Source organism: Eumetopias jubatus, unplaced genomic scaffold (genome assembly GCF_037043125.1).
Source record: "Eumetopias jubatus isolate StellerSeaLion01/CBP00866 unplaced genomic scaffold, mEumJub1_p1.0 scaffold_15, whole genome shotgun sequence".
NCBI classification, from domain to species: Eukaryota; Metazoa; Chordata; class Mammalia; order Carnivora; family Otariidae; genus Eumetopias; species Eumetopias jubatus.
The window spans coordinates 91536261-91783449 of record NW_028274821.1 but is presented as its reverse complement, the minus strand read 5'-3'; the positions used below and the strand labels follow the sequence as shown (position 1 = coordinate 91783449).

At 57.2% G+C, this 247189-nt stretch overlaps 16 protein-coding genes, 2 long non-coding RNA genes, 3 other non-coding genes and 1 pseudogene across 31 annotated transcripts; 11 read left to right on the top strand and 11 right to left on the bottom strand.

Annotated features, from left to right (window-relative positions):
- Window positions 1-7694: 7694 nt before the first annotated feature.
- On the top strand, window positions 7695-16641 carry MYMK (myomaker, myoblast fusion factor). The gene is made up of 5 exons (XM_028093428.1): window positions 7695-7829; window positions 12128-12242; window positions 13063-13211; window positions 15886-16002; window positions 16492-16641. Exons 1-5 carry the CDS (start codon window positions 7695-7697, stop codon window positions 16639-16641), a joined length of 666 nt encoding a protein of 221 aa, XP_027949229.1.
- Window positions 16642-38994: 22353 nt separating this feature from the next.
- Window positions 38995-46556, top strand: SLC2A6 (solute carrier family 2 member 6). 2 transcript variants are annotated; one of them, XM_028093411.1, is made up of 11 exons: window positions 38995-39182; window positions 39705-39867; window positions 40893-41099; window positions 41715-41814; window positions 42331-42542; window positions 42963-43115; window positions 43755-43863; window positions 44240-44434; window positions 44637-44782; window positions 45431-45586; window positions 46434-46556. In XM_028093411.1, the coding sequence occupies exons 1-10, from the start codon at window positions 39094-39096 to the stop codon at window positions 45584-45586; spliced, it is 1530 nt and encodes a 509-aa protein (XP_027949212.1). In that variant the 5' UTR covers window positions 38995-39093; the 3' UTR covers window positions 46434-46556. The 2 variants fall into 2 exon arrangements, with proteins under 2 accessions (XP_027949212.1, XP_027949213.1); XM_028093412.2 differs by having other exon boundaries at window positions 43047-43115; window positions 45431-46556.
- A 68-nt stretch (window positions 46557-46624) lies between these two features.
- CACFD1 (calcium channel flower domain containing 1) lies at window positions 46625-56894 on the bottom strand. Its single transcript, XM_028093413.2, has 5 exons — window positions 56703-56894; window positions 53546-53618; window positions 51922-52047; window positions 49405-49512; window positions 46625-48908 (listed from the first exon to the last, which is right to left on the bottom strand). The coding sequence occupies exons 1-5, from the start codon at window positions 56821-56823 to the stop codon at window positions 48818-48820; spliced, it is 519 nt and encodes a 172-aa protein (XP_027949214.1). The 5' UTR covers window positions 56824-56894; the 3' UTR covers window positions 46625-48817.
- Window positions 56895-57290: 396 nt separating this feature from the next.
- ADAMTS13 (ADAM metallopeptidase with thrombospondin type 1 motif 13) lies at window positions 57291-87532 on the bottom strand. The gene is made up of 32 exons (XM_028093399.2): window positions 87446-87532; window positions 86955-87046; window positions 84923-85034; window positions 84537-84603; window positions 83214-83494; window positions 82146-82305; window positions 80936-81075; window positions 78954-79037; window positions 78640-78764; window positions 78372-78518; window positions 76799-76939; window positions 76040-76202; window positions 75148-75252; window positions 74248-74399; window positions 74068-74131; window positions 72568-72694; window positions 72006-72154; window positions 71545-71665; window positions 70811-70891; window positions 69401-69582; window positions 68807-68942; window positions 68597-68726; window positions 66586-66769; window positions 65814-65931; window positions 64904-65033; window positions 64606-64785; window positions 61740-61944; window positions 60809-61118; window positions 60113-60259; window positions 59679-59855; window positions 58369-58544; window positions 57291-57762 (listed from the first exon to the last, which is right to left on the bottom strand). The coding sequence occupies exons 2-32, from the start codon at window positions 86981-86983 to the stop codon at window positions 57577-57579; spliced, it is 4509 nt and encodes a 1502-aa protein (XP_027949200.1). The 5' UTR covers window positions 86984-87046; window positions 87446-87532; the 3' UTR covers window positions 57291-57576.
- Window positions 87533-87645: 113 nt separating this feature from the next.
- REXO4 (RNA exonuclease 4) lies at window positions 87646-96094 on the top strand. Of its 3 annotated transcripts, none has more exons than XM_028093407.2 (8): window positions 87646-88006; window positions 89686-90041; window positions 91349-91486; window positions 91723-91916; window positions 93086-93174; window positions 94269-94337; window positions 94851-94925; window positions 95562-96094. In XM_028093407.2, the coding sequence occupies exons 1-8, from the start codon at window positions 87788-87790 to the stop codon at window positions 95691-95693; spliced, it is 1272 nt and encodes a 423-aa protein (XP_027949208.1). In that variant the 5' UTR covers window positions 87646-87787; the 3' UTR covers window positions 95694-96094. The 3 variants fall into 3 exon arrangements, with proteins under 3 accessions (XP_027949208.1, XP_027949207.1, XP_027949209.1); XM_028093406.2 differs by having other exon boundaries at window positions 87649-88006; window positions 94269-94343; XM_028093408.2 differs by lacking the exon at window positions 87646-88006 and adding an exon at window positions 88015-88701 and having other exon boundaries at window positions 94269-94343.
- A 360-nt stretch (window positions 96095-96454) lies between these two features.
- Window positions 96455-117639, bottom strand: STKLD1 (serine/threonine kinase like domain containing 1). 4 transcript variants are annotated; one of them, XM_088018799.1, is made up of 20 exons: window positions 117399-117639; window positions 115666-115752; window positions 113303-113347; window positions 111879-111953; window positions 110084-110185; window positions 107901-107971; window positions 106961-107076; window positions 105545-105663; window positions 104888-105051; window positions 104184-104314; window positions 102695-102778; window positions 101698-101702; window positions 101249-101393; window positions 100779-100919; window positions 99824-99952; window positions 99006-99134; window positions 98806-98934; window positions 97414-97554; window positions 97002-97081; window positions 96455-96884 (listed from the first exon to the last, which is right to left on the bottom strand). In XM_088018799.1, exons 1-20 carry the CDS (start codon window positions 117411-117413, stop codon window positions 96795-96797), a joined length of 1998 nt encoding a protein of 665 aa, XP_087874925.1. In that variant the 5' UTR covers window positions 117414-117639; the 3' UTR covers window positions 96455-96794. The 4 variants fall into 4 exon arrangements, with proteins under 4 accessions (XP_087874925.1, XP_027949203.1, XP_087874923.1 ...); XM_028093402.2 differs by lacking the exons at window positions 101698-101702; window positions 102695-102778 and having other exon boundaries at window positions 101249-101365; XM_088018797.1 differs by lacking the exons at window positions 97414-97554; window positions 101698-101702; window positions 102695-102778 and having other exon boundaries at window positions 101249-101365.
- A 278-nt stretch (window positions 117640-117917) lies between these two features.
- On the top strand, window positions 117918-131319 carry SURF4 (surfeit 4). The gene is made up of 6 exons (XM_028093421.2): window positions 117918-118093; window positions 125855-126041; window positions 126706-126782; window positions 127413-127456; window positions 127940-128126; window positions 128922-131319. The coding sequence occupies exons 1-6, from the start codon at window positions 118046-118048 to the stop codon at window positions 129186-129188; spliced, it is 810 nt and encodes a 269-aa protein (XP_027949222.1). The 5' UTR covers window positions 117918-118045; the 3' UTR covers window positions 129189-131319.
- A 352-nt stretch (window positions 131320-131671) lies between these two features.
- On the bottom strand, window positions 131672-135683 carry SURF2 (surfeit 2). The gene is made up of 6 exons (XM_028093422.2): window positions 135561-135683; window positions 135321-135475; window positions 134596-134699; window positions 132580-132771; window positions 132199-132365; window positions 131672-131770 (listed from the first exon to the last, which is right to left on the bottom strand). Exons 1-6 carry the CDS (start codon window positions 135636-135638, stop codon window positions 131690-131692), a joined length of 777 nt encoding a protein of 258 aa, XP_027949223.1. The 5' UTR covers window positions 135639-135683; the 3' UTR covers window positions 131672-131689.
- Window positions 135684-135739: 56 nt separating this feature from the next.
- SURF1 (SURF1 cytochrome c oxidase assembly factor) lies at window positions 135740-139357 on the top strand. Its single transcript, XM_028093434.2, has 8 exons — window positions 135740-135943; window positions 136668-136801; window positions 136882-136964; window positions 137478-137669; window positions 138424-138496; window positions 138577-138739; window positions 139039-139120; window positions 139193-139357. Exons 1-8 carry the CDS (start codon window positions 135754-135756, stop codon window positions 139260-139262), a joined length of 987 nt encoding a protein of 328 aa, XP_027949235.2. The 5' UTR covers window positions 135740-135753; the 3' UTR covers window positions 139263-139357.
- A 234-nt stretch (window positions 139358-139591) lies between these two features.
- RPL7A (ribosomal protein L7a) lies at window positions 139592-143050 on the bottom strand. The gene is made up of 8 exons (XM_028093420.2): window positions 142990-143050; window positions 142300-142420; window positions 141632-141781; window positions 141185-141325; window positions 140905-140984; window positions 140273-140403; window positions 139915-139984; window positions 139592-139748 (listed from the first exon to the last, which is right to left on the bottom strand). The coding sequence occupies exons 1-8, from the start codon at window positions 142990-142992 to the stop codon at window positions 139644-139646; spliced, it is 801 nt and encodes a 266-aa protein (XP_027949221.1). The 5' UTR covers window positions 142993-143050; the 3' UTR covers window positions 139592-139643.
- On the bottom strand, window positions 140072-140138 carry LOC114201030 (small nucleolar RNA SNORD36; annotated as a pseudogene).
- On the bottom strand, window positions 140474-140546 carry LOC114201029 (small nucleolar RNA SNORD36). The gene has a single exon (XR_003607572.1). It is a non-coding gene; the product is annotated as a small nucleolar RNA SNORD36 (small nucleolar RNA).
- Window positions 141065-141138, bottom strand: LOC114201028 (small nucleolar RNA SNORD36). The gene has a single exon (XR_003607571.2). It is a non-coding gene; the product is annotated as a small nucleolar RNA SNORD36 (small nucleolar RNA).
- Window positions 141863-141937, bottom strand: LOC114201031 (small nucleolar RNA SNORD24). The gene has a single exon (XR_003607574.1). It is a non-coding gene; the product is annotated as a small nucleolar RNA SNORD24 (small nucleolar RNA).
- A 109-nt stretch (window positions 143051-143159) lies between the features above and the next one.
- On the top strand, window positions 143160-149602 carry MED22 (mediator complex subunit 22). Of its 2 annotated transcripts, XM_028093431.2 has the most exons (5): window positions 143160-143305; window positions 143731-143884; window positions 145359-145439; window positions 146180-146388; window positions 148851-149602. In XM_028093431.2, exons 2-5 carry the CDS (start codon window positions 143762-143764, stop codon window positions 149038-149040), a joined length of 603 nt encoding a protein of 200 aa, XP_027949232.1. In that variant the 5' UTR covers window positions 143160-143305; window positions 143731-143761; the 3' UTR covers window positions 149041-149602. The 2 variants fall into 2 exon arrangements, with proteins under 2 accessions (XP_027949232.1, XP_027949230.1); XM_028093429.2 differs by lacking the exons at window positions 143160-143305; window positions 148851-149602 and adding an exon at window positions 143400-143501 and having other exon boundaries at window positions 146180-148771.
- A 1303-nt stretch (window positions 149603-150905) lies between these two features.
- LOC114201018 (uncharacterized) lies at window positions 150906-153188 on the bottom strand. The gene is made up of 2 exons (XR_015766849.1): window positions 151535-153188; window positions 150906-151256 (listed from the first exon to the last, which is right to left on the bottom strand). It is a non-coding gene; the product is annotated as an uncharacterized LOC114201018 (long non-coding RNA).
- A 91-nt stretch (window positions 153189-153279) lies between these two features.
- On the top strand, window positions 153280-159868 carry SURF6 (surfeit 6). Of its 3 annotated transcripts, none has more exons than XR_003607567.2 (6): window positions 153280-153439; window positions 154509-154742; window positions 155317-155405; window positions 156512-156712; window positions 156908-157614; window positions 157755-159868. XR_003607567.2 is itself a non-coding variant. In XM_028093433.2 (5 exons), exons 1-5 carry the CDS (start codon window positions 153346-153348, stop codon window positions 157385-157387), a joined length of 1098 nt encoding a protein of 365 aa, XP_027949234.2. In that variant the 5' UTR covers window positions 153280-153345; the 3' UTR covers window positions 157388-159868. The 3 variants fall into 3 exon arrangements, 1 of the variants encoding a protein (XP_027949234.2); XR_003607566.2 differs by having other exon boundaries at window positions 156908-158555; window positions 158694-159868; XM_028093433.2 differs by having other exon boundaries at window positions 156908-159868.
- A 9441-nt stretch (window positions 159869-169309) lies between these two features.
- LOC148162466 (histo-blood group ABO system transferase 1-like) lies at window positions 169310-190483 on the bottom strand. The gene is made up of 8 exons (XM_088018830.1): window positions 190444-190483; window positions 190101-190133; window positions 188535-188604; window positions 184020-184073; window positions 183543-183590; window positions 182604-182639; window positions 181388-181516; window positions 169310-170001 (listed from the first exon to the last, which is right to left on the bottom strand). The coding sequence occupies exons 1-8, from the start codon at window positions 190481-190483 to the stop codon at window positions 169314-169316; spliced, it is 1098 nt and encodes a 365-aa protein (XP_087874956.1). The 3' UTR covers window positions 169310-169313.
- Window positions 190484-210177: 19694 nt separating this feature from the next.
- LOC114204211 (uncharacterized) lies at window positions 210178-213749 on the top strand. Its single transcript, XR_015766871.1, has 4 exons — window positions 210178-210351; window positions 211472-211626; window positions 212385-212591; window positions 212832-213749. It is a non-coding gene; the product is annotated as an uncharacterized LOC114204211 (long non-coding RNA).
- A 4661-nt stretch (window positions 213750-218410) lies between these two features.
- Window positions 218411-223146, top strand: LOC148162465 (epididymal-specific lipocalin-6-like). Its single transcript, XM_088018829.1, is given in 6 exon segments — window positions 218411-218494; window positions 218703-218842; window positions 221765-221835; window positions 222300-222410; window positions 222605-222706; window positions 223100-223146. Coding segments are annotated over 6 exon segments (549 nt in total). The 5' UTR covers window positions 218411-218416.
- Window positions 223147-224211: 1065 nt separating this feature from the next.
- On the top strand, window positions 224212-227296 carry LOC148162464 (epididymal-specific lipocalin-10-like). Its single transcript, XM_088018991.1, has 6 exons — window positions 224212-224322; window positions 224975-225114; window positions 225457-225607; window positions 225863-225929; window positions 227077-227175; window positions 227268-227296. Exons 1-6 carry the CDS (start codon window positions 224212-224214, stop codon window positions 227294-227296), a joined length of 597 nt encoding a protein of 198 aa, XP_087875117.1.
- A 13901-nt stretch (window positions 227297-241197) lies between these two features.
- LOC148162463 (uncharacterized) lies at window positions 241198-246802 on the top strand. 2 transcript variants are annotated; one of them, XR_015766843.1, is made up of 6 exons: window positions 241198-241371; window positions 241833-241984; window positions 242979-243162; window positions 243666-243820; window positions 244601-244792; window positions 245110-246802. XR_015766843.1 is itself a non-coding variant. In XM_088018758.1 (5 exons), exons 2-5 carry the CDS (start codon window positions 241848-241850, stop codon window positions 245190-245192), a joined length of 558 nt encoding a protein of 185 aa, XP_087874884.1. In that variant the 5' UTR covers window positions 241198-241371; window positions 241833-241847; the 3' UTR covers window positions 245193-246802. The 2 variants fall into 2 exon arrangements, 1 of the variants encoding a protein (XP_087874884.1); XM_088018758.1 differs by lacking the exon at window positions 242979-243162 and having other exon boundaries at window positions 241833-241975.
- Window positions 246803-247189: the final 387 nt, after the last annotated feature.

Below are 247189 nucleotides of genomic sequence, written 5' to 3'. Positions count from 1 at the left end.
GCCTCTGGAGCCCAGCCAGGCCGGCCCAGCTGCCTGCTCACTGCTGCCTCGGCAGCGGCCCAGAGCGGCGAGCAGGGAGGCCGCCTTCCCGGGTCCAGCGCTGGGAAGCATGTGTTGGGGTGTCCAGACAGAGCAGCCTCCAGCCTGGGGTCACAGGGGAGGCTGGTGGTGGCAAAGCCCAGCCTAGGCCTGTCTGATTTCTGCCTCAGGAGGGGACCCAGTCTCTGGCCCTCCCCAGAATGGAGTCTGGGTTGTAGGAGGCGTCCAGTCTGATAGCTCCACTTTACAGATGGGAAAGGTGAGGTCCAGGTCACCCAGCCAGCCTTGGAAAGGTTCTTCTGAGAGGCAGATGCCTCTGCAGATGGAGGGACAAAGGGAGACCCAATGAGGACCCCGGCCAAGGGCTCCAGGGAAGGGACAGAAGTGCCCATGGCCTGCTGACCAGACAGCCGAAGTGGCCAGGGCCGGTGGGGGGAGGCATGGGGAACTCTGTGCAGATGTTCAGCACCAGCTTGGCAGGGCACAGCGGCCTGGCTGGGCCCAGGCCAGTTGGGCAGCCCCTGGCAGACCAGACGTGGTGCTCCAGGCCTGTGTTCCTGCTGAGTCAGAGCGTGGAGCAGAGGACGGAGCATGCAGCACGCCCTCCAGCCCCTAGGAACCCAGGCCGACCCCAGACTCTGCAAGCAAAGCCAGACCTGGCACTCACCCCTTGCACACCAGCCACCCCCCCCCCAGAGCCCACCCTCCTGGAACGCAGGGTAGGGGTGGAAACAGCATGTAAGGTCTTCTGAGCATTTCATCCCCGCCCCCCGCCCCCGGCCTCAGTTGTGCAGGTGGTCTAGGCCCACAGCGGCACCTGGAGAATCCCCCCCCCTCCCCTTCACCCTCCTGGCCAGAGGAACTGTGAGGTGAGCTCCTCCTTCAGCTGCGTCCTGGGGTGGCTGAGAGTTATTCCAGCCCTGGGGAAGTTCTGCCCTGTGTCTGGCCACCGACAGGAACAGTGGAGAAGGCGTAAGAGTAAAGTGACACCACCTCCCATCCTGGAGGGAGTCCTTCCTATGCACCAAGCGCTCTGAGACCAGCATCCTGACCAGCCCCATTTTGCAGTTGGAGGGACTGAGGCTTCAAGGCCATTGAGTGACACCCCGGGTGGCACATCTGGTTAGTGACACATCAGGGACCCCACCTCTGTCACTGACCATATCCTCCCTGTCTGCAGGGGTTCTTACGTGGCATTTGTCCCCCCTGCCCCAGAACATCGGGGAGGCAGCTCTTGTTCATCTCAGTATGCCCCCTGGGGCCGCTGGGATGGTCGGCGCCAGGGAGACTTGAACCCAGGTCCACACTGCCCCCTGCGGTCGGCGTGCTGAAGCACAGACAGGACAGAGCCTGTCCCCGGGCGGTCTGGAGTCCACATCCCCACGCGCGCACCGCCGCCCCCACCCCAGACACATGACAGACAGGGCCAGGGCGCGCTCGGAGCCTCAGCCGCCATCCCCTCCCCTCCAGCCAAGCTCCAGGGCCCTGCACCCCCTGGCGCAGTCCTGAAACTCCTAGCGTTTCTGGCCCCACATCCAGCCAGCACCAGGGTGACTAATGGTTTCCCTTGGGAGGGACCCCACAGCCAACCGACACAAACACCCCCAGTGCCTTCTCTTAGCCCGGCGGGACAGCGCCTGGAGGACAGGCCTGCCACCCCCGTGGCTTCGTGACCTCGCACATGTGTGTGACCCTGGGCCCACCACGCTCCACCCCACCCCGCCCTCCACCTCAAGGAACCCGCCGAGGCTCCCCCACCGCGTGACACCGGTGAGCCCCCACACTCCAGACCCACAGGGAGTTGCGGCTGCTGCTTCGTCTGCTGGTGGCCCTGGGGATGTCGGGGGGCACCCCGGGAGCCAGGGAAGGCTTCTGGGGGCCGCAGAGACCCTAGGAATTGGCAGAGGGAGTGAAGAATGAAGCACAGGCAGGAAGCACCTCCCTGAAGGCCTCACGGTGCTCCGAGCGTGGAGGGAGCTGGTGAGGTTGGGCCTCCTGGGCCAGCAGGCCTCAGGGGTCCTTGGGACCCACCTCACAGGCAGGAACCCAAGGCACCTGAGGAGCCTCCCGGCCGGCTGCAACACAAAACCAGAACCGGAGCACAGCCCGAGCTCAGAAGGGACCCACGCTCAGGGCTGAGGCTCTGCCGTCACCGTATTGAAGGTCTGAATAATGTTATCTTTGAATCGTGTTCTGGAAGTGACATGGGATGGGGTGACGGAGCATGCACGGGGGCTTGGAGCCTCGGCTCACACACAGCCTGCCTCCCTCCACCTCCCAGGTGCTTGATCCCCCACCCGGCCCCTCCGCCCCAACCCAGCAACTGCAGCTGCCTTCTGCCCCCAAGGGGCTGGGGTGAGGCTGAGTCTCCGGGTGGGGTCCTGGGTGCTTGCGAGGGTGAGCACTCATCCCCAAAGTATCCCCGTGCCCAAAGGAACACGACCTTAAACTTCAAATAAAAAATAGCACGATCAGTCTGGAGAATCCGTGGAGGAAAGGAAAAGCTCCATCCTGGTTTTTGAACAAAGGTCCCCCATTTTGCACTGAGCCCCACAAATCATCTAGCGGGGTCACTGCCTCCTGGTTCCGTCCCTCCTGTGATTCAAACGGTCTGGGCTCCCTGGAGAGACACTGCAAGGGCTGATTCCAGGCCCCCATCTCAGGTCCTGCTCCCCACTCCCCACTACCCCCCCCCAGCCCTTCTTTCATACCCATCTGGACATGCTCAGGACCCCCAGATGATCTACTGGGGCCACCTCCTCCAGGAAGCCCCCAGCGCCTCAGCGCTTTGTTAAGGCTTCAGAATGATCTTTCCTGACTGGCCACTGGGACCCCACAGAGCAGGGGCTGCTCCTGGCTCACACTGCGTCTCTGTGGGGCCCAGCATCTAGACGTACTAGGTGCTCAATAAACAAAGGGGTGGACTTGTGTGGCAGCTCCTGACGCCAGGGCCTCCTTGCCCTCTGGGGGTCTTCCACTCTCCTGAGGCTGAGCTCCCTGCTGGCCTCCTGACACCCCCCAGGGCCTTCGTCCCCTGGAGTGGCCTCACCCACACACATTGCCACCTGGGGCCCTGGCTAGGGAAGGGGTGCTGTAGACACCTGTGTTTTAGGAGACGGTCTTTCCACCAGAGCCTCCTGGATGTCTGGGGAGAAGCTTGGAAACAGGAAAACAGGCACATTTCTACTAGAGGCCAAGCAGGGGCAGGGGAACACGGGCAGAAGAGCAAGAAACAGGCTCCGGGAACAGAAGAGATCCAGGGCCAGGGAGGGGTGCCAGGGGGCCATGGGGTGACCAGTTGGGGGTGCTGGTGGTTGAACAGTCATGCTGGGAGCCAGGCGCTGTCCTGTACAGGAAAGCGTGCAGAGCAGAGCTCAGAAGCATGGGGACGGCAGCCAGAGGCTGTGTGAGGTGGGTCCTCGCCCCAGCACCCAGAGGCCAGCCGCGCAGCCTCGAGGGTGGCCCAACTGGACCCTCTTCCCCACCGTCCGGACTGCCCTCCCTGCTATCCCCCAGCGCCTGGGGCATGCTGGGTGCCTTCTGACACTCGGCTTTCCCACCCGGCAGGCACTGGGCCGCCGAGGGACCATCTGGCCAGCTTGGCGGTGACCGGCCAGACCCCAGAAGAAGCCCAGGCCCCCGAGGGCAGCACGAGCCAGCCCCTCCCCATGAGCTCCCTGCCCAGCCCAGGGCAGACGACAGCTTTCTCTGCCCCAGGCCCAGGGGCTGGACATTCAGGAAGAACTTCCTCCTGCAGACCACTGGGGCTTTGTTTCCTGGTCCTTCTTTCTCAGTCAGAAGCACTCGCATGTTCTGTTAGGCCAAGGCTTGAAGTGCAAGCAGGGGGACCCAGGAAGTGTGTAGGCCTCTCTGGTTCTCAGATTCCACAAGAGGCTCCTTTCCACCCAAATATGGAACAAGGACGGGGCAAGAGAAGCCTGGCGCGGCTGAGAAGGGAGCTTTTACCACGGGAGCTCCAGGGAAACGAAGCCCTGAGGCCGGCCAGACGGACGGACTACTGCTCAGAGCGCCACACACTCGTCTGCGTCCCCGGCGACCCCATGGGGCAGGGGCGGAGCCTCGGCCTGGCTCACCTGGCAGGCGCTCAGAGGCAGGGGGTGGCTCAGGGCTGCTAATTCTCAGCCGGAGGCTGAAGACGGCACATGATTGCTCTCACAAGCTCAGCTGCAGACACACACACGTGCACAGAGCAGAGGCCCCGCATGGCAGTTCCGGGGTGGGGGCGGTGGGGGGCAAGGAACGAGCTGGAAAACATCAAAGCCCAGACCCCTCTCGCCAGGTGCAGGGGCGCCTCCGCGGGCGCCTGCACAGCCCGAGGGCCGCTGTGCTCTGGGGCGACCGAGAGCCGGGGGTCGGGTGTTCACAGCTTGGAGGCCGCAGGCGCGGCAGCTGGCTTGGCTCTCCGGGGCCGGGCCGAGCAGACAGCTGTCCGGGAGGCGGGAGCTGTGTGGCATTCCAGGCATTTCAGCACCTCTATAAAACCGGCCTGCTCTGGGCCGAGGGGGCGAGGGAAGGGGGTGCGGGCCGTGGGCTCCCTCTTCCCCTGCAGCTGCCCCCCCACCCCACCCCCAGGGTCCCCCTGGGGCCTGCGCCATCTGCTGGGCGGAGGGGGGATGCCGCCTCGGGCTGGGCAGGGAGGCCAGGTCATCCTGAGACCCTGAGCACTCTGCAAGAGTCGGTGCCAGGCACCAGTCCCTGCTCCTCTCTGGGCCTCAGTCTCCTGCCCTGTAAAATGGGGAGAGCAGAGGCAGCGACCCCCACCCCCACCCCCCAGCTGCTGACAGGACCCAACAAAGTAGGAAGAGTGCTTGGCACAGAGCCCTACACATGGCCGGCCCTGAATCAACGTCTGTGTGCGCGAGTGGTTTTCAAGACACACACAGTGCGGTGGGGGTTAGAAGGGAGAGCCCTCACCCCGGCGGGGGTCAGGAGAGGCTAAGGGCTACAGTATGAATGGGGAAGGCCCCAGCGGTGAGAGTCCGGGCAGAAGGAGGGGGAGCGGCCTGTGGGCTCGGGCGCAGCCGGAACCCGAGCAGGTGGCGGGGCAGGGGGTGTCCACAGCAGGCCAGCGGGCAGGGCCGCAGGAGGGTGGGGACGGTGGAGACAGGCTGCACGTGGGTTGCTCAGGCCCCCGGCTGGGGCTGCCCAGGTGGCGTGGGCTCCTAGCCCCGCCCCGTCCTAGCCCCCCACACTTCTCCCAGGGCAGCCGCACCCTCAAAGCGGCCGGCCTGTGTCTCCCACTCTGCCTCCCCCTCTCCCGGCCCCCAGGCCTGTGGCTTCCCAGGCTGCAGGGAGAGCCGAGGGTCATCTCAGTCCTGTTCGGAGCTGGACGCCTTCCCCTGAGCCAGCTGGTCGGTCTCCAGGCGGCCAGGTCTCAGAGGGGAGCCACACGTGGGCCGCCCCCAGCTCCACGCTGGACTTGGACATCCGGCCAGTCTGCAGGGGCTCCCTGGGCTGCCCCAGGCCTGGTCACCTGTCTCCCCACGTTGGGGCAGCCCCCCTCGGCCCCCTTCTGCCTTAATCACTGCAACACATGTACAGTCAACCGTACCCCTGCCTTCCTCCAATAGCTCCCCCTTCTCTTTTTCCCTTCCCCAAGCTTACAGCCCTGGCCCTGGAGTTCACAGCTGCAAAGAAAACACACACACACACTCATGCACAAAACCAACTGTGGAATGTTTTCCTGCTTCTGAGCAGGGTTTATGGCTCCAGAGGGTTCTCTGAGCACCTGACATCTACTCGCGTTTCCACACCACAGGGTTTATATTCCTCCTGGGAGCGGGGGCTGGGGGCTGGGTGCGGGCAGGAGCGGAGGGGTGGAGAGGTGGGCAGGGAGAGCAGGCCTCTGTGACAACCCACGTGGGGTCGCCTGCCTCCTGCCCTGCCCGGAGCTGCACACACAGCAGGATCTGGTTTTCCCATTTGGAGAGGGAAAGGGACTCCTAAGTGCCAGACTGAAATGTGCAGGAGCCTGGCCTCCTTGGACTTTCATTCATTCTTTGAACAAAGTCATTCATTCAGCCAGTGTTTGTCGAACACCCACCGTGTGCCAGGCTTGGGCCCGGCACAGGAGCACGTTGGCTTGCCCGGGTGCCAGGCCAAGGGGGCGGCCTGCCCCACGGACGGTGCTGTTGAGCCAGCGACCAGAAAGAGGAGGAGGAGGAAATATGTTCTTGCAGGGGAGGTGGGGGGCCGGGGGTAGGAGGAGAGACGGGGTCTGAGAGGATGGTGGAGACCCGGGTGGGTGGTGGGGCAACAGAGCCGGGCCATGGATGGCCCGGTGGTCTCCTCGACCCTTGGACTCTACCCCAAGGACGGCAGGTGCCTTGGAAGGCACCGAAGCAGAAAAATGGCATGACCGAATGCATTGTTGCAAACAGTAGAAACGGGCTCCAGCTACCTGTGCTCCTGCTGTCCCTGGGTGATCACACTCTGCAGTCCACCCCCCAGGAGAACAGAAGCGTGGCACATCCACACAGTAGAATACTACTCGCCCAGCAACAAAAGAAACCACCTGACACGAAGTGGGCGTATCTCAGGGACGTTCTGTCGGTGGAGCAAAAGAGGTCAGACCCCAAAGAATGGGCCCTGCATGGTCCCATTTGTACAGAATTCTAGAACAGGCCAAGTCAGGCATGCGGCAGAAACCACAACAGCCCCTGCTTACGCTGGCAAAGGGCCTGAGGGGTCACCCTGGGGTGATGGGGAGACGCAGTGGTCACACAGCTGTATGCGCTTGCCAAAATTCATCCATCTGTACTTCAGATCCGTGCATTTTGTCATATGTGAATTATATCAGGATGAAAAAAGAGAGCAGAAGTGAAGATTGTCCTTCGGCTGACAACAAATCAGGCTGGGGAGAGTCTGCCTGGGTAGCCCACCCCTCCCATCATTCCTGGGCCAGAGGATAAGGGGGGACCCTGCCAGAGAGTTCCCTTAAAACCTCTTACAACAAGGGAAAGTGGTTTCCCAAAGGCCAGTGGAGGGATGCTGAGATGCAAGCTTCAGCCTCATACCAGGAGCCGGTTAGAGATCATCCTGCTGTTTACTACAGATGTGAAACAATGTAACCATAGAAAAGACTGTTTCATTAGCCCAGTTGCCAAGGAAAGAGCAGGCGAGTGGGCCGCGATGTGGGCTGGTAAAATATGACGCTTGTCTGCAAGGTTCTTTAGTGATTAGAATTGACTAAACCTGGGGTTCTCTCACCTCTAACACCAGCGGACATGTGACTCAAGCTGCAGAGACCACGGTGCACTCATTCTGGGCTCCCTAGGGCCCTGGGGAGAGGGCCCGGACAGAAAGAGGCTGAAAGCTGAGCATTCTACTCATGGGGACTTTACTCCAAGGTTGTTGCCTCAAAGAAAAAAAGTATGGTCTCCTTGAATCAACAACTCTGGTCTCTCAAAAAAAATAAAAAAAAAAATCAGAGACAAGTGTTGATCACATGGCACATCAGCTGTTGGACCCTATCCATGTGCTCTCAACATATGCACTCCTTTCCCTGCCTCCCTTCTTGGTGTTCAAACCACAGCTGCCATCGGATTCCCCACTAAAGGGAGCAGGCCTTGTCCCTTTGGTTTTCTCTGCCCTGGGGACCCAGGAGGCCTGCGTCCTCCCCTGCTCCCCGGCCCATGGGGACGCTCGCAGCGAAACTGCTTCTGCCCACCCTCAGCAGCCTGGCCTTCCTCCCCACTGTCAGCATTGCTGCCAAGCGGAGGTTCCACATGGAGGCCATGGTCTACCTCTTTACCATGTTCTTCGTGGCGGTAAGTCTGGGGGACCCTCCCAAAGGTGCAGGAGAGGGGCCATCTATCCACCACCTTCATGTATTGGTGAGGAAGAAAAGAGATTTGGAGGTGAAAGAAAGAGCCTGGAGACCGGGAGAGAGGGTTGGGGGACCCCTCCTCCGCTCTGGACCTCAGTCTCCCCATCTGTGCCAGGATTGGTGTGCGCAAGACCGAGCCCACAATGGGCCAGTGTCAGTCAGTCCAGGACAAGCCCTTCGAGGCTTCCGGGGTGCCCCTCGTCTTGCTGCCAGCAGACCACGCCAGGCCGCCCCCACCCCCCGCCACTCTCCCAGCTACAAGCACAGGGCAGCAAAGCAGGGAGGAAGGGGCTGAGCCAGGCCCGGGAGGGGTTAGTGGGGTTTAGGGAATGCGTAGGGCCTGGGTGAGTCTGATTCCAGAATTCCGGAGCTGGCCCCGGTTCAGGAGGGCCTGCTCACGTCTGCTTGTCTCTCCTCCTTGAGGCCTACGTCTCTCTCTGAGTCCTTCTTTCTCCATGTATATGCCTGGATGACTGTCTCTCTCTCTCCCCCTCCCTCCCGGCAGAGCTCTCTCCCTCTGTATTTCTCCTCTTGGTTTTCTCCGCGTGCGCCTTTTTTTCTTTTATTCTGTCTGTGTCTGGGTCTCTCTTGACTTCTGGAGCTCTGTCTCCACAGAACTTGCTTTTGTCCCAAACCTCCTGGTCTTTCCCTGTCTGGCTTTGTTCCCCTGGCCCTCCACGGGTCTCCGCGGCTCTATCTCCCGTCCGTAAGCTTCTGTCTGTCCATCTGTCTGCCTCCCCTCCTACCCATGTACCTCTCTATCTAATCAATCATCACTCTACCTACCTAATCGATGACCCATCCCTCCACCCATCACCGATCTGTAGTCTCAGTGCTGACCCGTGTCCCTCTGAGTGCCCCATGCTCACAGCTGGCCTCCCCCCCTCTCTCTGACAGTCTGCCCCATCAACTCCCGTCAGACTCACCCTTCTCTGAAGCCCAGCTTCCTGTGAGAAGCAGGCACCGGGGAGGCGAGGTTCCGCCAGTCTCCTCCTTGTGGCAGTGCCAGACATGTGAAAACTCGCATGCCTCCTGCCGCCAGCTGGGCTCGCTCCTCAGCAGCAGGCCTCCTGGGGGTGAGCGTCAGGGTCCTTAGGGCAGCCCTGGGGAGCGAGGTCTGTGAGCACACACATGCGTTTGCAGACGTGTGCGCACCTGTCACGCCGACGTCCTCGTGAGCTGAACCCACGCTTACCTGCAAGGGGAGAAGCTGTGTGTGCACATGGGCTGGCGCTCCCTTAGGCAGCAGGGACCTGGGGCTGGGGGTTGCCTGGGGCTTCAGTCTCCATGCCTGGGTGGGAGAGAACTTGGCCGCGGTGGTGCTGGCCACGAGCCAGCGTCCAGGCTGTGGGGCGTGCCGGTGCTCTGGACACACTGTCTCATGTAGTCTTCTCAGCTCCCCGTGAACCTGGGATTGTGACCGGCCCATTTGACAGATGAAGAAACTGAGTCCCACAGAGGCTGAGTCACATGTCACTGTAAGCACCAGATGCACCCTGGGGCTCTCGGCTCATTCAGGGCATCTTGTCCAATGCCATTTCGTTAGCTCCGCAAGGGACCCCTGCTTGGGTGACTTCCAGGAAGTCAATTTGACAGAAGAGAAACCCAGGCACGGAGTGGACCCGGGACTTCTCTGCAGGTACAAGGGGCTTAACTCTGGGGAGAGGAGCCAGGGGTCTTGTCCGCAAGTCCATGTCAGACCCAGCCCCGGAAACCCACAAACACCGCCAGGCCACCCCTCCCTGCTGGGGCTGGGCTAGCCCCCAGCTGCCTCCAGGCTGTCCTCAGAGGCCCACCCTGTCCCGCCCTAGCCCACCCAGAGTGGCAGAAGCAGCTGCCTCCTATGACAAATGTCCTCCGACCTCAAAGCCACACTCAGCCCCTTTCTCCCAGAGCCTCATGTGACACCATTGCACCTCTAGCTCCCACGTGGCTTCTTCTGTGTTCCGACCACAGCCTTCCTGTGACAGTTGCTATTTCTGTGCCCAACACTGTGCCCTGTGCTCCGTCATGGGGAGTCCCCTGGCCCGCCCTGCAGAGTGGATATTCTCGCCCCTGTTTGACAGAGGAGGCCCCAAGCTGCCAGCCACTCACCTGAGCTCACAAAGCGAGGATCAGGAGGCTGTGCTGTCTCCTACCAGATCCCCAGCGGCACTCCACCCCCGCCGGCACCCTCAGGGGCCAAGTCCGCCCCTACGTCGGAAGAGGGAGGCAGGCCTCACAGGCACAGATGCCGGGACAGTCAGTGCTCCGCCCTGCCTCCTTGGCAGGTAGCACTGCTCTGAGTCTCTCCTTTCCCACCTGTCCAACAGAGATGAACCACGGGCCTGGTGGGAGAGATCCTCCTGGGTCAGCTCTCCTTCAAACCACTCCAAACCCTGCCTCTCTCGCCCTGCAACCACACAGCCAGGCTGAGACAGAGTATTCTTGCTCTTCATGGGACTGGGGTGGACACTCCCGAGAATTTCACAGTGATTAAATCTGTGATTATATGTGGTGATCTGTGCTACAGGAGAGGCATGGGTGCAGAAGCAGCAGATGACGGGGGGGAGAGATGTAGTTCTAGAAGTAGTGGGAGAATATCCATGTCACTCACAGGGCCTAGCTCTGCCTGCCAGAGCCACGTGCAGCAAGTGTCCGCCCTGCTCTATCCCACAGAGATCTGAGCACCTTGATCAGGCCCTACCTGAAGCTTCCCTTGCCCCAGCTAAACTGTCATGTCCACAACCTATTTGCTCTCCTCCATCCTCTTTGCCTATGTCACTCTAAAAGGTGCAGCATCCAAAGTTCAACACAGTTCTCTAGGTGGGTCTGAGCAGAACACAGAGAAGCAGGAGTGTCACCTCCCTTGTTCTGGACACTATACCTCTATTCATGCCTCCTATGTGCACCGTAACTTTAGGTCACCTGTGATTATAACCAATAGAGCTCTACATCGACCCCAACTTGCTTCAACTCACCGGTGACCCAGGGCTGCTGCTCCCCCTGTAACATCCCCGGGCCTCCAGACTTGGGCTGCTCTCCTGGGCACCTCCTCCCCCCTGCTGAGCTGGGCTCACCAAGAGTCGATTGTGCTGGTTCCCAAGTTCGTTTATGTCCGTGGAACTTGTCAAAATAATTACATCATGTAATTAAATATTACTTAAAGTGATGAAATGTGTATGCAAAAGGAGAGAGTTGTTTTCTGTAAGAAATCAGCTGACTGCTTTGAGAATACTCCACAGAGGCATTTTGCTTTAAAAATCTCTACTAAAGCACACCCGGCTGGCTCAGTCGGTGAAGCATCTGCCTTTGGCTCAGGTCATGAACCCAGGTTTCCAGTATTGAGTCCCACATCGGGCTCCCTGCTCAGTGGGGGGTCTGCTTCTCCCTCTCCTCCCCCTACTCATGCTCTCTCTCTCTCTCTCTAATAAATAAATAAATAAAATCTTTTTTAAAATTGCTATTAAACTAGGTGTTGGGGAGACTAGAGGAGAGAGATGGGCGAAACTACCATGCCGTGCTCAGCACGGTGGTCTCTGCAGTCTCCCAGAACTTTAAAGAAACCGAAGCTGAAAACTACAGCCAGAGGTTCTCAAAGCGTATTCCCCACGGGTGGCTGGCAGCAGCCTGAGAAACTCTTAACAATGCAGATCTCTGACCCCACCCCAGACCTGCTGAGTTAGCAACCCAAGTCTTCATGATAGCACCTGCCCCCGCCAGGGTTCTGGTGCCCACTCACATCTGAGGACTTCCCCAGTGGGGTAGCCCAGTCACCACAGAGGGGAACGGCAGAGGAGAGGGCCGGGCCGACGGGCACCCAAAAATAAGCCGTGGCCTCACGCCCAGAGGTGCTGAAGGAACACACACGTACTTGCTGTCAGTAAACCCAGGTGTTGAAGGAACATGCAGGGCACGTCTTCGGGGTCCCCACCTTGGTGGGCTTCACCTGAGCAACGCCCGGCCTCTGTCTGGTCACGTCATACGTAGAACATAAGAGACACGAACGAGCCCTGAGCACAGCCCCAGGCTCCCAGCCGCTCACGTGGATTGTTTTGTCTAACCTCCACAAGACCCCATGAGGGGAGCACTTGGCTCCCCTTTTTTCAGGTGGGGAAACTGAGGCACAAAGTGACTTGCCTGAGCCTCGCGGCTAGTGAGTGGCCTGGCTGGCTGTGGGGCATGGCTGCGGCCCAGCCGTGGCCCCGGGGCTCCCGAGCCATCCCCTCTAGCCCCTGACCGCCGTGGGTTTTCCGGCAGCTCTACCACGCCTGCACCGGGCCCGGCCTGTCAGTGCTCTGCTTCATGCGTCACGACGTCCTGGAGTATTTCAGCGTCTACGGGACAGCGCTGAGCATGTGGGTCTCACTGATGGGTGAGTGGCCACGCCTTGTCGCCCAGTGTCCCTGCCATCCTCCTGCCTGCTCCCAGAAAGAGTCGAGCCCACTGACTCTGCTCCCCACCCCTCATCGGGAGCGTCTCCTCCCCTCTCCTGGGGTTCGAAGCCTGGTTTAATCGATTAAAAAGAACGCACGGTCCTCAAATGCCCTAAGTCCCATCCTCACATCCTGTTCAATTCACACATGAACGAAGGCTCATTCAGACCACTTTACGTGGTGGAGCTGTGCCGTGGAACCTGTGGAAGGGCTTCCCAGCTCTCTCCCCCGGGAGACCACAGTTCCCATGTCAGGGTTTGCCCCCAAGACTTTCTTGAGGCTCATACAAGCATCCACGCACATCACTGTCAGCTCAGCTTTTTACGAGGATGGAATCACTGAAAAGCGCATAGTTTCTGCACCTTTTTTCTCATTTAACGCCGTCTGGCAGCAATGTCAGGACGCGTGGGCCCCATCGCACGGGCTCCCTGCCATTTGCCCAGGCCCCATGAAGGACCCAGATCTTCCCTGTCTCCTACCGTGTGTCTTTGTCTTCATCCCTGGAGTCCTCGGGGACAGGTGTGCACTGACCTCCTCATGAAAGCAGTTTCCCGTGAGTACAGCCCAGGCTGCTCTGTCCACGTCTGTCCCTTACAACCAGCTGGAACTCAGACCTGGGGGTGGCCGGGCTGGGCCATGGGGTCTCGCTGGCTGGGGGCACCCCGCACTGGGGCCCCTAAGGGATGCCTCTGGAGGAGCAGTGGCCGGGAGGGGCAGAGAGGCCGCTCACCTCTCCCGGTCCCTCTCCCCCACCTCCAGCGCTGGCCGACTTCGACGAACCCAAGAGGTCGACCTTTGTGATGTTTGGCGTCCTGACCATCGCAGTGCGGATCTACCACGACCGCTGGGGCTATGGGGTGTACTCGGGCCCCATCGGCACGGCTGTCCTCATCATTGCCACAAAGTGGGTGCGTACTTGTGCGAGCCTCAGCGGACGGGGACACCTGTCCCCTGTGACCCTTCCACCTTGGGGTCTCCATTTACCTCCCATCTCAGGGCTTCACTTAAAACACAGAGACAATGAGCATCAGGTGCCCCCACCACACAGACGCTGCCTGTGTCATCTGTGCCCACTAGCTCTGGACCTAACCCAAGTGACTCCACTTCTCTGCCTCAGTTTCCATATCTGAAAAGTGGTTGTTACGGGGACAGTCCAGGACCTACCTCATAGGGTTGGTTCAAAGATTAATTGAGTTAATGCATCTAAAATACTGGCATAGAACCCAGCTTCTAATGTGCTCAACACATAGGAGCTATTACTACTATCATTCTTTGCGGAGAATGACAGCTTTAGAGGTGCAAAAGCAATTGGAAATGGCCTGGGTTAATCTGGGAAGACTTCATGGAGGCAGTGAGCCTTGAGTTTGGTTCTAGTGAGGAGGGAGGCTGTGGTGTGTGGCAGACAGGAAGTTGACCCTGACACCTGGTCCCCAGGCCTCCCTGCACCCTCTGTTGTACCAAGGCCCTCCTGGCTGCAAGGGCTGAAAGCCATTCATGCTTCCCAAGCTAACAAGGGATGTTAGAGCAAGATGGACCCAGGGGCACTTCCTGGGACCCCAGAAGGGAAGGAGCTGAACCTTGCAGGGAGCAGAATACAGGCCTGGCCTGCTGGCAGGCCGGAGGCTGGGCCCACTCTCCAGCCGTGCAGCAGCCCAGGCCCCCAGGTGACATCCCTCTGGCACACTTTCACTCCTTTGGAGCTCCACCTGAAATCTCAGGGTGTCCCAACTCCAAGTGTTGGCAGGAGGGCTGGCCCGGCCCAGCCCAAGTCACACACCCACTCAAGGCCCCCAAATTAAGGCCCAGATGGCAGGGCCTCAGGGGACAGGGGCGGGGAGCTGCTGCTGGGCCACCTGGGGAGCAGGAGGGCAGTTCTCTGGGAAGAGGGGTCAGGCTGGGCAAGTGGTGCAGAAGGTGTCCATCAACCTATTTTACAGCTGCAGGAAGGAAAAGAAAGCCCCGCTCCTCCTACAGCCAGGGAATAGAGGATTTGTTCTGCCATTCAGTTAATGAAGGAAGTAGGGCTCAGAGAGGTCAGCAATCAACAAGAAGTCACACAGCAGCAGGCGAGGTCAGGTCTTGACTTTCCAAGAGAAGAGAAGGAGCCTCTTTCTCACTCCAGCTTCCCCAAGGGGGAAGGCTGACCCAGGAGGCCCCTCGGAGCTGCCTGTGAGAGCAGGGGAGGCACGTTGGGTCTGGACCCAGGGAAGGACCCCGTTAAGGGACATGTTGGAATGCATAAACACAGAGCCCTGGGTCTCGATAATGCACTCACTCCCCGGCAGGAAGTAGGATAGGCTGCTTGGTCTGCCCTGGAGGGCCGTTCCTCCTGCAGATCTTGGCAGGTCTGGATCTGCGCTGGACCGTAATGAGCCAGAGTGGAAGCCACTCGCTGGTTTCCCTGGGAAGCACTACGGTGACTTCCACGGCCCTCGGGCTGTGGATCCGGACACAGGAACCAAGAGGTCTGCCTGGCTCCCTACATCTGGGGCTCAAATTGTGTTTTTCAGACCATTTAACGTGGAGTTTATTTTGGATTTTCCAGGGCAGTTGTTCCCTGGAATGAGGGTGGATTTTTCTCTTGGAGGCTCGTCCCTGCTTGAGCCCGAGTTGGGGACAGCAGCCCTCGGGGAGAGGAAGCAGAGAGAGGTGGGTGTGGGGGCTGCAGGGCAGGGCCGGGCCGGGCTAGGACCCAACCCCAGGCAGGCGCACGGCCTGGCCACCCGCGCCCAGGCGCCCCCAGCTGCACCCACACGCTCTCTGTGCCCGTGCGGGGCCTGATGTCTTCTTGGCAATGGCAAATTCCAGAAAACCGCACCCCAGACTCTGGTGGCCTAGCATGCCCCGACCGGCACAGGGCGCCTCCACCTGGGGGGGGGGGGTGTGGTTGAGGGGGCCGCCCCAGGCCCATGGGGGCTTCCATGATCCGCTGTGTGCACAGGCGGTTATCGTGCTGAGATCCCAAACACCCTGCACTCTGAAACACCTTGGCCCCAGGGATTCGAGGTTGCAGGATGTGGTCCCGCATTTACTGCGCATTTTCAGTGTACATGAACCCATCTTTTTAAGCGTCAATGCCTGCTTGAGCCCCCCCCACTAACGTGAGCACTTGAGCAACCAGAGTTTCACATGTTGGTCAGCTTATCTCAGAAGCACTATGACGGGTCATGATCTACGAGCCACTGAAGGGTCCCTCGGACCACCCCACAGGCGCCCCCGCGGGCCATACGGTGGGCGGGGCCAGCACTCCAACACCCCCTTACTATGACTCGTCCCCGGGGGGCCCCTCTGGCTGGGAGGGGCGCACGTGCAAGGGTGGCCTTGTTAGGCCCCAAAGAGGCAGGCAGGGGTGGGGGGGTCTTCACAGGGCAAACTGGCCCAGGGGTTCCCAGACGAGCCATCCAGCCTGGGGCTCCCTTGGGTCCCCCCGCCATGGGACCGGGCACGTAGGGCATCTCCCTGAGCCCCATCTCCCACCCAAGGATAGCCAAGGGGCTCGTGCGTGCCCGGGGCCAGCTCTCCGGTCAGCTCTGAGCAGCATCCCCGCCGTGTGACCTCTCTGCATGACCACTCTCCCCACAGCTGCAACAGATGAAGGAGAAGAAAGGTCTGTACCCCGACAAGAGTGTCTACACCCAGCAGATAGGGCCCGGCCTCTGTTTTGGGGCGCTGGCCCTTATGCTGCGCTTCTTCTTTGAGGTACGGGGACTGGGGCTCCTCGGGGTGGCTTCAGCATCACATTCCTGCCTCCTCTGTCCCTCCTGCTGGGTGGAGGGGTGCCTCCCTCCCACCGCTGCACCGTCCACCCCCAGCCCCAGGGCTCTCACTGTCTGCGTGGATCTGAGATGAGGTTCACAGCCCAGATGGGACCTGGGGCTGGAGCCTGCACCTGCAGGAAGGAGGGAGGAGGGAGAGGGGAGGGAGGAGCCCCAGCCTCATTGTCAAAGGCCCAGTGTCCACTTTCCACCTTCAGCGCTCCAGGGGTCTGAGGTCAGGAAAGACGGCCCATGGGCTGGATGCTGAGGAGAGGCCCCTTGGAGGAGGGCGCTTGGGCCAGATTCTGGAGGGTGGGGCGTGTGTGACTGGCAGGTGCCCTGGCATGCCAGGCATGCAGGCGGCATGGAGCGTGGGGGAGGGGGGCCTGAGGCCGCAGACCAATCCCCCTCCCGCCCTCCCCTGCCCCCGCAGGATTGGGATTACACCTACGTCCACAGTTTCTACCACTGTGCCCTGGCCATGTCCTTCGTCCTCCTGCTACCCAAGGTCAACAAGAAGGCTGGAAGCGCAGGGCCCCCGGCCAAGCTGGACTGCTCTACCCTTTGCTGTGCTTGCATCTGACTTTGCGACCCCTCCCCTGCCCCCCGCCCCCCCAGCTGCAAGCCCCTGCCCTCCCCCGTCTCACGCCTGGAGAGAGGCCTCCTGCGCTGCCTCACCCTGGAGCGCCCAGGGGAAACATCTCTCCTCTGAGCCTGAGAGGTCCCCAGGGATTTGGGGCGCACCTTGCTGAGTGCTTCTTGAGAGCCCAGTTACTGTGGTTCCTACTGTGGCCAAACATCATGCTCGAAAGAAAAGACCTTCCTCCCTCTTCCTCCTCCTCCTCCACCACAGTCATGGCCAGCAGGTGTGTCTGCAGAAGCCCGCAGCCAGCGGGTGTCCCCCCATCTCCCCTTCCCTCCTCACCCAGAAGTTCTGGCCCAGCCCCAGCCGCAGAGGGGTTCTGCCCACACGTGCTCTCCTCACAGCATCTGTTTTCCCTTGAAAACTCACGTCACCCTCAGGCTCTGAGCACATCCGGTCGGGAAGCCCAGGCCAGCAGGGGTCAGCTCTGTCTCTGGCCCAGGCCTGCGTGGCCAGCCCTCCAGCCACGTCCCTGAATCAAGCCGGTTCAGGAACGGCGACCCCTACAAAGCTCCTCAATGCCTTGGCCTTACTGGGTGCCAAAAGCTGTATACTCAGCCCTTGATCTAATTCTTAAAACAAGTCTGCAGTAAAGTATGATCATTCCATTATAAAGACAGAAGCCTGAGGCTCAGGGGAAATGGTGTGTTTGAGGCCCCGAGCTGGTGAGGGCAGAGCTGGGCCCCCACTCCGCCGGTCCGAGTCATGCCCACACCCTGGCTCTGGAGCCACCGCATGAGCCAGGCATGAGCACCTGTGTTGGTCTTCTGAGCACTCTGAGCACTTCGGCCGGGCTAAGAGCCAGTGTGAGAGGGGGGTCTGGGTGCAGGGAAACCTGAGCAGAGGCCAGCAGGCCCACAGCTGGGCACCCGGGGCCAGCTTGCCGCAGTGCAGTGGGAGGTCAGTGAGCTTGGGCCCAGAGCCTGTCTGCACTGGGCCCCGGGGGTGGCGGGAGAAGGCCTCCCAGACATCACCTCACAAACCTGAGCCTCCCCAGCAGCCCTGCTTCCCGAATGATGTGGGCACATCTGTCAGGCAGGAAGTTACCTACACCTGTCTGGGGCCTGTTTGTATTTCCAGAAGGTGCACGCCCACTCCCACTGCATAGGGCAGCCCATTATTTGTCCTAAAATCACCTCTTGCTCACCTCAGGGGGCCAGGAGAGAACTGGGGACAAGGCTGACCCCTCAGCCCGCCCCCCCATCTGTCAGCCTCCCTGATGGTCCAGAGGTCCCACGCGTGGGGGCCTGGACATCCACAGCCTCACACCTGCTCAGCCCCTTTCTGTCCCTATAGACCGGTGACGACAGAGCAGCTGCTCGGCTCTTCACACTGGCTCTCAGAGTCCTGGCCAGGCCCTGGGGAGCAGGGGTGCATCATGGCTCTGCTTCCCAGATGAGCAAGCTGAGACTCCACAGCTTCGGGGCCATCTACCCAGACAGACGCGTCCCCACCCTCCCCAGCACAGCGAGGGGCAGATGCTGCTTCCAGTGGCTTCTCATCTGGTTGAGGGTTGTGTGCACACTCACATGCACACCACATGTGCGTGCTCGCCGCGTGAGCGCCCTGCAAACCGCATCTTCTCATCCGCTCGTCTCCCATCTCCTCAAGGGGAGACACCCGGCCATAGGGGAAGGGAGGGCACTGGGGGCCACGCCGGGGCCTGGGGCCACCACTCAGGAAACAGACATCCACAAAGCGGCTGGCCTCTGCCTGTCACCTCTCTCTCCAGCCCTCCGCCTCCACCCCAGCACCTCCCTCCCATCCCCCCGGCCCCCATGCCCCGCGAGCACACCCCAGCTCCCAGGTCTGCTGCAGCACATGGAAAATTGGAGGCAGCGGGATGCTCCCGAGCAGGGAGGAGGTGGGGGGGCCTGCCAAGTGCATAAGGGCCGCACTAACAGGCTACTCACTGTGGCTACGCTGATTTATGAGGCTGTCTGGGAGCCCGGCCAAGTCTGTAAGTCATGGACAATTAGGAGGCGCGCTCCAGCCCTCAGCCCCGTCCGCCTCTCGGGCTCTAGGCCCGCTGTGCCACTCCAAGCAGGCTCAGCACCATGGAGACCCCACTGTGCAGATGAGGACACTGAGGGCCAGGATGTCGGTGGCTGGCCCCGGGCCTTTGGACACTGGCCACTGAGGTGGCTGTCCCCAGGGTCTTAGTCCTCATCCTATGGTGGCATCTTCCTCTGGCTCAAAAACTCACTTTGACATCTTGGTGACTCTAGCCAAGGGCTAGGGCATGAGTGCCCGGGAGGGGGACAGAAAGGGAGGAGGCCACCTGGAATGGCCACCCCTCCACCTCAAGACTAACAGGGAAGAAGGGTCATGGCCTTCAGACCAAACAGCTGGGAACCCCAGTGCCGTCGAGCCCGGGGTCTTCATGCCCTAGAATCTGACAGTCATGGCACCTGGGGCCAGCAAGGACCTCCGAGGCCCTCCCAGACCCCCGTGCGCTCTGGACAGGACTCACCTCCCACCCAGCCCTGATGAGGGATTAGGGAACCAGGAGCCCTGAGCTTGCCTCCAGCGTGGGCCCGAATGTGGAGTCCTAGATGTTAGCAGCAGGCTGGGGGTGGCCGGGGCAGTAGAACTTGCCTTAATGATGGAGAGATGCTTGGGGCCATCCGGCTCGCCCGCCACTCACTGCACGCCGCTGCATAGCATCTGAATACGGCTCGTGCTACGGAGGAGCAAAATATCAGTTCACTTTAATTGATTTAGATTTAAATAGCCACATGTGTAGGGATGCAGGGTTTCAGGACACCTGGTTACACATGAATTTCAGGTACAAAATAATGATTTCCCCTGTGTATCTCACGCGATCTTTAGGAAATGTTTACATGAGACATACTGACACTAAAACAGGATTCACTGTTGACCTGACGTTCAAATTTGACACGGTGCCCTGTATTTTATGGGGCAACCTTCCCCCTTCGGCTACAGCTAGGGGCTACCGTTCGGGACAGCACATCCACCATAAACAAAAGGAGTGGGGCAGTTCCCTGGACATGCGGGGTTGGGGCTCCTGAGTGACACCAAGTGACATGGGCAGAGGGGCTGTGGCGTGCAGGACGCGTGAGCAGGTTGGCATCGTCCCCCTGCTGGATCCCCCCTGAACCTGGGGGCTGCGGTGGGCACAGGCCTCCCCGGGGCCAGCCCTGGCCTCCAGACCCTGCAGCTCATGGAGCAGACACAGCCGATGCCCCTGCTGGAGCACACGTGTGCCCCGGGCCCAGGCACGCGCCGCCTCCCGAGCACACGCATGCACGGGGGCACGGGGCTCAGCTGCAGGGGGCGCCGCACACCTCCTCCGGGGCAAACGGAGAAGTATTATGACCACTTAGAACCATGCAGAGAAAACGGAGTACTGCAGGGGCCCCTCCATCTCCCCCGGAGCTGGGAGCCGGGCGAGGGCCGCGCGGCCGGGGGAGCCAGCATCCTGTGTCCTCAGAAGGAGGTGCTTCTGTCGGAGGGCAGTCTGCACGCTGTGGCCTTTGTGTCTGCTACTGACACTTCCAGTCTCTGTTAGTCTCTTCTTCAGTAAGACCATCTGAAACCCAAAACTTTTATTGCCCCTTTTAAAAAGGCTTTACAGCTCCCCACCTCCCTCATGGGGGCCGCCAGCGGGGCTGCAATTGTAGTTAGGGGAAGCCGGCCGCCCTGGGCTCGGCCGCAGGGGCTTGGCCCGGGACCCACAGGAAAGCAACCAGGAGCTGCAGGGAGGAGCGCCAGGTATGTGGGCAAGACCGATTCTGCAGAGTCGGCGGAAGGCCTGGGGCGTAACCCGGCTGGCCGGGCAGCCGGTCCGCTGCTGAGCGGCCACGCTGGGCACGTGCCACCGGGAACCCCCCCCTCCCGGCGCGGAGCCCTGGGGCCCGTGTCGTCCCATCTCTGCACCGGGTTTCTTCACCTTTGATCCAGGACAGCAGCCTCGCCCGCTGCCCTACTCCAGCCCCTGGGGTAAACTGAGTCAGAGGCCAGCTAGACTGGTCTTGGGAAAGTAAAACAGGCAAAAAGAGGAAGCAGGAGGCTGGGCTGGGAGGTCAGGTGTAGAGGCGAGGAAACAGCTCTCCCTCCGTGACCTCGGGTGAGCCGCCTGCCCCCTCCCGGCTCCCTGGCCTCAGCTTCCTCCTCTGTAGCAGTGCCCACCCCACGTGGGTGTTGCCAAGATTAAATGAGGTCACTGACTACAAAGCACTTAGCACAGTATTGTATAAATGGCATTTTAAGAGATGGCATCATTATTTCCATTCTCGGTGGTCATGGGCAAGCAAGAGGGTAGGGGGCAAACAAGTAAAGGGGTCCTTACCGTCAGGGGACATTCACCTCAGATATGGCACCAAATGCCCCCATTTGCCAAGGAAACAAGTGTTTAGTATGGATCAAGGAAGTAAGCAAGGAAGGCTGCCTGGAAGAGGCAGGTTTGAGACTGAAACTAGAAAAGCAAAGTGGACTGAGCCATGGGAGCCTGCAGATGCCTGGCCCCTGGGCCTCGTCTGTGACGGCCTCACCGTGCCACGGGTCTGAGTCAGAGTGTTACTCCCCCGACCTCCTGCTTCCTTCATGCCAGAGCCGCAAGAGAACCACAGCTCCCCTGATGGAGGGAAGGGTGCCCATGGCTGGACTGTCGTCTCTGGCTTGTGATCCAGGACGAGAGGGAGCTAGATGGGCTTGGCCTGGCATGCTCAGGGTCCAGAGGTGGAGGGGGGAGGAGGCCGCCCTGGGCTCCCCTCCTGCCCTCTCTCGGGATTGGGGCGGGAGGGTGGTTGAGGTCACCTGAGCACGTGAACAGGACTTCAGAGCAGAACTGTGCTGGCCTCGGGTGCAGCCTTGCAGGACAAAGGGCTGTGGGATGGTCCACACCCTGGTGTCTTGTCACCAGCTCTGCTCTGGGGTTTCCGTCTCTCCCCGATGCCTGTCCTGGCCCCACTTAACAGCACCTCCTTCCTGGGTGGTCACCCGTGCAAGCAGCTGTCCCGACCTCGGGGCTTCACTGGGAGCACCCCCCCACCCCGGGAGCCCCCCCCAGGGCTCCGCCTGCCCGCCTCGCCCAAGCTAGCAGGGCAGTGGAGACAGAGGTGAGTGAGGGGATGGGGGTCAGGGAAGGCTCTGCGGAGCGGGTGCCGTTGGCCGAGCTGAAGGAGAAGAGAGCAGTGGTCCAGGGAGAGGGTAAAGGGTCAAGCAGGGTCTGTGTGGGAACTGCCAGGGGCAGCTGTGGCCGTAGGAACTGGGGGCGGGACCAGGTGGACAGGCAAGGGGCAGGCTGCAAAGGAGGATGTAGGTAGTAACTCTCCACGCACAGTTAACAAATATTTCTCAACAAAGGAGTGGGTGGGTTTTTCCATGTCTTGGCGAGGGCAGACTCATGGCTCCTTGAAGAGCCCACACTGGATAAATGGCTAGTCAGTAACCTCAGAAGCCTTGGCCTTGACCCCTTGCTGACCTGCACACCAGGAGCATGATGGAGGGGCCGAGTGTTGGAAAGGAAACGGCTCTGGGCTGCCCACTCCCCGGGGCCGTGAGACCTTGGTCACCCTTCAGGCCCCAACACCTCTAAAAGGAGGGACCCTTGCTTACCCTACTGGCGCCTCCCCCACGGCCCCTCACTGCCAAAAACCTGTCCTGGCTCAGGAAGGCTGGCGGAGGCGCATGGGACCCTCAACCTGACTGGCAAACTGGCAACATTGTCAAGCTGCCATTTTGGGGTGAGCAGGCACATGAACCCCACATCACCCACGTGCACTGTGGAGGGACCCTCCAGGGAGCCCTCGGCTGGGGAGACTTAGATTCCCACCCAGGAGGCAGCCAGCCGATGGCTGCAACCACCCCAAGGTCAGGGCGGGCTGGGCAGGCCGGGCTCTCCGGCCAGAAGGCCGCAGGGAGAGAGGAGGCCAGCAAGTGCCTGGATCGGCATGTCCAGCCCAATCGCCCCTCTCTCCCTCCCGAGAAGGTGGGCCTCCTGTGCCTTCACCGGGTTTTGTTTTCCTAACAGCTCTGCTAACAGGAGACTGCTGGCTGAGGGCCCCAACCAGAGCCAGGCTATCGGGTAGCTGTGGCCACATCTGGAAGATGTTTGGCAGAGCCGGCGGCCCCCCTGCCCCCCGCCCCCCGGTAGCGGGCCTCAGAGCAGCAGCTGATAAGGGCCTGCTGCCGGCTCCAGCTTGGGCTCCAGGAAGCTGCCGGCCTCAGACCGACAGCCTGACTTCCGGGGCTGGGAGGGGAGGGGCCGGGGGGCCGGGGGGCCGGGGGCGATCCCCAGCCTGGGGCCTCCAGCCAGTTCCAGAAGTCACAAAGTGGCAGAACCCACGATGTCAACACAACAGGCAACGTCAGAGCCCAGCTGAACGTCCTTCCTGCAGACACCTGCTCTTCTACACTGGGCCCCACGGTGCCCACGTCCTCTGAGTCGTGTGATCAGCCTGGAAGGGGCTCTCAAACCTGTTATCACTTCCTCATCCTAACGCATCTCGGCTGTCCCCAGTGCTCAGGTTGGAAAACTGAGGATCAGTGAAGTGTCAGTGTGCCTGAGGTCTCACACCAACAGAGCCGGGACTTGACCTCGCTTGGTGTGGGCTCCCTAGTCCTGTGTCCTGTCCACTGCCCCTCATGGCCGCTCTTGTCCTGCTGTGTGATGGCACAATGCGGAACCCCATCGTGGACCATCCAAGCCACCGGGCGCTGCATCCTTCTGTGAGCACGAAGGGAATCCGGCTAACTGTGCAGTGGCGTCTTCCTCGCTGCACGGGAATTCTGGGCAGGCCCCACCAAGCCTGGTGCATGGCTGACCCTGCAGGCAGCACCAGCTCATAAACCCATGCATGAATCAGCAAAGGAGCACGACAGGCAGGAGGCAGAGGGAATGAAAGGCCGGCCACCGGCATGCAGCATGCCTTCCAGACACTTCCATACCCTGCTCCGTGTGTATTGATTCGGGCCTCTCCACTGTCGCCCACTGAGACAGGCACTGTGGCCGCCCTTGTTCTGATTTCATTATGATGTCTTCTTTCTTAATTTGCAGATGGGGGGTGGGGGGGCCAAGCTATAACTCATTTCTCACGGGTACCAAGGTCAGTCTATGAGACACCAATGTGTAAAAATTATGCCCCAGTGTGGGGTCAGTTTGCCTAACTGCCCCTTGGGAGCCTGCCCCGCGTGTTTGCTCCTCACATTCTGTAGGAGTCCATCAAATCGAGCTCCACAGTGGAATCACTTCAAACTTCTGTATTCTTACTGAGTAGTTGCTGTCAGTCACGGAGACAGAGGTAGTCAAACCTGCCACTCGGGAATGAACGGCTTTGGACAAAGCACACTGGCACAGACAGATGTTCCCACGCCAATGAGACACGAACCTCAACCCTTCCCTCATACCACACCCCAAAATTAACTCCAAAAACCAGAAAGCTTCCAGCAGAAAATGTAAGAGAAAATCCTTGTGACCTTCCATCAGGGAAAGATTCTTAAATATTAGGACAGCAAAAGTGTGATCCGTCAGAGAGGATAATTAGTAAACTAGATTTTATCAAAATTTAAAACGTTGGTCCTTCAGAAGCCATCATTAAGGAAATTAAAAAGAAAAGGAACAAGCCTGGAGGAAATACTTGTAAAATATATATATATGATAAAGGACTTGTATTGGGACATATAAGGAAACTTCCAAAGCTCAGGGATGAGATAAACAATTCAAGAAAAAAAAACGGCAAAAGGTTTCAGCAGACACTTCACCAAAGACTTATGAATTACCAACAAGCACATGAGAAGATGCTCAACGTCATGAGATGAAACCTCACCGAGACACCACTTGGCACCCACTGGGATGACTGTACTCAAAAAGACAAAATCTTGGGGCACCTGGATGGCTCAGTCACTTAGGTGTCTGACTCTTGATCACAGCTCAGGTCACTATCACAGGGTCATGAGATCGAGCCCTGTGTCGGGCTTCGTGCTGGGCGTGGAGCCTGCCTAAGAGTCTCTCTCTCTCTCTCTCTCTGCCCCTCCTCTTCTAAAAAAAATAATAAAACATGTTCATTTTGTTTTTTAGGTCTGATAGTTCTAATATCTGTTTTTTTTGGTTTTTGGGTTTGTTTGTTTGTTTTTTTTTTTTGCTGATCTGATTCTACAGTCTATTGTTTCTGCAGCTTTTGCTTATGGTTCCTTGTTCCCTTGTGTATTTAGTGAATTTTTACTCTGAACGGTTCATTTAAAGCTGTGGAACTTTCTGGAACTTTTCTGAGGCCTGAGATGAAGGCAGATTCCTTTGCAAAGTGTTTGCCTTTGCTTCTGCCACACAACTAGGGCACTCCCAGTCTGAGATCCCTTTAGACTGAAATCCCTTGCTGGAGGTTTGGGGGTAATTGAGGGACTGTGAATTCAGGCTGCACGGACACATGAGGGCCAGCTTAGGGTTATGAATTCTAGAGAATTCTCCCGCCTCTCCTCTTGAGCCAGGCACTGTTGATGCAACATCTTGAGGCCAGGTGGATTTTCTAGTTTACCTTGACAGTGAAGTGGGGTGCTTGGGAATCCTGTGCCCCTGGAGGTGGTCTTCTGTGGCACCCTCAGCACGCCCAGACCCAGCGCTTTGTCCTCTGTCCCTAGTCCCAAAGAGAGCCAAAAAGTGATGCTCCAATTTACCTATGAGCACAGAAAATGTCAGCTCCCCATATTCAAAAAGAGAAGACAGACTCTTCCTTGGCCATCACGACCAGTAAACACCAGGACCAGCGTCAAATCAATCCCAACCTATCGGTGGTGACCTGCTTCGGGCAGCCAACCAGCAGCCCCGTTCCAGTGACTCCCCTTCCTCAGCTCAAGAGCATCCAGCCCCTAAACTGCCCCGCGGGGAGAGCCTGAGGCCACACTTGATAAAACTCTGTGCCTCACAACTATGGTCCTCCCTAGCTTTTTTTTTTTTTTTTAAGATTTATTTATTTGGGAGAGAGAGAGAGAGAGAGCACAGTGGGGAGGGGCAGAGGGAGAGAGAGACTCTCAAACACACACCCTGCTGAGTGTGGAGCCCAACGTGGGGCTCGATCTCACGACCCTGTGATCACGACCTGAGCTGAAATCAAGAGCTTAACTGACGGAGCCGCCCAGGTGCCCAACATATATAATCCCTGGCTTAACAAACAATGAATTCAATCTTTTTGTTCCAGATGTGACATGGTGGCCTCATCCCCCTGTATCTCAAAGCAAAACCAGCATGAGTGTGCCACATTCTCCCTGGGTCCCCTCCTTCCCCCATCCTGGCCTGAGGACTCTGCAACCTCCTAGCCAATGGAAGACGGCGTTCAAGATGGACATCTTTTCTTCTATCCTGAATTTGTAGCTGCTTTTCCTATTGATAAAAACAGAAATCTCTTTACCTTCATTGTACAGATGAGGAAACTGAGGCACGGGGACATTAACCCGCTCAATGGCCAGTAAGTCACAGACTCAAACCTCAGAACCCGGACTATCTGACTCCAGGGTCTATGCCCTCAAACTCTGCCATTCTCAACAAATGAGTTAGTGATTGGTGAATTCGTTCATTCATCCAATATTTATCGAGCGTCTCCTATATGCCAGCCACTGGAGATTCGGCAGTGAACGAGACCGGTGACGGCACTGTCCACGAAAGCTCATGCTCCATGTGAGTGGGCAGAGGAGTGACGGGGGATGTCTGCAGAAACCTCCTCTGCAAGGGCCAGTGGCAGCCATCAGAGGCTCTGCATCTCCAGAGGGACCTGTGCCCACACTGGCCATTTGGGCCGGACCTCAAGGCTGGGACCCCTCCTCTAAATGCCCATGCCTTTGGGGGGCAGCTGCAGGAGTGAGGAGGGAGCCCACTAAGCCCCTGAGAATCCCGAGGCACAGAGAAGCTTTGTGACTTGCCCGAGGCCCACGGCCAAGCCTGTGGTTTGAAGGCACGCCCACGGTTTGCCCTCCTCCCGTTGAAGGCTCAAGGCTCCAACAAGGACTCGGGTAAGGCCTTCCAGGCAGAACAGCTGTGGATTCAGGGAGGTCAGAGATCACAGCCACAGGGTGGGTCTTCTCTGCAGGGGATGCTGGTGGCCATGACAAGGGAGTTATGAGCTCTTCCGCTGGAAGACAGAGCCTCCTCTAACTTCACAAGCCTGAGCAAAGAGCATCCCCTGGCCTGGACTGTGGACAAAACTTCTTAGCCACACGATGTACCTGGGAGCCCTCAGGAAGTCAACAGTTTTCCCAGACTCTGCAAGCCAAGCGGGTCTTGGCCTCTGTCCTGTTACCCCAGGGTCCTAGGTCCCCAAAAGGGCCCTGACACCTGTGTCCCTTGGTCAGCGGAGCTGGGAGGGGCGGGAGTGAACTTTCTGGACGATGTCATTCGGGAAACAGCTGGGCACAGCTGCGTCCTGAGGACACTGCCCCAGCCTCTCCTGGAACACAGGGTCAGACGCCATTCCCAGCACGGGCCCTGTGCCGGGAGGCCAGGCCAGGCCAGGGGACAGCGTGTCCCAGCCTGACAAAGCAGTCCCCCGCCCGCCTCCAGCCCTGCGGGGTGGGGGAGGATATCTCTAGCCCCAAACCAGAGGAATGTGTGAGCTTCTTCTCTGGAGGCCTTCCCAAGCGGGGTGACTTCTGCGGCGTAGGGCCATGTGTTGGTGTCCCAGAGTGTCTGAGAAGAAGGCCCAAGAGGCATCGGGAGCTTCCCGAAGCCTGCACGATGGTTCTCACCAACCTCCTCAGGAGCCACCACAGAGCCCGGTCCTAGCCCCCTGCGTGCCAGCCTCTGTGGCCTGAGACCTCTCTTGGCTCAGGCTGTGGCTCCCCTGGCCCCTGCCCGGTGAGGCTCTGGGGCCAAGTCACTGTCCTCCCTCAGCTGCAAAACTTCACACGCATCATGCTGCCGCCCTGTGCAGCCTACGCACCTCCCCGTGGGCCGGCCTCACCTGCCCTCTGGCTGCCCCTCCCATTAAGCTGCAACCCCCTCCCCCGGCACAGACTCTATGCCCAAGTATGCGTGTGTGCATGTGTGTACGCGGGCGTGCACGCACATGGGCTGTTTTCCGCACCCGCAACGCCTTCGGGCACCCCTCTGCTCCCTGCCTGTTAAAATCAAACTCGTCCTCCAAGACCCGACCCTTCCATGGCCCCCCAAACTGCCCCTCCCAGGAACTCCTTCCTCCGTTCATCACTCATGCCGAGAGGTATCTTGCATCCACGCGTGCATGCCCCCGACGGATGGAGCCCCCTCCACACTGACTCGGTTCCCCTCCGATCCCCAGCCCTGCGGCCAGCGACCATCCCATCAGGGTGTGATGGATGCAGAGCTTTCCAGGGTTGTAGGAATTTTCAGTTACGTTTTACCACACAGGCGACCCACCGGGACGATTCTAGTTTGCTCAAAGCAACCATTTAAATTCTTCACATTCGTGTGTGTCGTAGAAAAATTCAAACGTGCGGATGAATAAAAAGACCCTTTAAATCACCCGAAATCCGAGACACTTTCCCCTGCATCACCTATAAGGGGCTCCCAGTTCGCCCTCTGTGCAGAAACTCATGTGATCCTCTGGCAGAGGGAGGCGGGTGCCAGGCCCAAGGTCAGGGCCAGCTGGAAGGTGACAGGGCAGGACGTAGACCCACAAAGCCCATGGTCTCGCCCACTGCGCTCTCCCACTGCGCACCAACCTCCATCTCCCGGCCGGACTGGTCACGCCCCCAACCTCCTGGGCCCACCTCACCAGCCAGCTCCTTCAAACGCCTTCCCAGGCCGGGGACCCCATGTTCTCTCCCAAGCCTGTCACATCCCAGACCGGCAGGTCAGCCCCAGCTGAGACCGGGTGGACGGGAGCTCCAGGAGGGGCCCCCGTCCAGCAGGACTGCACGCCCAGTCTGTGGCCGGGCCCCTGACCTGCTGGCTGGCCGAGTCAAGGATCCCAACTCCCGCCCGATGGAAGGCCAAGTTGGCTGCAGCTCTGCTTCCCAGAGGCCGGCGGCCTGTTCCAGGTCCTCGAGCCTGCAGTTCAGACTGGCCAACCTGGGGTGGGGGGGGGGCAGGGGGAGTGTCAGGAGGCCCCGAAGAGTGAGGGTGCTGCCCTTGACCTCACACGGAATCTGCAGGCAGTTCTAAGTAGGTGAAACCCCCTCTGCTCTCCCCGGGGGTGGAGTGAATAAGTTGAAGGGCGAGGCACAGAGGGAGAGTCCAAGAAAGCACTGGGTGGTCCCAGGGATGCCCAGCTGTCAGACAGCCCCCCTCATAGCTACAAGGCTGTGTGGTTGGGGGCGTGCCCTCTGCACCACCAAGGGGCTCCTCAACCATCATCTGGGAGCTGCCCAGAGAGAGCTGTGGGGCTGGCTGCACCCCGATCTGGGGGTGTTTTGTGTGAGCCCCATGTTTCAAGTGCAAGTGGGAGAATTTTCAAAGTCAAAACACCTCTGAGCTGAAGACCCCTTGCCTGGCCTTTCAAGGGCCAGACCCCATGCTTGGAGCTCTTGACTCAGATGCATTATGTCTAAACTTTGAAATGAAGGCGGGAAAACCGCAAGGCTGAAGTGGACAGTCTGGGGAAGGGGCCAGTTTCTCAGAAACAGCAGAGGGTCCCGATGGGCACTCGACTTTTATTCTTAGTAATGAGTTGGTGAGAAGCAAGACGGCCAGGCAGGAGAGGGCATTCCCGTCTGGGGACAAGGAGAGGGCATTCCCGTCTGGGGACAAAGCCCTATACTCCCTGGACGTGGACAGCAGCTGGAGGGGCCTCCAGGAGCTCCCAGCTGACCCACAGGTGCAGCGTGGAGCCTGGTAGCCACAGGGGGTTTGTTGGGGTCCCCGGCTGTGGGGTTGCATGCACGTGCACACCAGCCCCTGTACTTTGGAGCTTCTCACTTGTAAGTCCATCCAACACAAAATCTGTTGTCCCAGCAGAAGTCCCAGCAAAGGGAGATTTGTGGGCTCGGGGTGCAGAGAAAGCCAGGAAGTGTCCGCAAACAGAGGCATTTGCTCTTGGCCCTGAAGAACACCGGGTCCACAGGCAGGGAGGGGGCTGGAGGGCGATCTTGGGGAACCTTCCCCACACCCGCCCCAAAACTGCAGCTCACTGGAGCCTTCCAGGCCTGGCCCGTCGAATGCACAAGGACCATCCTCCTCCCAAGCCAGGCACCAGACCTCCATCTGGAAGAGCAGGGGCACACTCGGGCCGGAAGGCACTATGCTGCCATATCCGTGTGGCAAGCACCTTTCTTCCGCCTAATTGTATGTTCCTATGGGTCACCACTCCCATGGGACTCAGGACTCCAGGAGATAGTGGCGGGGATCCTGGTGACCTGAAATGGAGAAAAGTCAGGCAGCCACAGTATGGGGGCCACCCACCTGGTGGCCACAGGGAAGACCCAGCCAGGGTGGCAGGATCCCTGAGCCCTGCAGCCCACTCTCAGCCCCAGCCACAGCCAGGCTGCACCTGGGGAAAGGACGATGTGAATGTTCTGGACAGAGGGGGGCCCTGACCCCCACCACCAGCAGTCCCTTCCCCATCACCATGCCCCAGAAGGTCTGGATCCTCCATTGTGTCCACGCCCACCAGCCAGTCCCTTTAAGGGCAGCAGGGACCTGGTACCCATCCCCCAGGACCACAAACATAAACGCTACTCCTTATTGGCAAGAGGGAGCCAGGCTTCTCAAAAGAGCCGCCTGCTTGGGCAGCTAATCCGTCGGCTCTCACAGAGGGCAACCCGTGAGACCCCAGGCCTCAGTTGGCCTCCCAGGTCATGGAGTTGCTGCGGGCCGAGCCCCTCAGACAGACATTCTGCCTACCTCCAAGATGAAGCCTCAAAGTTCAGGGGTGGGTGAGGGCAGGGACCCCATCTGTGTCTTCCCCTGAAATTGCAGCCACAGTTCCAAACCCCTGTGGCTGTCCAGGGCGACAGGACCAGCTGGAAGCCAGCCCTAGGCTGTGTAGACACAGGGACAGAAGACACACCCACGGGCACGCACATGGCATCTATGAGTGTCAGTACACACGCAGGCCAGGCCTGAGTGTCCAAGGCTGGACCCCCCATCCTCAAAGCCTGACTGCTCTCCCTTGATGCCCCACTCAGTCTCATGCTCCAGCTGCCCCTGCTGGTGACAGCCTCGTCCACACCCAGCACCAAGCCGCTTCCCACCCTGGGGCCTTCGGAAGGACAGCCGCACTGCCTGGCTGGCCCCACGGGTTCCTATGCACTGAGCTTGGGTTCACTTCGTGACCGGGAGCCATGCTCAGTCCCCACTGCAGGCTGGGATCGCAGCCCCTCCCCTCTGCCACGTGGCCCAGCCGCACGCCTGTCCCGCCCCTGCCTGCCGAGCCCTTTGGCCACGTTGGGCTCCCACCGGACCAGGAGCTCCCTCGGGGCGGCGGGGCAGGTCCGGATCCCACTGCCCAGCAGGATCTAGTTACCGAGTGCACCGGAGAAGCATTTGAGGTGTGAGTGGGTGCGGGAACACGCCCACGGGGACCAAGCCAGCCTGTCAAACAGAGCGATGGGGTCCCAAGTGCTTTCTCCCCTGCAAAGCAGGGAAAGACACCCCCACTGTGCGACAAGCTCGCACCCCCTGGTGTTCCAGAAGCACCAACAAGCGACCGCTCTAAATAAACAGCCTCGCTCGCCCCAGCCCTCCCCCAGCTCACCAGGCACCCCAAAGGTCTACCCCGGGGCGGGGAGTTGTGCTGGCTACAGCACAGATCCCAAGCCCCCGCTCCCCACCCCCACCATGCCCTCAGGTCTCCCAGTGGAACATTTTTTACATATTCTAGACCATCAGCAAAACAAGATTCAAAATTCAGTCCTTGCTTTTGGCAGGGAGTCCACGGAGCAGCCCGGGGGCCAAAGATAAACAGGAGGGACACAGGGGGCGGCCGGGACCGAGCCAGACCGTCGCTTACACTGCAAGCCAGGAAGAGTCCGGCCGCCTGAAAAAATGTACCGTCACACTCGAGCAAGAAGAGCAGCTGTTGTGCGATCAGCAGCCCACAGCTGGCCAGCTGGGTCCCCAAAGATGGCGCTGGCTGAGGCCCGCAGGGTGGCGCCCCCGCAGGGGAGGGTGCCTAAACCCCAGGGTGTCTGGGCCCGGCGTGGGGGACCTGGGTCTGACCCTTCCTGGCGCCAGACGGGGAAGGAAGTCACTTCACCTGCGCAGATCAGCCCGTGTCCACACCAGCCTGCTCTCCTGCAGGCCTCGCTCGGAGGCTGGTTGGCCAGTGGGGACGCCCGCAGACAGGCAAGGTAACGGGCGCCCATCTGGGACACTGGGCGTTGGCTCAGGGCTCCACTGCATTCGCCTGCACACACCTCCCCGAGCTCCCCCTGTACAGAAGAGGAGATGGGAGCGAGCGGCGGGGCGCGGCTCGCCCGGCTCGCAAGGCGAGGCCCCAGCCCCAGGTTATCTGGCTACCATGCCAGGACCCCAGAAGCAGAAGAGGCAGGGGTCCCAGCAGTGGCCTGAGGAGGGGCTGACAGCCAGGGGAGGAGACAGCCCCACCTCGGCCTTTCCCTGTTCCCTATCCTGCCCCAAGCAGGGCGCGCCTGATGGTGTGGGTTGGCAGAAACCCCCAGAAGGTGCCCAAGAATGTCCCCGAGGGGACGTCCAGCCAGGCCTTTGCTGCGGCTCTGCCGGGGCCCGGCACTCAGGCCTGGCCGCCCCGGGTTACAGAGAAGTAGGCTATGTGCCCTGCTAACCTGTGGCTGTGTTCCCCAGCCGTCGGCGTCCTCCTCTGTCCTGTCTCTTGGGCCGGGGACGGAGGCTGCCACCCGTCACAGGACCCACAGCCCTGGATGGTTATTCTGTTCCCACCTCGTGGAAGGCAGGAGGCAGGAGGAGGGCGGCGGGTGGCACAGGCCCCACAGCCCCAGGCTGTGTTTGCTCTCCTACCACGGCCCTGTCCCCTGTGACCTGGAGCCATCCCCCTCCCAACAGGGGCCAGGCCGGGCTGTTTTGGGTAGGACCCTCCCTGGACGCTCCTGTCTACACCTCCGGGTCAGCACAGATTCACGTGGCCACCTAGCTGCAAGGACAGTTAAGCACCTCGCCACCGCAAACAAAACCAGGGCCCTTCTAGGAAGCAGCAAAGCAGAAAAGCACGGAGGGACAGGCTGCCCCCAGCGTCCCGCGGGCTGACCAGGGAAGGAGGCTCTGGCTGCATGACTCTCCCAAGGACACACAACCGGAGAGCGGCCTGTCTCTTCAACAACAGCCAAGGAGAAACTCATCTGGCCCCCTCTATGGGCCACTCAGCCTGGCCCCGCAGACCCCCACCAGCCCGCGGCCAGGCCGGCAGGAAGGACGCCCGTTTCACCCCGTGCACACACGCCTGTAGGAGGCCACGTGGAGCAAACACATGAGCACACACATGCACACACGCATACATATGTACACACACGTACACATACCCACGTTACGCAAACATTCACACGTGCACACTCACATTCACGCACATGCAAGCGGCCTGCCCCTGGCAACTCTTGGCCAGCCAGCTCGGGAGCGCACCCCCCCACCCCAGGTTTGCCCACCCCAGTCCCCAGGCCCATCCCGTCACCCTTCGCGATGTCCGACCCACCCAAAGCCTGTACTTTCCTGACCTGGGGCATCTGGCTGTCCTCGCAGGAAAAACCTCCAGGTGGCGGGGCGATGTTTATAAAACGGGTCACTGGTTACACAGAACGATAGTTTCCCTGCAGGTCACCAGTCACAAATGCAAACAAGCAGAACCTGCCTGCTTCTGTCACTCCTTCCTCCTGGGCCTGGTGGGCAAGGCCCAGAGGGGCTTCTCCCCCGGCCCTGCTCCCCAGAGGGCGCTTCCCAGCTCACGAGGCCTTCCGGGGAACCAAGGAACTGGAAGCCACCTCTGGGGGGAGTGGGGACCGCCTGACATCTGTGGCCATGATCTCACACTTGGAGGGAAGGAGCCAAGGATTTCACCTCTGGTTCTGCAGCCTCTGAGAGGGAGTGGGGAGGGAGTGGGGGACAGAGGGAGTCTGCAGCTCCCTGGCACCCCAGCCTGGATACACAGGTGAGCACTCTGACTTCGGGAAGCTGGAGGAGCAGGAAAAAGAAACCCCTTTCCTTCCTTCCTTCCTTCCTTCCTTCCTTCCTTCCTCCCTCCCTCCCTCCCTCCCTTTTTCCTTCCTCCTGTATGGTGCATGGCTGGGGCCCACCCCAGAGGCCTGCACTTCCCGAAGGAGGGAGAGCCAGCTGGCAGGAGGAGGAGAGCACAAAGCCACCCTGAGCTCTCTGGGGGCCCAATTCATCTCCCCGTGTCTGGCACACGATGTCTTGGTAAACATTTGTTCTATGAGGACCGCCAGTCCCAACCTGAATGTCCCACGCCCCTCCCATCCTCAGAAATGCATGTCTTCCTTTGTCAGGCTCCGAAACAGGGCCCCCATGGGGCAGGAGGACACCCACGACCCTGGGCTTGACCGTCACCACCCCCCTCCACCTCACCTGCCCCCTCCACCCCCTTCCTGATGATTTTTTTTTTTTTGGTAAAATTATAGATGCAGAAATGAAGAGAACAAAGATAAACAGCACATGGTAAAAGAAGTTCTCTCTAAGTAACAAGACTTGTGCTTATCCACAATCTCAAATGCTTCCCCTTAAAAAAATAAAACACGTTCCCCTCCTCTGCCGGAGGAGCCCAAGGGGATCGAACGACAGATGATGCCATTCCTACTTTAGCCACCAGGTGGCGGCCAAGACCAGCGCATCCTTGCTCCTGTGGCCTCCGCCTCCGGGGAGGGGGGCTTCCTCCGAGGGTCCCTGGCCAAAGGGAGAGTGTGGGCTGCAGAGGTGACCACAGAGTGCCTACCCACTGGCCAGCCTCAGAACAATGCACAGAAATAGGTACGCCCATCCTCACTTGATGCCTGAGGAAGCTGAGGCCCAGAATGGAGAAGGACGTCATCCACTGTCCCAGCCCGTCACGGACGGAGCCTGGGCTGGAACTCTCATTTCCCGACTCCCTTTGCTTCATCCCACAGATGCCCAGGGGTCACCTGGCTTTCTTTGCAGCACCCAGGATGGTCATGCAAAGATGGGGACCCCCACCCTGCAGGAAACCGGCAGGAAGTGGATTTGAGCCCTGCCTGCCTGAGCACTTTTGGCTGCCCCAGGCTCTTAGCCCACGCTCCGCGGCCATCTGGAGGCATGATGCTCCAGCTGTGGCGCTGGACAGCAGAGGCCAGGGCTCGTCTGGGTTCCTGCCTCCGGGGGGGGCCTTGGGGAATTCCTGGGGTCCCCTGGGGACTGCCATAAACAAAGGTCACAGGGTTTGGCCCAGGGTGTGGCTGGGAGGCCCAGCCACCTCCCCACACTCTCACCCTCCAACCCTCCAACCCCCTGCCCCCCAAGCCCTGTCCCTGGCTCTGCTCCCATTGCCACTCCTGACTCGTGCCAGGCCCAGCCAAGGGATACCCCATCCTCTGCCTGGGAAGCCATGTTAGCAGGAACCTCGGAGGGGCCTGTCCCACACCAGCCAGGCCAAGAGCAGGAGGAACAGCAGGACCAGGGCTGCAGCCAGGGTCACAGAGGGCACCAGGTCCGAGTCCTCGGGGCCAGGGATGGCATGGCCAAGGGCATGGTGGAGGGCAGCAGGGACGCCAGACAGCTGGGTGTCAGAAACCTTCTCCCCTGGGGGCTCTGGCCGGCCCATCTGTGGGAAGGAGGAGACGAGGGAAGTGGTCCCCTCTCTGTTGGTCCCTCCCATCCCTCTCCCCTCGGGGGCCCTCCAGACATAGCAGGAGCGGGGGCCAGGAGATGCCCCAGAGGTAACCCTGGCCAGTGACTCCCCGAGGCTCTGTTTTCTCCTCTGTAACACTGGGATGCAGAAGGCCACCGGGGAAGATAGGGACCAGATGAGACAGTAGGGCCTGGGTCTGGGCATCTCCTCCCACCCCCTTACCTTCCCTCTTGAGATGGCTGGGGCTAGAAAGTCAGGTTCAGCACCACAGCCCCCCTCTGAGACCTTTGTCCTTGTGCCAGCAGGTCTGGAATGCAGCTCAGCCAGTTTCTTGGGCCCTTGGAAGCCTGGTCTGGAGGGACCTTTGTCAGACTGCAGGAGCTCCATCAAGGCCTGCCCAGCTGCCCTGTGCCCACCAGCAGCCCGGGAGGGGGGCACCAGGTTACAGCCATCCTACAGCTCAGAGAAGGCAGGGTTCTCGAGAAGTCCCAGAGGTTGGCAAAGGTGGTCACAGCAGCCTGAGACCGGGTCCCCAGGCTCCTCCCCTGTATGGGGCAGACTGTGCACAGGACCTCTGCTAAGCTCCGGTGCCCTGGAGCAGCCAGGGATGGAGACGGTGCAGGAGCCTGAGAGTCGGGGGTGGTCTCTGCCCAGCCCCTCCCCAACCCTGGCAGCTCTGCGGGAATTTACCTTCTGACCAGGGTGGTAGCTCCCAAACCCCAGAGCTGCCACCTTACCCAGTGCAGGCCCAGACCAGTGGCAGCTTGAGTGGTTCAACTAGGGGCCCTTCCTCTAAAGAACCCACCCTCCTTGGGGCCTCCCTCAGGGAGGGATTGGAGCTGGGGGGCGGGGAAATGAGGGACCCAGCCCCTGCTGTGGGTGTGTCCTGCCTGGCCGGAGAGGGGAAGCAGATCCAGGTGCCGACTCCCAGACCAGTGCTTTCTGCTGCTTCTGAGCAAAGACTTCCCTGCTGGGGGCTGGGAGAAGCTAAAGGAGAGGGGAGGGCTCTGAATGCAAATCGACTAGGGGCCTCCTGGCACCGCTGTGTGCCTATGCTGGGCCAGGCACTGGAACGGGCAGGGAAGAGGAGAGCCCCGCTCTGCTCCAGAGGCCAGGTCCCCAAGCAGCCCATATGGGGCAGACCCAGGTGGCAGGAGAGAAGGCCCAAGCCACCCAATGGGGGTGCAGGGCCTGGTGGTTAAAAGAGGCCTGAGGACTGGAGAAACATGCTTTTGCTGAAGGAAATCATCCTCTAAGGACAAAGATGGTCACTGAATTACTAATTTTAAAAGCACACATGTGGGGGCGCCTGGGTGGCTCAGTCGGTTAAGCGTCTGCCTTCGGCTCACGTCATGATCCCAGGGTCCTGGGATCGAGCCCCGCATTGGGCTCCCTGCTCTGCCGGAAGCCTGCTTCTCCCTCTCCCACTCCCCCTGCTTGTGTTCCCTCTCTGTCTCTTTCTGTCAACAAATAAAAAAACAAGCACACATGTGCGAGATAGCCTTAATGTCCATGAAGGAGATTCCTGAGCAAACCACTATTACATCTCAATTGATAAAACATGGTTACGTGGACTGCTCCGAGTTAGCAACAGGAGTCACTGTTTTTTGGCTCTGCCTGGATCCAAAGCCTAGGTCCTTTACAGCAGGAAAATGCTGAAAATGTGCTGTAAGTGGTCACACAATTGTGCACACACACACACAACGCGAAAATATGCAGAACGGACCCACGTGGGGAAGGACACCAGAGTGCCAGCAGGGTGATGGATGTGGTTTTCCCGAGCATGCTTTCTCCATTGTTCTACTCATTGTATTTTGATAGCAAAAGGGAATTATAGGATACTTTTAAAAACAATATACTGGTGTGTGGGGGGGGCAGGCGCCTGGGTGGCTCAGTCGTTAAGCGTCTGCCTTCAGCTCAGGTCATGGTCCCAGGGTCCTGGGATCGAGCCCGCATCGGGCTCCCTGCTCTGCGGGAAGCCTGCTTCTCCCTCTCCCTCTGCTGCTCCCCGTGCTTGTGTTCCCTCTCTCACTGTGTCTCTCTCTGTCAAATAAATAAATAAAATCTTAAAAAAAAATTTACTGGGGGCACCCAGCAGGCTCAGTCAGGTTGGGCAGCCCACTCTTGATTTTGGCTCAGGTCTGATCTCAGGGTTGTGGGATTGAGTCCTGTACTCAGCAGGGCATCTACTTGAGAGTCTCCCTCTGCCTCTGCCCCTCCCCTTGCTCTCGCATGTGTTCCCTTTCTCTCTCTCAGACAAGTAAATAAAAATCTTTTAATTAAAAAATTTTTTAAAAAACGATTTACTGTTTTAATAGCTAAAATTTGGAAATAACCCGAATGTTCAACAACAAAGGATCAGTTAAAAAAAACACACACACACATGGCACATCCATGCAGCAGAACAGGGTGTGAGCCAGCCCCTCTCTGGAAAAGTCCACAGGGAGAGCGGGTACTAGTGGACTGTGTTACTGTTTGAGGGTGAGCCTCCAGGGAATACTCTATTTCTGCTTTTCTTGTTTTTTAATTTATCTTATCACCTGGATGATTCTCAACAAGCCCAACTTATTTCTGCCATCAAACAGGGCCAGAAATGGGGAAAATATACAAATCTGTGCCACTGGCACCACCGCCCCCTCCTCCCTGGGCCTCCACCCCACACCCCCTCTGGCTGTCCGGGATGCGGGATGCTGTCATGGGCACTCCTCAGCCAGATTTCAGTTCACCCCTGGAGGGGAGGCGGCAGGGCCAGGCGTGACTCCAGCACACGATGTAGCAGGGAGGGAGTCCAGGAAGGCAGAGCGCAAGGCCTTCCTTTGGAGGGAGACAACGGTACTCCGTGTGACCTTGGGGAGTCGCTAAGCCTCTCTGGGCATGTCTTCCTCCAGCCTATAGAGCTGGGTCTGGGGTGGGTGCTGGTATCCCACCCAGACGTGGACACGGACGAATCCGCAGGGCCTCTGCGTCTATCGCTCCTCTTCCCTCGGGTGCGGGTGCGGGGGCTCCCATCTGAAGGGCCAGCTGAGGGGTCTCCCGGGGAGCACGAGGTGCGGATCACGCCTATTTAAAACCTGGCCCCGCCCCGGGGTCCGCGCCTCAGGAAAGCCCCGCGGAGCCCCGCACCCTGCCCACCCCCGCCCGCGCCCCGGGAAAGCCCGCCCGCGCTCCGCCCCCGGGCCCGCGCCCCAGGAAAGCCCCGACAGAGCCCCGCACCCCAGCCCGCGCCCCGACCCACCCCGGGCCCGCGCCCCGGGAAAGCCCGCCCGCGCTCCGCCCCCGGGCCCGCGCCCCAGGAAAGCCCCGACAGAGCCCCGCACCCCAGCCCGCGCCCCGACCCACCCCGGGCCCGCGCCCCGGGAAAGCCCGCCCGCGCTCCGCCCCCGGGCCCGCGCCCCAGGAAAGCCCCGACAGAGCCCCGCCCCCCCTTACCCCGGGGCCCGCGCCCCGGGAGAGCCCGGCCGAGCCCCGCACGCCGCCCGTCCCCGCCCCGGAGCCGCGCCCGCATCCGAGCATCCGCATCCGAGGCTCCGCACCGCTCGCCGCGGCCCCATTGGCCGGCGCCGGCTCCGCAGGGCCGCCTCGCAGCCAATCGCGGCCGAGGGGTGGAGCTGCAGCCTGCGCCGGATGCTCGGAGCCGGGGCGGCCCGGAGCGTCTCCCGGCCGGAGCTGTCCTCCAGCACCCTGCCCCTCGGCGGCCGCACGGACACTGCGAGCAGGGGCGGCCATGCAGGAGCCGCTGCTGGGAGCCGAGGGCCCGGACTACGACACTTTCCCTGAGAAGTCCCCGTCGCCGGGGGAGAGGACGCGGGTCGGGTGAGAGTCGCGGGGCATGGGGGCTGCGGGTAGGGGCCGGCTTCCGCCTTGGGCCTTCTCTGACCTTCCGTGAGTGTCCGGCCAAGGTCCGTCTGGCCCCCTTCTGCCCCAGACACCCTAGTCCTATTTAAGGAGCTGTTCTCCCCCCGTAGCAGGCCCAGCCCCCAGCTGGCTCAGCCAGGATGAAGGAAGCCCAGAGAGGGCAAGGGACTTGCTTGCCTAAGGTCACACAGCAAGCTTCAGAGGCAAAGGTGCCACCAGAAGGCAAGCCTCCTCTGCTAGAGAGAAGTACCCTTTACCCGTGTCTCGGCCACGGGGGTGGGCTTTGGGGACTGTCCTGGGGATTCTCCAAGCGAGATGACACAAGCTCTGGGAGCCCTCAGCCTGGCCCAACCCAGCGCTGCCCTCCGAGCCCGAGCCGACAGCCACTGGGCTCAGGACCCGCAGCCTTTCAGCCGCGGGGGGCGGAGGAGCTCCAAGACCTCATCACTCTGCCTGCCTCCCCCGCCCCCCCCCCACCAGGGCCCCACAGAACAAGAGGGTGTTCCTGGCCACCTTTGCCGCCGTGCTGGGCAATTTCAGCTTCGGGTATGCCCTGGTCTACACGTCCCCTGTCATCCCAGCCCTGGAGCACTCCTTGGACCCGGACCTGAGTCTGACCAAAACCCAGGCATCCTGGTTTGGGGTAAGAGCCCTGCTCTGAGCTGGAGACAGGCACAGCAGGGTGAGTGGGGACCCACGAAGCTAGGGCCCCCCTGTAGGGCCCTGGTCTTCCTCCTCCCTGATCACCAGACTGTAGGAGGGGCAATGGGTGAGTGAGGTCAGATGATGCTCTGAAATAGAAGGAGGAAGTGATTGCTAAGAAGGCGTGGGAAGGAGACAGTGGAGAGGTGGTCCTCCAGGTCTCACCCCTACCCCAGACCCCCCACACACACCCCCACAGCCTGACTGCCACAGCAGAGCGGGCACCTCCCTGAATGATGGGGGGCAGGGGCCTCAGATGCCAATGGGAAGAGGCCCTGGCTGGGCCAAGGAGGGCCCCAGGATTGAGTGTGGGCACATGGGAGGGAAGAGCGGGGGCCCTGAGAGTCCCAGGATGCTAGAATTACCATCTCAGTAGCCTCCAGTTTACAATTACAACAGAGCAGCTAAGATGATACCCTGTGTGTACTGAGCACTCAGTATGTGCCAGGGGTGTGCTGCTGGCTGCTGTACATGAGAGCTAGTTGACTCCAGGGCCAACCCTATGAGGTGGGTACTCCTGCTGTCCCCATAAAACAGCTAAAGAAACTGAGGCCCGGATAGGCTAAGCAATGTGCCCAAGTCACTGACTGGATCCTACTCACTACACTCTACAGGGAATCCAAGAACCCCCAAATCTAAAAATGCCAGGGGCTTCAGGTCACAGAATTCTCCTGTCTGCCGTAATAGTATTAGACATTTAAACATTCAGCTGAGCTGAACCACTATGGAGAGGTGGCCCCACATTACTCCCCAGAGCAGGACTCCCCATGGTGGCATCTCTAACAAAGGGTTGTGCACATGATGCTTGCACACCTCTGGAGACAGGAGGCTCACTATCAGTCAGAGCCTGGATCCTGTAGGCAGGGATCTCACGATCAGCCTGGAAAAGCAGCTGCCCCTAGGCTCTGATGGGGGCTAGGAGGGTTGGGTGCCCACACATGTCTGCCCTCCACCCTTTTCCTGCAGTCCGTATTCACCTTGGGTGCGGCAGCTGGGGGCCTCAGTGCTATGGTTCTCAACGACCTCCTGGGCCGGAAGCTCAGCATCATGTTCTCCGCTGTACCATCAGCAGCCGGCTACGCGCTCATGGCAGGTGCCCACGGCTTCTGGATGCTGCTGCTGGGGAGGACGCTGACAGGCTTCGCTGGGGGGCTCACTGCTGCCTGCATCCCGGTAAGGCCAGGACTGCCCACCCGTCCCCTCACTGCCTCAGCACTGTGCTAACCACCATGCGGTTTAAGTCTCCCGGCCCCGCCCCCCTGCCGAGCCCCCCAGTCAATGGAGATATGTTTGCCGGGGAACCTTAGCTCACCTGCAGCAGGGCAGCTAATCTGTTCCCACATCCCCAGCCAACCTCACTTTGGACTCCTTCAATTTCCCACTCCATTTCCCGAAAGTCAGGCACATTGCTCAACTGAAGAAAACCTGCGTTGAGCAACGGGGCAAGGGGAAGTCTCTCCCCTGCCTAGGACTCCTCCCACAGCTGCACACACACCCTGTCAGGGGCCAGGGCAAGGCCATCAGGGGGCTAGGGATGCCCGGGAGGAGCCGAGACTGGGTGCCTGTGGGCCTCCCAACTCCCCACCTCATGCTGCCCGTTTCAAAGGTGAGTGCGTCCGCCCACTTGATGGTTAGGGAAATGGACGGAGTCACAATCGGGACAAGAGCCCCATCCGAAGCCCCCACTTGTCACTTCCCAAGGTTCACCGGGGCCACCTCTCCCATCTTAGCCAGGCCCAGGAGCCTAAATCTCACCAAAGGCCCTGGGTGGGCTGATGTGTCTTGCAGGTGTACGTGTCTGAGATTGCTACCCCGAGTGTTCGTGGGGCCCTCGGGGCCACGCCCCAGCTCATGGCAGTGTTCGGATCTCTGTCCCTCTACGCCCTTGGCAAGTATCATCCAAATGAGCACTGAGCACCTCCTATGTGCAGGCGGGGGAGCAGACAGGGTTGGAAAGGCAGTGAACATGCCCCAAAACAAACCCCAGCTGGGGGACAAGACACCACTGTGCTGTGTACATCTAGGCACTACTCTGCCTCTCTCTGGCCATATGAGAAGTCCATATAGAAAAGAGATCAGAGCCCATCTGGTTGAGATGGGGTGGGGATTTGGGGGTAGAAGCCTGGGGGCTTGCCTGCTCAGGCTACCCCTCCATCACCCTGCCATGGCCCTTGAGACCCTCCAAGGACCTCCTTCTATGTGCTGGGCCCGGTGCTGGGGCCAAGCAATCCCTGGGGCCCCTCCTGGTCTAAATCACAGAGGCTTGGGGCAACCAGGGTAGGCTTCCTGTGGGAGGTGGCCCTGGGCCTAGCCCTTGAGGACAGATAAGGTTGCTCAGAGGCCTCGACGGGAGGGGACTCTGTCCGGCCTGGACCCCAGCTCCTCACCCCATCCTTGCCTCCAGGCCTCCTGCTGCCGTGGCGCTGGCTGGCTGTGGCCGGAGAAGGGCCCGTGCTCATCATGATCCTGCTGCTCAGCTTCATGCCCAACTCCCCTCGTTTCCTGCTCTCACGGGGCAGGGACACGGAGGCCCTGAGGGCGCTGGCCTGGCTCCGTGGGGCCGACACCGACGTCCGCTGGGAGTTCCAGCAGATCCAGGACAACATCCGCAGACAGGTGTGGGAGGGTCGGGGTGCAGAGCGCGCTGTGGCTGCAGCCAGCCACTAGGTCTATCTGAGCCTTGGTTGCTTTTCCTGGGGAACGGGGATAAGAGCAGCTCCCACCTCCAAGAACCGGGGGGAGGGGAGATATTACCACACTTGACCTAGAGCACGTGCTCCGTGCTGCCGATGCCTGGGCACACAGAGACCCTTACAAGCAAAAATCTGCCTTGACGCACCCGCTCATCCAAGAGCCTGGGGTTCGGGCGGGGGTCCCCCAGGCCTGTGCATGGCCTGGACTGCCTCCCGGCACAGGGTCTTTCCTAGGGGAAGGGAGGAGGGAGTCTCCTACCCAGCCCCATGCAACCCAGGGCAGGGTGGTGCCTGCTGAAGGGGCCGGCACAGCTCCCCCCCAGTGGCAGCTTCATGTTTCTAGAGCACCCACATGTCGTGGGCCGAGGCTCGGAACCCCCACATGTACCGACCCATCCTCATTGCCTTGCTGATGCGCTTCCTGCAGCAACTGATGGGCATCACGCCCATCCTCGTCTACCTGCAGCCCATCTTCGAAAGCACTGCCGTCCTTCTGGTGAGAGCCCAACCCCACACTACCCAGTTCTGCCCCCGGCATCTGGGAGGCCGTCCCTTACTGAGCACCTGCCCTGTGCCACGTGTCAGGGGTGCATGTGCCCTATGGAGCCCGCCAGGATCTCCTAGCTGGTTTTGTGCCATGCCCCCATTCTCAGAATAATGTTTATAAGTAAACTTACATATTTTAAAATATCCAGGATTCCAAAGGAACCCATTGTCTACAAGTGCGGAGCCCTTGTGGGTCATGGACCCCAGGTTCAGAGCATCTGCCGCTCACTGAGGGAAGTCCCTTCCCTCCAAACCTCAGCTTCCGCTTCTGTAGACGGGAGATTAGAGGGTGTGCCTGCGCTGGCCGGTCCTGGGCTCAGAGGGAGAGGAGATTGAAAGATACTAGTGACAGCGCAGTCCCACAAGTCATTGTGGCGCCTGGATTCCATGCTGGCCCGGGGGGGGCGGCAGGCTAGGCCGGGTGACTGGAGGAAGTGCCTGGCACATAGTGCCTGCTCAGCAGCTCAACGCTCCAAAGGAGCTGTGGCCACAGCCTGGGACCGGAGCGTCCCGCAGCCCCTTGTTCGGGGGCGGGTGGGACAGGAGCAGCAGGCTGGAGCCCCTCAGGCCCGGCGGCTTCCCCCTGCAGCCCCCGAAGGATGATGCGGCCATTGTGGGGGCCGTGAGGCTCTTCTCCGTGCTGATCGCCGCCCTCACCATGGACCTGGCTGGCCGCAAGGTTCTGCTCTTCATCTCAGGTGAGCACTCGCCGCCTCCTCCCACAGCTGACGGTGGTGCGCCAGCCCGCGCAGGGCACACTGTGGCTGGGAGCTCCACGGTGGGGCGCGGGGTCATCCCATCTGCCCTGTGGGCCCTGCCTCCCCGCGCCCAGCACAGGGCCTGGCACATACCCGCTGCGGCGGGAAGGCCTGAGGGGGCCACAGTGTGACGGAAGCTCAAACGCAGGCAGGCAGAGCTTGCTGCTCTGCAGGAAGCGTCTGGTCACGGCCATGGCGGCCGCCTGGATGAGAACCAGCCCGCGTAGGGCGCAGGGTGCTGAAGGGCTATGCAGAGGAAGCACCCAGCTCAGAGGGTCCTGGCCCCCCCCGCCGAGGGCCACCTGTCTGTCCACAGCCACCATTATGTTTGCGGCCAACCTGACACTGGGGCTGTACGTCCACCTCGGTCCGAAGCCTCTGACTCCCAACAGCACCATGAGCACCATGGGCCTCCAGAGTGTGCCCTTGGGGGACACAGAGCAGCCCCTGGCCACCCCCTCCAGCTACCTCACCCTCTTGCCCCTGGTGGCCACCATGCTCTTCATCATGGGTAGGTGTGCAGTGACTGCGCTGGGCTGAGGGCTCGGGAGGCTGATGGCCAGCCAGAGGGGGGCTGGCTTGTGCTCGGTGTGAGGGCCCGGCTAGGGCGTGGGCGGGGCGCCGCTGTCCTGGCATGTCAGCGGGGTTGGCGACCCAGGGGTCTTGGCAGCTCCGTGCAGGCAGCAGAGGCCCCTCGTCCCCTCTGTTGGCAGGCTACGCCATGGGCTGGGGGCCCATCACCTGGCTCCTCATGTCAGAGATCCTGCCCCTGCAAGCCCGTGGTGTGGCCTCGGGGCTCTGCGTGCTTGTCAGCTGGCTCACGGCCTTTGCCCTCACCAAGTCCTTCCTGCTGGTGGTGGTGAGTAACTCGGGTGGGGCTTCTCGGTCAAGTCCTCGGAGTGTCCCACAGGTACTCCCGGGCCGGGACAAGCGAGCCCAGAGGGCCTCCTCTCTGGGTAGCAGTTTGGGTCTCCCGGCAGGGTCCCTGCTGGCCAGCCCACATAGGGCGCTATGTGCCCTTCTCCCCACTCCTGGTTCAGACCCCAGCAGGCCCTGAAGCCAACGAGAATCTCGTTCCCAGAACCCGGGAGGGACAGTGTGACTGGGGCAGCCAGGGCCAGGGCCGCCCCTGGTGTAGCCAGCAGGTCAGGGCAGGGCTGGGGAGCACGCGTAGTATGCACAGCTCTGGCAGAGAGGTGCGGATGAGCTTGGGGCAGGGCAGGAGGACGTGTGCGATGGCTCCAGAAACACAGGAGCTCGCTCCCACCAGGCTAGGGGATGCAGACCTCCTGCAGGTGGGAGAGAGGTGGCTGCCTGAGCCGAGGCTGAGGCCAGAGCTCCGGGCCAGGGCGGGCCATGCTAAAGCATTTGCATCTCATGCGGGAGGCAGTGAGGAGCCCAGGGGGACCCCTGAGCAGGGGAATAAGGGGAAGGCCCCTCAAAGCTGGCTAACACTAGAAGGGCCCCGGGAACCCCATGTGACCAGGCATCCCCTCCATACCCCCAGAACGCCTTCGGCCTCCACGTGCCTTTCTTCTTCTTCGCTGCCATCTGCTTGGCCAGCCTGGTGTTCACTGGCTGCTGGGTGCCTGAGACCAAGGGCCGGTCGCTGGAGCAGATTGAGTCCTTCTTCCGTACCGGGAGGAGGTCCTTCCTGCACTAGGTGAGGGTCCCCGCCCAGGGGGGGCCAAACCACTGGGTGCAGGGCCTCTGCGCTGGCCACGAACCTGCACGCCGAGCCCAGAAGGCAGCAGCAATCTGTCATCGGACGGAGCACAGGAGGACCAGACAGAAGCATGGCAGGGCCCTAACAGGGCACGTTCCGGCTCTGGGCAGGCAGCCCCCTCTCCATCCTGGGCCCCAGCTCAGGCAGCCTGCCGTGTTGCACGCTCATCGGCCAAGACGCACCGGCAGAGGAGGCAGCCATGGGTCACAGGGGAGCACACGGCCCAGAGGCCGGACAAGGCCCTGCTGGCTGACCTGTGGCCTGGTTCCTTACTTAGGTGCAGAGGATGCGCCCACAGAGGGCTAGAACGAGGAGAGAGCACAGGGTGGGAGATGGTGGATGGTTCCACACAGGGACGTCATCGTGCCATTTTGTTCTGATCCGCTTAGTCACCATGGAACCACCTGACTACAGGGAGGAAGACAGATCTGTACTTCTAAAAGCTTATGGGTACTACGGGGAACATTCTAGACTCCCAAAGGCCAGGGCCCGAGACCCAGCACAGACACTTCCTCCTGTACCCACCCAACCTCGAAACGGGGCTCAAGTGCTCCTGTCTGCAAACCATGTTCACCCTGTGGCAGGATGGGGTCTATTGCAGGCGGGGGAGCCCACCCAGCAGCCAGGTTTGGCTAGACCCAAACTCTCAGCCAAGGTTGCCAGGGCCTGCTGCCCTAGGCAAGGCCCCCTCCCACCACCCCCGACCTGTCCACAGGAAGGCAGAGGGAAGGGGCAAGGCAGCCTGCGGGGGAGAGCCTGGCCGCAGGATGGCTCTGTCCCACAGGCTCAGCCCTTCCCAGCTGTGTGACCTCGGCCAACCACATTCCTCGTCTGAGATGCTGTGAGCAGGAATGGGACAGGGCCAGCCGCACAGAAGGTCCTCAATAAAATGGCAGTTACTCCCAGGGCCAGTGGTCCCAGCGTGCTTGCTTATGGCAGCAGGGGTGGGGGATTGGAGGGAAGAGGCAGAGTGCATGAGCGAGCATACAAACTCCCGCCAGGCTTTATTGCTCAAAATGCACGCTAAACACTGAGAAAGGGAGGGCCCCAAGACAAGAGAGTCCAGACCCACGGAGGCAGGAATGGAACCTGGAGGCCCAGCCCCTTCTGCCACCTGGACAGATGTTCCTTGTGAGGCGGCACCCCACACTGAGGGATGGAGTCACTGCTCCAGGATTGCTTAGCCCTACTTGGTGGGAACCTCGGGTCCATCCTGGCCGGTGACTGAGGGGTTGGAGGGCACTCCCACCCCTGCGCCTGCCTCTAGCGCCCACCCGACACCCACCCGACTTCCTGACAGAGTAGAGGTGCAACCTTCCCGGACACACAGCCAGCCCCTCTCCTCCTGCAGAAGGAAGCCCCCGCCATCAAGGCCCCTGCCGCAGGGGCCAGAGTGACCCTCACGTCCCACTTCCTGGGTAAGAATGAACCAAGAGGGGCGCTCCTCTTGGGAGGTAGACAGGTCTTACAACACACGCAGAAGACACACACACACACACACACACACACACACGGCAGACACAGAAGACAAGCACATACACACGCCCACCCGCCCGGAGAGGTCTAGAGCCCAGAGCCCTTTGAACCCAGCGCTTGTTTGAGATGGGTGGTCCCAGAGGACCCCCGAAGGCACGTGTCCCACCAGGCCAGCCACGCTATAGTGCCCTTGCCACCCGGGGGCCCAGCCTGGTCAGGCTCCTTGGAAGGCCGCTGGGGGCCACTGCTGACCAGGAGCCCTGGGATGTGTCCCCAGGACAGTAACTGCCCCTCCTGCTGTCCAACACTAACAAGGCCCCGAGAGGAGCGCACCCTCTGGGAAGCAAGGATCTGGACACAGCCCGAGGGCTGTTTCCAACAAAGCAGGACTGGGGCTGAGCTCGGGGCCGTGAGCAGGCACTGCCAGGGTCCTGGGAGAAGGAAGAGCAGAGCTGGGCCCGATGGAGCCTTTTCCACACCGCCCATTTCTGCCCAGTGCCACCTGGGCTCGGTCAGGTCCCATCAGATGGGCCTAGCAGCTGGGGGCAAGTCTGGTGAGCGGAGCCGTCAGCGGGCTGAGGCGGACATACACGGGGGACACAGGAACACTGGCATGGAAGGAGGCCGGGGGAGACGGTGCACAGCCCAGGCAGGGCCGCCTCCTCACGCCCCCCACACAGGCTTTGTTCCCAGGTGGCCTGGGTACAGTTCATGGTGGTGGAGGCAGCTCTGGCCTCTGCCCAGCTCTCAAAGGCAAGAAACTCCCTGAAGGCAGGGTCGGGGGCAGGCCGGCAGCAACACCGGTGGGTCGAGCTTAACCTTACTAATTGGACTTAGGCCACTGCTAACATGGCAGGACCACACCAGAGAGGTGGACAAACAGCCCCATGGGAGAGGAGAGCCTGCCCTCCCCACTTCCTTAGCACCAGGGCCTTGGGGGCTGGGGGGAGAACCTGGGGCCCGGGGCCAGGGCCAGGCCCATGAGAAGTATCCTGGAACGGCTTATCCAAGCTTCCAGGGAGCTGGGGGAGGGAGCACTCCCCGGCTGTCCAGCTGCTGCCAAGGCTGCTGTGCTGGGTCCTCTAGAAGCATCTCGGGAGTGCTGTGAGCTCCCGCAGAGAACAGAGACGCAGGGAGGGGCCTGGGCAGCGGCAGACCATGGGCAGCAGGGCACCGCTCCCTCCCGATGACAGGTGGACAGAGGGGGCCCAGGTGGCTCAGCCTACAGCATACTTTCCTACCTGGAGAGCCAAGAGGAGGCTCCCTCTGCCCAATGCCTGGGCCCAGCATCTCTGGGGGAAGCTCCTCCCAGCGTTCAGCAGATCCCCAGTGGCTCTGCTAGCAGTGGGAGTCTGGAAATGCACACGGTGGCCTGTTTCCGGCTGAGCCAGGCCAGCTGTGCGTGGGGCCAGGCTCTGCTCTGCCTCCAGCCCTGCGGCCTGGGTCACCCCTGGGGCTACCTGCTGTCACTGCCAGTCTCCTTCCTGCTGGCCGAGGCCCAGGGCCAGGAGACACCAAGCTAGAGAAAGGAGAAGACAGAAGACGACTCCAGGTGTAGGGACAGGGGTAGAGGGGCTGATGGGAGCCAGGCAAAGGCTCCTCTTCCAGGCTGTCCTTCAGGGTCAATGCTCCAGGCCTCATCCCTGCAGGGCGTGTCCACACAGAACCACAGGAGCAAGCCGGAAGCTCACATTACAGCTCCCCCTCCAGGGTGTCCGTGAGCTTCTCCTCATCCCCCTGCTGCTTCTGCTGCTGGATCCTGGCGTAGGAGATGGCATCGCCCCTGGGGAGAGAGCGAGTCAGCGTCACAGGGGGAAAGACCCCAGGCACAGAGCCCTCCCAGCCACCACCAGATTCCTGGCCTGTGACCGAGGCACGACCCGCAGGGACACCCTACCGGGCTCTGGTTTCCCCAGACACCCTGCTGCTAGGATGGCAGACATGTCCCCTCTAAGAGTGGCACGGGCTGCCTGGGGTGCTGGGTGGAGAAGGATTCAGAGTTGCAGTCCAGGCTCTGAGGGCAGAGGAAGAGGCTCTCCCGAGCCACAGACCTGCCAGCCCCACGATGGGCTGTGGCGAGGTACGGCCAGGCCAGCAGAAGTCCACGAGCCCTCACGCTCCTGTCCCCTAGAGCTGAACACCCTGAGGACGCTGACAGCGCCTGTGCCTCCGTGTCCGCAGAGGGGTAACGGGGCCCCTCCCAGACCCTCCTCCCCGAGAGACTTTCAGGCGGCAGGATGTCAAGATTCCCCCCGGGGGGCCAGGAGAGGCACACGCACTTCTTGCCCAGAGCAGAGAGTCCATACAACACCCCGGTGGCGAACGCGATGGCATTGCCCAGCAGCGTGGTCAGGGTCAGGCTGATGACGACGGGAATGACGGCCATCCTATGAGAGAGGCAGAGGTCAGGGGGTACTCCTGCCCTGCGGCGGCCTCGCCACTTCCAGGCCCCCTCCCCAGACACCAGGTGCAGGAAGGGTCCCGAGAAATCAGTCCGGACACAGGTTTACAGCCAGGCTTCAGAAAGTCCTTAGACACACAGACACTTGTCTGCGAAATTCTGTGTATTTTCCGGGGAGAAGACGTAAAGCCTTCATCAGATCGTTGACAGGGTCTGTGGCACACAAAGGGTGAAACGGTACTGGGATAGTCTGCCCTCCCTGTCCATAAAACAGGCCGACCAGAAAATCACATGTCAGTCCACCCCCTAGTAGCTTTGTGACTCAGCAAGTCCCTGAACTCCTCCCGTGTTAGACACTGCACAATGCCCGGAACAGCATCAGCACCAAATACATGGAAGCTCTTTGTTCTGCAGTAAAACCGGCCATGTCTCACCACGAAAGAACCCAAAGCTTCAACTGCATAAGGCATGGGGGTTTCCTGCTTGCCAGGTTCCCAGCGGGAGCAGCTCCAGCTCCCTCTGGTCCCGACCTCCGTCTGGCGCCACCTGGTGGCAGGTGTCTGCTCTGGCTTGAGTAGCCATGGGGCTGACTATAGATTCTGGCAGGGATTCCCAGACCAGGGTGGCGGCTAGGTTAGCCGGGCCAGGAATATACTGCGCCTGGAGGACCAGCACTCTGTCCTGTCGCTTCCCTGGGCCAGGCTGTCTGCCCAGAGGCCTCCCCGGCCCACACGCAGCCTGCACACAAAGAAGATAAGACTGGACCACCAGATGAATTCCACCTGACTCTATTCAGGCAGGACAAGTGATGTGAGGTTTGACTGTGGTCATAAAATTTCTAGGTAATAAGAGAATAACAGAAATGACCGTGGGGGAAAATCTTCAGTCAAAACAAAGACACACAGGCTGGAGAAATATTTGCGGAAAATATAACAAAGGACTGAGAAATCCTCACTACAGGAAACGCAGAACTTACTAAGTAAAACATTAAGATGCCAAAAGGTAAAAAGTAAACTAGACCATTTCCAAAAAAGAAAATGCAGTTAGCAAAGCCGTCTGGAAAAACATCTCACCTCCTAGACAACGGACACAAATGTAAAATGGTGCACAACACTGGGAGGCTGGAGAGGTGGCAGAAACTCGAAAGCAAGGTAGTCATGTACTGAAGCCTTTTCAATGACTGATCTCTGACCTAGTAAGTGCACATCTGGAAACATATCCTAAGAAAAGCATCACAGAAAAAGCTTTGGCACATCGCAGGTTATCACGGTTTGATTTGATTTGCACCACAGTTTACAAATTAAGAAAAAGCATGATGAACACAGTGGAATAAATATTCCCATCATTAAAAGTAACATCATAAAGTCTTTGTGGTGATCCTGAAAATGTTTATATCACGATATGAAATGAAAAAAAGCAGGATACAAATTCACTTAGAATGGTTATAACCACGTCAGAAACAGGCTTAAAAAGCCGCCAGCAGAGTAGCAGACCAAAACTTACCGAAACGTTCCAAGCAGTGGGGCTTTAATATTTTCCAAATCATTTTTAATGAATGCATGTTACTGTTAGTATTTTTAAAATACATTTCTTAAAAATAAAGGTCATGGCAAAGGACACGATGACAGGCAGTGCTCTGTGATCCTGTATTACTCTGTGGTGGAGACCCAGTGGGAAGTCGCTCCAGAATGGAAAGAATATGTATCTGGTGCTGTCAAAACCACTGGCCCCCACTAAACATCTCCGCTTCCATTTCAAAGATAACCTAAATCCTAGTAACTATTGCTGTTGCTACCAGAAGCTGCTGAGGGCCTCCTATGCACCAGCGCTGTTCTAGAAGCTTCTGGGTGTTAAGATACATCCTGAAATTAGTTCAACCTCATGACTCAGGTGGACAGGGCTGCATACGGAATCTGTTGTTAGAAGTGGGAAAATCAAAGGAAAGCATATAGGAAGGTGACTGTTTCTGTTCTGTAACCCGCCCTCATGTCAGGGCACCTGGACAGGCCACACTCTTGAAAGGCTGCCCACAAACACATTCTATGAACCTACCAAAATCTAGTTAACAACTCCCAAATGATGGGCCAACATCCCAAGCGCTGCTCACTTTTCTCTATCACATAGCAGGCCACGGGGCACCCGCACCCCACGTCTGAAGTGCAGAAGACTGCAGCGATGGGCTCGCTCCCCCGCCGCGCCATCGCGGGTCACACTTCACAACGGCCATCACCAGAGGGCTCTGTGCAAGGCTCTCCTAGCCTCATCCTCGCTGACAGTCTCCCCCACGCGCTGGCCACTACCTATTGCCTGCCCTTCAGGTCCTTGAGTCTTGGGAAACCGTGTCAGGGGCCCTGGAGGGTTCGATGTCCCCACCGCCTGTCCCGGGGCCCCTCACCCGCAGTAGAAGACAGCCTTCTGCCAGGAGCGCAGCCGGTCCACCTTCTCCGCCACCGTGTTCGCAAACTCAATGAACTGGCAGCAGAAGGGCGCCTCGCAGAGCAACAGGATGAAAGCATTCATGCTGGAGGGCAAAAAAAGAGAGGGGCAGGCTGACAGGCCTGGGGATATGGGGGGGACCCCAATGCCCAGCACCAGAATGCCTCCTCCCGCCCCCCAACGTCTCCCTCTCAGGGCCTCTGCTGAACCACTGCCCACACACTAGCCTCTCTAACCGAAATGAATGCTCTGGAGGAAGAATCTGGTCTTCCCTTTATCCCTCTGTCTTTGAAGGAGACAAAACCCCCTGCATCACGGCGCTGCCGTTAAGCATGCAGTGAGTCCCTCCACACAGAGGGCAGAGTGGGCAGAGAGCCCACACTGGGCAGAGAGCCAGCTGCCACTCGGCTACTAGCATGATCACCCCTGTCATCCATGTGGCCATCAGCACTGGGAAAGCTGTCCCAGCAGCGGCTCATCCACCAAGATGGCCAGGAGTGGGTCAGTCAGTCCACGGTCACTGAGGGCTGACCCTTGGCAAGGCCACACAGGGAGGCGGGAGCTTAGCAAGCCCTGCGGTGCAGTGTTCTCTCCCCCCTCCCCCGCCTTCCTGTATTCGGGCTGAGGACAGCTAACCCGCGGGGACAGACTGAGGGGTCTGCTCCAGTCTTTGTGTTCTCCATGCCTGGGTCACAGTAACAGACACCAGGGCCCTCATTACCTACGTTTGACAGAAACTCAAGCTGCGGGTGACCCAGGAGCCCACCTGAGCCCAGAGCAGGGACTCTGCACAACCCACATCCCTCCACCCCTGGCTCTCCCCAGCCTCCTGTACAGGTCCATCCTCCCAGCCCTTCCACAGCCAGGCCAGCCTGTCTCCTGACTCAGCCCACTGAAGCCTCGGCCCAGTGCCTCAGCCCCCCAACCCCCCGTGTGTCTCTGGGCCCCACCCCAGCAAGCCTCTGCCCTGGCCTGAGTTCTCTGGGGGCAGGGCCCCACCCTGTCCATCTCCGTGCCCCTCCCCGGCCAGGTCCCACGCGGGCACAGGCAATGCCTGGTGCACGGCCACCTCTCACGTGCGCTGGGTGGCTCAGATGCGGCCAGAGCTGCACTGGCCAGTGCTCACTCCCTGCCTTCCCCTCCCACAGGAACGAGCTACCCCGGCAGGAGGCGGGCAAGGAATTCATCTAGGGCATTCTAACCACCTGGTCCCGCACCAGCTCTAATCTGCCTGGTCTGTGGCTTGCCCACCTCCGAGCTGGAGCTCCAGATCCCAGCACTGGGCTCCAAACCCACCAGACACCAAGTCTCCAACTCAATCCTCGACCGGCCCTGATGGCCCCCAGAGCTCCCAGAGGCCAGGCCCGTGGTAGTGCACATGGTGCCGGCAGAGTCTGGCTCAGTGGACACTCAGGACACGTTTGTGACCTCAGCCCTAAACCCAACAAAGGCCTGGGTGGGGGTGCCCCTGGCCTGGCCCTACAGAGAATCAGGAAAACGGAACATGGCAGGGTATGAAGGAGGTGAAGCTCTGCATGGCGACCCCCAGCCCCACCGGGCAAGATAGTCACGAGGCTACTCACATCATCCACACGCCGGCCGCGATGTTCAGAGGGTGGATGGTGATGCAGTTGAAGAGGCCCGAGATGGCGCAAGCTTGGAAGCGAGACAGGAGCAGGAATCAGCAGGGAGGAAGGGACAGAGCCTGCCGGGAAGAACCCCCAGCAGACCCCTTCCGACACCCGACACCTGCCTCCCCCCACAGCACCTACAAGTCTCCCCTCTGCCATCCGAGACAAGGGAGACCGATGTAACTGCTCGGCATCCCGGATGAGGATGCAGGCTCAGAGAGGGGAAGCGGCTGGTACCGGGCCCCGCAGCAGGGCTGTGGCTAGCTGGCTTGGAGGGCGTCTCACCCTCTGTCCAATGCACGGCTGGCCTCTGAACCCCAGCCGTACCCGTACCCACTGCAAGGTACTGAGGATGAAAAGAGAGAAGAGTCTGGAGGGCTCAGGCCAGGCAGGCGCCACCATTCGCAGGGCTGGCCACACAAGAAGCACTCTGACACAGAAAATGTGGCTTGGATTTTGGTTGGGGCAAGAGCGGCCTCTCCCGGAACAGAAATCAGGACCAGGCAGCCCTGGGTGAACATGTCAGCTGTGACTTGCACACAGCTAAGGATGTCCTCACCACTGTTTTAGGCGTTTTCTCTCTTGCACACAGGCAAGTGCCACAGTCCGGGCCACCCACCCCTGAAACACCAGGCCCCGATGCCCCAAATGTGGAGCCTGGCCCTGCGCTCCTGACTGCGCCCCACGGGCAGGGTGTGCCAGGCCCGCCTCTGCCTCTGCGCACACCAGCTGCCTCTGGGGCCCGCTTCTCCCAGAACTCCCCATGCCAGCCAGGCACTTCCGGGGCCCTGGCTCCCAGTCCAGCACCCAGCTTGGCACCCAGCCTGGGCCCTAGCTGGGGTGGGGCTGAAAGCTGGGCCCCGAGGCAGCAATTAGCCACCAGTTCATTAAATATTAAACCTCTGTACCTGATCCCTGGCTGGGCCTGGAATTCTGTTGTTTTCCCTTGTAACCCTATGCAGGCTGCAGGCGGCGGAGGAGGAAACCAGACGAAGTGAGCCCAAACTGCAGAGGGACTGCCCTCGTGTGTCCCCCAGGTCTCCTAAAAGGACAGAGGCACATTCTGCCTACTAAAAAGGCGGCACTCCCCTTGGACATGGCACATAGGCTTTCAGGCAGCAAGGCCCCCCAGGGCCAAGACGTGAGTGGCCGCAACACAGCGCTGCTTCTGCCTGGCTCTTGGCTGTGCCTGGGCTCCCCTGACAGCAGTCTACACCTGCGGCAGCCAGCATTTCGCCTCCACCTCTGGCCCTCCCCACACTGTCCTACCAACAGCCAACCTTGGGGGAGAACCAGGTTTCAACCCAAACAGAAAGGCTCCAGCCAGGAGCCCCATAACAATCAAGGCTGGAAAATGCCCCTGGAGTTTCCAGTGTTCTTGCTAAGTGAGGAAGGCCTCTACATGACTGTCAGGACCCTGAATAAGTGCCTCTCCAAGGCCCCCACCGGCCAGGAGGGCAACCCTACCCTGAAGTGACCAACCAGAAGCACAACCCTTATCTGAATTCCTGTTTCATCCCTGAGCCTTTTTTTTTTTTTTAAGATTTTATTTCTAAGTAACGTCTACACCCAACGTGGGGCTTGACCTCACAACCCCAACAGCAAGAGTTGCACACGCCACCAACTGCGCCAGCCAGGCACCCCTCATCCCAAAAACTCTTGCGTGCTTTGCGCCCTCCCCTGTGGTATACTACTTGGTGTCTGCATAACAATCCCCTCCCACCAGGCTTTAGGTGAAACTGACATTTCAGGGGGATGCCACAAGCTTCTCCTGGTGCTTCATCTGTAGCCCCAACACCATGAAGTCCTGGGGCAGCCCAGGTACCCCACTTTGAGAGACAAGGAACTGCATGGCATACCAGGGTGAACCAGGGAGTCAGCAGGGCTGCTGAATCCAAGAGAGTGGGAAGGTGACAGCCCACAGGCCACCGTCAGAACCTTTCCTTTCTCTCCCACTGACCACTGTCACTCGCTGCAGGACCCCCACTCTGATCTGCAAGGAAAACAGCTAACCAAACTTGAGAGGATCTTATCGAAGGCCTGACCTCGAGCCAGCAGTCTCTCCAGAGTCAAAAACATGCTTGCTCCAACAGCATTGACACAGTGGGACGGAGCAGTGAGACGGGACTCAGGGGCACGTCCCATTATCACCTCTGGACAAGGGCATGCCCTGCCTGAGCCCCACGCTCCCACCCCTGCACTCCTGAACGTCCTTCCAGCGTCCACCCACCCGGCAGGACTGTGGGGCTGGAAGGGGATTCTGAAAGGTGTTCCTTCTGGCAGACTTGATCAGGATCTGCCCTGCCCCAGCCCTCCGTGCCAGGCGGGCACTAGTTCAAGTCCAGGGGAGGTGCCCTCTCCTCCAGCAATTCCCAAAGTGGAGGGCCGCAGGCAGAGGAGAGGAGAGCAGACCAAACAAACTAGACGCGAATCTGCCTTCCTTCCGTCGCAGGTCTGTCTCCTGTTCATGTTCTTTCGGGGGTGTGTCAGGATGTGTGTTGGCGATGGCGCTGGGGCGGAACGAGGAGGGGAGAGGAGAGGCGGCTGAGGCAGAGCGGCCAGCAAAGGGTGGCCTCTGGATGGACAGTGAGGACCCAGATGAGAGGCCGCGTCCCCTCGGCTCAATGCCCGGCCCTCCCTTGGGGATTGCTTATCCCCTGGCACCATCCGCCCCACGTATCAATAACCTTCGTCCAAACATTAAGACGGCTGGCGCCCCCACCCACGCGCAAGTCGACAGGTGAGGCTGCCTCCGGGCCGGGCTGAGCGGGCGCCCGGCGAGCGGCATCTGGGAAGTTTCGGAAAGCGCCCCCCCCGCCCCCCCCCCCCCGGCGCCGACACAAAGGCCGCGCTGTCCTCGGGCTCGGACGCGGCGGGGGGCAGCGACTTGGCCGCGGGAGCTCACTTTCCCTCCTGGAACTTCCCGGGAGCCGCCCGGCCGCGCGGCCGGTAACCATAGCAACCGCCAGGCGACAGCTCCGCGCGCGCCCCGCAGAGCCCCATCACGCCCACCCAGCCCCTCCCCGCGGGGGCGCGCCAGAGGGGCGGGGCCGGGCACGCATGCGCGGTGGGCGGTGGGGCCGGCCCCTCCCCCGGGCCGGGTACTCACAGACGGCCCCCAGCACCCCCGACAGGCGACACAGCCAGCGGTACCACCACGTCATGCCCTCGTCCTGCGCGGGCGGCGCGGAGCTGACGGCCGCCGCCGCCGCCCCGCCCGAGCCGCTCATCGTGTCGCCGTCTGGCGCAGCCCGCAGCCCTCACAAAGGGCTCCGGAGCCGGCCGCGTCGTCCCGGCGCGCTGCCTTGTGGGAGAGGCGGCCGCACATTAGCATAAGGGGCGGGGCTCACAGGGCGGTGGCGAGGTGCTCCGGAGAGTTCGCTCTCATTAGCATAGGAGGCGGGCGCGCGGTGGCCCTGGCGCTCTCGGTGGGCAGATCCTCCCAGCGGGCTAGCGCAGGGGCGGGGCTTCGCAGAGAATTAACAAGGGCGCCAGGGTTGGCACCCATTCTTGACTCCGCAGTCCCTCGCCCCTCCTTCCTGGGTAGCAAAAAGGAAGACCACTAGGGGTGGCGTGGGGCTTGCTCAAGTCAGGAATGGGTCCGGAGCCTGACCGCTGCCAGGGAATCCCGGCAATGCCATGGGGTGGCAAGCCAGACTGGACAGGTTATGTGAAGAAAACGCTACTCAGACTGCACATTCCGTTTATTGGTACAGAGGCTGGAGACTGCCTTTCCAGAGAGTCCAGTCCCTACTTTCCACCGCCAGCCTTTTGCATGTTGTAGGAGGTCCTAAAGGAGACACTTAAAGATTGGAGGAAATCCAAACTGGAAAGCACTCAGAGACCAGAGCCAACCCTCTGGGGCTCGCCGGGCACCTAACAGGTGCTCATAAATGTCAGGCTCCTTCTTTTCTCTTCCAGGGTCTAGAGGAGGCATCCCACTGTGCCCACAGGTCCCTGGAGGTATGTGCTTGGAGAAAAAGCTAGGACACGGCCCAGCCAGGCTCCTGAACTCTAGATTGGAGGGTCCAGTACTGGCCCCGTAGGCTGGCACGGGCCTCCAGGAAGCCCTGGCTAAACTCCATCTCAGCCTGGCTTCCCTCTGACTCCCAGTAGAGTGCCTGCTGCCCGTGAAATGTCATCGTCTTCAGGCTGTGGATATCCCGGATCTGAGGGGAAAGGGGCAGCCCCAAAGGGCCAGCCACAAATGATAACTAGCTAGCATTCATGGAGCCTTTAACATACAAGGCATCACACAGTCAGGCTCACATTTAATCTTCACACAACAGCCCTCTCGAGAAGACACTATTATTCTACCCAGGAAACTGAGGTTCAGAGATGTTGTCCTACTTCCCCAAGGACACACAGCCAGGGTGCCAGAGCTGGGATTCCAGAAGCCAGGCTGCCTCCAGTAGGGGAGCTGACACCTTGCAGAGGACAGTTCTCCCAGAACACATGAACCTCGTCAGGGGAGGGGTGGCCCACTCTTCTGGAAAAGTTTTATCAGGGTTTAAAATTATGCTTCAGTCCTGGGTTAACTGACAGTCTACATCAGAAACGGTCTTTTCTATTTCACTCTCGTGCAGAGCTCAATAAACATTTGTTGGTGGTAGTGGAAGAAATTCTTCTCTCCCATTCTTTCACTAATGATTTTGAGGTTTTTGAGCAAACTCGGGGGGTCCTCTAGTATAGTACCCCCGGTCCCCATCCCTGGGGACAGCTGTCTAGAATCAGCAAAAGTCAGCACATTCCTGTCCCCATCCTGGTGGACTTACCGAGATGTAGCTGGCACCAGTTCCCGTGCCCACATCAGTGGCCAGGGCATGGATGGCAATCCGGGCCTGTGGGGCCACATTAATGAAGATGCGGCAGCCCCCCGAGTTGCTCCCATCAGGACTCATCGAGGGGCTCACGATTTCACCCCAGGGTCCAAAGAGCTGCATGTCACAGTCTGCAGAGAAGAGTAGGTGGATGGACTGGGTGTGGACCACCTCAGGTCCTAGGAGCCCCCAGAATGACCACTAATGCCAGAGGCCAGGGCAGCTCACAGCTGGGGAGCAGTGAAGGGGGGAAATATGGTGTTGTGGTCGTGATCAGGTCTCCCACCCAGAAGCCGTCATGGAACCCCACCTCTACCACTCTCTGCCGTGTGACCCTAGGCGAAGGCTTTCAATGCTCTGCGCTCCAGGTCCCCCCTCTGTAGAGTGAAGGTAACAATGGCATGCCCCGGGAGAGTGGTTTTTAGGAGGACTCGACCCTGGGAGAGCGGTTTTCAGGAGGACTTTGCATGTGCAAAAGTGCTTAACACTGAACCTGTTACAAAGGCCACTGCCATTACTAGGAGCCCACGGGAACCCCACCTGCCTGCACCCCTGGGCCCCCAGGGAACAAGAGCCTATGTGCATGAGGCCAGGAAGTGAGGAACTGTGAGAAGGGGCAGCCAGCCCCTTGGGCACTCGAAGCCTGGCTCTCAGTGAGGGCACTGAGAGGTGCGGGGACGGCGTCACATCTCTGTTGAGGCAAAGCCAGGGGGTTCCCAGAAACCTCTGAACTGGCTAGGGAAGTTGTGTTCGGCCAGCCTGGGCTGTTGGGAGAGGCCAAGTCCCCGGAGGCCTCCTGAGGGCTACTGGAGGACATTAGGGGGGCCATGGGATGCCATCCCCTCCATGAGGTTGTGTGTGTGCAGACATGTACGAGCATGCGTGCACACACCAGCTCTGTGGGGGCTGAGCCAAGAGGACGGTGCACCAGAACAGGGCTGGGGGGGCAGGAGATGCACACGGAGGACCCTGAAGGGTCTTGGAGGACGTGAGTGCCAGGGCCAGGGCGGGGGGCCATGGTGGCAGCCTGAGCAACAGGGTGAGGACGTCAGAGTCCCACGTCTACCCGTGTCGCTGCAAGGCCCCGGCAAGGGAGAGACGCAGCACACGTGACGGGACCTCATCCTGGGGTCAGGGAGCTGGCTGGTGGGGTCCTCCTCCATCTTTTTCGGTGTCCTCTCTGCCCGGCCAGCCACCCCGTGGGCAGCAGCACCCACCCAGCCACCCTGCAGGGATTGGGAGGAGGCTCTGGCGCCCCACCTTACCTCTATGGGGGGTTCCCGGGGCAGGCTGGCTCCCGTACCGCAGCACAACCCCGCCTTCCGGACGCACACGGCGCTGCCTCACCACCAACGTGTTCGTTTTGGAGCTGAAAGTCATGCCAGACAGCTTCCCGCATGTCTTCCTCCACGTGAGCCTGTCCCAAAGCAGCAACATGTCCCCTAGGAAGCAGCACGGTGGTGAGGGTTGGCAGCACTGTGGGCCTGGGGTGGACCGAGCTGCGGGCGGGGTCCCCCCACGTCCCAGCTTATGTGACTCTAAGTCCCCAGACCCAACCTCAGTTTCCTCATCTGTAGAATGGGGACCATCCCACGGCTGTCTGCATGTAGCACATCCTGCCAGGAGCAGGGCAGGCTGGGGTCGTGCTCCCCGGTGCCTGGCGACCCGACAGCAGTTGTGCACACGGCCTGAGACGTACCAGCACTGCAGCTGAGGGAGCTCTCGAGGACGTGAAGGGTCACCACCTCACCCAGGGGCCGCCCGATGGCCACGGCACAGTCAGTCTGCCCTGGGCCTCTCATGTCAATGGTTCCTGTTGGCTCAAGGTGCTGTCGGCCACAGGCACCTGGAAAGCAGGAGCACTGGTGACCAGAGCTTCGGGGCGGGGCTGGGAGTTTCCAAGCTGGGGAGGAGCCTGGCAGGTGGGGTGGCTGGCGTCCTCCTAGGCCCCGCCAGAAGCAGGCTTAGGTCGGGGGGGGGGGGGGGATGGGAGGGAGCTGCATGGGTCCCGGTGTCTCCATCCAGGGCCCAGAGCCGCTTCCGGACACTCAGGTAAGAGGGAGGCAGCGTATACAGCAGGGCATGGCTTTGGGTCCCACAGATCTGGGGCCGACTCTGTGAAACCTCACGTTCCCTTTCCCTTGATGATAATAAAAATGAGCTTGCGCTCTGTCAGCGGAAGCAAAGTGAAAGAAGAGGGCCGGGCCAGAGCACCACCTCCCAAGCCCATCCCCTTCAGTCCAGCCGCACACCTCCCAGCGATCCAAGGCTGCACCACTGCACCATCCCAGGGGGTCCTCCCAAGGAGCTGGTCCCAGCTCTCCCAGTGGGAAGCCTTTGCCCACCCCTCCTGCAGCCAGCCAGCTGCCCAGACAGAAAGGTTGAAGAACATAACTGGACTCAGCGGGGCTCTCCTGGGGCCCAGGCAGAAGCCCCTGAAGCCGGGGGGCTGGGGAGAGGAGGTGGGCCTGGCGCTGGGGCCACTCCAGAGGAGCACCAGCAGTGGCATGCTCTGGAGCAGTGGCTTCGTCACGGGGCGCCGGACTGGGAGTCCCCTGCCCGGCACAGGGCCCGGCCCAGCAGCCCCGCACCGTGGCTGGCTGGGGCAAATGCCGGCAGAAGGTGGCCGGCACGGGTGCCTGGGCTTGGGGTCCAAGGCAGGCGTGATGCCGGCGCTGGATGCCATCTCCACAGGAGACAGAGCACTGCCAGGAAAGAGGAGACCGAGCTGAGGCTGACCTTGCCAGAGGGCGGCGGGGGCAGCGGTGACCACTGGCCACGCACGATGGATCTAATCTTTGCACAGCCCAGGAGGGGAGCCCGTGTCTCCATTCCACAGATGAGGAGACCGAGGCTCAGCAGCCGGCACCCACCCTACCGGCCTGCCCTGCACTGCCCTCCTCCAAGCACCTGTCTCTACCCGACCCAGATGCCCAGAGCCCTCTGATCGATGCCGGTGGCGGCAGTCTGCTTTGCCTCTTCTCCCCTCCACACCATGAGTGAGCGGGAGACCTAACCCTATTTACCTTTGTCTTTCTAGGACCTTGCAAGGTACTGGGCACGGGACGGCCCCAGAAAGGCAAAGGTGTGGGACAGAGCTACCTTCCCCTTTATCTCCTGGTGTCTCCAGACCTCGGTCCAGACCTGCCCCTCAGGTCTCGGGGCCCTGCTGTGTCTTCCACCTCTAGGTGCCCCAACCACCTCCTCCCACCCCACTCTCCCCCTCCTTTCAGGGGATCACAATGACTCAAAGCCCCAAGGGTCCCTGTGGGGGAGGACCCTCAGCGGACCCACTCTCCAGCCGCAGCCCCAGCCCCAGCACTTACCTGCGTCCAGGTGCTGACATGCCACCGGTAGGTGCAGTCGGCGATGATGCAGGGGATGCTGGTCTGAGGCCGGACCAGAGCCGCACAGGCTGCCCCATCCACCTCCACGTCCTGGCCTTGGCTGAGCTGCGCACAGGCCACGGAGCGTGTGGCCGTGCCAAGGCCACAGCTGGCTGAGCATGGGCCAAGGGACATGATTTTCCACCTGCAAGAAGCAAAGGCCCAGAGTGCGGCCCTGAGCCCAGGGAGGGCAAGCCCTTCCTGTCAACAGCTCACCGTTCCTCTGTTATCCAAGGAACAGGGATGGGGGAGAAGGTGCCCCAGGAGAAGGCAAAACAAATCTCAACAGTGGTCAACCCTGCCCGTGGTAATCTGTAATTGTTCGACAAATGACAACAGCCGACGTTTTCCAGAGCTGGGACTGAACCTAGGGAGCCCGTGCTGGAGCCTGAGGCCCTCATCGTGACATTGTGCCACCTCCTGGCTCGCACACACATGCCTTCAGTGGGCCTGGCACTGTTCTAGATGCTAGGGAGATGTAGTGAACCAGACCAAGACCCCGACGCCGCCCTTCAGAGCACATGTGCTTCTCCACCTTGCCACACCTGACCTTTGGGGCCAGCGGGTCTGCTGTGGGGGCATCCGTGCAATGTAGGACATTCAGCAGCCCTCCTGGCCTCCACCCACTCACCAGTGCCACCAGCATCCCCCTTCCCTAGTCATGACAGTGAAAATGTCTCCAGACATTGCCACATGTCCCGTGGGAGGCAGAACGGCCCCTGGTGCAAAAACCACTTGGCTTGAAGGAAGAGACAGACAGCAAACCGAGGAAGAAGCGCTGGGTGGTAGAGGAAGGCAGAGCCAAGAGTCATGGGGTGGGCAGAGTGTGCCGTTCGGGAGCAGTGCTCAGGGAGGACTCCCCACCTCGCTGCTGCGGTGCTCTGAGCAGAGCCTGGACAAAAGCATATCCAGAGCAGACGCATTCCCGCGGGGGGAAGGCAGGGGCAGAAGCCCTGAGGCAGGAGTGCGTTCCAGAACATCAAGGAGGATGGGGCTACGTGCCATCCGCGGAGCAGCCCGAGCCCATGCGTGTGCCACGTTGCCATGTAAGTCCCAGATAAATTCCCGTATGAATGAATGTGCTGCACAGCCAAGGGGCTTTAACACAAGCAAAGAAGCCAAGAGACACCCGTGCGGGTGGTAAATGGACCATAAAGCTACAGTATTTAAAACAATCTGGTATGCAGGGGATTACAAACACCAGAACCTGTAGAAAGCCCTGACATAGATCCCAACATATACAAGCATCTAGGACACGATAAAGGAGCCGGCTGGGGGAAATTCGGTTAATGATTTGGAGAAATAAAGTATGCTCCCTACTTTGCAACATGCCCCCAAATAAATCACCGATGAGCTAAGGCTTTTAACTTAAAGGAATTCTTATCTGTAATGGTGTATTTCTTTAAAAGCCAAGGAGACCGACCTGAAGGAAAGATAGCAATATAGCCCATCTATTAAATCTGGTGGTAACACGTGGCTGCTCCCTTCCTCTCTGGATGATACAGAAAAGCGCTTCATTAGTCAAAGTGCAAAACGACAAAGCAGCAACGGTGGGAGCGCTGTGAATCAGGCGGGCAATTGCCTGCTCTCCTCCCGCAGGCTCCGACCCCGCCTCTGGACCTCGCTGGCTTGAGCTCTTCGGCCCCGTATCCCAGCTGGGACCACCGTCGGGCTCCACTTAAATGTTGCCTTCTCCCAGGGACGCTCGCCAGCCCTCCCACACCCACAGCCCGATGAGATCGGGCCACGCCGCCTGCATTTTGTTGGAATGTCTGCTCTGACTCCTGGTGCAGCCTGCCAGGCAGTCCCGCTTTCCGAGGACCTTCTCCCGGGCCAGAGCAGCCAGCCCTATAAGCCCCGCGGCGACTGGCCTGGTGTCTGCATACTCCGGGCCCTCAGGCTGCTTCCTCGACACCTCGGGGCTGCTGACCTGGGCGGGCAGGGCTCTGGGCTGCAGGCCTCCCACTTCTCCGGGCCAGGCAGCCCCTGACACGGCATATCCGGCAGGACCTCCTTGTCCCTGTCCTCCGCGTGGGCCCGTGCACAATACAGCATCCTCTACACAAACCCTCCTCCACAGCTCGCTCTGCACTCCGCCAGCACGGACCGCCACCTGGGGCAAACCGGAGTGGGGAGGGACGACCCAGGGGAGCGGGGCCTCTGCTCATTTCTCCAGACTGGGAAGGTCACCCTTACATCTCCACCGAGAAGCTGGGCACAGCAGACAGAGAACATTCCAAGGAGCCCATTTTACAGACAGAAAGCTGAGGGCAAACTGATGTGTTCAAAGGGCAGGGGGGGAGAGGCAGGGCACCCCAGGGGGCCTGCGAAGATGTCTGTCTCTAATAGGAATGCCGGCCCCCCACCAGGCCTGGTCAGCACTCCCAAACTTCCTTCCCGCTGTGTTTGCCACATCACACCAATACCACCGTCAAATGATATCTCCCCGTCTGTCTTTCATTTCCATTTCCCCACTGCCCCAGCATCTTCTCCAGGAGGGCCGGGTGCCTCTCTGTCCTGCTCACTGCTATGTCCCTACTGTTGGAACGGCCCCTGGGCACGGCAGGGTCTCAGCGAAGAGCCACTGATGACAAATGAACCATCAGCCACGTACGTGTGCCCATAGCATCCCAGATCCCCTGTGACGCAACTCACATGCTTTAAACCCACCACAGCCTTCTAGGACACCCATGGGACCCACACCTGCAGGTAAGGGCACCGAGCGTCAGGAGCTTACAGGGAGGTGTTGAGGCCACCTCCAAGGATGCATGCCTAGGACCACCTGTCTCCTTGGGGAGGGGCTCACCTGGCAGGGCAGGGCTCCGGACTGCAGTCCTGGACAGGGTGGGGCCTGGGCACCGGCCAGCACTCGGAGTGAGGCAGGGGGACAGGGTGGCCGTGGTCCAGCCTCACGCAGCGAACAGCTAGTGGCACCCGCCCCCCTCCGCAGGTCACTGGGCATGGTGCCAAGGCTCGGGTCTCCCACCTGCAGTAAGAAGGCCAGCGCTCCATTGGAGGCTACACCCCAGGGTGAGACTCCTTCCTCCCTAGGGGACCCAGGCTGCTGCTGCCCCCCCACACACATAGTCTCCACCCCCACACACCAAGCCGGGCAAGGGGCAGCCTGGCAGGCCTCCCGCCGGCTCCCAGGCTTGCTCTCCAAGTCACATAGCTCTTCCTGGACAGGGGTCCCCAGGGTAGAGTCCACACACACGAAGCGCAGCTCCATCAGGCCTGCAGGGATGAAGCAGAGAACCCTGAGCCCCAAGAGGAGTTTCCGACAAGAACTACAGGTGCCCAGCTCTCTGGAGAGCTCCAGCAGATAAGGTCCACCTGGGTTCGAGTCTTGACTCTGCCACTTACCAGCTGTGTGACCTTGGACAAGTGACTTAACCTCTCTGAGCCTCAGATTTTTCAACTGATGGTGCCTCACTTGCAGGGATATTTATATAGATTTTTAAAGCGCAGCTACAAAGTGCCTGGCCCATAGTAGGTACTCAAGTGGTAGCTGCTGTTTTTTGTTACTTTATGAGAATTGCTCTTCGACAATCTCTTACTGTGTTTATAACCAAGATGTTATCAGGGTCCGTTTCCTTGAATCTCTCCTTTAGGACTATTCTCAAAAAAAAAAAAAAAAAAGTCTCTGGCCTTGATTCTAAACATGCACAGGTTTCACTGAGCAGGTGCTGAGGGTTGTAGTTTAAGAACACAATGTATCTTAAAATGTTGCTCCTCTGGCTGGGCCGCCAGGAAGCCCAGAGCTCTTGGGGCCCACTTTTCTAGACCGAAAGAAATACACTTGGGTGCCAATATTGCTGAGTTTTATCGTCTTTCCTGTCTTTCAGCCAAGCAATAAAGACATTTACATGGCTGTCCATACTTCGCCCCAACCTCCTTGTATTGACCTCATGTTCTGACCTGGTCTGGATTCTCTGTAAGCCAATTCAAATGCTTTTTAGCACTAGGCAAAATGTAGGCAGGTAAGAGTTAGCCAATGAGCTCTGGGGACCTCACCTCGACCACAGGAGACAGAGCACGGCCCCGCCAGGGGAGTCCACATGTGTGCGGCATGAGCCCCCAGCCTGGCACTGCCTGGTGCAGATGTGGCCTCCTCCAGAGACTGGGGTTCTGGCTGCAGGGGACAAGTAACAAGCTGGTGGGTCTGGGCTTCCCCCTCTCTGGATCCCTGAACACCTGGTCCTGCACCCCCGCCCACCCAATCTCTTCAGGAGAGAGCAGAGTGGTCACCAGCACCTCAAAGGCGGTCCCTCCCTGCTGCTCCTTTCCGGGGACACTTGCTTCTGCTGCCGAAGGATGCCCCCACCCCACTACCCACCTTGGCCTATGTACCAGTGTGAGTGGTCACTGTGGGGCAGGGCTGAGGCTGGGGCTCGGGAGCCAGGTTGGCAGGCACACTTGGCCCTGCAATCCCCACTGGTCTCGAGGACACAGGCTTGGCCAGTACCCTTGTTTGCAAGCAACGTCCCCCAGGCCAGAGCCCTGGGAAGCAGGTGGGAGAGTGACCGTGTTGCTTTGTGGGGCAGAGAACTGGCAGCAGTCTAACGGGGCCTGGGGCCTGGGCCCGGCTTGCCAGCTGGAGGGCAGAGGGGCCCTGAGTTTTTTCCCTAGGCTCACCCTCTGACCAGGGAGATCCTATACACAGCAGCATTGCAGAAGGATAGTCCTTGTGCTCTGGCCAGGAGACCAAGGGTACCCAGTGCTCCCCATTCTCCTGTCAGATAAGCCCCCAATTAGCCCAGGGTACCCTCGTGCCCAGGACACTCACATGGCCCGGTACTGAAGGACATGCCATGGCCACACAGTGCTCAAGGGCAGGCAGCTTCTCGTCTGCGGAGCAGGGCCCAGCAGTGGTCAGTGCCTCCAGGCCCTCTGCCCCGCGCACACACGTCGTATTCTGTGAAGCCGGGTCTGTTCCACAGGCTGATGAGCACACGTCTGATCCCTCCTGCCTGAGGACAGGACAGACAGCAGGCCCTGCCTCATGGGGCTGTACGTACAGCCCAGCTCCCTGGGTGGGGAGGCAGTGAACCCGCACCCCCATACCCAAGAGCTCAAAGAGGAGCCCCACAAAGGAGCAAAACCCTGAGGCCTCTCCCTAAAGAGCTGGATGAGCAGCTGCCAGCAATCCACTCGGCAGCCCAGGTGCCAGGACACAGGCCCGGACCCGCCGGCCTTCCAGAGAGGAAGGTGGGCTTCTGTCCAGAAAGTACCATCACTCCTTGCACCCTAGCAGGTGCCGAGAAACAGAATCGGGTCAGCCCGGTCAGGGATGGCAACTGCGTTTCACGGACGTGCCAACCCTGACCGGGGCGGCTGCCGGCCGAGCGGAGGCAGGAAGGGTCTCGAGGGAGGAGCAGGCCTCCGTGGGAAAGGGTGGTCATTCCCAGGTCGGCCACACACAGGAGACAGGCAAAGGAGCCCGAGCCACGCATGCGCCACCAGTGACCCTGGCCAAGCACCTCCTCACTGGACACATAACAAAACTGGGGCCCAGAGAGGGAAGGAAATTGACCTGGTCACCCAGCCAGTTGGTGGCAAATGGGAAGAAGACGCTGTCAGCTTGGACACTGAAGGGATGAGAGGCACCATGGGGACAGCAGTGGTAATGACAAAGGGACACTTATGGCTTTATGTGTGCAGCTTCATTTGGTCCTCACAGCCCGTGAGCAGGGACTTGGGGTTTCAGAGAGGGAAATGGCCGGCTCAGGGTCTCTTGGATAGTAATTCTGAAGCTGTCTACTCCAGGATAGTAGGGCCCAGCCGGAATCCTTGGGAGAGGGGACACTCAGAAAGGGTAGGGCTCAGTGCGGGGACAAGCCCTGCCAGGGAGCTGCCTCCCCGCCTCCCAGCCTCCCTGCCCTCACCTCCCCGGGCGGGGCTGGGAGTGCAGGCTTCCACCACCGCCGGCTGTGGGGGCCAGCACTCTGCACCGGGTGGGGGGCAACGTCTTCAGGAGGCTGCCCTGGGCCTCCACGCAACGCACCACCCCCTCCCACAGGAGGCCCTGCACGCACCAAAGTCTCTAGCTGCCCAGCTGAGGAGGAGACGGACAGAGCGTTGGGGCCCCGTCCCCCTGAGGACTGGCTCAGGAGAGGCGGTGAGAGACGGGCAGATCCGTCCCGCTGACTGGCTTCCCTGCTCTGGGCCGGGCCCCATATCCCTGCAGGTTCCTGGACACTGCACAGGGACAGCCTGCTCCGCCCAGTGGCCCTCCAGGTGTCCCCAAGCTGCACCAGAGCCCAAGGACACCTGTATAAAAATGGCAACTGGGGGGCTCGGTCTCTTGATCCCAACTCAGGTTTTGATCTCAGGGTCACGAGTCCAAGCCCAGTGTGGAGCCCACAATCAATCAATCACTCATTCAATTTAAAGAAGTGGTGGCGGGTCGCCGCACCAGCCCTGCAGCCAACAGGGACAGCCTCGTCCCGATGTTGTGCTCCTGCCAACAGCACAGTCCAGGTACTTCCCACCGTCACCTCTCTGACCCTCACCACAGCCCTCCCGGGGAGGGCGGTCACTTCCACCCGGCAGTGAGCTCAGAGCGGGCATGTGCTGCCTGCAGACGAGGTGCAGCGGGTGCGGGTCACACCAGGCTCCAGCGTCACCCGTGTTTGCCCGAGATTCAACATCCTCACCTGCAAAATGGGGGGGCACTGACATAACCCACCTCCCAGGGCAGTGTCCGCGCCTGGAAGTGGCCTCACCGAGCGCATGGCACGTGGGCCCCATAGCCAGTGAGAGCCCAGTGGCAGTGGCTGAGCGTGGGCAGCACTCACTGTGGGGGGCAGGGCCAGGGGGCGCAGGACTCTGGCCACGCTGCCGGCTGCTGGCTCCCTTCACACCGGGCGGCCTCCACCCACTCATTCCTGGCCTGGTCCAGACAGCTGTAGGTCACCCAGCGCAGCCCTGGGAGGAAAGAAGGAGGCTGGGCCACCTCCCTGCAGGGGGCAAACTGTGCTTCAGGTGAGCCCTGCCCCAGGCCTCACCTGCCCCACAGCTCACCGAGCAGGACCCGCGCACGGCGGCCCATGCCCAGGCCTGTGGCTGCTGAGGCTGGAAGTAGGTGAAGGTGATGTCTGGGCGCACGAGGTCACCATACTCTTCCCCGTAGCGCCTGTAAACCTGCAGGAGACAGACAGAGAGCTCTCGGGGCCTTGTCCACTGGCCTCCCTGTGGGAGCTCGGCCAGTCACTGGGCTCTGTGCCCAAGACCAGCCCCAGAGCGGGGCCAGGCTGGAGGGCAGAGCCCCGGAGGCCCCCAAGTTTCCTGCCCCTGCTCCCCCAAGGCCTCATCTGGCCACACGGCACCATCCTCTGTTTGTTAAAATGAGGATTCTTGAGCCCCATCTGGCAAGTCCTGATTCAGAGGCTCTCAGGGGGGCCCGGGAATCTGTATTTTTATACACACCACAAAGGGTATTTTTATACACACCACAAAGGATACAGACATAGCCGCTTGGCTGTCTGGGAACAATGTTCCTGGGGGTGGGAAGGTGGGTGGTCTGGGCTGCACGGGGAGTCAGGGGAAGGAGTGACACCAGGAGGAGGCCCCTGCTGGCTCCCCCAGGCCCTCCTGGTCACCTGGATCTCCACGTCGTCCTGGGTGGGTCCCAGGATGCGGATCTCCTCCAGCTGAGGCAGCCGGTCCTCGGTGAGAGCCACTCTGTACTCCACACGGCTGTCCTCCAGGAGGGAGGGGTAGGTGGTGCTCGGAGAGATGCTGGAATTCCCGGCCACAACGTAGTGCCCTCGGATCCGCACTGCTGTGGGGGGAACAAGGCTGTGGGCAGGGGGAGCGCCACCTCCCCCACACCTGTGGCAGCTGGGCACCAGCCCTCCCACAGAAGAGGGCCTGACTTAAGGAACGGGGTGGTAGCAACAACGGGACAAATCTCCACCGCCCCAGCTCTCCTTCCCAGGGAGCCCGTCTGCCTGGTGCCTTGGCTGGTCAGGCGGTCTCTGCAGTGAGCAGGGCACCACCCTCCCAGATGCCCACAGGCGTCTGACCACACGTCCTGTGGCTCTGCACCTCTGTCCAGAACCTGGTGAGCACTGTGGATCTGCCCTCTCACCAAGTATGCCCCCACGGAGCTCTACAGGCAGGTTCCGGGACTCGAGGCCCCCAGGGCCAGCACCCCCACCCCAGATTCCAAGGGCACGTGTAGGCACCCTCGGGAAATCAAGAAACACTGTGGCATTGAGCGGGTAAAGAAGGTGGCTTTGCCCAAAGACAGATGTGGCCTTTGCCCTGGGCTTCTGAGAAGGGACTTATGTCACACTGGACAGGAGTATCTTTGTTTAAGGTGGGGACTGGCCAAGCCAGAAAGACCAATAATATGTGAGGTAGGACAGCAGCTTTGAGTTGATCTCATCCGTGAACCTAGAAACTAGAGGCCATCCACGTGAGTAATCAATCAATCATGGCTCATGTCCACATCACGAAGTCCTAATTAAACTGGATGCCGAACCCAGGTGAGCTTGGGGTTGGCAATACCCCGTACATACTGTCACACTTCGATGCTGGACATGGAACCCTTCCAGACTCTGCCCTAGGCATCTCCCGCTCTGGCTCCTTCTACTGTCTCCTTGCCCTGTAACGAGCCAGAACCGTGGGTATAAAAGCTCTCAGCATTCTGGGGGTCTTCCTCATGACTTATCCAACCTGGCGGTGCTTAGGGAACCCCTGAACTTGCAGAAGGCATCAGAAGTGAGGGCACTTTGGGGTGTCTGGGGGGCTCAGTCAGTGAAGCGTCCGCCTTCAGCTCAGGTCGTGATCTCAGGGTTGTGGGATTGAGTCCCCCACATCGGGCTCCCTGCTCAGCGGGGAGCCTGCTTCTCCGTCTCCCTCTGCCTCTGCCCCCCACTCATGTACTCTAATAAATAAACAAAATCTTAAAAAAAGAAAAAAAAAGTAGCGAGGGCATCTTGGAGACCGTGCTGTAGAGACTTCAGTTTGGCTACCTCAGGGGGAGCGTCCACTGGCCAGCTCACCCAGGTGTGTGAAGAGAGGCCTCCGATTGGTGATGTGTACGCCGGTCAGGTTGCGGGTCACGGTCAGGAACGTGACATACTCTAGAAGGAAGCAGGAGAGGGTGGGTGGTCTCAGGTCACTGACATTGTGGTGAAAGGGAGCAGATTTCAGTTGTCTGAGAAAAAGCACCTCGACGCCAAAAGCTAACAATGGGGCCGTCTCAGGCAGTACAGTCCCCTGTCACAGGGGACCAATCCAAGCCAGGCTGGACAGCCACCTTCCAGGGTGCTGCCCTGGCCAGGCAGAGGGACTGAATCCAAGGCTCCGGGCTCAGCACGTGGCCCACCACAGGGAGGGGGGGACTCCACTGCTTGGCTGACCCTCTAAGTGCCTACTTGGTGAATGACTGGACCTCTTTTACGAATAGATCCAAGTCAAGGGCTTCCCAAGTACAGCATCCCTTCTGATAGGATTCCTCAGGGAGGGGAGGAGAGGAGAGGAGCAGCCAGCCCACCACACACTGCCCAGTGTCCGGGTTTTATCACAGCTATACCATGAGCAGCCGCTCCCAAAGCACCACTATCCCAGCGGTGGCCCTCATCAAACTCTCAGCTGCGTGGGGAGGCTGGTGAAGAGGAAGACGGAGGCTGAGGCCCACGAGGAGGGTCCAGGGCTCACTGCCACGGCTCTGAGCTGCAGGTGTTTCGTAGAGGCTGGGAGGAGCCCAGCCATTTGTCCCGAGGGAAGCCCCTACCTCTGGCCCTGCCGCCCGTGAAAGAGCCGTTCCGCGGGCTGCATGTACTGTTGTTCCCTCCGCACACCTGACACACATCTCGCACCTGCGGGGAGTCCATCCTGCCGTCACAGCCGAATGTCTGTGCAAAGAGCAGTGGCAAGTGACACCCAGGCAGGTGTCACTGGAGGATGCCGAGGCTCTGGGAGTCACACAACAAACAGGCGGCATTCGGCAGCATCCTACGCTGATGCAGGAAGCAGGTGTAAATGACTCGCCCGAGGTCATAACGGGGCTCTTAGTCCCCAGCCGACTCCAAGGTCAGCCCAGTGCCCTGGCATTACCCCATGCAGACTCTGCTGCAGCTCCATGGGGGCCCCCAGACCTGGCCCCTTGGAGCCCCTTAGCATCTGGCTTCTGATGTGACAGGCCCCAGGGCCACCGCGGATGGGAGGGCACCTCTGCTGCCCACACACGCCTACCCTGCAGCTGCCCAACACGCACAGGCTCAGGGTCCCGTCCTCCCGCCGACCATTTGGCACACACCGGGTCCCATCCAGGAAACTATCCCCGCGCCTCACAATGAAGGTCTCGCCAATGGCCCGGCACATGTGTCTGCACAGAGCATCCCCTGCGGAGGCAGAGGGACAGGGAATCCTCGTGTGAGAGTGACAGGGAGTAGGGAAGGCAACGACCCTGCAAAGCACCACGCAGGTGGGCCCGCCCTGGCCAGGCCATCTGGCTTCCTCCTTTGGGCTGAGGGCATGGGTCGGGCCTCCTGAGGCAGTGATCACAATCACAATGCAGCGACTGTTAACTGAGTTACCAGCCAAGGAGCGCCCTCAGGTGCGGCCCCAGTTTCACGTCACTGAATCCTATCACCCGAGCAGGGAAGCCCTGCGCTCATCTCCATTTTACAGATAGGAAAGCCGAGACCCAGGCCTGTTAGCAAGGGGTCTCGCACCAGGACGTGATGCGACTGACGCAGAGCCTGAGCCAGAGCCCTGCTCTCAACGGCATCGGAGTGACGGGGGCCGGCCCCACCTTGACGGTACTGCTCCGCGGAGCCCCAGTGGTAGAAGGAGGCGTTGCCCGGGGAGAGGTGTAGCGGTTTCCTGTCCGTCTGGGAGCACTGCTCAGACATGAACTCCAGCTGGGTCTTCTCACAGGCCTGGTCAGGAGGAGACAGAGGACGGGCACAGGAGTGGCCTTGGGAGGAAGGGCTTGGGGCAGGGGAACTAGGAGGAGGGCCTTTGCCACTGAGGACCACAAGGCACTCCGCAGCGCGAATGTGGGTTTGAGCCCAGCTCCTGGCTGCACCTCGGTTCCCTGCTCTGTAAAGTGGGGGAGACAAGAGCCTTTCTCACTGTTGACGGGAGAATCCAGGAGAATTTGCAGGGACACAGTGCAGGACCTACTGCCCGGCGACAAAGAGATCAAGAGCACCGCTCGCCTGCTCCCCTCCCCTGAGCCTGAGCTCCAGGTGAAGACTGTGCCCTCCGGGTCTGGGGAGGCCCCCTGCCTGCCTAGAGAAGGTGGGAGGGAAGGTCTCACCAGATGCTTCACTTAACTCAAGGTCAAAGGAACCATTCTAGCAGTTCCCACCCAGTACGACTGCCACGATCCAAACCACGGACAGCAAGGATGGAGCGGAGGGCGAGGGTGCGGAGAAACTGGAACCCTTGCACATTGCTGGTGGGAAAGGGAAATGGCTCAGCTGCTGTGCAGGGTGGCTTGGAGGTTCCTCAAAGAACTGGACGTAGAAATACCATGTGACCCGGTGACTCCTCTCTTAGGTGTATACCCAAAAGAAATAAAAACTGGCACCGAAGTCCACGGACACACGTGTCCACAGCGGCATGATTCACAATAACCAAGAGGTGGAAACGGCCCAAACGTCCATCAGCAGATGAACAGATAATACGTGGTCCATCCGTACGATGGGATATTATTCAGCCATCAAAAGGAGTGAACTTCTCACACCTGCCACAACGTGGATGACACTTGAGGATGTGATGCTGAGTAAAAGAAGCCAGTCACGAAAGCCCACCTACCGTGGGATTCCATTTCTATGAAACGTCCAGGACAGGTAAAGTACGCGGAGACAGAAAGCGACCGGTGGTTGCCAGGGGCTGGAGGATGCGGAAGGGAGGGACTGCTTCACGGCTCTGGGGTTCAACTTTGGGGTGATGGAAACGTTTTGGAACCTGATAGAGGTGGTGGTCGCACCACATTGTGAATGTACCAATGCCACTGGATCCCACACTTTAAAACGGCTGATTCGATATGGTGTGAATTTCACCTGTGCTTGGACTGAAAGGACGGTTTCAGGGGGGCCGCCGGGGAGGGCAGTGGCACATGGGGACGGAGGTGCGACACCTGGAGCGCCCACTGTGGTCCCAGCAGAGGCAGAGGAGCACTCCCTCACTCTCGAAAGCGCCCTGGCGTGAACCACAAATTACAGCCGCCCTGGTCCTTTGGCTCCTCCAGGGCCTGGCGCTGCCCACCTGAGCCTCTCGTCCTGCCCTGGGGAAGCACGCCTACCTGGGTGTTGCACATCTCAGCCTGGAGGTCAGCGCCCACACACGCACGCCCTCCGAAGGCAGGCCTGAAAATGTCCATGAGACACGAGGGGTGACAGGTGACCCACTGCCCCCCGAGTCAGGAAATTTGGAGCAGGCCCCCCTCCCTGAGTTGAAGGACAGGGCCCCCTCCATGTGGTACCTGGGGTTGTTGCACTGCCGCCTCCGGGTGACCACACCTCCTCCGCAGGAGCGGGAGCAAGGGCTGGGGGGACCCCAGCTAGACCAGTGCCCGTGCACCACCCCCACAGGGCTCAGCTCCGCCAGGGAGCGGCAGTGGCCCTTGGAACACCACTGCAAGAGAAGGACACACCAACCCACACCTGGTGCACCCCACACCCATGGGCACCCCACACACAGGGCACCCACACCCATGCAGGGGTGCACACTTGCAGGCACCCCCGCACTCCCATCCTGCTCGGGAAACAATGCTAAGTGGAAGAGGGCAAACCCCAGGCTGTAGGCCAGAGGAAGGGTCTGGCCACACTGGGCAGAGGCCCTGAGGTCTGCAGGGTAGAGGAAGATGCTGCCTGGTACAGCCAATGCGAGGGAGTCTGGGTCAGGGAGCCGGGCTGCGCTCTCACTACCACTCAAAGCCTTTGTCTCCTCTGTGGGACAGGGGTGACAACACAAGCCTGTCTCTGACCCAGGGAAGGGGGCAAAGAAACTCCACAACGCTGAGGGGAGGGCAGGGCTCTGGATCCCCCACCCGCCTGCGCAGAGTCACTGGTGAGCCCCTTGTCAGTCTTCATCGGTCCCCAGAACCTAGAAAACCCATCCCATCTTCCAGGCCCTGCAGGGAGGCAGGGCAAGTCAGCTGGCGCACGTGAAGCATCCTGCCGCCCAGCTCTCCCGACCAGGTGGCCAGGAGCAGCTCCAGGGCCCTCTGCCCCAGCTAACCGATCCTCCAGCCCCCCACCCCAGGAATGCAGGCGGCCAGGTTTCGGTGCCCTGCATGGACGTGTGCAAGTGCACACAAGCGCATGCACACGCGCACGCACACACGCACACACCCTCACACCCCTTCATCCCCTGCTCTGACCTTCTGCACGCCGCACTCTGTCCCATCCAGGAGAGGCGTGAGGAGACGGCTACAGTGACTTTGGTCCAGGGGGTCCGTGTGGCAGGACAGAGCCTGGCACATGTCCTAAGAGGGGGGGGGCAGGTGGCCAGCTCGGGGCCACTACAGCCTGTTGGCTCAGCGTCCGGCCTTAATTGTCCCCCCACACCACAGGACACAGGGGCACATACGCTGTTCCGTGGGCACTGGTGGCCAGGGAGAAAGGGCACAGCACACCTCTCCATGGGACGGGGGCAGTGACCAGGGCCCAGAGTCATTTTAGGGGCCCACAAATATGTTTTCATTTCTTTTAAAATCAAAAGAAAAAAATGATCTTTTGGATCAAAGAAAATGTTCTAATATATAATATCAATGTACTTGTATCTACAACACTTACACAACATTTATAAAAACACTGATAATAAGTCTTAATATTTTGTACGGAGGAAGAGGCCCACTAAGGCAAAGGTGCCTGGGGCCCATGAAAGTCCCGTGCGGCCCAGGGAGGGAGCTTGTCTTTGGGGTGCCTGCCCCCTTCATCTCCCCTCCCCCTGCCAGCTCACACGCCTATAGGCTTCGGTTTGGAGGTCACTTCTCCTGGAAAGCCCTCCGGGTTCCCATTGGGTTGGAAGCCTTTGGTAACTGCCTATTTAAGTTGCACGTCCAGGGACGCGGAAGCCTGCCAGGGCCGGCTCTATAATAATTTGTGGGACACAGTCAATATGGGGAACAAACACGGGGACTATTGTTAAAAAATTAAGAATTTTAAGAAGTGACTGACAGCCTAGCCCAGTGGAGCTCACAGCGCGGACCGCTGGGCGCAGGTGGAGGGAGCACAGGTTGGGGTGCGGACAAGCGGGCTGGCGGGACTCACGACGTGCTCCCTGGTGAAGGTGCAGGCCACAGCCGCAGCACCAAAGGCAATCCGGCACTGCTCGTCGGCGCCGTAGAGGAGGCCAGGCTGCGCCTGGGGAGGGCGCCCCGCGGCCCTGGCCTGCGGCTCTGGAAGGTCCCGCATGCAGTGCGCCCGTCCTGCGCTGTGACAAGGCCGCGGCTCAGGCTCAGGTGGACATGGGGTGGAGGCGGGTTGGGGGAGGATGGGAGTCCTCAGCGTGTACCCGCACCGACAGCCGGCCTTGGGCTGGGACCAGGCTCAAGCCAGGAGCCAGCGCGGGGCGGAGGTAGGGCCGCAGCAGATGCCCGGCCGATGCAGCGGGGAGGAGGGGGATGCGGCAGACGGGAGTTGGATTGGGGAGCGGGTGGGATGGAGGGTCGAGGCAAAGGGGGGGTGGGGCAGAATTGAGGGGTGGGTGCAGAAGCGGGTGCGATGGAAGAGCGGGTGCGCGGGAGGGAATGAGGGAGCTGGCACGGGGAAGTGTGAACGGAGGGAGGGATGCGCACACAGAGGGGTAGGTGGGAGGGTGGGTGCAGGAGCGTGGCGGAGGGTGGAGGAGTGCCCGGGAGAGGTGATGGGGGCCCATGGGGAAGGGGACGTGGGGAGGCGATAGGACTGAACAGAGGGCTGGGCAGGGCTGGGGCAGACGGAAGGGTGAGTCTGGGGGACAAGTAGGGGCACGCCGTGTGTGGAGATGGGGGCGTGGGGAGGGCTGGGCGGGGTGGCAGATGCAGCTACCTAAGCAGGTGCAGCAGTTGCCGGCGGCTGCAGGCGGACCAGGAGAGGTCGGTACCGGTGGGCGCTGCGTCCTGGGACGCCATCACGTGGCCGCTGGGCCCGCAGCCGCTGCCGGGTGCACCGTCGTGCTCCACGCCCAAGCTGTGCCGGGGGAGGCAACGCTGAGGGTCCCCTCGCGGACCCACCCCCTCCAACCCCGACTCCAGTCCAGGCCTGGCAGGAGTCTGGCAGTGGGCGGCGTGGTTTCACACCCCAGAGGCCTCCTGCCCCTGCCTCAGTTTCCCACCCAAGAGAGCACTGGATCAGCCAGGGGGCTCCTGCCTCTTCTGGCTAATAAATACGAAAAGGCTTTAAAAATGTTGAGACCAAACTAATCCCTGGCATTATAAGTCAGGGAGGATGGGGTCCCGAGGCACCTTGGGGGGTCGGGGCTGCCGGTGATTATTTGTTGGATCTGTGGGCTGGCTCAGGATGGGAAAATTCATCCACTGCTTGTATCATAAGGTTAATAAAAAAGTTGAGAAAATGTGCAGGCCTTTGGCCATGGTCTCCACTCCCAGTGGGTGCTTTTTAAAACCTTCTTTAAAAAAAAACAAAAACAAAAAAAAAACCACCTTTTTCCTCCAAACAAGACAGATGGAGGCATTGTGGGGGTGGGGTGGGGTGGGGGTTGGGGGGGTCAAGTGCAGGTGCAGGAACCAGGGTAAAGGTGGAGCTGTTGTGGGCTGATGTGGGGGTGAGGAGCCCCAGGCTCGCTGGGCACCTGAGCCACCCACAGAGATAGGGGTGTGGGGGATTCCACAGCAGAACTCAAGGGGGCCTTAAGGCCTGGGGGCAGGTGGGGGCTGGGGGGAAGGAGCACAGACTCACTCTTTAGGTGTTTCTGTACTGTCTTTTTACAGCAAGTGATTATTACTTTCATAATGAAAAGACTAAAAATCATCAAGGAAGGAAGCTCGCCACTTCGGGTAAATGACAATAGACAGGAACAAAGATTTGCCTACAGAATGCAGAATGTTCATAACAGGAAAAATTTTGGAAACAACCTAAAAAGCCAACAATGAGGGATTAGTTAAATAAAATACGGTGCATACCAAAAAAAATTATAAAATATCTGGGAAAAAAATGTTTAGGATGTATTGTTCCATTAAAAAACCAGGAACAAAACAAGAGACAATATAATCCTGATCTTGTAAATAAAAAAATTATGTGTGTGGGTAAGAAATGACTAAAACATAAAATGTGAACAGATGTTATCCCTAAGTGGTAGGGTCTGGGATAATTTTGACAGCCTGCTTTTTCTTTACCTGAATTTCCTAGAAAACTTATTTTCTAATTGTTAAGTTTGTCTTGCTTGTTTTTTGGGGAAGGGAAAAAAAGTTTTTGAATCACCTGGTAATCCGTAAGTATCAGATTTCCCAGCCCTTGTCCCTCCCGTACCCCCCAGGTCCACTGGGGCCAAGGGTATTAGGTTCCTTCAGCAGACTCTTCTGGGGCCCACTGCCAGCCTCGATGTGACCTCCTGGGAGCCCCGGTCAGCTCCTGGGCCACAGCATGGGGACAGGATGCCTACCTGTGCCCAATCTCATGGGCGATGGTGACCCCCAGGTCAAAGCCAGTATCCTCAGTGATGAGGCAGCTCCAAGAGGACGAGCAAGCACCCCCCAGCTGTGTGACCCCCCGAACCTGCCGGTTACCATCAGGTAACTCCAGGTCAAACCTTGGGGAGAGAAAACAGACACCCAGGTGGTGCTGAGGTGCCTGCCCACAGCCAGACAGCCTTTGCAGAGATGGGGAGCAGCTCCCAGGTGGGCTGGCGTGCCCCTGGGGAGCGCGGCTACCTAGTGATGTAGAGGACCAGGTCAGCATGCCCGGGCTCTGTGTCATCCTCGGGGTTGACGGTCCTGCTCCACTCACAGACACTCAGCAGTGACGCAGTGATGTTGGCTGTGATATTCGGAGCATCCTGGGGGATCAGTAACAGAGCCCGTGTTTATGGGAGCTGCACCCGACAGGGTGCTGACAGCTGCTGGCCTCTCGGTCCTCACCGCAGCCCTGTTACCATGCATGCTACAGGTGGGGAGACCCACGGGAAGAAGTAAAGAGAACAGAAGTGGGTTTTCCAGTGACTCTGGGCTCCTGGCTCGGCGCCTACCTCGGGCTGGGTCAGGATGACCATCTTCACTAGATGTACTCGGAACTGAGCCCCCAAGGATGGGTCCCTCAGCAGCTCTGACCCCTGTGGAAGGGCAGGAGAGAGAGGTGACTCATGGGGGCTGGTGTGGCCTGACTGGTGGGCTCGGGTCGGGAGAAGATGCTCCATCAGCACGGGGGGAAGATGCTAGTCCTTGGGCGGGGAGCCAGCCATAGGGATGGGCAGGTGTGCACTGGTCCTCCCCCTGCTCAGGGCTCAAGAAGGCCAACCAACACACACACACACACACACACACACACACACACACACACACACACACACACACCCCTGAAACAATGGGATACAAATAGTTGTTATTAATCTAGAACGTTCCATCCCAGCACTGCTCCCCTCTCACCAGATTCACCATCCTTTCTCTTTTCTGCCCATCCACCTGAAACACCGCTCTCTGCTTATTTAACCTGCGCGTCTCCATGAGGCAGCATGAGGGCCTCCCCTCCCTCCATAAGCCCCTTCCTGGGTACCCCAGAGAGAAGGCTCCCCCCACCCCCAGCCAGCCTTCTGGCTGTCTCTCAGCGCATGTGTCAAGATGCCGATCACGGTTGACTTATGTGGCTGTTGGCACCAGCTTGTCCTCTGAATTACACATGGTACCCGCGAGAGCACTCGGCTGTCACCGGCCTCAGCGGGCCTAAGCCTGAATCCAAGCTCCACTGCTTCCCTTGCCCAGCTGCTCGGGGTCCTGTTAACTGACCCTGGAAGCCCAGGTTCCTTATCTGTGAAATGGAGGGAAAGCCTTCTGTGGCTGTTAGCAGGCTCAGGAACAAAGCAGCTGGTACAGAGTGGGTGTCCCATCGTCTGGGCAGGAGCCAGGCTGGCATCTACCACCCTCCCGGGTCCTCAGAAGGCACATCAAACGAGCAGAGGGAGTCTGGCACCATTACTGAGTGTCAGCATATTAGAGGTGGGACCCCCAGTGCTTGAAAACAAGAGCTTTCAAGTGACTCAAAGGAAATGCTGTTGGCCTCCCAGGCTGCAGGCAGAAACCTTAGCAGGCTTACTGTGGGCTTGGGTCAGGTCTGCAAGGGGGCGGGACCACAGGGGTGGGGCCCAGAAGACACAAGGGGACAGGGACGGGTCGGGAGGCCTGGGGCTCTGAGCCTGGGGGGGGACATTTCCTTTTGCCCAAAACAGGTGGCCATCCCTGAGGCTGGGCACAAAGTGGTGCTGATTACCGCACATTCTTGGGGGCAGCCCGCCCTCCAGAGCCAGCTTACGAGTGGGCGGCACTCTCCTTGCAGTGTTGGTTCTAATCTCCTGATGCTGTGGAAGCTTCCGTGGCAGCCTAGAGCAGTCACTGTGTGTGTGTGTGGGGGGGTCCCACGTGCATTCTCTAGTTGCAGGCACGGGGTCTCATGGAGTCTGTTAGATTACGCGTGAGCATTCGGTTGTTGAGCACCTGTCTCTTTGCTGACTCTGTCTCTCTGCTAACACTCAGTGGGAGTCGTACTTCTCACCTCACCTTCACCCCTAAAGCCAAGTGAAGGAGAGGCCAGCAGCAATGGGGGTGCCCACAAGAAGAGCGCCAGCAGTGCTGGCCACGGTGCCCATGGAGCAAATGGGCTTCAGGACAGAGGCCAGATTTGAGAGTCCCCTGGAGAGAAGGGACCCAAGGAGCTGTGGGGTGCACTAGGGAGCCAAGAGGGGTCCCAGGACTTTACCCACCTCCACTCCAGGTGAGGGACGGGAGGAGGAAGCAAAGGCCAGGCCACACCCTTCCCCACCCCAAGGCCCTGGGCCCCAAGCATGACCCAGCCTTAGGGTTACACCTGAGTTCAACCTGAGTTCCAACTACCAGGTAAGCCAGCCCACTCACATTCCGTTCCAAGTCCCTGGCGTGGGGCGCCATGTCCAGCGGCCCCCAAGTCCCACGCCTTAGGGTCAGCACCATCCAAGAAGCCTGCTCCGTAAGGAACACTCACCATGTTGAGGTTAGTGAGCACGTAGCGCTCAGTGTCCTCCTGGTGAGCCTGATAGACGTCGGGGCCCACGACCACCAGCAACTCCAGGTGCAGGACACTCCCGGCAGCCCATCTCCGGACGCGGGGGGAAGGAGGACGGCCTGCTGAGGGAGGAGGCAGGGCTGACAGCGAAGGTTCTAGAAAGCAGATGACCTGTGGCTTTGGCCACCTACAGCCAGGTCTTCCCTGGGCTGGGAGACACCAGGTGAGCCCTGTCCCTGCCACTTCCCACTATGGAGTTTAGGGAGTCAGGGGTCCTCAGCTTTCTCACGGAGAATGTGGGGAGCAGGGAATACCTGCCTCCCAGGTGGGTGAGCACCCCAGGAGCGGGCCTGGGCTGTGCCCACTCCCAGCCCCTACCTCTGGCCCTCCAGGAGCTGGCCTCCTGGCTCCTCAGGAGGGTTGAGGGTCCCAAGCTGTCAGAAGTCACTTTCTGCGGTGACTGTTAGAACCAGTGGTGGCTAGCCCAAAAGGCTGCTGGGTCTTGGATTCCACCCCACCCCGGGGGCCAGATCGCATTAATGACCAGGCATTCCGGGGCATCTGAAAGGGCCCAGTGGCAGTTCAGGGCCCAAGGGGGGAGCTATTGTGACGCCTTTTTGTCCTTTGGGTCTCTCCAAAGCCCTGGGCACTGGCTCTGCCTCCTTGATGCCCCTCTGGGCACCTGCTGGAGAGCAGAACAGGGTCATTCCAAGATGACAAGGAGAGCCCAAGAGAGCGCCCTGCCTGCCCCTGGATGCAGCCCGGGGGATGGACGAGCAGGCCTTGGGGACAGCAGAGCCAGCTCCAATCCTGGTCATGCCCTGGAGCCATCGTGCCAGTCCTGGGCGGCCACTCTCTGTCTTTGGGCCCCCGTGTTCCGTCTGTACTAGCAACTAATACTAGTAAGTGATGTCCTGCCAAGAGCGCACGTCTGTGAACGTGCTTTGTAAGCTATATGAAGAGCCGTTCGTAGGCTGGATGTCTACCTGTCCCCCAGGTAGAAAACTGGACACATGGCTGATGGCCAGCCATGTGTTCCCCTGGCCCACCCACTCCCCAGCATCCTGACGAAGATGGTTCACTCACGTTTGTGGCATTTTGCATGGCCACCTGGGCGTCGGGGAGAGCTGCCCCTCCCCCAGAGCTGTCCCCAAGGGCAGCTCCACCCTCCCTCTCCCAGGGGCTGTACCTTGGATGACTTCTGGGGCCTTGGGGGCTGTGGGGGCCTTGGGTACAGGCCTGTGGATCAGGTGGGGCTGGGAACGAACCCAGGGAGGCACAAGCTCCCAGTGCTGCCTCCTCACCGGCTGGACGTAGAACCTGTCCGCACCCACCAGGATGTTGCCCTCCTAGAGAAGAGAGAGCAGCCTGGCACAGAGCCCACCGCCCCCACTGCATGACAGGGCCTCTCTGGGATGTCACAGCACTGGGCACGGATCTCCCCAGAGCTCTCTCCAAGGGCTCCTCTCCAAGTCCAGCGTCCCCAAGCCCATCCTTGTGGGACAGCTGGGGACCTGAGCCCTTCTGGGTCCGTGCCTACTGCTACACCTGCTTCCAGCCTAGCCCCCCCCCCCCATCCCCGGCCCTCCCTCACATCGTGGCCTTTGAGCTCCAGGCTGTAGGGTCTAGGAGAGACACTGGTGGGATCCCTGGTGTACAGAAATGGAGGGGTCTTCGAGGGACTAGCTAGGCCCGTGCTGACGGACAGCACAGCAGTCACCAGACTGACCCGGAGTGGCATGTGTCCCGGCCCACACTGGGCCGCCCAGTGCAGGAACCGCGGAGGGGCACGTAAGGACATAAGTGGCTCTGGCTTGACAGATGCATTGTGACAGATTCCCATGGACTCCTGACACCAGTTCTCATGACAAACCAAGATACCTCATCATTTCTCGGTTGAAGAGCCTGAGATCCAATCGAGTAACTGGTCCAAGGTCATCAGGATTAAGGGACAGAGCTGGAATCTGAACTCAAAGGGCTGACTGCCAAGCCCTGGTTCTTTCCATCCCGCGGCCCCCTGGATTCGCAACTGCTCTGCCACCTGCTAGCCGGGTGGCCTTGGGAAACTCAGCCAGTTTTTCTGAGCCTCCATGCAACATGCCCTCACAGGGCCTGGCATGAGGCAAAGATCTAATGTAGTGTCCTGCACATCTGGCTGGGCAGAAGGGAGCTGGGGGACCTCTCGGCACCATGGGGGTCCCACCAAACACACCCTCAGCACGGCCTCTCCCCGATGCTGAGCCGGGCTCCCACTCACCAAGTGGCCCGAGCAGTAAGTGACTCTGGCCACGGCGCCCAGGGGCAGCAGGGGGCGGCCTCCCGTGAAGCAGAGATGGGGCGGCCTCCTCAGGAGCCGGAGGGAGGCGTTCAGCACGTGCTCGCTGGTGAAGGAGGGGGTAAGGAGCCTCCGCTCCAGCGGGAAGGAGATGGTGAAGAGCCGGCCCCAGGCGCGCAGGGAGCAGCGTGGGGCCCTGCAGGGAGGCCCCTGGGACCCCTCTTCACAGCTGCAGCTGAGAGGGGCCACATCGAATGGAGGCACTGCAGGAGAAAGGAGGTTGTCTTGCTGAGCCCTGCTCGGCCCTCCTGGTCTTCCTGCTCGGGAGAGGGGGCCCCAATTCGTTCCCTTTGATGCACAGGGACGTGTGCTGGCCTGGAACCCCGGGGTGGGGGGGGGTGGTTGGCGAGAGCCTGGGTTCAAATTCAGCCCTTCCCAGCTTGCAGGGGGGTGAACTGCAAGTTGCCTCTCCCCTCTGGGCCTCGCCCTGGGGCAGACCAGCACTCAACACACTAGCCTCACCCCACGACAGGGTTTCACGAGGGGTGGCATGAACCCCAACAGGCAGAGCAGGTCCAAGCACAGCCTCCGTGGCCTCTAGGAAAGGCAGGTGCCCAAGGCCAGCCTCACTATCCTTCTCCACCCATCTGCCTCACCCCTAAGGAGCCCCCGGAGAGCTGCAGGGACCTGGAGTCCTGATAGACAAGTTTCAGGTCCCCACTCCCACCCCCAGGCAGCCCCAAGCAGGGCTTGGTGTGCATCTGACCCAGGCCACAGAGAATTCAGTCTCAAGTGGGACATCCCTTCTTTCTCTCCAGCCTGACCACTAGCCCACCCTGCCTCTGGTTCCCAGCAGCCTTGAGATCAACGGCCCAACTCGGAAAGGGGGCTGGCACCCCAGAGAAGTCCACAGACGTGGCCGAGAGAGACAGGAAGGTCCTGGCTGGAGCTTGAGCCAGCGCCTATCTTGTTTCTCACAGAAAGGATAAATATTTCCATCCATGACCAGAAACCAAAGAGCTCCTGCAGGTCCCCCAGCCCAAGGGAGGCCCCCGGGGCAAAAGGGACCAGCTAATTAGTAACCATTCCCTTGAGATGTTGAGCAGAAGCCTGGGGTCAGAACCCCAGCTTGGTCCAGAACACCCAGACCAGCTTTTACGGACTTGGCAGAAGTCCGGAGTTAATTAACAGGAACAATGGCAGCTTCTTGGACCTCCTCCGCCCCTGGTCAGAGCCCTGACCAGGAGGATGGGCCCCTCAGGCTCTGAGGAACTCCGCCTGCTAAGGAGACTCCACGACAAGTACCTTTTAAAGTAGCTTCAGGGCCAAAATAAGAAGTCACTTCCTCCGGCTCCAAAGCCTGAAGAAATTGCTGCAAGACAGACCGGACAAGGGAGAAGAGACAGAGGGACAAGGCAAGGGGGGGGAATCGAGGTGGGGGGTAGGGGAGGAGGACACAGTACCAAGAAGCCCGTTCCTTCCTCAGCGAGCATACTCCATCCCCGAAACCCCAAGCTCAGATCCACCCCCACCAGTGCAAACCCCAAAGCTGAAAGAACACCCCCACTCTGCCCAAAGGCTGTTTGGGCAGTTGCCTCTCTCCCCGGGGCACCCTCCTTCAGCACCCAGAAGAGCTCAGATTCCCAGCCCCAGGGCTCCCCGAACACCTCCACGCCTGCAGACTCACCCACCTGCTGGAAATCAGAGAGACCCCAGCAGCCCAGGAGAAAGAAGGCAGAAGCGAGAACTGCCCCCACGCCTCTCCCCCAGGGGTGAGGCTGCCTCATCCTCAGGAAAACCAGCCTGTAGCAGAAGGAGAGAGCCTTGTGACTGGAAATCCGGCGGGTGTGGAATGCGGCAGACCCCGGTGGGCGGGAAGATGAGGCTGTGTTTACTCTTGGGAGCTTCCTCTGGGGGCAGGGGCTATGGGAGTGGGCAGCCTGCAGACTCTTGCACGAGGCGGGTCCTTGGTCCAGAGCACCGGATCCTACGCCCTGGGATGGGGCTGGGCCAAGCAGGGCAGTCAGAAAGAGGGAGCACTGGACCAGGGATCTTGCAGATGTGGCTTCAGGCATGACTCTATGACCCAATATATATATATCTATATATCCATATATCTATAACTCAATAACCCAACCAAGGCTGGGTTATTCTCTCCTGACTGATGAGAGGCTGTGCATTCCAGCTCCGAAAGCCCCCTCTCCTCTACTGACACCCCATGATCTGTCCCGCTCTCCACTCCTCATGCCCCTTTGTCAAGCTAAAATTGTCAGGAGGCAATCATTACACAAGCTCATTTATTTGGGATCGAAGAATTGCAATTCAGGGCACAGAGATTTGGGTCACGATCCAAATAATGCCCCACTAGGGAGCAAAAGTCAGGAGCATTCACAGCAAAAATAGGCTGGCTGTGTACGTTGCTTACGGAGAATTTTTGATTGGTGTTGCAACAGAAAAGAAATCTTGATAATATAAACCTGGACTAAGGCTAACAGTAGGCGGTCTTTTACTGTAGGAGGGTTGCAAGCGTTCAGGCTAGGTCCCTGGAATATTTGCACTTTGGCCCAGTTCAGAAGTTCACAGTTCCACAGGTGAGGATGGGGAGGACGTGCATGCGGCCCGTCTCCTTAATGGACTCCTGGCTCCATTTTAAAACCCCTTGACATAAGTGACCCTGTTTCATTTCACCTCCTCACCCAGTGCATATCCCGGGCCCCCCACTATACTCACGTCTCACAAACACTCCTCTGCCTCCCTCCCTCCCCCTCAGCTACTGACTATTGTGTGTCTGCCCCCGATGGACAGTCCCAGAACCAGGTGAGGTGGCCCCACACTGCCCTCAGCGTCACAGACCACCGGGCAGCCCACTCCATTTTCTGGCAGGTTCTCGGTCACACTCTCCAAAGCACTACTTCCATCTCTCTCACAACTCCAGGACGCCACGCCCAACTCAGCTGACAGCTAGCAGGGGGACTGTGCGGGTTCCCTGCCTCCGTGTCCTCTGTAACCCCAGAGGCTGTGCGGATTCCATCCGGGGCCCGTCTGCTTTCCTCTCCCAGGCCTGATAACTCGAGCCAGACTGCGTCACCCCCCAGCTTTAAAGCGTTCGATGGCTCCCCCTGCCCTTAGAGTAAAATGTCCGAACCCCTTCCTGCAGCCTCCGGGGCTCTGGAATCACAGATTACACTGGTCCTGCTGTTCTCTGCCTGCATCTCCAAGCCTCTCCCCTTCGCACACAGAGCCATAGCCACACCAGTCCGCTTCCCGATCCTCAGACGCGGCAAGGGCTTTGCTGCTCTTCCCTGAGCCCTGGTTTTCCCTTCAAGTTTCCGCTCACATGTCACCTGCTCAAAGAGATCCTCCCTTATGACCCGATCTAAGTGGCCCCCAGGTAGGGTTGCCACATTCAGAAGATAAAAATCAGGACACCCAGTTAAATTTCAATTTCGGATAAATGACGAACGTCTAAGTATGCCCCCAATATTGCTACTACTGCATCGGGCATGTTTATACTAAAAATTATTCTTTATCTGAAATTCCCACTTCTCTGGGCATCCTGCATGTTGTCTGGTAACCACACCACCCGCAGGGGTCAACCTCTTCCCAGCATCTCTGTTATCGCCTTCACGGCAGTTACTGGTACCCAAAATTACCTGGTTGGTTTGTGAGTTGTCTCGCTGAAAGCCCCCCACCCCCCCAACACACACACACACACAGACTCACGTGGAAGCTTTCGGGAAGCCGAGGCTCATCCGCGGGGTTAATCAAGGCACCGAGGGGCCAGGCAAAGGGGTGCTGGTGATTTATTGCCACCGCTGTTGAGTAAAATAATACACAGCATTGTTACAATGCTTCCTCATTGCTATCGGCTGTGGCTTAAGAGCCTCTGCAGCCCCGTTGCGCGGAGGTCGTCCTTCGGTCCCCGGGCCTCAGTTTCCCCACTCGGGGAGGGAGGAGGGGCGGAGCCCGGGCCGCCCAGCCTGGGGCGTGGCCCCGGCCCGGTGCGCCGTCCGCTCCGCCCCCGGCTCCCTCCACGCCCGCCCCCGGCCCGGCCGTCCAGCGCCCCCTCGCGGCCGCCTGCGCCCCCGCGCTCGGCCGGCCCAGCCGCGGTGGTACACCGACGCCGCCCCCCCCCCCCCCCGTTGCCTTCCGGCGTCCTCCTTTCTCATCCCCGTCCCGGCTCTTGGAAGATCCTGGGCCTCCCCGAACCCCACCCTCGGTCGTGGAGCCCGACGCCGCTCGCTGGGGCGGTGCATCTTCTCCCAGGCGGGCGGAGAGCCCCGCTCTGCCCCGGGTCGTGCGGAACCAGGGGCGGAGGCCCGGTTTCCAGCGGGTCGGGGAGAGAAGAGCACTTCCGGGGACGGGAGTGCACGTGCTGGGGCGCGCGCGGGGTCGCTTCCGGGGTGCGGGAGGCAGCTGTCACCGGAGTGGGGGAGTTGGGGGCTGGCCTGGGCGTGCGGTGCGAGGGCAGGGTCCGGCTCCGGGCCCGGGCGGCGGGGCTCTGGTCGCGCTCTGGTGTCGGGCCCCGGGGTCCCCGGCCGGCCGGCGGCGGCGGCATGGCCAAGGCGCTGACCCCCGGGCGCGCCCCGGGCGACCCCCTGGCTGAGCCGGAGCTTGGCAAGAAGCCACCTCGGAAGAAAAGCAGGAAGAAGAGAGTCTGGAAAAGCAAAGGGCGAGAAGCAAGCGGGACACCGGGAGGCGGCGCCAGGGTCGTCGGCGTGCGGCCTCCAAAGGCGCCAGAGGACTTTTCCCAAAACTGGAGGGCGCTGCAGGCGGTAAGAGTGGCGGGGCCCCGCGGACGGAGGACGGAGGAAAGACGTGTGGGGCCCCGGACGGCAGCTGTGCAGGCGAGCCTTTCGAGGCAGATCGGCCTGTTGAGGTAGACCGCGAGCCCTCGGGCCAGCAAGGAGCAGGATCGTGATTGGGAGGATTCCAGCAATAGCCAGGGTTTTCAAGTAATAGTCGGTGGCTGCTGCCCCCAGGTGCCCAGCTCTTGAAACGTGCGGACTCTGCCACCTCGTCTCTGTTTTTATTTCACCCCCAAACCAACACCCTGCAGTAGACCCCGTTAGCATCTCTGGTTTACAGACGAATGAGGGGGCCCGGAAAGGTTAGAGAAGTGATCCAGGGTGAGCAGAACCGGTCCGACGCCGGAGTCCCTGCCCTGAACGCCCGGTGGCGCCCTGCCGACTGTATCGGCATCTGGGCCAGTCCTTCGGGGGATGTTCCCCTCTGCCCCATGCCGTTCCCTGTAGTTCAGCCATGATCCTCTACGCGTCCCTCAGAGTTAGCTGCTGTGGTCGTCGCTGGAGGCACAGAGCTTACGGAATTGGGCCCAGCGTCACGCAGCTAGCAAAAACGTGGCGGACGCGGGTGCAGAGTCACATTTCGGGCGCCAGCTTGTGTTCTTTGCTACTACTGACCTGCAGAGTCTTCCACGGTTTTCTGGAGTCTGTCCCAGAGCCTCCAGGTGAGCAAGACAGCAGAAAAGAGCTTTCTGGAGCCTCTCAGCAGCGCCGGTGTCTTAGAATGGGAGGCCGCAGCCACCTGTCCTCGAGGGACTGGACTGATGAGGTTTCCCCGGGAAACCCCAGGGTTCCGTACGATTTATTGAGCTGTGACTCTACCTCTCTCTCTTTCTTTTTCTCCCAAGAAAGTAAAGCAAGATTAAGTGAGTGGGAAGGGTGGTTATTGTGGGGGAAACCTTGTGTTTTCTCTACTTCATACAACAAAGCAAATCCTTGTGTTCTTAAACGTTGTGGGAACAAGTAAGTAGAAACCCGGGCCCTCGTGTCTCGGCTCACTGCCCCATAATCAGGGTCTTCATTGTGGCCGAGAACAGCCGTGCTGGGGACTGGAGCACCAGGGAAAGGGTGGGCTGGAGGAATGCCGAGAGCCCTTCTTGTAGGACAGCAGAAGCATGGCCACTGGCCGCTCTTGAGCCTCTTCCAGTTGACAGACACTCTCCATCTCTCTTCCTGAGATCCGCACAGCAGTAGCAAAACAAGAGATCTGGTGAAGGATGTGGTTTCCATGCTGCAGCTCCTTGGCCTAATCTGCGGGAGAGGTAACTCTAAATGAACTGTAAACAGGAAAACAGGTTGTTTATCGTCCCCTGAGGCTCCCAGTGAAGTAATCTCTGTTCAGTCGTTCAGTGGGTACTTAAGATGGAGAACACCGTTTGAAGTTTTAGAGGAATGAGGAAACAGGTATCAAATTGTGCAATGTAATCAGATAAGCAGAGAAGTGCATTTCACCACAAGTGACTTCAGATGGGCATGAAAAAGGGCTTTTCCCAGACCGTTTGAATGTGAATCTCGACGATGTGAGTAGCAGACGTTCGTAGACGTGACTGAGTGTACGTACACATATGTACACATGCGAGTATTTTCAGTCTCTTGTGCGTGATTTCCAAATTAAAACGTGTCGCGTATTTTATTTTGGGTCCTGTTAGCTCCTGAAACAAAAAACACAGGCCCTGGAAAAGCCTCTTGTCTCTCAGACGGATTCCAAAAAGCAGCCCAAGATTATCCAACAAAAGAGAAAAGTGATCCCAGATACAGCCCAGAGAAGTGAGATGGGATCGGAGACCACGGACCTCGAGGTGGCCGGGGCCTCTGTTCCTTCAGTATCTCCAAGGAACGGGAAGGTGCCGGCCCCCCACCCCGAGGCCAGAGGACCAGAGCACAATGAGAAAGGAGGCAAGAAAAGTACAAACGGTGACATTTCTCCAAAAGGAGGAGACGTCAAGCGTAAGACGCGGAAAGCTAAGGAGGTGACCGTGGCCTTGACTCCGGCTCTGCCCACCGAGTAAGTACAGGTGGCGTCTGCTCTCGCTGAAGCTCTGGTGGCCCGCCTGGTCCCCTCTGCTTCCCTATGCAGCCGGCGGCCCCCATCGGCTCATCTCTGAGAACAAAGTCCCAGCAACTGCGGCCTGTCTCCTCCAGGAGGCCTGGGCTGGGGGCCCCTCCCGCACCCCCTCTAGCACCTTACCGCGCTGCCGTTCCTTGGCTTACTTGTTTCCCCCCGGGATGGAGGCCTAATGAGGGCAGGGCCTGTTTGGTAACTGTCGTGTCTCCAGGGCCTATAGCAGAGCTTGGCCCTTAGTAGGCCTCCAGTAACGATTTGTGGGGTGAATGCATGCCAAAGCCAGAAAGACCCAGGTTGGAGACCAGTTCCTGCGTCTGGCGAGTCGGGTACTCTGGTGCGAGCTCCTGACATCTCCTGTGCCTCAGTGTGGTCATCTGTGGTGTTGGGGGGGTGTGAGATGCAGTGTGGTAGCTCAGTACCTGGTGATTACTCAGCAGACCCTGTGGGGGTCGCTTGCTCAGGGAGGACCAGGAGCCCAGGGCTGCTTCTCGGTGGCTCAGCTGGAGGTGGCATGTTTGTAAGTCAGCTGGCGGCGAGTCGCCTGGGTTGTTGAAGGTTCCAGGAAAGAGGGGTTTGAGTGCCTGCCATGTATCCCTGAGCCAGGGACACCCTCTGAGTACGGAGCAGGCACAACAGAGCCCTCCCGCTTAAGGCTGATAGTCGAGCAGGAGAGATGGCCAGACTGAAGTTATTCCAGTAATTCTGTGAGTGTGGTCAGGATAAACTGAAGAAGGGAGAAGCTTGTGGAGTACATGGCCAGAGGAGCGTGTCCACTCAGTGGGGTCAGGAAGAGATCTCTAAAGAAATGACATTCAGCTGAGCCCGAAGGACAGACTTCACCAGGCAGGAATACACACCCTTGTGTGGACATCAGAGTTTGAGGCTTTGATCTGAAGACGCTAGAGGTCGCCCTAGCTTGGGAGGTGGTGTTGGGGGGGGGGGGTCTGTGTTTCCATTTCATGGTTCTCGCGTTTGTGTTTTCTAAATGTCCGGTGATGAACCCACAACTTTCTCAGTTTAGAAGCACGTGTTAGTAGTCATTATACTTGGCTTGTGTGTTTACACCTCATGTCCTTTGTGTTTATCTGCCGTTTGTAAGTTTGGGATAAGGAGGCTGTCTTGTAAGGAAACGAGCAGTAGAGCATGTGGTCAGTCCGCAGGAGCACTGGGGCCGTGCTACCCCCCCCCGGCCCGCTGTACCAGCACCTCCGCTGACCGGTGCTCGGCCTGTTCTCTCTGCCTTTTAGAGACGACATCTGGTTTGATGACGTGGACCCCGCAGATATCGAAGCGGCCGTGGGCCCCGAGGCAGCCAGGATAGCAAGAAAGCAGCTGGGGCAGAGCGCAAGCAGCATCACGCTGGTGAAGGAGCAGGCCTTCGGCGGGTGTGCAGGGCCGGGGCCATGGGTGGCACTCAGCCCCAGAGGGCGAGGGTTTCAGGAGGGAGCTCCGTCCCTCTCCCCTAGTTGAACCCTAGTTGAATTGGGCAGGTGCCGCCCCGTCCTGCGAGGATCCTGAGCGGAGAGCTTGTCCCACAGGCGGTGGTGGTGGGCGGAGAGCTTTAGGTGCCGAGTGCTGGGTCCCCCGTGTTGATTAAACTGGAACCTTTGGCTCCCTTTAGCCTGACCAGAGCCTTAGCCATGGATTGTGAGATGGTGGGCGTGGGCCCCAAGGGGGAAGAGAGCATCGCCGCCCGAGTGTCCATCGTGAACCAGTATGGGAAGTGTGTTTATGACAAGTACGTCAAGCCCACCCAGCCGGTGACGGACTACAGGACGGCGGTCAGCGGGATACGGCCAGAGAACCTCAAGCAGGGTGGGTCCTCCCAGCTGATGAGCACAGAGGAAAAGCGATGCCTGGGTCCCTTCTCCCTTTTTCTTTTATTATTATTATTTTTTAAATTTTTTTAAGTAATCTCTACACCCAACATGGGCCTTAACTCACGACCCCAAAGATCGTGCGCTTTACCGACTGAGCCAGCCAGGAGCTCTTCTTTCTCCCTTTGGTCCCCTTTCTGTTTGGAGCATTCGGCATAGCAAGAGTCCCGACGTTCTTACCTCACCTGGGTGACTGTTCTCAGAGGCCTCTCAGGCACGTTTGTGTCCCCACCTCTGTGTCACCCAGAGAGTGTGTGCCAGTGTGGGGTCAGCAGGGGACATGGGATAGATTGTAGGGTCTTGTCTTTGTGAGGACTTGAGGAAGCCATGGAAACATCTGAGCCGTGAGAGGCCTGGCTCAGGTTCTAGCAGGTTCCTTCTGGCTGTGGTGTTGAGAAGAGACTCTGGACCCATGAGGGTGGAAACAGGAAGGGGGGCATGTGCTGGTGGACCTGGGTGGTTGTGACCCAGATGCCTCCCGAAGGCAGAGTCTGTAGGGATTTCTGATGGATTGGCCCTGTGGGAGGAAGGCCAGAAAGGCCCCAAGGGCGACTCCAAGGTTAGGGACCTGGAGAAGTCCTGGAAGCTTTTGGGATCAAGGCCACACTGCTCCTTCCTGGCCCACTCGGTGTCCTTTCTCTGCGCCTCTCAGGTCCCCTCTGCACACGCGACCAACAAGTGGTGCCCTGGCCTGACCACCCCTTAGCTCTAGGCTCTAGGGTGGGCTGCCCCGATCTAATCTCCGGGGGGGGGGGGGGCAGGTGGAGTCACGGAGTGCAAGCACGGTGACCTGACCCTTCCCTTGGCAGGAGGGTGTGGGGGTGCCCCCAGGGGCATCTGCTAGGAGAGCAGGCCGTGCTGCCTCTGGGCCCGAGGGTCTGGAGGAGCCCCCCTCGCCAGCTGCGGCGGAGCACCGTTCTTGATTTTGTCTGCAGTTGGAAAGCACGAAATCCAAGCCTGGTTCTTACAAGATTCAACAGTTAAAATGCCTGCCGGGCGGCTGTGAGCGCTTCTGAAAGCCCTTCTCTTGGCTGTGGTAGAGCTGCGTGTGGGGCTCCCCAGTGCGGCCTGCGGCGCTAAAACCCACCTCTTTGTTCTGCTTGTCAGGAGAAAAATTTGAAGTTGTCCAGAAGGAGGTGGCAGACATGCTGAAGGGTCGGATTCTGGTGGGACACGCGCTGCATAACGACCTGAAGGTACTGCCGTGGGGCGTGTGCTGCACCACGAAGGGACTCCAGTGTTGGAATTTTGGCCCTGGTAACGGCACCAGCTCCCGGGTCCTCCCCGTGTGCTGGGAGGAGTGCTAGGTGTTTCTCAGCTCTTCAAAAGGCATCTGAGGCTTCGTGCCCCTTTTATAGGCACTAGAAGTGAGACACTGTGAGCTACGTGACGTGCCCGCTGCGTCCACACGGCACAGCTGGGTGCAGCCCAGACTTGGTGCCAGCCCCCTTCCCAGGGCTCTAGCACATTCCACGTACACAGAGCCAGGCTGCTTCCTCTGCAGCGTCCACCCAGCTGCCCAGGGCCTAGTGCTCCTGTGAGCTCAGAGCCACCGTCTGTGGGGAAGCGTCCCCTGTAGCCAGCCCCCGACGGCCACCAGACCGTCAAGGGCTCCTCTTGTCTCCCTCATGGTGGGCAAGCTCCAGGGGCCACTTGTGCCCTAGAGGCTGTGGCCTCCAGCCTCTGCTTCTTGAGGGTCTCTGCTGTGGGCAGAACTGAGCCGCCTGTTTGATGAGAGTGCGGGGCAGGCAGAGTGGGAGACTGTCCTTCCTGGGCGTGGGGCTTCTCAAATAGTGTTCCGAGGAACCCCGGGGTTCGCAGATGTCTCAGGCACCCCTGATTGTCGGTCTGCGTTGCCTTTCGAAATTCTGAACTGTTGAAACTGACGGCAGGTCCTCTGCCCTCCACCATGCGGTGCCATAAACCCCCCAGCGGCCGCCATACTGCTGGTTCCTGTTCCCTCCCCACGTGGCTGGCTCTCTCGGGAGGTCGTGGGACGAGCTGCTGCGATCCGTTAGCATCCTGACTTCCTGCGTGTGGGACACCAGCTCACACCACAGGAACACCGTGCTTGCTGGTCTCCTGTTTCCCTGGCTTCGGATGGGGTCTTTATTAACGGGGTTCTTAACTGTGGGCCATCATCCTTGGACAGCGTGATCGCTTTCTATCAGAAGTCCGAGTTCACACCAATACCCTTTCACTCGCGCGTGCTCTGTGTTAGGAGTCCTCGGGAGAGGGGGTCCCACGGCTGCACACTGGCGACACCGTGACTGTCACCCTCCTCTTCCAGGTGCTGTTTCTCGATCACCCAAAAAAGAAGATTCGGGACACACAGAAATACAAACCTTTCAAGAGTCAGGTGAAGGTACTGGCAGGGCGTGGGGCTCTGGGCGTCGCAGGTGGGCTGTTTGTGTAGTGGTTGGTTCTGGTTCCTGACGGTGTATCGGTGAACGGTGTTTGGTTTATGGTTTGGCATTGCCTGTTAACTTTTTAAAATGAAAAGAAAGGTTAACAGGAAAAGTAGAGTTCTGCCGAGCGCTGCCCTCCGAGGCCAGTGTGAACGAGAGCAGGTTCTTAACACTCCGATCTCTGTGACAAGACCCCCAGCTCTGGGGAAGAAGCTGCCCTTGGACCTGCTGCAGGCAGAGGCCTGAGGCTGGAAGGTGGAGGTGCAGACTTCTTCCCAGGCCCTCCTGTTTGGGCTGACGGTGGGGGTCACCAGCCCTGGGGGCCACACGCGCCTCTGGTGAAGGCACGTTGAGGGGCACTGGGTTGGGGTTCGGTGGGTGACTGCCCCGACCCCCCTGCCCCGGGCAGAGCCTGCGAGGCCTCCTCCCCACCATGGCTGTGTGCTGCCTCCTCCCCCCTGCAGAGTGGAAGGCCGTCTCTGAAGCTGCTTGCAGGGAGGATCGTGGGAGCCACGGTGCAGCAGGCAGAGCACTGTTCGGTGAGTGTGGCTGGGGTGACAGTCCTCAGGACTGCGGGCTGTCCCTGACCTTGCAGCCAAGGCGCCCTGTCAGGGGCCTGGATGACTTTTTAGTAGGCTGCTGGCCTATAAAAATAAGATGGCAGAGCGACTCACAGAGCGCTCGCTACATCCCGAGTGTTTACACTTAGCGAATAAACACTTGAACACAAAAAACTGCCGTTATTGCAGTCATTTTGGAGAAAAAGTCCCCTGTCTAGATTGAAGGCCTTTTAGATGATGCGGCCCAGGCTGGCTGGCCCCCTGGGCCTTGTGACAGGCTCCGGTGCCAGGGCCGAGGAGTGCTGGCCTGTGGGACCCAGCCCCCTACATCGTGGCCCCGGCCTGCCTCACGCTCAGAGCCCGCCCTCCCGTCTGTGTGTCCGTGTGTCTGTGTTGTGTCACAAGGCAGCACGTCTATCCCCCCCCACCACCTTCCTCGGGTTCCTTTCTTCTTCCGGAAGTGGGGCACCAGAGTCACCAAAGCCCGGGCAGGATCGAATCCCTAGACCGCTGCTTTGCTTGGCTTTCTCTTTTGTATGCCCCATGGGATTGGGTGACCCGTGGCCATGCTGGTCACCTGCTGGGACAGTCACAGTGGTGTTCTGTGTCCCTTAGATTCAGGATGCCCAGGCAGCAATGAGACTCTACACTCTGGTGAAGAAGGAGTGGGAGAGTACAGCCCAGGACAGGCGCCCCACAGCCCCTGCTCCAGACCGCAGCAGCGTCTCCGTCTCTCGGCGGTCCTGACCAAGCACGGGACAGCTCGGGTCTCCCCAGAGTGGCAGCTCTGTCAAAACATGTTCACTGTCCTGGTAGCAGGGCGTGGGGACGCGCTGCTGAGAACTGCTGCGTTTCTCTGCGTCTCTCTCTCTCTTTGCGATCTGAGACCTGGTCCACCGCCGGAGGTGGCTGGTGGGGCGGGCATGGAGGGGCACTTGGACCTCTGCCAGGGACGGGGAGTCGGGGCCGCCTGCGCTGTGCTGTCACCAGCGGCAGCTCCGCCAGGGATTTGCCCCATCCCAGAGATGGGAAGCACCCAGTTGTCCACTGGGTTTTCAGCGCCTTTCTTGGAGGAGGCCCCTCTCCTTTGCCTTGAGTCACATAAAAACTCCACTGGACTCAGCGGGCCCGGGCCCGTCTCGGAGTTAGCTGTGGCTGCCTTTGGGCTCTGATTTTCTGAGGGCGCCGTTCCTTTCTCAGCCCCCACCCCCACCCCATGTATATACCCGCCACGTTTAAGGGCAGGGCCCACGGGGTGGCAGTGAGGCTCCAGTTGTCCGAGCTCGGTGACACCAGTCGCCCCCAGAGGTGGGTGCCCCTCCCTGTCTAGGACGGACGTGCTGACCCCCGGCTGTTGGGCTGGAGCACAGCGCGGGGTTGATCCAGGTGTGAGGGTCTTCTGAGAATAGTCGGGAGCAGTCGGTTGCACTCAGTGCATAAAGCCCCGGGCTTCACCGAGCCACTTGGCTGCTGCACAAGGAAGGCCCAAACCCACTGAGGATATTTAACATAAATGCAGGTTTTTACTTGAGGTAGAGCTTCTGAAGGTCACTCTGTTTCTCTCATCTAGAGTGGCCTCAAAGGACCACTGTGTCCAACTGGCACATTGACCAGGCCAGGGCCGCAGCCTGCGGGACACCTGCCAAACCGCGCTCCCAGAGCACCACCGGCCCATCCTGCCCCCAGGACGCTTCCACGCCAGGCGCCGGCCTTGGGCCTCGCCCTGGAGACAGTCCCCCGAAGCCTAAGGAAAACACCATTCACCGGGCAGCTCTGGGGGCATAGGAGGAAAGGAAGGGCAGGAGAGAAGGTGGGGAGGGCTCGGGAGGCCTTGGGGTGTCTGCCTTCTCAGGGCAGAGCTGACTGTTCTCCTGCGGAGCGGGGTGGCGTGGTGGCCTCCAGCCTTAGCAACACCGTCTCTGCGTATGAAACCAGCTCCTGGAAAGAGAAGGGTCATCAAAAACTACACCCACAGATTCAAGTCTGTTATACACAGACCCTTGACCGTAGAGGCAGGTGGGAGGCCTGGTTTTTGGGGCCCCTGTGGGTACTCACCAGGCTGGAGGTGAAGCGCTCCTTGATCTCCTGGACCAGGGTCCCGATGCCACTGGACACCAGCTCAGGCAGGATCTCCTCTGTGGGCAAAGCAGAGAGTCCTGAGGTCGGGGCACAGCCAGCCTGATGCCCCACGGCCCTTGCGGGGGCGCCTCTGAGGAGGCCAGCAGGACAAGGCTGGGCCCATCCCCCTCGGGCGCAGCCCAACCCGCGCGCTGCCTCTGAGGCTCGGGGGCCGGGCGTCCGTCACGGTCAGCGCGGCGCCTAGTGCCTAGTGAGCCCTCCCACTGAACCGACAGGAAGTGGCGATTCGGTTCTTCCCTTCCCCTCCCCCCCACCAGTTAGAGCTGGGAGCAGGGTGCCTCTGACCACTGGCGTCCTGGAGGGGTGGGGAGGGCAGGGGGACTCTCACTGTAGTTGGCCAGGTGGGCCAGCAGCATGCAGACATTCTCTACCACCTCAGGGTCGTCCTTGTAGAGCCGGTACATCTCCTGGAGGAGATCGAGGCCGCTGCCGCCCTCCTCTGGCACTACCACCTGCAGGGCCGCCAGCTCTGGGGGGTGGGGGTGTGCCTTCACTCCAGCTGCTATGCCTCAGTGTCCTCTAGCCAGTGGGGTGACGGCGGTACCAAGTTCTCGGGGTCGTTGAGAGTCCAAAGCTCTTAGGATAGCAAGGACCTCAGCCACTGGCAGAGAAGGCCGTGTCCCGCTGCTTGGGGACATCTGAGGTCGGTGTGTCCCCATGGTGGGACATGTACACCCCACCTCCCTCTTCCAGCAGAAGGCTCCTGTCCTCGGGGTGCTCTCAGCCTGTGGGCACCAGGAGTGCTAAAGCGCATTGCAGAGTGCGCCTACAGCGTGGGCGCAGGGGGGACCCCAACACTGCACACATATACCCCCAGTTAGGGGTTAGACCCTGACTCTCGAGGGGCTGGGGACCAGTGTAAATGTTACTCATCAGACCCTCTGGAACCTGGGGATCTGATGCTCAGGTGGGATGACTTGAGTGTCCCAGCCAACAGGTGGCAAAGCCCATTCTCTCCCAGATGTGGGCCCTGGGCTTGGACCGTCCCCATCTCCATTGCTGAGCCAGGTCCCTTTTGCCCTCAGGACCTCAGCCTCCCCTCCCATCCCCTGAAGGTGGGCAGCTGATGCAGACTGTGTGGGTGGGACCCCAGGCTGGGGGAGAGCCCCGGAGCCCAGGGTGTCTAACTGGAAAGGAAGACCCTGCCAGTGGTCCTTGGAGCCTCCCTCCCAGGAGTGAGGGTGGCCACACTCCCTTCCTCGGGCCCAGATAACTCCAGGCTGAGAAGCAGACTGGCCTTGGCCCTTGGCCCCCAGCCCAGCCCAGCCCAGCCCACCCCTGGGACGCGGAGTTGGGAACCAGATCTCAAAGGAGCTGAAGGCCCGCTCACACCCCAGCGGGGAACCTTGTCCAGTCTGCAAGCCCCAAGTGTGTCTGAGGGGTTCTAGTGCCATCCTGTCACAGTGCCAGGTGCTGCACACTGAGCAACAACAAACCGGTCCTGTTACGGAGGTGGGACCTGGCCCCTGGGGTGTTCTGATAAGCTAAACCTGTTGGGGATGCCTGTGCAGACCTAATATGTGTTCGTGGACAGGGAAAGAGAATGCAGCAAAAAAAAAAAAAGTCTCCGTGGCAACTTCTGGATGAAGGAACTATAGACTGTTCTTTTCCTTTTTTGATCCTTTTGCTTCTGTGTTGGGTTTGCGGGCGGCTGGCAGACCTGCCTTGCTGAGTTTTGCCCCCACCTCCTAGTGGTAGCCCCGTCCATAACCGGGCTCACCGGACACCTTCGCGAGGCTGGCCAGCCCCCGGTAGGCGTTGTTCACCAGCAGGACTCTGTCCGGGCACAGCCGGATGCTTCGCAGGAACAGGGCCACCACATCTTCAAACTGGTGCTCCTTTATGCAACCTGCAGAGGGCCTAGTTGAGGCCTCGTGGCCTTGCGCGTGGGGCGCAGGCTTCCCAGCCCGGGCTGCTCACCTAGCATGGACAGCAGCCCGAAGACCCCACAGCCGGCTTCAGCCATCTCCACGTCCCCAGGGTAGGTGGCCAGCACCTCGGGAATGAGGACCGCGGCTTTCTCCAAAGGGGTCTTGTTCACGGTGATAGCTGCAACCAGCGCGGGATGGAGGCAACACCCAGCCCTTGAGTGCATGCAGCAGTGCCTGCTGTATACATAGCCCCACACCCCCCGCCTCCCACCTGTTGGGGGAGAGGTCAGGGAAAAGGGGAGTTTTTGGAGGGTAGGGACTCTCTGCCCCCAACTGGTCTTGGGGGGTTTTTGTACTCTGGGTGTGGACAGCGCTCTCTGGTTTCCCAGGCTCTCTGTGGCCTGGAGCCCTCTTTTCCTTAGAACGAATGCCCAAACGGCCAAAGGGCCAAGACGGGGCCTGGAGGAGAGGAAGCAGCACAGCCTCGGGGCCCTTTCTGAATCTAGAGTGACAGGAGGGGGCCAGTGCCAAGCTACCATCAGAAACCAGGGACTGCCCGGGAAATCCCAGAATGTGTGGCAGGTGTGGCAGGCTCCTCCCAGGGCGGGAGCCACCAGAGTCTGTGACGACCTACCTGGTCAGGACAGGAGGTCCTGCCTCCGCTGGGTGCAGCCCCCCTTCCCCGCCCCCCCTTACTTTTCCTCTGCTTGCAGGCTCTCAGAAGAGTCTTTTTGTGGGCTCTGCTCTTGAAGTGTTTAAGGTACAGGCCGTGGAGGCCCTTGAAGGCTGTCAGAGGTGATTAAGGAGCGGCAAGGATAGCAGCCCCCCACCCCCCCAACAGGAGAGTGGGAGGAGGGGCCCCCTCACCGTCCACCATCAGGGCCCAGAGCAGCCTCAGGCCATTGATGCAGATGTCCCTGTTTGTGGAGAAGGCACTCAGGTGCTCCAGGATATGCTCAAACAGCCCAGCATTCTGCAGCTTCTCTGAGGCCGATTCTGTGGGCAGGCCCCAGAATTAGGGCCACGGAGAACCCCCTCCTCCAGGAAGCCTACCCTGAGCACCACCTCCCTCCGTGGTGCTTGCCAACGCATGCAGGCCCATGCATCCTGCATTTCTGAGCGTCTACTTTGGGCCAGGCATACCCAGTGTGGAGCCCTGAAACAAGAGGACATGACCCATCCCCTGGGTCACCAGTCCCTGTATTGCCTATCCCATGATGGGGCTGGGGCCAGCCTCCTGGGTCCACACAGAGCAGGCCTGAGCCTTCTGGGGTGGGAGCAATGATTATGTCTTTCCTGGTGGGTGAGCTGACACCCAGTGTGCCTGATGGCGCTGATTTATGCCTGTTGTCCTAACGGGCTTATTCGTAGCACCCCTGTTCACTCCCTAAAGTGGGCTCCAGTCGAGCGGGGTGAGGGGCAGAGTGCAGGCGTCCCGCCCCTGGCCACAGGGCTCCAGGTGAGCATCCTTGGGCTCGTGGGCCCAGCTGCCCGAGGAGGTGGGTGGGAGCAATGCACGGTGTGTACGGCCCTTGCTTCTCCGCAGCCTCCCCCAGTGCTGCCACCCCCTGCCTGGCTGGCTGGGGGCCACAGGAGCTCAGGTGCCCCGTGAAGAGATGAACGAGGCGTGAAGCCCATGGTGGCACCTGGTCGATGTCTGCACGTTTGTGGAGGGAACAAGTGACAAACGGAAGCTTCCAGTCAAGAGACAAAAAAAGGCCAAGCATGTGGAAGAGCCCCAGCACAGGCAGTGCAAGCGTGCGCTGTCATGGGCAGGCCGCCCCCACACCCCGGCTGAGCAGGGAGGGCCGGGCCGACCCACCCTGGCTGGAGATGATGGTGAGCAGGCTGTAGACCGTGACCAGGAGCTGCTCTGACTCGGGGTGGTTCCACAGGGTGCTCAGCAGGACAGAGATGACAGAGCTGTCACTCAGCACCTCGGCTGCCGGGTCCTGCGCCAGCGCTGCTCGGGCCAAGGGAAGATGACCAGGGTTACGTCCCACACTGGGGATCATGGGGCAGGTAGCCTGCAGGGGGGCCCCCCTCCCTGGCTGGAGGGTAGGCAATGCCCCCACTTTGTGTGGAGAAAGCCAAGGTCAGGCTTGTTCTGGAGTAGGTCCCCGTAAGTGCTGGTTGCACGATGGGGCAAAGGACGGAAGGGGTGGGCACCTGCCCAGCCCATGTGGCCGGTGAGTAAGTGGCACCGGGCAGCCAGTGCTGGTTTCCAAGACTCTGCCGGGCCCAGGATGAGGTGCCAGGGTCAACATTTAACCCACGTGGCTCGGCACCCACCTTGACCCAGGCTGTGCAGCAGGAGGGAACAGGCGTAGAGCTGTATGTCAAGGATCCTCTCGTGTTTCTTCATGATGGTGATCAACATCTCTACCAGCTCCATTGGCCACGGCAGACCTGGCAGGGCCGGGTGGCAAGGTTGAGCCTCGGCCCAGGAGCAGGGGGTAGGAAGGGTGTACGGACCAGACCAGGGAGTCCCACGCCGCTGGGAGTCTACAGGGCATCACACACGGGCGTCTGGACAGATGAGTAGGCGAGGAAAGAATGTGTGTCTGCCCTGGGCATCTTCTTATTCTAGCAGCTCTCTGAGGTGGAGGCTTCCTATCGCTCTTACAGGTGAGAAAACAGGGTCAGAGAGACCAAAGCACTTGCTTTGAACCCGGCCTGTCTGACTCTGGAGTCTGTGGCCATAACTGCCCTGAGTGCAGGCGTCTGTGGGTCTCATGGACTTTCCCTGGGCGGGCAGCGGCGGAGCGTCCGGTCCCTGCAGTGCCCCTTCCCCACGCCCTTAGAGTGGGGAGCGAGAGCCCTCCGTCTCAGGCCTGCAGCGAGAACATCCAGAACAAGAGCACAGGTCCCAGGAGGCCCAGCACAGCTAACCCGCCTCCCAGTGAGCCTGGCTCCCTCAGCCCCTCCAGGAAGACAAAGTCTCCCTTCCTGGGGACGCTTCCGGCCACAGCCTAGCTCCAGAAGGGGCCCAGGGGAAGGATGAGAAAGAGGGAACGGCAAGGGGCCAGTATGAAGTCTCTGCTACTGACTCAGAGATGCCCCAGCCGCTGGAACAGGCCTTCTGTGGAAGGACAGATGGACAGACAGTTGATGGATGGGTGGACAAACGGACAGATGGGGGGTGGATGGAGGACTGACGGATGGATGAGGGGTGAGTATAATATTCAGGCTGGTGAGGCAAGTTGAATGGAGAGATTTTATGAGACACTATTTTGGCAAAATTTAAAAGATATGAATACTGCTTGATGGACAGTGTTGGGGAGAGATGCTGTCATGCACTCTTGATAGGTGGGTAAGTAATTGGTGGTATCTGTGAAAGAGTGAAATATTTATACCCCGAGCACCTAGGAATTTGTCCCACAGCGCACAGGGGCCCATGCTCTGGGGTGTTCAGTCCCGTGCCGTTTATCATACTGGACAGTTGGCAACTGCCCAGCCAGCCATCGATGGAGATGGGGGAAAAGACAGGAGCCTTACTAAGAGCCCGTGAGAACCATGTGAGGGCCGGTCACTACCCTGTTTGCTCGCCGCGCCACCCCATCCCCCCCTTCTGCTGGGCAAAAGGGGCGACACGGGAAGAATTCCCAGCAAGCCTCAGAGGTGTAGGAGAGGCCCTCTAGGAGAGCTCGGAGGGAAGGGCCACAGCCACCCCAGAGGCCCGGGCCACAGGCTGAGCCCGGGAGGAGCGGGGGAAGGTGGGAGCGTGGGGGGGTCTACCCAGCTGGTCTTCAGGCATGCGTAGGAGCCTCTTCAGGGCTCTGAGCTGGACTTCAGGTTGGCTGGAGAAGTTCTGCATGACCTCTGCAGGAGACAGGACCGCATGGGGAGGAGGCTTCTGAGGGCCGGGGCGCCTGGAGCCCGCCTGGAGGCACCACACTGCCCACAGATCCATGCGATAGGGCATTCTCAGCCCCGTTCCGCAGGCCCGGCAGCTGGTCCAGAGTCAAACCCGAGCCTGTCCTGGAGCCTCACCGCAGGCTGAAGGCAGCCAGAGCTCTCCCCCGAGCCCGGGGCTCCTTCCACTGCTCCTCCGAGCCTCCCTGCGGGGCTCTTTGCCTTTGACTCCCAACAGATGACCCCAGCCCCACAATGGGCTGCAGCGTCCAGCTGGGCACACTGGAGACCCCTTCCTTATCCCGTGGCCGACTCAGGACCCCTCCTCCACCCGTGTCCGGGCGCTGTGCACCTCGGAGCGGCCCACAAACGGGCCCTGTGGTTCTCCTCACTTTTAGATGAGCAAACAGGCTCAGAGAGGGCGACTCGCTCGAGGCTACTGAGCAGGTGGGTGATGGGCTTCCATCGGACCTAACTGCCTATCTCCAAAGCCCCCTGCCGGGAGATGTGGTGGAGGGGGGACAGAAGCTAGGGCCTTGAGACCGTCCCTTCCCCGGAAGTGGGGGCAGAGGCGGCAGTTGGGGGAGGAGCCCCCTGTCACAAGCAGCCAGTGCAGGGAGCCACGGAGGAGAGGAGGAAGTGAGCAGACCACCCAGAACACAGAGGGATGGGCGAGTGGAGTCGACCTCGAACCTGAAGGTGGCCTCTAGTCCCATGGTCCACCCAAGGCCTTGGGTGTGGTGGCTGTGCAGTCCCTGTGCTGGGAGCCACAGGGAGCCCCCCACGAGGGGCACGCAGTGGAGACAAAGTGCTGGGTGGTGAGTGAGCACTGGGCCAGGTCACTGGCAGCACCCTCAGCTGAGGCCTGCCCGTGTCCCATGGCAGATGGAGCCCCTGCAGGGACGCGCCTGCTGGTCCAGGACCCCTGCAGTGCCCATTCCCGTGCCCAGCACCATTCTGGGCGTGTAGAAACCACACAGGAACAGGTGCTGAGTGGGGCAACCACTCTGGGCATGGCGATCACCGTGTGGCAGGGTGTGGAAGCAAACAGCAGGGGCCTCCAGGGGTTGTGACAGTGGGGGTCTGCTCAGCTGTCATGAGCACCATGTAGCAGGAGGGGAGGGGAAACGGCGGCCAGGCATTGAGATGAACTCTGGTACAGGTGACAGGAGTGAGGGAGGGTATCTGAGCGGGGGGTACCCTGAGCAACGCAGTGCCTGGGGTGGGATGGAAGGGAGAGCCCCGAAGCCTTCCAACGCCCTGGCCACGTGTCAGGAGCAGTCCAGGGGACTGGGTGGCGGGGGGAGGCACTGACCCCCCCCCCCCAGAGCTGAGACAACAGCTCCCTCCCCCTCTGGGCCCCCACCATCACCTAAAATGCTGGCGACGTTACTTTCCAGCAGCAGGTCGGTGATGAAGGCAGGGACCACCTGCTGGTGCAGGGTCAGAGCAGCACTGGAGGACTGGAAGTTGCTGCTCACGAAGGTGATGTGGATCACATCCCTGGAGGGAGCCGAGACGGCCGCTGGGCTCCCCTGCAGGACTCTCTGTGGGGCTCCTGCCCGCAGACAGGCGGGCAGACACCCAACCTCCACCCTCCTGTCTGGGATTCCACTGGGCAGCACCTCCCCCAGCAGGCCCACCTCCAGGAGGGGACCGGGCTTGCTCCCTGGGTGCGGGAGCACGGGGCTGGGCCCCTCCCTCCGTAAAATATATTGAACAATCAGATTTGACAACCGTGTTCGTATAAAGGTGCACAGAACCCAAGCTGGATTCACTGTTTTATGTTCCTTTCTTCCTTCTTTCGTTAAGACAAGCTACAATTGGAACATGGTCCTGGTCCTCGGGGACCTCCGCACCTGAGGGAGAAGCCGGCTCTGCCGGCTCCAGGGCTCAGAGGTGTGCGTGCCGCTCTAGCAGTTTGGGATGGGCCATGCTTGGGAAAGCCCAGCGGGCCACGGAGGAGTGGGCGCGTTGGTGGCATCAAAACGCCGAGTGGCTGTGTACGCAGGACGGCGGAGAGACGGCGAAAGATTCATGGAAAGATTAAGATACAGCTGCAGCCCCTGGGCTCACCTGATTGTTACTCGCTCTGAGGGGTCGATCTGCAGCATCGAAGGTAGAAGAGAACGGAAAGTTTCCACATCGGGGATCTTCTTCTCCTCCATGGTCCGCAGGACGCCCTTCAGGCCGTCAGGCATGCTCCGGATGGACTTTCGCAGATGCATGGCTTCTGCTCTCTGAGGGAACACAGACAGCACTGCTCCATTGGCCCAACCCTGACCGTGCCCCAGGGCGAGCCGGCAAGAGGGCCAGAGGTGGGAAGACCAGGGACCTGAGCCTGCACAGCCACCTGGGGTCCCGAGGTGCATTCAGGCCCGCCAGGGTCCAGTTTCCCTGGCTTGCATCCCACCGGGGGTGAACTGGTGCACCTGAACTCGCTTTTCTCATTCATAAGGAGGCAGTGAGCACCCGGGGAGTCCCCCATCAGGGTTAGCCCTGGGGCAGTTTGAATTATCTCAGTCAGCGTCATCACCATGCCGGGGCCCTGAAGGCCAAATATTGAGTGCGGGGGTGCCCCACACAGCCCCTTGGAGGCACAGAGCAAGGCAGGAGGATGCAGGTGGGGAGAATGTGCCCCCTTTGAGCCAAGGTCAGCAGGGCTGGCTTTCTGGGGACGTGGGGTATGGGGTTCAGGGCGTGGTAGGGAGGGGTCGGCAGAAGGCAGCTCACATTTATGAAGGAGCAGCTGACCATGTCGAGAATGATGCAGCCCAGGGACCAGATGTCCGATTTCTGGCTGAAGGAGAAGTTGAGCGCTTCGGGGGCCATCCAGGACTTCTGAAAAGGGTCTGTTGGCAGGAGAAGGTGTCAGATGCATGAGTCCTGTGCTCCCTGGGGGAGCAAGCGGCTCAGAGAGGGGGGGGGGTAGGGAGGTGCTATCTATGGAGGGGAAGGAAGAGGGCCCTGGTCTTCAGTCAGTGAGGTTGCCACATGGGCACGTGCCCAACCAGGCTGGCCCAGGGTGCACACTCCCATCTTGGTGCCCAATATGGCTGCAGATGTGGTTCAAAAGAGGCATGTGCCAAGAAGGCTGAAACTTCCACCCTCTTTAAACATCTTGCTCCTCTAAAGGTCAGAACCTGGAGGCAAGGGCGCCTGGGTGGCTCAGTTGGTTGGGCGACTGCCTTCGGCTCAGGTCATGATCCTGGAGTCCTGGGATCGAGTCCCGCATCGGGCTCCCTGCTCAGCGGGGAGTCTGCTTCTCCCTCTGACCCTCTTCCCTCTCGTGCTCTCTATCTCTCATTCTCTCTCAAATAAATAAATAAAATCTTTAAAAAAAAAAAAAAAAGAAAGAACCTGCAGGCAAAATTCCAGTTGCCCCACCCTAGTCTCTAAACTGGAACCCCACACAAGGAGCCAAAAGAGCAGGGTCATCAGTCTGTTAGTTCCTGATAGACTTCAGGCAGCCCCTCCCTCTCTGGACCTTCGTTCCCCAGCCAAAGAGTAAAGGGGTGGACTCCAGGACCCCTGCCATCCACACCACCAGCAGATCTACCTACTCACCCATCCATCCCATCTGCCCCTCCATCCACCTGTCCGTCCACCCATCCATTTATCCTCTGTGCATGCAGGACTCTAAAATTCTCAACTGTGGTTACTCTCTCCATCCCTGGCAGCTGGTATAGGCCGGAAGCCCAGCTCCCTTTGCCCCGCTGTCTTTTCAAAGGAAGGAGAACCCATCTCCCCTTCCTCCCCACACCTACCATCACCTTGGTGATTTTTTAGGACTCAGTAAAGTACTCCAGCTCTCACCAGTGTATGGCATCCACTAGCCCCCATTCTCCTTCCATGAAGGTTAACATTTTCTGGGTGTCTTTTGGACCCTGCCCGCATGCACTGCCCCCCCACCCCGGCATGGTGGTACTTCTGCTCGGTTACAACCCAGGCAAGGGGGTCTCTTTGGAGCCCACATAAGCCCACGGAGGTCTGTAGGGACCTTCTGAGCAAGGAGAGGTTTGATGTTGCCTTGTTCCAGCTCGGGCCGCTGCCCTCTGGACTCCAGGAGCAACCCCACTCCGGTGAGTGGCCCCTCCCCCACTGTGCCCCAGCCACTGCTGTCCTGCAGCCCGGGAGGACCCCAGCCACCTTCCTCTGCGCGGATGTTCCACTTGGCTTTGTCTGTCATCAGTGCGTGGGAGCTCAGGTCCTGTAATTTGCAGTGGGTGCTGCTGACAAGGGCTATGTTGGAGGGCTTGAGATTCCTGAAACCAAGAGGTGGGACTTTTGTCTGGGGGCGTGCCCGCCTTCCCACCCACCACCTGCGGGCCATGTGACCCTCCTGGGGTGGAGGCCAGAGCACCCTGAACCTCATGCCCTGCTCCTTGCCCCACCCAGTTCTGCCCTTCTCTCAACAAATGCCCCCTTTGCAGCCCACTTTTTAAGTAGTGTTTCCTGCAGAAATAAAATATACCCAGTTATTTTAAATTGCAAAACCACAAGCCAACTACATACAAGTGGGAAAACACCAATCCTTCTGCTGCTTTTCTGCTAACATCCATCCACCTCCTCCCAGATCTCAGCTATGCATTTGTTTTTGGGGACTGGTTTTCAATCATTTTGTCATGTTCAGTGACATTAACGCTAAATTGTGAGCATTTTCTTTGTACATAGGGTCCACATGGTTCTGTCCTTTAACATCCGATACCGACCCAATCTGCAGCCATTCCCAGCCCCTGCAGACTGTGCGTGCCACAGCCCTGCCACTCGCGGGGCTGAAGCTTAGCCCCGCCACCCAACCAGAGGGCACGGCGCGCAGCCTAATCACTTCCTTCCTGGCACTGTTATCTGGCTGCTCGCCCTGTACTTTAGAACCAGCCTGCCCCGGTCAGCGTCCCCTCCTGAAGCTGGGTGAATCACTGCAGGTGACGTGGAGGGGGTAGCATTCTCTGTGAGCCCGGGAGGGGCCCTGGAAAGGTGCCCACGCTTATCCCGGCTGTGCTGACCCCGGCCACACCTCTCTCCCCTGGTTCTGCCCAAGGGGACTCCGTGCCCTTTCTCCTGCAGCAGCCTGGCCACCCGCGGTCACCTGTGGATGATGTCCAGTTGGTGCAGGTATTCCAAAGCGTCCAACACCTGGCCCAGCATGTTCTGCAACCACTGGGGAAAGAGCGAGAGATGCCAGAATTGGTGGGGCGGGGGGTGTTCTCCCGGCAGCTGGCTTAGGCAGATCAGTGACCCCCTTGAAGCAGCCAGCGAGATCATAGAATGCTCTCTCCTTGCTTCTGAAGACAGGCCCAAAGCTACAGAAGAGCTCAGAGCCAGTGCAAGAGATTTCTGCCTCAGGTCCCTTTCAGGCTCAAGTGCGCGGGGCTCTCCAGACAGGACAGCCAGGTCAGCCAGGGCAACGTTCTTGTTTCCAGACCCCACATTGCCGTCTCCACACCGGAGATACTCTAGCCTGGGCCCCACCCCTTGTGGGTATCAGAGATATCGAAGCCTTTATTCCCTACTCTGGGGCTTGCCTCTCTATGTCATTAGAAGGAAAAGAGCTCTGATAAAGAACATTCTGGAAACAACTGTGTGGCAGAAACAAGATCCGGCTAGTCTCCAGGGCAGTGATTTTCAAACCGGGTTCCTAGGAACCCTAGATTCTACTCAGGGGTATCAGAGAGGGGCTGAGTGAACAGGACCCTGGGCTTCTTCCCTTTCCACCTTCCACCCGTCCTCCTAAGCTTCTTGATTAGAGTAGCTTTGCCTTCCTTGCTGGGTTTCTGAGAACATTCTGTGCTTGAAAGGGTTCCACCACTGACAGAAAGTTTGAAACCCACTCCAGAGCCTACGCCCGAGGTCCACATTGGGAGAGGAGCTGCGTGCCCCTCAGAAGCCCTCAGGGGCAGGACGGTGCCCAGAGGCCCCCGAGCAGAGGTGTGCTCAGAACAAAAGCAGGCAGAATTTACTCGGGGTGGATCATAGGCGTAATATGAAAGCAAAAATGAACAGCTCAAAAGACAACAGGAAAATATCTTCATGACCTTGGGGCAGGACAGACTTTCACAGAGGCTCAAAGGTGCTAACGATAAAAGAAGCGTTGATAAACTCACTTCGTTACAGTCAAGAACTTCTGGGGGCGCCCGGGTGGCTCAATCGGCTAAGTGTCTGCCTTCGGCTCAGGTCATGATCCCAGGGTCCTGGGATCGAGTCCCGCATCGGGCTCCCTGCTCAGTGGGGAGCCTGCTTCTCCTTCTCCCTCTGCCCCTCTCCCCTGCTTGTGCTCTCTCTCTCTCTCAAATAAATGAAATCTTAAAAAAAAAAAACCAAAAACTTCTGTTCATCAAAAGACATGGTTACGAAAGTGCATTGGCAAACCACAGACAGGAAGAAGACGCTCTGGATGCCCATATCCACAATGTGTAAAGAACACCTACAGATCAATAAGAAAAGACAAACAATCCCGATGTTTAAACGGACAAAAAACTTGAACAGGCACAAAATCCAAATGGCTAAAAAGCACTCCCTGTGATTACTCATAATAACTCCAATTAAAACGCAATTTTTAATTAAAATGAAAAAGACTGAAGTGTTGGCCAGAAAGTAGGAACTGGAAGGCATACACCTTTTGCTGGGAGTAACCCCAAATCAACCAAACCATCGTGGATGCTGGAATATCTACTAAACCTGCTCTACAATCCAACAACTGCACGCCCAGGGGTTCGTCCAGAAAAGATGAGTGTTTAGGTCCACTGGTAAGCACACCCAGGAGCGTTCAAGGCAACAGCCCCAAACTGGAAACACCCTACAGGGTCATAGCACTAGGCTATGCACAGACCGATGGGGCCACACAACGGGGCAGCACCTAGCCACGACACGGACGATTTCCTGATCCACTCACGACGTAAGAGACCAGACACAAACAGCAACATGCTGCGTGAGTCCATGACGGGGGACTTCAGGGCAGGCAGAAGGACCTCTGGAGACAGCAGTCCAACCGTGGGCACGGCCGGGACTTCTGGAGCTCCAGGAGCATTCTGCATCTCGATCAGCGGAAGGTTATGTGAGTGTCTGCCTGTGTGCAAGGCACCGAGCTGTGCACTTAAGACTTGTGCACATTACACCCGGCAAACACCTCCACACATAAACGTAAGAAGAAATCGGGCCAGACTCCAGTAGTGCCTCCCCTCCCCTCTGCCCCTTTGCCCCCTGATTGAGCCTGTGACTTCACAAGGCCAAGGTGGTCCCCAGGCCCGGTGTGTCCTGCAGCGTCTGTCTTACTTCAGAGTCAATGATTGTCCCGGTCTCCCTCTTCTTCTCGATGACCTTCTGGAAGCTCCCCTTGTTGTGCTCCATCACCAGGCAGAGGAACAGAGAGGAGATCTGATGGGGACACAAGGCCTTAGCCAGATGCCACGGTTCTGGTCCCCAGAAGCCCAGGCCTGGGAGCCTGTGTGAGGCTCCCTGCCCCTGGGCCTCCCTCCACTGGGCCTCCAACCGCAGGGGCGCAGTGGCCGTAGGAACGCGGTCAGAGGCGGGGTAAGAGCCCCTCGCAGGCAGCTCCTGCTCACGCCTCCTGCCTCATCTGTCCTCCCCTACCCCTGCGCCCGGCTCCTCCGTCCGCACAAAGCCCCCGGACTTTTTTTTTCTTTCTTTCTTTTTTTTTTTTAAAGATTTTATTTAGTTATTTGACAGAGAGAGACATAGTGAGAGCAGGAACACAAGCAGGGGGAGTGGGAGAGGGAGAAGCAGGCTTCCCGCAAAGCAGGGAGCCCGACGCGGGGCTCGATCCCAGGACCCTGGGACCATGACCTGAGCCGAAGGCAGACGCTTAACGACTGAGCCCCCCAGGCGCCCCGCCCCCGGACTTTTCTGAAAGCGGCCCAGGCCTTCTGGCTACTGGACACACAGACCCCTGTGTCTGGGACCCTGCCTCTTCCCAGGGTAACTATTTATTCCCTAGGGCTTAGCTTGAGTCCGTTTCCTCCCTCGGAGGAGCCTGCCCCGAGTGGGATTCCAGCAGACCGGCTCAGCGGCCTTAGCTCTGGGCTCTCCGAGGACCCTGCTTTTCCTTCCACAGTGAAATGTCCTCTTGGCTTTTCTGTCTCCTTGAGAGTGTTATGGGGTGCAGGCTGTTCTTACGGCCCAGCTGGGCAGGGGGCACGTGCATGAGGGGCCCCTCCACTCCTGTGCAAACCCTTGGCTGTCCACCCCAGATAAGGACCCTAACGTGGAGGTCCAATTATGGTCTGACACTCACCAAGAAGCCTTGCAACCTCCCTTCACCTCCAGCCCCCCCCCCCGCCCCACCCCTGCTCAACCTTCCCTTCCACCTCAGTCCCGTTTGGAATAATTTGCAAGATTCTGGATCTGTGTAAACACAAGGAGTCCTGGAGCCTATGGGCTGAAGGATAGGGCTTGGGGGCTTACAAGACCCCGATCTGAATCCCACTTAGCTGTGTGTTTTGTTTTTTCCTACTCAGCTGTTACTAGCTGTGTGGTCTTGGAGAGCTCCTTGACCTCTCTGAGCCCCAGGGAAATGAGACTAGTACTTCTGACCCCGCAAATCTCCCCGGGTCTGAGGATGACCATGCAGCTAGTCAGTAAACTGCAGGAGCCACAAAAGTCAAAGGTCCAGAGGCCCAGGACAGTTTGACGCCAAATAAGGGGGAAAAGCAGGGACTGGCTTCAGAACACCTGCTCCTTCCAGGGAAGTCAAAAGCTCCACCTTCAGAGGGCAGACTCACTGAGCCTTTGGCTGCAGGATGAGCTCAGGAACTGGGCCACGGACTGGGTAGGTAACCAGGACGAACTTGTTTCTCTTAGCTTCTATTTCTTCTTTAAGTCGTATACCAACCCCTCCTATGCTGAAACTCTTGGGGGCTCATATGAGATGATGCCTAGAGAGGCCCCCGCAGGGCTCCCGGTAAGTGCTGAGTCAGGGGTAGCCATATTTAGAGTCACTGCCATTGCAGCTCAGGGGGTTATAATGGCATTGGAGTGCTCTGTGCTCAGCTCGCTTGTTCCGGGAGCCACGGAACGGCAGCTGAGCCTGCAGGTGTCGACTCCAACCCACCTCACTGTTCCATATGATGAAGAGCTCCTGGTATATGGAGATGTGGGGGTGCCGGAGCTTCCGCAGAGGCATCAGCTGCAGGGACAAGAGCAGAGGAAGTGGAGATGTTCCAGGAACACTGCTTCTCAGCGAGTGCTTCTGTGTCACGTAGCCCAACACAGGCACAATCTCCGGCTCTGAATAGGGCTGGGCACAGGAAGTATAGGAGTGGGCACAAGGAAGGGGGTGCAGCCATGTGCTTTGGAGCCAGGCAGCCTTGTGTGGGTCCCGTCTCTCCCGCATGTGGGGCTGGCTATGCTGTGTGACTGAGGAGAGGCTCCTCAACCCCTCTGAGCCTCAAGCCTCGTCTGAAAATGGCGGTAACAGTGGTATCTGCCTCATAGGGGAGTCAGGAGGGCTAATGTGAGCTGGTGCAGTCCAAGTGCCTGATGTGGAGGAAAGAAAGCACAGTGAGGGGTAGCCGGAGATGGTCGTGTGGCCAAAGGGAAGTGGGGCACTGTTGTGCGTGCGCCCATTTCGCCTCCTGGGTGGTGCACACTCGAGGCCCCAGGGCCCCGCTCCCGGCTGAAGGTGCTTGGAGGACCCACACAGTTGGGCTGCAGCAGTGGCTGCTGTGGCCACCAGGAGCCACATGGACAGCCTCTGGTGCTGTCAGGCCGGCTTCGAGAGCAGGTCACCTCGTGGGCTGGGGAAGGGAACGGGGATGGGCACAGCGGTGATGGGGTGGGGGCTGTGGGAGGGTCTCCCACGGTCTCTCCACTTTGCTAGGATGTGGCCGGGGTCCTTCGCTGTGCGGCAGTCATACTGTGGATCGGACAGCTCTTTGCCGGCAAAGCTCAGGAGCCAGGGATTCCAGAAAAAAGGCAACCAAGTAACCGTTAACTAGGAGGGACACATTTGCTCCATGGGAGATTCAAGAGAAACAAAGAAAAACTGCTCAGAGCCTTTGTCCAGCGAGTCCAAGTGCACGTGGCTGTCATTGCTGTTATTATAAATCAGGATGTTCTTGTTGGTTCCAACTGGCCAATTGAAGGAATGTAAAAGAATATACGTTTTCTTTGTTAAGACGATTCGGTAGTTCTCACATTTTCTACTGTAACTAACATTTTTGTAATTGAAGGAACAATATTTTAAAAGATGGTTCTTGGTAGATTAGCCTAGGGCCCTGGCCAACGCTGAAACTTTATCTTCTCTGAGAACATATATTCTAAGTTGTCTGCACCTGGATTTAGAAATGAATGTTTTGGGCACAGACTCCCTTCATGACCTGGGGGTTTCTGGCTTCATAGCGTAGGGTAAGAACTGGTTCTGACCCTCCATGTCCCCACCGAGGCTTCTACCCAATCATTCCACAGGAGAGGACAGAACAGTCTCTGTGTGTTCTGCATCATGTCCTCTAGAGAGGGAACCACCCAGAGAATTACCTCTTCCAGGGCCTCGTTGGCCTGATGCTCATCAATACATTCCACCTGTAGGGGTACAAGAGCATGAACTCAGTAACTGTGTAGCCAGCCCATCATCACCACCACCATCATCACCACCATCACCATCATCACCATCACCATCACCACCACCACCACCACCACCACCACCACCACCACCACCACCACCATCACCATCATCATCACCACTACCACCATCATCACCACCACCATCATCACCACCATCACCATCATCACCACCACCACCACCACCGCCACCACCACCATCATCACCATCATCATCACCATCATCATCACCACAACCACCACCATCACCATCACCATCATCAATCACTATCACCATCACCAACATCACCACCATCACCACCTTCACCACCAACACCACCACCACCGCCAACACCACCATCATTATTCACAGGGGTACTGGGCTTCTACCACATGGCGCCACATGAGGCCTGGAGATATTCCTAAAGCCAGGGACCCAAAAATGCTCTGAGCAATGAGAACATCTTTGCTCCTGTTGCAAGGATAAGTTTGGGACAGCATAATATAAACTCTAACCAATCATTAGAGGATCCATTCTCGGCCCATCTTGAAAGCAGGGAAGAAAATAATGTGTTGCCCCTAGAGCCAAACAGCTCTGCTCTGGTTGGCAGTGTATCAACCTCACCACTTCATTCCTTATCCAAATTGGGAAGACTGTCCCTGTCACAGAATGTGGGGCAGTGGGGGAATGCATGGAGAGGGAAAGGGTGACTAGTGGGAAGGGCAGCGTCAAGCTTCAAGTCTCTGACATACTTGGTGGCAAAGAGAGCAGGTGCATATTATCACTGCGTCCAACACCAGACCCTCACTCAGAGCTTCTGCTCATAAGACTTCCAAATGACGAATTCTTGTAATTGGGGGTGATCGCTGATGAAAATGCAGAGGCAGTGGCTTATTCCCAGATCCTTACAGACCCCAGATACAGCAGCAGAGTGAGTCTGTCTGTCTTCCCTTCCTCCTGTGCCAGGACTCATGCTTACAGGTGAATCTGGCCAAAACATACTGAAAGCCTACAGAATGTCACATCTTTTGACCTAGAGGCCCCACCCCTGGGAACTTAGCCCAAGGATATCATGGATCCTCAAAAAAGTTGCTTATCAGAGTTGTTTATACATAGAGTGAAAAATCAAGAACAGGCTTTGTGCTAATCGTACACAAGGGGTGGTTGGGTCAGTTATACCCCATGGAGCAGATGGGGTCACGCGGCCACCAGAGCCAAGAGAGGAGGAAATTGTGTCTGTGGCATGAAATGGTGTTTGTAATACACCAAGTGGGAGAAGGTCCATTATCGAGCCCCGTGGCATTCTTGTCAAAACAAAGTTTATACAGGCTTAGGGAAAAGACTAGAAGGAGACACAAATCCCTACCTGAACCCCAGCTCCAGTTTTTAAAACAAGAAAGACTGACTGGCTTTTTAAAAAGCTCCTCGACTGCCCAGAAGGCAGTGGGCTCCGGCCCCACCGGCCCACGAGACAACAGGCCAGCCCCACCGCCAGCCCGCAGTGGAGCGGCAAGAAGGTTAAGGACTCCAGGCCCAGTCTCCTCGGGGAGAGGCTGCTGAGCTGCTCCACGGGCAGGAGGCCTGGCTGAGCAGAGGTGGCCCCAGCAGCTGATGTCAACGAGGCTCCTCCCAGTGCACAGTCAACCCCAATCTATGGAATCCCAGTCGCTGCTGTGCGCCACGAGGGGGTGCAGACACTCTCCTAGCGTCGGACACACAAAGCACTCACCCCTGCAGGTCCGTATCCCACCCTGCCACGCCAGCTCTGGTGAGGACGTGGTGGAAAGGCCCAGGGCCCGATGTCCTGCCCTTAGCCTTGTGTGACCCTGGGCAAGTCCCTGCCCACCCCTCCTCCACCCCAGTCCTGGCTCCCCTTTGGTAAAAAGGTGGCCCCAGTAACGAAGCCTGAATTCAAGTGTTCCTGGGCGCTGTGCGACGTTGGCAAGTCTGCAGCACGCCCCCCCCCCCGCCCCCGCAAGCCTCCCTATCCTTGGCTGTAGAGCGGGGCCCTGGTTCCTGCTTCATAGGGTTGGCGGGAGATGGAGTGAGATGAGCCTGGTTGCAGTTGTTGAAGTAAAAATGAGCCTATTCCTTCTCCAGCCAGGCGAGAGAGTCGGGTGTGCTGGGAAGCCCGAGGGGCCTCAGGCCACCCCCATGTCTACTCTCGACAGGATTTGCCTCTGTGACTGCTGCAAGAGCAGCAGAGACAGCAGAACTGTCACATCGGGAGGCCTTTCTCCAACATGGGGAGGATGAGCAGGTGTCTGGGGGAACCACCCGCCCAGGAGCCACCTCTTACCTGCTTTATCACGTGCTTGACTTTGTTTCCTGTTTCCTCCACCACCACGTTCACCCCCAAGGCCCCAGGACTCATCTGGCCCAAAATCTACCGGCAAGAGAAAGAGAAGCTTTCAGGAAATGCACACGGCTTTTCACTTTTCGAAGTATGCTCAGTGCCGGACACCTTTGCTGCCCCAACTTCTCCTGCAGGCTGGCAGAGTGAGTGTCTCCACCACATTTTGCAGAGAAGGAAATGCCCAGAAGGCTGAGGAACCTGAGCCCGTCTCTCTGGGGCCCCTTCTGGAGCTCTTTCCACCACCCTATACCACTTCTCCAATCTGCAGCACAGACCAGTGGGCATCCAAGAGCCAGCACCCCCCTGGGGCAGAGCTTTATTCACTCTCTCTAGCCACCTCCGAACTGGGCATCCAAACCAAAACACTAACTGGCCCATAATTGGGGCATAGTCACAGCCATGTGTGGCCTGGCCCTGTGCCAAGCACTTTACAGCCACCGTCTGTAAGCCGCTCTATTGCTATCTCCATGTTTACACTGGAGGAAACTGAGGCACAGGGAGCGAGCTCCTCGTGTCTGAGGCTAGAGTGCTAATAAGTGAAATGGCCCGGATTGGGCTGGAACGCCGGGGTCTGACTCGGGAGCCCGTGCTTTGAACCCAACCTGCAGAGAGGGCTGCCAGGTCAGAACTCCGTGTGGGGTGGCCAAGGCCATGGGGTGGGGCCAAAGCTGGGATTACATCTGTCAGGCGATGGAAGAGGACTGGCAAGACACAGAGGAGTGGGTATAGGAGATGGAACCCTGAATCTAGGGACTCTGAGTCCAGGCAGGTCTTGGATTCTGTAACCCAGCCCCTTTAATGGGTGGCCTGAATCCTGCTTAGGGAGTGTGGGGGACAACGTCCTGATCAGCTTACGCCAGTCTAAGAAGGCACATGCCTAGGCCCTCTTAAGTAGCAGGTTGAGCAGTAAAACACACTCGTGTCTCAGGTGGAGTCTATTGTTTTTTTCCTGGGAAGGTAACTTTGCCCTTAAAACTCTCTGGCCCCCAGAAACTCCACTCCTTTACTACCGGCTGACTCCCCGGCTGTCCCCCCACACAAACGGAGTTCTCACAAAGTGAGAAAAGCCTCATCTACAAATTGTTTTCAAATTAATGACACTTTTACAAAGATTGAATCTAACATTTAATAAAGTTGACATATTATGTATAGAAGCAGTTAACTGAACATTTATTCATTTTTATTTTGCAGCTTTCCTTTTGTTTTGTGAATTTTTCAAGTCTTACACATTTTCACAGGCCCTGGAAAAGGCCCAATTCCTCCTACCTGGGACTAGTGATGGCCTGTATGAGGAGTTTGGGGGCTCCTGATTCTGAATTTTGGACGCTTTAAGGTGTCCTGTCTCCATGGGCCCAGGGAGAGGTGGAGGAGGGAGAGGTGTTCTCTTCCATCAAGTATTCAGACAGACGGGGATGGACTGTCTTTCATCCATCATTTTAGAGGGGGGGGGGACGGAGAGGCAAAGGGCACCCACGAGGTCACCTTTGGAGGTCCCCTACGCGCTGGAGGCAGACCCTGGCCCGGGGTGGCACCTGGCCATCGGCGACCTCTCCAGGGGCTGTGACCGGTAAACCAGTAGGGGTTTGGGGAGGTGGCAGGAGGTCCAGGTTCCTGGCTCGCCCCAAACCGGCCGGTTCTCGTCGCCCCTGCCTCCCCGCCAGGGAACAACTTGGCACCTGGTACTTCTCCATAGTGTCTCCAGGGAAGACTCCCAGCCTCCTCTCCCTCCGCAGGGCGCTAGGGGTGCGCCCCTAGCCCTCGCCGGCGCGCGGACCCTCGGCTGAGCATACTCAGTAGAGACGGCGTCTGGGGGAGCACCCCACCCCCCACCCCGGGCGCGACCGTCAGCCCCAGGTGTGTCCGCCGGAACGGTGCGCTCCGGGGCTCCCGCGCGCACCACCAGCGGGATGGCCCTCGGCGCCTGGCGGCCTCAAAGCGCGCCACGGGCGAGACCTGAGAGTGGTGGGCGGGGCTTGAGAGCGCGGCGGGCGGGGCCGGGCGGGGCGGGCGAGGCCGGAGGGCGGCGGGCGGCGGGCGGGGCCGGAGCGCGGCGGGCGGAGCCTCGAGCGCGGCGGGCGGAGCCTCGAGCGCGGCGGGCGGGGCGGCTGCGGGCGGCGCGCTGCCCCTTTAAGGCGCGGCCGGGGCGGGCCCGGCGGCGCGGCCCCTTTAAGGCTTGGCCTACGTGGCAGCCGCTGGAGCCGCTGACGGGGAGTGAGGCCGGCCGCCGGGCACTTCCTGTGGAGGCCGCAGCGGGCGCGGGCGCCGAAGGGCCGAGCGCCGAGCGAGCGAGCGAGCTGAGCGAGCCGAGCCTCCCGCCGCCGCCATGGGCCAGAACGACCTGATGGGCACGGCCGAGGACTTCGCCGACCAGGTGCGGCCTGCGGCCCCGCCGGGCCTCCCGCCCCCGGCCCCCGCCCGGAGCCCCCCCTCCCGCGCCGCCCCCCCCCCCCCCGGGCCCCGAGCCCTTGGCCGCCCCCAGAGCCGGCCCCCGACCCCGGAAGGCTGCCCCGAGGTCTGGGCCGTGTCCCCACTTAGCTCCTCTCCCCGACCCCGCCAGAGGATCGCGCCCCCTCCCCCAACCAAGGCATTCCCTCCTGGGCTCGTGGCGCTCCCCGGCCCGGGACTCCCCCAGGCCGGCCTCCAGGCCCGGCCTGCCCTTGCGCCGCCGCGCCACCAGGGCTCTGGGTGTGTTCTCGGGCCCGTGCTTCGGCACCCAGGCGGGTGCGCCGAGCCCCCCGAACCTGCCTGGGCGCTCCCAGAAGGAGAGGGGTGTTGAGGGGCTGCCTCGCCCCCTCCTGAGAAAGGAGCCCGGGGTCCTGGGGGGCGCCGCTGGTTTGGGCCGAGTCTGGCGACCGGGGAGCGCCCTCTCCCTTTTGAACTGTCGGGGTGGCCCCTGCACGCTTCCCCTTTCACTGGCACTCTTAGGGGGCGGGGTGGGGAGCTCTGAGCCTGAACCGGGCTTGGTCAGCCTGGAGGCCTGGGGGTCCTCCCAGGGGAGAGGGGGCGCCCTGGTATGTGCCCTAGCCACAGAGCGCCTCAGCACTTTCTTCTTTGCTCTTTCCCAGATGTGTTGGACTCATGGGGTCCCTCTGACCCTCCCAGCATTTTCCCTCCCTGTTTGGACTCTGCCCTGGGACTGAATTGAATGGGTATCTATCTGTACACAAACCTGGGAGGAAGGGGAAGCCTCTCTTCTTGGGTTTTTTTTTTTCCCCCCTTCCAGAGCGTACAGGTGGCATTCTGAGCAACAGGGAGGCTGAAGCAGGGCAGCTGACACACACCGGGTGGACAGAATCAGACCCTAGGAGGAGGAAAGGACAGTGCTTCCACCCTCTTTTGATTAAGCTTTTGAGTGTTTAGTGTCCCTTTTACTTGTAAAAGTATTCTATTATGTTTGTGGGTTAGCAGCCTTGTCCCTGCAAGGCTGACCAATCCCTGACCCAGGTCAGGCCCAGTTGCCATTTCATTCCTTAGTTCGCTTACTGTGCTTGTGGTCTTGCCAGAGTTAACAGCAGCGAGGTTAAATTTTTAATTTTTATGGAAGTAGTATTGAGTAATCAAACTCTGAAGCTTAGGTTTATTGGAAGGCATGTATTCGTTTGTGTGATTAAAAAAAAAAAGATAAGTGAGTGTTTTCCGATCAGGTACGGGTGAGCAAGATTTTCCACTGTTCCCCTCGAGGGCTGAATCTTCCTAGTGTGGTCTGCTACTTGGGTTCTCCTTCCATCACTTTCCTGTGAGCTGGTATTTTAAAACCAATTTGGGGGAGAAAAAGTATATCAACTTGAAGAAATAGTTTTTCCTAAGGTCACAATTCCGTGTTTACAGACACAGTTTAAAAATTGTATCCTTCACAAAAACAATTCATACCAAGAGCTCTCAACCAAGTAGGTCTTCCTTCCCTGTCAGTTTTCATTGACATGGTTTTAGTGACCCGATTTCATTTCCCCAAGTAGCAGCTCCCTAAGAAGATGGCGCCTTTCAGCCAAGGGGACTGTGGGAGCTCTGTATACTCACTCTTCAGTCTGGAGAACCCTGATTTTGCAAGTGCATTTCATAACCAAATCTAGCTAAAATGTCTCTAACCCAGCTGCTGCCAACGATCAAATGATAAACTTTCCTACAGAAAAAAAAAAAAGTTCAAAATCTCTTTATGTAATCTTCTCTTCTTTTTCTCCATGCATTTTGTTTGAAACGAAAGAAGCAGAATCTTGGAACCGGAAAGGCCCTTGAGGGGGACACAGGGTCTGCCTGCACCAAATTACTGCTGGGAAGGAAGGCAGGGCCTGCTGGGGCTTCTGGACTGGCCTGGGGCCTGGCCCTGGGGGCAAACCCAGACTCCAGCCTCGCTTTGAGGCTGGTGCCACATAGGACAAGCTTCTGAGGCCTGGTGTTCTTCAGGCACAAAAAGAGGGAAAAGGACTGGCCTTGTAAAGGGGCATGCTGCGTCAAACCCAGCACCCAGGGCGGCCCAGCGCTGTGTCTGTCAGGCAGCGCGGGCTCCCGCTTTTGGCTTATCAGCACCACGGCCCACCTGGCTGGTGGCAGCAGATGTCCAAAGACACCTCCATGCCCCCTTGTGGGGGACTCAGGAGGGCAGTGGCCCTCGTGCACTTCAAAACCAGAGTCGGGAGCTGCTTCTGCCACAGTCAGGCTCGACACAGGAGGATGTGGGCAGATCAGAATGCAGATCCAAAGTGATAGCTTCTCGTGGACAAAATCTGGCCAAGCTACCATGGCGTTTTTGTTTTTAACATTTATCCACATAATATTAAAACAAAGCTGCCGATGATAAAGGTGCTGAGAGTCTAGGCTTTTAGACTGAAAATGATTTCATTTGAAAGGAATGGGGAAATGTCAAAGGCACTGATCAGGTAACGTGACATACCCGTTTTTTTCTAACCTTGTCTTCAGAAAAGCAAAAATCAAATGACAGGATTTGGCCAGGAAGTCTGGGTTGCTGAGAGGGAACCTAAAAAGGCCTTTGTTTCCTCCAGGAGTTAAGACAAGAGTCCCAAGACACTAACTCTGGGCCAGGTCCTCCATACTTAGGGCTGTGTTACCGGAGCGTGTGGGGCTGGCCAGGGTGCCTCCATCTTCAGCCGCGGGGAGGGTGGTCTTGCACGGCACACGGTGGGCTGAAGTTCTGAGTACCGAAGGCTGGGCTCCTCACCTCTTGGCTGTCCCGCACCCTTTCCTTCAGGCCTGCAGAGGTGAGAGCACAGGGTCAACTGTCTGGGTAGTTCTGGCTGGCAGGCTCCTGCAGAGCTGCATCCCTGGCATCAGGCTCCTTGCCCCGGGCAGCCAGGGATAGTGTCCTGCTCCCAGGAAGCCAGGCGCTAGAGAAAATGCTGAGCATGCCCTCTGCAGACGCTAGGCATCCGGAAGCCATCTGAGACCAGGTTGGAAGGAGCCAGAGACCAATGAACTCAGCAATCCAAAATGACATCTGTGTCCTGCAGCTGGTGCTCGCTGCTATTCAGCAGAATGTAACCCCTGAGCACATCTGCACCAGTAAACAGGAGTATTAGCACCTAATGGGTTTGGCCTGACAGCTCATCACCAAGGTGACAGATAAGCTGAATGGGGCCTTGCTCTCCAGTGGGGCCTTTGGGTTTTACCTGTCTTTAGCGTGAGAAAGCCAGTCCTGGGAGCTCTGACCCCCAGGAGTTCCCTGTGGCCTCTGGTCAAGCGGTGGGTAGGTAGGATGGCCCCGACAGAACAGTGCCGGGGCGCACGTAGGGCACGGGTGTTAGGGCTCTGGGTTCACTGCGTGGATGGCCGCTGGGTGGGAGTAGGGCTCTGGGAACGGTGGGTTCTGAGCATCCTTTCCTCGTTCCTCTGCTCTGTGCCCCCTTCCCTCCCAGGGCTTCCTGCCTTGTGCTATCAGGAGCGAGGGGAGAAGGCAGGGAGAGCTCATTCTTCCCTGCTTGCCGTCTTAGGAGGTTAAGAAAAGCCACCCTGTCTCTTCTGGGGAGCGGGGTGGAGATGTGGAGGGACTGTGGTTAGCGAGGCTTCTCCTGGAAAGTGAAGCACAGCTCTGTTCTCTTCCATGTGACCTGTCACCGTTCACCTATGGTTAGGCTCTTAGTCGCGTGGGGTTTTGGTACAGAAAGGCAGGCCATCTGCAGGCCTGCTGACTTGTTCCTGTGCCTGGAGGGGCAGTATGGACCCACAGAGTAGTACTCCGGGAGACTTGCTGGGGAGCTCTGGGGCCATGGTGGATGCACACGTGAGTCACTGAACTCTTGCCTCAGCCCTGACTCAGCCTGATGGGAGCGAAGTCACCCAGCCACAAGTTCTAATTATCTGGGATGTGTAGGCTTGAGGTGGCCCTTGAGAAGGGCAGTCCCAGTCCCTGGCGGCAGTCCTGTTCTGGCGATCAGAAGGTCTGACTCGCCCTTTTCCACTTCCTCAAAGTTCTCCACCAAGAATTGCACACTGTTTCCCTCCAGTCCTTTCCATCCCGAATACTCAGAGAAAGTCGGGTTCTCTGTGTTGCACGGGGCTGCAGGTGGCGGTGGGATGTGATCACTGTGTTCTCAGAGTTAAGGCGCTGGCGGGGTATGTTTCTGAAATCCCTTCCAGAATAGTAACCCCTCGGAAATCTCAGCTTTCTGTATTGCCTGAGTCCCTCAGATGCTGTCACTGCTTATGAGCCGTATCACGCTTGACTGCAAGGTTCTCGGAGATGCCTGTGAAAAGCCAGCCCCACAGAGACTGGCCGTCCTGTCCTGCAGTCTGTCCCTGCTCGGTGTCCACCTCCCACTCTGCTGCCATGATTCTCTCCCGTGCTCGGCAGTGGTGGGTCTTGGCGTCCGCAGCGGGCAGCACCGGCCTGCAGGGCCTGTTGGCGAGCTGGAAGCCGGTGCTGCATGTGCAGTGGACAGGGGACCGCTCTGGGCTCTTGGGTGCTGCCGGATGCCTGACTCAGGGGCTCTTCCCTGCTCTGGCAAGGGGATGCTGTCCACAGATGCATGATGTGGATTCAGTGGCCAAGTCTGAACCGTTGTGACCGACACGTGTTCAGGGAATCTGTAAAACTGGGTCTGACCTCGTGTTTATTTCTTTTTTAAACCTTTTTTTTTTTTTAAGATTTTTATTTGTTAGAGAGAGAGTGCGCACAAGCAGGGGGGAGCGGCAGGCAGGGGGAGAGGGAGAGGGAGAAGCAGGCTCCCGGCTGAGCAGGGATCCCGATGCGGGACTTGATCCCAGGACCCATGACCTGAACTGAAGGCAGACGTTTAACCGACTGAGCCACTCAGGCACCCCTCTAGAGCCTCTTTTAAACCAGCCAGCCTCTAATAAGCACCTGTTTGGACTGAACATGGAAGAAAAAAACCTATGTTTAGGGGCTCCTGGGTGGCTCAGTTGGTTAGGCATCTGCCTTTGGCTCAGGTCATGATCCCAGAGTCCTGGGATCAAGCCCCACGTCGGGAAATCTCTGCTCAGCAGGGAGCCTGCTTCTCCCCCTGCTTGTGCATGTGCTCTCTTTGTCAAATAAATAAAACCTTTAAAAAAAAAAAAAAAAAGAGGCTCTGGAGCAACCTGACTTACAAAATATAGTCAGCCCTAAGCCTAGACCGCATCTGACTTTGAAAATGAGATATATGCTTAGTTCACAGCACAGATAACCTGAATTTTGGCATTTTTTTCCCCTAAGCCCAGAGCTGTCTCCTCAGCATGTCTCATGGGGAAGGGAGGAGTCTCCCCATTGCTCTTTAATCCTGTTGACCCAGACACTCAAATTAGGAGTACAGACTCCTCATGGAGGCTTTTAAACACTACCTGTGTCTCTTGGGCTGTGCTGCGGAGCAGTGCGTGTGTTAAATGGGGGTACTTGGAGGGGGCTCCGAGTGAGGCCCAAGGGTCCGGGCTTGTTTGCTCCTCACTGGGGAGCACAGGAGCGCCTTTCAGCTCCAGTTCGGGGCAGCTCAGCACCCCGCCGATGTCGGCCTGCCTGCCTTTTGGGCTCAGCCTCCTCCGGAGTCCCACAGTGGCCGCAGTCTGTGTGTCTACGGACTGGACTGGGAGCGATTCTACCATTGATTGTTGCTGGGCCTTATGAAAACATTTGGGGGCCTTGAGGCAGAAGTGGCAGGGTTGGTGGCGTCCGCTGTCCCTGTCCCTCCTGGTCTGATGCTGGGGTGTGTGGACACCAAGTGTACGTATGTCTTATGTGTGCTCTACGTAGACTCCAGTGTTCACAGGGGCATTCGAGGCCTCTCTTTTTAAACAAGGTTCTTTCTCCTTTTTTCTCCTCTGCTTATTCAAATTGGAAAGAGTCTTAGCAACCACTAATCCAGCTGTCCTCACTTTGTAGAAGGATAGCAGAACCGTTCCCCGGCCTCTGGAAGTGATTCGGCTTGTCCACGGCCACAGGGCACGGGTTGGCGGTGCTCACACTGAGCCTCGTCTTCACAGATGCACCTGGTTCAGTGTCTAGGCATCTGTCTGTCTCTCAGGTGACCTCTGCGGTCAAGGGCTGAGCAAACGTGTGCAGAAGCGCCACCTTGGGGCTCAGTCAAGCTCAGTAGATCTGAAGAGAAAGGACAGCTGCCTGTAATCTCCCCCCATGACCTGTCTGCTGTGGCCCGGGGGGGGGGGGGGGGAGGGGAGGCTTCTCTGCGGACAGAAGCAAAGTTGGCCAACTGGGGTTGATCGAAACAGCCAGAGGCTCATTACCCGCGGCTGAGAGCATCAGCTGTTTCTAGAACTTGAAAGCAGCTTTTCAAAACGCCAACAATTAAGAGACGCTCTTAGATACTAGATACACCTTCGTTGGTGCCAATAAGGTTTCATCCGCTCTAAGAGGGGCTGTGACGTTCATTTGACCGTCCCTTTGTGGGGGCCAGACTCACAGATGCCCTTTAGACTCTGCCGCCTGACGCGTCACTGGGTGGGTCCCAGCCTCCCAAGAGTGGCTGTTACCGTGTGTCGTAGGGTTTCCCTTTGCACTTCGTTTCGAGGTTGGAAAGAGAAAGTGGCTACCGGGACCCAGGGGACATTGGTGCCCCGATCCAGCTTGCATGTTTGTTTCCTACCCATGCTGTTGTTTAATGGCCCACCTCGTGGCGGGGCAGGAGGAAGTTCTACATGTGTTTTCTCTCTGCTTGATGTTTGCCAGTGATTTCCCGAACGTGAATTTTGCTGCTCTTGACACAGTTGTCCATCCGTTTGTGAGTGTGTCTTTGTCAGAGACTTGAAGGGCTGGGGACGTGAGCCGCACCAGTCCCACGTGCGCACTCCCAGTGCTGGCACACAGTGGCCCGCCCTCTGTCCAGTGCGGGCGCCGGGAGGGGCCGGGAAATGTACGCGGGACTGCTCCGCAGGTTCTGGCCAAGTGTAGACACGTGAGCTTACCGTTGGCTCAACTGAGAGGCCCTCTTCTAGACCTGGGACCCTGGCTGTCACCGAAGCGGCCTGCCGTGTCAAGAGTGTGCGTGGCTCTCTTTGGTCTAGAGGCGGTCTGAGCTTTGTCGGGGATGCTGGGAGGCCAGGGCCCAGCCGTGTGTGACCAGGAGGCCAGGTCGAGCCTCAGCCCGGCAGTGTGGGGTCGGTGCAGTGCTGAGCGAGCCTCTCTCCCCTGTGGGGTTGTTTGCCCGTTTGTAGAAGGAGAGGTTCTCAAAGGAGTGGGGGCAATTTTGTCCCTCCACCAAGGGACACGTGGCACTGTCTGGAGGCATTTTTGGTTGTCACAATTGGAGGGGGGCTGCTAACGGCATCTGGTGGGCAGAGGCCAGGGATGCCGCTCACCACCCTTCGGTGCAGGCCAGCCCACAATAGAGAGCCCACGATAGAGAATGACTCAGCGCAGACGTCGGGGGGCGCAGGTGGGGAGGCTGCCCCCCCTGGAGCTCACGGGGCCTTGTCACACAGTGATCCTAACTCACCAAGGCCCTCGCCTGAGCATGCATGCTGTGTGTCATTGCCGTCTACACAAGGGTGCTGAGAGGACAGGGGATCCCAGAAGGGCGCTGTGGCCATCGCCCCGGGGGTCTGAGCCAGACAGGCCGGTGGCACCTGCAGACCGGCAGGGCAGTGCAGGGAGAGGTGCTGAGGGTCGCTGCGCCCCCTCCGGCGTCTAGCGTCCGTCCCGCAGCCGCCTCAGCTGGGTTTCTGTGGCCCGCAGTTCCTCCGAGTCACGAAGCAGTACCTGCCCCACGTGGCGCGCCTCTGCCTGATCAGCACATTCCTGGAGGACGGCGTCCGCATGTGGTTCCAGTGGGGCGAGCAGCGCGACTACATCGACACCACGTGGGGTTGCGGCTACGCACTGGCCTCCGCCTTCGTGCTCCTCAACCTGCTCGGGCAGCTGAGTGAGTGGCCCCGAAGCGCAGGCGCAGGGGGCGGGCAGGGCAGAGCGTGTCTCTGGGGGTCTCCTGGGACGGCTGGCCTCTCCCTCCCCTCCTTCCCCAGCAGTGGGTCTCCGGGTGGGTGCTCTGCTTGCTACACACAGATGACATGGTTCCGGTTTCAAGCACCTGGAGTGGGACAGGCGGGGGATCCGGGTGGGCCGGATAGGAGCCAGAGCTGTCAGAACCCAAGCTGTCGGGAAAGGGTGAGCGCTAGGCTGGAAGAATAGAGCTCACATGGGCCTCAGGGCTTCTGCTCCCGACCACGGCCTTCTGGTGGCAGCCCCCCTCCCTTGTACCTTGTGGGGCAGGAAAGGGGCCTGCGTTTTTCAGCCTGTCCCTAAGCTCTCCACAGCAGAGTTGCTGATGGACCACCCACTCTGGAAAAGGGCCCATTCTCTGGAGCAAGGGATACACTTTCTAGAACGGTGTTTCTGATAAGTAAGGTCCAGTTGACCTGTGTGTGGTCTGTGCCTCTCACCAATTCTCCTGAAAGTTGCTTTTTCCTTGGGGTGGGTAGTGGGGCTGCCGGTGCACAGGTCTCAGGTGAGGTGGCCAGGGACCCAGTGGCGTCTCTTCGCCCGGGACTCGCCCACAGCCCCCTGACCCTTGCCCTTCTCCTTTCCAGCTGGCTGCATCCTGGTGTTGAGCAGGAACTTCGTGCAGTATGCCTGCTTTGGGCTCTTTGGGATCATAGCACTACAGGTACACAGAACGTGCCGTCCGGGTCTCTCTCTTCCTTGCTGTGGTTGGAGCAGAGCTTCTGCAAAAAGGCATTTCTGGGGATTCAGTTTCACTCCCCGCTTGAGCCCTCTGCCTGGACCTCCTTTTCTTTTCTGAGTAATCACTGGATTTTCCTCAAAGCAAGCTCAGGGGAGTGGGAGAGGATGGTGCCCCGAGAAGGTGCCAAGCTCTGAGTATCCACCTTTTTGCCACCTTCCTGAGTTTCCTTTGACAGGAGGACAAATCACAAGGTTGGCTACAGCCGAGACATTATCTTTTTACCTTGTAAATAATGCCCAGCTAGCCGCGTGAGCTGTGTAACACATAGCACATGAACTGGATTGGTGCCCTCAGCTGCCATGCTCCAGCCCACCTTGGGCACAACTCCGGTGAGCAGGTGCTTGTTAAGCAGGCCCGGGCTGGTGAGCACGCCCTGAGAAATGCTGAGCCAGATTGTTGAATTTGGAGCCGTCCTGGGGTCCTAAACCGTTTGTGTATCTTACACTCACACTTACATTGGAGAAATTGCTTACTGCAGTTAATTCTATAGAAGTCTGAATGGGTTTGAAAATGCTGAGACTCCAGTTTCTGTCTGTTCTCTGTTCCCTCCAGACGATTGCTTACAGCATCCTATGGGACTTGAAGTTTTTGATGAGGTACGTGTGCTCCACATGGTGAGCTTCCTTTCCGTGTCTCTCGACTCAGGAGCTAGCAGTGGGAGTGAACTTCTTCGGGTCCAAGTGTGCTTGAGTCTGTAGGGGGTGTTGGCAGAAGCTCCCCCCTGACCCTGAGCACAGGGGCGTATGAAGCCGTCTCTCCCAGTTTTGTGTCCCCGAGGGAGGGAAGGAGGGACAGAATGACCGCGCTTTGCTCGCGGCGCTGGTCGGCTGTAGAGCCAGGGCTGGGGTGGCCCGGGTGTGCTCAGGCTCCGGTCACTGCTCGGCAGAACAGACGCATCTGTCCTCAGCCGTGGAAGGCCTTTGCAGATGTACGGCGGTCACCCAGCTGGTCTGGCGTGGTTTGGAGAGAGGGACCTAAGGGCCTTTCCTGTGCTCCCACCGAGATCTCCCGACCTGGTCTGATGGGCACGTGTCGTGCCCGGTGAGCCTTAGTGACTCACCCGGTGTGTCTGTTCCCAGGAATCTGGCCCTGGGAGGAGGCTTGTTGCTGCTCCTCGCGGAGTCCCGTTCCGAAGGGAAGAGCATGTTCGCAGGCGTTCCCACCATGCGCGAGAGCTCTCCCAAACAGTACATGCAGCTCGGAGGCAGGGTTTTGCTGGTCTTGATGTTCATGACCCTCCTTCACTTTGACGCCAGCTTCTTCTCGGTGAGTGTTCCTGTTTGCTTAAATGGGTCAGGTCTCCTATCTGTGGAAGGGGTGCTGCTCCCCACCCCCTTCCCTGGTTGTGTACTAAGCCAGTCGAGGGGCTGTTGGAATGATGTGGGAACGAGTTGGTTCAAAGGAAGCAAACCTTTGATCCTATTAAAAGGAATAAAAACCTACAAGCTCTTGTGGGCCCAGAGTGTACAAATGAAGTCGAGAATCTCCCTGACCTCACTGGGGGACCCGCTGCCTGGCATGCTGACTCCCCAGCTGCCGACCCAGGCTCTTTACAGACTACTTCTTCCCTTGCCCACTGCTCACACCTCTGTCACATACTGTGTGCATGCCGGGTGTTGGCTGCAGAGCTGCAGGTTCGGTCCTGTTCTCAGGAGCTTACAGCGCACGTCTTTAGAACCGGCTGGGTGCCCTGGCTGGGAGAGGTTCCCGGGAGTGGGGAGCCTGGTTCTAAGAAGTACTGGGGAGTATCTTGATGGCTTGCAGGCCCACAGGCTCAGACCCAAGTGTGTCCTGGTAAATCACAGCCTGTTCACAGGAGGCTTTCCTTTACCCTCGCCCTGACTGCTCGTGCTTTGGAGCGTTCTTGTATGTGCTGCCCCCCGCTCCCCCCCCCCCCGTTGGTACTGCTCACTTGAATGCATGCCCCTCTGATGTCACCCTGACACCTACCACAGTGACAAAGGCACTTGGAACTTGCCCATTTATAAAACAGGGTATGTCTTTTCTTCCTCACCCCCCCTTTTTTTTATTTTGGTATTTCTCACCTTCCGACCTATGCAGATTCTCCAGAACATCGTGGGCACAGCTCTGATGATTTTAGTGGCCATTGGTTTTAAAACCAAGCTGGCTGCTTTGACTCTTGTCGTCTGGCTGTTTGCCATCAACGTGTATTTCAACGCCTTCTGGACCATTCCTGTCTATAAGCCCATGCACGACTTCCTGAAGTACGACTTCTTCCAGACCATGTCGGTGATCGGAGGCTTGCTCCTGGTGGTGGCCTTGGGTCCCGGGGGTGTCTCCATGGATGAGAAGAAGAAAGAGTGGTAACAGACCCCTTCCCTGCCTGGCTGAGACCCGTGGCCATCGAGGACTGGTTCGGGGCGGATTTGACAAAACTGCCAGCATTTATGTACCCTCTTCCCTCCCTTCCTGGTAAAGGCACAGATGTTTTGAGAGTTTATTTGCAGACACCTGAAAATTGATGGCTAAATTTGCTCTAGACCCACAACCTAGTAATCTGACCCTCGGAGCTGGCCGGCTGGACGGCAGTATCTACCCCCCCCCCCGCCCCCCCAAGGCAAGGCCTCAGCTTCTCACAGCGAGTGGCTGGCTTGGCTGGGGCCTCACTTCCTATTTTGTTTCTGGTTCGCGGGTGGGGGCCTCAAGCTGTACTGTGAGCAGATACATTTGTGTATCCTTCAAAGCAGTCTCCCTCTTATTTTTTCAGTTTACGTTTTTAACTAAAATGAAAGGATTCAGGATGGCCCAGCCCAACATCAAACACACTGTCCAAGTCCTGGTTTTAAACCGCACCCACGGCTCCGAGTTAGCCCTGCCCCGCACTGTAATACTGGCGGGGCTGGTGACGGCATTTAGAGAGACCCAAACCCAAAGAATGATGCTGCACTGGAGGGGTGGCCGCGGCCACTGTCCATGGTGGAAGTCACTCATCAGAAAACCGCCTCAGACTGGGGCCAAGGTTTGAGAGGGCAAACCCCCCGGGAGCTTTAGTGGCTCAAGGTGGGGACGGAGGCGCTCCCAAGTCCTCTGCAGGGATCCACGCTCCGACCCTGGCCTGGCCACACATCTGCAGGTTGGCTCTCATGTGAGGGGCGTGGGCCGAGTGGCAGCTGCGTGGGGCAGGGCAGCAACAAAGCCGGCTCTCAGACCAGTTACCTCACCCCCGACCTTTACAGAGCCTCTGCTGAAGCCCTGGGCACAGCTCCGACCTGGCTGAGTGCCCCGCCCGGTTCTCCTTTGGCTGGAGGGATCCTTCCCAGGCTGTGCAGCCGCGACTTACCATCCTCACGAGGCTGTCGCTTGCTCCGATTGTCTATTTGCTATGCTGAATGCAGCCCAAATTACTTTTTACAATTTGTGATGCCTTACCGATTGGATCTTAATCCTGTATTTAAAGGTTTCTAACATTGCCTTATACTGCGTTTCTCTTCTTGGGGGTATGAGCGCCCGTTGCTCTTCTCCGCTTGCTGGGCCGTAGCGGACACCGTAAGGGGAGAGTGGGGCATCTTGGTGCCTCCCCCCGGGCCTCCCCCAGACCCTCTTGGGGGCAGGCTGACCAAACTCGAATGAGGACTGCCTGAAGCTCGTCTTTTCTCCTGGCTCATCAGTTAGATGTGCAGGCCTGAGGGTCACCCCTGGGGATGCTGGGGGCCAGTCCCGAGCCAGGATCCACATCTACCAGCCAGACCAGAGCCAGTGTGAGGTGGGGAACCTGCCCCGCTTTTGCCCCCCAGGGCTCTTAGAACCTTACCTGGCTCTGCAGCCTGGACCCACCAGACCTGAGGGCAGCATCCCGTGCCTGTGCCCCAGCCCCTGTGGAGGCTCATCCTACATGTTCCTAAACCCTCGCCCACGGCTCATTTGTATACCCCTCTGGCCTTTCGAAGATGAAACAATGGCTTACGGACAGAGGGCTTTTCTACTTCCTAGCACTAGGATGCTCACCACACAAAGGGTGGTTTCTGACTCCATGTTTCCGCCTTGGTAGGGCCATCTCTCGGTCCACCCCCTTCCCTGTCAGCACAGCACGGCAGTCCTCTCAAAGGACCCTCGGCCAAGTCTGTTCCTCTGTACAGTTTTTGACAGGGTACGGGTCCTTCTCGGCCCTGTGCTCACAAGGCCTTTGTTGGTTTGTAGAAACAGGTTGACCCCAGGAGGCTGAGGGGCGTGGTCAGAGGTCACCCTCCGTGCCAGAAGTTATTCCGGCCTCCCCCAGCCCTGAGCAGGCCACTGCTCAGGGATGGGGTAGATGCCTTTGCAGGGAGGAAAGAAAAATACTATCTATCAATTGGCTTTGGCAAAACGATTTCTGAAAAATTTTTTGCTTTATGTGGGAAGTAGGTATAAATCTCATTTTATGCTGTATTTTATATCTTAGTTGTGTTTGAAAACGTTTTGATTTTTGGAAACATCAAAATAAATAATGGCATTTGTTGTATGCAGTGTGATCCTCTGGTGTTGTCCAGCTGGGGTGGGGCCCGGCCAGGCCTCTCCTTGGACGCCAAGCGAGCCTGAAAAACCCACTAGGCTTCGCTGAGGAGCACTTAGAAGCCACGTCCAGCCAGAACTCTTCCCTTGGGGGTCTCTGCTGCTTCCTGGGGATGGGGAGCCGTGCCCCTGACACCTGTGGGACCGACCCCCAGCCCCACCCCCTTGGGGGCAGCAAACGCGGAGTGGAGGGAGAAGGCCCTGGGACACCCCAGCAGCCGAGAGGACGCACCGCAGATGGCTTGAAAAGGACCACGGGGGTCAAGTGTCTGAAGGATTCTCGAAAAGCTTTCAACACGTGCTCTCTCCACAGCTGTTTATTAACTGGACTGTTTAAAAGAGCTGAAGCTCTTAGCTTTACGATGATGACTTTTGAACTTCTTCGATGAGCTCACCTGCTTCTGGAACATGAACAGAGGATTCCAGCTTGTAAGCCTTCACTGTCTGAGAGGAAGGGGCCCTGTGAGGGGCACCCCGCCCGCCCGCCCGCCGAGACAGGCCGGCTCCCCACGTCCCCAGCCTCACAAGAGGCCTAGACCTTCTCGAGCCCCGGCCCTGCTCAGCTACCCAGGACGACAGGACCTTGTCACTGCCTCATGGCAATGGGCCGTGTCTGGAAACAAGTCCCCCACGGGCTCCCTGCTGCACTCGGCAGCCCTCAGAACCTGTCCGTGGAGCCTCGAACTGGGAAGGAGCCCACCCTCGTCAGGGCAGAGCGGCCTTGGCTCCTATTTACTGTTAGCTTGGCATTTCATTTGCAAAAACAAGGTTCTTTCTAACATTTTGTAAAGGAAACGGCAAACTACCACCAGAGGAAGCTGCCCCTCACCTTCCCGCGCTTGCGGACCAGCACCCGGGCCACTTCAGTCTCCTCCTCGGCCCCGGGGCCCTTCTCTGCGGCACACCTTGGCTTCTCGCCCTCCTCTTCTGTCAAAAAGTCATCGGTGCTGTCCCCAGGCTCAGTCCCTCCCAGGTCCTTTCTGGTGAACAGCTCGGCTGGAAGGAATGGAGGGATGGGCTGGTTCAGGTTAGGCTCACGGTCTGCGCAGGGCTGAGGGGGGAGTGGCCAGCCAGGGCCCAGGACCTGAGGACACGCGGTGGGAGGGCCGGAGGGCCGGAGGCTGGAGCCCACTTGCTGCAAACTCAAAACCGAGCAGGCAGCCAGGACCCACACCTGCGGGAAGGGGGTGGGGGGGGGAGTCCCGCTTACGTGGGTACAGGTCTGTCATACTGTCGTCACTGTCACGCGCGGCTGTGCCATCGTCCTCGCTAGACACGGGTTCCCAGAAGGCCTCTCTCGGGTGAGGCGGCCAGGCGCCATCCATCTGGTCCTCTCTCCTCCTCCTCTTGTGCAGGAGGCAGGCAGGCACGTACTCCACACCCTGCTTCTGACATTTCTCATCTGGGGGACAGGCCAGCACACTGCCTGGTTCTGGGTCTGCCCCGCAGTTCCCCGGTGCAGAGCCAAGCTCCACCAGGACCTGTACCCTACTCTGCTGGGTAAAAACTGGTCAGTTCCTACCAGGAGAGGAAGGAGGCCAGCAGGGGTGCCGGCCGTGGAGTGATAAGATGCAGGGGTGTGCTGGGCCTCGAGCACTGAACCCCCAGCCCTAGCCTGGCCCCAGGAAGCCCCCACACTGGTTGGCGGGGCTCAGTGGGAGTCGGGCCCTTGGCCCAGAGCAGAGGCACCGGGATGAGGCCTCCACGCTGGAGCCACACTCCCGTGTACGGAGGACTTGGGGAGGCCAGGCACTCAGCGTGGCAGATGCAGACTGAGCACCGATGAGGAGCAAGGTGGCACCGACAGGCCTGGCTTTTGAAACCTGCCCTGTGTGGGCATGGCTCTCCTGTCCAGTGCAGCCCCCTCAGGTGCAGGGAGAAGGACTGGGCTCTGGTCTCTGATGTCACTGCCTGCTTCTGCCCACCTTCAAGGCCCTAGCCTTTGCATCATCTCTGCCACCCACTCCGTGGTCCCACATGGCCTCCCTGCCACTGGACCCTGCACCCGTGTCCCCTCTCCACATCCCCAGCCAGGCTCCCTGGCTGCCAGGCTCCGGCTCCTTCTGGCCACTGGTCCTGTGAGCCACACACTCTCGCTCACGGAGTAACCCAGTCCTCCCTTTGCCGCCACACCAAGCAGCCCTCAGGCTCTGCACCTGCGTGGGATCCCTACTTCTCAACCCTCACTAGTACCCTTAGGTGAAGACGGCCTCGTTTTTTGGGGAAACAGCCTTCAGACTCGTCTTCCTCATCCTGCCTGTGTTTCCATCCCCCAGCCCCCCTTACTGCCCCATCCGGTCCTCCCCCTACCTTCCCTTCAGGAACATTTGAGAAGAGTCTACCATTCTCGAAACCTCTGCCCCCGACACGACACCACTCCACCTGGCTGCTTCCCTCCCTCCTGGGGCTCCTTCCGTGCTCAGGCCTGGCCCTGTCCCTTCTCCCATGGCTCCGTGGATGCAAATGCCAGCTCTGTGTCAGTGGCGTGCATCATCTGAGCGCTGGCCCCTGTTGTCAGTGGCCATCCTGACACACGTTGACAGGAACATTTCATTTTCCCACAAGGCCTGTCATCCAGATGCCACTCTCCTAAACCAGGAATTCGGGGGTCCCAGCTGACTTCTTCCCCTCCCTCCCTCCCTCACCTACTGATCCTACCCTGTGCACATCTTCCCTGCCAACACCTGGTCACCCCAGCCATGGTCACCTCACCTGACTGCACAGCCACTGAGCGAGCGTCCCCTCTTCCACTCCTTCCCGCCCCGCCCCCCTCAGAGCCACAGTGACCCTGACACAAAAAGTGACGTGCCAGGCCCTGCGTCAGTCCTCTCAATGCCTCTCCACTTCACGTGGTCCTGACCTCCAAGGCCCTCTGTGTTCTTGCCCCCAGCTACGCTGCTGACCCCACCTTGCACGGTGGTACAGTGGCCGTCTTTCAGGAGCTCCTGCAGCCAAGTGTTTCTCTGCCTCTGACTTTGCTTGAATCCTTCCCTCTACTCCCCATGTCCCTAAAGTCTCAGCCCAGAAACTCAGCCTCCCCGGGGCCTCCTGGCAGCCCTCTCGCTAGCCTGTGGTGACCTCGGAGCCCACTGCACCACCAGCTGCTGCCCAAGGATGACTGAAACACCACTTGTGCCTCTGATGGGCACTCATCCTGGAGAAGGGGCAGGCAGGCCCCCAAATACCTGTGAAGTGAGGCAGGCCGCGTCCGCCCGTGGCTACTTACATTCACACAGAGCTCTCTGGTACCGCCGGCCCTGGGTGTGCCTCAGCACGTGCCCTGGGGACTTGTTGATGTGCCGCAGGGTGAGTCTGCAGAACAGCTGGTGTCTAGGGGACAGGGAAACCTCAGTCAGCAGGGACATTCACGGGGATCGACGTCGGGGGCCCTCCACCACAGATGCATCTGACAGCAGAGGTCGACGAGGTGGCCTGGGCAGCAAGCAATTCCACACTGCAGCGGGGTGGAGAAACACTGATCCAGACGGGCTGTGAGCTCTCGACATTTGCCTGGGACACAGGCCTGGCCAGCCTCCGCACACGGCTCCCGCACAGGCAAATGCACGTGGGAAACGAGGCCCGGCAAGGCGCTGGATGAACGGGAGCACCCCCCCTCGCCCTCTTCCCTTCAAGCGCTGCCGAGCATACACGTTCAGCTACACCAAAGTTCTCTTAAAATACGTGAAACTGACCCCATTCAGAACCTTAGGTGACAAAGCGCAAGCCCTCCAGCTCCTCTCTGAGGCAGACAAGCCCGGGTGACAAACCTGAGCTCTGCAAATATCAAACGGGCACCAGGGAGGGGCCTAGCCTCCCACCTGGATGTCAAGTCGCCTATCCCACACGAAGTTGGGCTCCGGGGCCTCGAGGAGCGCGCACCCGGCGGGAAAGGGTGGGGTTCGGCCCGGTCCCCACTCGCGACCCTGCCTGCAGGGGCCCCCGCGCACGTACGGGTTCTTGGTGCTGGGCACGATATGCGGCTCGAACTCCGCGTAGTCGAAGGCCGGGGAGGCGCGGACCAGCCGCCGGTATTTCTTGCCGCGGGTGTAGAGCTGGAGCTCGGGCAGACGGCAGGGCAGCTCGTGGCCGGTGAGGACGCATTTCACCTGCGGGCCGGAGGGCGGGCGAGGGGGTCAGGGGGCCCGGGGGCCACCGAGCGGTGCCCGCGCCTCCCCCGCCGGCCCCGCGGACCTTGTGGGCGCCGGGCTCCAGCCGCAGACTCGGGTGCTCGCGCAGGAAAGCGCACACGTCGGCCGGCAGCTCGTCCATGGTCCGGCCGCTAGCGGAGCTGGAAGCCCGCGCCGCTAGCGCCGCGTGGGCCGGGGGCGGGGCTCAGCGGCGCCCCGGAAGCAGATGCCTCCAGGCCCGGAAGTGCCGGCGGGGTATGGCGGCGGTCGTGCGGTGGTTGGGGCTGCGGGCCGCGGGGCCGGGGGCGGTGAGCGCGGCGCGGGGACATGTCGGGTGGGCTGGGGGGCCCGCGCCCCGGCTTGGCCGAGCTCAGCCGTTGCCTCCGTCTCCGAAGGCCCCGCCCCGCGCGGTGAGGAGGAGCGTCCTTGCGGTCCCCCTAAGGCCAGGTGAGGGCTCGCTCGCGTGTGCCCTGAGCGCCCGGGAAGAGCGGCCCGCGCTCCCGCCCCCCCCGCTTGGCACCGAACTGCTCAGTTCCCCGCACCTGACCGGGCTGAGGAGGGGCCACCCCAAGATTGAAAGCCAGGTGTCTGGGACCCACGGCTTGCAGGTGGCGCGTGCACGTGCGGCAGAGGGGAACGCTGTGCGAGAAAGAAGGGTGCTTTGTGAGCCCGCTCCAGGCCTGCTTTTTTGCCGTCTGCAAGGCCCGTAATGTTCTGATTTGATGAGACTCACACTCCGACAGCTAAAATACATTTTTGTGTACTTTGTTCCGTCTTTAAATCAATGAGCAGTGAAGAACAGGCTGTTGGAAGAGCTCTTTGAGCCAATATCCCCGAGTTTATCCCGGTTCTGTCTCTGCGCGGGTGTGGAATACATCGCATTCTTGTGTAAAAGGCATGAGGTGGTTACCCAGGGTGGCGGTTGGTGGCAGAGCCAGGACTAAGCCCTGGGTCTTGTTTATTTAGTCAGTAAACATCCACCGAGTGTGCCACGAGCCAGCCCTGGTTTAGGAGCCGGACTGGACACAGGTGCCACTAGTTGGCTGCTGGCCCCAGGCTGTGGTCTGTTCACTCTCCGGCAGTAAAGGTGGCGTCTCCTTGAGGAATTGGCTGCTCCACCTCTATTTGTCGAGGGCTTCTGACCCCATGCCTGTGTTGTAAAACCTCCTAGGTTTGGCCTGGAGGCCAAGCCGGTGTGGCAGTTCTGCAGCCGAGGCACCTGCCACAAAAGCACAGCACGACTCCGTCTTCCAGTGGTTCCTGCTTCTCATTCCTGTGACTGCCTTTGGCCTGGGGACATGGCAGGTAAAGACAGGCTTCTAGCTCTGGTGGCTCTGAGCTTTTGACCTTGTTGCCATCCGCTCGGGTTTGCACTGTTTCCATAGGTCCAGCGTCGAAAGTGGAAGCTGAAGCTGATAGCAGAGCTGGAGTCTAGAGTTGCGGCTGAGCCCATCCCCCTGCCAGCAGAGTGAGTGTGTGGCTGCCCACCTGGGGCTGGTCTCACTTGAGGTCAGCAGCGGGGCCTGGCTTCTGCTTGTAGTCCTGACCCTCAGAGGGGAGCCCTCAAAATCAACTGTCTTACTGGCTTCCTGATCACCCTTGGGAAGCTGCCTGACATGCCTAGAAGAATACCTTTGATCCTGAGTTTTACCTTTTTTTCAGAGGCATTGTACCTGAGGGATCCCCCCCAGTGCTTATGGGCCCCTATAGCAGTAATTCTTACCTGGCGGGTGAGGGCAGAGTGCATCTTCATGTCATGTCTTGACATGAGAACATTATCTTGAAAAAGTGCCCTAAGTGATTCTACTGCCTCTACCCCTCATTCTGAGGCACTGTCTTAGAGGGGCAGATAGGGTCAACAAAGCTTTCCATTCAGGGGAGCAAACACGTGCCGTATTTGCGATGTGCAGCCCCGGAAGCGTTTGAACTTCCTGCCAAACCTTGCTTGGCCGCAGCCTCACTTGTCCCCACTCCCATGTAGCCCGATGGAACTGAAGAATCTGGAGTACAGGCCAGTGAAGGTCAGAGGGCACTTCGACCACTCCAAGGAGCTGTACATGATGCCTCGGACCATGGTGGACCCTGCCCGGGAGGCCCAAGAGGCTGGCCGTCTCTCTTCCTCACCGGAGAGTGGTGCCTACGTCATCACCCCCTTCCACTGCACTGACCTGGGGTGAGTAGAACATGCAGCGAAGCACCAACCTTGGGCAAATCCAAGACACCCAGAAAGGTTCAATTCCTTGAGAGTTTGGAATTTGTATTTCTGACATTGTTAAGCCAGGTCATTTCACTTCTTACTGAATCATTCCTGTGTGTGGAGCTTTCCCAGAGGTGAATGAAATCAACCACTCGAGCAGTTGTCTCGTGGCCAACACATTAAATGGTTGTGGTGTGGCACGAGGAGGGGCTAGTGAGAGGAAGTCGAGAGAAAGGAAAGGCACCCCCAACTCTGCCTGGAGGGGGTGGGGTTAGGGAAGGATTCCGAGCGGACTACTTGGGCCACGCCTGGAGTCAGGAGATGGGAAGGGCAATACGGGGAGAGGAAATGACCTGTCCAGCAATGGGGCATTGCAAGATCAGCTAGAGCAACTTCCCAGCTATAGGTCTGGGAGGGTCTCCCCGCCACCCCAAGAGGATACTGGAGGCAGGTACACAAGGCAGCTGCTGTTAACTGGGGAAGTGGGTATTTGAACTCCGGCCGAGGGTGAGGCACACAGAGGGAAGCAGATGGGGGCTGTTGCCAGGGACACTGGAGATCTGTCTTCGGAGTTGATGGCCCTGCCAATCAAGACCCGGGCAGGAGAAAGGACCTTCCCCATGGCACACCTGCAGCTACCTTCCCATTTTAAACCCTTCCCAGGACGACAGTGATAATCTGTATTCCAAAACCCTTCCCTACCTGAAAGAGCATCCTCCTATTACTCCAGAATCACCATCCTGGTAAATAGAGGGTTTGTCCCCAGGAAGAAGGTGAATCCTGATACACGGCAGAAAGGCCAGGTAAGGGGTGTGAATCCTCCCTTGTGAGCAGGGCTCTCTAGAAACTAGGCCCTGAAGAGCAATATTGTTTTCCTTTTTAGATCAAGGGAGAAGTAGACCTAGTTGGGATGGTGAGGCTGGCAGAAACTAGGAAGCCCTTTGTCCCGGAGAACAATCCCGAAAGGAACCACTGGCATTACCGGGACCTGGAGGCCATGGCCAGGCTCACAGGCGCAGACCCCATCTTCATCGATGCAGACTTCCGTACGTTGTGACCAGCCCACCCCAGAAGAGCATGTAGCTTTTGTAAATACCTGGTTCTACCTTCCTCTCAGCTCTGACATTTTTGGTACTTGCTACTGCTTACATTTTAGTGTGTGTGGGAGGAGTGGGGATGTCTGCCAGATACGAAGGGAAGGAGGCAACATGGGGCCGGTTACGGGTTTAAAAAAAAAAAGGGGGGGGCCCTCACTGAATTTTGGCCATGCAAGAGCTCTGGAAGTCTCCATGGAAACAGCTGGCCAGAGTGCTGTAGGGAGACACTGAGCCCACTGTCTCTGCAGGGAGCACAGTCCCCGGGGGACCCATTGGAGGGCAAACCCGAGTCACTCTGAGGAATGAGCACATGCAGTACATCGTTACCTGGTAAGTCCCGGTCTCTAGCTGCTCCCAAGTCTTTCCCTTCCAAACGCTGACCGTTCATCTTTTCAACCCTAGGTATGGACTCTGTGCAGCTACAGCCTACCTGTGGTTTAAGAAATTCCTACGTCGGAGTCCTGGTGTGTGAGATTAGCTAACGAGCGGAAGGACCACGATAAATCCGGAGGCTGTTTTTATATGGGATCGGGTACTACTGATATGAATAAATCTTACGCACCTGTTGCCGTCTGCCTGCCACTCTACCTGTTCTAGTTAACGGTCTGGATCGTAAAACCCAAGCTTTGTCAGCACGTTCAAGTACGATGTGCGACTGAGTGGTTGAGGCTGCTTGTTCAGAACAGGTCAACCCACACCTCCTGCCCTGTGCCCAGTACAGACCCTGGGTTTGAAAACACTTGCCGCCCTCCCAAACTGACAGATCAATTACATTCAACCCAAACGCCAATTGACACTGGCTGAAACACAACGTTTTATTACTTTTATGTACAGAAAATTCAACAGCGTCCACTCAGCCCAGTTTGGTGGCCAGTTCTTTAGCCTTTGCCTTTTCCAGCTTGGCGATGCGAGCCACAGACTTTGGGCCCAAGACGTTGCCTCCCCAGTGGCGGCGGATCTGCAACGACAGAGGGTGGGGGGGGTCAGTGTGGCCTCCTTCAAGGCTCTCAAAACCAGGTCAGCCCCTAGTGGTCTTCTACTTGACCCCTCAGGAGCCAGCTTAGTGTGCCCAAGACGGCGTCGTGTGCACGCCCAAGGCCGCGTCATGTCAGGCTGCTGCTTACCTCATCGTATCTGTCATTGTAGTTGGTCCTGATGGCCTCCACCAGCTTTGCCAGGGCTCCTTTGTCTTCCCTAAAAAGGCCGGGGGAAAATGGGGGTCATTGGCTTCTCAGCTACCTTTCCAGAAAGCGGGGATGGGCTGTTAGCCCCAAACAGCCCTTTGCCTCAGACACAGTATGACCACACAGTTTATTCAGGTGAAGAAATTCGTAGCCATCATCGGCAAAGACTCGGATAAACATATCCCTTTAAGGTATGTCGTTTAGTCTTCAGGGAAAATCCCGAGGAATGAAGAACCGGGGGAGGGGGTGGCTGACCCCTACTGACTGCTGGGAGCTGGGGGCCACCTTGCATACTCACGAGTTGACCTGTGTGAAGGCGACAGTGGTGCAGGTCTTCCTGTGGACCAGACGGCCCAGCCTGGCCTTCCCCTTGATAATGCAGTAGGGAACCCCCATCTTACGGCACAGGGCAGGCAGGAAAACCACCAGCTGGAATACAACGTTAGCTCTAAAGTGTATTTTGACTAAAAGCGGGAATGTAAAAGCTAACTCAGTAGCAACTGCTCAGGGTTAAAAAGCTCATGTACTCGCACTTCAAGGTTTAATTCAGCGAGAAATCCACATCATCGCAGTGGCGCTCAATCAGGTCACCTGTCAGTACCGTCCTCGATGAAAAGGTACCTCTCCACTTTGGCCTAACACACCAGACTCAACATCTAGCTTCAGCTGTCCCAGCACTGACATCGAGACCCAATCTATCAATGTTTTTTTTTTTTTTTAAAGATTTTATTTGAGACAGAATGAGAGCGAGCGAGCACATGAGAGGGCGGAGGGTCAGAGGGAGCAGCAGACTCCCTGCTGAGCAGGGAGCCCGATGCGGGACTCGATCCCGGGACTCCAGGATCATGACCTGAGCCGAAGGCAGTTGCTTAATCAACTGAGCCACCCAGGCGCCCTAACAATCAATGCTTAAGAACAAGGAAGACGTACCTCAATGGGATCCACATCATGTGCAATCACCACCAGCTGAGCCTTCTTGTTTTCCACCAGGGTGGTGACAGTGTTAACCCCTACAACACACAACCAGTTTGTGCGCGCAGTCCATAGGGGCTGCTCGGTTAACAAAAGCAGCTCTCCTCTGGGCCCAGCTGTGACTCAGGGTTAAAAAGCTCGATTTTACTCTTCACAGTGATTCCAGGTGAAGAAATTCACACATCACTGCCAACAGCCTGTCCCACTACTCGCCCTCTGTGAGGAGGGGCCCACTCACCAGCTCGAAGGACAGGTGGCCTCTTAGTGGGGACATCCCCTTTGCCTGCAGCTTTCTTCTCAGCCCGGGCCAACAACCTCTGCTTCTTCTCCTGCTTTGTCTCTGGTCTGTACTTGTGGGCCAGCTTAAGCAGTTGAGTAGCTGCAAGAATCATTGCCAGTTTAGGCATGTTTTAAGCACTGGTCTGTGCCACCCGATGCAATGCTAGCTCACTGCCCTGAAAGTAGTCCAAGAAATCCCCCAACACGTACGTGACCTCTTCAGCCAAGGCCCCCTTCACGTTCCGAAAATCAGACATGACGTTCTCAATTTTAATAATTCAATTTACTTGAAAACACCCACCGCCCCTAGAAAGACTGCAGGCGTAGTACCAGCGGAGTCAGGACGGTAACATCGTCCTGGCCCAAGAAACCCCTTCTCGGATGGTCTTGTGCCATGGAACCTCACCTGTCTGGCGGTCCAAGGCCTGGGTGAACTGGTTAATTGCAGGAGGCACTTTCAGACGTTTATAGAGAATAGCCCTTTGCCGCTGCAGCCGGATGTAGCGGGGCCATTTGACAAAGCGGGTGAGGTCCCTTTTGGGCTGGATGTCCTGTCCTGAGAAGTTAAAGGCAACACCGTTAAGTGAGGATCAAACCCCCGTGGAGTCCGTGTTTGGTGCCATTCGGAGGGTGCAGGTGCATCAGCGATCTTGGTGGTTTCAAGCGTCATCACCATCTCTCAGATAGCAAATATTCTTTTACATCATCTGCACACAAACACCTGGGATCGCAGGGAGACCCCAATACCTCCCTCCTCATCCGGCGAGCAGCCAAGCTGTCCATCAGTACAGTGGCCCAAGGGCCTCTGCTCTGAAAGCGTGGCTCCCAAGGGCCAGGCTGAGAACCAGTATCTGAGCAGCAGCACAGTGGCGCTCAGGCGGCACACCCCGCGCACCAACAGCAGCCACATCTCAAGCCCAGGGAGGAAGCAGAAAATGGGACTCCCACCCGGGCAGCTCCAACTCCAGACGCACGAGCAGCTTCTACCAAGCACAGGACACGATCCTCTGCTCGGTAAGCTAGCGCTCCTCTCTGGGAGTAACATCAAATTCCCGCGTCCCCCCTCTTACTCACCGATGCCAAAATTCTTGGGCCTCTTCTCGAACAGGGGATTGACCACCTTCTTGGCCTCCTGCTTCTTCACGACAGCAGGGGCCGGGGCCACCTTCTTCCCCTTCGCCTTCTTGCCTTTCGGCTGCGCGAGAAGGAACACGCTTAGACCGGGTCCTCCCGTCCCCGCGAGAGGCCCGGGCTGGCTGCCGACGTCCGGGTGGCCCAGCGGCGAGCCCGGCGGCCGCCCGCGTCTGCGTCAGTGGTCCTGGTGCTCAGGCACCAGACACCCTCCACACCCCTCCCCGAGCCCCGGCAGCCACGCGGCCACGTTCGTCCGCGACGCCGCGCACGGGCCGAGCCGGAGCCGGCCCCGTCCCGGAACTGCACGCTCTTTAAGAGCCCGACATACGGCTGGCGCTGAATTCCTCGCCCGAGGCCCCTGCGGCAGCCCCCACGGCGCGGCGGACCCTCGGCCCCGGCGTTCCGAGCCCCGCATTGCGGCGCTGCGCTCCCCCGGCCCGGACCCTCCTCCCCGCACTGCCGGACGCAGCCTGCAGCATAACACCCGGCCTAATGCCTCCCTGCCAGGCTCCGCGGGGCTCCCCTAGCGCCGGGCGGTGGAGGGATCCCCGCACGGCCACGGCCCGAAGAGGATGGCAGCGGATAGAAACCAGACCCAGCGCCGACACAGCGACCCGCAAAATCACTCACCATCTTGGGTTGCGGGAGGAGAAAGAAAGAAAAGAGAATTGTGGGTAATATGTAGGCGACATCGGAGATCGCGAGAACTGGAGCCTTCGCGGGATTTCGGATTTAAAGGGACAGGACCGCCCTTGCCCGCCTCCGATCGGGGGCGGTGCCTTAGTGCGGCCGCCGCGGCGAGTCGCGGCGAGCGGCGCGGAGCCAGGACTTCCGGGGAGGGGCGTGCGCTCCTCTGCACCCCTTCCCGCCCCTGTACCCAGCCTGGTCGCCCCGGGTTCTGAGGACCAGGTGGGGGCGTCGGGGCGGGGTCGCCGTCTTTTCTCAGGTGTGACCCCCCCCTTCCCCTGCTACAAAGTGACGCCCAGGCCGCGAGTTCGGTCGGTCGGCGGCGCGCAGGCCCCGGGCCAGTCGGCCGGAGCGCGTGGGCGCGCGGGGAGGGAGGGTGGTCCCGGCCGAGGCCCCCCCGGAGCGAGCGGGCTGTGGGCGCGGCGGCCCTCCGGGGGCCCGGCCTGGAGCAGAGGGTGCGGCGGGGGTAGAATCGGAGGGACGTCTCGGCGGAGGGGTGGGGGGGCGGGCGCTCGCGGACGCGCGCTGGCCGGAGCCGAGAGCCCGCAGTGCGCTTGTGTGCTGACGGTTGCACGAGTCTGTCTGACGGGAGGGGTCTCTCCCGAGATCGCGGTTCTGCCGAGCTGGGGCGTGGAGGGTGGGCGGCTGGGGGTGGCTCGGCTCACGCCGGACTCTGGCTCCCAGGTGCCGCCTCCGCGCTACCTGAGGCCCCGCCATGGCCCAGCAGAGAGCCCTGCCGCAGAGTAAGGAGACGCTGCTGCAGTCTTATAACAAGCGGCTCAAGGACGATGTCAAGTCCATCATGGACAACTTCACCGAGATCATCAAGACCGCCAAGGTGGGGGCGGGCAGGCCGGCTCCTGCGGCTCTGAGACCCCGGAAAGGGGAGGGGTCTAGCCAGTGGTGAGCTGAGTGGCCGGCCTGCTGCGGTCAGGTGTCACACGGGGGGAGGGGGGGATCCAGCAGTGAACGCACAGGCCAGGCCTTGTCCGCATGGGGAAAATATTGGGGAGGGCAGCAAGGGGGTCCGGAGTAGCAAACAGGTCAACCGATAAATAAACCAGCCAGTTACAGGCACTGGTAAGATGGCCTGGCTTCCGCGTCCAGCGCCACTTAACCAGCAGCATGGGTCTGGGTGAGGACCAGACCTCCCCGTGCCTCCGTTGCGCCTGCATCCTAAGGCCCTTCTGGTGATTGGGTGACATTGTCTGTGTACAGTGGTTGCTGTGGGGCGTGACTCTGGCCCAGACGTGGTTGCTCTTGCCCCCCAGTGCAGTCAGGGAGAAAGGCAGGGGAAGTACCCTCCAGGTGGTTAGAACTGGCTGTCTGGATCCGGTTGGCAAGCCTGCTGGGCTGCAGTGCAGCAAGTGGGGATGAATCTTGAGACTGCTGTAGACCTCGGAAGGCTTGTTAGGGCCATGATTAAGAAAGCTAACCTGTATTTAGCGTGCATTCACCGTGTGTCACACCGTGTCATGAGAGCTGTTGTGTCTTACGGTATTTAACCGTCACACCAGCTCTGTGGGACAGGTAGTGTTTTCTTCATTTTCAGAGGCGGAAACTGAGGCTCAAAAGACTAATTTGCCGAGGTCATTCTGCTAATAGCCGGCAGAGCCAGGATTTGAACCCAGGAATCCAGCTCCTTACTTTAGGGTGCCCTGCCCCCAGCCCAGGGCTGGCAAGGCCCCCTGTGGAAGCCCTGTCCCATGGACGGGCGGAAGCTCTGAGTAGCCTGCACTTTGGACAGGCCAGGCCAGGCAGCACTCCTGGCTCCTCTATGCACTGTAGGAGACACCTTGGATGCACTTTCTGAGCTGTCCCTGCCTCAGCTTTGCCCACCTGTAAACCCAGGATGGCGGTCCAGGCTTCGGTGAGAATTCCACAAGATAATGGTGGTTAAGCGCTGAATATGGCGCCTGGCAGACTGGAAGAGCTAGTAAACAGTTGCTCAAAAGAAATACATCGTGCCTTTATGCATTCAGCAGCTGTTTACTGAACATCTGAGCTTGCGACCCCATCTTGTACCAAACGGCTGCACACCCCAAAGAAGACTTGACCTAGACCTCCCTGCAGGCAGCACAGCAGTCAGGGTCCACGGGCATCCATTTTCCCGATGAAAGTGCCCGTGAGCTCCTTAGAACAGAACAGGAGGGGGTGAACGCTGACCAAGGTCTGGTCCGCCGCAGTGCGTGGCGGAGAAGGTGAAGTGGACAGCAGGCAGGAGGCAGCAGCGGCGGGTGTCCTGCAGCCGGCTAGTTACCTGTGGGCTGGGGCACCTGCCAATTCTGGGGTTTTTTTTGTCTGCCCTCCAGATCGAGGACGAGACGCAAGTGTCAAGGGCCACTCAGGGTGAGCAGGACAACTATGAGATGCACGTTCGAGCTGCCAACATTGTGAGTTACCAGGTGGAGGGCGGGCCCAGGGCTGCAGGAGCCTTGTGGTCCCACCTTTGAGGGGGGTGGGGGGCGAGTGGGCAAACCACTTCTCAGGAGACTCCCCTCGAGAGGAGGGCTGTCTGGCAGCTGCACAAGGGGTGGCAGATAGTCGGCCACATCCATCTTGGAGAGTGCTATGCGATGGTTAGAAAGGGATCGACCCTTTCTTGCCGATGAGACAGCTCCTGGAGATTGATCATGAGAGCAAAAGCAAATTGCCAAACAAACCAAGATGTGCATTTTAAATGCCTCTGATGTCTCAGAACAAGCACATCAGCCAGATGTTTCCACGGATGTGTGCCCACGGGTGCAAACGCATAGGAAAAGCCCCAGAGGAATCCTGCTCAGCTGGCCTGCTTGCTGCTCCCAAGGAGGCGCAGGGGCAGGTGTTACACGGGACGGTAGTTTTATCTGTGGGGCTTGAGGCTTTGTGAAGCATAACCTGTGTAAGGGAGGGTCAGTATCCCTGCAGCGGCAGCCGGAGTCGGGGGGGGCTGGGAAGCTGGTGGCGCCTGCCTTGGAAGCATGTCCACGGGTGGGGGCCGTGGACCCTGCCCTCCCGTGAGTTCCTTTTGGTTCTCTCACTGCACGACGACCCTGTGAAGGTCAGTGCTGTAGTCCCACTTGACAGATAAGGAAAGGGAGGCAGGGCTGCCGCGGCCTCCTCAGCACGCCTGCCCTGGTTCTGATGGCCTCAGGTCCGAGCCGGTGAGTCCCTGATGAAACTGGTGTCTGACCTCAAGCAGTTCCTCATCCTCAATGACTTCCCGTCGGTGAATGAGGCCATTGACCAGCGCAACCAGCAGCTGCGAGCCCTGCAGGAGGAGTGTGACAGGAAGCTCATTGCCCTGCGGGACGAGATCTCCATCGACCTGTATGAGCTGGAGGAGGAGTATTACTCGTCCAGGTACCGATAGGGCTGGACCCTGCGCAGAGCACAGCTGGGGCCCCGGGCCCGGCCTGCGGCCCCGAAGGCCCCGTTTTTGCAAACCCTTCCTGGTCTTGGCAGCACAGACACGTGCCGGGGTTTCAGAGCAGAGCTCACGGTCAGAGCGATTGATGGACAATTTACGCCGCCTGCCAGGCCCTGGGCAGCAGGATGAAAGTCACAGAACTTCAGGGTTTGGGTGGGCCAAGCCCCAGAGCAGAGGGCAGAGCCAGCATTCGTGCTGGGGCTGTCGACTGCCTCACTCTGGGCCTGTGTGCTTCTCTTAGTTTTTTAGTCAATATTTAAACGTTCCAGCCAGGCCTGGGCTAGCCTCTCTTGGCAGCCCAGGCTCATGCCCCGAATGTGCAGGATGCCAGTGCTTGCCTAGGGATGCGGTTCCATGTGGGGATCCCCAAGTCTTCAGCGTGTGTGTCAGGGTCCACGGTAGTGTGGGGGTGGGAAGGAGGAAGAAACCCGAGCAGAGGATGGCCTTGAGAGCTGGGCCTGGGGTATCCAGACCACTGAGTTCCTGTTCAGCCCAGCGTGGTTCACGGACCAGAGCCTGCCTACATGTTAGGCCCATGCTGGGCCCCAGGGATACAGCAGTGGGCAAGACCTGTCACCCCAGCCCGCGTGCACCACTTGGAATCCTGAAACCTGAGTCGTCTGAGCCCAAGGGGTCCTGAGAAATCAGAGTCCAGGTGTAATATACACAGGGGAACTGAAGCTGGAGACGGGGAAGCCTTATACCTTTGTCCCTGTTAGCTCAGAAAGTCAAGTCTCTGTCCAAACGGAGTGGTGTCCCCCCATGCCTTTGCCCAGACAAACGTGTCCTTCCTGTGGTGGCTTTTTCAGATGATCCTTTCTGCCCCGTGGAGGCCATGCTGGGGCCACAGATGCCCAGAGCCAGCATGGTCTGTGGTCTGGGCCTTGGTTTCCCTGCCCTGTACTCAAAGCCAGCCCTCACTGTCCCTGGCCATCTTGGCCTCTGTGGGAAGGGACAGTACCACTGTCCAGCCGGAGTGGTTCTAGACTTTTCCAGAGGGTTCTGGGGCCACCTCTCGTCCCTGATACCCATCGGCTCAGCAGACATGGCGGCAAGTGCCTCCTACACACCAGGCCTTCAGAGAAGGGTCTGGAGTGGGTCCCTGGGGTGGGGGTGCTGTCTGTGTCTCAGACCATGCCAGGGACATGGTTCACAGCCCCGTGGATTTTGCAGAATCCCTTCATGTCCCTGTGTTTGTTTCCTGCTGCCCCCAAGGACCAGGCTTGTGGACTGAGTGGTTACAGGACAATTTAGTCCTGCGTCTCGAAGTTGAGGGCCGGGTTGGGGTGGTGGTGAGGGACCTGCCCCAAGTCACTTTGACAAGACTGCAGGAAACCCAGGGGCCTGAGTGCCAGGCTTCCTGCGTCCTGCCGTGCCAGTCTCTGTCTCACCCAGGGGGGTCCTTGCTGTCCCTGGTGCCTTAGGAGGCTGAGTTCCTCCCTCGTCTGTAGATACCTGTGTAAGGCCAGGGCTCAGTTGAGTCACGGCTGCCGGGCTTTGTGCCCCTCCCCAAAAGCCAACACAGGTTGCCATGCCCCGCATGCCGGTGTCCACACTCGCCCGCTCTCTGCTCGTGACTCGCTCTTTCTCTACCTCTTGCCCTCTGCTGTCCTTGGGATGCCGCTCTGTGCCCAAACCACTGAAGGCAGAAGAAGCAAGGGAGGGAGGGAGGTTGGGGTCAGATAGGCGTGGGACCTATGAGCTCTAGTCACCCCTGGACAGCCGTAGTGAGTCATACTCCTCACCTGCATCCTCACTCCGGCCTTCCCGTGCCTGGGCAGGCCAACACTGCTGACCTGTGTTAGAGGCAGGGAGACTTGAGTTCAGGGGGCCTGTGGGCCTGTTGGCCGCACAGCTGGTACAGTGGTGCCGCACAGAACACCAGGGCCCCTGGTTCTGTCCCGATTCGGGCAGAGTCCCTGCGGGGCAGAGAACCCGAACACAAAAACAAGACGGGGTATCTGCTCTCGGGGTCCTCACAAAGTGTAGTGACTGTGGAGAGACCATAGCGAGCTCTGGACAGCTGGAGCCAGGATAGGAGGCGGCAGCATGGGTTGGCTCAGCCTTGTGGCTGTCAGTTGGGAAATACACTTGGTCAGTCAGAGGGACCTGCCAAGGTCACAGAGCCTGCTGGTGGCTGGTCCTGGAAGGGCCCCTCCTGTAGGATGCTGTATTGGACCCTGAAGCAAGGGCAGCCCCACACGCACCCCCCCCCATAGCCAGGCCTGTGTAGAGAGGGGCCAGCACAGAGAAGAAGAGGGGAAAGGCAGGTTTGGGGTGTGGTCTGTTTTCGTAACTCTGCTTCTATCTTGCTTCCCCGCCCCCACGCCCCACCCCGGCTTCCGCCCGTCTCTGCCTGCTCCTGTCTCTCCCTGGGTTTCTGGTGGTGGAAAAGCTCAAGTCTTTGCGAAGCTAATGACCTGCCTCTGTGCGAAGCGTACTGGAGGCTGGACCTCGACACAGACTCTGCTGATGGCCTCTCGGCCCCTGTGCTGGCGTCCCCGGAGCCCAGCACTGGCCCCCTGCAGGCTGCGGCCCCTGCCCACTCCCATGCCGGCGGCCCTGGCCCCACGGAGCACGCCTGAGCCTCCCAGGGCTCCCCTCCCCACACCCCTAGGTTCTTAGGAAGTCTGGTGTCCCTTCCGGGCTCGCCACAGCTTTGCTCCTTTCAGCCTTGCTTCCCCTTGAGAACTTTAGCCCAGGGACAGCTGCCCCCCTCCCCCCGCCAGGAGTGTTGGGGAAGAGTAGCTCCCCCAACCGTTTCCAAGGTGGCCCATCTCCCTCTGAGTGGTCACCTCTGTTCACGACCCTCCTGGTCGGCTGGGCAGAAGGTTCCTGGACAGTCCTGTTGAGGGCCCGGTAGCGGGGCAGGATGTCCTGCTATTTAAAAGCTGCAGGATGGTGCTCAGAGTGGACACTATTAGCCAAGTCCAGACTCCCCCTCTCAGGCCAGGCTCTCTGTGCAGAGCTACACCCCTGCCTTGTCCTAAGGGCCCCTGCACTAGGTGACTGTCCCCGCAGGGCTGTGGCGGGGAGAGAGATGCTGCCTGCTCTCGCCGAAGCCAGGACGGGGACCTTCCTAATTCTGCCATATATGTTCTGGTAATTTTGTAATAAGACAGTTGAATAAAAACAGCACTGCCCTTTTGCATTGGTTGGCTCTTTCTTGCTAATCCTGGCCCACTCCGGGACCACCCTTGGTTTCCCAGTGGCTGTTGGGAGAGCAGCTCCTAGGATCTGCCTGGACAGACTTGGGCTTGGGCAGGGACTTGGTCAGTTTGGGGCCGTGGCTGCACGGCCACTGCCTAGAACTGCTGGGGATCTAGAAAGTCCTTAATATTTGGTGATTGAAAAACCGCTGCCATTGCCGCATGTTCTAAGGTCCGGGTGCCTGCACTTCTGGTCCCTCTTGTCCTCGCTGCACCCGGAGTCTGTGCTGTAGTCACCTGCACTACAGGTGGAGGAGGAGTGGCCACAGGCTTGGAAGGGGCTGAAGTGTTGTGTCCGCGGTCACTGAGCTGGGAGATGAAGCAGCAGAAGTCAGGACTCAACCCACAGGGAATGTTGGGCCCGATGCCTCGGCGCCAGGCTCACAGGCGCGGGGGTGGGGGTGCGGGTGGTGTCACACCAGAAGACCTAGGACTTCGACCCCGTGCCCTGTCACCAGCATGCCTTATCTCCTCATGAGGGAGACATGGGTTGGTATGTAGGGGAGGGTGACAGCCCACAATCCAGTCTCAAGAACAGGGAGGGACACATGCTGAATTATGCTGGATCCCAGAGACCACCCTCCCAACCCCCATAGCCAAGCAGAGGCACCACAAAAGTGGGACCATGGGGCCCAGTCCTGGGTCTGGTCCTGGTTTTCTGGGGTGGTCTGGGGAAGTTGTTTTCCCATTGAGAAACTAGGTGATGAGCTCTTCCCGAAACACCTTAATTGCAGAAATAACTTGTACTTAACACTAACTACAGAAAAACGGATTAAAACCAATGGAAGCCCATGTGGGGAAAAGCCTGGAGTCGACCCAACCTGATGGTGGGGTTTCGAGCGTCTTCAGTTTCCAAACACCCAAGCAGCAAGATCTCTGCACCATCGGTGTTACGCTCTCCTGGGCTGGGCCAATGCTCCCATTGGAAAATGAAGTTGTTTCTCCCCTCCTAAAGCGAGTCAGCTCTCCACCACCTCTTCCTCTCCAGCCCATGGCCTGGCAGCAGAACGAACTCACTGGAGAAACGGGCTGTTTGCAGCTCTCCTCTGAGCCAGCTTCCTGCAGGTTTTGTCTCCATGGCCCCAGCCGAGCTACATGTGTTAGGGTCCCCAGTGGCCTCCACACCGCTAAACCCTGGGTGGTCCTCAGTCATACCACCTTTGTATCGCAAGTGTTTTACCGTTCAAATCCCTGATGAAGGCATAAAGGTCGCATGAAGAACACCCACACAGACACATCTCTGGATTCACCTTTTGCACCTTTACTTGCGCTCTCGTTTATAAAAACCACCTGATTTAATAGCTGCAGGCCTCCTCATGACACCTCACGTCTAAATACCTGCCAGCTTGCCTCTCTAAGAAAAACCAACACTGTCCACGGCTCAAGGCCAGCGTCAGGCCCAAAGTGAACAATCATTCCATAACAGCATCTAGGATCATGACACATTCTACTTTCCCCAGTTGTTCTCCAAGTGTCTTGTTATACTTATTTTTATTTTGCATTGCATTTACTTACTATTTCTTCTAGTCTTTTGAAATCTACAACAGGATCAGGGTGGTGGTCTGGAGTGGGTCAGGTATAGTTCTCAATACCTATTTATTTAAAAAGATTTATCCATTTTAGAGTCCATGAGCGGGGGAGGGGCAGAGAGGCAGGATGGGGGCCGGGGAGGCGACACTAACAGACGCCCAACTGACTGAGCTTCCCCCAGGGATACTTTTAAGGGACAGCCAATGGGATTTGCTCAAGGACTGGGTGTGGGGAATGAGAGAAGGCAGGGTGGCTTCAAGGTCTGAGCCTCGAAGCATGGAGTGGCCTTAACAGAGACAGAGAAGGCAGGCAGTGGGGGGAGGCAGGGTTCTGTACATACTCGTGGAGATGTGTCTCAGATGTCCAAAAGGGGGCCTGGAGTTCAGGAGAGTCGTCAGCACCAAGTCAGGAGCCCTGAGGAGGGTCACTGTGCAGTAAGAGTTGACAGAAAAGGGAAGTGAGGCCCAGAGAGGAGAGAGCAGGTAGGTAGGAGGAAGGCCTGTCATCTGGGGTTCCCAAAGTCCTGTGAGGTCGGGATTTCAGGGAGGAGGTAGGATTAGCTGGTTAAACGCTCCAGACAACTCCCACAGAAAAGGGAACTTAAAATTAAGGCCCATAAATCTAGATTTGCACTCGGAACTCAACTTTTTTCTCCCTTCTCTGTGGCAACTCTGCTGGCATCCGTTACCCCCCGTCCAGCAAAGACCTCAGGAAAGCCTCAAAGACCTCGCTGGAGATGGTGATGCAGGACAGAGAACCCCAGACTTGTGGTGTGGACCAGAAGTCTCACTGAAAGAGGACCCATCATCCCCCGCCCACATCCCTGTCCCTCAATCCGTCTGGCTTCGATGGTTAAAACTGACGGTGCCAGGAAGAACATGTTTATGGCTCAATGAGTGTGCTGTATAGAGATTAGACTGTGTGCCCCGAAAATCTGTGGGGGAAGGCGATGAAGCTATTCTCAAGCACCTCATGACAGAGATTAGGGATAGAGAGTTAAATCCTTAGTGCTTCAAATATAACATCAGAAACCTTCTTAAATATACTTTGAGGTTGTAATTTATAAATCCATGCCCCAGTCTCTCCCTTCCCCTGATGAATATCCCAAGGCCCCCTTCTCTACTCACCCCAAAGGCAACCCTCAAAGGGCTCTGGGTTGTGTCAAAGCCTGTCATTGCTATGAATTAAGGAACCAGGTGCGGGGGTCTCCAGCCTCAGGCTGGTGAACACTCCTTTCCTTCCCGAGTTCTTTTTTAAGTTTTTTAAATTTTATATTTAATTTGCTTTATTTATTATGTATGTACGTATGAACGAATGAATGAGAGCGCGCAGCAGGAGAAGACGGAGAAGCAGACCCCCCGCTGAGCAGGGAGCCCTCTTCGGGCCTCGATCCCAGGACCCCAGGATCATGACCTGAGCTGAAGGCAGATGCTCGACCGACTGAGCCACCCAGGCGCCCCACCCCGCGTCAGTTCTTAAGGGAGAAGCCTTGTTGTAAATCTCAGTCTGTGATTGCGCTGTTCAGAGCAAAGATTCCAGGGGGTCTTCCCTGAGCGCCCCAGCATCCTCCTTACACCACCTCACATCCCCTTCCTCCCGGACCTTTCTCCGGAGCACTATCACCCGACTCAGCCTGTGCTTGTCTTACTTTTCACCCGTCACCCCACCGAAACGCCAACCTGCCGAGGGCACCGGTGCGTGTTTTTTCCAGCGCTTGGAGCACGCGCCGCACCTGCTAGGCGCGCGGTCCCCTCTGAGCGGACGTGCTCTCGCCAGGTTCCGCTTGGGATTCGAGTCCCCAGAGGCCTGAACCACGGCGGGTCTGTCTCGTTGCCCCCAGGTACTGAGCGCCTATAGTGGACGCGGCACAGTGCTGTGGGCGGGGGGCAGAGGCGGGGTCGCCAGCTCCTTCCGGGTCCGCGGGCAGTGCCCGGGAACCACGAAACCCGCCCAAAGCCCACAATGCTTTGCGCCCCGCCCCACGCGCTTCTTCCGGTCGGGCCAAGCCTGGCTAATCGAGCACCGCGCGCTGGCGGCTCGGCGCTCGGCCGGCGGCGCCTGCGCAACGCGCGGTTTCCGGCGTGGGTGGCGCGGCGGAAGCTGCCGGGGTAGTGTGTGTGCCACACGAGGAGGGCCGCGGAGACTGCGGCCATGGCTTCTCTGCTCGCCAAGGACGCCTACCTGCAGGGCCTGGCCAGGAAAATCTGCTGCCAGCCCAGCCCGGAGCCGCAGAAACGCAAGTCCGGTAATGCGCCACCCGGGGTCGGACCTGGGAGGATTTGGTGGTGGGGGGTGCTGCACCGCCCGCTGCGGCCGGCCGGCGTGCCCCGCACTGTACCCTGTAGCTTTCGGCCGGGTTAGACACGTAGATGCGCGAAACACGCCTGTAAGATTCTAGGAAGACAGACAAGGGGTGTCTAACGTTGCCGCTGTCTCCCTGCTTGTTGTGGGCATCAGCCTAGGGGTTCCGGCGGATCCAGCCCCATCCGCTCACCGGGCGGGCAGCCCCTGCGGCGCTTGGAGGAGGTGACCCGGTAGAGTGGGCAGAGTAGCGAGAAGCAGGGAACCGGGATGCCTCCTGGCAGTGAGGCTTTACGGGGCATGGGTGGCTGGGAGGTCGATACACAAGCAAGCGAAACAAAGGCGGGCCTCACAGGAGCTGGGACTTGGGAGTGCTGCCTGGGCCGGGAGGAGGGGAGAGTGACAGGGGCTGCAGGGAGCTAGAGGAAAAAAGCGACCCTTTGTTTTTATGCAAAGCAAGCGTGTTCACTATACAAAGTTAAAAAATTAAGTGAGTTTTTTTAAGTAGTCGGTTATAATTTAGGTTTACGTCTTTTTAGGTTTTTTCCCATGAGCTTAGTTTATGTATTAAAACACTCTACTTTGTGTTCTCGTTTTACCCGGTAAATGTGAACCTTATTTGATTCGTTAAAATGAAACCTGCGTCATTTAGCAGCCCTTTATCCATAGCAGTGCTTTAACTTGACATTGTAGGTGGGTATTTAGGTTTTCCTAGTTTTTCTCTCAGACAACATTGTGGTGAGTATTTCTGAGGCCATATCTTTGTGCATATCCGGAATGGATTCTCACAAGCAGACTGCTGGGTCTAGTGTGGATGTTTTTCAGGGTTTTGAGATGTGTCGCTGATCTGCTTTCTAGGGTTTGTGAGTCTGAGCTCTACAGATAAGGGTGGGTCATCCTTCCTGATTCACTCTCAGCCTCCTTTTGGGATCAAAGCTTTTGCAAGACTTTTCCTGCCAGTTGAATGGGTGGCAAAGGTTGGGACTGCAGCCCTTTTTAATTTTGTGTTTCAGCCAGCAAAACTCAAGGCTCAGAAGCTGCTGGACCCCCAAAAAAGAAGAGGAAGAAAGCGCAGAAGAAATCCCGGGAGCGGGAAAAGGCTGTGGAGCTGAAGACCCAGGCTCCAGGGGAAAAGTCTCCAGCATCTTCCAGGGCCAAAAAGCCAGCAGTACCTGAGGAAGGAGAGGCCTTCAGCTCCATGGGATCTCCAGCAGATGGGGATGTGGAGCAGGGCCAGCTGAGATCAGGTGACAACATGGTCCTAAGAAAATGTGGTGCCAGGCACACTGGGGTACCTTGAGACTTTCCATAGAGTGAGCTTTCAGGGGACAGATCCCAGGGGCTCTTGGGTAGATGAGATCCCCGGAAGTACACGGTGGTTCCAGGTCACTTGGCAACTGGGTCTGGTGAGGGGCAAGGTCACGTCCCCCTAAGGACCTGGAGCAGCTTGCCCTGCAGCGCCTCACTCCCCACAGATGTCCGAAGGGGAGTCATGGGAACTGACTTGTGGAGAGACGTAAGGAAACCCAGGCTGCAGAAGTTGGAAGAAATGAGAGATGGGTTTGGCTTGACCTGTAGGAAGTGTTTTGTCACACCACACAGGGGTGTTCTGTTCTGGAGGACGACCTAGGGGCCAGTCCAGCCTGAAGAGGTGGAGTGGAATTTACTGGAACTGCCCTGTAGGTGGACAGGTGGCCACCTGGCGGTCGTGGCGGGGGGGGCAGTGTGTGGAGGTTCAGGCTTTGAAGCTGGGCCTTGGGAAAAGGGATGGGACGATCAGGGAGGGGTTTTCTTCTCAGCTCTCCACCTCCTTCCTTACAGATACCCTGGTCACAGAACTTGACTCTCTCTTTGCCCTGGATGTTGTGAGGCAGCGGCTACATGAAAAAATGCGGGAGGCCCGGGGCCAGGTAAGCGGGGCGGCTGCTGGGGTTCAGGGAGCAGTGTGGTTTACTGCAGTGGTTTCCCTGCTCTGCCTGGAGGAGAAGGTGCCTGTGCTCTTTGTGGGGTTGGCTCCCAGCTCTGGCAGCCATTGTAGGGCTGACAGGAGGGACCTCAGCTGGTCTTCCCACCCCTGTAGCGGGTCCTGCCAGGGCCTTGGCAGCTTTGTTTGGCAAGAGATCAGGTGTGGTTTGCAGCATCTCAGGGAGCCTCTGTTCCCAGAGTCACCTACCTTGTATGATCTGTGCTGGGCTGCAGATTCCTTGTGCCCTCGAAAGAGGCTCAGCCTCCTCTCTCTGGAAAGCTGCCCTTGCTGAACATACCAGGCAGCACTCTGTCCCCCGAAGTGTCATGACAGCCCTATAAGTTAGGCGAGGACCTGAGATGAGGTGATCTCCACAGGGAGCACCAGACCTGAACCAACCTGAGCTGTTTGTGCTGGCATTGTAGTCCTCTTACTCAGCCACCACCTCCCCTTTCCTGGGGACATGCCCTGGGCCTCTTGCTGTGTGGGGACGGTCCCCCAGCTTCTTTGTGCATCTGCCCGGGGATAAGCCGAGGGGTCATTCCTAAGGAGTGGTCCAAGCTTCAGGCCTGGTCCTTCTGCACACAGGTCTGGGTCAGCCTGGTCTAGGGTTCTCTTTTTGGCCCCAGAAGGAAGGGGTCAGACATGTCACCAGCAGAATGGTGCCATGGTCAGCACGGGCACTGAGTCATTCTGACCTGATGCCCATTCTAGTTGGTGGCTTTGGCTAAGCCTGTTCTTCTCATCTTTGGAGTGATGTAGGACGTGTTCCCTCTGGGAGTATTAGGAAGATAGAGTAACCGTGTTTATAAAGCACCCTGGTGTGATGCGCCTGGGGACTGGAAATCATGAACTCGGGGGTTCTCTTGTCCTTTTGGGGGTCCCTTGTGTTCTAGGTGATAGATCATTTCACAGGGGAACACTGAAGTCAGTGGGCATTTTGTCTTGCTCAACAGTCTCCTCACCTTTCCTGCCTTGATTCCACGTCTCAGACCGGGGCTCCCCAAATTGGAAGGACCTTATACATGAGTTTTTGCTCTCTTTTTCCAGGGACACAACACGGAGCTGTCTCCCGCTGCTTTGGAGAAGAGAAGGCGGCGAAAGCAGGAGCGGGACCGGAAAAAGAGGAAAAGAAGGGAGTTGAGGGCAAAGGAGAAGGTGGCAAAGGCTGCGGAGGCTGCCAAGCCGCCCCATGAGCAACCCCACGAGCAGCCCCACGAGGAGGTGCAGCCGGGGCTGCTCTTCAATAAGGTGAGGGGCGGACACAGCCATGGAGCGTGGGGACCCGGGCTCTACCCCTGGCTGGCTGTGTGACCTCTGGCCCACAACTGCCCATATGCAAAGTGGGGTAGTGACCAGTGCCTGCCCACGGGGGTGCTTGTCAGCGTTCAAGGGAAAGACATCGTAAAGATGTAATTCACCTGGGTTGCAACTCTTACTTCTGAGGTGGAGGTGACCGAGGAGCAAGCAGCCAGCAAGGCCCAGCGCCGGAAGGAGAAGAGGCAGAAGCTGAAGGGGAAGCTGGCGCCGCTGACGGGCAGGAACTACCGGCAGCTGCTGGAGCGCCTGCAGGCGCGGCAGGCTCGGCTGGAGGAGCTGCGGGACCAGGACGAGGGGAAGGCGCGGGAGCTGGAGAGCAAGATGCAGTGGACCAACCTGCTGTACAAGGCCGAGGGCGTGCGCATCCGTGATGACGAGCACTTGCTGCAGGAGGCCCTGAAGCGCAAGGAGAAGCGGCGTGAGCAGCGGAAGCGCAGGTGGGAGAAGCGCACGGCCCACGTGGTCGAGAAGATGCAGCAGCGGCAGGACAAGCGGCGGCAGAACCTGCGCAAGAAGAAGGCGGCCCGGGCCGAGCGGCGCCTGGACAAGGCCCGCAAGAAGGGCCGGATCCTGCCCCAGGACCTGGAGCGGGCCGGCCTGGCGTGAGGGCCTGCAGCCCGGGCGTCCCCCTCCCTGACCTGGGCCTGCACTCCTACCTCGTGTGACCGCGGCCACGAGCTCGGTCTGTGCGGTCTCGGCTCCTCGGAACCCGGGGCGGGCGGTGCTCTGCGGGCTGACCCTGCAAGCTGGTTGTGAGGGCTCCGCTCCCATGTGAGAAAGAAAAGGAGTGCTGTTGAGAACAGAGACCTAGATCCTTCAGAGCCTGGAAAGAGGTGACTGGGTCCAGGTTCCAGCCTTCTCTTGGAAGGCTGCAAAGCTCCCCAGAAGTTCGCAGGGTGAGGGAGGCGTGGAGGGCGTGAGGGTTCTGGTGGGGGCACGTCACTGGCTCTTTCTTCCCCTCCCGGGTTGACAGGAGCCAGGAAAGAATGGCCTTTGGGACTGTCCACATCAGCCGAAAACTCACCTGGAAGGAAGGAAGCTCAAAACTGCTGTAGCCCAAGTCCAAGGTGGCATTGGCCTCAGGTGACTGGCAGAGGGTGGAACCAACCTTGGGTGCGACTGGGAGGGAGTTAACCTGAGTTGATTTGTAAGAGGAGCAAAAATTAGTCCTTAAGGTAAACACGCACCTGAAAAGAGTTAAGATGCCTGCTGGGGTCTGCCTGGGGGGCTCAGTGGTTCAAGGGTGCCTGACTCTTGGTTTGGGCTCAGATCCTAATCTCAGGGTCCGCTGATCAGCCCCATGTCAGGCTCCGCCCTCAGCATGGAGTCTGCTTGAAATTCTGTCTTGCTCTCCCTCTGCTCTTCCCGCTCCTGCTGTTTTTCTAAAATCTTCAGTGGAAAAAAATAGATGCGGGCTGGAAGTTCAGCACAGTGTGCGCCATGCCGGGAGGAAGGGGGAGACGGGGGGTGGCGCTGGAGGACGTCAGTCCAGGAGAAGGCAGGAGACAAGGAAGGCTAGAAGCTACGACTCGGCGAGGCGATGGAAGATGGCCAGGGAGGCGGTGGCATTCCCCGCACACCTGTGGGCAGGCGGAACCGCTGCAGATGCACAGGACCCCGGGGGGGGGGGTGGATTTCATGGCTCCTGAGTAATGTTTCAGTAAAGCCGTCAATAACTCTTTTGACTGAGCTCCAGTTAAACACTGTAACAAAGGCTGGTGTGGCTGTACTGGGCAGAGCGGACCAGAGGATAAACAGCGCTGTGGAGGGTAAGGTAGGTCACGGCGGGATGGAGGGGCTCCGCACCCCCGGCAGGCAGAGCGATTCTGACGCCCCCAGTGATGGAGCTGCAAGTCTCCCAGGGGAAATCCGCTCACAGACAAAAGCGGAGGATTTCTGGTGCCTCTCTTAGGCCTAGAAACACCCGGCAGAAGTCCGGTGGATACGGAAGGTCTAGATGAGGCTTGATGAGCTTGATCTAAGGACACAGAGCGGTGTGAGTGGGAACAAGGTGCGGACTCCACCCACATCTGGAGCAGCAACGAGAACTGACGGCCTGGTCCATGAAGCAAGTTCTCTGTTTCAAGGAATTGACGTCCTACCAGGCGTGTTGTCTGGCCGCGGCATGATTTAGTTGTTAAAGTTAAGACGTGATTGTAGAAGTTTCGTGTTCAGAAGTTTAAAAACGTACTTCTGAGTTACCTGTGTGTCATTGTGGGAGATGGAACCTATCGCCAAGTGTCAACACTGAAAATGCCCTGATTCACCTTCTGGGCCTCCCCAGGCCTGGCCGTCACCCCCTCCCTGGCCCAGAGCTTCGGGGCTGCCGGTGTGCGGGACAGGGCGGCACGTGACGTGCTCTGGGGCGGGTGACAACACAAGCAGCTCATCCAGGGGCATCAGTGGGCGATAGCACATGGACAGTAGAAGAGCACAGAGTGGGTCGGGGAGGCCTGACAGACGCTCGGATGCTCTGGGCCTCAGGTGGGGAAGAGCCGAGTGCAGCATCGTGGGAGAAAACCTCTGGGGCCAAATGTCAGGAATGTTTCCAGAACCAAATGGTGGCAGTCCCCAGTTTCAAAGGTACCCCCAGCTCGGGTGGAGGAAGTGGATGAAGATTGCCCTAACGAGAACCCCTCCTGCACAGGAACTGGGGTTCCAACATCCCAAAGGTCGTGGTAGTAGGAAAAGTAATAAGGGAAAGCTCACTAAAACAGAATCAAGAGACCAGAAAGAGGAGCTCTCGTGCACTCTGTCACCCGGAGTCAGTCGCAGAAAGAACTGTCACACACCCCAGCAGAAGGATCCTCCACAGGAGGGAATCATGTCTACAGACCCGACAGAAGGATGGACGCTTCATCTCCTGTGAGAAAACCACTACCCCAGCAACTCAGCCAGTGGGAAACTGCCCTCACGCTGAACTCCTGCTTTTGTCCAGTGGACTTCGGTTCAGGACAGCCCCTTCTAACTTTCTCCTCCTAAAATAACACTTCTTTCTTTGAGTTGTCTGTGGTTTTACTGTAGCTTGCATGTCCCAAATTGCAATTCTCTGCTATTCCCGAATAAACCCATTTTGTTGGTAAAGTACCAGCGGCTTTAAGGTCAACGGTGGTCTCCTTTTGGCCCTGGCTCTTTGGGTGGGGCTTGGAGGAAGGATCACAGCGAGCCTTCTTCGTGTCTGGGGCCCCAGGACTCGAACTAATGCATGTTTAGAAATTCAGTGAGGGGCTGTGACCAATCAGGTAGCTCAAGTGAGGCTTCTGTTCACCAGCCCTGGGGGTGGGGGGCAGAGGGGTCTCCAGACCCCGGTGGGTCGTCTCATCCAGTTCACTGCACTAGTCTGGGAGAAAGTCACAGGAAGCTTGCATACATGACCTGTGGAAATAACACTCTGCTGCGTGTTCTCTGTGCTTGGGTTAGAAAACAAGAAATAAAAACAAGTAAATTAGACATCCCCATTCAATAAGGAAAAGGAGTAAAATAAGGGAAGCAGAGAAAAGGACTTGGTACGGAAAAGAGGAGATACGAATTACACAGTATTAAGTCTATAAACTATTAACAAAGGAAGAGGGAAGGAAGAAAGGAATGCTACTATGCCTAATTCCCTGCAAATAGATTTGAAAATCTGAACAAAAGAGATCATTTCCTAGGAAATATAATTTAGAAAAGGTGATTTTTGGGAGAGAGAGAAGGTTAAAGCAGACTGCTTTTCATAAAGGAAATGGAGAAAATTTCCAGAGAGTTCACCCTGCCACAAAATGAGTCATAGGGATGAGATAAAACGAGGTCCAAAGTTTTACAGAATCCTACCCAAAAGTTTAGAGAACAGATTGTTTTAATTCTATTTAAACTGTTCAGAAAGTAGAAAAAGTATTGCTTCTAAAACACTTGTATTAATTGACCATAACTTTGGTAGCGAAATGCAACAAAGAGCACAAAAGGGAAGAGTACGGAGGGGCGGCACTTTGGGTCTGGCAGGGCCTGCTGCAGAGGAGGCGCCTCCCGAGTCTCCCCCGGTGGTGGAACAGGGCCTGCCACGTGACAGGCCACACCGACAGTCACTGAGTACATGTACGTTTATGCACCAGCTCCTGCTGGGGGCACAACGCCAAGATGTTTTATCTTTGCCCCTGGTCCCTGTGTTCTAGAGGGTACGCAAAGCACCATTCAGTGGTGTGGGGAGGGCTCCTGTGGGGTAGTGCCCGGTGTATTAAAGGGGAACTGAGGCGTGGCTCCTGCCACGGGCTTGTGGTGCTAGGGGAAGACCCCCAGGGGAGCAGTGTGCACGCTTCTCCCTCTCCCTCTGCCCCTCCCCCTACCTGTGCTCTCTCTTGCTTGTTCTCTCTCTCTTGAATAAATACAATCCTTAAAAAAGTAACTAAAAATTGTTAGGATAAAATTCATAGAACATAAAACGACGTTTTAAAGCACCCGATTTAGAGGCTCTGGTGCACTCACACTGTTGTGCAGCGCCATCCTTCTCTTGCTTCAGAACATTCCGCTCACCCCCAAAGGACCCTGAGCCCGTTGAGCAGTAACTCCCTCTCGCCCCAGCACCCACCAACCTACGTTCTCCAGTTACCTACGCTGAACATTCATAGAAGCGGAAACACAGAATATTGGCCTTTGGTCTCATTTCTTTCCCTGAGCAGTTTCTTGAGATTCCTTCCCTGTAACATTTATTAGGATGTCATTCCTTTTTATGGCTGAATCATACTGTTGTGTGGACAGACCACGTTTTGTTTGTTAATGGACTTTTGGGCTGCTTCTCCCTGTCCGCTGTTGAGGACCTGCTGCTGTGAATGTGTGTGCACGTGGACTTGTTTCAGAATCCGTTCTCAGTCCCTTCGGGTCTGTGCCCAGGAGTGGAATTGCTGGGTCCGGCAGTAATTCTGTGTTGCCATTTTGGGGGAACCACCAAAAGGTTTTCCACAGTAGCTGCACCATTTTCCATTCCCACCAGCAAATATGAGGCTCCAATGTCTCCAGTCCTCACCAACATTTCTGATTTTCCCTACTTTTGCTTATAGCCCTTTCCAGTGGGTGTGAAGGGTTAGCTCACGCTTGCATTTGCTTGATGACTAATGGTGTTGAGCAGCTTTATGAGAGCATTTTGGCTATTTGTGGTCCTCTGAGAGATGTCTGTTGAAGTCCTTTTCCATTTTTCAATTGGATGTCGTTTCTTGAGATGTAAGAGTTCTTTACACATTCTGGATATTAGGCCCTTATCAGATGTGATTTGCAAGTATTTTAAAATATTTTTTTATGTTATATAAATATTAAAATAACCTTTTATCTTTTTAAAAATTAAAATTCAATTAGCATGCATATAGTACATCATTAGTTTCCGACGTAGCGTTCAGTGAGTCATCTGTTGTGTATATACCCAGTGACAGTGGTCTGGGTGGTTTCGGAGGCCTTCCCCCACAATCCCCAGCCCCTGCTCCTGGGGACCCCTGTGGGGTCACGCCCCAGCTCATGGAGTAGGAGGAGGTGTCCGCCAGCCTTGTGCCCATTTCATCTGTGGCCTGCAAAGACAGGGACGGGTAGCCGGCCCAGAGGCATCACAGCCCTGCCCCGCCAACGTCCCCGTCCCCCTGCTGCTCCCAGATCAGACACACACCTGTGCGTGCAAAGCCCTGCACGCAGGACACTGACCCATCCCCGCAGGGCCATCGGGATAAACCCTGAGGCAGAAGCTCGCAGCCCCCCACACCCCGTCCCACCCACCCAGCCTTGACCTTGAACATGACCTGTCCACTGGGTATCTGACCCCTCATCAGCCTGCTCTTGAACGGCTTGGCCCACCCCACATGACCCCTGTTCACACACACACACGCGCACACACGGGGAGGGGCCTGGGGCTGCATACAGGGATTAGACCCTGTGGGGCTGGGTGGCTGGCTCTGCGCCTCCTGGTGTCACCTTTCGGTCTTTCCAGCCAAATGGACAGAGACGTCGGGGAGCCCTGACACGACATCCCCAGCGAGGGAGTGTTTGCACAGTTTGCTTTCCTCAGCCTGTAGCCTCCGGTCTTTGGGATGCAACATGGAAACATGTTTTTGGTTCGAGGATCTCCAACGAAATGAGCTGGGCAGCGAGCTGTTTCTGGAATGTGGGTTCCCGTGGCAGCACTTTGTGCATCATGGGGACCCCTGGCATTCAGCCTGGCAAGTTACCCCTCCCCACGCCATGGCCCCGGGCATGTTTCCAAGAGTTCCCATAGGAGCTTGCCTGTCCCAGGGCTGTGACATGGCCCCGCTGTGGCTTTGAACCCAGGTCAATCTGACCCAAGCCGGAGCTCATGCAGGAGCCTGAGGAAGTAGCCTTGAATGGTACAGCTGAAAGTGACGGAAGCTTAACTTTTACTGAATCTAAATATTAACTGTTAAATGTAAAAATCATAAAACATGTAACAGAAAAGGGTGAAGGGTGGGGACGCCTGGGTGTCTCAGTCGGTTAAAGCGTCTGCCTTCGGCTCAGGTCAGGATCTCAGGGTCGTGGGATCGAGTCCTGGTGCGGGCTCCCTGCTCAGCGGGGGGGTCTCTTTCTCTCTCTCCCTCTGCTGCACCCCCTGCTTCTGCGCTCTCTCCCTCTCTCTAACAAATAAAATGCTAAAGTAAAGTTTCTCTTGAAAAAAATAAAGAGGTTCGGTGACAGGTGGACCTGGGCAGAGTGGCTCGAGCCATGGGCCGGAGCTACGGCCGATGCCAGGGATGCCCCCGGCTCCTGCCGTGGAACCAGCCCAGGACCTGAGCTGGAGCTGCAGCTGGACCTGGCTCCGTCCCCGGTGGTGGGGCTCAAGCTGTTTCTGGAATGCACTCCAGGGCTCAGTGAACTCTCAGGCTGGCATTGTTGCCAACTTTGGTGGAGGCACCGGCAGCAGAGAGGACTGCTGTGCTGGAGCTGCATGAGGAATACACAAGGAGAAAAAGTAGGAAGCAGAAGAGATGTGGGCCGATGATTCAATTAGCGATGCAGGGGAAAAGAAAGGGTCACAGTGAGTGCAGGTGAGGAGGCAAAGGGTCACAGCAGAATTCTTAGTATGACTGAAGTAGGAAGCTCTACAGTTAACTCGAAACAGAAATCAGGATATAAAATGGCAAGAATAAGCCCGAAATGTACTGATGATCCCAAGTGTGAAGAGGTTAAATTCCCCTGGTAAAAGACGCACAGATTGTATGACATGCTTTTTAAAGAAAAATAACTACATGACAGCTCAAAAAACAATAGCAAGGAGCCAAAATATTATAGGAGAAGGTCAATCAAGAAAAGCAGGTGTGTGGAGAGCCTGGGTGGCTCAGTCTGTTCAGCGTCCGACTCTCGATTTCCACTCAGGTCATGATCTCGGGGTCCTGGGATGGACCTCCACATGGGGCTCCACACCTAGCAGGGAATCTGTTCAGTTTTTCTGTGTGCCTCAGACTGCTCTGAAAAAATAAAACCTATTAAAACAAAAAAGGCAGTAGACATGGAGCATTTGAACAGAAAGGCTGGTTTAATCCATGCTACAGTAGAATAATGTGCCCCCCAAAATATAGGTTGATGTCCTAACCCCTGGCACCCGTGAACACGACTTGGTGTGGAATAGAGTCTTTGCAGGTGCAATCAAGACACAAATTAAAGTGAGGTCAGAGCAGAGGAGAGTGAGCTGTTACCCCAGTGTGACTGACGGGCTCCCACGCAGAGGGGAGAGGCGCAGAGGACGGCAGCCACAGAGAGACGGAGCGGGGAAGCCGTGAGCCAAGAAAGGCTAAGGCTGGGTGGCCACCACGGGACGCTGGAAGACGCAGGGAGGGTTCTTCTAGAATCTCAGAAGGAGTGCGGCCCTGCCGACACCTGCAGCTCTGATTTCCAGCCTCCAGGACCGGGAGAAAACAAATTTCCATTGTTTTCAGCCACTCGGCTTCGGGTGCTTGGTTATAACCATCCTCAGACACGAATCCAATCCCAATATTGAGTGTGCTGTTACTGACACACAGGGAGAGTCTTGGTCCTCTTAATTGGCATCTCATCTACAACCAATAAACACACCGAATATGTTTGGCAATTGCAATACGCCCTTAATCACCTATAGCTGGATGAAAACCGTGTCCATCACCTCCAAAACGTCCCCTCCTGCCACTTGTCCAGACAACTACTGCCACCTCCCTCCATGGCAGCCACTGTCTGGGATCAGTCACCATAGAGGGGTATTGCCCCTGCTTGGATAGGACACCCAGAATCCGACAGCCTGTGTGCTCTTGGGTCTGGTCTCTGGCTCAGCGTCATGTTTTGGAGACTCATCCACGTTCCTCATGCATCTACAGTCCATTTCTTCTCTGTGCTGAGGAGTTTTCCACTGTGTGAATGCTCTGCTTTGGTTGTCTGCTGTTCTCCTTGTAGACATCTGAATTGTTTCCAGTGGGGGCTTTATCAACAATGCTGATAGAAATGTTCCTGTACAAGTCTTTTTGTGGACATGTGTTTTCAGTTTTCTTGGGCAAATACCGGGGCGTGGAACTGAGGGTTTACAGGGTAGGTGTATATTAACTTTCCAAGAAATTGCCAGACAGTCTCCAAAGTTTGTACCATTTCACGTACATTCTTTGCAACTACCCATAACGATGTTTTGAATGATCCATCAGGAAGCCATAAAAGAAGTTCAACAAATCCCCAGAGTTAAAATTGTACACTCGCTTGATTCTTGCTACAAAACTATACATCCACAAACACACGACTAAAGGATAGCAACAGGAATCACAACCAACTATTGCAAGTTTTAAGATTTCTTCTAAATAATTTTGAGTTAAAGAGGAAATAAAAGCAGAGTAATTAGAAAGGAGTGACAATGTGGACACTGGCTAGAAATGCCCAGGACCACAACTTACTTGCGCTGCACTCAGAGGGAAAGTCAAAGCCACATGCTTTCCTTAGAAACAAGAAGCATTCTCAACAAATGACTCTGTTAACTAAGCATTCCACTCGAGGATGCTAGAACAAAGTACACCAAGCTAGAATTAAATAAACTAATAAGCATAAAGCAGAAACCACCATTTAAATAAACAAGCCAACAATAGGCAAGATGCTTCTTTCAACAAATAAAATAAAGCAGATAATCTTTGATACTCATGTAAAAAGATCAGAAAGAAAGAGATAGCACAAATAAACAGCATGAGAGATAAGACGGTCTGAGTTTAGATTATGCAGATTGAAAGTTACTGTAAAGTGAAAATCCTGTTCTTTTGGCCAACAAATTTGAAAATCAACGTGAAGTGGACAACTTTCCAAGAGAATGTAAATGATCAAACTTGACTCAAGAAGTAGAAACTTGAACATGACTCTTGAAGGAACTGCATGTACCAGAGAAAGAACAAGAAGAGCCCACCAGGTATTACCGCCATAGATGTCAGTAGGTTCCACAGGCTTTTTGAGCAAGAACAAAAACCTCGAGATGATTCAGCTATCCCAGAGCATAGAAAATAAGGTTCTGTATCCAATCTCCCAGACTGTCTGGACCATGATGGCAAAGTCTCCCGAGGAGATCCCAAACGACCGCCATAGATGGGTGGGTCCTGGTGACTACAGACAGAAGAAAGAAAACCAAGATGGCAGAGTAATGCACCACGACCAAGTAGGGTCAATCCCAGTCTGCGAGGGTAACAAAGTCCAGAAATAAGGACTTCGCATTTATAAGTCACTTATATTAACAGTAAGAGAAACGTTAGATGATTCTCACAGGAGACTACAAAAAGACTTGACCCAACTCAAAATCCACTCCTGATTTAAGGGAAAAAACTACAATTCTCATTTAGCAAGACCAGAGGGAAACATTCTCAGTGTAACAAGAGAGGGTACCTGGCAATAACCACAGGCACAGTCTCCTGCGCTGAATCCCCAGCGACATTCCACTTCAAGTAAGAAAGACAGCAGGGCCAGCCCGGCCCAGCGACGGAGGCTCCGCAGGGCGCTGTCTATGGGTGACTCTGGCTGGACACGGTCTGGGGAGCTGGTCTTGAATTGTTATTGCATTTAAGACCGAGGGAGTGTAAACTGTCTGCACCAGAGGGCGGGGATACTCAGGGCAACATGCTCCAAGGCGTGAGAACAATGGACAAGAACAGGGAGAGAGAAAATGAACCGAAAATGAAAGAAATGGGGAAACTCTGATTTTTCGTTTTCAATCTCAAGAGCTGGTTTCTTCAACAAGCAATTTTTGAAGGAAGTGTTAAGAGTTAGTTGGACAGTTAGGTAGTCAGGGCCAGGGTCCCCAACATGAAAATATGGAGTCGGGACAGCTAAGATAAAACAGCACTAACATCCTGTTTTGCTCTCAGACACCACCACACTAACATTCTGCTTTGCAGCCTTTGCAGACATGACTTCTGCAAAACGTCCTAAAATAAGGCAATTAACCACAAGCCATTTGTCCCTATCATGTGTAAGGGGCAGTTAAGACATAGCCCTCGGGTGTCAGCAAAAAAAGACCATCAACACATTGACATTAACCTAATAGGTAGACAGATACGTGACCAAAGCCTTGATTTGCAGGACTCAGCATTGCCCTGGTTGCTTAAGATGGTTTTGCAAAAGAGCTCATAAAAACCCCTAAACTTAGAAACTCCAGGGAAACCCTCTCAGGCCCCCCTCCACTTGGGCCCCCCTCCATCTCTGGGAACGTTACACTCTTGCTCAATAAACTTTGCTTTGCTGCCCACCACTCTTCATCTGGTCTACCTCTTCATTCTTTGAAGTGGCAGGACCAAGAACTGCGGGCACTAAAGGCAGAGAATTCCTGCAACAGAAGGATCTTGTGTGTTGTGTTCTGGGAGCTGTCACCTGCTCAGGAAGGGCCAGACGGGCACACAGGGAGGATGGCCTGCAGAGATGGGGGCAGTTTTGGGGGACGTACCAGCCCTCGAGGAGCACCCATGGCCACCAGCGAACCCCCAGGTGCTGGGGGAGAGGAAGTGGCAGTCTCCATCCCAGCCTCAGAAGAACCAGCCCTGGCTTGTGAGCCTTCGGGTGGATGGGAGGGGCGCTCCTGTGGCCACCTCCAGCAGCCACTGGGCACCGCTGCTCAGCTCAGCACAATTCTGATGAAAACTCCAGCCAGGGGTACCTGGCTGGCTCAGTCGGTTAAGTGTCTGACTCTTGATTTTGGCTCAGGTCATGATCTCAGGGTCGTGAGATCGAGCCCCCATCGGTCTCCACAGTGGGCATGGAGCCTGCTTAAGATTCTCCCCATCTGTCCTACCCCCAACTCTCGCCTGCACGCTCTCTCGCTCGCTCGCTCTCTCTCTCTCTCAAAAACATAAATAAATAAATTAAATTATATGAAAACTCCAGCTGGCTCCTTTCTGTAATTTGACAGAAGATTTAAATGTGAGACGGAAATGCAACAGGCCAAGAGCAATCAAAATACTCTTAAAGAATCAGGCGGGAGGACTTGCCGGACCAGATAGCAAGATTTGATTATGCGCCTAGAGTAACGAAGATGGTGTGTCATCGCCACAAGGACAGACCAAGAAACAGACCCAGGCACATGGGGACAGTTGACAGTAGGAGGCTGAAGATAGTGCAAGTCAGGGAAAAGAACTTTCCCGAAAGTTTTCAAACATGTTTTCAATAAGTGGTGCTCAGATAATGGTTATCCAGAGAAAGGAAAATTAAATCAAATCCTTACATTAAAAGCACACACAATATATGGTGATTAACATAACAATAAAAAAAGTTTAGTACAAAAAAAAAAAAAAGCACACACAAGTCATTATCGGTAGATTAAAGACCTAAGTGTGAGGCAAAAACATAAAGCTTTTGGACACTATCTTCTAACATAAGGCACTATCTTCAGGATTTCAAAGCAGGAGATGAGTTCTTAAATTTACCTATGGTAAAAGAGTTGAAGTAGCAACATACAAACTAGAAGAAGAAATTTTTAGCATGTGTCTGAGAAAAGTACTAACACCCAAAACACAAAACAAACTCCCCAAAGTCCATAAGAAAAAGACAAACCACCCAGAGCAACAAGCTATCATACCCACAAACGAAACCCAGGAAAGTGCTTTCAGGCTGGGCCTCTCCCATTGTCTGGGGACAGGGTACAGCAGGTGTTTAGGGGTCATGCTTTGAGAGTCTCTGGGCATAAGGCACCGTGGTAGGTACTGACCTGTAAGAAGAAGTCTTAGCTTCTGCCATCAGGAGCTCACATTGTAATGAGCAAGACCAATGGGCAAGGTGAGCAGAATGGCAGCAGATGTGGCCAAAGGAATACACTAAGTGCTTTATAGGGATGCAGAGTGAAGAGCAGTGTATTTCAATAGGAGGAGGAAGAGACAATCAAAGAAACTTTCCTGGGGAAGGTGACCTTGTGGGCACCATGAAGGATGAGCCCAGTTTCAATACAAGGACGAGGGGTGGGAGCCTCTCGAGAAGAGGAAACCGAGGCCCAGGGACTCATCCATAGCATCAAATCTTTGGTTGATCCCTTGCCCAGGGGAAGACCTGCTAAGGCTGCAGCCTTGTATGGAGACCTCCCTGGGCCCCGGGCTCTTCAGTTCCGGATTTCTGTATGATTCTTGGGCACCGCCACGTAGCGCAGTTTCCTGAGGAAAGGAGGCCTCTGCAGCATCCGTTCATCCCACAGGTACTCCGGGGAGAGCACCTTGGTGGGCTTGTGGTAGAGAAGGTACCTGTTCAGGTGGCTCTCGTCATGGCACACGGCCTCGATCGCATTGGACCGGTCGACCACCATCGCCTGGTGACAGGCCGTGGTCAGCTGGAGAACCTCGACCACCGAACCCCCAAAAAAGCCTCCTGCGTAGTAAAAGTCACCCTCTTCTCTCAGAATGTAGGCCTGGGACCGCGGACGACGCTCGTAGGTGAAGCCCTCGCGGGCCGCCCTGTAGAAACCGGGGTGCAGGGTGCCGAAGAGGGGGGACAGGATCTCCACACCCACGTGGTCGCTGAACTTCATGTCCACGTCCACGCACACCAGGTAGTCCACCTCGCGGAGGAAGCGCTGCCGCGAGAAGTTGCTAATCATCTCCATGCGGTGCATGGACACATCCTGCCAGCGCGCATAGTTTCGGACCTCCAGGACCACCAGCTGCCTCCCTTCAGCGAGGGGCACCCTGGGCCCATCGGCGGGCCGGTCGGTGAAGACATAGTAGGTGACCCTGTGTCCCACCATGAAGTGCTTCTCCGCCGTCTGCAGGAACAGCTCCAGGAAGATCATGTATCTAAGGCCAACAACAAGCACCCCAGAAAAGGGAGGATGGGCGTTAAACAGAATCAGACAGCAGCAGAAAAACAGACTTGGGCAAAACCAGTTTAGAATACCATAGCCACGCCTTGAGGACATCATGCTAAGTGAAATGAGCCGACGGCAAAAGTCAAGCACTGCCTGATTCCACCTCGAGGGGGCGCTCTAGAGTGGGCAAATTCAGAGAAACAGACCCCAGAGGCGGGGGGGAGGGGACATGAGGAGCTAGTGTCTAAGTTTTGCAAGAGAGAAACACTTGTGAAGATGGGCAGCCCTACGGTGGCACAACAATGTGAATTGGTAGCACTACGGAACGGTGCATTTCAAAATACTTAAAATGTTACATGTTATGTGCATTTTACTACAATGAAAAATCAAAACATAAAAATAAAAACCTTAGCCCATCTACTAGCTAAAGACAGTGTATCAACTGGATAGTAAGGGGAGGCATTCAGATCCCTTGGTATGGAGCACTTAGCCTCAACCGTAAGGTATTTTCTTAATCCATGAGGTCGGCAAAAACTCAAATGATGGGTAATATCTAAAGGTTGATCTCTCCCAACTCATGACCCTCCAATGGCTTCTTCTCCTTAAGAAAAAAGAAAAAAGCAAATCAAGACCCTACAGTGGTCTACCAGACCCCACAAGATCTGCCTCTGACCTCGTCTCCTCTCTGTACTCCATCTCTTTGTCTGGGCAGGCGTCTCTTTGACATTCCTGACACAGGCCAGGCATGCTCCTCTGGACCTTTGCACTTCCTATTCTCTCAAGCTGGGATCCTTTCCCTGCGATGCTCACACCTACAGTAGCTCCCATCCTTTGACTAATGCCAGAACCATCCGTGCCCAATAGCTCCTCCTGCTGGCACCAACGCAGAGGCTAGCCGATGTAAAAACGCAGCGGTATGTGCAACTTGACCGGTATATTTTTCTGGGTGGAAATCAGAACTCAAGAGGAAGGAGCAAATAAATACAAATAAATATGAAAAGAAACCACTCTACCTTCTAACCCAACCTTAGTTATTTTAGAGCCCAAATCACCATCGAACATATTTTATATTTGAGTTTTACTTGTTCTTCTGTCTTTTCCCACTCGAATAAAGCTCGGTGGACACAGGGCCTTTCCGTGGTTTGGGAACTACCTCATCCCCGTAGTCCACACATAGTAAGTGTTCAGGAAAGACCTTTGTAACAAACAAGTAAGGGAATACTTCCGGGTGTGGTTAAGGATAAGGGAAGGCAGACACGCTCATTTGCCACTAATGAAAATATCCATTTTTACAATCCTTTCAGAGGGCATATGAGAAAATATATCAAAACGTTAAAGATTGATATATTTATTTATTATTTATATGTGGGGGGGAGCAAACTCCCCACTGGGCACAAAGCCGGACATGGGGCTTGATCCCACAACCCTGAGATCATGAGCCGAGCCGAAATCGAGACTGACTGAGCCACCAATATATCAAAACTTTAAATGTGTACATTCCTTTCCCAATTCCACTTCCAGGACTCTACCCCACAGACCTCCTCATATGTCTGCACAAAGACCCAAGTATAAAGCGCACCTCAGAAAATGGTGTGGAGCATGGGGAGCTGCCGACCTTCCATATATTGTGGGTGGGGGTGTAATATGCTACAACTAACTTATGAAAATGTCACGTTGTTTTATGCAGATACAGATACAGATATGTATCTGACCTAGGACAGAACAATTCCACTCCTGGATATTTAATCAAGAAAAGATAGAGAGGAGGAGCAAGATGGCAGAGGAGTGGGAGACCTAAATTTTGTCTGGTTCCAGGATTCAGCTGGATAGGGGTCAAACCATTCTGAACACCTATAAACTCAACAGGAGATCGAAGGAAAGAATAGCAGCAACCCTCTGAACAGGAAAGCGACCACTTCCGTAGGACTTGCGAAGAAGTGAATCCGAGGCGATATTCGGATATTCGGGAAGATAGACCACGGGGGGGAGGGAGCCTCCATCAACCAGCTACCGGCTACTGGCAAATGACAGAGCCGCAGAGCACAAAATCGGAACTTTCAGAAGTCCGCTCCGCGGAGGGACGTCGCTCCAGTGGCTAAGCGGGAGGTGGAACCCTCGCGGGACAGTGTGGTCTCAGGACCCTCGGGGTCACAGAAAGACCGGGGGTGCCTGAGTGCGGCAGAGCTCCCAGGGATCGGAGCGGGGAAGCCGGCTGCAGAGACGGAGCCGAGGCGCGGGCTCTCAGCTCGGGGTGGCCATAAACTGTGATCCGCGGCCCAGTCGGGCCCCTCCTCCTCCAGCAGGGACCCAAAAAGCAGCAGATCTGGGGAGACTCCCCTTCCTCCCCCGGGAGGAGCGGCGCGGGAGCGCATCGCAGGGATCTGCTGGGTTTGGAGCCTCCACACGGGGTCGGGGGCCAGAGATAGAAACGCTCGGTCACAGGCCGGGTGAGCGCGGAGTGCGGCCGGAGACCGGGGACACGGGAGTGACTGGCTGCTTTTCTCTGGGGGCGCACTTAGGAGCAGAGCCCCGAGTTCTTGCCTCCTGTGGGGCGGAGATTGGGAGGCCGCCATTTTCACTGTCCTCCTCCAAAGCCCTACGGAAACCTTGCAGGGAACAAAAGCTCCCGAGAGCAAACCCGAGCAGCTTGCTTAGCCCGGACCGACAAGGGCGGGGCAATTCCGCCTCCGGCAAAGACATCTGGGAACCACGGCAACAGGCCCCTCCCCCAGAAGATCAGCACGGACAGCCAGCAAGCCAAGACCAAGTTTACCGATCAAGGAGAACGGGAGAACTCCAGCGCTAGGGGAATACTGCACATAGAATTCATGGCTTTTTTTACCATGATTCATTAGTTTTTCAAATTTTTTAACTGTTTTTTTTAATTTATCTTTTTCCCTTTTTCAACGAATATCTTATCAATCCCTTTTTTTTAAAAAAACATTTTTTATTTTTCATTTTTAGAGCCCTATTTTATCCCTTCATGGTAGTTACCCTTATTTTTGGCATATATATATATATATATAAGTTGTTCTCTCCTTAAAATTTTGAGATACAGTTTCTTCTAACAGATCAAAATATACCCTAAATCACTAGTGTATGGCTTTGTTCTAGTCTCCTGCCTGATCACATTCTCTCCCTTTTTTTTTTTAAATCTTCTTCTTTCTTTTTTCAAACAACTTCTTATCGTATCAATTCCTTTTATAAAATCTTTTATAATTTTCATCTTTACAGTCATCTTCCATCCCTTCATTGTATCAACCCTTATTTTGTACATATATGTCTTTCTTCCTTTAAAATTTTAGGAGGCACTTTTTTCTAACAGACCAAAATACGCCCAAAATCTAGTGTGTGGCACTGATTTATGCACTAGCCTGATCATATTTGATCATATTCGGGTTTTTTTGTATTGTTCTGTTTTTGTTTTTAATCTTTTTCTTTTTGTTTTTTTCTTTCTTTCTTTCTTTTCTCTTTCTTTTTTCTTTCTTTCCCTTTCTTTTCCCGTGGTTTCAGGCCTTTTCTGATTTGTATAGAGTATATTTGCTGGGGACGTTGTTAACCTGTTAGCATTTTGTTCTCTCATTCATCTATTCTCCTCTGGACAAAATGACAAGACAAAAAACATCACCTCAGCAAAAAGAACAAGAGATAGTACCGTCAGCCAGGGACCTACTCAATACGGACATTAGTACGATGTCGGACCTAGAGTTCAGAATCATGACTTTAAAGATACTAGGTGGACTTGAAAAGAGCGTGGAAGTTATTAGAAAAACGCTTTCTAGAGAAATAAAAGAACTAAAATCTAACCAAGTCGAAATCAAAAAGGCTATTAATGAGGTGCAATCAAAAATGGGGGCACTAACTGCTAGGATAAATGAGGCAGAAGAGAGAATCAGCGATACAGAAGACCAAATGATGGAAAATAATGAAGCCGAGAAAAAGAGAGAAACAACTACAGGGTCACGAGGGCAGAATTCGAGAGATAAGCGATACGATAAGACAAAACAACATTAGAATAATTGGGATCCCAGAAGAAGAAGAAAGAGAGAGAGGGGCAGAAGGTATATTGGAGCAAATAATTGCAGAGAACTTCCCTAATGTGAGGAGGGAAACAGGCATCAAAATCCAGGAGGCACAGAGAACCCCTCCCAAAATCAATACAAATAGGTCAACACCCCGGCATCTAATAGTAAAACTTACGAGTCTCAGAGACAAAGAGAAAATCCTGAAAGCAGCTCGGGAGAAGAGGTATGTAACCTACAATGGTAGAAATATTAGATTGGCAACAGACCTATCCACAGAGACCTGGCAGGCCAGAAGGGACTGGCATGATATCCTCAGAGCACTAAACGAGAAAAATATGCAGCCAGAATACAATATCCAGCTAGGCTCTCATTGAAAATTGAAGGAGATATAAAAAGCTTCCAGGACAAACAAAAACTAAAGGAATTTGCAAACACGAAACCAGCCCTCCAAGAAATATTGAAAGGGGTCCTCTAAGCAAAGAGAGAGACTAAAAGCAGCACAGATCAGAAAGGAACAGAGACAATATACAGTAACAGTCACCTTACAGGCAATACAATGGCACTAAATTCATACCTTTCAATAGTTACCCTGAATGTAAATGGGCTCAATGCCCCGATCAAAAGACACAGGCTATCAGATTGGATTAAAAAACAAGACCCAACCATATGCTGTCTGCAAGAGACTCATTTTAGACCCAAAGACACCCCCAGATTGAAAGTGAGGGGGTAGAAAACAATTTGCCATGCTAATGGACACCAAAGGAAAGCTGGGGTGGCAATCCTTATATCAGACAAATTCGATTTTAAACCAAAGACCGTAATAAGAGATGAGGAAGGACACTATATCCTACTTAAAGGGTCTATCCAACAAGAAGATCTAAAAATTGTAAATATCTATGCCCCGAACATGGGAGCAGCCAATTATATAAGGCAGTTAATAACAAGAGCGAAGAAACACATTGACAGCAATACAATAATAGTGGGGGACTTTAACACCCCCCTGACTGAAATGGACAGATCATCTAAGCAAAAGATCAACAAGGAAATAAAGACTTTAAATGACACACTGGACCAAACGGACTTCACAGACATATTCAGAACATTCCATCCCAAAGCAACGGAATACACATTCTTCTCTAGTGCCCATGGAACATTCTCCAGAATTGATCACATCCTAGGTCACAAATCAGGTCTCAACTGGTACCAAAAGATTGGGATCCTTCCCTGCATATTTTCAGACCACAATGCTTTGAAACTAGAACTCAATCACAAGAGGAAAGTTGGAAAGAACTCAAATGCATGGAGGCTAAAGAGCATCCTACTAAGGAATGAATGGGTCAACCAGGAAATTAAAGAAGAATTAAAAAAATTCAGGGAAACCAATGAAAATGAAAACACAACTGTTCAAAATCTTTGGGATACAGCAAAGGCAGACCTCAGAGGAAAGTATATAGCAATACAAGCCTTTCTCAAGAAACAAGAAAGGTCTCAAATACACAACCTAACCCTACACCTAAAGGAGCTGGAGAAAGAACAGCAAAGAAAGCCTAAACCCAGCAGGAGAAGAGAAATAATCAAGATCAGAGCAGAAATCAATGAACTAGAAACCAAAAGAACAGTAGAACAGATCAACGAAACTAGGAGCTGGTTCTTTGAAACAATTAACAAGATTGCTAAACCCCTGGCCAGACTTATCAAAAAGAAAAGAGAAATGACCCAAATCAACAAAATCAGGAATGAAAGAGGAGAGATCACAACCAACACCAAAGAAATACAAACAATTATAACAACATATTATGAGCAACTATATGCCAGCAAATTAGATAACCTGGAAGAAATGGATGCATTCCTAGAGATGTAGCAACTACCAAAATTGAACCAGGAAGAAATAGAAAACCTGAACAGACCTATAACCACTATGGAAATTGAAGCAGTCATCAAAAATCTCCCAACAAACAAAAGCCCAGGGCCAGACAGCTTCCCAGGGGAATTCTATCAGACATTTAAAGAAGAATTAATACCTATTCTCCTGAAACTGTTCCAAAAAATAGAAATGGAAGGAAAACTTCCAAACTCATTTTATGAGGCCACCATTACCTTGATCCCCAAACCAGCAAAGACCCCATCAAAAAGGAGAACTACAGACCAATGTCCTTGATGAACATGGATGCAAAAATTCTCACCAAAATACTAGCCAATAGGGTCCAACAGTACATTAAAAGGATTATTCACCATGACCAAGTGGGATTTATCCCTGGGCTGCAAGGCTGGTTCCACATCCGCAAATCAATCAATGTGATACAATACATTAACAAAAGAAAGAACAAGAATCATATGATCCTCTCGATAGATGCAGAAAACGCATTTGACAAAGTTCAGCATCCTTTCTTGATCAAAACTCTTCAGAGTATAGGGATAGAGGGTACATACCTCAATATCATAAAAGCCATCTATGAAAAACCTACAGCGAATATCATTCTCAATGGGGAAAAGCTGAGAGCTTTCCCCTAAGGTCAGGAACGCGGTAGGGATGTCCACTATCACCACTGCTATTCAAAATAGTATTAGAACTCCTAGCCACAGCAATCAGACAACAAAAAGGAATTAAAGGCATCCAAATAGGCAAAGAAGTCAAACTCTCACTCTTTGCAGATGATATGATACTGTATGTGGAAAACCCAAAAGACTCCACCCCAAAACTGCTAGAACTCATACAGGAATTCAGTAAAGTGGCAGGATATAAAATCAATGCACAGAAATCAGTGGCATTCCTATACACCAACAACAAGACAGAAGAGAGACAAATCAAGGAGTCGATCCCATTTACAATTGCACCCAAAACCATAAGATACCTAGGAATAAATCTAACCAAAGAGGCAAAGGATCTCTACTCAGAAAACTATAAAATACTCATGAAAGAAATTGAAGAAGACACAAAGAAATGGAAAAACGTTCCATGCTCATGGATTGGAAGAACAAATATTGTGAAGATGTCAATGCTACCTAGAGCAATCTACACATTCAATGCAATCCCCATTAAAACACCATCCACTTTTTTCAAAGAAATGGAACAAATAATCCTAAAATTTGTATGGAACCAGAAGAGACCCCGAATAACCATAGGAATGTTGAAAAAGAAAAGCAAAGCTGGCCGCATCACAATTCCAGACTTGCAGCTCTATTACAAAGCTGTCATCATCAAGACAGTGTGGTATTGGCACAAAAACGGACACATAGATCAATGGAACAGAATAGAGAATCCAGAAATGGACCCTCAACTCTATGGCCAACTCATCTTTGACAAAGCAGGAAAGAATGTCCAATGGAAAAAAGACAGTCTCTTCAACAAAGGGTGTTTGGAAAATTGGACAGCCACATGCAGAAGAATGAAACTGGACCATTTTCTTACACCACACACAAAAATAGACTCAAAATAGATGAAAGGACTAAATGTGAGATAGGAGTCCATCAAAATCCTAAAGGAGATCACAGGCAGCAACCTCTTTGACCTCAGCCGCAGTAACTTCTTCCTAGACACATCACCATAGGCAAGGGAAGCAAGGGCAAAAATGAACTACGGGGACTTCTTCAAGATAAAAAGCTTTTGCACACCAAAAGAAACGGTCAACAAAACCAAAAGACAACCGACAGAATGGGAGAAGATATTTGCAAATGACATATCAGATAAAGGGCTAATATCCAAAATCTATAAAGAACTTCTTAAACTCAACACCCAAAGAACAAATGATCCAATCAAGAAATGGGCAGAAGACATGAACAGACATTTTTCCAAAGAAGACATCCAAATGCCCAACAGACACATGAAAAAGTGCTCAACATTGCTCAGCATCAGGGAAATCCAAAGCAAAACCTCCATGAGATATCACCTCACACCAGTCAGAATGGCTAAAATTAACAAGTCAGGAAACGACAGATGCTGGCGGGGATGCGGAGAAAGGGGAACCCTCCTACACTGTCGGTGGGAATACAAGCTGGTGCAACCACTCTGGAAAACAGTATGGAGGTTCTTCAAAAAGTTGAAAATATAGCTACCCTATGATCCAGTAATTGCACTCCCGGGTATTTACCCCAAAGATACAAATGTAGGGATCCGAAGGGGTACATGCACCCCGATGTTTATAGCAGCAATGTCCACAATAGCCAAATTGTGGAAAGAGCCAAGATGTCCATCAACAGATGAATGGATAAAGAAGATGTGGTATATATATATACATTGGAATATTACGCAGCCATCAAAGGGAATGAGATCTTGCCATTTGCAATGACGTGGATAGAACTGGAGGGTGTTATGTTGAAAGAAATAAGTCAATCAGAGAAACACATGTATCATATGACCTCACTGATATGAGGAATTCGTAATCTCAGGAAACAAAACTGAAGGTTGCTGGAGTGGTGGGGGGTGGGAGGGATGGGGTGGCTGGGGGATAGACATTGGGGAGGGTATGTGCTATGGTGAGCGCTGTGAATTGTGCAAGACTGTTGAATCAGAGACCTGTACCTCTGAAACAAATAAAAAAATATATGTGAAAAAAAAAAGAAGAAGAAGATAGCAGGAGGGGAAGAATGGGGGGGATTGGAGGGGGAGACGAACCATGAGAGATGATGGACTCTGAAAAACAAACTGAGGGTTCTAGAGGGGAGGGCGGTGGGGGGATGGGTTAGCCTGGTGATGGGTATTGGGGAGGGCACGTTCTGCGTGGAGCACTGGGTGTTATGCACAAACAATGAATCATGGAACACTACATCAAAAACTAATGGTGTAATGTATGGTGATTAACATAACAATAATAAATAAAAATAATTAAAAAGAAAAATAAATAAATAAATAAATAAATGCCAGGCATAAAAGAAATAAAAATGATCAAAAGAGACAAAGAAGGTTATTATATAATGATAAAAGGCTCAATCCAAATGGGTGAGGGGGTCAGAAGAAATAACAATTGTAAATATTTATGCACCCAACGTTGGAGCACCTAAATACATAAAGCAAACACTAACAAAACTAAAGGGAGAAATAAGCAGCAATACGATATTGATTGGGGACTTCAATAACCCACTCTCAAAAATGGACAGATCAGACAGAATTGGTAAGGAAACAGCATGTTTGAACAACACTACAGACCAAAAGGACCTAACACAGATACATAGAGCATTCCATCCAACAACAGCAGAACACACGTTCTTCTCAAGGGCCCATGGAACATTTTCTAGGGTAGATCATATGTTAGGCCACAAAACAAATCTTAGCAAACTCAAGAAGTTGAAATCATACCAAAAGAAATAGTCACATGGCCAACAGGTCCATGAAAAGGTGCTCAACATCACTCATCATCAGAGAAATGCACATCAAAACCATGATGAAATGTCACCTCACACCTGTTGAGAGGCTAGTGTCAGAAAGACAAGAGATAACAAGTGTTGGTGAGCAAGTGGAGAAAAGGGACCGTTTATGCACCTTTGGGAGGGAAGGCAAACTGGTGCAGCCGCTGTGGAAGACAGTAGGGAGACTCCTCCAAAGTTAAAAATAGAACTGCCCCGGGGCGCCTGGGTGACTCCGTTGGTTAAGCATCTGACTTTTGGTTTGGGTTCAGGTCATGATCTCAGGGTGGTGAGACTGAGCCCCCACACCGGGCTCTGTGCTCAGCAGGGATCCTACTTGGGATTCTCTCTCCCTCTGCCTCTCCCCTGCTCACATTCTCTCTCTCTCTTTCTCTCTCTCAATTAAATAAATAAAATCTTTTTTGTTTAAAGATTTTATTTATTTTTTGACAGAGAGAGACACAGTGAGAGAGGGAACACAAGCAAGGGGAGTGGGAGGGAGAGAACAGGCTTCCCGCGGAGCAGGGAGCCCGATGCGGGGCTCGATCCCAGGACCCTGGGACCATGACATGAGCCGAAGGCAGACGCTTAATGACTGAGCCACCCAGGCGCCCCTAAATAAATAAAATCTTTTTAAAAATAGAACTACCCTATGATCCAACAATCCTACTTCTGGAGGCATAGAAAGAGATAGATGGTAGAGACAGGGCAGAAAACTAGATCAGTATCTTGAAGAGATACCTGCACTCCTACGTTCACTGCAGATTACTTACAATAGCCGAGACATAGAAACAACCTAAGTGTCCATCAACAGATGCCTAGATAAACAAAGCGCGAGATATATATTTCTCGGCCATAAAAAAGAAAGAAACCCTGCCATTGCAGCAACATGGTTAAAACCTGAGGCCATCAATGCTACATGAGACAGTCAGACAGAGACAGGTGAATACAGTACGATCTCACTTACATGTGGAATCTAAGAAAACCTGAATCCATAGCAACAGAGAACAGGTAAGTGGTTAACCAGAGGCAAGACATGCAGCACTGGGGAAATGGGTGAGGGGGTCAGATGTACAAACTTCCAGATGGAAGATAAATAAGCTCTGGGAATGAGACGCGGCATGGTGACACTCGTTGACGTACCGTGTGTACAACCATCAGATCATTACCTTGTACACCGTACACTTGTACGATGTTTGTGTCAATTTATGCCAACAAAACTAGGGAGAACGAGGGGGAAAAAGAAAGAACCACATCGGTGGTGGGATGTAGGTGGTGGGCATACACACGCTCACCGTACAAGGCTGGCAACTTTGCGGCACAGTGGAAAACTTTCGTGATAAAATGTTACTTGTAATGGTGCCGCGTAGGCAGCTCTACCAAACAGCCCAAGCAGGGAACGAAGCCTCTGGAATAAGAGCGGGCAGCCATTCAAAAGAACGAGGAAGGTCCACAGGCGTCAGTGTGCAAAGGTGTCCAAGACACTGTGCGTGAAGACGCAGATGCGGTACATAAAATACAAGCCAGTTTTCAAACCAAAGAAGCCCACCCCGAAGCCGTCAATGCAGCCTGGAGGTTTCAGATCCAGCTCTGCCACATGCTGAACCCGCCGTGGCTACTAGGAAAGGAAGCCTCAGGCGGCGTCTCTGGGAATGGGTCAGGGCAACGGAGCACCTGCCTCGGGGCTGCTGGCCCGGCGGCTGGCCCCTGTCAGTGGTCAGTGGAGGCTGCATGGCTCTCAAAGGTCCACACACTGACCCCTGGAGCAGGTGACTCTGGGGTGTGGGGCTGCTATTTTGAGCGGGCGTGTACCTAGTGGCCCCCTGCAATTCCCACCAAGTTCACCTGCACACCAAGCCACCCATGCCTCCCCACCACCCCGAGAGCACCTCATTCCGGAAAAGAGCGACACCTAGTGACAGGTGCCCCCCTTCCGGCACCGCGGGTGGGCTTCCTGGTTTCCCCTGGGCCAGTGCCCCTCTTCAGCATAGCTGCCCAGACCTTACTTACTTTTTGATGGCAAACACGGTCAGCCCGATGGTGGCATTTTGGAACTGCGCGTCCAGAATGGTAGAGTCAAAGACTCCGTCCCAGATGATGGGAGCAAACCAGGGGGTCATGACCAGTACGTCGGCCCTCCTGGGGAAAACGAAGCACACTGTGTTAGAGCAGGGCATGGACACGTGGGCCATGGAAGGGAAGCATTTGTCTAAAGGCTCACAGTCTGGGAGCAGCAGAGCGAGAAGCAGACAGGATTCCAGACTCGCCATCCAGTGCTCTTTGCTCCATCAGCTCAGCACCTGAGCCCTGAAATTCCCATTCCCTCGCTGCCCTCACTTGGAGTGTCTGCTATGCACCAGCCGGGTGCTGGGTCCCACGCACACTCCTTCTAGGAGGCCACCAGCCCTGTTTCCCGGGAGGAGCTCTAGCTCAGTGATGCAAGAACTAAGCCCCTTTCCCAGCAAACAGGATATTTTACATTTGGGAGGATATTTTAAATTTGGGGGGACTAAGTGCTTCAAATCCAGTGTGTCTCCCCCTGACAGCACTTCTTACTCCAGAGTGGTCACGTGTCGAGTGCTCGTGGCCTCCCGTGGCTGGTGGTTCTAGAACTTCAAGGAGACGCGGGTACTGGTTTCAGAAACAACAGCGTGCATTTCCAGCTCTCCTGGCAGGGAGGTGCCATGGCCTGGGCTGGATCCCGACCTGTCCCTCCCCAGTTGCGGGGCCTCAGGCAAGTCCGTCCACCTCTCTGAGCTCAGTTTTCCTTCTTGTACAACGAGGGCTAATCAGAGAGGCCTCTGGGTGACATAGCTGTCTGAGGCCAGATGGGCTGCCACTGGGTCTTGGGCAGACCAAGCAGGAGGCGGGGGCGCTGGCTCCGGAGGCCTGACTGTGGGGAGCGGCTCGGAACCACAGTTCCTGTGACATCAGCAGCCGCGGAAAGACCTCGGGGCCAAGCCAGCCCAGACTGCTGTCCTCCGTCCCCATGAAGAAATGAGAGGCTTCTGTGCCTTCTGTGGACATCTGTGGGCCCCAGGACCAAGAGTGAGAGGCGCCCTCCGTGGTGCCAGACCCATTAAAAATGAGCCCAGTCAGGGCAAGATGGTGAAAGAAGGAAGAGAAAAGGCACGGAAAGGTTACAGCCCTGGACAGGAGCGAGAGAAAGCCTAGGCCTCGGGGACAGGGAGCCACCACGGGCCGCGGCAGGGACTTGCGCACTCACGTGGGCTTGAGGACCTGGGCCTTGGCGTAAACCATCCTGCGGAGGAGATGTGCGTCAGGGAGAAGTGACTGGAGACTTCTCAGAGCCCCTTAGTCTGTGCCCAGAGCTGCAAGGTGCTGTCCTCCCATCCGGCTGACGACTCTGCCAGGAGCCCGCACCGAGCCGCAGGGCGCCCACCTGCCCTCCTCCTGCCCACCTCCCTCCCTCCCTCCCCCCTTCCTTCCTGCCTGCCTGCCTCCCTCCCTTCCCCCTTCCTTCCTCCATCCATCACTGTTCACTCACAGACATCCATGGAGCATGCCCACCCAGCCCCGAGGATGCTGCAAGCTTCCCAGTGATAAACTGATGAGGCTAAAGCCCAAGCAAAGGAAAGGGGGTCACCCTTCATGGTCTGTGAGAACTGCCGAGGTTCTAGACACCCCACATCTCCTTCTTCCTCCCTGTGCACTCTAAGTCCTCACGGGAGTCTACCTCGTTGTGACTAAGGTCCCATCCCGTGTCCTGCTTTTATTTGGGCGGGGGGGGGGATCAGGGTTGGCCCACCCCCCATCCAGCCCTTACACTGTGCCAGGATGTACTTCACTGCCCACCCCCACCCCGCCTCCTTTGTCCCCCACACCCTCCCTAGCCACATCGTCCAGTTTTCCACTGAGCTGAGGGTTGAGGAGGCGGGACTGAGTCCACCACAGGTCCCACACCTGAGCTGAGGCAGCCACAAAGCCTGGGGTCAAGTGGAAAACGCCTGTGACTCCCACCATCAAACATCTCCCCCTGTTCTTCTTTGACCCTCATTACCCTCCTCTCCCTGGACCCCTTGTTCTTCCCTCCCTGTGAACCAGCCTTGGGAGGGGCAGAGGGTTGCAGAAGGGGAGGGGAGAGGCACAAGTTCACTTGCGTGGAAAGAGGCACAGAAACAGCCCAAAGAGGTGTCCCCCATACCTGGGTACCTCAGGTACTCTGCAGGTGTCCAGGTGGCAGTTGCTTCCACTGAGGGAGGGAAACAAAGTGCTCAGAGCCCGGGGCTGGGTCCTGGGAGAAAAATTGCCCTGCCAGACAGGCAGGGCTCCTCCAGGGCCACCCACGCACAGCCCCTGCGGAGGAAAGCTCCTCGTGTGATTCAAAGCTTGGGCCGTGTGGCCAGGTGAGTAGAGCAGGGGTCCGACAAAGGACAGAGAAACCTGGACACACTGGCCGTGTCTGGGAACTTGGGGCACAGCTCCACCTAAGGGGCATTTCACACCGGCGGGTGACAGCATCCTGGGGAGAGCCCCTCTCTGCAGGGAGGAGGCGCGGAGACCAGAGGGCAGGAGCCAGGGCCACCCAGGTGGGCCCTGGAACCCCAAGGGAGCTCTGGCAACAGCCCACCCCCCTGCCCGGGCCCTCCCATCCGGGGGAGCCCAGGTCCGCGCCCCTTACCTGAACTGCTTTGTCTCAAGCATCTGCTGTGGGACCACGCAGCGGTCATCCTGGCTGCGGAGAGGAAAGGTTCCATCTGAGTCACTTCATGAAAAGTAGCGATTGCTAACAAAGTGCCGGGTCCTCAAGAGGGGGCGCCCCAGGCAAAGGTGAGCCCCCTATCCCTGCTGACCCCAAGCAGTCCCGGGGAAGGGAGGAGCGGAGGTAGGCTCCCGGAGGAAGCGTGGTGGGGCCGCCCTCCATCCTGACGGCCAGGAAGGCCAGGCTTGGTGAGTGGAGAGCCAGGAGTGAAAGCCACGACCTCAATGGCAGGCTGTCCCTTTGGCGCTGCGGGGGGTGGGGTGGGATGTCACAGCTGCTGGAGAGAGTTAGTCATGCCGGCACGGCCCCACGACCCACCCGTCCGTCCAACCAGCTGCACGGCCGGAGGAGAGCTGGGGTCAGGATCCGGCTCCCAGGCCGAGCCCCGCCGCACTGGTTGGGCGATCTCAACTCACCTGTCGGTGGGCCGGCCAGAGAGGCCTGGCCCTGGAGGAAATGAGCTCTGAGTGGACAACCGCGCCTCCCCCTGCCTGGGCCCTCCTGGGATCAGAGAGCACCCCATCCCCGGTCGGCCCCACTGAAGCAGCTGAAGGGGACCCGGAACCAGTGCCACACGCCATCCCTCCCTGAGGCCCGGCCTTGCCGTGCAGCCTGCTGGGCAGTGCGCTACCTCTGCGAACGTGTCCTCTCCAACAGAGGTCACAGCTCTGCCTTGTCCTTGGCAAGGTTTGAGAAAGCACAGTAGAGGGAGGAGCTTGGAGTCACCCTAGGAATTGAGTATCTCTTTGGCTATAATTATCTCCACTTCAATACATACGTCTATTTCTACTTCCGTTCTGGAGCTTTCTAGAAGGAACCACCCTGACTCCAAAGACTCCGCCATTACCTTTGAGACTCTCTTCTCTGCCCCCATCCGGGAATCAGGCTGAAAACATTGCTGGGCGACAAACAAGAGTGTGAAGTTGAGTCTTCGCTGGACAGGAGGACAGACAGGCTGCGACTTTAACACACATATTCTGACGCTTTTGGTCTCTGGCTCCTGAGAACATAGATGCGGGGCCCAAGCAGAGCCCTGCTGGCCCCCTCCCCACCCCGGCCAGGCAACCGGACCATTGTAACACAATCTCATCACCATAGTAACCAATAGCATGGATGGGGACCCCGGCATCAGATTCACCTAGAGGCGATTCCAGACCCCCTGCACAGCCCTGAGCAGTGAGGAGGGGTGTGTGTAGAAATCTCTCTTCCTAACAAGCTCCCTGGGGGTTCTGCGGACACTCTGAAGTCCAGAGCCCTGCCTCCTTCCTGTTTTCTAACAACACTGTCACACAGAGAACAGAAGCCAAAGGGCAGGTCACAAGCTCCGTGGCTCGCTTGCTGAGCGTCAGAGCTGGAGGAAACCACAGTCTTATCTGTGGCTCGACCGCTCGCTCAGTGAATACTGGGGACACGGTGGGGGGGTGTGATGTAACGCTGAGTAGCTCTCCTGCCCTCCCCTCCCCTGCCCTGACTTCCCCCAACCAAGCACTGCTGGTCCCAGAATAAGCACGCCCTCCTCCAGGAAGCGTCTGTGTGTCCCTGTGAAGTGGTCTCTCCCTGCAGCGTGGGTGGGATTTGGGTTAGCGTGTGAGCGTCTAACCTCAGGCCCTCCACATTGCCACCTTCGGGGCAGGGACAGTGCCTGAATCGGCTCGGGGTCCCAGGCACCCAGGCTGGAGCCTCACAGGTGTGTAGGGAGTGAACGCATGAGCAAGACAGGGGTGAGGGCATGAATGCAGCTGAGCTGATGATGCCAGCACAGGGCGACCCACGGGGAGAACACGGGAGCTACGTCCCCCACGACCTTGTCCACCTCCTCATGACCTCATCAGCTCTCAGACTGCAGCAACCCACGTGTGCGGATACCTCACATTCTCTCTTTCCACGCAGACCGCTCCCTGGAGGTCCGCAGGCTCCTCAAGCTCAAATCGTCCAGACGGACTTCACGTCATACCCCTTCCCTGACTTCACCCCCTGTATGTACCACCTCTCCTGGTGACACCACTCTCCAGCAGACACTGGTGAGGATGGAGGGGTCCCGATGGCCACAGACCAGAGAGAAGTGGTGTCGACAGCCCTAGGAGCCTTGCGGCAGAACCCTGGGGAGCCAAAACCGCGACGTGGCTAAGGCTGGGGCTCCGTCGGTGGGGGACGTTTTCCTTTTTCCAAATTAGAAGGTAATTTTGCCCATTGAAGAATTCTGTCCTAGGACTTATCCTAGTTTGTGTGAATTAGAAAAAAAAAAGGCAGCAAGAGATTTTTAAATCGCTCTTTGCACATTGAGGTCATATTTTAAAATTTAAATGTTCATTTGAAGAAAGAGCTCTTATTGTGAGCTTTTGAAAAGTGCCGGAGGTGCTCATATAGCTCATCCTTACTCACATCAGGATGGGGTTTTTAAGTTATACTCAAACAGAACATGTAAAAATTCTACATCCACAAATATTTTATGAAAGGAACACATGAGGAGGCAAAGTCCAAAGGGAAACATAATCTGCTCTAAAAGAAAATTTTCCAAGAAGAAAATAATGAGATGAGTCTTTTGAGTTCTAAACATTTATCCGTCTAAAACAATTAAAAAGACAATCCAAGATATGTCAAAATGAGGGGAAAAGAAGATAAAATGAAATGTAAACACAGAACAATGCAGAGGAACAGGGTGCTGGGTGAGTAAGTCAAAAGAACCATGGCATCGAGATCGAGAATAGAGGTCAGACCCCGACCCCTGACCCCTGACTCCCGAACCCCAACCTCCAACATCAGACCCGTCACGGCCAACCCCAGAGCCGTTGGGCTGCCACTCTGGGCACCTGAGTGTAACAGACGGTCAGGCCAGACGGGGTGAGGGGTTTCAGACTGGGTCACAGAGGGAAACTGCAGGGCACGGTGACAGGTGGGTCCAAATACTCGAAGGCATGACAGGGAAGGTGCCACAGGGTCTCGGTGCTCCCTGAGGTCCTTATGATACAAGGAAGAATACTTTCATGCAAAGTGAGGACACGTTCTCAGAATCAGACTTTGGGACGGGCTGTGTTCAGAGAACGGCGTTCTCCTGCCACACAAAGTTCAGGTGGACCCGGGCTCACCTACCGGACAGGCCGTGGAGCCAGCTCAGCCCCGTGGCCCGCAGCATGACACAGGAAAGCTCTGGAGTGGGGCTGGGCCCCAGGAGGCCAGCACGGCAGCTCGGGAGGTGCCTCTGCGGGTCGGCAGCCCCCACGTAGTGGGCAGAGACCACCTGCAATGTCACGCCCCGCCCCAGCCCCCGTCTCTGCTCCCTATGTAAGGGGCTGCACTTGTTGCTTAGAGCAGACTTGCTCTATGAAGCCCCGGCAAGTCTCCAGCTCTGGGAGGTCAAGGCGGGTCTTCCTCCCAGGAGATCCAGGAAACCCTGTATCCACTCACGTGACAGCCTATCCCCTGCCTACTCCCCCTACCAGACCCGACACTGCTCAGGACAGGGGGCTGTTCCATTGACAGTGACATGTCCATGCCCCCCACACCCCCCCCGGAGGACCAGGCTCAGTAAACACCTGCCTAGGTCAATGTGTTGATGTGTCCAACAGCACAAGAGCATCATTTTCCAAATTATGCACTGGCTGGACTGTCAGCCCTGAGATGAGATGCTAGCCCAGATTGACTCTCCCTCAGGGGCCTGGGAAGTGGGTTTGGAAGGGTCTCCATCTTGGCCTGGCCACTTCCTACCTTGGAACCTGGGTGTCACCCGAACCTCTAAAGCCTCAGTTTCTCAGGTGTAAAATGGGGATAGTAATGCATATCTTATAGGTTGTCCAGAGAAGATACGAGAATGTCCATCAGCATTTTGCTCAGTGCCTAGCACAGAATAAAAATCCAAAAAATGGAATCTCCTTCTAACAAATTTCTTTTTTTTTTTTTTAGAAAGAGTGTGAGTGGTGTGGGGTGGGGCAGAGGGAGAGGGAGAGAGAATCTCAAGCAGACTCCCCACTGAGCGTGGGTCCCGAATGAGGCTCGATCTCACGACCCTGAGATCACGACCCTGAGCCGAAACCAAGAGTCAGACCCTTAACCGATGGTGCCGCTCAAGCGCCCCACTAACAAATTTCTTTACAAAAGTCATCAGTGAAAACGTGTATAGCTCTAAAACTTAACCACTAACCGCAAATGCCTTCTTGTGGTCCGAACTATATATTCAAACAGTCAGCATCCACCACAAAGTGGAGGCTAGGGACAATTGCATCTTGTGGGGTAAGACCTGCTGAACTGAAAAAGCATCCACTCAATTCTACTTTTTTAAGGGGATGAAATTTTACTAAATTTGTTTTAAAACATTACTGTTTCTTTTAAACTAATGAAGTGCGGTTAAAAAAGAAAAAAAAAAGATGTTATCTGTCAAATACGCCATAATAAATCCCACCCTGCCATCAGGACCCCAGGACCACCCCCCCCACTTACCTGAAGCCCAGGAGAGCGGCAAAGAGCAGGGACCCGCACAGCCAGAAGTTGGCACTCTGTCCCCAGAAGCCTGTGGAGAGGAAGCCTCAGTTATTCAGGGCTGGGTTACCTGAATCACCTTGCTGCGGCCAAAATTGGGCCCTGGCCAGGGATGGGCTCACCCCGGTTCCAGTGGAAGCCCTCTCCTCTTTAGTACTCACAGGGGAGGTGGGTTAACCTCTCCTGCAGGCATTGAGCCTCGCCCTGCAGCCCCCGGGCACCTGCCCTGGTGCCCCTCCTTGTTGGCACGCCCCCAGGGAACGGATCCACTCTTATTTTTTTATTTTAAAGATTTGATTTTATTTATTTGAGAGAGAGTGAATGAGCAAGCGCACACAAGCAGGGAGGAGGGGCAGAGGGAGAAGCAGACTCCCCGCTGAGCAGGGAGCACAACGCCAGGCTTGATCCCGGGACCCGGGGATCATGACCTGAGCTGAAGGCAGATGCTCAACTGACAGCCCCCTAGGCGGCCTTGGGCCCGCTCTTTACACTCCAAAGGGTGGGGGCAAGGGGGAGGGCAGCGGTAATGCGACTGGCACAGTATGGATGGCAGGACACGTGAGGGCTGGGACAGACAAGGCTGACAAAACCCAGCTCCACTGAGGGGATCGCAGACCCCATAGGCCTCTCCCAGCCCTAACGCGGTGGGAGCTCTTGCCAGAGCCACACACGATACTCCACGGCCAGACAGCCCTCTGCAGGCACAGCACTCCAGGAAAGGTGCACCTTGGCAGGAAGCCGTATTGCTTGTGTTAGTTAACTCTTAGCTGAAGGTGGTGGGTGTAGCCAGACCCAGCCATGACCAGAGCAGGGCACAAAGCAGAGGGATGCAGCCCGGCGCCGTGTCTGTGCATCATTCATGCTTGTCTCCTGACCTTCCCTCCCCAGGGCCCCCCCAGTTCTCCCCGCTCCCTGCAGAGAACAGCTTCAAACGCCAACCCCAGGCCCTCCATCCCTCCTCCCATTCTCTCGTCACCCTCCCTAACCAGCCTGTCACGCCAACCACCCACTGGGACTCCTCTATCACTGGCTGGTTCCGGGACCCCGCAGTCCTAACCCCGTGCTCTCTCCTCTGCCCTCGGCCAACTTGACTCATCGACGCCATTGAACTCTGCTCCCTCTGGTCTACCCACTGGCCACAGCTGCCCGGCCACCTCTGCACCTCCTCCCCCAGGAGCACGAACGATGGAGGCTCCAGGCTTGGGCCCAGGCTTCCTTCTGTCCCCACTGTGCATCAGACCATTAACTCTCACATTTCTGCTGCTGTCCCGCCATTCCCCAGCCTTTACCTGTCTGTGGACCTCAGACTTGGAGACCTAACCCCTCAAGGGCCCTCCCCACGGAAGGCACATCAGCCCTTTCATGGCCAAACAGGACTGTGGGTCCCCGTCACCCATGCTCCCTGGGGGGCTCTCTTCCCATCTCAGGGCCAGGCACCAGAACCCACTGAAAGCTCACAGGCGTCTTTCCACCTTCCTTTCCTTCCCACCCCAAACTCAAGCCACCAGCACACCGTGTCAGCCGCACCTTCAAAGTGCGGGTGCAGCTGGGGTGCAGCAGCTAGGGGAGAAAGTAAGGCGATTCCTCAAAAATTACACAGAATTACCCTATGATCCGGCAATTCCACTGCTGGGTCTCTGCACGTTCACTGCAGCATTATTCACAGCACATTCAGCGTCTGTGACACTGAACTGACAACAACGAATGAAGGAGTCAAGGAAAGGAGGTCCGTCCCCACCACGGAACATCTCGCAGCCTCAGAAAGGAAGGAAATCTTGTCCCAGGCTCCAACAGGAGTGGGCTTCAGGGACATTAAGCTGAGTGAAACAAGGCAGTCCCCGAGGGACAAACCCTACAGGATTCCACTTACCTGAGGGACTTGGACACAGAAAGTGGATGGTGGGCGCCATGGGCTGGGGTTGGGTGGGGTGGTCAGTGTTTAACGGGGACAGAGTTTCAGTTTGGGAAGATGGAAGAGTCTGTGGATTGTGCTTGCACAACAGTATGAATCTGCTTGATGCTGCTCAACTGTGCACTTAAAACTGGTTAAAATGGTCAATTCCTTCTTATGTATATTTTACCATAATAACGAATTTTTAGAAAGGGCAGGCAGGCAAATGGGATTGGTCTGGAGGCTCTCCCTGCCCCTGAACTAGCTGATGGGGCATTGGCTGAAGGTGGCCCCTATCCAGCAAGGCAGCTTCCTGACACGGGGAGCCCCCTGTTCTCATCTCTCTCGGGCCGGGGGGGCCGGGGGAGGGCTGGCGTCTGCAGTCGGCCTGCCCCCGACCTACCCTGCGGGATGCCAGAGTCAGGCTATCAGGTACCAACCGGATCACTCCACTCTTTCTGTAGCAAGTTTCCCCCAGTAGCCTGCGTGGTCCCCGCCCTGCCCGGGGCCCTGGTGCCGTGGGCTCTGACACTTCTCTTGTCGCCCTCTCTAGACGGTGCCGGCACGCAGTCGGAGCTCGCCAGGCCGCTGTGGATGGCATACTTCCAGCCCACACCCTGTACAGCACAAGCTGCCCACGGCTCAGGGCCGGGGGCGGGCGGGGTCCTGGCACTTCCCAGTTGACTTTCGGAGTCCCCCGTTCTGACACAGAGCAGGCTGGCCCAGGTGAAGCTGAAGGTCCCATCAGCTCACTGGTCGGGTTGGCCGTGTGCAGGGAGCTCTCTTGTGATCCCGGATGCAAAGCACGAATGTCACGCGCATCTGGACAGGAAAGGAGGAAACACTGAGGCGGCTGGCCCGGTGGGGCTAGTGGGCCAGACACAGAGAACACAAGAAGGAGAGGCAGGAGGCGCGCAGCAGGTGGGCAAGATCAAGGGAAGGGACCAGCCAAGCACAGCAGCAGGAAAGTACCTTGTGTCCAAGGACCTGGGGTTTGGCGGAACAGAGGCCATTCCCAGTCGGACAGGAAGCTGGAACACCAAGCCCCAGGGGGTGGTGGCAGAGCTAATCCCAGGGCAGGTCTGAGCAAACTGGCATGAATCGGACACCCTCCCAGATCCCTGACTTTCAGACCAGAGTTGTCCCTGCCTGTGGGACACTCACAGACAGGTATCCCTGGCAGGCTGGGTGGCCTAGTGGACCCCACCAGGTCATGATCGTCCCCAGAGCTGTGGTCCACACCTTCCAGGGAACCAGGAAACCCTGGGACTCTGCCCAGGTGCTCGTGCCTTCTGGGCCATGGGGTTTGGCTGGCTCTAGGAGTTGCCCTGCCCACCACCCACCGCCCACACCATGTCTCTGCTTTGGTCATGAAGAGCAGACACACTTTAGAACGAGGACAAAAATTAATAGTGACGGCCCAGGGCATCCCCCCCAGCCAGTCTGGGACAGGGTTTCCTTAAGGGACCCTGCTCCATGCCCAGCCCAAGACAGGCCATGTCTGCCTGCCTCCTATCAACAAAAGAATTTCAGTGACTAAACATAAGGAAAAGCAGCGGCTGTTGTCTTTGGTTGTCTCCCCCGGGAAGACGTGTGCACTCCTGCCCAGGCTGGGCCCTGACTCCGCAGGAGGCTGAAGAAGCCCCGTCCCTCTCTGCGCCTCCTCCCAGGCTCTGGCAGGGCCCCCCCCCCAGCCAGGCCCTGTCCCAGGAGGCAGGAGGGCATGGAGGGAAGACTCCAGGGCTCTGTCCCGGTCTCCCTGGACCGTCCCGGTGTCTCTCCAAGTCCACTTTCTCCTGCCGTCAGGGGAGAGGGCTGAGCAGAGCATGGAAGCCTTCCCAGAGGCCCCCAGGATGCCATCTTTCTCCTCTGGTCGAAGAAGGGCTGACCCCAGGTCACAACCCCAGCTGTGGGGCACACCTGGGAGATCTGGACCCACCCAGCCCACTTCATGTACACTAAGGTGGGGTTTGGACTGCTATTCTGGAAGGTTCCCTGAGATCACACTGTGTTCCACGCCCCTGCACAGGGCCACGGAGGAGAGGGTGAATGAACAGTGCCAGGTCCTGGGCGTTCCTAGATGCGCACGAAGGTCAGATCCTTGCCCTCCTGGTCGCTGAGGAGAGGCAGCTGGGCACAGCGTGGCCCCGGGCAGGAGCTCTGAGCAGGTGGACCTGCTGCTCTCCGTGCTTCCCTGCGCGTCCCCTGAGAGGGCGCACTACTGTTCCCGTGGGGCGGGGGCTCCAGATGCCCAGCACTCCGCCAGGGTTGCCCCATCTACAGCCGCAGGGGCTGGGCCCGGGGCCTGCCGGTCCCACTGACAAGACCCTGAGTTGTTGAGCTGGTTTGTGTCCACGGAGCAACAGAGATGGCCAGGGAGGGAGGGGGTCCAGGCAGGGAGGGGGGCCAGGCAGGGAGAGAGGGCCAAGGGCCAGACAGAAGACTCCATCTCTCAGCCAGAGAGGCAGAGACCACCCTCTGGGAAAGTGCAGCAGACCGCACCATCCTGGCCAGGTTGGGAGGAGAGGGGTCGGGGCGGGAAGGGGCCTTCCTCCTGGCTCTCCATTCCCCTCGCCTCCACTCTCCCTCCTTCCCTCCCCTCTGCCCTTAGATGTCAGCCTCACAGGGTGACCTTGGGCCAGCTCCAGGCGGTATTACTGCCCTCGGGGAGCCAGCCTGCGCCCACAGGAGACTCCTGTCCCCTCAGGCTACTTCCTCCTTCCCTTTCTCTCTCTCCCTGCTTCTGTCCCCACATCCCCACCCCCAGCAGGTGCCCCACGTCCCCCACTCCAAGCCCTGGCGATGTCGGAGATCTAAGCAGAATTCTGGAAGGGACTCTGAGCCCCCTCTGTCACAGGCAGACTTCACTGCAGGAGGAAGGCCCCTCCTCGACCGCCTTCTCCACCCCTAGGGCTCGGACAAGTAAAGAAAAGAGAGCCCAGGAGAGGGGACGGGGACAGGAAGCCTGGGCAGGAGGCCTAGGGAGGAGGGCTGGGCAGGACGGCTGGGCAAGAGAACCAAGCAGGGGGCTTTGCACGTCAAATCAAGACATTTCCCCCAAGGGTCTGCCCCACCCCACCCCCAGCTAACACCACTCAGGCCACATTCTGTGGTACTTCCCTGGGTACCACCATCGACCCCGCCCAAGACCACACCCACTCCCACCCACAGAAGCAAACATAGCCCCCAGACCCTCCCTGCTCCCACCACAGCCAGCTGTCCCCACCAAGGCCAGTTCTGGACTTCTGGCTCTACGTAGCTGGGAAGCCCCGACCAGATGGCCAGAGGCCCGTGGAGATAACCGTCACCCCATCCTGGAGCCCCAGCCTGGAGTTCCTCCCCATTCATCTCCTCACTCACCTCTGCGGTCCATGGCTCCTCCAAGGACCCACGGGCACGTGCCCTGGAGGCAGAGGCTCAGATAGGAGGTGGAGGGCTTCCTGGCAGAAGCTAAGCACAGCGTAGCCCTTAGGCTCAGAGCCAGACCAACCCGAGGAACAAAGTCCCGGCTCCTGCCTGGGCCCAACCCCACCTGTCCCTTCTGGGTGGGAGGAACCTCAGCAGCTTTCCGGTTTGCCCAGATCTGGCAGGGAGAGGCAGCTAGGTCTGTCCCATGACAAAAACCAGACTTTTCAGCCAGATGCCCGAGGCAGGCTGCCCTGCTGGAACAGGGGCAGTAACATCCCCTACCTCAGATCATGGAAGGACCCATTTGGTGGTTTCCCCTGCTCTCAGGGCCCAGCCTGCCTGCATTACAGCCTCCAAGCCCTGGGAGATTTGGCCCCTGCTCACCTCTCCAGCTTAGGCTGGTCCCCGACCTCTCCACCTTTCCTCACTTGTGTCTCCAGCCCGGCGAGCTGCTTTCCTCACCTGGCACTTCGTCTACCCAACCTCCAAACAGCACAGTGGTCTCGGATGCTTTCCGGGTCTCCTCATTTTCTCTGGAGGGGGAGGTCCCAGAGATTTCTGACACACTGGATTAAAGAGGAGCTTCAGTGAAGGCATAGGAGAGAGTGTCCCTGGGGTGCAGGGACACCAGGGTATGGGGAGCCCACTCAAGGATTAAACACGGCACGCCACAGAGCCTGGGAGAGAGAGGACATCCATCTCTCTGTCCCTGTTCTCCTGCTATGACTTTCTGTGCACGCTCCCATCTGGCCCAGAGGGAGGGATGATGGAACCAGTTGGGACAGGGCAGAGATGCCACACCACCACTGCCAACCAGCCTGGCCCCACCGCTAAGTGCCAGCCACTGGGAATGGAAGAGACGGTGCTTCCATGCATCATACCAAAGGCACACGATGGCCTGCCTCTGGCTGAGGGCAGGGGAGCAGAACTGCGCCCACGGAGGCCCCTTGTCAGGGTGATATGGGAGCAGGAGAAGCTGAATGACAAATCAGTGTCACACCTACTTCACTCTGTGTACAAAACTTAACTCAAAATGGAGTAGTGGCCTAAATAAGAGCTTAAAAGATGGAAAAATAATCCAGTCAAGAAATGGACAGAAGACATGCACAGACATTTCTCTGAAGAAGACATACAAATGGCCAAGAAACACATGAAAAAATGCTCCATGACCTGGAGTCACTGAGGTCAACACTAAAGTAAGTGATGCTTCTGGAAATCCCCTGGAAAAACAGAAAGGTAAGAAACCCCAATGGAGAGGTGGGCTTGTTGGAGGAACCTTACCATGTTACCTGCTCATCCACCCAACAGATGGTCAGGGGAGGATTCAGAAGACACACCTTTGCCACACGCAGAGCTCAGACATCCTGGAAAAGCAGCACGGTGGCTCTTCTCTGAACCTGGAACACAGGTACAAGACCGTAACTGAGCTCCCAGGACCAACACAGGTGTCACAACCCAACAGCAGAGAACACGCAGCAAAGTGTTATTTCCACAGGCAACGTATGCAAGGTTCCTGTGACTTTCTCCCAGACTAGTGCAGTGAACTGGATGAGACGACCCACCGGGGTCTAGAGACCCCTCTCTCTGTCCCCCACCCCCAGGTCTGGTGACTAGAAGCCTCACTTGAGCTACCTGATTGGTCACAGCCCCTCACTGAACTTCTAAACATGCATTAGTTCAAGTCCTGGGGCCCCAGACACGAAGAAGGCTCGCTGTGATCCTTCCTCCAAGCCCCACCGAAAGAGCCAGGGCCAAAAGGAGATTACTGTTGACCTTAAAACCGCCGGTACTTTACCAACAAAATGGGTTTATTCGGGAATAGCAGAGAATTGCAATTCGGGACATGCAAGCTACAGTAAAACCACAGACAACTCCAACAAAGAAAGAAGTGTTATTTTAGGAGGAGAAAGTTAGAAGGGGCTGTCCTGAACCGAAGTCCACTGGACAAGAGCAGGAGTTCAGTGTGAGGGCAGTTTCCCACTGGCTGAGTTGCTGGAGTAGTGGTTTTCTCACAGGAGATGAAGCGTCCATCCTTCTGTCGGGTCTGCAGACATGATTCCCTCCTGTGGAGGATCCTTCTGCTGGGGTGTGTGACAGTTCTTTCTGTGACTGACTCCGGGTGACAGAGTGCACGAGAGCTCCTCTTTCAGGCCTCTTGACTCTGTTTTAGTGAGCTTTCCCTTATTACTTTTCCTACTACCACGACCTTTGGGATGTTGGAACCCCAGTTCCTGTGCAGGAGGGGTTCTGGTTAGGGCAATCTTCATCCGCTTCCCTCCGCCCAAGCGGGGGGTACCTTTGAAACTGGGGACTGCCACCATTTGGTTCTGGAAACGTTCCTGACATTCGGCCCCAGAGGTTTTCTCCCACGATGCTGCACTCGGCTCTTCCCCACCTGAGGCCCAGAGCATCCGAGCGTCTGTCAGGCCTCCCCGACCCACTCTGTGCTCTTCTATTGTCCATGTGCTATCGCCCACTGATGCCCCTGGATGAGCTGCTTGTGTTGTCACCCGCCCCAGAGCACGTCACGTGCCGCCCTGTCCCGCACACCGGCAGCCCCGAAGCTCTGGGCCAGGGAGGGGGTGACGGCCAGGCCTGGGGAGGCCCAGAAGGTGAATCAGGGCATTTTCAGTGTTGACACTTGGCGATAGGTTCCATCTCCCACAATGACACACAGGTAACTCAGAAGTACGTTTTTAAACTTCTGAACACGAAACTTCTACAATCACGTCTTAACTTTAACAACTAAATCATGCCGCGGCCAGACAACACGCCTGGTAGGACGTCGATTCCTTGAAACAGAGAACTTGCTTCATGGACCAGGCCGTCAGTTCTCGTTGCTGCTCCAGATGTGGGTGGAGTCCGCACCTTGTTCCCACTCACACCGCTCTGTGTCCTTAGATCAAGCTCATCAAGCCTCATCTAGACCTTCCGTATCCACCGGACTTCTGCCGGGTGTTTCTAGGCCTAAGAGAGGCACCAGAAATCCTCCGCTTTTGTCTGTGAGCGGATTTCCCCTGGGAGACTTGCAGCTCCATCACTGGGGGCGTCAGAATCGCTCTGCCTGCCGGGGGCGCGGAGCCCCTCCTTCCCGCCGTGACCTACCTTACCCTCCACAGCGCTGTTTATCCTCTGGTCCGCTCTGCCCAGTACAGCCACACCAGCCTTTGTTACAGTGTTTCTTACCTGGAGCTCAGTCAAAAGAGTTATGGACGGCTTTACTGAAACATTACTCAGGAGCCATGAAATCCACCCCCCGCCCCCCCGGGGTCCTGTGCATCCGCAGCGGTTCCGCCTACCCACAGGTGTGCGGGGGAATGCCACCGCCTCCCTGGCCATCTTCCATCGCCTCGCCGAGTCGCAGCTTCTAGCCTTCCTTGTCTCCTGCCTTCTCCTGGACTGACGTCCTCCAGCGCCACCCCCCGTCTCCCCCTTCCTCCCAGCGTGGCGCACACTGTGCTGAACTTCCAGCCCGCATCTATTTTTTTCCACTAAAGATTTATTTATTTTAGAGAAACAGCAGGAGCGGGAAGAGCAGAGGGAGAGCAAGACAGAATTTCAAGCAGACTCCATGCTGAGGGCGGAGCCTGATGTGGGGCTGATCAGAGGACCCTGAGATCCGGACCTGAGCCAAACCAAGAGTCAGGCACCCTTGAACCACTGAGCCCCCCAGGCAGCCCCCAGCGGTCATCTTAACTCTTTTCAGGTGCATGTTTACCTTAAGCCCTCATTTTTGCTCCTCTTACAAATCAACACAGGATAACTCCCTCCAAGTCACAGGCAAGGTCGGCTCCACCCTCTGCCAGTCACCTGAGGCCACGGAGCCCCCCTTTCCCGAGGAGCCTAGACCGCACAGACCGAGCTCCTGGCCGCGGTCACACGAGGTGGGAGGGCAGCCCCAGGTCAGGGAGGAGGTCTGGGCGCCCGGGCTGCAGGCCCTGATGCCAGGCCGGCCCGCTCCAGGTCCTGGGGCAGGATCTGGCCCTTCTTGCGGGCCTTGTCCAGGCACCGCTCGGCCTGGGCCGCCTTCTTCTTGTGCAGGTTCTGCCGCCACTTGTCCTGCCTCCTCTGCTGCATCTTCTGCACCACATGGGCCGTGCCCTTCTCCCACCTGCGCTCCCCCTGAGCAACGCTTCTCTTTGCGCTTCAGGGCCTCCCGCCCCAGGTGCTCGTCCTCGCGCATGCGCACGCCCTCGGCCTTGTAGGGCAGGTTGGTCCACTGCATCTTGCTCTCCAGCTCCCGCCCCTTCCCCTCGTCCTGGTCCCGCAGCTCCTCCCGCCAAGCCTGCCGCGCCTGCAGGCGCTCCAGTAGCTGCCGGTAGTACCTGCCCGTCAGCGGCGCCAGCTTCCCCTTCCCCTTCTGCCTCTTCTCCTTCCGCGCTGGGCCTTGCTGGCTCCATCAGCTCCCCTAACTCCAAAGTGGAGGAGAGCAACACGACCTGTGACCCAGAGTTCCCTGATGGCCAGGAAAAGAAGGTGACTGCCCCATCCCTTCTCCCTGATAGCCCCTCCCAGTGCCAGTGATCCCCACTCCACATGCACAACAGGGGCCGGGGAATCCCAACTCCTAAAAAGAGCTTCTAGAAGTCCCTGAGCTGGACCCCAGCCTGGAGCGCCCTGCAGGATCCAGAGAACCTACCGATCCTACCGTCTTCACAGTTCTGAGCCTCCACCTCTTCATCATCCCTGATGATCTTTGGCACCATTTAGCCAACACAGCTCGTCCTCCTCTTGAGCTGCCACCATGTCCCTGACTGCCACACGCACCCGCAAACCCTCTGTCTCAGGGTTCGGCAGCCACAGCTTCTCCTTGCAGCTCTCCACCCAGCACAGGGGCAACACAGCATCGTCCACATCACGCTGGATGTGACAAGTGCATCCTGGTGAACCCTGTAGCTGGGGAGTCCCCGTGGGGCCCTCCTCTCTGAGCACAGACCTCTTTTGAAAGGCTCCTTGTGAATGAGCCCATCAGGACTTCCTGGCAGCCTGCCCCTCCCTGGAAAGAGGGATACCATAGCCCCATGGTCTCCACAGGACGCAAGTGCAGCAGGACTCCTCTAGAGCTAGAACCAGCTCCACAAGTACCTGCAGAGTTAGGGGCAATGCCGGGCTCAGAGGAGGAGCCAGCTGCAGCCCTGGCTCGAGCATGAGCTCTAATGTTACAGCCGGAGGCAGCAGGAGTCTTGCACTGGCTCCAGAGGACAGGGACATCTGGGACAAGCTCCAGAGGTAGAACACATTCCAGCAGTAGCAGCACCACCAAAACTGGAGGCAGAAAATACTAGTCTCTGCTCAAACACAAAGGCCAGAAATAGAGGCAGTTTTACCACCAACTCCCGTGAAAGCTCCAGCGATACTTCTCTAGCACCAGATCTAGAGCTAGAACGAGGTCGGGTCGGAGACAGGTCCAGAACTCGCTTTGGCACACCAGTTCCAAGCTGGAGCCTGGCCAGCTCCAGAGCCAATGCCAGCTCCAGCCGGTGCTCTAATTCCTACACACAAGCTACCAGGAGCTCAAGCACCACCACCAACAACAACTCCAGACACAGAGACTACTGGGTCACCAATCCGGGGGTCAGCCCGCTGCCAGCTCTAGAGCTATAATCTGCTCCATCACCAACTCCAGAGCTAGAGCCAACGCAAGACTCCGAGCTGGCCCAGCTCCACAGTCAGCTACAGCAGCACCTCGGACACGGGGCCAGCGCTGGTTCCCCCTGCAGAGCTAGAGCCAATGGGCTCTACGCAGCAAGCTCCAACCCAGCACCAGCTCCAGAGCTAGAGCCGGCTCCGGCCCCAGCTCCCGGACCAGCTGATGAGCTCCACCAGGGCCAGTTCCAGCACCAGAGTCGGCCTGTCCTCACCAGCAAAGGCATTCCTTTCTTCTCTTTTGGCTTTTTCTTTTTCTCTTCATGTTTCCAGGTATATTTCTAACTTCAGATAAAATAAGCGTTATCTTAAACACTTCACAGTGTGCAAACCACTGTTATTAACTACATTTCCCGCGCTGGGCACCATCACCACTCTCTAGTCCCAGAATATTTAATGCCCTGGAGAGAAACCCCGCCCCCACTGAGCAGGCAGGCCCTGGCCATTCCCCACTCCCCCTGCTCCCTGGCAACCACTAATCTGGCACCTGTCATTTACCTGTGATGAATCTCTCATACACGTGGGATCATACCGTATGTGGTATTTGGGGGCTAGTTTCTTCCGCTGAGTATAATGTTTTCGAAGTTCGCCCACGTGATAGCGTGTATCAGTACTTCATTCCTGTCATGGCTGAATGAATTCCATCGTATGAACACACCACGCTGTATTAATCCATTCACCTGTGGATGCACCTGTGGGTTGTCTTCACCTTTCGGTTATTGCCAAGAGTGCTGCTGCGAATACTTATGTGCAGGCTCTTGTTAGAGTGCCTGTATTCCATTCTTTGTTTAGATGATGAGTGGAATTGGGCCAAATGATAACAGCATGCTCAACGTTTGGACGACGTGCCACACCCTTTGCCACAGTGGCTCCGCCATATTACATCTCCCCCAGCAGTGGATGAGGGTTCTATTTCCCCAAATCCTCTCCAACACTTGTTATTTCTGCTGACTCACTAGAGCCCCCCTCCTGGGTGGGGGAAGGTATGTCACTGTGGTGTTGGCTTGCATTTCCCTACTATCTCATGATGAAAATCACCCCATGTGCCCACTGGGGCATTTATCTCTCTTCTTTGGAGAAATGTCTATTTTTTTTTTAACGGGGTACTTTATGTTCTTAAATTGTAGGAGTTTTTACATATTCTAGGTGCAAGACCCTTGTCAGATTTATGATTTTTAAATATTTCCTACCATTCGTTGGGTTTCTTTATATTCTCTTGAGATTATCCTTTCATTCAGAAAAGTTTTTAGCAATAATGAAGTCCAATGTATCTGTTTTTTCTGTTGTTGTTTCTGGTTTGGATGCCGTATTAGAGACACCATTGCCAAATCCAAGGGAATGACGATGATTTGCCCCTAAGTGCTCTTAGTTTACTTCTGGCGTGTTAAGAGTTTTGGCTCTTAAATTTAGATCTCTGATCCACTGGAGTTAACTTTTTTACATGGTGTGAGGTAATGCTGTGACTTCACTCTTTGGTATGCGGATATCTGGTTTCCTCACACCAGTTGTGGCAAACACTGTTTTTGCCTCATTGAACAATCTCGGTATCCATGTTCAAAAACAACTGACCATAGATGTATGTATTCCTTGATTCGCAATGGTATTCCATTGATCCATATGTGTTGGTCTTCTCTGCTCATACCTTCTGGAAAATGTTATAATCTCACATAGAGGTTTTTTACTCTTAGGAGTTTTTGCATATAAGGTTATGTCATATATTAATAAACCCTTTCTTCCTCCTTTCCATTTCGGAGCTTTTAATCATTCATCTTGCATAATTTCTATGACCAAACTTCCATGACAATATTGAAATGAAGTGGTGGACGTGGGCATCGTTGACTTATTTGGGGTCTTAAGGAGAAAGAGCTATAATCTGCTCCATCACCAACTCCAGAGCTAGAGCCAACGCAGTTGGCTTTCACCACTAAGAATGTACATATGAGCTTTTTTCATCAATATCCTTTATGATAATTTTTAAAGACTCTTTATATGAGAGACTGTGAGAGAAGGAGACAGAGAGAGTGCACGTGAGAGCAGAGAATCTCCAGCAGATTCCCTGCTGAGTGAGGAGTCTGCCACGGGGCTTGATCTCAAGACCCGTGAGATCATGACCTGAGCCCAAACCAAAAGTCAGATGCTCGACCCACTGAGTCACCCAGGCACCCCTCCTTTATCACAATTTAATCTTCTACTTCTATTTTATTGTGAGCACTTATCATGAAAGGGTTTGGATTTTGTTAAAGATTATCCTACATCAATTGACATGATCATGTTTCTTCTGGATGTGGTCTAGGACACCGATTAGCTATGTTGAACAGCCTTTGCATTCCTGGTGTAAATCACACTTGGTCATGATGTATAGTCCTGTCAGTGTGCTGCTAGATTCGGTCTGCTAGAATTCTGTTGAGGATTCTTGCCTCGCTCTTCATCATGGATTTTGGCCTGGCGTCCTCTTTTCTTGTAAGGTCTTTGTTAGTCTTTGGAATCGGGACAATGCTGGCATTCTAGGGTGATGTGGGAAGTGTTCCCTCCTCTTGTATTTTTGGCAGACTTTCAGAAAGATTGATATCAGGTCTTCTTTAAATGTGTGGGACAAATCACCAGGGAAAGCATTGGGTTCTGGTCTTTTCATTGTTGGGAAGTTCTCATTACTGCTTCAGTCTATTTACTTATTACAGGTCTGCTCAGGGTTTCCATTTCTTCTGGAGTCACTTTTGGTCATTTGTGTGCTTCTCAGAATTATCTGTTTCATCTCAGCGAGCCACTTTGTTGGTATAAAATGGTTCCATTTTTGTCTCCTTGTCAATTTTGGTAAATCCGCAAAAGAAAGAAATGTTGTTTTCACTGATTTTCTCACGTGCTCTTCTCTTCCAATTATCTCTGCCCTAATCTTCATAGTTTCTTTTGCTCTACTAACTTTGATCTTCTCCTTTGACTGAAGCAGAGGAACATTCTCACTGCTCCAGATGCCAGCCAGCTGTCCAGGTCTGGGTTGTTGGGTAGAGAAGCAGGACAAACTGGAGAGGATCAGGCTACCTGGGCAATTTCTACCTCACCTGGCGTTCCAGGTCACCCCCAGACTGTCATTTCAGGCTGTACCTCTCCTCCTGCCAGGCAACAGACTGACCTGGCTTCCCATGAACCACTCATGACCTTAGGCGCCTTCTGTGCTGTAGGAACAAGAAGACTAGCTGAATTTTGCCAAGGAGCACTGCGCATGAGCAGGAAAGCCTGCATAGCCCAGGGCACTGTCTTCTTTGCATTTCCTTCACTCCTTGCCATGTGTGGATCACAGCCACCTATACCCATGGACACCCAAGAGCACCCATTCACCTAGGGTGTCTGATGAATGCAAAGTCAACCCTTCAATTCTGCCACCACACCCCCAACACAACACCCAAGACCAAAAGGAGCCCTCACTCCAAGTCCTGAGACCAGCTCAGATGCAGGCCCTCCCTGCGCAGCAGGGACATCGCCTACCTGCTCTGCAGGCTCCTCCAGCCTGATGTAGATGTGGAGGACATTAGTGTGGGTTTTGTCCCAGGGTCCCTGATGGCCAGGAAAAGGCCTGGACTTTCCCCACCCTTTCTCCCTGACATCCCTTCCTGGAGCCTGGGTCCCCACTCCACAGCCACAAGGGGCCAAGAAGACTCAGTCTCTAGAACCTTCTGGGCTAGATGTTGACTGGGGTTGCCTTGCACAGTCTGGTGTTTCTGCTGGCCTTGCCGTTCCTCAGGTTCCGGAGTTGACCTCCCAGTCGTCCCTGGAGACCGCAGGCATCATCTCAGCCTCTGTCAGCACCTCCCCCTCCTCTGCCTCCATCAGATCTGTGGTAGCCTCGGAATCACACGAGCTCCGTGTCTCAGGGTCTGCAACCACAGCTCCTCGCTGCCGCTCTCCATGTAGCAGGTGGGCGCTGCTGCCTCATCCCCATCAGCCTGGACATGAAGATCGGCACCATGTACAAGAGCATCCTGCTGAACTGGGCATGTGGGGCATCCCCTTGGTCTCCTCACTCAGACCTTTCTGGGTACTGACCTCACTGGAACAGCAAGCTACTCTGACCAGAAGCCATCTCTGGGGGGCGGAGCAAGATGACAGAGGAGTAGGAGACCCGGATTTCGTCTGGTCTCAGGAATTCAGCTGGATAGGGATCAAACCATTCTGAACACCTACGAACTCAAAAGGAGATTGAAGAAAAGAATCGCAACAACTCTCTGAACAGAAAAGCAAGCACATTCTGGAAGGTAGGAAGTGCAGAGAAGTGAATCCGAGGTGCTATTCGGGAGGCTAGATGGCAGGGGAGGGGGCCTCCATCGGGCACTTCTGGCAAGTGATAGAGCAGCAGAGCACAAAATTGGAACTTCTAGTAGTCGGCTCTGCTAAGGGACGTCACTCCAGCGCCTAAGCGGGAGGTGAAAACTTCGCAGGACACTGTGGTCTCAGGTCCCTTGGGGTCACGAAAGACCGGGGGTGCCTGAGTGCGGCAGAGCTCCCGGGTATCAGAGCGGGGAAGCCGGCTGCAGAGCCAGAGCCGAGGCGCAGGTTCTCAGCTCGGGGTTGCCATAAACCATGATCGGCGACACAGTCGGGCCATTGCTCCTCCAGCAGGGACCCAACAAGCGGCAGAACTGGGGAGACTCCCCTTCCTCCCCTGGGAGGAGCGGCGCGGGAGCGCACCGCAGGGATCTGCTGGGTTTGGAGACTCCACACGGGGTCGGGTGCCAGAGATAGAAATGCTCAGTCACAGGCCAGGTGAGCACAGAGTGTGGCCAGAGACTAGAGACATGGGAGTGATTGACTGTTTTTCTCTGGGGGCGCACTGAGAAGTGGGGCCCCAAGTTCTCGGCTCCTCCGGGGCGGAGACTGGGAGGCCACCATGTTCACTCTTGTCCTCCAAAGCTGTACCAAAAGCTTGCAGGGAACGAAAGCTCCCGAGATCAAACCCGAGCAGATTACTTAGCCCGGACCAGGCAAGGGTGGGGCAATTCCACATTTAGGAACCATGGCAACAGGCCCCACCCCCAAAAGATCAGTAAGAACAACCAGCCAAGATCAAGTTTACTGATCAATGAGAACTGCAGAATGCCAGCGCTAGGGGAATACTGCACATAGATTTCATGGCTTTTTTCCCATGATTCTTTAGTCTTTCAAAGTTAATTTTTTTAACTTTTTTTTTTGAACTTTTCTTTTTCCCTTTTTCAACCAACATCTTATCAATCCCTTTTTAAAAATTTTTTTTTTATTTTTCATTTTTAGAGTCATATTCTATCCCTTCATAGTAGTTACCCTTATTTTTGGCATATATACTAAATAAGTTGTTCTCTCTTTGAAATTTTGAGATACAGTTTCTTCTAACAGATCAAAATATACCCTAAATCTCTAGTGTATGGCTTTGTTCTAGTCTCCTGCCTGATCACATTCTCTCCCCCACCCTTTTTTAAAAACCTTCTTCTTTCTTTTTTCAAACAACTGATCTTATCAATTCCTTTTATAACATATTTTGTAATTTTCATCTTTAGGTCATATTCCATCCCTTCATCATATCAACCCTTATTTTTGTACATATATAAGTTTTTCTTTCTTTAAAATTTTGGGAGGCACTTTCTTCTAACAGACCAAAATACACCCAAAATCTAGTGTGTGGCATTGATCTATGCACCAGCTGATCATATTTGACCATATTCTGTGTTTTTTGTTTTGTTTTGTTCTGTTTTTGTTTGTTTTTATCTTTTCCTTTTTCTCTTTTTTTTTTCTTTTACTTTTTTCTTTCTATCCCTTTCTTTTCCCCTGGTTTCAGGTCTTTTCTGATTTCTTTAGAGTATATTTTCTGGGGACATTGTTACCCTGTTAGCATTTTGTTCTCTCATTCTTCTATTCTCCTCTGGACAAAATGATAAAACGAAAAAAATCACCTCAGCAAAAAGAACAAGAGATGGTACTGACCGCCAGGGACCTAATCAATACAGACATTAGTACGATGTCAGACCTAGAGTTCAGAATCATGATTTTAAAGATACTAGCTGGACTTGAAAAAAGCATGGAAGTTATTAGAGAAACGCTTTCTGGAGAAATAAAAGAACTAAAATCTAACCAAGTCGAAATCAAAAAGGCTATTAATGAGGTGCAATCAAAAAATGGGGGCTCGAATTGCTAGGATTAATGAGGCAGAGGAGAGAATCAGTGATATAAAGACCAAATGTTGGAAAATAAAGAAGCTGAGAAAAAGAGAGATAAACAACTACTGGATCACGAGGGCAGAATGTGAGAGATAAGCGATACCATAAGACGAAACAACATTAGAATAATTGGGATCCCAGAAGAAGAAGAAACAAGAGAAGAGCAGAAGGTATATTGGAGCAAATGATAACAAAGAACTTCCCTAATGTGGGGAAGGAAACAGGCATCAAAATCCAGGATGCACAGAGGACCCCTCTCAAAATCAATAAAAACAGGTCAACACCCCGACATCTAATAGTAAAATGTATGAGTTTCAGCGACAAAGAGAAAATCCTGAAAGCGGCTCGGGTGAAGAGATACGTAACCTACGATGGTAGAAAAAAGATTGGCAACAGACCTATCCACAGAGACCTGGCAGGCCAGAGAGGACTGGCATGATATATTCAGACCACTAAATGAGAAAAATATGCAGCCAAGAATACAATATCCAGCTAGGCTCTCATTGAAAATAGAAGGAGAGTAAAAGCCTCCAGGACAAACAAACACTAAAGGAATTTGCAGACACGAAACCAGCCCTACAAGAAATATTGAAAGGGGTCCTCTAAGCAAAGAGAGAACCTAAAAGCAGCATAGACTAGAAATGAACACAGATAATATATACTAACAGTCACCTTACCGGAAATACAATGGCACTAAATTCATATCTTTCAATAATTACCCTGAATGTAAATGGCCCAAATGCCCCAATCAAAAGACACAGGCTATCAGATTGGATTAAAAAACAAGACCCATCCATATGCTGCCTGCAAGAGACACATTTTAGACCCAAAGAAACCTCCAGATTGAAAATGAGGGGGTGGAAAACCATTTACCATGCTAGTGGACACCAAAAGAAAGCTGGGGTGGCAATCCTTATATCAGACAAATTCGATTTTAAACCAAAGACTGTAATAAGAGATGAGGAAGGACACTATATCCTACTTAAAGGGTCTATCCAAAAAGAATATCTAACAATTGTAAATATCTATGCCCCTAACAGGGGAGCAGCCAATTATATAAGGCAATTAATAACAAAAGCAAAGAAACACATTGACAACAATACATTAATAGTGGGGGACTTTAACACCCCCCTGACTGAAATGGACAGATCATCTAAGCAAAAGATCAACAAGGAAATAAAGACTTTAAATGACACACTGGACCAAATGGACTTCACAGACATATTCAGAACATTCCATCCCAAAGCAACAGAATACACATTCTTCTCTAGTGCCCATGGAACATTCTCCAGAATAGATAACATCCTAGGTCACAAATCAGGTCTCAACTGGTACCAAAAGATTGGGATCATTCCCTGCATATTTTCAGACCACAATGCTTTGAAACTAGAACTCAATCACAAGAGGAAAGTCAGAAAGAACTCAAATACATGGAGGCTAAAGAGCATCCTACTGAAGAATGAATGGGTCAACCAGGAAATTAAAGAGGAATTAAAAAAATTCATGGAAACCAATGAAAATGAAAACACAACTGTCCAAAATCTTTGGGATACAGCAAAGGCAGACCTCAGAGGAAAGTATATAGCAATACAAGCCTTTCTCAAGAAACAAGAAAGGTCTCAAATACACAACCTAACCCTACACCTAAAGGAGCTAGAGAAAACACAGCAAATTAAGCCTAAACCCAGCAGGAGATGAGAAATAATAAAGATCAGAGCCGAAATCAATGAACTAGAAACCAAAAGAACAGTAGAACAGATCAACGAAACTAGGATTTGGTTCTTTGAAAGAATTAATAAGATTGCGAAACCCCTGGCCAGACTTATCAAAAAGAAAAGAGAAATGACCTAAATCAACAAAATCAGGAATGAAAGAGGAGAGATCCCAACCAACACCAAAGAAATACAAACAATTATAACAACATATTATGAGCAACTATATGCCAGCAAATTAGATAACCTGGAAGAAATGGGTGCATTCCTAGAGATGTATCAACTACCAAAACTGAACCAGGAAGAAATAGATAACCTGAACAGACCTATAATCACTAAGGAAATTGAAGCAGTCATCAAAAGTCTCCCAACAAACAAAAGCCCAGGGCCAGATGGCTTCCCGGGGGAATTACACCAAACTTTTAAAGAAGAATTAATACCTATTCTTCTGAAACTGTTCCAAAAAATGGAAATGGAAGGAAAACTTCCAAACTTGTTTTATGAGGCCACCATTACCTTGATCCCCAAACCAGACAAAGACCCCATCAAAAAGGAGAACTACAGACCAATATCCTTGATGAACATAGATGCAAGAATTCTCACCAAAATACTAGCCAATAGGATCCACCAGAACATTAAAAGGATTATTCACCACGACCAAGTGGGATTTATCCCTGGGCTGCAAGGTTGGTTCAACATCCTCAAATCAATCAACGTGATACAATACATTAACAAAAGAAAGAACAAGAATCATACGATCCTCTCGATAGATGCAGAAAAAACATTTGACAAAGTACAGCATCCTTTCTTGATCAAAACTATTCAGAGTATACGGATAGAGGGTACATACCTCAATATCATAAAAGCCATCTATGAAAAACCCACAGCGAATATTCCCAATGGGGAAAAACTGAGAGCTTTCCCCCTAAGGTCAGGAACACGGCAGGGATGTCCACTGTCACCACTGCTATTCAATATAGTACTAGAAGTCCTAGCCACAGCAATCAGACAACAAAAAGAAATCAAAGGCATCCAAATCGGCAAAGAAGAAGTCAAACTCTCACTCTTTGCAGATGATATGATACTGTATGTGGAAAACCCAAAAGACTCCACCCCAAAACTGTTAGAACTCATACAGGATTTCAGTAAAGTGGCAGGATATAAAACCAATGCACAGAAATCAGTGGCATTCCTATATACCAACAACAAGACAGAAGGAAGAGAAATTAAGGAGTCGATCCCATTTACAATTGCACCCAAAACTGTAAGATACCTAGGAATAAATCTAACCAAAGAGCAAAGGATCTCTACTCAGAAAACTATAAAATACTCATGAACGATATGCAGGAAGACACAAAGAAATGGAAAAAGTTCCATGCTCATGGATCAGAAGAACAAATATTGTGAAAATGTCAATGCCATCTAGAGCAATCTACACATTCAATGCAACCCCCATCAAAATACCATCCACTTTTTTCAAAGAAATGGAACAAACAATCCTAAAATTTGTATGGAACCAGAAAAGACCCCGAATAGCCAGAGAAATGTTGAAAAAGCAAAGCAAAGCTGGCAGCATCAGAATTCCAGACTTCCAGCTCTATTTACAAAGCTGTCATCATCAAGGCAGTATGGTACTGGCACAAAAACAGACACATAGATCAATGGAACAAAATAGAGGGCCCAGAAATGGACCCTCAACTCTATGATCAACTAATCTTTGACAAAGCAGGAATGACTGTCCAATGGAAAAAAGACAGTCTCTTCAACTAATGGTGTTGGGAAAATTGAACAGCCACCTGCAGAAGAAGGAACCCGGGCCATGGCAATAACATGCTCACCAGGCTCCTTCTAAATCGAGGATGATGTGGCTCTGATAAGAATGCCCGGATTGTGTCCCCTGAACCCCCCAACCCACAGTGTCCCCTGACTCCTTGCCCAGCATCCAGAGAGCCCTGCATGAGCTGGTCTAGATATGCTCCCCAGTGTGCCCCCCTCACCCCACTCCAGCCTCTGTAGAGCCTTCCCTCCCCAGGGAGCCCATCAAGAATCTGCCCTCGGAGCCCCGTGCCGTCCCTTCGTATGACCCCCATCCGGGATGACCTCACCTCCAAGCCTGGGCTCAAAGGCTACTTCCTCGGGCTCCTCTGGAAGCTCAGGCTTTGGGTCAGGTTGATCTGGGTTCAAACCCACAGCAGGGCCCTGTCCCAGCCCTGTGACTGGCAAGCTCCTATGGGAACTCTTGGGACCTCCGTTTTCTACTTTGAAGATGGGGTCAGTGACTCCCACCCCAGGAGGATGTGTTGGGGTTTAAAGCAGGGAGATGAGAGTGTGTGAGTGCGGACCTTGGGGAGACGGGGTGCTGCCAGGAAGACAGGGGAGGGGATGTAGAGGAGAGGAACGCGACCTGACCTCCTCCCTGCCCAGACGTGTCCCCATTCCCCCTCCCCTGACCCAGCCATGCACCGGGACGAACACTGGAGTGGAACGTGGCGGCCAGGACGGCAAGGTGGGGGGTATATTTCATTCCTCTCTGGTCCCCAGGTCTCCATGTCCACTCAGTCCAGCTGCCCTGCCTGGCGGGAGTGGGGCTGGCCCCCGGCCTAAGGGGACATGGGGTCACTGAGCAGGCAGTGGAGATCGGGACCCGTGGGACCGACCCCACCGCGAGCCCCTTGGTGTTGCGCATGCCTGCTGGGAGGTGGGGTCCCGCGCATGCGCCGTCTGCTGGGCCGTGTGCGCGCCTGCGCAGGATCCACCGGCCTCCGACGACCGTTGGCGGGAGGACCCCGCCCACCCAGAGTGCACCTGCGCCACGTCCACCCAAAAGGTGGGAGCCGACCGGCCACCCAGAACCACGCTAATGGAGTTCCTCCTCCAACCCCTCGTGGGACAGTCCGCAAACTGAGGGCAGGAGACGGAGGGACTGGCCTGGGACGCACCAGGTGAACAGAGGCTAGAGGAATGGGGAGGGTTCCGGCTTCCGAGGCCAGGGCTTCACCTCCCATGGGGTTTCCTTTGGGAATGAGGGTCCCTAAGATCCTGGGGCACCGCTGCCCACACTCCCATGTGGGGCCCTTTCCTCCGGTCATCCTCGCATGGACACATATACACACAAGGCTCTGTGCGCACACTCACACACACACACACACACACATACACAAACACACAATCTAACTCCCCAGGGGGGGTCAAAGGGGGCGTGGACCCAGGAGGTGACAAGGGGGGAAGAAGGAAGAGGTTGGAGGCAGCTGGGTCCTGGGGTGTGGACATTGTCTCCTGGGAACATGCCCGGGGCCATAGCATGGGGGATGGGGGAGACATGCCAGGCTGATGGCCAGGGCGTCCCCAAGATGCCCAAGGGCTGTCATAGGCACCCGCATTCTAGAGACAGCCCCCTTCCAAACAGTTCACTTGGCTGGAGATGCTCCGATCCTGCTGTACCCCAATGTCCTGAGGATGTGGTCTCAGGAAAGTCACTGCATCCCAGGTACAGGGCTGTGCCTGCACGGGGCTGTGTCTGATCTGGGAGCAGCAGGGGGACTGCGCAGGGCGACGGTGAGGACAGCGGGGCCGGGCTGTGATGCCTCCAGGCCGGGCGCTGCTCACTGTCTTTGCAGAGCCCCATGGAAGAAATTGGGGAGAAGCTGGTCAACAGGAACCTCCCTCTACGGCTGCCCAGTGTGGGGCCCGTGCAGCAGGCAGCCAGTAAGGGCTGGTGCAGGCTCAGGGGGAGTGTGGGGACGACGGCTCTCCAGGCCCGGGCTCGGGGAGGGCCAGGAGGGTCTCCTGCCCCAAAGCCATCCAGGTCACTGACCCCCCGGGCTGCCACGACGGCTGTGCCCCTTACCTGGCCGTAATGTCAACCCAAGGAGTCTGGGCTGCTCCCTTCACACACACCAGACACACACATATCACGCACACAAATCACACACACACTCCACCACACACACTAACACACAGACACACACAGACACACATGGACAGGAAGCCCCTTCTAGACATTTTGCATTATTCAGGGAACAGGGCAGACAAATCACCCTGCCCCGCGGGCCTCTGTTCTAGGTGGAGGTCCACCGGTAACCCTAGACGACAAAGCAGAGATGGGCACAGGACGTTGCGTGGGACGCCCTGCCGGCCTCCTCTAGATGTGGATCCCTCTGCTCTCATTGTCCAAAGGATGACGGGCCCTAGGACGAAGAAGAGCCCCTGTCTCCAAGGTGGGGGACATCTGGGGTTTTGGCGGGGCTGGGGGGCTGGGCAGAGCCCTGGCTCCACCGCGTCTGTCATGGCTGCTGGAGGGCAGCGGTGTGGGGGCCTCTCCTGCAGGACAGGAGTGAGACAGCTGAGGCTGTGGGCCCGGGGCCTAGGGAGCGGAGGGGAGGCTGGGGGCCTCGCCTGCTCTGACCCAATCCGGGTGCCACCAGCTCACACTGGGTCCCCCAGGCCAGCTGCATGTGGGGCCTGGACAGGCCGGGCAGACATCCCCGAGAAATAGTGTAGGTATAGGAGACCCCACAGGACTGCAAGGGGGTCAGGCAGCCGTCGGAGCAGGGGCTGGGGGCCAAGGGGCCGTGAGAGCCCAGGCGGGCTGGGCCGAGGGACACTGCCCATTCCCTCCTCCCTCATAGACTTCTGCAGCTCCTCTCTGTGCCCCAGGGCCGGGACAGAGCAGACACTGCATCCCCCCGCCCTCCTGGAGTTTCCAGTGCAGCAGGAGGGACCCCAGACAGACAGTGGATTGGGGCAGGCTCCCCTGAGGAAGGCAGGGGTGCTCACACCCGTGATGGAGAGCTCCCTCCCGTGGAGACTGCTGGCCCCCGCACCTGCTGGCCACACCTGCCCCTGCCTGGATGGCCGGTGCGGGTGGGCTGGGTGGGACTGGCCTCTGGATGGAGCATCCCCAGGGCTGCCCCAGGGGGCTGTGTGGAAGGGCTGCCCAGGCCACTGACTTTGCTTCCTGCCCGCCTACCTCCAGGGCCATCTCCTCCATTCTGGGCACCTGGATGGACCAGTACTCGGAGGACTTCTGTCAGCCCGGACGTTCCCTGCCTCAAGCAGCTGGTGGCCCATGTGCAGCTCAACATGCCCGGTTCTGACCTGGAGCGCCGTGCCCACCTTCTGATGGCCCAGTTGGAGCACGCAGAGCTGACGCAGGCTGACCCTGAGGATGAGAAGACCGGAGGTGGGTGCCTGTGGGTGTGAGGGGAAGGGTCAGGGCTGGCCCCACAGGGAGGAGCCCCAGAGGCTGGTGTGGGGCCTGGAGCAAAGACTGGGCACCCAGCGGGTGGACGGAAGTTGGGGAGACGTCCCGGGGAGGGCTCCTTCCTGGCTGCGGCTTCTCTGGGAGGCCCTGGGCTGGGCTCTGTCTTGCAAAGGCCCGCGGAGAGCAGGCACGGGCTGAGATTTTCTTCTCCTTTCTCAGCTGCTCCACCATCTGAGGAGCTAGAGCGACTCCATCTGCATCTCTAGCATGTGTCAGGAGCCAGGTGCAGGGACAGAAGCCAGGCCAGCTTCCACGGGGCTCTGCAAACACAGGAACTGTCACTCAGCTCGGAGGCCTCACAGCCCTGCCCGACGTCCTCACTGTCCCCCTGCCCAACCCCCTGCTGCTCCCAGATCAGACACACACCTGTGCGTGCACAGCGCAGAGTCTCCCAGAGATGCCCCAGGTAGGAAGGAGCCCTCCCCGGGACGTCTCCCCGACTGCAGTCCACCCGCTGGGCGCTCGGAGCCCAGTCTTTGCTCCAGGCCCCACACCAGGTTCTGTGGGCTCCTCGCTGTGGGGCCAGCCCCGACCCTTCCCCACACACCCACAGGCACCCTGCCCCAGGCTTCTCAGCCTCGGGGTTGGCCTCCATGGGCTCCGGCTCCTGGAGCACAATCCACTGAACGACTACCACAGACAGTGGTCTGGGTGATGTCAGAGGCCTTCCCCGGCAATACTCAGCTCCTGCTCCTGGACAGCCCTATGGGGTCACGCCCCAGGTCATAGAGATGGAGTGGGTGTCTGCCATCCTCTAGTCCATTACATCCGTTGACTACTGCAAAGACAGTGAGGGGTAGCCGGCCCGGAGGCATCACAGCCCTGCCCGGCCGTCCTCACTGTCACATTGTCCAGTCCCCCTGTTGCTCCCAGATCAGACACACACCTGTGCGTGCATAGCCCAACACCCCCGACAGTGACCCATACCTGTGGAGCTCTCGGGATAAACCCTGAGCAGAAGCTCCCAGCCCCCCACACCCCATCGCACCCAGCCAGCCTTGACCTGGGGTGTGAGCATGATCCACCCACCGGGCATCGGACCCATCATCACCCTGCATGAGACCCCTGTACACACACACACACACACACACACACACACACACACACACACACACACGGAGAGCTGGGCTGCACAGTCGGATCACAGCAGTGTCTGACTGGCCTGGCTGGCTCTGGGCCTCCCTTGTTACCTTTGGGTACCTCCAGGCAAATGGCCAGAGATGTCAGGGGTGAGACCTGACCCCGGTCTGCAGTGTAGGAAATGGCTCTCACTGTTGGCTTTTCTACCACATCCTCGGCATGTAGGGATACAGCGGGAGAACAGTTTGATCATTGGAGCATCTCTAGCCAATTGAAGGGAGTAGGGGTCTGTCTCTAGAATGTGGATGCCTATGGCAGCCCTTTGGGCATCGTGGGGACCCCTGGCCTTCAGCCTGGCAAGTTACTCCTCCCCACACCATGGCCCCAGGCATGTTTCCAAGAGTTCCCATAGGAGGTTCCTGTCACAGGGCTGTGACATGGCCCCGCTGTGGGTTTGAACCCAGGTCAATCTGACCCAAGACCGAGCTCATGCAAGGAGCCTGAGGAAGTAGCTTTGACTGGTACAGCTTAAAGTGACAGAAGCTTAACTTTTACTGAATCTACATATTAACTGTTAAATGTAAATATCATAAAGCCTGTAACAGAAAAGGGTGAAGGGTGGGGACACCTGGGTGGCTCAGTCGGTTAAAGCGTCTGCCTTCGGCTCAGGTCAGGATCTCACGGTCGTGGGATGGAGCCCCATGCCGGGCTCCTCCAAGCTCATCAGGGAGTCAGCTTGAAGATTCTCTCTCCCAGTCCCTCTCCCCCTCCCTCTGCTCTCTCTCTCCTCTTCTAAAATAAATAAATGAATCTGGAAAAAAACAACAACATAAAAGAAGGTATGCTGTGGGGAGGGGGTCTAACTTCCTCCCAGGCCTACCCCTGTGGGTGACGAAGCTCTTTAGACTCCGATTTATCCTTCCTGTGTTTCTTCTTGCAGAAATAAGCAGACAACGTATGTTTCCTTATCATCCTTTCTGTCTCACCTAGAAGGCTGTGTGCTTCACATGCCCTTTGGCACTTGGCTTTTTCCACTTTACAATACACCTTCATATCCTAGCACTCACCCCATGTTGGTTCATAGAGACCTTCAGGTTATTCTTTTATAGCTGCATAGGACTGTTTGTGGGTACACCATCTTTGATTCAAACAGTCTCCTGGATGTGGGCACCTAGCCAACTTCCAACAGTTTTCTATCACAAACATGCTTTACTGAGTAACCACTGTGTGTATATATAGTTTGTATTGTCTCAGGTACTTCCTTAGGATAGATTCCTGTGAGTGGGGTTTCTAGAACAAAAGACAAACGGGCATGGAGTTAAGTTTTGTTAGATGTTGCCACATTCCCCTTTGTAGTGATGGTACCATTTGCAGTCTGACAGGCAGTGCATGGGCATGCTCGTGTAGCCAAAGTGTGGGTGCTGTGGCTAAGCTCTGCAATTTTTGGCAGGATGATAGGTGATAAATGGCATCTCCGCATTGTTTTAATTTGCATTTTCTTACTGTGAATGAAAATGAACATTGTATCCATTCACCAGGGCTGCCATTGCCAAGCACCACAGACTTAACCATCAGAGGTGTATTCTCTCCCAGCTCTGGAGGCTGGAGTCAGATCCAGGTGTGGCAGGGCCAGTTCGTCCCAAGGCCTCTCTCCTTGGTGTGTACATAGCCATCTTTTCCCCATGTCCCCACACCCCTGTGTGTGTGTGTGTGTGTGTGTGTGTATACCTTAATCTCTTCTGATAAGGACCCCAGGTACATTTAAACTGAACAATCTCATTTGGACTTAACTAACTCTTTAAAAGCCTCCATGTCTGAACAGAGTCATATTCTAAGGTTCTGGGGTCAGGACCTCAGCATAGAAATTGGTGGGGGCGGGGGGTTGGTGGAATGCAATTCATAAGAAACATCTTTTCATATGTTTAGGGGTCATTTTAACTTTTTCGTGTGAATTATCTGGTTATGTCATTTGTCCTTTTTTTTGTGATAGGTTTTCAGCCCTGTTTTTCTTTAATTTCTAAAAGTTTTGGTAGAGTATGGCTATTAGCCCTTGCATGTGATCTATGTTGGAAATATTTTCTCCAGACTTGTCACTCATCTTTTGACTTTGTTTATGGCTTTATTTTTGCTATAAAAAATTTAAAAATATAGTCAAGTTATTTATCAGTACTTTCTTTTATTACATCTGGATTTTATGCATAGTTAGTGTGGCCTATGGGTTTGTAGTGGCTTGATTTGCCTGGGCTGCATGACATTGCCCAGAATCCCCAGAAGACAAAAGCCTTACGGGGCCTGTGAAATGAGCTCCTACAGTGATGTGAGGTCAACCTCCTGCCACAAACCCCTTATTTGTGAATCTATATGCCTCCTGATGGTTCCGCCTTCAGGAGTGAAATCTGATACAATTAGAAAGCATTTCCCTACATCCACATCATACAGAAACCCACCAGTGATTTCTTTTGTTACTCATATGATTCCATTTCCATGTTTAGCATTGAGATTTCTGATCCATTTCATGTTTATTCCCATGCATGAGGTGAATATGCTTCATCTTAATCTTCTTCTAAATGGATATCTAGTTGTCCGGATTTATTGCCAAAAATCAATTTTTTCCCAGGATTTAAGATGTCTCCTTTGTAGAACAACCTGTGCATTCTGGCTCATGAGAGCCTACTGTATATATTTTTCTCCAAGTCTGCAATCTGTAAGATTATTTTGGGTTACACAGATGTCTTTTATCTATACCACTTTTTATGGTTTCCAGCTGTATTATGAGAATTGCAAAAATACCATATAATTTCAAATGTGGCTCCCATCTTGTTAAGCAAGGTGATCATAGCTGTTTTCACAATCTGTGTGGTCCTGATGTGTGTGTCTACCCCCAATACTCATGTTGACGTCCTAGCCCCCAGTACGATCGCACTGGGAAGTGAGCCCTTGGAAGGGGACTAGGTCATGACGGTGGAGCCTCTTGAATGGAATCCATGCCCTTATGAAAGAGACCCCACAGCAGAACTTCCCTACCCCTTCCACCATGAGGACACTGTGAGAGGTCTGTGACCCACGAGAGGCCCTCCTTGACCCTGCTAGCACCCTGACTAGAACTTTTCGCTACCAGAACTGAGAAATAAATGCCTGTTGTTTATAAGCCACCCAGTGTGTGTGTTTTTTTGTGATATCGGCCCAAGTGGACTACGAGAGCCTGCCTTGTAATTCCAACGCAGGGAGCATTGGTGGGTCTGCTTCCCTTATCTCTCTTCTGCTGTGATTCTCTTCTTTCATCTTTGTCTCCTCAAATGTTGCGTCAGGAAACTGTACTTGAAAAAACATGATGAACAGGATTAATTTGAAGAGTAGGGTGATATTTTTGTCCTTGTATCCCATCTTCTTCTGCCAGGCATTGGGGAAGCTGGTAGTCACAGGACACCCTAATCCGCGTTCGAGGCCTGAGACTCCCCAGGCCCTGGGGTGGTGCAAAGTTGAGCTGCACATTTGTACAAGGGCTGGTTTCCTTTTGTTCACCAGGAAACTCATCTCCCAAGCAGGGGCTGGAGTCGTGGCCTAGCAGAGGTCCCTCCTTAAAAAGGCCTGGCAAGACAAATGGCTTCATCTTTCCTCCACCCTCCAAATCTTCCTTGTCTTTGTGTTGATAGAACCCCTGGAAGCCAGCCAGCAAAGGGGTCTGGAAATGTAGTCTGAACATTCCACCACTCCCTCCAACCTCCCAAGGAAGGACCTTCCCAGCCACCTCCCCTTGGATTTCAGGGGCTCAGACAGATCCTACCAAGCCCTCTGTCCTCTGCTCCCAGCTAGGGGCTCAGATGATCCAGGGCTGAGAAGCCAGGCCCATACAGATCTCCGATGGGACATTGGGGGCTGTGCAGCTCCTGGGGTGTCTGGCCAGGGTCATGGAGTGCAGAGGTGGGAGGCAGCAAGGCCAAGGTGGGCCAGAGAGTGGACCAGTTCAGACGGGTGGAGTGGAGCGACAGAAGGCACGGGACATTCCGGGCTGGGTGCTGACCGGGGGTGGGGGCAGGAGGCCAAGACCCACAGAGCAGGATAATGGGTCAGCCATGAAGGGGTGGGAGCTTTTTCAAAAAATTTTGGTTTCTGTTTTTTTTTTTTTTTTTTTTAAGATTGAAACAAAAGATTGAACCTTCAGCTTCTGGAAGAACTGTCTGTGCCTCCCCTGGAACTTGGCCTTGGCCTACATCCAGGCAGGGTTAAGGACCAGGGTTACTGGCCTTCCCAGACTGAGCAAGGCTCAAGAGTGTTGAATCCCCAGGGAGGAGTGCAGGTGGTGTGACTGGGAATGGGATGCTCATTCTGGAAGCTTCCAGTGGAAGGAAGCATACAGAACCAGGGATTGGCATGGCAGCGTTGACAAAGAACGCTTTGTGTGTGCTTGGCACACATTCGCCAGGGGCACACTCCCCCTTCTCTAGCACATCTGGGCAGGGCACAGAGGCCACCACTGAATAATAATGCCACCCGCCCTTGATAATTTCCGACCTTGCAAAAAGAGAGGCCAGGTTGGTGTACTGGAGGGTAGTGGCCGCCCACGGTGACCCATTCAGAGACATATAAATGGGTATTCAGGGGCTGGAGGGACTGCACAACCCTGGCCCCAAGGCACGTGTGCTGGTGTACAGATCTCTGGGAGGATGCGGGCTGTCCTGCTGGCTCTGGTCTCAGTGCCTAGGACCCTGGTAGTGTGACTTGGAAGGCTGGACCCTAAGCCGGTAACAGCCCTCCTTTTGGTCCTAGGGGCCCAGGCCCCTCCCGTGGGGCCACATAGACTCTGGGTTACCCTCCCAGAGCCAACCCAGACGGCACTGGCTATGGGGGGATGGGCTAGCCTGAGGAAGGGGCCCTGGGTTCCCAGATAGAGAGAGGATGCCTCCAAGGGCTGGAGGGACTGGCCCCCCTCACCTGCTCCTCCTCCACCAGCTTCTGGGGTCCTGGGATGTTCCTGCCGTGGCCTCAGGTGAGAAGGGCTTTGCATTGGAGAAGGCCACGAAGAACGTCGAGGGCGTCATGGTGACCCTTACTCCAGAAAACAACCTGAAAATGTTGTCCTCCAGGCACAGGTGAGTGCGGTGTGTGCCCCGTGTCTGGGTGGGACTCATGCTGGGGTGGGAGAGGCCTCCTGGGCAAATCCTTCTCGAGCTACTGCTTGAAGTGGGTCATGCCTTGTGCTGAAGAACCGCGTGTTCTTGGGGGACTCCAGGTACCCTCCCTCACATTCCTGCATCTGCCTGCAGGAGATGTGGGGCCCGGGTGTACCAGGGCCAGACCTGGCCTTGGGACAAGCAAGGGCAGGGGAGGTCTAGGGTAAGATGGCAGCTCCACGGTGTTGGGTGAGCTTGGTCCCACGGGCCATGGTGTTGGCCCCAAAGCCATGTGGCTGCGTCTTCCCAGTGAAGCTGGTGGAATCAGACATCCAAATACAGAAGCTGGGCCTCTGGAGGGCCTTGGGGCCTATGCAAAGCCACGGATGCCATAGGAGCCATGGGGATGCCACAAGGCTCAGACCCGATTTTTGGCATCTGCTCAACGGAATGATTGGTCAGCAGCCTCTCCTGGTGCCAGTGTCAAGGCGCATCTCTGTCCAGGGACCTGGGCCAGACCCTGATTTGGAAAGGTGGATTGTGCTGAGGGCCCCCTGCAGACACACATTCGGATCAGGGCTTGGAGGAGAGGCAAGTTGGCCTCTCACGTTTTGTTGTGTAATGAAATTTCATTTGTTGGCCTTTGGACAGTAAAGATATTGCATGGCTCAAAAATCAGGGTTTCCCAGGGTGTACCGTGGGGGTCCTTCCCCACCTGCCTCAGCCAGCCCGTCTCCTCCCTGAGGGTAGCCCGTGTTAGGGATGTGGGGGCAGGCACACACCAGCACCCATGTGTCATTTGCCCACGCACGCTGGGGGGTTGTTCCGATCAGTCCACAGAGGCTCTGCTCTCTTTTAAAACATTTCAAAGTTTGTTCTCTTTTGTCTTTATGACATTTTTCAAAGTTGTAGGAAGATAAACACAGCGCAGAGATTTACTGTCCTCGCTACTTCTAAGTGCACAGCTCAGGGGCATCAAGCACATTCACACTGTTGTGCAGCCGACCCCCTCCGTCCGTCTCCGTTGAACACGGACCCCTCCCCTCCCCCGCCCCTATTTCTGTGGCTCCGACTCCTCTGGGGCCTCCGGGCAGTGGATCCTTGGGGATTGGTCTCTCTGCACCGGGCACCGGGCTGATCTCATTCGGTACTGTGTCCTCCACGTTTATCGACGTTGTAGCCAGTGTCGGGATTTCCTCCCTTTTTAAGGCTGAATTATGTTCCATGGTGTGGACAGGCCACATGGTTTCTTCCACCGTCTGGTTTGTCAATGGCACTGTCATAAACATGGGTGTGCAAGTCTCCCTTCTGTTCTCCTGCATGTGCGCCCTGCGGGGGATCGCTGGGCCGTACAGTGATGCCCTTTCGCATTTCCCGGGGCGCTCTGCTCTTTTTGATCGCTGTGTGAGACTCCACAGGCCTTCTGCCGGGCTCTGCTGCTCGACAGACAGTGCTCTCCAATCTTCAGCAACTGGAAACACCCTTTGTGGCGTGGGCCCTGGTGCTCTCGCCTCCAAGAGGTCCCCACGTGGCAGGTCCCCTGAACCAGCGCCCCGGCATTCCCGTGCTCTTGCTTCCACGACATCTGATAGGCAACAGATGGCCCCCTTCAGCTTCTACGTGGCCCTTCTAAGGACGGGAGCGTCGCAGTGTACGTGCTCCCTGCCCAATGCACTGCCTGGTCACATCTCTGGTATGTTTTCCTCTGAGGTGTGTTTTTCCTCCTTTGTAAGAACCCTTAAGGATTAGGAATATGAGGCGCTTGTCTGTGACAGAAACCAGTTGCAAATATACTTCCCAGTTTGTCATTTTTCTTATAACATTGAGGAGGACTTTTTTTTTTTCATACATGAAGGATTTCTTTCCATTTTTCTGTAGATGCACACTAGCTTTCTCTTTGCGGGGCTCCTGGCTTTTGTGACACCGTCAGTTAAGAAACGGCTTGCAACTCCCTGGTGCTTCTGGCATCTTCGCTGCATTTGGGATTTGACCCTGGGAAGAAAGGAGGAACAACTTGGTTTTTTCTAGATTACTACCCAATTTCTAACGTCATTTATCGAATTGCCTCTCTGTCCTCCACGGACTCCGGCTGACTTTGTCACGTGCTAAATTCCCATGCTCCCATTTTGCTTTATTATTGGACTTTTTTTTTTTAGGATTTATTTATTTATTCTCGAGAGAGTGAGAGCACGAGCGGGAGGGGCGGAGGGAGGGGTCGAGAATCTCAAGCAGAGTGTGTGCTGAGCGCGGAGCCCGACTCAGTCTCATAATCACGAGATCACAACCTGAGCCAAAACCAAAGGTTGGACACCTGATGGACGGAGCCACCCAGGCGCCCCTGTTTCTGGACTTCCCATTCATTCCTTTGATCAGTCTTCTGATTTTCCAAACCCCGTTGTTTCACCTGTTGCAGCTTTGTGCCCCACTGCCTCAGTTTACTGGATGGCTCTTGCCTGTTGTTCTTCCTCCTGGAATTTCCCAGCCATGAGCTCATCTTAGTGAGCAAAGACCGCTGCATTTCTGTGGTTGGTTCACTTTATGGACTGACCGCTTCGGGGACGTCAGCCCCTTTGGATACTGAGTACCTTTACCCAAAGTTGCAGATGACCCTGTGTTTGTCCGAGGCTCCTTTTGTGCCCGTCATGTGGCTTCCAGCACACGAGGCCTCTTGGGAGGTGGAAGCAAGTCAATTTGCACTTTGCAGGGCTCTCCTGTCTGCTCATTCCCCGGCCAGGTTGGATTCGGTGCAGAACAAGGCTTCCGGGCAACGGGGGCCGTCAGCGGCAGCCAGGATCTCCTGCGCGGCATGCTGGTGGCTGGCCAGGTGCAGGTGGTAGGACCCTTGTCTCTTCTGAGCCTGAGTCCGGACCCTGAGCCGAGGACAGACAATCTCTCTTCCAGGCTGGAGAGGCGTGATGTGAACGAGGTGGAGCTGCTGAGACAGAGCTCTGGATGGGTGTTTGAGAACCCCTGTAAGGTGACGGCCTCCACGGTCTCATGCAGGGCGTGGGGCACGGGGTGGTGGGGGATGGGCTGGCTTTCCGGGCCCTCCCCAGTGGGTTCCACCACCGGCAGCCTGGGCTGGCCTCCCCTGCCGCCTGGCCAATGCCGTGGGATGGGGAACGGACCCATCCCCGAGACTTCCACTAGAAAGTGAAAGGACGCATTTTGTCAGAGGTTGGAAGACAGAGGGCTCACCCTGGCGTGCCCTTCAGTGACCCCGGGCCTCCGTCTGGGGTGGTGCCCCTGATGGGACATGATCGGTGGAGTGTTCCCCCCGGCATGAGCTGGGACAGGCACTCACCGGGCATCTGTCCCTGAGGCCCTCTGTGTGCTGGCTCTGGGGACCGGGGGACAATGCTCGGGAGCGCTCAGCTTCTCGGGGGAGCCTTTTGTGAGGTCTGATGCTCCCCCTGAGGGCGCACGTATATCCTAGCCCTGGGAGTGTTGGACTACCAGGGGCTGGGCACCAACTTCAGGGACTACGCCATTGTGTTCACCCAGCTGGAGTTCAAGGACGAGGCGTTCAACACCGTGGAGCTGTACAGTAAGTGGTGGACACCAAGGGCCGGCCCCACGAACTCCCTGCCGTGGGCGGCCACGCTGGGCAACCTCCCGCTGACTGTGCTGAGCCCTGGGCCTCCAGGGTCCCAGATCAGCATCCCTGCCCTTCGGCCCCCTGCGGGAGGGCTGGCTGGGGTACGGGGCACACGTGGTGAGGGCTCCCCTCCCGCCCCACAGGATGGACAGAGCTGGCCAGCCAGGAGGCCCTGCGCTTCTTTGCTAGGTGGAGCAAGGGCCTGGGCTTCCTGTCTCAGCAGCAGGCCACATTGCTGCCGGACCGTGAGTGTCACCCGATGCCCACGGGCCCCTAGCTGACTTCTGTGGGTCTCGGGGTCCCTCCGAGCCTCAGGGAGTCAGGCCAGGTGGGGGTGGGGAGCTCTACACGGAGTCACCTGCTCCTGCCCAAAGCCAGGCCTGCAGGGCCGGCCCCGTCTCGGGCGAGGCCGTGGGCAGAGCGGGGTGGCCGCGGTGTATCCTGGGTGCCCACCCTCACAACTCCTCTTCCCCCCCAGTCACCTGTACGCACAAGGCTTTCTAGGTAAGCTGCCTTCCTGAGCATCACCCCAGATCCTACACCCCAGAGCTCTGCCCCGAGAAGGCCCGGGGACCGGGACGGGGCTGACACCCCTCGAGGTGAATCTGGGGTCCCGTAACGCTCTTCTTGGGTTTCAGTGAATGCATCGACCTCCAGGTGGGACTGTGCCCGCCGAGTCCTGTGAGGCTGGCCAGGCGCTGGCCTCCTTGCTCAGTCGCCTGGGAGCTTGGTGTGGGGCGGGCTGCTCTCAGGACTCACGGCAGTTCCAAATAAAACGATCCCACAAGGCCCTACAGATGCCTCTCACCTGTGTGCCGAGGGCGGACGGCAATGTCAGACGGGGCGCTGCCCTCTCGGGGCTCCGGTCGGTGCAGGGGGAGGAGGTGGGCGTGGGGCTCACCGAGGGCTGGGCCATACAACCCAGAACCAGCTCTGGGTGGGGGGCACGTGGACGTGGGTCTTGACTCCTGAGTGGGGGCTGGGCTGGGGGCAGCTGCTCCGCAAGCAGAGGTCACCACAGTCCCTGGGCTGGAGGCAGGACTGTCTGTCTGAGTTAGAGCAGACCCTCGGGGGTCTGGACAGGGGCGGGCTGACGCAGTGGGCGTGGGTGCCCACCAGGGTGCGCGGCTGGGGTGCCACAGTGTCCAGGGCACAAGAGTGTGGCTTTCCCAGGCCTGGGGCTTTGGGGCCAGGGCAGGGGGCAGGATTCCAGAGGGACCGAGCCTGTGGCTCCTCCTGTGGTCTGGTGGGGCCGTGCCTGACGTCGTGGCGGAAGCTGGGCTGGGGGCTGCCCCTCACTCACGGAGAGGGGTGGTGCGTGCAGGCTAGGGGTGGGCACGCTCACACACATCCAGCAGCCCTGTCCGACAGCACCCACTCGGGACGGAGAGCCCTGCTGTCATGCTGGTGCCGTCTGTGCCCCATCGTCACCGTGGTCCTGCTTCTCACGTGCAAATATCTCTATGAAGTGACTCACAGGGACGCCTCCCGGCTGCTTGCCTCTCTTCCGCGGGGGCTAGGATGGGAGGCCCAGGGGTCTCACAGGGGAACACGATGGCCTCCAAATTCAGGCAGCACCCGCCAGGCCGAGCCCCTGGGCCGCCCGCCGGTGTCCCAAAGCCCCTCTCCCTCCCCATTGGCCCACCCCAGGCTGGCTCAAGGCTCCGGGTTGGCTGGACGCCCACGGCAGGGTCAGGTGGGTGGGGAGACTTAAACTCAGTGCCCCGGTGGCCGAGGAAGGAGGGTGACAATGGGACCAGGGAGGCTGACGTGTGTGCTGGTCTTGGCACTTATGCTGGCTACAGGGTCCCAGCCACAGGAACAGCTACCCAGGGAGTCCCACAACCTCAACTGGAACAAGGTGAGCCACACACCTGCGGTCCCCAAGGCTGACAGCCAGGCCGACCGGGGCCAGGGACAGAGTGTGTGGTGACTGGAAGATCACTCCCTGAAAATCTCCAAAGGGCCATCCTGGAACAGGGGGCAGTGCCACAAGGGTGGAAGGAGTTTCAGGCCCTGGCCTCTCCCTGAGGAGCTGGTGGCCACGCAAGAATGGGGAGGGCTGAGGGCTCCAGGCAGGTGCAGCCTCAGGGCACTGGAGATGCTAGGTGGGCAGAGGCCGAATGAGCAGAGCGTGTTCCGGAACAACCAGATGGTTGGCAGGTGGAAGGTTCTAGCGGGGGTGGCCGTGGGAAATGACTGCCCGGGAATGTGGGTTTGTGGCAGGAAGTCAGAGGGATGAGGCCGAGGACTGAGCTGGAAGGAAGGGGGAGGCCTTGCACAGGAAGGGAATTCCAGCACATGGTAACCACAGCCCAGCCCTTGGGGCCCCAGCCCGCCTGACATCTGCTCGCCAAGACCCAGAGGGGCAGCCGGGGCCCTATGCTGGAGCTGTGCCGGCCTGTTGGTGCTGGACCCGGCCCAGGCCTCAGGCCAATGTCAGTGTCCGGTGGGTTCCTGGGGGCCCGGCTGGGAGACTGGCACGGGCAGCTTCGCCAGCACACTCTCCACAGGTTTCAGGGTTCTGGTACATTCTGGCTGTCGCCTCTGAGGGCCAGAGATTCTTGCCAGGCAGAGACAGGAGGAAGCTGGGGGCACTGATGGTGGAGGTCCACAAAGCGGGCCAGCTGAAGGTGGTCCTTGCATTCAGCCGGTGAGTGGACCAGGGAGGGGGCCCAGCACACTCTTCACGGAGCCCTGACCACAAGCAGCCCAGACATCTACCTGTCAAGAGGGGAAAGGGAGCCGGGGGTGGGGGCAGCCAGACCCACGATCACCTGCACATCTGACGGACCATCTCTGTGGCCCCGAAACCCTTCCTGCCCCTAAAATTTAAGGCCTGAGGTTGGGAGAGGCCACCACATACACGGGAGCACTCGGCAGAGAGTGGGTGTTCCGAGGGTTTCCCTTAAGCTGTGGGACTGACCCTGCACCAAACTGGCAAATTCCAGGAAACCAGAGCCAACAAAGGGCTCCCGCCTTGCCCCCTCCCCAGGTCACAGGGGTGCCAGTCACACACGTTAATTCTGCGGAAAGATAGGAAAAAGGCGATGTTCAGGAATACTTGTGCGTATGAAGGCCTGGGGCCTGGAGAGAAAGACCTGGGGGTGGGCGTGTCCCCGGCTTCACGGCCACAGGCCCGGGAGATGCCGCTCCTGTATCCCAGGGCTGGGTGGATGGGATGGACAGACGCCCACGGGGCGGGCAGGCAGGCCACGGTCCCAGAGCCCACAAGCATGCAAGTGCCCGCAGGCGAGGCCTGGAAGGTGGTTGGGTGTGTGGGAGGGACTCCTGACCCTTCCCAGTTGCCCCTGCTCTGCAGGCCTGATCGGGCGGCCCCACGCTTCTCTTCCGGTCCAGTGAAGGGGGTCGAGGGCTTCCACGTGCTGTCCACCGACTACAGCTACGGCGTGGTCTACTTGCGCCTGGGCCGGGCCCGCCAGACCTCTAAGACCCTGCTGCTCCTCAGTGAGTCCAGCGGCAACATCTGGGGAGGGGGCGTGCGGGGTGCAGGTCAGGTGGGGGACGGAGGGGCGACAAGCTCAGAGGGGAAGGTATGGAGGCCGCTGCCTCAGCTCGGGCTCCCTGACAGAGCGCCACAGACCGCACCGCACGGGCACCCGCGATGGACATTGATTCTCACGGCTCAGCGCGCCGACCTGGCGGGTTCCGGGGAGGCCCCCCTTCCTGGTTTGCAGATGGCCGCCTTCTCACTATGTCAAGTGTTGAGGAGAGGGCTCTGGTATCTTCTTCTTCTTATACGGGCACTGACCCCATCATGAGCACCCAGCTAACCCCACACACCTCCCAAGGCCCCAGGACGTCACACCATCCCTCTGGGGCTCTGATGGATGAATTTGGGGGGACACGAACACACATCCGTTCCTGTCACGGCCCTTGCGCTGCGGGCTGGCAGGAAGTGGGAGGTAGGAGGTCAGGGCCGGGATACACACGGCAAATGGGTGGCCTGGTGGGCGGGCGGAGCGTGGTGCCCGGACGGGGGGACCATGTGGGCGGGTCTCTGGTGTGGCTGCCACGGGGCTGAGCGGGGGCGGCCAGTGCACGGGCGGAGCCCAGAGGGCAACAGGCCCGGAGGGGGACTGACCCTCTGCATGGAGGCAGGGGACCCCCCGGGCTGAGGGCAGGATGGGGGGAGCAGGGGGAGGTGGCGAAGGGAGGGCGGGCGGGGAGCTGCTCTCCAGGGAGGGGTGGGGGGAAGGGGGCACAAACCCACATCCGGGCACCGAGGCCTGCAGGACAGCCATCGGAGAGGTCGGAGGGGTCCCGTGCACTCTCCGTGGAGGAGGGTGTGGCCAGGAGCGCAGCGGGAGGGGCATCAGGCTCCGGCCCAGGGGTCCTGTGAGCTGAGAGGGCTCCCCAAGTGGCCCTGTGTGGTGCCAACCTCGGGGCCACACCGGGGACACCCCCCTGCCTCGGAGCACAGAGGGGGCAGAAGCACACTCCCCATCACTTGCCTGCTGCCACCTCCCTTGGCAGCACCCTGGCTTCTCTGTCCTGCCAGCTCGGAGGGTGCTGCAGTGGCCACGGGCTCGGGTACGGCCCCAGAGGGCCAGAGCTGGGGACTCTGACCTTGTGACTCTGCTTTCAACTGCAGGCAGACAGAGCACGTCCAGCTTCCCGAGCATGAAAAAATTCGTAGACATATGTGAGATTTTGGAGCTTGCAAACGGCGTGACGGTTCTCCCAAAAGATGGTAACAGACGGACACGGGCCCTCCTGTGCAGGCCAAAAGCACGCCCGACCCCATCCATCCCGTAGAGCTCAGTGCCTCTCTCCCTCCTGCAGCCTCGTGTGCCCACACCATCCTGCCCTGAGAGCCCGCGTCCACCCACCCGTCCCCTCGGGGCTCCACCCGCGGTCCCCCTTGACCCCGGGAACATCGCTCAAGACGGCAGGTCTGCACATCCAGTGGCCTATTGAGACTTGTTGAATGACCCCAGGCCACTGATGGGGTGCAGTCCAGGACCATGGCAGTAGCCCAAGAGGGATCCTTTATGATCATGGAGAGATGGAGGTAGGAAGTGGGTAGGAGGGCAGGTGTTGGCCAGGCAGGAGGATGCCCGACCGGACCCATTCTGCCCACGCCCTCCAGATTACGTGGGGGAAAGAGTCTGCCACACTTCTCTGCTGGGAAATAGACCACGGCTATTGGACCAATGTCGTCCTTCTGTATGCGTCCCACAGCGCGTCTGCCACCAGTCCCCGTGGGCCCTGACGTCCTACACTTCCTCAGGAAGTCTTCCACTTATTCGCCCAACATTTCTAAGCACCCATGACATGCCAGGCACGTGCTAGCTGCCGGGGAGAGGCAAACTGGCAAATGCGGTTTCAGAGATCTGATGCCAGGACAGGCTCACACCAGCGCAGCCGCCCTTCACACGACCGCAGACTCGGGGAAATGTGTCTGGAGAGAGTGCAAAACAACGGCAGGTCTGACTCACGCCGGGTGGGGCAGGAGGGGTCAGGGAGGGCTTCTCGGAGGAAGGGACATTTGGAAGAGAGCTGAAGCACAGAGGTAGTTAAGGAAGTTGTGTGGGCTTCGGCATAAGAGGAGACCACTTTTGAAAAACCCCAGAGTGGTGGAAGCGGAGGGAAGGGTGAGGGGAGGAGAGCACAGGCCGTGGAGGGAGGTTCAGTCCGAGGAGAGGGAGCCCCGGGCAGGCTCGGGGGCTGAGCTTGGAGCCCAGGACCCCCAAACGGAGATGCCACGTGGGGGGCTGGAGTTCAGAGGACAGAGAGACGTGGGAGCCGGACACATGGAGTCACCAGTATGTACTTGGCGATGCAATTCGCTGGTGCGGTTAGGGCCACCCGAGGAGAACACAGTAGAATGGCATCAGTCAGCTACTGCCATGTAAGGACCACCCACAGGATCTCTGTGCTATGAACCGACACGAATGTACTTAGCTTTCCCGTCTGGGCAGCGTGGGGTCAGGTGGTGCAGGCTGGCCCTGCTGGGCAGTGGGGTCTCCGCAGCTTGCGCCCGCCTTGGGGGGTGGCTGGCTGTGACTGGTTCGCGCCGGCTCTGCTGCCATTGTCCCCCTCCCACCGAGGGCGGCCACGTCCCGCTCGTCTCACGGCCACGCCGAGGCCGCAGCAGGTGAGGCCACAGCAGGCTGGGAGGAACGGCTCAGCACAGGACTGCATTTCTGCCTCAGCGGCTAAGTGAAGCATGTCGAGGGGCCAAACCCCAAGTGCAGAAGGGCCTGCGGGAGGCACGTGGTTTCCTTGGTGGGAGAAACCGCACGTGCCCGGCCAAGGGTGCAGGCACAGGAAGACATGGCCCGTCTGGCCCCCAAACCCTGTCTACAGCGGCATCGCGCTCCTCTCCGGGAGTCAGGCCAGGTGTCCTACCCTGTGCCCCACCCCAGAGCCCCACGTCCCCTCTGGTGGGGGGCAGTAGGATCGAATCCGGGGTCTTGAGGCCACAGAGGCCCCTCGAGACCACACGGCATGAGGCCTCGGTGGATCCCCACGTGCTCAGCATCCGTGGGGGAAGAGACAGCGAGGCCCCAGTGATCACCAGTCGTGGAGCTGGCCCGGAGTGGCCACATCCACCGCAACTCAGGGTCTGGCCGAGGCAGCACGGGGACCTCGCTCCTCCAGGACGTGAGTGGCTCCGGCCCATTGTTCCCTGGCTCTGCCCGCTGAGACCCCCCTTACTCTAAACGCTTGTGTGGAGGCGCTGGGGTCCAGGCCTGTCTGCACAGAGCACGCCCTGGAGGCCCTTCGGAGCTCTGCTCTCTGAAACACTCTGGGTTTCTGTGTAGGCAAGCCTCCTTCATTCCAGCTGCCAGAAACCTCACCCATAGTTCCTGAGGCCACGGCCTCTTTCAGATAGTTCCTTATTAGAACGTGGAGGATACCACATCCCTGAGGGACAGGGTCCCCACACCCTAGATGCCCTCTGCACAGCTTAAGACCTGACCATGCACACCAAAATTCTCCCAGAGTCCTGACAAAGACACGATCCGAAGTCAGCTTGCAAGAACAGACCTTCCGTATCTCACAGTTCCTGTACCAGAATCCCGGCTCAGCTCAGGGGGAGCCTCTGCCTCCAGGTCCCACAGGAGACCGGGGGTGCAGCCTCCGCTCAGGCTCGACCAGGGCAGGCTCTGTCACCAAGACCACTCACCTGGTATTGGCAGGATTCGGTTCAGAAGGGGGGCTCAGGACTTTTCCATCAGCCTGGACCCTCTGTGGGTTCTTAGGACTGGGGTCTCCCAGGGCAGCTCATACTATCTGGTCTTGCTTCTCCAAAGCACAGAATCAAAGAGAGACACACAGACAGACAGACACACAGAGACGGAGACAGAGAATGAACACAGGAGAGAGGGAACCAGGAGAAGTCACGCTTTCCTCCATCAGCTTGGAAATGACCTCCCAAAAGTGTTTTGCCCCATTCTCTCCCTGAGAGCGCGGTCACACAGGCCATCCACCCTGGAGGGGAGGGGATTCCACAGGGATGTGTGAGCAGGATTCGGGAATGCCCGGGAACCACTGTGGGGATTGCCCAGCACGTGGGCGCAGACGAGGCCCTGGGGCCTGAGCCTAACCCTGATGGGAGCCCCTGGAAGTCTGCGTCACCAGGGTACAAGGTCGGAATCCGTTCATTGCAACCTTCCCTCAGGGGCTGGGACACAGGCAGGAGGGGAGTGGCTTTGCCTGGACCCCAGAGCGGACCAGGCCCCTCTGAGCTGTGCTCCATGTCCGGCCCAGCCCCTGGCTGCTCCTTACATTGTCGAGTGTGCACCAGCCTCCTGTGATGGCAGGTACGGAACGTGTGTAGAGGTCCTACACCTGATGGCGTCCCTAGAAGTAGAAGCCAGAACACCCCACTGTGCAGATGGGGAGGCTGGGGAGGCCCTGAGAGGCACGGGGTCTGTCCAGGGTCACAGCCCTGGGCACGCGCAGGAGCCCGGTCTGAACCCAGCTCTGTGTCCTCCCACAAGGGCTGCACCCAGGCCTTGTGGGGCTGTGGGTAGGCTGTGAGGGTGTCACTGTATGGATGGGGCATGGGGGGAGGGTGAGCATTGAACAGCTGGGGGAGGGGCCCTCGGGGGTGGGGCTCTTGTGTGAGGAGGAAGTTGGGCAAGGGGACCCCGACCGTGGTGACCTCACATCCCTGACAACAGAGCCCTTCAGGATTTGGAACCCAGGTAACCAGGAACCCACATTCCAGAGACAGCCCCCGGCCCAGCTAATTTCATTAGAAACACTCAAACCAAGATGTTCACATGCTGCCTTCCGAGGTCCGGAGGCTGCAGGCTGAAGAAAAAGCGCCCAGCAAATGCTGTCTCCACACGATGTCCTGTCAGGGCTCCGCACCGCCTCTGGTCATTTGGTCGGAAAGACGACAAGGTGACACCAGGAGTCCCAGAGCCGGCCACCCAGCCCCACAGGGTCTAATCCACCTGTGCAGCCCCAGGTCCCCACCCGTGTGTGTGTGTGTGTGTGTGTGTGTGTGTGTGTGTGTGTGTGTGTGTGAAGAGGGGTCATGTAGGGTGGCCCAACCCCATTCAAGAGCAGGCTGATGAGGGGTCAGATACCCAGTGGGCAGGTCATGTTCAAGGTCAAGGCTGGCTGGGTGGGACGGAGTGTGTGCGGATGCGAGCTTCTGCCCTGGGTTTATTCCAATTGCCCTGGAGTGGGGGTCACTGTACTACGTGAGACCTGGGCACGCACAGATGTGTGTCTGCTCTGGGAGCAGAAGGGGGACTGGGCAGGGGGACAGGGAGGCTGGCCGGGCAGGGCTGTGATGCCTCTGGGCCGGCTACCCGTCCCTGTCTTTGCAGACCACGGATGACATCGGGAGGAGGCTGGCAGACAGCCGTTCCATTTCCGGGACCTGGGGCGTGACCCCACACGGGTCCTCAGGAGCAGGTGCTGGGGATTGCGGGGGAAGGCCTCCGACACCACCCAGACCACTGTCCCTGGTGGTCATTGACTGGATTGCGCTCCAGGAGCCGGAGCCCACGGAGACCGAGCTCGAGGATGAGAAGCCTGGGGCGGGGTGCCTGTGGGTGTGTGGGGACGGGTCGGGGCTGGCCCCACAGGGAGGAGCCCCGAGAGGCTGGTGTGGGGCCAGGAGCAAAGACTGTGTGCAGAGCACCCAGCGGGTGGACTGCAGTCGGGGAGACGTCCCAGGGAGGTCTCCTTCCTGGCTGTGGCTTCTCTGGGAGGCCCTGGGCTGGGCTCTGTCTTGCAAAGGCCCAAGGAGAGCAGGCACGGGGGTGAGCTTTTCTCCTCTCACAGATGTTCCACGACCTAAGGAGCTAGAGCCGGCTCCAACTCCATCAGCAGCTCTGCAGGGAGGGGTGGTGCCTGCAGAGACTTCAGCAGGAGACCAGGAGCCGGCAGGTGACCTGGCACCTGCCCACGGAGAGCCTGACGCTGACCAGGAAGGGCCTGCTGGAGAACCTGTGCCCGCAGAGCCTGCCCCTGTTCCTGCCACTGTTCCTGCCAGAGCTGGTGACCCTGCGCCTGCCCCGAACTGTGGCCCTGCTCCTTCCCCAGACCCGGCTCCTGCCCTGGATCCTGACCCGTCCCCACCCCTGCCAGTGCCCCTGTCCTTGCCCCTGACCCAGATACTGCCTTGGTTCCTGTATGTGCCATTGCTGCAGACCCTGTCCCTCCCCTTGCACCTGCCCCTTCCCCTTCCCCTGCTTGTGCTCCTGTTCCGGCCCCTGACCAAAGGCCTGCCCCTTCCCCTGCCCCTGCCTGTGTCCCTGTTCTTGCCCCTGACCCAGCTCTTGCCCCCACTCATGTCCCTGCCCCTGCCCGTGCCCCTGCTAGAGCCGAGGGCCCTTCCCTTGCCCCTACTCGTGCCCCTGCAGCTGCCCCTTCCCCAGCACCTGCCTGTGCACCTGTTCTTGCCCCTGCTCCGGATCCTGACCCAGCTCCTGCCCTGGATCCTGCCCCTTCCCTTGCCCCTGCCTGTGCTCCGATTCTTGCCCCTGACCCGGGTTCTGCCCCTGCCCCTGCCCCTGCTCCTGCCTGTGGTCCTGTTCCTGTCCCTGACCCACCTCCTGCCCCTGCACCTGCCCCTTCCCCTACGTGTGCACCTGTTCTTGCCCCTGACCCAGATCCTGCCCTGGATTCTGCCCCTGCACCTGCCCCTGCCTGTGTTCCTGTTCTTGCCCCTGAACCACCTCCTGCCCCTGCACCTGCCCCTTCCCCGACGTGTGCACCTGTTCTTGCCCCTGACCCAGCTCCTGCCCTGGATCCTGCCCCTTCCCCTGCCCCTGCCTGTATTCCTGTTCTTGCCCTTGACCCGGCTTCTGCCCCTGCAACTCTCCGTTCCCCTGTCCCTCCCTGTGCTCCGGTGCTTGCCTCTGACCCAGCTCCTTCCCCTTTCCCTACCCGTTTCCCTGCCCCTGCATGTGCACCCATTCCTGCCCATGACCCACTTCCTGCCCCTGCACCTGTCCGTTCCTCTACCTGTGTCCCTGTCCCTGCCCCTGCCAGAGCCGATGCCCTTTCCCCTGCCTGTGTCCCTGTTCCTGCCCCTGCCCCTGCCAGAGCCGATGCCCCTTCCCCTGCTTTCCAGGGCCGTGGGCCCTTCCCTTGGCCCTGCCTGTGCTCCTGTACTTGCCCATGACCCAGCTCCTACCGTGGATCCGGCCCCTGTCCCTGCTCTTGCATCTGGCCCTGCTCTTGCATCTGGCCCTGCCCCTCCTCCTGTTCCTGCAGGGCTCCCAGAACCACAACCAGAGCCCACATCCTCGAGGGGAGAGCCCCTTGTACAATTCCCCTTAGTTCCATCACCCGACCCTGATGCCCCGCCAGATTGTTTCATCCCCTCCCCCTGTGTTCTTTCTCTCTGGTACATATTAACTGTTATATTATCTTTCCTTATCCTCTACGCTGTTTATTATTTATTTTAAATAAAATTAATTGTTTTCCGTTGGACAAGTCTGGAGCATTAATTATATTCCCAATGCTGTGCCACCGCACCACAGAACATTGCTGCACAATACCTGCTTCCCCAAAGGACACCCTGAGCCAGAAGGCCTCCCTGCCCATTTCTCCCCCAGCCCAGCCCCTGGCGACTCCTAAGCTCCTTTCTCTCTCTGTTCCTTTCCTGGGTGTTTCCTGTATGTGGAATCACAAATAGGCGCCTTTGTGCCTGCCCCCCTATTTTCAAACGGGACTCGTTTTCTTCTGTGTTTATTGGACACAGGATTTCCCTTATTCGATATTGAAATGCCTGGGGGATTACAGATCAGACGTAATCAGAGAGGCCACTTTAGGAATGATGGGCACAATCTCGGGGCCGAAACCCCTGTTCCTGCTGGGACACCTCAGCCTGACCCCAGACAGGACAGGGCTGGTTCCTCCTGTGGCCCACACAGAAACCAGGGAAATGCAGAAAGCTGGAAGATACACCCCAAAGGGCAATGCATTGCTCACAACCCAAGGCCAGAGAAAGCTTTCAGCGGACTCTGGTCCAAACCACGCTCCAAGTCACTGGGTTCCACAGGGACAGAGACCACACGCATGCAAGTCCAAGGGGGGACAGGCACAGGGGGAGTCAGAGAAGCAGAGCTACCAGGTAAGGACTCTGGCAAAAAAAAAAAAAAAAAAAAAAACTCTATGGAGGCAGCGCTGGTCACCCTCAGCCCGGCAGGTGTCTGGTCTGGGGACCAGCAGCCCTGGGGAGAACATGAGGAAGTGGAGGTCCCCTGGAGGAAAGGGTGACGGCACCCCTGTCTGGGAGAAAAGAGCGCAGCACCCATCCCAGGCTGCAGGTGCACCCATCACTTAGTGTGGGCAGCTCACTCCCAGCTTGTTGAAGGGAAGACCCGTGTCCATAATCCTCTATTTGCAACAGAATCCATAAAGGGGAGTTTCTGGGTCAACACGTATACAGTGTTTAAGGTACAAGCCTCGAATTCCAACATCCATGGTCTGCTTGTCCACCTTGACCCTTGTTTGGGAAGCAGGGGTGGGGAACCCTGGGGCTGTGACCTTTGGGAGGGGTGGGGAGGGGGAGCTCTGAATGGAGTGACCAAGGCACCCGGGGTGACCTGCCCAGGAGGGACCCTCTAGCTCCCCAGCCCCTCTCCTGACCTCATGCACGATGGCGAGGGTGTGATGATGAAGGTGCTGGCCCTTGGCTGGCGAGTTCCGTACCCGGTTCAGGAGCTGCTCAGGCTCCACACCGGGCTCTGATCCCAGAGCTGGCGCGAGAGCTGAAGCTGCAGCTGCCCCAGTCTCGGGAGCTGCGGCTCGCATCGCTGTTGGACCTGGCTCGAGCTCTGGGGCAGGTGCTAGAGCTGAATCCCCCTCCAGAGATCCGGTTCCGCACTTGGATAAGGCTCTTGAACCCACGAACGGCTTTCCTCCCCTGCCCATTTCATGGATGACAAAACTCGGGACGGTGATGGGACCGGCTACATGGGGGTAATGGCTACGGGGGGATTCAGCCCAAGGATCCTGCATGCCCTTCACCTCGTGCCCCATACAGGTCGGTCCTGAGCTGCCCGACAGGAGCAAGGGCCTGAACCGCTGCTCCTGGCACCTGATCCCACCTGATCAGAGACACTCACCTGGGACCTGAAGTCCTCGTTTGACCTCTGCTCCGGCCAGCCCCACGTGAGCAGGGACCGTGCTTCCTCACCACTGGGTCCGCAACCCCCAACACAATGCCTGGGAGGTGGTAGCCCTTCACATTGTAGTGAATCACAGGGATCCCCCAGCAGCCCCGTCATGCGGGGGATGTTGCTTACAGATGAGAGATCTGGGCCACAGACTTGTGTTCACTCTTTCACCACTCGTGCATTATTCCCACCTGTGTCTGTTCGCTGGAATTCAGAGGGGACCCCCAGAAACCCTCCCTGCCCTCGGAGCTCCCAGTCCAACCTGTGGGTCAGCATCTCACCTACAGTCTGCAAGGGGGCGATACAGAGCTAGAGCATCTCTAGCACCAGACCTTGCAGGAGGCATGGGGCAGAGTCAGCCCTGGCGGCAGCTAAGATCTAGAACCATCTGATGCACTAGAACCTGCCCCAGCGCTGACTTGAGCCAGCCGTGGAAGCAGCTCGAGAGCCTGAGCCAGTGCCCCCACAGACTAGAGCCCCTCCAGCTCCGACCCGTGGACCCCGACCACAGGCAAAACCCGCTCCGGCATGAGGTCCAGAGCAAAGCCATCTGCACACCAGTTCTCCCACCCGATCCGGCGCCATTCCCAGAGTGAGAGCCAGCCCGAGATCGAGAGCCACTTCTCGAGACAGCTCAGCGCTGCTGTGGGAGGCTGTGGGGCGTTTCCTCTGAGAAGGCACAGGGACAGGCTGTGGGGATCAGCACAGGGTGATCACCCGGGCAGGGTGGTGATCTTCTCTCCTCCTGCTGCTTGGGCACCATCTCCAGATGGAGGACTGGCCACTGCAGCGGGGCTGGTCACCACTGTAGAGTCAACGCGGCTGCAGAAGCAGCTACAGACCCAAAGCCCGCTCCAGAGCTCGAAGCATTTCCATCTTCTGCTGCGGTGCCTTCGCCGGGAGCTTGGGAGCTGGAGCCAAGTGCGCCCCAGTGTGAGTAAGCCCCTGGACCTATGGCTCCATCACCAACTCCAGAGCTAGAGCCAATGAAAAACTCCAAGCTGGCCCAGCTCCACACTCAGCTCCGGCTGTTCCCCAGACACGGAGACAGCGCTGGCTCCCCCTGCAGAGCTAGAGCCAGTGGGCTCCGCGCAACAAGCCCCAACCCAGCATCAGATCCAGAGCTACAGCCGGCTCCGGCCCCAGCTCCCGGACCAGCTGATGAGCTACCACCAGGGCCAGTTCCAGCACCAGAGTCGGCCTCTCCTCACCGGCGAGGAATTCCTTTCTTCTCTTTTGGCTTCTTTTTCTTTTCATGATTCCAGGTATGCTATGTTTCTAATTTAATATAAACTAAACGTTATCTTTTTCAACATTTCACAGTGTGCAATCCATTGTTACTAACTACATTTCCCGCGCTGGGCACCATCACCACTCTCTAGTCCCAGAACATTTAATGCCCTGGAGAGAAACCCCGCCCCCACTGAGCAGGCAGGCCCTGGCCATTCCCCACTCCCCCTGCTCCCTGGCAACCACCACTCTGGCACCTGTCATTTACCTGTGATGAATCTCTCATACACGTGGGATCATACCGTATGTGGTATTTGAGGGCTAGTTTCTTCCACTGAGTATAATGTTTTCGAAGTTCACCCACGTCATAGCATGTATCAGTACTTCATTCCTGTCATGGCTTAATGAATTCCATCATATGAACACACCACGCTGTGTTTATCCATTCACCTGTGGATGCACCTGTGGGTTGTCTTCACCTTTCAGTTATTGCCAAGAGTCCTGCTGCGAATATTTATGGGCAGGCTCTTGTTAGAGTGCCTATATTCCATTCTGTTTAGATAATGAGTGGAATTGGGCCAAACGGTAACAGCATGCTCAACGTTTGGACGACGTGCCACACCCTTTGCCACAGTGGCTCCGCCATGTTATATCTCCCCCAACAATGGAGGAGGCTTCTCTTTCCCCAGATCCTCTCCAACACTTGTTATTTCTGCTGATTCACTAGAGCCCCCCTCCTGGGTGCGGGAAGGTACGTCACTGTGGTGTTGGCTTGTATTCCCCTACTATCTCATGATGAAAATCATCCCATGTGCTCACTGGGCCATCGGACTATCTTCTTGGGAGGAATGTCTATTATTTTCAGTGGGGTTGTTCATGTTCTTAAGTTGTCGGAGTTTTTTATACATTCTAGATGCAAGACTCTTAGGAGATTTGCAAATATTTCCTACCATTCTTTGGGTTTCTTTACATTCTCTTGAGATTATCCTTTCATTCACAAAAGTTTGTAGCAATGTTGAAGTCCAGTGTCTCTGTTTTCTCTGTTGTTGCTTGTGCTTCGGGTGCCATAAAGAGACACCATTGCCAAATCCAAGGAAATGAAGTTCTGCCCCTATGTGCTCTTAGTTTCCTTCTGAGTGTTCAGCATTTTCACCCTTAAAGTTCATGCTTTGATCCATTTGGAGTTCATTTTCTATACGGTGGAAGGTAGTGCTCTGACTTCACTCCTTCAGATGGGGATATCTAGTTTCTCAACACTATTTGCTAGAGACACTGTTTTTGCCGCATTGAATGATCCTGGTATCCATGTTCAAAAACGACTGACTGTACATGTATGTATTCCTTGGTTCTCTGCGGTATTCCACTGATCCATATGTGCTGGACTTCTCTGCTCATACCTTTCGGGAAATATTATAATCTCATACAGAGTTTTTCAAATTCTTTGGATTATTTGCATATAAGATCATGTCAAAATTAAATAAACTTTTTCTTCTTCCTTTCCACTTGGGAGATTTTAGTGATTAAACTTGTATAATTTCTCTGACCAAACTTCTATGACAATACTGAAATGAAGTCGTGGACATGGGCATCCTTGAATTATTTGGAATTTTAAGGAGAAAACTCTGTCTTTCACCACAGAGAATGATATACATAATGAGGTTTTATTCATAAATATCCTTTATCATAATTATTAAAGACTTTTATTTATTTATTTGAGAGGGAGAGCATGCAAACCCAAGAGTGGGGAGGGGCAGAGGGAGAGAATCTCCAAACAGACTCCCTACTGAGTGCAGAGCCCTCCCTGCAGCTCAGTCTCAAGACTCTTGAGATCATGACCTGAGCCCAAACCAAGAGTCGGACACTCAACCCACTTGAGCCACCCAGGCACCTCTCCTTTATCACAATTAAATTTTCTATTTCTATTTTATTGAGAGTACTTGTTATGAAAAGGCTTGGATTTTGTCAAAGCTGATCCTATATCAGTTGAGATGGATCACGTTTCTTATGGATGTGGTCCATGACCCTGCTTAGCTACGTTGAACAGCCTTTGCATTCCTGGTGTAAATCACACTTGGTCATGGTGTATAGTCCTGTCAGTGTGCTGCTAGATTCGGTCTGCTAGAATTCTGTCGAGGATCCGTGCCTCGCTCTTCATAATGCATTTTGGCCTGCCGTTGTCTTTCTTGTAAGGTCTTTGTCAGTCTTTGGATTCGGGACGATGCTGGCATTCTAGGGTGATGTGGGAAGTATTCCCTTCTCTTGTACTTTTTTCAGACTTTCAGAAGGATTGGTATTATGTCTTCTTTAAACGTGTGGGACAAATCACCAGGGAAAGTGTCAGGTTCTGGGCTTTTCATTTGGGGGAAGTTCTCATTACTGCTTCAGTCTATTTACTTATTGCAGGTCTGTTCAGGGTTTCCATTCCTTCTGGAGTCACTTTGGTAGTTTGTGTGCTTCTCAGAATTATCTGCTCCATCTCAGGGAGCCACTTTGTTGGTATAAAGTGGTTCCATTTTTGTCTCCTTGTCAATTTTGGTAAATCTGCAAAAGAAAGAACTGTTATTTTCACTGATTTTCTCACGTGCTCTTCTCCTCCGTTTATCTCTGCCCTAATCTTCATAATTTCTTTTTCTCTACTAACTTGGATCTTCTCCTTTGCCTGAGCCACAGGAACATTCTAACTCTTCCAGATGCCAGCCAGCCAGAGGGCCGTCGTCCAGGTCTGCCTTGTTGGGTACAGAAGCAATACCGAGTGCAGTGGATCAGGCTACCTGGGCAATTTCAACCTCACCTGGCATTCCAGGCCACCCCCAGACTGTCATTTCAGGCTGAGCCTCTCCTCCTGCCAGGCATGATGCCCAGCAACAGACTGACCTGGCTTCCCATGAACCACTCATGACCTTAGGTGACTTCTGTGCTGAAGGCACAGGAAGACTAGCTGAATTTTGCCAAGGAGCACTGCCCATGAGCAGAAAACCCTGCATAGACCAGGGCACTGTCTTCTGTGCACTTCCTTCACACCTTCCCATGCATGGGTCACAGCCACCTGTGCCCGTGGACACCCAAGAGCACCCATTCACCCAGGGTGTCTGATCAATGCAAAGTCAGCCCTTCAATTCTGCCACCACACCCCCAACACAACACCCAAGACCAAAAGGAGCCCTCACTCCAAGTCCTTGGACCAGCTCAGATGCAGCCCCTACCCGCACAGCAGGGACAACGCCCACCTGCTCTGCATGCTCCTCCAGCCCGATGTGGATGTGGAGGAGATCAGCGTGGGTTTTGTGTCAGGGTCCCTGATCGCCAGGAATAGGAAGTGACTGATCTACCCTTTCTCCCTGACAGACATCCCTTCCTGGAGCCTGGGTCCCCACTCCACAGCCAAGGGGCCAAGAAGACTCAGTCTCTAGAAGCTTCTGGGCTAGATGCTGACAGGGTGTGCCTTGCACAGTCTGGTGTTTCTGCTTGCCTTGCCGTTCCTCAAGTTCCGGAGTTGACCTCCCAGTCATCGCTGGAGACCTCAGGCATCATCTCAGCTTCTGTCAGCTCCTCCACCTCCTCAGCCTCCATCAGATCTGTGGCAGCCTCGGAATCACAAGATCTCCATGTCTCAGGGTCTGCAACCACAGCTCCTCGCTGCCACTCTCCATGCAGCAGGTGGCGCTGCTGCCTCATCCCCATCAGCCTGGACATGAAGATGGGCACCATGTACAAGAGCATCCTGCTGAACTGGGCATGTGGGGCATCCCTTTGGTCTCCTCACTCAGACCTTTCTGGGTACTGACCTCACTGGAACAGCTAGCTACTCTGACGAGAAGCCATCTCTGGACCTTCCAGGCAGCATGCCCAGGCCTGGAAGGACGCAGATGCCCACCACGGCCCCCACTCTACACAGGAGGAAACTGCATCAGCCTCCTCACCTCTGGCTGGTGCTTGGGGATCCACGCTTGAGTGGGGGCAATAACATGCCCACCAAGCTCCTTCTAAGTCTAGGATGCTGTGGCTCTGATAAGACTGCCTGGACTGTGTCCCCTGAACCCACAACCCGCAGTGTCCCCTGACTCCTTGCCCAACGTCCAGAAAGCCCTGCATGATCTGGTCTAGACATGCTCCCCAGGGTGCACCCCTCACCCCACTCTCTCCTCTGTAGGGCCTTCATCTCCCAGGGAGCCCGTCAAGATGTTGCCCCTCAGAACACCCCCATCCAGGATGGACTCACCTCCAAGCCTGGGCTCAAAGGCTACTTCCTCGGGCTCCTCTGGAAGCTCAGGCTTTGGGTCAGGTTGATCTGGGTTCAAACCCACAGCAGGGCCCTGTCACAGCCCTGTGACTGGCAAGCTCCTATGGGAACTCTTGGGACCTCCGTTTTCTACTTTGAAGATGGGGTCAGTGACTCCCACCCCAGGAGGATGTGTTGGGGATTAAAGCAGGGAGATGAGAGTGTGTGAGTGCCGGACCTTGGGGAGACGGGGTGCTGCCAGGAAGACAGGGGAGGGGATGTAGAGGAGAGAAACGCGGCCTGAACTCCTCCCTGCCCAGACGTGTCCCCATTCCCCCTCCCCTGACCCAGCCATGCACCGGGACGAACACTGGAGTGGAACGTGGCGGCCAGGACGGCAAGGTGGGGGGTATATTTCATTCCTCCCTAGTCCCCAGGTCTCCATGTCCACTCAGTCCAGCGGCCCTGCCTGGGGGGAGTGGGGCTGGCCCCCGGCCTAAGGGGACATGAGGGTCACTGAGCAGGCAGTGGAGATCGGGACCTGTGGCACTGACCCCACAGTGAGCCCTTGGTGTTGCGCATGCCTGCTGGGAGGTGGGGTCCCGCGCATGCGCCGTCTGCTGGGCCGTGTGCGCGCCTGCGCAGGATCCACCGGCCTCCGACGACCGTTGGCGGGAGGACCCCGCCCACCCAGAGTGCACCTGCGCCACGTCCACCCAAAAGGTGGGAGCCGACCGGCCACCCAGAACCACGCTAATGGAGTTCCTCCTCCAACCCCTCGTGGGACAGTCCGCAAACTGAGGGCAGGAGACGGAGGGACTGGCCTGGGACGCAGCAGGTGAGCAGAGGCTAGAGGAACGGGGAGGGTTCCGGCTTCCGAGGCCAAGCTTCACCTCCCATGGGGTTTCCTTTGGGAATGAGGGTCCCTAAGATCCTGGGGGACCATGGCCCACACTCCCATGTGGGGCCCTTTCCTCCGGTCATCCTCGCATGGACACACATACACACAAGGCTCTGTGCGCACACTCACACACACACACACACACACATACACAAACACACAATCTAACTCCCCAGGGGGGGTCAAGGGGGCGTGGACCCTGGAGGTGACAAGGGGGGAGGAAGGAAGAGGTTGGAGGCAGCTGGGTCCTGGGGTGTGGACATTGTCTCCTGGGAACATGCCCGGGGCCATAGCATGGGGGATGGGGGAGACATGGCAGGCTGATGGCAGGGCGTCCCCAAGATGCCCAAGGGCTGTCACTGGCACCCGCACTCTAGAGACAGCCCCCTTCCAAACAGTTCACTAGGCTGGAGATGCTCCGATCCTGCTGTATCCCGACGTCCCAAGGATGTGGTCTCAGGAAAGCCATTTCCTACACTGCAGACCTGGGTTCATGTCTCACCCCTGACACCTCTGGCCATTTGCCTGGAAAGACCCAAAGGTAACACAGGTAGGCCCAGAGCCAGCCAGGCCAGCCAGACACTGCTGTGATCTGACAATGCAGCCCAACTCGTGTGTGTGTGTGTGTGTGTGTGTGTGTGTGTGTATAGACGTCTCAGGCAGGGTAGCCCACCCTGAGCAGGAGCAGGGCGATGAGGGGCCAGATGCCTGGTGGGTGCATCATGTTCACACCCCAGGTCAAGGCTGGCTGGGTGGGACGGGGTGTGCTGGGGCGGCCTCCTCCTCCCCAGGGTGTATCCAGAGCCCTGTAGATGTATGTCACTGCATCCCAGGTGCAGGGCTGTGCCTGCACGGGGCTGTGTCTGATCTGGGAGCAGCAGGGGGACTGCGCAGGGCGACGGTGAGGACAGCGGGGCCGGGCTGTGATGCCTCCAGGCCGGGCGCTGCTCACTGTCTTTGCAGAGCCCCATGGAAGAAATTGGGGAGAAGCTGGTCAACAGGAACCTCCCTCTACGGCTGCCCAGTGTGGGGCCCGTGCAGCAGGCAGCCAGTAAGGGCTGGTGCAGGCTCAGGGGGAGTGTGGGGACGACGGCTCTCCAGGCCCGGGCTCGGGGAGGGCCAGGAGGGTCTCCTGCCCCAAAGCCATCCAGGTCACTGACCCCCCGGGCTGCCACGACGGCTGTGCCCCTTACCTGGCCGTAATGTCAACCCCAGGAGTCTGGGCTGCTCCCTTCACACACACCAGACACACACACACACACACACACACACACACACACATACCACACAGACACACACACACCACACACCGCACACACACACCCCACACACACACCACATACACACAAACCATGCACACACTCCACACACACACACAGACACAACACACCCGGCCCAGCCCCAGCCTTGGTCAGGTACAAAATCACCCTTCACACACGTGTAAGATGATCCAAACCAATTGTTGATATTCTTTTGCACTTCGGGACATGGACAGGAATATTTTTGCAGTTTCTCTTTTGTGAATTATCCCCCTTTATCCAAAGATTAGCCCCATTGTGAACAGAAGTCCACCCTGCCACTGGGTGAGAGCCCGAGGCTGTGGGCGGTCCGTGCTGACAGCCTGAGCAAGCTGGTGGAGCCGGGGCAGGCCCTCTCCCATGGCCCCTCTCCCGGAGCACCTCCCAAGGAACGCCCCCCAGCCCTTCCCACACCTGCTGCTCACAAGAGGTGAGCAGGCTCCCCGTCCCGCCCAGCAGCTCCCCCTCACCTGCGGGCTGTGTGTCTCAGGCGTTTCACGGCCCCTCTCCGAACCTCAGGTGTCTCCTGGGGACCCTGCGTGCCATGAGGCCCGACCCCACACAAGGGGTGACTGGCGGGACCGGTCCCCGACCCTGTGGCCGGCCCACAGAGAGGTGGCCTGGGGCTGAGGCAGTTCCTCTCCACCCTGAAGGAGCTCTCTGCCCCAAGCCTCGATGTCCTCTATTTGGGGAAAAGCCACATTACCGCCTGTGACGAGGTTTCAGATTCCATCTGGGGCTCCCATCCTGGGGGGAGCCAGAGCAGGGATCCCTGGGGGCTGGCAGAGGGGCCGCAGACCCACTCAGACATCTGAAAGGTGCTGGTTGGGCGTCATTGACTCCACACATGGACAGGAAGCCCCTTCTCGACATTTTGCATTATTCAGGGAACAGGGCAGACAAATCTCCCTGCCCCGCGGGCCTCTGTTCTAGGTGGAGGTCCACCGGTAACCCTAGACGACAAAGCAGAGATGGGCACAGGACGTTGCGTGGGACGCCCTGCCGGCCTCCTCTAGATGTGGATCCCTCCGCTCTCATTGTCCGAAGGATGATGGCCCCTAGGATGAAGAAGAGCCCCTGTCTCCAAGGTGGGGGACATCTGGTGCTTTGGCAGGACTGGGGGTGCTGGGCAGAGCCCTGGCTGCCCCGCGTCTGTCATGGCTGCTGGAGGGCGGCGGTGTGGGGGCCTCTCCTGCAGGACAGGAGTGAGGCAGCTGAGGCTGTGGGCCTGGGGCCTAGGGAGCGGAGGGGAGGCTGGGGGCCCCACCTGCCCTGACCCGATCCAGGGGACACCGGCTCACATAGGGGCCTCACACTGGGTCCCCCACGTGGGGGCCTGCACGTGGGGCCTGGACAGGCTGGGCAGCCGTCCCTAAGAATAGTGTCAGTGAGGAGACCCCACGAGCCTACAAGGGAGTCAGGCAGCCGTCGGAGCAGGGGCTGGGGGCCGAGGGGCCGTGAGAGCCCAGGCGGGCTGGGCCGAGGGACACTGCCCGTTCCCTCCTCCTTCACGGACTTCTGCAGCTCCTCTGTGGTGCCCCAGGGCCGGGACAGAGCAGACACTGCACCCCCTCCCCACCCTCCTTGAATTTCCAGTGCAACAGGAGGGACCCCAGACAGATAGAGGTGTGGGGCAGGCTCCCCTGAGGAAGGCAGGGGTGCTCACACCCGTGATGGAGGGCTCCCTCCCATGGAGACTGCCGGCCCCCCGAACCTGCTGGCCACACCTGCGACTGCCTGGATGGCCAGTGTGGGTGGGCTGGCGGGGGGCCTGGCCTGTGGATGGAGCATCCCCAGGGCTGCCCCAGGGGGCTGTGTGGAAGGGCAGGCCAGGCCACTGACTTGGCTTCCTGCCCGCCTACCTCCAGGGCCATCTCCTCCGTTCTGGGCACCTGGCTGGACCAGACTCGGAGGACTTCTGTCAGCCCCAGACGTTCCCTGCCTCAAGCAGCTGGTGGCCTATGTGCAGCTCCACATGCCCAGTTCCGACCTGGAGCGCCGTGCCCACCTTCTGCTGACCCGGCTGGAGCACACAGAGCCCACAGAGGCCGAGCGTGAGGGTGAGAAGACCGGGGCTGGGTGCCTGTGGGTGTGGGGGGAAGGGTCGGGGCTGGTCCCACAGGGAGGAGCCCCGGAGGCTGGTGTGGGGCCTGGAGCAAAGACTGGGCTCCGAGCGCCCAGTGGGTGGACTGCAGTCGGGGAGACGTCCCGGGGAGGGCTCCTTCCTACCTGGGGCATCTCTGGGAGACTCTGCGCTGTGCACGCACAGGTGTGTGTCTGATCTGGGAGCAGCAGGGGGGCTGGGCAGGGGGACAGTGAGGACGTCCGGGCAGGGCTGTGATGCCTCCGAGCTGAGTGACAGTTCCTGTGTTTGCAGAGCCCCATGGAAGCTGGCTTGGATTCTGCCCCTGCACCTGGCTCCTCACACAAGTTAGGGACACAGGTGGAGCCTGGCTCTAGCTCCTGAGATGGTGGAGCAGCTGAGAAAGGAGAAGAAAAGCTCAGCCCATGCCTCCTCTCCATGGGCCTTTGCAAGACAGAGCCCAGCCCAGGGCCTCCCAGAGAAGCCGCAGCCAGGAAGGAGCCCTCTCTGGGGCGTCTCCCTGACTGCCATCCACCCGCTGGGCCCTCTGAGCCCAGTCTTTGCTCCTGGCCCCTCACCAGCCTCCGGGGTCCTCCCTGTGGGGCCAGCCCCGACCCGTCCCCACACACCCACAGGCACCCAGTCCCAAGCTTCTCAGCCTCGGGCTCGACCTCCGTGGGCTCCGGCTCCTGGAGCACAATCCAGTCAATGACCACCAGGGACAGTGGTCTGGGTGGTTTCGGAGGCCTTCTCCCACAATCCCCAGCCCCTGCTCCTGGGGACCCCTGTGGGGTCACGCCCCAGCTCATGGAGTAGGAGGAGGTGTCCGCCAGCCTCGTCCCCATTTCATCTGTGGCCTGCAAAGACAGGGATGGGTAGCCGGCCCAGAGGCATCACAGCCCTGCCCAGCCAACCTCCCTGTCCCCCTGCCCCGTCCCCCTGTTGCTCCCAGATCAGACACACACCTGTGCGTGCACAGCCCTGCACGCGGGACACTGACCCATCCCTGCAGGGCGATCGGGATAAACCCTGAGGCAGAAGCTCGCAGCCCCCCACACCCCATCCCACCCAGCCAGCCTTGACCTTGAACATGACCTGTCCACTGAGTATCTGACCCCTCATCAGCCTGCTCTTGAACGGCTTGGCCCACCCCACAGGACCCCTGTTCTCACACACACACACACACACACACACACACACACACACACACACACACACGGAGGGGACCTGGGGCTGCATACATGGATTAGACCCTGTGGGGCTGGGTGGCTGGCTCTGGGCCTCCTGGTGTCACCTTTCGGTCTTTCCAGCCAAATGGACAGAGACGTCGGGGAGCCCTGACACGACATCCCCAGCGAGGGAGTGTTTGCACAGTTTGCTTTCCTCAGCCTGTAGTCTCTGGACTTCGGGATGCAACATGCAAACATGTTTTTGGTTCGAGGATCTCCAACGAAATGAGCTGGGCAGGGGGCTGTCTCTGGAATGTGGGTGCCTGTGGTAGCCCTTTGTGCATCATGGGGACCCCTGGCATTCAGCCTGGCAAGTTACCCCTCCCCACGCCATGGCCCCGGGCATGATTCCAAGAGTTCCCATAGGAGCTTGCCTGTCACAGGGCTGTGACATGGCCCCGCTGTGGGTTTGAACCCAGGTCAATCTGACCCAAGCCGGAGCTCATGCAGGAGCCTGAGGAAGTAGCCTTGAATGGTACAGCTGAAAGTGACGGAAGCTTAACTTTTACTGAATCTAAATACTAACTGTTAAATGTAAAAATCATAAAACATGTAACAGAAAAGGGTGAAGGGTGGGGACGCCTGGGTGTCTCAGTCGGTTAAAGCGTCTGCCTTCGGCTCAGGTCAGGACCTCAGGGTCGTAGGATCGAGTCCGGGTGTGGGCTCCCTGCTCAGGGCGGGGGTCTCTTTCTCCGTCTCCCTCTGCTGCTCCTGCTGCTTGTCTGCTCTCTTCCTCTCTCTAACAAATAAAATTAAAAAAAAAAAAGTTTCTCTTTAAAAAAATAAAAAGATTGGGTGACAGGTGGACCTGGGCAGAGCGGCTCGAGTCCTGGGCTGGAGCTGCGGCCGATGCCAGGGATGCCCCCGGCTCCTGCCGTGGAACCAGCCCAGGACCTGACCTGGAGCTGCAGCCGAAGCTGGCTCCGTCCCCGGTGTGCGGGCTCAAGCTGGTTCTGGAATGGACTCCAGGGCTCAGCGAACTCTCAGGCTGGCATTGTTGCCAAATTTGGTGGAGGAACCGGCGGCAGAGAGGACTGCTGTGCTGGAGCTGGTCCAGGTGAGCAGGTAGAGGGGCCTCTAGCCCGGGAGCTTCCGCCGGGGGGGCTGTCGTCGGTAGTCGGTGCGGGGGCTGCTGTGTTCGGCGG

What these genes read in the sequence shown, in the direction of transcription:
- MYMK (XM_028093428.1), top strand. Translation starts at nt 7,695, where the DNA reads ATGGGGACGCTCGCAGCGAAACTGCTTCTGCCCACCCTCAGCAGCCTG. An exon ending in TTACCATGTTCTTCGTGGCG is followed by an intron (nt 7,830 to 12,127) that starts GTAAGTCTGGGG and finishes GTTTTCCGGCAG; the next exon opens with CTCTACCACGCCTGCACCGG. An exon ending in TCATCATTGCCACAAAGTGG is followed by an intron (nt 13,212 to 15,885) that starts GTGCGTACTTGT and finishes CTCTCCCCACAG; the next exon opens with CTGCAACAGATGAAGGAGAA.
- SLC2A6 (XM_028093411.1), top strand. Translation starts at nt 39,094, where the DNA reads ATGCAGGAGCCGCTGCTGGGAGCCGAGGGCCCGGACTACGACACTTTC. An exon ending in GGGGAGAGGACGCGGGTCGG is followed by an intron (nt 39,183 to 39,704) that starts GTGAGAGTCGCG and finishes CCCCCCCACCAG; the next exon opens with GGCCCCACAGAACAAGAGGG. An exon ending in CCCAGGCATCCTGGTTTGGG is followed by an intron (nt 39,868 to 40,892) that starts GTAAGAGCCCTG and finishes CTTTTCCTGCAG; the next exon opens with TCCGTATTCACCTTGGGTGC.
- CACFD1 (XM_028093413.2), bottom strand. Translation starts at nt 56,823, where the DNA reads ATGAGCGGCTCGGGCGGGGCGGCGGCGGCGGCCGTCAGCTCCGCGCCG. An exon ending in GGGGGTGCTGGGGGCCGTCT is followed by an intron (nt 53,619 to 56,702) that starts GTGAGTACCCGG and finishes CTCGCTTCCAAG; the next exon opens with CTTGCGCCATCTCGGGCCTC. An exon ending in GCGGCCGGCGTGTGGATGAT is followed by an intron (nt 52,048 to 53,545) that starts GTGAGTAGCCTC and finishes TTTGCCCTCCAG; the next exon opens with CATGAATGCTTTCATCCTGT.
- ADAMTS13 (XM_028093399.2), bottom strand. Translation starts at nt 86,983, where the DNA reads ATGAGCCTCGGCTTCCCGAAAGCTTCCAC. An exon ending in CTTACTGCTCGGGCCACTTG is followed by an intron (nt 82,306 to 83,213) that starts GTGAGTGGGAGC and finishes TCTCTTCTCTAG; the next exon opens with GAGGGCAACATCCTGGTGGG. An exon ending in GCCCATGAGATTGGGCACAG is followed by an intron (nt 76,940 to 78,371) that starts GTAGGCATCCTG and finishes CCCCCGGCACAG; the next exon opens with CTTGGGCGTGGAGCACGACG.
- REXO4 (XM_028093406.2), top strand. Translation starts at nt 87,788, where the DNA reads ATGGCCAAGGCGCTGACCCCCGGGCGCGCCCCGGGCGACCCCCTGGCT. An exon ending in AAGGAGCAGGCCTTCGGCGG is followed by an intron (nt 91,487 to 91,722) that starts GTGTGCAGGGCC and finishes GGCTCCCTTTAG; the next exon opens with CCTGACCAGAGCCTTAGCCA. An exon ending in CGCTGCATAACGACCTGAAG is followed by an intron (nt 93,175 to 94,268) that starts GTACTGCCGTGG and finishes CTCCTCTTCCAG; the next exon opens with GTGCTGTTTCTCGATCACCC.
- STKLD1 (XM_088018799.1), bottom strand. An exon ending in TCAGCTGCTCCTTCATAAAT is followed by an intron (nt 105,052 to 105,544) that starts GTGAGCTGCCTT and finishes GTGTTCCCTCAG; the next exon opens with AGAGCAGAAGCCATGCATCT. An exon ending in CGGGCTGCTGTCCATGCTAG is followed by an intron (nt 98,935 to 99,005) that starts GTGAGCAGCCCG and finishes GGCCCTCTGCAG; the next exon opens with GTTGCATAAAGGAGCACCAG.
- SURF4 (XM_028093421.2), top strand. Translation starts at nt 118,046, where the DNA reads ATGGGCCAGAACGACCTGATGGGCACGGCCGAGGACTTCGCCGACCAG. An exon ending in CAACCTGCTCGGGCAGCTGA is followed by an intron (nt 126,042 to 126,705) that starts GTGAGTGGCCCC and finishes TCTCCTTTCCAG; the next exon opens with CTGGCTGCATCCTGGTGTTG. An exon ending in TTGACGCCAGCTTCTTCTCG is followed by an intron (nt 128,127 to 128,921) that starts GTGAGTGTTCCT and finishes CGACCTATGCAG; the next exon opens with ATTCTCCAGAACATCGTGGG.
- SURF2 (XM_028093422.2), bottom strand. Translation starts at nt 135,638, where the DNA reads ATGGACGAGCTGCCGGCCGACGTGTGCGCTTTCCTGCGCGAGCACCCG. An exon ending in TGGAGCCCGGCGCCCACAAG is followed by an intron (nt 135,476 to 135,560) that starts GTCCGCGGGGCC and finishes TCCGGCCCGCAG; the next exon opens with GTGAAATGCGTCCTCACCGG. An exon ending in GTGCCCAGCACCAAGAACCC is followed by an intron (nt 134,700 to 135,320) that starts GTACGTGCGCGG and finishes CCTGTCCCCTAG; the next exon opens with ACACCAGCTGTTCTGCAGAC.
- SURF1 (XM_028093434.2), top strand. Translation starts at nt 135,754, where the DNA reads ATGGCGGCGGTCGTGCGGTGGTTGGGGCTGCGGGCCGCGGGGCCGGGG. An exon ending in TTCCACTGCACTGACCTGGG is followed by an intron (nt 137,670 to 138,423) that starts GTGAGTAGAACA and finishes CTATTACTCCAG; the next exon opens with AATCACCATCCTGGTAAATA. An exon ending in ATGCAGTACATCGTTACCTG is followed by an intron (nt 139,121 to 139,192) that starts GTAAGTCCCGGT and finishes TTTCAACCCTAG; the next exon opens with GTATGGACTCTGTGCAGCTA.
- RPL7A (XM_028093420.2), bottom strand. An exon ending in GCCACCTGTCCTTCGAGCTG is followed by an intron (nt 140,985 to 141,184) that starts GTGAGTGGGCCC and finishes TGTGTGTTGTAG; the next exon opens with GGGTTAACACTGTCACCACC. An exon ending in GCCTTCACACAGGTCAACTC is followed by an intron (nt 139,985 to 140,272) that starts GTGAGTATGCAA and finishes CGGCCTTTTTAG; the next exon opens with GGAAGACAAAGGAGCCCTGG.
- MED22 (XM_028093431.2), top strand. Translation starts at nt 143,762, where the DNA reads ATGGCCCAGCAGAGAGCCCTGCCGCAGAGTAAGGAGACGCTGCTGCAG. An exon ending in ACGTTCGAGCTGCCAACATT is followed by an intron (nt 145,440 to 146,179) that starts GTGAGTTACCAG and finishes TGATGGCCTCAG; the next exon opens with GTCCGAGCCGGTGAGTCCCT. An exon ending in GAGGAGTATTACTCGTCCAG is followed by an intron (nt 146,389 to 148,850) that starts GTACCGATAGGG and finishes GTGGTGGAAAAG; the next exon opens with CTCAAGTCTTTGCGAAGCTA.
- SURF6 (XM_028093433.2), top strand. Translation starts at nt 153,346, where the DNA reads ATGGCTTCTCTGCTCGCCAAGGACGCCTACCTGCAGGGCCTGGCCAGG. An exon ending in GCCGCAGAAACGCAAGTCCG is followed by an intron (nt 153,440 to 154,508) that starts GTAATGCGCCAC and finishes TTTGTGTTTCAG; the next exon opens with CCAGCAAAACTCAAGGCTCA. An exon ending in CGGGGCTGCTCTTCAATAAG is followed by an intron (nt 156,713 to 156,907) that starts GTGAGGGGCGGA and finishes CTTACTTCTGAG; the next exon opens with GTGGAGGTGACCGAGGAGCA.
- LOC148162466 (XM_088018830.1), bottom strand. Translation starts at nt 190,483, where the DNA reads ATGGCGCCCACCATCCACTTTCTGTGTCCAAGTCCCTCAG. An exon ending in TCTGTGTCCAAGTCCCTCAG is followed by an intron (nt 190,134 to 190,443) that starts GTAAGTGGAATC and finishes TTTCTCCCCTAG; the next exon opens with CTGCTGCACCCCAGCTGCAC. An exon ending in GCCCAGGTCCTCAAGCCCAC is followed by an intron (nt 181,517 to 182,603) that starts GTGAGTGCGCAA and finishes CGTTTTCCCCAG; the next exon opens with GAGGGCCGACGTACTGGTCA.
- LOC148162464 (XM_088018991.1), top strand. Translation starts at nt 224,212, where the DNA reads ATGGGACCAGGGAGGCTGACGTGTGTGCTGGTCTTGGCACTTATGCTG. An exon ending in ACAACCTCAACTGGAACAAG is followed by an intron (nt 224,323 to 224,974) that starts GTGAGCCACACA and finishes CACTCTCCACAG; the next exon opens with GTTTCAGGGTTCTGGTACAT. An exon ending in CACGGCCACAGGCCCGGGAG is followed by an intron (nt 225,608 to 225,862) that starts ATGCCGCTCCTG and finishes TCCACCGACTAC; the next exon opens with AGCTACGGCGTGGTCTACTT.
- LOC148162463 (XM_088018758.1), top strand. Translation starts at nt 241,848, where the DNA reads ATGCTCCGATCCTGCTGTATCCCGACGTCCCAAGGATGTGGTCTCAGG. An exon ending in GAAGAGCCCCTGTCTCCAAG is followed by an intron (nt 243,821 to 244,600) that starts GTGGGGGACATC and finishes GCCTACCTCCAG; the next exon opens with GGCCATCTCCTCCGTTCTGG. An exon ending in CACAGAGGCCGAGCGTGAGG is followed by an intron (nt 244,793 to 245,109) that starts GTGAGAAGACCG and finishes CTGTGTTTGCAG; the next exon opens with AGCCCCATGGAAGCTGGCTT.